At 37.5% G+C, this 288358-nt stretch overlaps 2 pseudogenes; both read left to right on the plus strand.

Moving 5' to 3' along the window:
- Positions 1–103384: 103384 nt before the first annotated feature.
- LOC128115652 (protein phosphatase 1 regulatory subunit 3B-like) lies at positions 103385–104241 on the plus strand (annotated as a pseudogene).
- An 89332-nt stretch (positions 104242–193573) lies between these two features.
- On the plus strand, positions 193574–193701 carry LOC128118395 (uncharacterized; annotated as a pseudogene).
- Positions 193702–288358: the final 94657 nt, after the last annotated feature.

Raw genomic sequence — 288358 nt, forward strand, 5'->3', positions numbered from 1 at the left:
CCCACTTGAGATGGGTTTCTGAGACGGGTTTCTCTGTAGTGTCTACTAGTATAGAATTTACACAGCAGATGAAAAAGGAGAATAAATTTTAATGTCTGATCTATTAAATAGATTTGGAGTTTGTGGAGGTACACATATGAGGGGATCAGGGGACTGCGGTTCCCCACTTCTTCATGGACTGTGTTTCTGGCACCAAAAAAAAAAAAAAAAAAAAAAAAAAAACCCAAAAAACAAAAAACTGCTTCAGTTCAAATGGTGAGTGAGCCTCACATTAAGGAGTCAGCTATACTCTAACACATTCTGGTCAGAATGAACTCACCATTTTTCTGAACTTTTTATGATCTGGACTCAGTTCATTTTGAAACAGTTAACAGTCCCCCACTTTTAGCCATGCTACTTTGTTTTGCTCACAATAACTTGTATGTGGTGTGCACTTAAATATTTTTTCAATAGATAGAATGTTCATGATAGTGTTATCATTTTCAGTGGAGAAAGAATAAAAATGGGGTACACAATCCTGATGACTCTATCTACACCCAGGAGAAAAGTTCTATTACATCTGTTGTGTTTTATAGTTTAAACATTGTGCACAGATCATTAGCCACAGCCCAAACATTGTTGAATCTATGAAAAAGCATGCTATTGTGAAATGCATATAGTTATGAAGATCCCTAGCTCTACATGGCTTCAGTGAGGATAAAATGAAATAGTGCAGGCATATAAAGAGTGCTAAGTAAATGTTAATTATAATAATCAGTATTATCATTATAGTCAATATCAATAATGGAGTGAAAGATGGAGAGGAGGAATATTTTGAATCAGAAGTATTTTAGCAGTAGAAAAAGTGATGCTAATTCCTCTGAGATTTATAGAAGAGGAGAAAGAAAAGCTACAGAAATGAAAACAAAATGTTAAGGGTAGAACAGGGAGAACTTCCAGGTGGATTGCACTTTAAGAAAATAGATAGTTCACTGAGCACATGGCTGTAGAGGTAAAGGGGAACTGGAGTTTGGATGAAAAGAGAAGGTCTTTTCACCAAGGAACCATTCAGCAGTAAATCCCAAGAATTTGTGCTTTGCTGTTGTGGGAAATGAAACAAAGAAAGGGCATTCCCCCTCTCTTAGCTTTTCCAACCATTTAGAGCCGTGAAGATAAACTAAGAGAGTTACAAGTGAAAATTTAAACTTCTAAAAGAAAGGGAATTGTGTGTGAGGCCAATAGTGCAGATAAAAAGTGGCTGCCTGAGCTGTAACTTCGAACAAAATGGCTTTTTGCTGTGGTAATTAGGAAGAGACCAAAGTTGTTTCAGATAAACCAAAGCTGACTGACGATGGAGCTACAAATGAAACAGAAGCTGCTGATAAAAACAGAAACTCAGTAAACACTTCCAGGATAAGGAGTTGCCAGTGTAATCAGACTAGTAAATTGTTACCAGACCTCTGAGAAGAACATATTGTTAGGCAAAAGAATTGCACATTGATACTGTTTTCCAAGCATTAGTACATAAGGAAAGTAAGTTAATTTTCAGATTTCTTTTTTTCCTACTGAAGAGAGACAAACAGATCCAAAACAAACTGGCAGCTGACAAAAATGAATTATGAGAAGTTAAACACTAGATATTGATTCTTGGGTCTGAAGATGGAGCTGAATAAACAAGGAACTATGAAACAACTTTTATTAGTTCTATCTCTACAGTCAAGAAATCAGTTTGTCCTGGATGGGAATTTTCCAGGTACCCTAGGTTCATACCTTAATTGGTTAGTATGTTGGGCAGCTTTCTGACAGTATAAAGAATATCTGTTAAAATAAACTTATAAAAAGAAAAGGTACATGCCTGTAATTCTAGTCCTTGGGAGGCAAAGGAGGGTGGATCTGCAGACTCAAGGCTAAATTCACTACATTCTGAGTTCTCAGTAAGCCTGAACTACCATGTGGGACCCTTTGTACAAAGAAAGAAATAAACAAAAGTAGTGCATGTTTGGGTGGGTGGTGATGGGCATGTGTAAGACAGAGACAAAGAGAAAGTCAGGGAATGAGGAGGGAAAGAGGGAGGTGATTCATTTTGGTTCAGAGTTTTAAAGGTTTCAATACAGTCCATAATTGATTGGATCTATTGTTTGTGGTCCTCTTGCAAGCCAATATATAATAGCAGGAAATGCAGGATATACCAAAGCCAATCAAATCATTTTTAGGGATTGAAAAAGAAAAGAAAGAAATTGGGTTCCCACAGTTCCCTTTGGGGGAACTCCTCAAATGACCTAAGATCTCTCTCTAGGCCCATCTATAACTCCCATCTATAACAAGCCTTTTGGAGGCAAGTATGGCTCAAACTACAGAAACTCTTCTGTCTGAAGCTAATTGCATGTTTTTGTTTGTTGGTTGATTTGAGAGAGTGCTTCCTAGCCTGGGCTGCCCTTCCTCTATCTTGCTATGTATCTATACATGATGACCTTGAACTCCTGATAATCCTGTCTTCACCTCCAAAGAGCTGAGATTATTAGGTGTGTACCACCACGCTCAGAACAAAGACACCTTTCTTACCTGGACGTGCTATTGCCTTGAGAGTTATTTCATTAAAGTACAAGCACTTCAGTTTTCATTCATTTTTCACAAAATTACATAGTACAACAGTGGTACTAAAGTGTTTTTATCGTAGATGATGCAGGACTATCTTAGTTTGCTTTCTATTGCTGTAATAAAATACCAGATATGGAAGAGGAGTGGATCTGGGACAGGGGAGCAAGTGGGAGGAATGGAGGGAGGGGAAACTGTGGTCTGAGTGTAATGTATTTGAGAAGAACAAAAAAAAAAAAATCACCTTGTGGTGGAAAGGGTTTCTGTCAGCTTACATTTCTCAGTCACAGTCCATAACAGGAGGAAGCCAAGGCAGAGATTCAAACAGGGCATGGACCTGGACCAGGATCTGATGCAGAGAGCATGGAAGAGTGCTGTTTGCTGGCTTGCTCTGCTCATTTTGGTTTCTTATGCAGCAGCAGGACTGCCTGCTCAGGGGTGGCATTGCCCACAGTGAGCTGGGTCCTCCCACATCAATCTTTAAGAAAATGCCACACAGACTTGATTATAAGTCAGTCTGATGAAGGTACTTTATTCAGGTGAGATTTCCTCTTCCAAGATGACTTTGGTTTATCCAGGTTGACAAAAACTAACTAGCACAAGGGCTATACTCTCTAGTCCATATTCATGAGTGGTCACTCACTTCACACATGGCATCAAATTGGCTCATGCCTCAGAACCTTCATACACCCTGTTCCTTCTGTTCGGACTGCTTTGCTCTTCTCAGACTACAACCTTCCTTTTGTATACGTAAGCTCTTAATTCTAGTATCTTAATTTTCTTTTAGGTCTTAGCTTGAATGTAACTATTTTAAGAATTCTTTCTTGTTGCAAACTATTAATCATCTAGAATTGATTTGGAGTATACAAAAAGATGTGTGCAGTCTATATACAAAAATACCATTCTATTTTACATTAGGGACTCAAACATCCACGGATTTTGGTATCCAAGTGTTCTAGAATAAATCCTCTGTGTGTTTTGAGGGAGGACTGTAAAAATGTTATAGCTAATTGTTTTGAGTTATTAACTTGATGCTTGGTTTTAATATTAGACTGGTTTGTGGCTGTTCATCTTTCTCCCCCCTGGTCCTGAGATCTAATCAACCAAGTATGCATATAAACAATGCATATGAGTAGCCAGTAGCTACAAAGCACAGAAAAAATTGTCAGAGAACACAAATGTTTCTCCAGGACAACATGGAGCTTCCTGTTCTCACATTTCCTGACTGCAGATATTGAGACCTGATTGCTCAATTAGCCACTTGTTTTAAAAGCTGGAAAAGAGAGCAGAGTCTGCTGAAAAGTGGTACTTGGAAATGATTCTGCTTTTCTGCCACATGGGAAAGAAAAAGCACAGCCTAGGGTACCATCATAACATAAGCCAGCAAGTGACTGAGTCCCACCAATGCAATGGAGGAACAGAATGTACCAGAGACAAGAGAAGCTAAGTGGAAGCTAAGGATGGGCAATGGCCACCACTTTTTCCTCCTAACATTTTTGTATTGAACCCACTGTATACACCTAGTGCTGCATATATATGCATGTGTGTAATACAATCTACTGGAGCCTGTTTGGGCTCTTAGGAGTCATATCCCTGAAGCAAACTGACTTTCCTTCTTCTTCTCCCAACACTCATAAACTCTCCTCAGCTAGGGATAGGACTTCCCCATTCATGCCTAGATTTTGGTTGTCTTGATCCTGTGCAGATCTTGTGCATGAGATCAAAATTTCTGTGAGTTTATATGTGCAATGGTGTTATGTCTGGCAAATGTTTTTCATAGCAAATGCCTACTCCCTCTGCCTCTTAAAAACCTTTCCATCTCCTATTCCATGAAGATTCCCTAAGCCTTGGGAAAGGATATCTATTATAGAGGTCCTGTTTAGAGATGAACACCCCACAGTCTAGTAATCTTTGCCTGTAGACCATTTGCATGTCTCCATATTAATCACTACCTATTGCAGCAGTTCTTAACCTGTGGGTCACAACCCCTTTGGGGTATCAAACAATCCTTTCACAGGGGTTGCCTAAGACCATCAGAAAACATAGATATTTGCATTATGGTTCATAACAGTAGCAAAATTATAGTTATCAAGTAGCAACAAAAATAATGTTGTGGTCAGGGGTCACCACAACATGAGGAACTATATGAAAGGCTTGCAGCATTAGGAATGTAGAGAACCACTGCTCTACTGCAAAACAAAGGCTCTCTGATGAGGGTTAAGAGCATTCCTAAACTACAGATATAAAGTTATGTATTTAAGGGGTATATTTACTTATGCCCATGTGGTAGATTGAATGGAGATGGCCCCCACAGGCTCATATATTTCCAAGGTTAGTCCCCAGTTGATGCACTGTTCAGAAAGGATTAGGTGTGACCTTGTTGGAAGAGATGTCACTGAGAGTGGGCTTTGTGACCCAGTGTCTCTCTCTGTCTGCTGCCTACGAATTAGGATGTAAATAACTCAGCCCTATACCTGTCTGTTTTAATGCTTCCTGCCATAATGGAAATGAACTAACCCTCTGAAACTGTAAGCAAACCCCTAATTAAATGCTTTTAATAATAAGAGTTCCCTTGGTTATGGTGTCTCAATAGAACAGTAACTGACAGCCCACTTACCATGATTCGTGCCTCTCTTGAACCAATGCACATGTCTTGCTGGGACAGAGGTTATTGTAGCTTGAAGATTTCACAGCTGGGTAAGATTATTGAATACCTTTCTCCCCTTGTACCATTCATTGAATCTTCCTGCACTATGAAAACTAGCTAGTAGTGATTAAGCTTCCAGGTTGCTACTAGCTTGATTTCTCCATGTTCTATGATTCATGGTGTCTTCAACAATGCAGTCTTACAATCAAGTTCTGGAGGGTAACCTAGAGCAATGGCAATAGCCTGTAATGTTTGGAGGAGTTCTACAGGACCTCAAAAGAGGTTAACCTATACCAGGCACTGGACGTTTTGTTAGATAGCCTAAGACAACTTGGGGATGCATTGTTCTATTGTTGTAAAGTAACTCCAATTAAACTCCTTTTATCTATGTATGTGTATATGTATGCATTTTAGGATGCTTCTAAAGAAGTAGGCTTCCATGCAACATTTTCAAAGGTCTTTAGTCTTAGATATCTCCCTCTTTACTCATTCCTCTACCTTGCCTTCCCATATCTCACCCATTTAACTCTCTCTGTTCCATTATTCCTCGTTTTCCTTCCATGTCACCTGCGTTCTATCCTCGTCCATTGAAAGCCCCCACAACAGCCCCTTACTAGTTTCTTACCTTCTGTGGGTATTTCAATTAAACACACATATCTAAAATTCAAAGCTAGCATCCACATATGAGAGAGAACATGTGCTGTTTGTATTTCTGGGTCTGGGTTACCTCACTCAGAATGATTTTTTTCATCTCCATCCATTTACCTGTGAATTCTATAATTTCACTTTTCTTTATACCTGAATAATGTTCCATTGTATATATGTACTACATATTCATTATCCATTCATCATCTGATGGATATATGGGCTGTTTATATTTCCTCGTTATTGTGGGGAAAAAAACCATCAAGGAACATGGATGAGTAAGTACCTCTTTAGTAAAATGTCAGTTCTTTGGGAATATGCTCAGGAATGAAATAGCTGAACCATATAGTAAATCTATTTATCTCTTCCTGAGGAACTCCTACAATGAGATCCACAGTGGCTGCACAGGTTTGCATTCCCATCAACATCGAATATGTGTTTCTGTTTTCCCCACATACACACTGGCATTTCTTGTCATTTGTTGGAACTCCTACAATGATATCCACAGTGGCTGCCCAGGTTTGCCTTTCCATCAACATCGAATATGTGTTTCTGTTTTCTCCACATACACATTGGCATTTCTTCTCATTTGTTTTCCTTTAATCTAAGCCATTCTGCCTGGTGTAAAAGAGGCAGATTTTGAACAGTAGTGTCTAATTAGAAGTGTAAAAAAGTAAAGTGATTTTAGAAAGAACTAAAAATACCTAAAAATAAATTCTTTCAAATTAGGGGGTTTATTTCTGGACAATTTAGTAAACAAGTATAAATATCTGTCAATTATTTTGTACCCTTCTGTCAAATCTGAAGAGGTTGTAAGCAATAAGTTTCAGAATTTTTAAAAGAGCAACTACAACAATTGATTGCAAGAGTTCTATCTACTTAATGAGCAAGCTGAGTTTATGACTACTGTCCATGCTTTACTATCAACTTATCGGTTACTATGTTTAATTGGTATATACACCTTTTCCTTTAATGTGAATGTTACAGTTACACAGTGTTTATACATTTGTGCATGTGTGCATGTGTGTGTGTTACCTTGATGTTTTTCCTTAGTTGCTAACTACGACTTCTTGGTTTACAATTGTTAAGGATTTTGTTAACTGAGATGTTGGTATTTGGGCACAGGTTTTCTTGCTGTATTGAATTTATGGTAATTCACATAAAATACTTTGTTTTAATGTCATGCCTTTAATTTCAGCACTCAGGAGGCAGAGTTAGGCATATTTCTGAGTTCCAGGACAGCCTGGTCTACAGAGTGAGTTACAGGCCAGCCAGAAAACCCTGTCTTGAAAACCCCCAACATTATTATTATTATTATTACTATTATTGTTATTGTGTGTACATGCCATTTTGCTAATATTATTATTACTATCACTATCACTATCACTATCATTATTATTATTATTATTATTATTATTATTATTATTATTATTATTGTGTTTACATGCCATTGTGCTATCGTATGTGTGTGAAGGTCACAGACAGGTTTTAGTAATTGGTTCCCTCCTTCCACTGTGGGCTCCAAGGTTGAACTCAGACTTCAACGGCAAGCACATTTGTATACTGAGATATCTGGCTGAATATATTCATTATCAAATTTTGATCAGTTGTAGGGCTGTATGGCTTAGGGGTTTAAGAGCAGGCTGCTGTTCCAGAGGTCCTGAATTTAATTCTGAGCACACACATGGTGGCTTTCAGCAATCTATAATGGGCCAGATGCCCTCCTCTTGTGTATATTTGGGTACATGCAGACAAAGCACTCATATGAAAAATATATTAACAAATAAACCTTCAAAATATTTTGATCAATTCTAATCCCAACATAATATATTTAACAAAATAAAGGCAATATTATGTTCCAAAGATAGGGATGAGTATAATAAATAGAAAAATGAACAAGAAAATCCTAGCTTTGAAAAGCATATAGTCTAATTGCATCATCAAAAATTATTCAGACATGGAGCTGGAAACATGGCTTAGAAGTTAAGAGTGTATATGGGTCTTACAAAGGACTCCAGTTTGGTGATGAGTACCTATGTTTGATGGCATACATTCTCCTGTAACACCAGCTCCAGGGGATCTGCTGTCTTCTTCTGGATTCTGTAAGCACCTACACTCACACGTCCTTCATATGTGTGTATATATATATATGCATATACATATATATGCATACACATTAGAAATAATAAAATAATTATTTAAAATGACTTCATAGTCAAATGGAAGAGAAAATCATACAATAAAAGTAATTGCTACAGGAATAAAAATACTCTGGCATAGATTGACACACACCATTGTTATTAGTGTACTCAAACAGAAATGAAGCATCATTTTGTCTTTGTGTTACATAATGGATGAATGGGTAGTGAGTCTAGAGTCACAGTCACCAACATGCACATGATGTAGAATTTAAAGATAATGTGTATAATGTGGGAGATGAACACCTAGTTAAAGCATAGGGTCCAAGGAGGGAATTCAAATGACTTAAGCCTTGAAGTTCTTATTAAGAGCTTTCTATGTTTCTTAAAGAAAGCTACTGAATGCTGTATGCAGTGAAGAAATCCCGTGATTAGATTTTGACATTAGTTTTTATGGCTAACGATAATGTGGAGATGGGCAAGACAAAAGTTAAAAGAAAATTTAAGGGGATGGTTTCATGACTTAAAAACACATGACAATGACTTATATAAGGGGAACATCGCTACTAACAGAATAGAGAACAGTGGATGGGTTTGACATTTATTCAAGAGGAACAATTGGCAGACGTTGGTGATTGTCAATGTAGGATGTGGCTGGGGTTGTGGTACAAATATTTGGAAAACATTTCAAAAGTGAAATATTGGGCACAGTAAATTTTAGGTGTGAAGAGGACTGGAAATACCTGGAAACCATCTGATTATATGGATCTATAACTCAGGAGAAACTATGTATGAAGACAAAGACGATTCATCAGCAGATAAATGGTAGCTTGTTTTCTTGAAGTCATATGCTGTGGATATCGCTCTGTATAAATAAACACTGATTGACCAGTGGCCAGGCAGGAAGTATAGGCGGGACTAAGGGAGAGGAGAAAGGAGAAAAGAGGAAACAGGAAGGGAGAGGGGACTGCCTGGAGCCGCCGCCAGGACAAGGAAGATGTAAAGTGCCGGTAAGCCACGAGCCACGTGGCAAAGTAAAGATTAATAGAAATGGGCTGAATATAAGAGTAAGAGCTAGACAATGATAAGCCTGAGCTAATGGCCAAGCAGTTTAAATAATGTAAGAGTCTGTGTGTTTATTTTATAAGTGGGCTCCGGGACTGGCAGGACTTAGAGGGAGCTGGAGAAAAATTCTCCAGCTACAGTCATACAGACCTTGTGTCTGTAAAAGAGGGAGAGAGAGGAAATGGGAGGAGAGGGGAGAGCAGAAGAGATAAGGGCTTAGGATAGACCTTTGAGACAGGACTATGCCATTTAAAGGACGTACAGAGGAAGAAAATCCTCAAAGATGAGAGAGATGGCCAGAGCAGTAGTGAGAGGACAGGCAGGATAACTTTAGCTCACTAAAGTGAAGGGTGCATGGCATTCAAGGAAAAAAAAAGTGCTCACTATCAAGATTGTTGTGTGGAGGCCAGTGAGATGGTTTGGTGGGTATAGATGGCTGCTGCTGAGCCCAACAGCTGGACAATCTGAGCTCGATCCTGAGACCCAAATGCTGGAAAGAGAAGACAGCCCTGCAAGTTGTCTTCTGATTCACACATGCTTCCAGGAACATGCTGGTCTACCCTTACACACACACACACACACACACACACACACACACACACACACACACACGGGGGGGGGGAGAGGGAGAGAGAGAGAGAGAGAGAGATTGCTGAGAGTTTGAGGATGAGGAATATTATACCAAAATCTTCTAGCACTCTCTTCGAACTGCTCTCCAAAGCTTCCTTGTCACTAGATCCAGTAGACCTTCTTCCAACCCCCTTCAGGAAGTGGAGCATGCTTCACATCATCACAAGGAATTATAAGATAAATATACTGATTTAAAGCAGGTGGCAGTCTGGGGCTGTAGCTCAGTGTTTGAGTGATTGCTTGATAGGCCCTGGGTTTGATCACCATCACAAGAAGTAAAACCTGAAGGAAGGACAGAGAGAGGTCATAAGAGATATAAAAGACTAGGCTGTACATTTTCTTCCTTAATTCCTGAGAGTCAGGGATATCTTTTCTAGATGCAGGAGCAACAAGGGGCAAAAGTGAAGGAAGGGTCCTTGAGAGTTCATTTTCCTCTGCATTAGCTATTTCTCACAAAAGCAAAAGCAGAAAGCGGTGCTGCTGAAGGCATCTTCACACTACCAAACAAGGCATCAGATTATGGGCAGGATTTATGTCTACTTTATTGCTTTATTGTAGACACCAAGAAGAGTGCCTGACACATAGTAGATGCTCAATAAATAATAGCTGACAGTACAATGAAATCAAATGGGAAATTGGAGCCCAATGCAGCCTGAAATATAATCTTTCCCCTTAATTACTCCCTGTGACTGGATATACTCAGGGAAAACAAAGGTCACATTTGATAAAAACTGATGGCCTCTTAAACAAGAGGAATGAACTGTGAATCGTTTGCAGAACTTGAATTTATCATGGTTATTGCTCCTCTAAATTTATTTAACCACAAAAAATAAAACCCGGGGGCATCTGATAACTGTTGTTTCTTTGTTTTCTGTCTTTCCAAACGTGTGCTGGAGATCATACTGATTCTGCAAATAGACACTGACATGAAACTGATTTCATTGTTTCAATCTATGTGAAGGGAGGGGAATGGAAAGCTGTTTCAGTTGCAAAGCTCTTGCTCCTGTTCATTGGTGATTATTGTAATGTGCACAACAGCTTGTCAGTTTTCGAAGATATGGTCACTTGATGAGTTGGCTCCATTTTTTGGAGGGAGGGGATGGCCACAGAAATAAGACAAATGAAAGTACTCCCAATGAGGTGCATTAACAATATACCTTCTTAAGTGTTTTTTGTGTGTCATGTGGTTAAAAACAGCCACAGTCAAGTGTTCGTGGGAAAACTTGTGATACCTTTCATTATCTCTTGGCCTCTTTCCTGTGCCTCATGATTCTAGGTCGAAGGAAGAATGAAGGGATTTTCTTACCAAAACGTTGACTGCTGTAAAGCCAAAGAAACACAAGAAAGGAAAGAGCTGCCCCATTTAGAAAGGCTTTCATGCTAACAGCCAGAGAACTATGCTGGCCTTTTTGACTCCTTAGAAGAACTCTATTCATCTGACCACTGACTTCTTGTAATGCTTTACTGTTTTAGCTCTGCTGCTGCAAAGCTCTTGCAGTATTCTACCTACAATTCAGGCTGCCCTGTTTTTTTTTCTCCCAAGCAGGCATGTACAACCCTTTACTATTGGGATACTATGTTGCCATTGACAAAGTTCAAGCTCAAGAAATGTAGGAGCTTGCAACAGAGTTACAAAAGAAAAGCAATCACAAATTCTCATGTCTTATGTGAGTTCATGGTTGATTCTGTGTGGGTCATATCCCTAGGTACTCTGGGGCACATGGGAGCTGTAGACCACTGGTTAGACACACTGCTGTTTTGTACTACCTGGCCAGTCTTGAGCTCTCTTCTCTCTCCATCTGTCATCATTCACCTTCCTCAACTTATTTTCCCCCTTCTCCTCCACCCTCTCCCTCCCTCTCTCTCTCCTTCTCCCCCCTCTCTCTTTTTTTTTTTTGGTGGAAATTGATCAATGTTTAATGAATAGTGTAAACACACACTACTGGTAAAATCCCATTTGTATTGCAGAGAAGATTGTATCTGTACTTCACAAAACATTGCCATATTTGGAAAATTAAATGTTGTAAACAGCTTCCAAATTCTATTGTTGGCATTCATACTGTCACTCATTTACACATATCAAAGCATGCCAAGAGAGTAAAGCAGAGTGCAGGGAAAACAAAAGTGACACAGAATAATTGCCTTGTTTTGTTGTTTATTTCTATGATGATTCACAATTATCAGCTTTAAATGGGATATATATATATCAGTCTCCATTCCCAAAGCTCAGAGAATGGCAATGCCATGGAAGAGTGGGCAGAAATAACATAAGGGTTAGAGCATGGTAAGAAGTGTTGGGAAATTCTGTCTTTTGGACATGACATGTCCATTGCAGTCATGAACAAACAGCAGCTGCCATTATCTTCAAAAGACCTGCTTCAAATTGTCAGCAAAAACTACAGCATGAACTGGGGAGGGAGTCATGAGGTCCCACCCATAGCTGAAGAGCTATTGGAGGATAACTATTGGATAACTGATAACTACTGGAGGAAGGTGAGTTGATTTTCTGTGGAGCTGTGGACACTAGTAGTTTGTCATTGTTCCAGTGGATTATCTACGCCTATGGGTATAATGGGAGCACTAGTCAGACTCAGTAGGTTATAGAAGCAAGGGAAAAGAACAAAAAATAAGAAGACATAAAACTGGTAGAGGAATATATTGGAAGGAGTGGAGGTGTATTGGAGGAAAGGAGTAGGGGTGGATATTATCAAAATGGATTGAATACATGCATTAAATTCAAGAAGAATAAATGCACATCTTATATTAAAAATAGAGAAAAAAATAAAACTTTGTTAATTGGAAAATAAACTGTTTTAAAAGTATACCCCCTCTCTCTTTTAAATACAGGGTATCACTATGTAGTTAGGGTGGCCTAGAACACACTGTGTTGTTTAGGTGGCCCTTGAACTCACCGTAACTCTCCTTCCTCAGTCTACTAAATGCTTGAGCTACATATGGGAGCTAGAGTGCCTTCTTTTTAATTTCTTTTCTTAGCCTCTTTCATCCCTTTCTGTCCCACAAATTACCACCAAATTCACATGATTCTGAACATGTTATTTCCAGCATCAGATGGTCCTGCAGCTTCAGAGTTCTATTGTTAACTGCCTGTAGCACACACCTTCTTATCTTGAACATACCTCAAATTCACCATATAAAATCATTTACCTCTCCGCTATCTGTTCTGTTATGCAAGCCTCTTCTTTTTCACTGTCACATTCAATCTATCATTACTTCTCTCAATATTTCATCATAATGTCAGTCAGTATTCCCCCTCTGCCTGCTACATCATTTATCTGATACACTGCACCATCTTTCTTATTTTTTTCTATTTTTTCCTTCTATTTAAAATGGATTTTTTTCTCACATAATACATCCTGTTACAGTGTTCCCTCCCAGTTCCTTCCCTCCTTCCCTCCCATCTGTATCCACTGCCTTTCTCTCTCTCATCAGAAAATAAACAGGCTTCTAAGGGTTAATAGTAAACGAAAATATAATACAATAAAATATAATAATATAAAATAAAAATGGACACATCAGCATTGAACAAAACAAATAAACCGAAGGAAAAGAGCCCGAGAGAAGGTACAAGAATCAGAGACCCAGTTGTTTGCACACCCAGGAGTCATATAAAAGCACTAAATGGGAAGCCATAACATAAGCACAGAGGAACTTGTGCAGACCCGTGCACACCCTGTGCATGCTGCCTTAATCTCTGAGAGTTCATATGAGCTTTGGTCATGTTGATTTAGAGCAGTGGTTCTCAACCTTCCTAATGCTAAGACCCTTTAATACAGTTCCTTATGTAGTGGTGACCCTCAACTATAAAATTATTTTCATTGCTACTTCATAACTGTAATTTTGCTACTGTTGTGAATCATAATGTAAAGATCTGTGAAGACTTGTGTTGGAATTTTGCTAGGGATTGCATTGAGTCTGTTGATTGTTTTTGGTAGGATGGCCATTTTTACTAGGTTAATTCTACTTATCCATGAGCATGGGAGATCTTTCCATCATCTGATATCATACAAGTTTTTTACTTGCTTGGTTAGAGTTATGCGAAGGTATTTTGTATGATTGTGAAAGGTGTTGTTTCCCTGATTTCTTTCTCAGTCTGTCATTTGTATAAAGGAGGGCTACTGATTTTTATGAGTTAATTTTGTATCCAGCCACTTTGCTGAAAGTGCAGGAGTTTCCTTGTGGAATTTTCAGGGTCACTTATGCATACAATAATATCATCTCCAATAAAGATAGCTTTTCTTCCCTTCCTATTTTTATTCTCTTGATCTTCTTCAGTTGTCTTATTGCTCTAGCTAAGACTTCAAGTGCTATATTGAATAGGTATAGAAAGAGTGAACAGCCTTGACTTGCTCCTGATTTGTGTGGAATTGCTTTGAGTTTCTCTCCATTTAAGTTGATGTTAGCTGTCAGCTTGTTGTAAATTGCCTTTATTATGTTTAGGTATGTCCCTTTTATACCTAATCTCTCCTGGAATTTTATTATGGTGTGTTGGATTTTGCTTCTCATGAAATGAAAATGTGATTTCTGTCTTTCAATTTGTTTATATGGTGAACTGAATTAATTGATTTATGTATATTAAACCATCCCTGCATCTCTGGGATGAAGCCTACTTGATCATGGTGGATGGTATTTTTTGATGTGTACTTGGTTTCTGTTTGCAAATATTTTATTGAGAATTTTGCATCTGTATTCATAAGGGAAATTGGTCTATAATTCTTTTTCTTTCTTGGGTCTTTATGTGGCTTAGGTATTAGGATAACTGTAGTTTCATAGAATGAATTGGGTAGTATTCCTTATGTTTCTATTTTGTGGATTAATTTAAGAAGTATTAGCATTAATTCTTTGAAAGTCTGGTAGAAATCTGTGCTAAAACAATCTGGCCCCAATCTTTTTTGGTTGGGAGACTTTTAATGACTGTTTTGATTTCACTAGGGGCTATAGGTCTATGTAAATTGTTTATCTGATTGTGATTTAACTTTGGTAAGTGGCTTGTATCAAGAAAATTATCCATTTTTTAAAGATTTTCTAATTTGATGGAGTATAGGTTTTTAAAGTATGTCCTTATGATTCTTTGGATTTCCTCTGTGTATGTTGTTAAGTCCCATTTTTATTTCTAATATTGTTAATTTGGATCTTCTCTCTTTGCCTTTTAGTTAATTTTGATAAGGGTTTGCCAATCTCATTGATTTTCTCAAAGAATCAACTCATCATTTCATTGATTCTTTGTATTGTTTTTGTTGTTGTTTCTGTTTTATTGATTTCAGCCCTAAGTTTGATTATTTCTTGCCATCTACTCCTTTGGGGTGTGCTTCTTTTTGTTCTAGAGCTTTTAGGTGTGCCATTACATTACTAGTGTGAGATCTCCCCAATTTTTTTATGTGAGCATTTAATATTATGAACTTGTCTCTAGAATCACCTTCATTGTGTCCCATAATTTTGGGTATGTTATGTATTCATTTTCATTCAATTCTAGAAAGTCTTTGATTTCTTTTTTAATTTCTGTCTTTATCCATGTTTCGCTCAGTAGAGAGTTATTCAGTTTCTATGAGTTTGTAAGCTTTCCTTTGTTTATGTTGTTGTTGATATCCAGCTTTAATCTGTGGTGGTCAGATAGGATAAAGAGTGTTATTTCAATTTTCTTGTATCTATTGAGACTTGTTTGTTTCTGAGTATGTGGTCCATTTTGGAGAAAGTTTCATGAGGTGCTGAGAACAAGGTATATTCTTTTGTGTTTTGATGAAACGCTTTGTAAATATCTGTTAAGTCCACTTGGTTTTAATGTCTGTTAGCTCCAGTATTTCTCTATTTATATTTTGTATGGATGATCTGTCTATTGGAAAGTATTGAAGTCTACCACTTTCAGTGTGTGGTGATCTATATGTGATTTAAACTACAGAAAGTTTTCTTTTACCAACTTGGATGCCCTTGTGTTTGGGGCATAGATGTTAAGAACTACAATGTGCTTTTGGTGGATGCTTCCTTTGATGAGTATCCAGTGTCCTTCCCTATCTTTTCTGATTAGTTTTGGTTTGAAGTATATTTTCTTGGATATTAAAGTGGCTATACTGGCTTTCTTCCTAAATCCATTTGCTTGGAACATCTTCTTACATCCTTTTATTCTGAGATAATGTCTATCTTTGCTGTTGATGTGTGTTTCTTGGATGCAGCAGAAGAATGGATCCTGTTTTCAAATCTATTTTATTAGTCTGTATCTTTTTATTGGAGAATTTAGACTATTGATATTCAGAGACAGCAATGAGTAGTGCTTGTTGATTCCTGTAATTTTGTTGTTATTATTATGTTGGTTATATGCATATAAACATGCATAAAATGTGGTTTAAAAAATTCTACCCCACATTTCCTCCCCTCAAAGTCCTTTTATATTTGTTTTTGAAATCCTGAGACAAGGCATCAACCCAAAAGAGAAATTCGGTGATAAATTAACATCATATTATGTCAGGTTACTTTTTTGTAAAAAATAAAGAATTAAAAGGTTATAATGATTAATGCAGAATACTTATTTTCATTTTAGTTGATGTATTTGGGAAACTTGAGGGTTATCTTTCCTTATCATAATTTATGAGAAGGTCAATATCAATTTAATTTCAGTTGGAACATTAATATGGGTGATTCCACTTTGAATTTTAGTTTGGTGTGTTGGAGTAGAAGTGTAGTCAAAATAATGGCCATCTATATCTTTTTTAGCAGTATATATATGCATGAAGTATTTGTTTATGGAATAAAAGTTAAATGAGTTCTTGCAACATTTGTTGAATACGTGTTATTATTTTTATCTCCTTTATTTTTTATTCTTACTTTTTAACTATTTATTTACTTCTGTATGCATGTACATACATGTCACAGAATGTATGTGAAAGTCAGAGGAGAATGTGTATGAGTTGATGCTTCACATGTGAGTCCTAGGGATCAAATTTAGGATTTCAAACTGGACAGCAAATGGCTTTACCTACTAAACCATCTTATCAGCTCAATTTATATCTATTTTTTTCTATCCAAGTATTAATCAAGCCCGACCCTGCTTAGCTTCTGAGAGCAGAAGAGATCAGGCACATTCAGGGTGGTATGGCCATAGACTCAGACTCATTTCTGTTTCTATGTCTTGTGGTTCTGGGAGTTAAACCAGGGCCACTAAATAATAAGTAATCATTTTATCATTAAACTCCATTCCCAGCCTAAGTGACATTATTGTTTATATATATGTATATATATATGTATATATATATATATGTATATATAATGCTGCTGTATTATTAACAAAGGAGAACTGAACTTATAAAAATATGGAATTTAACTAAAATGAGCAAGCACTTTTCCATTTTGAAGTATATGCTTAATAACTATAGTTAAACAAAGTGGATGGTTAAGTAAATGTGTAAAAAATGTGAATCGGGTCCAGGGAATGGCTCAGGACCTTAAGGTCCTTGCTGCAGAAGTATGAAGACCTGAGTTTAACCCACACACATCTCTCTCTCTGTCTGTCTCTGTCTCTGTCTCTGTCTCTGTCTCTGTCTCTCTCTCTCACACACACACACACACACACACACACACATGCATGCATGCATACACACACACTAATGAATAAAATACTTATTTTAAAAATGAGGATCAAGGCACATTATGTGAATCTCTGGTCTATCAATTCAAAATCAAATTTGTTTTGAAAGATGAATAACCGATTATGTAGTCTTTTGTGAGATCAACTGCTGTAAAGCTTAAGAAAAAATTGGTATTTTCTATGGTGAGATTATTTTCAGTTCCCACTTAATTGGTTTTGTTTGTGTCAGATGAGATGCCGTGTTTTGTGCTCATTTAGCTTTTCTTCAGCCTATTAGTATGTTTGTTAGACATGAATGGTTATGTGTATGTTTGTGCGTGTTCTTAAAATGCTTTTGAGTATAGTCACAGGGTACTTTAACCCTGTGTGGGGTTCAAAGCAGAGCTGATTGTGCAGTTGGAACCATTGAGAACGTACAGCCTGTTTCAGGATTCAAAGCTTCACCATAACAGGGCTTGGGGGAGGCATTATTTCAGTGGTGAAGACAAGCTGGCTCAAACCTCTTGGTTGCATCTGTTCTGATAGGAGTGTGTTTGTGAGGGTGGATGTGTTGGGAAGTAGGGATGCCAGTTGTAGCTGGAGAGCAGGACTTGGCGGCGGGAGCTGGAGAAAAATTCTCCAGCTACAGCCAGTCATAGAGGTAGCAATATGAAAGGGTTTGTCTTTGCTGGGGGTGAATGTGTGGTTTTTAATTTTCCCCTTGTGTCCTCACAAGCTATCTCTGAGAGGGTGTCCTCTCTCTTCAATTTCAGGTTTCAGGTGGACTCTGATTTGGGTGAGCAACCTCTGTTGCACAGGGACCGCCTAGCTCCCTCTTCTGGTGTTGTAGGACAGAGCAAGGTGAATGGAAGGAAGTGGCAAAAAGGCAGATCAGGTTTTGTGATTCACTTGCATCCTGGTGGCTTGTGTCCTTGTCCCCCTTTACTGTTAGTAAGTAGCAATTTAAGATGCTGTGGATTGGAGAGATAAGCAGAGTTCACCACTCTCATGGCAGATGCCTTTATTTACTATAATTCTAACTTTTTACTTTCCTCTGACATACTGTATAGTTTACAAGCTAAATTTTCATTCTTATGGGCAAAAAACCCTCTGCCTTCTTTCATCTTCTGACACTCATAATTTACATAAAAATAAGAAAACCTTTCTAGGGAACTAGAAAGATGGCTCAGTGGTTAAGGGCACTGGCTGCTCTGACAGAGGACCTGGGTTTGATTTCCAGCATCTACATGGCAGCATACCACCATCTGCAATTCCAGTTTTAAGGGATCTGATGGCCTCTTCTGGCCTCTAGGCCACCAGGCACACACACGGTACATAGGCACACATGCAGGCCAAAACTCTCATACACATGACATAAGAATCAACAAATCTAAAACAGTATCTTAATCCTATTCAGTCATGCGATTGTCTCCACTTTACAAATGACAAAATGGAATCTGAGAGCTTGTCACTTAGTATCAACCAGGAAGTTGTTGTCTGAGCTAGAATCCACGCTGAGCATCCTGACAAACTGGTCTCTGCTGAGAGGTTCTCCTTTGGGAAGTGCTTCCTTCATAAAGTCTTGCTTTCTGTTCCCAATAAGATCAGGTCTCTCTCTCCTCCTTGCAACACATGCTGAGCTTCCATTTTGGTGACTATCATCTTCTGTACGGTCCTATAAAGATGTGTTTTTGGAGTCAGAATGCATACTGTTCTCCAGAAGGAGTCTGGGAAGGCCACATAGTTTTTGCGTTAGTCCAGATCTATAGTGTGAGAAAGTTGAATCAATCCGTGTTGTAAACTCAAATGAGCTCCTGTGAAGTACTACAGAGGCAACCTCCATTTGCTGGGAATGCAGCCACTCAGTGCTCACACTGGGATGTTGGTCTAGGGTGGTCACATAGTCTGACTTTTTTTCAAGAGGAATTCAAAATTTGTAATCTTAATAAGTGGCATTTCTTGAATTGCTAGACCAATTAAAACAGAAATTAAATGTTTTCACAGTTAATCTTGGCCAGCAGCAAATAAATGTTCTGTTTCTTTTGTTAAGCTCCTAGTATAAAAATGATTCTACATAAATGGATACTCTAATATCTTTCTACTATTCCTTTACTAGGAATTACACTATCATATTACTATTATGAGTACTATCTCTTAAAATTTTTAACAGTCAGTAGAATGAGGGGAGGAAAAATATAAAACCATTAATATTTACTCAACTACTAAAAATTTAAACATTTACTTATATTTGAGAGTCCAATTTGGTGATTATCTAATGTACATATTTTTAAGCATAGCATAATTTGCAATATCTATATAATTGAATATGTATATGATTGCTTTATATGTAGAATTTTTAGATGAATATTGTATTTGAATTTATGTAAATATACTTTTGAAGTTATAAAATATGTAAATTCTTGTCAGAGATCTTTGAAATTTTTACAAAGAGTCAGATTCAATTTCAGCTAAAAAAGACAGAAAACTGGACAATGATCTCTTTTCACTGATAGTCCAGTTTTGAAACTAGCCAGGCCTTGGGAAATTGGCATCTTGAAACTCTTTTCTCTGTGTGCTAAAATTTGAAATGACTGGTTAATCTGTTTTGGTCAGCTCCCATATGCTATGAACACCTTTGGGAAGCTTACTTGTTACAAAGAAGGAAATGAACTACATCAGTTCCTTTCAGGTTCCGCTGCAAGATCTCTGCATTGCCCAGGTCATCAGAGGCTAATATTGAGTAATACTCTTGATTAACATCTAAAAATAAGTGTAAAGAGCTCATTTTGGCCAGAACACAGCATGAGCACTCCAGGGACAGTGAAAACAGGTAATATTTGCAAGCAACCACAAATTTGTCACTCTTGAAAAAGAATAAAAATGTGTGGCCTTGCTTCATCAGCTTCTTAAGATTTTTCAAGAACATATAGTAAGTTCCTTCCTGGATAGGATTTAAAATGTGTACTTTTTCTTTCTCCTTTTTTTTTTTCTTGGTGCTCTGGCGTCACAACTTCTTTGGAATTAGAGTGTTTCCTTAAAAAGGAAATAACTTCAAATTTCCTTCCCTGGGAGTTCCTTCTAGGTTGCGTGTTTAGCAAAAAGGAGATAGAGATGGTTATATATTAGCTGGAAGATTACCCACAGGCAGAGAATAGAATGCAATCAAACTGGCATTCCACAGATTAGAAAACGCTGGTGCTGGAAGAGCTCACCCAGTTCCTTAGCAATTGTATTAACCCTCTCAGGAGTTGTGATATTTATCTCCCAAATCCTGCATAGCTCATCTGAAAACTGGGGCAGCTGAGGCCCAGGGTCAATGGGTATGTTTACTCTGGATTACTCTTTCAGAACACAGGGAGCTGACTGGGAAAATAGCCAAAGGAACTCAGATTACAAAAATTTAATAATTTACTGGACATTTCAAACAAATGAGCAAAATGGAGATTCTAAGGATGAAATTTTCTAGAGTTTTCTTCATTTCTAAATAAGTTATAATACATTTGCAGTATTTATGTGGGAATAAACAAAAATTATTTACTTAACGAAGAGATCTGTTTCCCCTTGCCTGGCTCATGGAAGGCACTTAGTATATAAGAGGTTGGCAGGCATAGGCACTGATGAGCATTGTCATTGGGCCTTTTTTATTTAATATTTTCATTCTAGATATATTTCAGACTGGCAAAGAAAGTAAGTTTGGGGCATTAAGAATAAATCTTCATGGAAGCTGCAGTGTGATATAGTGAGTCACACAGTAAACCCCTTTATCCCTACATTTTGATTTTCCCTTTCTTCCTTTCTCTTTTCCCTTTTTCTCTTAAATTTTGTTTTAAGAGGGGGGAGATGGGTGGGATCAGGAGGCATGATGTGAAAGCCACAAAGAATAAATAAAAGGAAAATTTTAAAAAATTTCATAAAAAGAATAAATTTTCTTTGAGTTAAGCTTATACCTGTTTTTTAGGTGGAAACTAAATTATTCAATTTTACCATGAAGCTGCTACAAAAGGGATATTTGTCTTTGATGTGCTTCTTGCTAGATGCATAAAAAGAAAAAAAATATATTATTTGCCTAGGATTTCATGTTGTAACAAAATTTTAAAAATAAATATAAAAACTTACTACATATCTAAAACCTCATTAATTGCTAGATGTCATTCATCCTTTTAAGGGCTAATAATGGCTGTCAAGGCAGAATACAATTTGTGTGTATTGTTCTCGTTCTGCACAACTAGGAAAAGTAAAATGGTAGTATGAAGTTTTATACTGTCTCCTTTTACAAAAAATGTTCAGACATACAATGTCTTTAAAATTTTTTCAGAAGAAAAGGCATGCACTTCAGTTATGACTGAATTAATGGTTACTATGTCATATGACCCATTCAATATGAACTTGGCTTTTATGTTCTTTTCTCACATATTAGTTGGCAAAGTCTTCTATCAACAGCATTTTCCTTATGCTTTTCTCTTGCTCACAGACCCCCTACAGCATGCCATTGCCTTCAGTGTGAGCTCAAGAGACATTCATGTGAGTCTCTGTAATATATTTTTGCTAGTTGTAACATTCTGGGAATACTATTATCTCTTCTGGGGCTTAGTTCCCCTATAAACAAAATGGAATTTATTTATTAAAACACCACTGAGAGTATTGTTGGGGGGATACATGAGGTAATGCTTAAAACTCTTAGTATAGTTCTTGCATGCCTTAACCTCTGACACATACTACATATTCAATAAATATTGTTTGCATGAATGAACAGCTAGCTATTGATACTATTGAAGATTATGTAGCTGCTGGCTCCTATATTTATTCCAAGTACCTGGACTCTTAATTTCTTGTGGCCTGGTTAAGACAGGCCCTTTATTATAGGTAAACTAAGTTCCTTTGACTCTCTAAACACTACTCAGCTTCTTTACTGTTCAATATTTAGAGAATACTTTACTAGTTTCTGTAATTGAATCCCTACTCAGTTTCTTTCCTGCCCACTGTTCAATACCACAGCATCTCAATCACTGTTATAATCTTGTTTCAAACTCATCTTTTCCATGAAATTGCCTTATTAACCTCATCTGAGTGAGATCTCACCATGATTCTTTTGCACATTTTAGCCCTCACAAGATCAATTTGCACAATCTCTGACCCTACAGCTATACAGCTTTGTATTGTTCTGTACTTTTAAAATTATGTTTTTAAAGTTAGTATACAAAGTAATTGCATGATGGCATTTTCATGCATATGTGTATTCTAGTTTGCTTCTCTGTTGATGTGACAAAAATATTGGTTAAAACCAATTTGGAGGAGAAAAGTGGTTTATTTGGCTTAAAGGTTACAATCTAATCCATCATCAAGAAAAGCCTGGGCAGGAACTCAAGGCCCAAACCTGGAGAAAGGAATTCAATGAAGTAGAGGTCATGGAGGAACACTTACATACGTGACTTGCTTTCCACAGCTTCCTCAGCTTGCTTTCTTATACATCTCAGGGCCACTTGTCCAAAATGGAATGGGCCCTCATACAACAATCACTGAACAAAAAAGTCACACAGACTTCCTAAGCCCTCAATTGAGGATGCTTCTTCTCAAATAACTATAGTTTGAGTTAAGTTGATTAAAATCTAACTAACACAACATGTCTCCTGTCCTAGTCACTGCTCCCTTCTTTCCCCCAAATAGTTTCTTTTCTGCTTTATGTCACATCTGTGGCATTACCTTGTGTTTTGTTCCCCTACCATAAGATCTCTTCCTCCTTTCAGGGTCCTCTTCACACACACACACACACACACACACACACACACACACACACACACGGAGAGAGAGAGAGAGAGACAGATAGACAGGCAGAGAGAGAGAGAGAGAGAGAGAGAGAGAGAGAGAGAGAGAGAGAGAGAGAGAGAGAGAGAGAGAACACGTACATTCTTTTTCTAGGCCATTTAACAGATTGGCTTCTAATTCCATCCATTTTCCTGCAAATGCACTAATTTCATTTTTCTTTACTGCTTAATAAAATCCCACTGTATCTACTCTATGTAACTGTGCCTACGTACCACATTTTCTTTATCTGTTCATATGTTGATAGAAATATATGCTGGTTCCATTTTTTATCTATTGTGAATAGAGCAATGGATGCAAAAAAGGAAAGAAAGGAAGAAAGAAAGAAAAGAAGCATGGATAAGGTATGCATGCTGATATAAAGTACTTTGTATAGCTTGATCATATGGTATTTCTATTTGTAGGTTTTTTTAGAAACCCTCATGCTGACCTCCATAGCGGCTGCTCCAGTTTACTTTTCCACTAGAAGTGTACAAATGTTCCCATTTCCCCACGTTTTCATTAGCATTTTCTGTCATTTGATTTCTTTTATTCTGACTGGCATGAGATAGAATCTCAAATCTGCATTAATTTGCATTTCCATGATGGCTAAGGGTGCTAAATGCTTTTTAGTATTAGCTGTTTGTATTTCTTCTTTTAATAACTTCCTATTCAGGTTACTATCCCATTTACTATTGGTATGGCTTTTTCTGTGTGCTTAATTTTTAATATTCCTTTCTTTTCCTTTTTATATGTTTGGGGTGAAGTGGGGGCATTCATGTCATGGTGTACATGTGGAGGTCAGAGAACAACCTTTTAGAAGTAGGCTTTCTCATTCCATCTTTATATGGGCTCTGGGTATCGAACTCAGGTCGTCAGGCTTGACAGTAAGCACCTTTATCCACTGACCCATCTCACTGACCCTTATTTTTGTCATTTTAAAATGTATTCAAGATATTAGTATCCTATGTAATACATAGTTGGCAAAGATTGTTTCCCATTTTGTAGGCTGACTTTTTTTTTAATCTAGTGACTGTTTTCTTTGCATTGTAAAAGATTGTTAAGTTTGTGTGATCCCACTTGTCAATTCTTGTAATATTTCATTTGCTATTTGAGTCCTCTTCAGGAAATATTTGAGTATGCCTGTAGCTTAAAGTGTTTGCTTTTGACAGTTTTAAACCTTTCAGGTCTTGCATCATGGCCTCTTACTGTGTTGGTCTTAATGGTTTTCTGCATATTTTGCCCCATCTCCTAAGTAGTTTAGAAGCTCTTCTGTGCCACTGAGGAACACATCTTCTTCTTTATTCTAACAGGCTTTCCATATCACCTACAGCATCAAGAACACAGTTTCAAATATTTGCTGAATACGTAGATCGATGATATTTAAGGAAATTGCATTTTATAGCAATAAAAGTCAAAACACCAAATGAAGGTAATCTTAGTCTTATGATCTAAAGCAACAGACTGAGGGTTCTCACAATGGACATATATTCCTGATCATTTTTTTCTATCTTACAAAATGAATATAACAGAGGAAATGCATCATTTTGTGAATGCAATGGTGAGAATAACATATATTATTCACTGTTGCTAAATGAATGTTCAATTTAAAGCAGCGATTTAGCTGTGCATCCTTGGTCATGTCGATTAACCTCGAAAGTACTCAGTTTCTCTGCAAAATAAATGAAGGGTTGGGTTATATTCTTTCTGTATGCCCCCTATTCTACAAATTTATGGCTTTTAGACTGCATATTTCAGCCTTAGCTAGCAGTGTGTCACTATACGTATGAGAATTCTGAGGATGTGAAATCATCAATTTGTATCTTTCAGGAGTGCTTAAGTGTGCATTAAATACATGTAGCTTCTGTCTTGGATACATGGTATTTGTGATCTATTCTCAGAGACACCAAATGGTTCTAGAATACGATAAAAAAAAGATTTAGTACTTTTGAGGGAATAAGGATGAAGGGAGAAAAGAGAAGCCGAAGAAAGGCTTTAGTTAAGTAATAGATGAAAACTGGGTAGAACGAGGCTAGCATTCGCGTTTTAAAAGAAGCAAGAGAAACAGTTTCCCTTACCTCCTCAATTTCCTTCATATACCCCTCTATACACAAAGTACCTCCACCGTCGCACAAAGGAATTCATAATTAGCCACAATTCGTGATTGAAAGCTCTCATAAAAACAGAAATTCATAGCCCTGAGGATAAGAATTAGTGGGTAAAGTGCTTTCTGTGTAATCATAAGCAACTGCCTTAGGATGCCGAGCATCCATTTAAAAAGTTGGATATAATTGCATATCTCTATAACAGCAGCTTTGGGGAATAGAGTCAGATAGATCGCTGGAGCTCAATGGTAGAAAATTGCTGAGTACTGGTTTCAGTGATAGACTAGTGTCTTAAAATTTTTCTTAGAGACAGTTCTGACAGACAGATGGAATCAGGATGCCGCTGTGTACATAAGAAGTCTTCCCACACCCCTTGCTGCCTCCTAGAGCTCCTTCTTGGGATAACCTCAACCATGCATCCACAACTCATGCCATTTGGGGTTGGAGGACATGGCCCCCCAGCATCAGGAACTCTAGGGTCCAGGTGTCCCCGAGGCAACTGACCTACCATGGTCCTTATAGTTTATTTAAGACATACCCATGCTGGCTCTTCAGGCTCTGGAGGGAGCACAGCCAATATTCCAACCACCTCCAGGAATTCTTCATCTTAGACCACCTCTAATGTGCATGCCACCCCCACTGGACTTCTTTTGCCTTTCCCATGGGTCCCACAGGTCCCACAGGTCCCATGCCTCCTCATGGTGTGTGTAGACCTTCTCCATTGAAACCCCCTCATGTATACACTGGCCCTCCACAATCCTCTCTTTATGGTTACCAGCAGAGAACCCTCCCTCCACTGAGACCCACTCCATAGCCCCCATTTCTGCCTCATGTTCCACTTAGGGCCCACTTTCTCAGTAAATTGCCATGTTTTGTCTCCTTCTTACATCTTCCCAGTATTTTCATTTCTTGGCCCAGTTAATGTTGCTATAGCTTATTGGTACTAACTACTGACCCCTCACAGCACCTCCATCATCATTCAATATCTTTTTTCTAAGGGATTTTTCTTCATTTTGTTTTAAAAATTTGATCCTGAATATTTTACAAATACATACAGAAAATAAAGCTATACTTGCTATAAAAATGATGTGGAGATTAAATAATAGAAAAGAACACCAAATGTCAATTTCCGATCTTCACAACCACAAATGTGCACATGCTCCATTCCCCACACATGTAAACATATAAACATGAATATATATGCACACTACACACAGTCACAAATAAATAACTTTCAGTTCTTCAATACAGAGACTTGACATGTAAACTCTTTCACTCACGAAAGTTGAAAGACATGGAAATTCAAACCAAGTAACAAAAGGCACCTTCCAACTGGTTAGGGCTTTAGGTTAATGAGATTAACAGGCCATAAGACAATAATGAAAAATCATTTTCCCCAAATACCAAATAGGAATCAAAAGACAGACTCTATCTATTACCCTGGTTCCGTAAAAGGCATTTGTTCTAATGACTAAGTAGAAATTGATTATTTAAAAAAAATCTGCTTGCTAGGTGTGATGGTAAAATATATATATTCACAGCGCTTGGGAGGCTGAGGCAGAAGGATTGCTGTGAAGTTGAGGCTAGCATGAACTGTATGTTGATAATCTATGTAAAAAAAATTCAAAAGCAGAAAGTTAGCCAGGTGTGTTTGAATACATCTGTAATCTCAACTCATGGAATTCAGAGACTGGAAGATTGCTCTGAGTTAGAGGCTAGTCTTACCCTAAAGAGACAAGAACTTATTTTTATTACTAGAGTATTTTTCCTAAAGATAGATGTCATTTAAATGTATAAGTAAGCCGGGCGGTGGTGGCGCACGCCTTTAATCCCAGCACTCGGGAGGCAGAGTCAGGCGGATCTCTGTGAGTTCGAGGCCAGCCTGGGCTACCAAGTGAGTCCCAGGAAAGGCGCAAAGCTACACAGAGAAACCCTGTCTCGAAAAACCAAAAAAAAAAAAAAAATGTATAAGTAGAGAATACATACGGCATGAGAGATGCTCCATAATAAGATTTGATTTGTGGAAAAAGTGTAGATTAGCCATGTACTAGTAACTTGAATGGCTTTTGAGAGCCAGGAATTTTATATAATGCACTGGATTCATGGCCCTCCAAACAAAGAAATTATCTAAAATGAGCTGGGCATGATGACTCTTGTCTGTAACCCAGCACTTGGAGACTAAGACCACAGGATAGCTGCAAGTTTGAGGTAGCCTAGGCTCTATGGTGAGACTCTGTCTCAAAAATAAAAGAAAGTGGCTAGCATTTCTCTATTATCAATACATAAAATAACTTTAGAAACATGTTATTGTACCCACACAGGTCAGTGGATTGAGCTGAATGTCTAAAAAAAGAGAAGAAACTTGAGAAATTTATCTATGGTGTTTTAGAGCTCTAAGGAAGCTACAAACTTTATAAGGAAAAAAGAATTGAGAATCAGTTTAAGTCAGCAGAACTTACAGAAAAAAAAAATGAAGCGAAGCATAAAATAACCCAAGTCACCGAGTTTGCCCTCAACCCAAATGACTTTAGAATCACAGTTGCATCCACTACCTCAAGTTCCGACTATAGCCAAGTCAATACCTCAACTTCAACCCTGCAAGTCCCTTGGCAGAGAGCCCACTTGGACTGTTGACCTGGAGAGCTGTGAAATCATAATTGAGGGTTGTTTTGAAATCTTTAAAAAGAGAGAAGGTAGAAGGATAAGGTATGGAAGGTGGAGAGTAGGATACAGGGCTTAAAGCCTTTTGGAACTGATCTTCTTGAGGATGGGATGAAACACAACATTGAGAGGATGGAAAGTGTTGTGGAGACACAGCATCAGTGAGGCAACTGCAACCCCTGACTTAACAGCACTTTCAATCTGGTGAAGAAGAGAAATTATGAAGAGAAGTAAAACATGGTGAAATAGCCTGTATCTTGGCCTCTTTCCCACTTTTTTGGCATGCTATTTTCCACCAAACTGGGCACCAATCATGTAGTGAGGCAATGGTGTTAGAGGCTGAACCTGATAGAATTCAACTGCTTCCCAATAACACCACACTGAAGAGGAAGCCTTTAAAACTGAGACCATTGGGACATTCCACATTCAAACTATAGCAGGCAATATATCTTATAACTTAATTAGATTATTCTATGTGTGATTCTTTCTAGTTCTTTGCAAGACTCACTACTATATCTATAGTGGTTCCTGGCAATATGTTTAGATGGGAAGATAGGCAGGCCTTTGATTAGATGTGGTTTTCACTGAACATCTTGAGGACTTTTTCTTTTCTCAATTTTGTATTTTTAGAGACAAGATGTTATAAATTCCAGGCTAGCCTCAAACTCACTATCTAGCGAAGCATGATTTCTAACTCTGCCTTGCCTGTCTATACCTCCCAAGTGCTGGGATCAAAGGACTGAACCACTTCACCTATCACATGTTGAAGACAATGGGAAAGTACCAAGGAACTTTAAGTAGAAAATAGTTTCATTAGCTAGAATATATTTTTTAAAAGTTCTCCAAAAGTGAGTAAACATCAAAACCCAACCAATACACTAAAACAATTGAACAAAAATTGATAGAAATCCTCTCAGTTTGCTGGACTTCTCAAACAGTAAAGATAAAGGAACTTCACAAAGCTATAGAATGCATAAAGAACTACAAAGCCAAGAAACTTGGAGGAGTCAGTCCCCTAGCTCAACAGAAGTCATGGCTAGCTCCTGACCTATGTATGCATAGAGCAGCCTCTTATGAACAGAGTAACGTCTAAGAGTAGAAATAGTATGTGCAATACCCTTGCAAGTCTCCATTAACATCAAGTAATTCCCATAAGGCAATTAAGAAGAGTAAATTCATACAGGAGTAAGACCAATGTTTTCATCATCTCGTAGGATTCCAGTTCCTATGTATGTTTAAGTTCTTTTTTTACTACTATCACCAGAAAACTGCAAATCTACTTCTTGTCTTATAGATTTGTCCTTTCTGGAAATTCTATATGAATGAAATCATACAATATGTAGGCATTTGTATATGCCTTAGAACAGTAGTTTATAGGCCAATCCATATTGTGTCATAAGTGAACATTTTTTTCTTTTTGTGTCTGAAAGTTATGTCATAATGTGGCTATTCTACAAGCAGAAGATTTGAACTGCCAAGCATAAAGACAAAAAGCAGGCATAGTGATGTGTACCTGCTACCCCAGCACACAGGAGGCTGAGGCAGGAGGACCAGAAATTAGTGGCCCACCTCACACTAAAAATCCAATCTGAAAAAGAAAAGAGCCAAATGGAAGAACTATGAACTCCAAACCATAACATTTTAAGGGAAAATTTTACCAGATGCTCTCACTAATATACTGGAGATGATACAGGGAACAGCCAATGAAATAGAAAGTAAAACAGGAAATATTTTGTCATCTGAGGAACACCAAAACAAAGAAGACAGACTATAGAACAGAACTAAAGGAACAAAGCTTTGGAGACCTGTGATATAATTCTCAAAAACTCTAATGTTCATGTCATTGGGCCCCTAGAGGAAAGAAAAAAAAGGACTTGTGTCAAGAATATATTTGAAGAAGTGATACCTGGAAATTTCTCACATTTGGTAAAACATAAATTAACAGACTCAGGAAGCTCAATGAACCTTGTAACTCAAGAGAAAAACATGTCTAGGTGGATCATAATGCACCCATGCATTACTCATCAAAAACCGTGACAGTAAATGGAAATCAAAATTTAAAAAAAAACAACAACCTTCAGAGCAGCATATAAAACCAGAATTATTTATGAATAAAATTTGAAGTCCTTGCTTAAAATTATTAAATACTACTACATCAAAACCCAGGCACTCCTAAAGAAATAGAGAGCAAAACTATGTTCATGAATCAGAAGATTCAATATTGTTATCTATCAGTTTCATCCAAATGGATCTGTAGAGTGGACTCAGCTATGCTCAAGATCATGGGATATTTTGAGACACAGAAAGGCTTCAGAGATATATATGAAAATGCAATGGAACTAGAGTGGCCAAACGTGTTTTCAAAAAGAAGAATGTCTGTATCACACTATTTGAATTCAAGACTTACTATCAAGTGCAGTAATTCAGACATATTAGCATGGTGAAAGCATATCTATGAAAATCACTGATGTAGAGCCAGAAATTCTTTATTTTTTGTGTGTGATATTTGTTTTTGAAACCAGGGACTCTCTAGTTAAGTGTTAGTCAAATGTCCTATCACTGAACTCCATTCCCAGTCTTTTTTTCAAAGTTTGATTTTTGAAACTGAGTCTTATTGTGTAGCCCATGCTTCCCTTGAACTTGTGATCCTCCTGCCTTAGCCTCCAGGGTAGCTGAAATTACAGGCCTAAGCCATTGTATCCAGCAAAACTGAAGCTTTTTCTCATAGTTTTATCTACTTCATTCTTCTGTCTATTTTTTACATTTAAAAATACATAGGAAACGTTATGTCATGGCCATTGTATTATCAGGGTTTTATAACAGAACAGAATTTATAGAATGAATCTATAAACGTTAAAAGAGGACATATTAGAGTGGTTTACAGGCTATGATCTGGCTAGTCCAACAATGGTTGTCTCCTGACAGGAAAGGCCAGGAATCCGGCAGTTGTTCAGGCTGTGAGGCTAGGTGCCTCAGCTGGTCTTCAGTCTACTTTGGCATTCCAGAGAAGTAGTTTCTAACACCAGCAAAAAATTCCTCAGTGGCAGGATAGATGAATTTGCCAGTGAAACTGAGTTCAAGCAAGCAAAAAGCAAAAGCTTCTTTCTCACATGTCCTTTTATGTGGACCAGAATGTATGGCCCAGACTTACATTGAGTCTTCTGACCCTAAATGATCCAGATTTAGGGTGGACCTTCCCACCTCAATTGATCCAATTGACACTAATCCCTCACAAGTGTCTAGCTGCTTGGGTTTTAGTTGATCAGATTTAGTCAAATTGATAACCACTAGTAGCCATCACTGCCATTCTATGTGTATACTTCTATAGTGTCAGTGATATTCATACTGCTGTGCAGCTAACACCCAGAACTATCTTGCCTTGAGATACAAGATAGTCACCAAAGCATGGTAGTGCTTGTAATCCAAGCATTTGGAAGATGGTGGCAAGAAGATCAGGAATTCAATACTAGCTTTGGTTGCATTTTGAGCTCAAGGTCAGTCTGAATTATACTCAAGATGCAAATATACAAACAAAAATTTGGAAAACAAAACAAAATGGTAGTGAACAGCTATAACCAATATTTGGAAAGAAGGAACTGGATGATTGTGAATTCAAGGTCCGCCTGGGCAACTTAGTAGAATCTTACTATTGTAAAATATCTCAGTATTTCACTTCTTTACAAGGAACTAATCCTCCCATTTGCCCTCATGGCCTAATAATGATTATTGGAAAGAACACACATTTAATCTGTAGCATCATCACCATTTCAAGCCCCTCTAACATGCAAAGTGTGTTCAGTCAATCCTAGTAGCTTCAAAGTTCTTGACTCTTTCTAGCATCAACTCCAAAGTCTAAATTCCAAAATATGATGGAAATAGCATCTAAATCAGGCTTGGGCTAGACTCAAGATATGATTCACTCTGAGGGAAATGACTCTACTACAGCTGAACCCTACTAAATAATAAGAAAAATTCGTATATGTCTAAACCACAATGGTTAAAAAATGAATACACCGAGTGCTCATATTATAATTTGTAATACTATTCTCTAAAAAGAGAACCAAGAATCCATGGCTACTGAAGTCTGGAGAAAGAAATAGTCAAGATATGCCTAGAGGTTTTGTGATTTCAGGAACCAGGGAAGCATTCAAATCAAAAGCAAGCAAACAAAAGAAGAGTCAGTGGGTAGATCTGGGAATGTTTAACCAACAAAATAAATACAATTGTGTCAAGGTATAAACCAAGGGCTCCTACTGATATAAATGATGATGAAAGTAAAATTAACAGGGCTTTCACCAGGCCTCAGTGGGTAAAGGCAATTGCTGCCAAACCCGACAACCAGAACTTGAGTATCAGGAGCCACATAATGGAAGGAAAAAACTAACTACCCCAAGTTCTTTTCTGACCTCCACACATGCACCATAGCATACATGCATACACACAGACACAGACACACACACAAAAAAAAAAATAAATAAATGAATAAATAAATAAATAAATGTAATAAAAATTTAAAGAAAGAAAATAGCAGAGATGGAGTAAAACAATTGTAGTCATTAAAGCAGCCAAATTTTAAAGAATATGTACTTTGTGAATCCATTAATGTAAAATACTGAAAATTGTAACCAAATATGTAGTGAGAAAAAGCAGGTTAGTAGTTGTCTGGGAATGGATGTTGCAGAAAGGGTAGATTATAAAGGTATGTAAATAATCCCTTTGGGCTGATTGAAATATTTGTCATCTTAGTCGTGGTGTACTTTCATGTGAAAAATAATTCAATTTAAAACTTGAAGTATGTTGTCTGTTTCAACTCAAATACACCTCAATAATGCTTTAAAATATAATCTGTCTGACTTTATCCAGAGTTCTTGTAATTACATCACAGTTGCCTCTTTGAGATAGGGATAGAACCTCTAAGGATGGGGAATAGAAAGAAATCACTATTTATAGGGTGAATCATTAGTTAGGATCTTCCAGGTCATGAATCATAGTATCAGGTCAGACTTCAAACAATAGACAAAACGTATAAAACTACCCTTTTTATAGGCCCCGACTAATTGAATATTGAAATTTCATATATGTCAATCCCTATTAATTTGAATTTTTCCAGAAGGGCTATGACTAAGAAGGGCATATAATACACACATTGTATTTAGAGATAGACATAAATCCTCAGAGTGATGAAAAATGACATCTGTGTACTGATAGAAGGCAGGCTTCTCATGTTAAGTATAATTCACAAAGACTCAACCGAGCACATGATTTCGTTCTTAAAATGGAAATAGCTTCGCAAAACAGAAAACTTAAGAAATCACCTACGAAAAACTAGGATTAATTTTGTACAAATTCATAAAGGTGTTTTTTTCTAGTGGTCCAGTGAAATAGCTCAGAAGGTCAAGGGACTTGCCACAAAGCCTGCTAACCTGAGTTTGATGCCTGGAAACCACATGATAGAAGGACAGAATCAACTACCTGAATTCTACCCACAACCTCCCTGATACACACACACACAAGATAAATAATTTTTTCTACACATGCTTAAATCTATAGATTATACTTTTCTTAAAAATATAAAATAGGATTGTGCCATAGATACTAATCCAAAATGTCTAACATAATTTTTTATTTCATTTTCTTCCTTGGGCAAACAAAAGTCTTCCTTTCTATTTTTAGTTTATACATTATTTTGTTGTTTATTGTCTAGAGGAATCCAAACTTCTATTAAGTTTTATTTTATTAGATTAAGAACACTTGAAATGGTTCTTACCAGCCGGCACATGCCTTTAATCCCAGCACTCGGGAGGCAGAGGCAGGCAGATCTCTGTGAGTTCGAGGTCAGCCTGGGCTACAGAGTGAGTTCCAGGACAGGCTCCAAAGTTACACAGAGAAACCCTGTCTCAAAAAACCAAAAAAAAAAAAAAAAAAAAAAAGAAATGGTTCTTACCTCTAGACAGACTTTTACATGTTCAAATATCACATTATTGTATCTATTGCCACAATGTTATATAGCAGGTCTGCAAATATTACCTTGGAATTGTATGCCCATTGATTACCAATCCTCCTTTCTTCCCTCATTGTATGACTTATTGTATGACTCTTTTCGGCATTTACTCTTCTATGGCTGGTTTATTTCATGTCGTTCAATCTCAGGTTGATCATGATGTTCTATGTCAAAGATTTCTTCCTTTGTAAAGCCTGTATAATATTACATGTTTTATTAATTATATGTTGATGGACACATACACAAACATATTCTTATATATATGAGATATGGGTACTCACTAAGCAATTCGTGGTAACGGTTTCTGTCTTAGTTATTGTTCCATTGCTGGCGAAGAGAAACCATGACCAAAGCAACTCATACGAAAGAAAGCATTTAACTTGGGGCTTACTTATAATTTCAGAGGGTGAGTCTATGACCATCATGGAAGGAACCATAGCGCCAGGCAGGTGGGTATGGTGCTGGAGCAGAAGCTGAGAGCCTGTCTTTTCCACAAGTTGGAGATAGGAGAGGGAGGGGGAATGGGAGAGAGAGCTGAAGAGACTGAGACTGGGTCTGGCACAGGCTTTTGAAAGATCAAAGTCAACCCTCCATGGCATACCTCCTCCAACAAGGCCACATCTCCTATCCTTTTCAGAACAGTTTCAACAACTGGAGCCCAAGCATTCAAATATATGAGCCTATGGGGCCATTCTCATTCAAACAAACACAAATTGTAACCAGCTTTAGAGGTTCTCTCTCATCATTGTCCCTCTAAAGCCTAGTCTACAAAAATACAGAAGGAATGATCTCTTTTAAAATACACAAATAAAAATATGTTACTGTTCTATTTAAAGTCTTCCCATAACTTCCCAGCATACACATGAACTTTATAGTTTCCTGTTCCATACATATTGGAATTATTGGTATCCCTTGATTGTCTTGGACAATCAGCATTGTTCTTCACTCAACTTGCTACTGAGCTACACCCTCATCAAGGAAAACTTCCCCGAATGTACTAGGTGAAGAATCAATTACTGCCTCTGGTTTTCTGCTCTCCTTAATCTTTTTGTCATGCATTTACTTTTTTTTGTTATGCTTTTTATGGTTTTGGTTTTTGTTATGTTTCAATGGAGCAAGTCTTCTACTTACACTGAACTTGGAATTTCTTCGGTCTTTCATTATCACTTGAATAAAGAGGTCTGTTTACTAAAAATTAATCCAAATATTTGAAAACTTCTGTCTTAAGTATCAAGAGGCCCAACAGGCATGTTCCAGAATTGTAAAATGAGTGAATTTAAATTGAATAAGTAGAGAAAAATTAAATAACACTTCCTTATATTTATATAGCAGTTTGAAAATTATTTCTTTTGTTTTTTTAGATTACCTCATTTCCCTCATCCCTTTTTTATCTTCCAACTTCCCATATACTCTTCCTTGCCCTCTTTCAAATTTATGGTCTCTTTTTTCACTAATTTTTGCCACACATACACACACACACACACACACACACACACACACACACACACACACACACTCCTAAACACATAAGAATAACCTGTTCAGTCTGTATAATGCTACTTGTTTGTATATTTGCTGTGAAATTGTGTCTCCTAAGAATATCAAAATCTACACTAATGAAGTCTCACCAGCATGCCTGCGTAAGCATGATCTGAAGACAGACAACAACAACAACAGATATACTAATGTGGTGATGGAGGACAGAGGGACAAAGAACTACAGACAACTAAGCACTCCTGAGATCAGAAGTTGTCTTCTCCAGGGAAGAGCATACCAATTCATCATCTAATATCAAATGGCCAGCCCTCCAAACATACATGTACATTCAGCACTTTACATTGTTCTAAATACATTTACAAATAATCAAATTTAAGGTTGAAGCTAGCTAGCATTAAGTTCATTTCACAAGTCAGAGACACAGCCTGGGGCTGGGAGAAATGACTCAGTGGTTAGGAGCACTGGGTGCTGCTCTAGAGGACTGTGGTTCAGATCCCAAACACCCATGTGGCAGCTCGAAACGGTGTATAACTCCAGTTCCAGGGGATCCCTGGCACCAGGCATGCATGTGGTGTACATATATATGCATGCAGGCAAAATACCCATATGCATAAAATAAAATAAACCTTTTTTACAAAGAAAGAAATTGTCTTAGTTAGGGCAAGTTGAGGAGAAAAGGGTTTATTAGACTTACACTTCCAGATTATAGTCCATCATTGGAGGAAGTCAGAACAGGGACTCAGGTAGGATGCAAATCTGAAGGCAGGAGCTGATGCAGAGGCCATAGAGAGGTGCTGCTTACTGGCTTGCTTCCCATGACTTGCTCAGCCTGCTTCCTTTTTCAAAAGCCAGGCGGTGGTGGCGCACGCCTTTAATCCCAGCACTCGGGAGGCAGAGCCAGGCAGATCTCTGTGAGTTCGAGGCCAGCCTGGGCTACCAAGTGAGTCCCAGGAAAGGCGCAAAGCTACACAGAGAAACCCTGTCTCGAAAAACCAAAAAAAAAAAAATCAAAATTCAATTAACATTTTTTTCATTTATTTTACATACCAATCTAGTTTTCCCTCCCTTCTCTCTTCCAATTCCCTTCCTCTCCCATGTACCCCCTCCCCATCTACTCCTCCTCCTCCATTCAGAAAGAGGCAGGCCTCCCATGGGCTTGAACAAAGCATGGCACCTCAAGTTGAGGTAGGACCAAGCTCCTCCCCCTGAATCTAGGCTGGGAGAAGTAATCGAGCATGGAGAACAGGTTCCCAAAAGACAGCTAAGCTCCAGGGACATGTTTCTGATCTCACTGCTGGGAGCCATACAAACAGATCAAGCTACACAACTGTCACCCACATGCAGACAGTCTAGGTTGGTCACATGGAGGCTCGCTAACCGTTGGCCCAGAATCCATGAACTCCCATGAGCTCAGGTCAGCAGTCTCTGTGTATTCTCCCTTCACGACCTTCACACGCCCCACCTCCTGACTCGTATGTCCTTCCTCCATTTCTTCAGAGGACTTGAGGAGCTCAGTCCAGTGCTTGGCTGTGGATCTCTGTATCTGCTTCCATCAGTTACTGGATAAAGGCTCTCTAATGACCAATAGGGTACTCACCAATCTGATTACAGTAGATGGACAGTTCAGGCACCCTCTCTACTATTGCTAGGAGTCTTATCTGGGGTCATCCTTGTGGATTCCTGGGAGTTTCCCTTTCACCAGGTTTCTCCCTGACCCCAAAATACCTCACGCCATCAACACATCAGTTTTGTTACTCTTCTCCTCCATCCTGCCCCCAACCTACCTCCTGTGCCCAACTTGCCCAACCTGCCCAATCTGCTCTTTCAATTTCCCATGTCTCCCACCCCACTCCCATTTTACACAGGAAATCTCTGCTATTTTCCCTTCCCAGGGAAATCCATGCATGCCTCTTTGGGCCCTCTTTGTTATCTAGCCTCTCTAGGGGGATTAATCTACCTCAAGACCCAGCTATACCAATCTTGGGCATATACCCAAACCATGCTCAATTATACCACAAGGACACTTGCTCAACTATGTTCATAGCAGCATTATTCGTAATAGCCAGAACCTGGAAACAACCTAGATGCCCCTCAACCAAAGAATGGTTAAGGAAAATGTGGTACATTTACACAATGGAGTATTACTCAGTTGTAAAAAAAAAAAAAATAACCTCATGAAATTTGCAGGCAAATGGATGGAACTAGAAAAACAAAACATCCTGAGTGAGATAACCCAGACCCAGAAAGACGGTATGTACTCACTCATAGTGCATATTAGAAGTAAAGTACAAGATAACCAACCTACAATCCTCAGCCTACATTCTTATAGAACCTGGAACCACCAGCCCAGGGATGGTACCACCCAACATAGGCTGGGCTGTCCCCCACTGATCACTAGTTGAGAAAATGCCTTACAGCTGGATCTCATGGAAGCATTTCTTCAACTGAGGCTCCTTCCTCTCTGATGACTGTACCTTGTGTCAAGCTGACACACAAAACTAGCCTGTACAGAAACACATCCTGTGAGTTTTAAGGAGTATGTGTTTAGCTAATAGAATGTTTTCTGGTTCCAATAGAGCAGTATTAGTAAAAGATCAACTTTTTCATGACCAAAAAAATTATCAAGTCTTTCATTCTCCCCAAACCATTTTTATCTAACAGTTTTCCACTCTACCATATTTTTCTGCAGTTCACATATAGTCCTTGTGTTTCCTCGTTTCTGCACCTAAAACTGGATAGTTCAGAATTTTGCCCTCCCCAATGTCCTGAAAAACAGAATAACATAGTCATATTGTGGTGGATATAAATTGATTTTTCCAAAGAAGTTATGAGATGTTTGTACCAGATTGCAGAAATGTGATTTTAATGGTGCTTTATTACAGAATCATAAGGTAACTGAAGAGGAGACTGGATTTAGCAGACTGAATCTGGCAGCTCGATAGTAATCAATGTGCCAGACACAATTACTGTGTGCCAGACACATAAGCCAAATGACTTCATTTGATTCCTCACATCAAACCTATTGAGATGACTGACAGGTCATGGATTGACTCCCCTCATCTTTACATTCCACACACTGTCAAACTTAAGGAAAAATCTTGTTTTATTCTCATCAACAGCACTCAATTTTTAGAGACATTTGTATTCCTTAATATCACATTTTATCTATTGCTGCCACTGAATAATATTTACAATTAGAGACCTGCACGAAGATCTGGAGTGTCTTCATCTAATTAGTAAGTGAAGTACTTCAAGAAGCTATAAATTTAACTGTAGGGAGTTGTTTTTGATTGAATGCAGAATGATGGATATACTACAGAAAGCAAGTTCTTGGGGTTAAACATGATTCCAAGTTTCCAGTTGGTCTTGTAGATGCAAGAATGGGTTTGGAAGGCTGGGTGTAATGGGATGCAGGTCTCTGACCCCAAGAGTCAGGAGATGGGAGCAAGAGGATCATTAAGTTTGTACCAGCCTGAGCTGTATAGCAAGACCCTAGCTAAATTGCAAAATAAAATAAATGAAAAAACAAGCTACCAGACTAAACAAATGGATTGGGTCAGACACAGACATTGGAAATTTCTCAGGCCTTTAAAGAATGCTGCCTCCAGGCAATGTGAAGTTAGACTGCTACAATGCAGGTAGAATCTGCCTGGTACTCTGCCTGTGCATTCATCATTCACCTGGTTTTTTCCTTGCCTCAAATTCGGAAGCCATTTTTATTTTCATGCAAAAAAAAAATCAAATGGAAGGAAGATAATGACATCTGTTGAGTACTTTCTCTGTACCAAACACAAAACCTAAATAGATTTATTTAATTCCTCGCAGCCACAGTAATGGTTGCCAATGTACAACACATATGACACTATACTCGATAATTTGTGGCTGGTTGAATAAATAGGCAGAGTAGTTCCTAATATTCTCATTTTACAACTGACAAAATCAGTGCTCTGAGGAGTTAAATATATTGCTTAAGGTTACACAGATGGTAAAATTCTTTCATTCTTCTTCCTATTTTTCTTTCTTAAACCTTAAAAAATTCTTGAAGGTTAACTTTAATTGCCACAAGCATAAATCTTAAGAAAATCTTCCCCCTTTGGTTCTTCCCCTTTTCTTCTTCCTTCTCCTCCTCCTTTCAACTAACCTCTAGAGATAAGCATTCTGGAGAGTTTGTGCATTCCTGTCCTTTCCATAGTCCCTGTGGAACCCGATCACTGTTGCTGTGCCTCAGGGTTGAATCTTAGTTATGCCTACCTGGATTCAATTAGCAGCAATTCATCTTTTATGCTTCGGTGTAAGCTCATAGTCTGTTCCCTCTAATTAGCAACTATTTGTATTGCAGTATCATCTTACTTTTGTTCCTGACACCATAAGCAATAGTGTGTTGCTGTTGTTTATAATAAGGGTATTATTCTAGCTGAGTTTTACAGAATTAAATCTTTTCTGTTTGAGTTGCAAGTGTACACTTGGGGAAAGTGACAGACGGTCGACAATGTACTGTTGGACAACTGTTTTATGACTGTGGTAGCAATTGAAAGGGTAAGTCTAGCAGCAGTATACACTAAAACTGATGAATGGATTATAAAGGGAAGCAACAGACAATCAGAGAACCAGCAAGCGCTTGTCTCCACTCGGATTTGGTGTGGTACTGGTGATGGAACCTCACTTGTTCTGAGGGCAACCTATCTTAATAGATCTAGAGTTTATCATCACATTCCTTCTTGCACAGTATCTTGCAGTAGTTTAGCTTTTACAATGGAAGATCTGTGTTGATTTCATTTCCAGAAAATTGCTCACCAACATGTTCTTTATTCAGACCATTTAACTGTTTCCTCAGTATGTTACTTTTAAGAATCAGCTACCACAACTATGTGATCATATTCTCTTATCCTCCTTTATCCTATTGAATGTTTCCATTGCCATTTCCCCAGCAAAATAATCTCAAATCTCGTTAACTCTACTGATGAGATTTTCATCTTGTTCTCTTTACTTATCTCTCTGTTCATACTAGGACCCATACTATTTCCTTATTAAATCAAATAATCCACTGTTTCTTTACCATTTTGTTAAGACTAGAAAGATCATTTTTAACCCAGGAGAGAAACTTCCTGTCTTTCCATTTCTCTGCTTTTACTTCTGGGCTCTGAACTATTTTGAAGTCATAAAACCACGATGAGCTAGTTCACAAAAAACTGGCCTCTTGAACTTTTGCTGGCTTTTACACTTTGCTTCCTAGATTTGTCTCCCCCGATAACGTTTTCTGAATGTCTCCAAAGGCACACAGCCAAACTGTTTGTGCTATCCAGTTGCTTAATTCTTTGAGTAGGTTTGCAGCCATCAGCTCTGACTTTCCTTGCTTTCCCTGTAAGTCAATTTTTATTGCCCAGTCTTCTTTCTCATGAGTACCTAATCACTGCCACCTTGGCTTTGTCCTAGAAAAGAATCTTTTCAAGGCTGCTACAGCTTGTTTCTCACCTTTTCTCTTTTCTCTGACACACCTTGCTGCCTCAGTAACCCCTACCTGCAATCTCAGTCTCTTCCCTTCCCACAAATAAGATCATTCTCCTGTAGAACTGTTCGCACTGTTCCTTGAAATGGGTTATATCCTAAAATTTACACATCATTTCTCTTCCACATTTCTTATTTTCAGTATTTTTTAAAGAGTAGGCCTCAGGCTAGAGAGATGGGTCAGAGGTTTGGGGCACTTGTCACTCTTACAGAGGACCCTGGCTTGATTCACAGTACCTATCTAGTAACTTAAAACCATGTGCAACTCCAGCTCCAGCAGATCCAGTGTCTTCTTCCTCCCCTACCAGGCACATATGTACAGCACAAAGATACATGCAGGAAAAACACTCATACACATAAAATTAATAATTGTAAAAAAAATTAAAAAGAGTGTAATTACTACTACTACTACTTGTTTCTACTGCTTAAACTCTGCCTTATAAGTTTCACAGCTGTAATGGAATTCTCTTAAGTTCCAATGTCCTTATACTATTCTGTATAATGACTTCAATAGTCATCTTAGGTCCTTCCCTAGGCACATGACCAATGATGGTCGCATCCTTATGTTTTTTTTGTCTGTATATTTATAACTTCTCTGTTATGGACTTCCTCCTATGTTTAGATGTCCTTCTATGGGAACTTCTGCTATATATTATAAATTTTTACATAAAAAATTGAAGGCCCAGTTCCACAGATCTATACTGCTCTGTGTGGTGGCTCATACCTGGAATCCCAGGCCTAGGGAGGCTAAGGCCAAGGGATTGGCATGTGTTAGATGCCATATTGTGTTATACTGTATGAGAGAAGAATAATAGTTACAAAATAAAAATAAAAATTCAGGGTTTATTTCTTTTTGTGGTGCTAGGAATTAAATTCATTTCTTCAATTAACTTACAGTCTCAGCCCCTTTTACAACTTTAAAATTAAAGACTACCTAATGTGATAATTTCATACCCTTACATACTCTCACAAAACACCAATTATATATTCATTCTTTTCTTCAGACTCTTATTGCCAATTAGATTATAAACTTTAAGATCTATCACTGAATTCAAAAACACTGGTTAGATAAAAATATTCTCTACAAGTACTTGATTTATTGATTCTATTATTCTTGAGAGAATCTGTGATCTAAAATCTTCTCAAAAGCAAGATGAAATGGTATATTACTTAAATATCTTCTGCTAGAGTTAAAATTGTTGTTCTTTGGTTATGTGAATTTGGGCAAGTTATATATGCCTCTGTTCTGTAAAATGGGGAAAATACCAGTGATCATTAAGTTATATAAATTAAACATTGTAGTGCTTCTAAGTAATTGGCATGCAGAAAAAAATGCCAAACTAATAAAATTGATTTTTATCCTTCTGTTTGTTGTTTTCACAGTGCGGGATCTAAACCAGGAACTCCTGCACTCTATCTCTGAGCTACACCTCCAGGTCTATCCTCTTTTTTAAAAATGTAATTCAACCCCCAAGCAACCCAGGCTATTGCCAAGGCTGTTGTGTCCATGAATTTCTAAATGGTCTTATTAAATAAAAAACACAGAACTAGAAATTTGGGTTAAAGCCTTAGAGAGATCAGGGAAATACGGAAAACCACCAGCTAATCTCACCTCACCAACTCTTCCAAAGAGAAGACTTTCTGTCTACCCACACCTTTATTACCTTGCTTTTCTGCCCTCTCATTGGCTCTTAGCCCAATACCTCACTTCCTCTTCCTACACAGCTCTGTCACTGTCTGTCTGTCTGTACAGACCTCCAGGTCTCTATGGTTGGTACTGGGATTAAAGGCATGTGTCACCATGCTTGGCTCTGTTCCCTAGTGTGGTCTTGAACACAAAGAGATCCTGCCTGCTAAGGAATTAAGGGCATATGCTGCCTGATTTCTTTGTTTACTTAAAATGGCTGACCTTTCCCCCCTGATCTCCAGGCAAGATTTATTTATTAATGCACAAATAAAATATCACCACACTCTTGGTTTCTCCACTCTAACTGATGACAAGACCTAATTGCTGAATATGAAACCTACACAACTTACTGAACATGGAGGGAGAAGTTGAACTGGTGCTTGCCTAGAGCCTTAACCTGCTGTGGGATGGTCTGTATGTCAAATGTGTTGCTGATTGGTCAATGAATAAATCACTGATTGGCAGTGGCCAGGCAGGAAGTATAGGCGGGACTAACAGAGAGGAGAATTGAGAGAACAGGAAGCTGGGTGGGAAAGACACTGCCAGCCGCCATCAGGACAAGGAAGATGTAAAGTACCGGTAAGCCACAAGCCACGTGGCAAGGTATAGATTAATAGAAATGGATTAATTTAAGCTGTAAGAACAGTTAGCAAGAAGCCTGCCACGGCCATACAGTTTGTAACCAATATAAGTCTCTGTGTTTACTTGATCGTGTTTGAGCGGCTTGGGACTGGCGGGTGAGAGAGATTTGTCCTGACTGTGGGCCGGGCAGGAAAACTCTAGCAACATTAACCACTACTGACTAGTGTTCATGGCACTGGATAGAACTCTGCATACTACCAGAGGAGAAAGGTCAACACTCACCCAGCTGCAAACCCTCTGATCTACAATGGTGACCTGCCTGCAAGAAATGTTGGTACAATAGTGGTACAAAGCTTGTGGGAGTAACCAACCAAGATCTGATTGGATATAAGGCCCATTCCACAAGATGGAACCTATACCCAAAACTGCTTGGGTGGCCAACAACTTAAGACTAAAATGGCCAGGAACCTAGGGGAAAACCAAATACTACTATTATTCTAAAGAACACAGCACAGCAATAGAATGACTCCTAATTACATTCTGTTATACTCAGAGATCAGTGTCTCGCTCAGCCACCATCAGAGAAGCTTCCTCCTGTAGTAAATTGGAACGAATGCGGAGACTCACAGATGGACAGTGTGAAGAGAATAAGAGACCCCATAATACTCAATCCTAAATGGGATGTCTCCATCAAATCCCTCACTGGGGTTCTTGGAATCTTGCAGAAGAGGCAGTAGAAATACTATAAGAGCCAGAAGAGATGGAGGACATCAAAGAAACAAGAGCTTCTAAATGCAGCATGACCCAAACAAATATAAACTCACAAAGACTGTGGAAGCATGCACAGGACCTACACAGGTCTGGGCCAGATGGGGTCTCAGTGCTGAGAGGAGAAGTGGCCACAAGCCCCCATCCCTAACCCAGAAGCTATCTCCAATTGATAACCCCTTGCAAATGAGATATTAGTTTTCTCCAAGGGAAACAAACCACTCTTCTAGGATCAGTGCCGTGCCTAGCAGTAGATGACCAACAGAAAATGAACTCAACAGCATCTTTGGAGATTCCTTGCCTCATAATGTTAGGTCAGAGCAGTTATTTTTTTTAAACTTTACAGGTCTTTTGCATATATGTTATGTCTTCTGGCTTTGTGTTTTTACGGTGTTCCTGTGTGTATGAACATGTGAGTCTCTGCTTCTGTATGTGTTTCCTTGCTTTTACTTTGACTTTTTCTTGTTTGTTTGTTTTTATCTTATTTTATTACTATTCCTTAGATAGCTCTTTGTTTTATAATGAGAGACAGAAAGTGGATGGATGGATGGATTCAATGGGAAGGAGATGGAGAAGAATTGGCAGGAGTGGAGAGAAGGGAAACTATAATCAGGATATATTGTATGAAAAAAATTATTTTCAATAAAAGAAAAACATTATTCAGTGTTTTTTTTTTTCTTTTACGAACAGTAGGTTTACTTCATAATATAAAGTAACCACACAATCAAGATATCTGGACAACCTTTGAGATAACCTTTGATGATAGCATGTGATACAGTCTGGCTCACAGCCTACTCTACATAAATAAAGTGGTCTTGGAATGAAACCATGGTTACTTGTTGATGTATTATTGGCGCTTTCTTTCACATTGCAGCTGAAGGATTGCATACTTGTGATAGAGAGAATAAGAACACCAAGGTCTAAAATACTCATTCCTCAGAGAAAATTTTGTTAGTTCCCTAGTCTATGTTATGTCCAATTTCTGGAGTTGTTGATGAACTTTGAGAAAGAAAATGGACTATCTTTTAGAGTGTATTATTAGATATATACTAATAATTCAAATGTAGAAAATTCTGGAACCCACATGGTGAAAGGGATGAACTGATTCCCACAAGTTGTTCTCTGACTCCCACATACTATGATTGTACAGTTTCCAGACAAGAAGAGAAGGGGCAGAAGGAAAGAAGAATAACAGAAAATGAATAACATAGATTTAAAATGTGTATGTGTATATATATATATACTTGTATATGTTTATACTATATTACATATAAATATATAGCATAATATATATAATTTAAATACATGGTATATATAATATAAATGTATACAATATATAGTATAAAGAAAGTATAACTATATATAGTAAAGTATATATAAAATTGTGAGTGCTAAGGACTTCTGGGTAATAGGCTGATAATTCAGGCTGTCTGACTGAGAAAATACACTATTTAGAGACAGGTAGTGACAATCCTTCCCTTGGGAGCATACTTTTTGAGATGATAGCAAGATACAGTTAACTCTTTTAGAATTTTAATTGATTGTTTATTTATCTGACATTTATTTATTTATTTATTCTTTTATTTTACTTATTTATTTATTCATTTATTGCAGTAGAGGTCAGAGGACAACATTGGGTTCTCTTTTCCTATCTTGTGAAGCTTGGGGCTGGAACTCAGGTCCACAGGTCTGATGGCAAGATACTTCACCTGGTGAATCACCTCTCAGACCCAAGTTCTAGGCAACTCTTGATTTAAAATGAGCATGAGGGGCTGACAAGATGGCTCAGCAATGCAAAGCACTGAATATTCTACCAGAGGCCTGGGGTTCAAGTCCAAGCATCCACATGGCAGCTTGCAACTATCTCTAATTACAATGCAAGAAGATCTAACACCCTCTTCTTACCTCTACGGACACCAGACATGGAAATTTTCACAAACTGGGACATTAAATATTCTACAGAATGATGTTTAAATAAAGAAATGAATAGTCCACAAGAAATAAATTATTTCTTTGCTTTGAATAAATTTGGGAAATACTACATTAAACAATGTAAATATTTTAATCTGTGGGACATTTCAGAACATTTTGATTTATGAATACACATTGAATGTCACAACATGAGTAATAAATTAGTCAAAGATTGCCGAGCTTATTTTATCCCATGACATTTCATATCTATTGACATTTCCTAGAATTAATAATTTGTGAGAATCTTTGAGAAATGTTGTCTTAGAGCTCAGTGTGGTGGTGCACACCAGGAATCCTAGCATTTAGGGGGCTGAGACAAGAAGATGGTGACTTAGAAGTCAATTTGAGGTACCTTCTTACCAGCTTAACATTTATAAGTCCTCTCTTAAGGCAAGTTATTAGGAAAATCTCCAAATTTGGGAAGCCTGATCATTTGCTTTTTCTTTATATCATAACCAGTACTTTCTTCTTAAGTCAATGCCCCTGATCATTCCCTTTTTCATCTTTTCAGATTAATGTTCAGGACCATCTTCATCAAATGTCTGTTACATATATCTCATTGAAGTGGATGGATGAAAACATAAAATGAATAAATAAAAATAGATGAAATAATATATAAGGCAAATGTCCTTTGATGGGGGTGAAGCAATAATCTCGTGTGAGATAAATTACTCTTCATGAAGCCTTCTTTCTCACTGCTGTGCAATAAATATAGTCCTTAGAGGCTGTTCATTTTCCCATTTAAATACATCTCATGAGAACTTCCCTATCACTTACATTGCTTTACTATTGTCTTGCTTTGAAATTACTTCTATTCCTTTCTGATCATAAATATCTTATTTATTTTCCAAGATGCAACCTTGCTTTAAAGGAGTGATTCTCAATCTATGGGTTGTGACCCCCTTGGTAGGGGAATGACCTTTTCACAAGGGTTGCATATCAGATAGCCGGCATATCACATATTTATATTATGATTCATAACAGTAGCAAAATTACAGCTATGAAGCAGCAATGAAATAATTTTATGTTCGGGGTTCACCACAACATGAGGAACTGTATTAAAGCATCACAGATTTAGGAAGGTTGAAAGCCACTACTTAAAGCATCATCTTCTTTCATATTGAGGTTTATTTTGTGAGTATTTATCTTATGTCCTAAAGCAGGGAATGATATATAATTAGCATAATCCTGACCACAGAATTGATGCACATCATAATTCCAGATAAATGGGTGATTGAATCAAGAGGACTGTGTGTTTGAGGCTAGCCTGTGAAACATGACAAGCCCACATCTAAAAAACTATTAATTATGTCTGATGTAGTGGTACATGCTTGTAATTCTAGCTCATGTGAAACGAAGGTGGGTGTGGACGGCCAGCTCTCACCTTTTCCAGGGTTCCTATGAGGAGGAGAGAGGGATAAGAAAATACTAAATAGGATAGCAAAGAGGAAAAAGACAGAAACACAGGATAGCTTAAGGAGGAACTGGGTCAATACCCTAATGGCCTTTTCCGTTTACTCAAAAGGGTTTTTATATCAATGCCAAGGGGAGAGGCAAAAGACCTCCCTCTTGCAAGATCAAAGCACACCACAGAGCCAAATGTAGACCCTTCCAAACACCTGGTAACCATGCCGGTGGTCAAATCATCCCCTTGCGCAGCCCTGCTGGGTAACGTAAGCTCAGATTCTCTGACCCTGAGTAATTTGGGCCTCCACAGGTGGGAGGATTTTAAGTCTGGTGCCAGCTTGGCTACATAGGAAGTTAAGGCCAATGTGGGGTATGTAGTTACAAGTTAGATTTTTTTTTCTGTTTTTTTTGTTTGTTTGTTTTGGAGACAGGGTCTGACTCTATAACCTCAGCTGGCCTGGAACTTGCCTCGTAGGCCAGGCTAGCCTTCCGCACAAATCTGCTTGGTTCTGCCTCCAGAGTGCTGAGGCTAAAGGCACGTGCCACCATGCTCATCAGACTCTTGACTTATAAAATATTATTTTTAGATTTTTTAAATTATTTTATGTGTAAGAGCGTTTTGCCTGCATGTGTGTATATGTACTACGTGTGTTCCTGGTACATGTGGAGGTTAGAAGAAGGTGTTGGGTTCTGTGGAACTGCATTCATGGATGGCTGAGAGATGTGAGTTCTGGGACTAGTACCTGGGCACCAAGTGCTCTGATCCACCGAGCTGCCCTCCAGCCACAATTTTGTCATTTACAAAGGTAAATATCCTATCAACTCAAATCTAATTTTGCAGTGTTCAAGATTAAAAAGGATGACTTTAAGCTAGGTGAGGTGGTGCATGCTTTTAGTCCCAACTCTCAGGAAGAAGAGACAAGGAGATCTCTTTAAATCAATAGAAAGAGTTCCAGGACAGCTGAGACTACATAGTGAGTCTCTGTCTTAAAATAATGAAATAAATGAAAAGGATTAACTTTTTACTTGTCTTATTAGTTTTTTTTTTTGTTTTGTTTTTAGTGGGGTTTCTTTTGTTTTTGTTTTTTAGGGTTTTTTTTGTTTGTTTTGCTTTGTTTTTTTGTTTTTTTGAAACAGTGTCTCACTATGTAGACCAGGCTGGAGGACTTCTGCTCACAGAGATATACCTCTCTCTTCTTTCAAATACTCATGTCACCATATCTGGCTTATTATGTTTTTTTTTAATCCTTTTACCAGTTCATCTTTTGATGTGTAGAAGGCATACATAGATTAAATGAACTAAAAATTTAAAAATTAGTGTACATTCAAAAATGTGTTTCATATAAATTTTAAAATTTGTTTGTTTGGTTTGTTTTATTTTAGGCAGAATCTCCTTATATAGCCCATGTTGATCTAGAATTCATGATCCTCCTACCTTACCATTCTGAGAGTTCTGAGATTTCAGGCATCATCATGCTCAACTCAATTTTAAAAATTAAGTAACATAACACTTGTGATATTTTCTCTAAGATGGGGTCTTTCTCTATTGTTCAGACCAAGCTTGTAACTTGCTGTGCAGCCCAGGAAGGCCCTGGGCTTAGTAGCCTATCTCAGATTCTTGAAGTTTTGCAATTTTAATAAAAGAAGCTGCATTGCTTCTTGACAGAATGATGTAGGGCACATTGTTTTCACTATCAGCTGCTCTTGTAAACAACACATTTTAAGCTCCATTAGCGTGACTCATTCAAACAGACCATTAAGTCGATATTCTAGCCTAACAACTGAGTAGTCAAAACTTTTTTCACAGCTGAAAGTCAGCATATTATATATATTGTATTAGAATAAAACCTCTATTGACCTGTATCTAACTAACCTGAATTCTCAATTAAAGGTTTTTTCCTTCCTCTGTTCAAATTTTAAAAAGAACAAGACAATTTTATAACCAGTGTAGTTTATGGTAATCATAGGTTGTCTCAATGAGTAGGCTTATTTGTTGGATCTTGACAGAAAGTCTATAGCTCCCATAGCACCCAATTACTTGAAATTTTGCTTGCTGTTAGTTTTTGTTTTAAAGAATATAAAAATACAACTATAGTTGAAATGAGAACTATATAATAATGAATAAATATGCTTTACTAATAAAGAATTTACTAGTTGTTTCTCAAAATCAAAGTTTACTGAGAAACCCATAAAAGGTCAGTTATAATGGGGCAGGAGTATATTGAAGACTGTGGTGGTTTAAAAGAAAATGGCCCCCAAAGAGAGTGGCACTATTTGGAGGTGTGGCCTTGTTGGAGTAGGTTTGGTTTTGTTAGAGGAAGTGTGTCATTGTGGGGGTGGGCTTTGAGATCTCTTTTCTCAAGCTTCCCTCACTGTGACTGTCAGTCAACTTCCTGTTGCCTGCCTATGAAGATGGAAGGACTCTCAGTTCCAGCACCATGTCTGACTGCATGCTGCCATGCTCCCCTCCATGCTGATAATGGACTGAACCTCTGAAACTGTAAACAAGCCCCCTCAATTAATTGTTTTCCTTATAAGAGTTGCCATGGTCATGGTGTCTCTTCACAGCAACAGAAACCCTAAGACACCGACCAAGAGAAACACAGTGGACAAAGGTAGCAGACTACTTACCACTACCACATAGCAGATCCTCATTGTGTGATAAGGAAAACATTTTGATATGACAATGAAGGGAAGGCTAGAAGGTGTTTTACAAAATGAGTTACACAGTGGTACACATCTGTAATTCCAGTGTACAAGAAGTAAAGACAAGGGGATTGGTAGTTCCAGGCCAGCTAGGGGCTATATAACAGACCTTGTCTTAGCAAACAGGCAAACAAACATAGAGGCAGGAAAATGGTCAGAAATTCAATGCCAACCTTGTTTACATAGTGAGTTTCAAGCTAGCCAAAATTACATAAGACCTTATTTCAAAAATAACAACAAAAACAAACACAGAAAAACTTTCCAACCAATCTAACAAAGCCCAACATAATTTATTCCACATTTTTTTAATGTGAGCCTTATACTCACTGTCAACATTTAGAGGTGGAAGTCATGAGTTCTGGCTTATAGACTGGGCCTCAAGTCCACTCAGAAAGTGATTGGTTACTGCCATGACATTTGTGCTACTATTTTATCAGTGGGAATATCTTTCCAGGCCAGTTATTATTGCAGCTCTCAGGATCTACAGATGGATAAGATTGATGAGTATTTTACTCCCCTAATAGCATACATAGAACCTTCCAGCACTATGGTACTAGATTGGTACCAGCTTGATTTCTCCATGTCCTATATTTCAAGTATATGTTATCTTCAGCAATAGTCTTTCTATAAAGTTATAGAGGGTAACCAAGAACAATGACAATTGTCTGCTATATTTATAGGTCTGTGGGACCCATTGTTCAATACTTTGAAAAGAGGTAACCCATACCCACCCCTGGGTTTTTTATTGGCTATTCTGTGATGTCTGGGAGAGATTTGTTCCTCATTGTGCAGTAACTTCATTCAGCCCCCTTTTCATATGTATGTATACATATTTCAAGAAGCTTCTACAGCAGTAGGTTTCCATATGGCATTTTCAAAAGATTTTAGTGTAAATTGTCCCTCCTCATATTCCCTCTTCTATGCTACCGCTACCCTCTTATCACCTATCCCACACAGCTCTTCTCTCTCCATTATCCCTATTCTGATTTCTTAACAACTTTATCCTATCTCCTCTCTTGAAATCCAAGCTTCTTACTACTTTCCTAAATTCTATAGGTACTCTAATTTAAACACACAAAAACATGGGAACATTTTATGAGTTCAATTTTCATGTAGCCATTGACAGGCTAATCTTTTCTGTCTTGTTCCAATTTTAATGTATGTGCTGCCAAATGGAGAAGCACTTAAATGAAACCTTTAACATGCTTATTTTTATATTTCCATGAGAATTGTAATTCTACATTTTCTTGAACAGTGTATTTTCAGAGGAAAATATTAGTCACTGTATGTTTTTTGCTACATGGTATATCATTATCTGAGTTTATATTATTAAACTTGCATTTATAGATAAGGAAATGAATCATAAGAGACATGTTTAAATTATCATCATAATGGTGAATTTGTTTTCATGGAGTTTACATTCTAGTCCAGCAAACAGATAATAAAAGAAGCAATAAAAATAGATGTTTAGTAAGGTTTATATTGATAAATACTATAGAAGAAATTATGCAAGGAAGTGTCATAGAACCTGAGGGTGAGGTGGAATTATAATTACATAAGGATTTCATAGGAAGTCTGTGATGAAAAACTTTGCTACAACTAACATCAAAAAAATGTATCCTTATTTTGGTTAGTAACAAGGCCCTCAAAGTTATAGGAAGGGATAATCCACATTAATTCTGTGAATACTCTTTGATGGATCATGTATTACTTGACTATTTTTATCAGTGGGAAGGGCAGGCTAGTCATTTTATCTCATCTTATATTTCCCTTGTGGGAAAATGTACCCCAACAGTATTCCCTGCCTTCTGGCCAGTATCTTATCTTCATTTAATGCAAACTGGTGGTTTGCTTTCAACCAGTCTTGTAGTGAAAAAAAATCTTCTATCTTCGCTGGGTTCAAAGATAGGATTATAAACTTTTTGAAAAAGTTGAAGGTTAGGAAAGTTTTATTTTGTACCAGAAATTTCTCTGAAGTATTGGGATCTCTTCCAGAACAAATGAATAAATGGAAAAGTATGTGCTAAACTTTGTCTTCCAGTGAAAGGCACTATATTCAATTCAGTGTCATCATAGGGAATATAAAAGAGGAAAGTAGTATACAAAATATATTTAATTTAGACTGGATAGGAATTGAAATTGTTTGAAAAAGAAAATTAGAATGATTTCAGTCCTTCCATGTTTCAAGGGATGTATACAGCTTTTCATTTTATGCCTTTTTAATTCAAAAAGATAAAGAAAAACTTAAACACCAGGCAGAGCTTCAGGACTCCAGCAGGAGATGGAGAGGAGGGATTCTATGAGCAAGTACATCAGGATCATGATGGGGAAACCTGTAGAGACGACCAAACCAAACTGGTGGGAATTCATGAAAGTTGAATCAGTGGCTGTGGAGCCTGCATGGGACTGGACTAGGCCCTCTGCCTGATGTGTAGTTTGATCTGCTTGGGGGGCCCCCAGGCGGTAGAATCAAAATCCATCCCTGGTGCATGAGGCGGCTTTTTGGAGCCCACTATCTATGGTGGGACACCTCATGCAGCCTTGAGGCAGGGGGAAGGGCTTGAACTTGCCTCTTCTGGATGTTGCTCCCTATGGGAGACCTTGCCTTCTTGTGTGTGTGTCGGGGGGGGGGGGGGTGTGGGAAGTGGGTTGGGGGAAGGCTGAGCGGGCAGGAGGGAAGAGGGGGATCTTTGATTGGTGTGTAAAATGAATGAAAAAATTTCTTAATACAAAAATTAATAAAAAAAGAAACACTTAACAGATCATTTTTTGTGTATCTTTTTTTAAAACAGTATCTACCCTCTTTTGGCCCTGATCGAGTGTCATTGCTTTCAGGAGTACTTTGGGGGCATCTTCTGAAACATTCTACTATTAAATCATGACTTCATAGCTGCAACCTAAGGAAATTGTTTTTATGTAGTTATTCAACTTGCTGTATGAATATTAGATGAAGAATTAGTGAATAAACCATCAGTTAAAAATCAGTCCAATGTATTTACAGATAAATTAGGGAGGTCAGCTGTTAAGAAGTGTTTGCAAACCAGTTTTTTATACAAATAGTCCATCCACATTGCGTCCTCAGCATTGGGACAATTTGCTGCTCATGGAGACTTCTGAGTGTCTGTACCATGGCTATGGCTTTTCTGTGACAGTGCCTCAGTCTGGTAACACTGCCTCAGTCACCTATCCGCATTAAATAATGAATGCTGCTGTCACGTACGTTAAAGAAGCTACTCTAATTCTTTTCCTGAGTTCAGGCGTCTCTGATAAACAATGTCAAATCACTGGTTAGAGTTCTGCATAATTAATCCAGAAAGGTAGCACTGTACTTTGGTTCTTTAGTTTGGCTTTTCGTATGTTAGCTTTGTCTTTTCAGGTAAATAGTAAGCCCCTTCTAAATGGGGATTTTTACAGATAAGTTAATCTCTTATAGCTGTTGTAGTGTTGGTGAGGTTGTAAAAAATGCTGTAACAGAATTTATGGATTCACAAGCCGAGAAAAGGAATGAAATAATTTAGGGGAAAAAATGGAAGTTTTGGAAGTCCCCCAGACATTCAAATGTATAATCTGGTAGTTCTAATGCATTAAATCATTACTAGTCATTGACATCTGTATTAGATTAATTGACCAAGAGAGTTTAATGAGAGTTCCTAGGTGAGAGTAAGTTACAGGGAAGAGCAAGTCTTGACCTGGTTTAGGAGGACGCTGGGAAACATGAACTACGTTAAGGAAATGCCAGAGAGGGTCTCCCAGCAGGAGGGTTGAACATACATTTATTCAGCAAATATTTATTAGCTTTGGGACAACTTAGGGTCCAAGAGTAGAATGAGGGGTAAGTGCTGGATGAAGGGAGACAAAAAACAATGTGAGATTAATTCTTTTGACAACCAAAGGTTGTGTTTTCTCCAAACATCTCTTCTTAGTTTGTTTTAGACGCTCTGGGAAATTTCCTTATCATTGTGTTTCCTATCTGTTCCTAGTTCCTTTGCTTGTTCATTGACAGTAGGACTGAGAGTAGCCATGAAGAGCTTTGTCTTCCCTTTTTCCTCTTTATATCTACAGAAGATATTTACTTTATCCTTTATGTTGCCTTGACTGAGCTCTGGAGATTTGCATAAAGAGATGTGAAATAGTCATTTGTGATGAGTAATGGACATTTCCTATAAATGTGTTGAAAATGTAAACTGTTTTGTTACAAGGGAAAATTGCAATAAATTTATTTAAAGGTTACAGTTAGCTCTATTTTATAATTGAAGAATTAATTGATGCTTTCTTCTATAAAATAGAATAAATATCCCCATGGGCAGAACAGAGTTGGTTTTGTGGTGAGAGAAGAACTGAATGAAGAAGAAACAAAACAAAATCAGATTAGGTCGTTGTAAAGTTCTTATTCTTGTAAAGTCAAGACAGTGAGACAGAACAGTAGAAAAATAACTGAGAGGCTAATATCATATTCCCGCAGATGAGGGCACAGGGAATCTCATCATACTGATGGAAAATAGCTGCTTAGAGCTTGACAGCTATCATATACTTAATTTCACAAAAGACCAGCCTAACGAATTAGTCTTGGTTTGATCACATGGAATCTCAACACCAATGACTCCATTTTGAATCTTAGTTTGGTTTGTTGGGGTCCAGTACACGATCCCAGCCCCAAATAACGGCCCACTGTGTTTTTATTTACTAGCTAATTATTTTAAATTAATCCATTCTAGGCTAGGGCTATGACTCAGTTGGTACAGTGCCTGAGTCACATGCATGAAACTCCGTGTTTGATTCCCAGCACTGACTGAAGGAAAAAAACATCATCAATCCTTCCTCTTGCTTCTCATGATGAAAAGAAATGGTTTGCTAGAGACTGAAACTTCAACAATGCTATCAGTTATCACACATTCTGAATTAAAAGGTTTCTAATACTCTCAGGTAAAGCTGTATTTCCCCCTCATTTGTTATTCCAAGTCTTTGCAATATTATCCTTTTAAACTGAGGCAGTTTCTGTTTAAGCAAATAGCCCTGGGCGCTATGTTTTAGGTTTGTTTTTTAATTGTAAATGCAACTTCGATATGAAAATGTTTGGCAATTCTATTGGTGTTTAACATCAGCTGATAGCATGGATTGATCCAAATGAAAATCTAAGCAACTCATTTTATTTATTACTTTTAGAAACAGTCTCATTAAGTAGCTCTGGCTGACCTGCAACATGCTTGTGTAGACCAGGCTGGCCTCAAACTCATAGAGTCTGCCCCTCTACCTCTGCTTCCCGAGTGCTGGGATTAAAAGTGTAACACCACACACAGCCAACTCATTTTCTTTTCTAAGAACAAACCCCAAGTCACACAAAAATTTGGAAAATCAGATCTGGTAACTCTGATTTTGTTGCCTTTCTGGAAATTTGACTACTCGTAATAGTTTGTATAGATGGAATCAGATAGTGTTAGTCCATTTGTTTACCACGCTTACTTTATTCATGACTCATTCATGATACAACATGTATTAGGCTTATATTACTTTTCACAGTTCAATATTATTTCATTCTATGTATACAGAACATTTTATTTATCCATACATCTGCTGATGGAAGCCTGGGTTCTACTACCTTTAGATTATTTTGAATAATGATGCTATGAATGTGCATGTATAATTATTTATGTGTGTGAGTCCCTGATTTCAATATTTTCTATAAATCTAGAAGTAGAAGATTCATATGCTGATTCTATATTTAACTTTTTGAGGAATCAGCAGCTGCAGTATTTTACATTGTTACCATGGACGTGCAAGGATTCCAGTTTTTTCTTATCCTTGACAACACATATTTTACATTTTAAAGATTTTATCTGTCCCAACAGATTTGAAGGGCTTATGGTTGTGATTTGCATTTCCCTATGTCAAATGATTGTGAGCTTTTCCCGTGTGCTTATCAGCTGTTTGTGAATATTCTTTGGGAAAGCCAAGTGTTTTGCTCATTAAAATTCTTTTTGAGATAAGGTTTCACTGTGTATCCCTGGCTGCTTTAGATTTATGGTGTAGACTAGGCTGGACTAAACCTAAGACAATTTCCCAGTCTTTGCCACAGCAGTCCTAGTATTAGAGTTGTGAACCACCATGATTTGTTAATTCTCTTTTAAAGGGAGACTTTTTATAATTTTTAGTTCTGTGTATTTGTGTATTGGTGTGTGCTTTTGGAGGCCTCTGGAGATGGATTTACAAGTGATTGTAAACCACCCCACAGCGATGCTTCAAATTGAACTCTGGTCCTCTGCAATAACAATACATGCTCTTAACCACTGAGTAATTTCTTCCAGCCCCGTTTTCCTCTCCCCCTTCCTCCTCCTTCTCTTCCTCTTCCTCCTCCTCCTCTTTCTTCTTTTCTTTCATTCTTTCTTTTGTTGTTGTTTTTATGTTTGTTTGTGTGTGTTGAGGCAGGGTCTTTCTATGTAGTCCTGGCTGTCCTGGACCTCGCTATGTAGACCAGGTTGGCCTTGAACTCACAGAGATCTTCCTGGTTCTGTCCACATCCAGCCCTTTTGCTCATTTAAATTTCAGTTTGGGTAAAATTAAAACTAGTTAAAGATCCCAGAGACTGGGCTGGAGAGAGAGCTCAGACATTAAAGGCTAGGCTCACAGCTGAAAAAGAAAAGAAAACCAGTGACAAAGCGGAAGAACACCCTTGTAGGAATTGTGGAGAATCAATTACGTTTTCTAAGTAAAGAGGACGAAAGGAAAAAACACAAGAAGCAGAGTGCTGCAGGGAGATGAAGAGACAGAAGAAAGTCCTTCAGTTTAGTGAGTTTGGCAGGGAGTCTAGGTTTTGCTTAACTTATGCAGAATAAGATTATCCATTGAAGGTAAGAAATCTAAGAACAGTTAATTCCAAACAAGTGTGCATCTGAAGATTTACAATCTGCTAAAACACTGGTATATTTTTGAAGAAAGATAGGTTCTATTATAACTTTACAGAAATGATTAGCAAAACCCTAGAGATCATTTTTCTGATGTTTATTATAAAGTATTTTCACAGTGAGTTATTATTTAAGTTTATAATATGCTTTGATAAGAGCAATATGCAAAAGAATTTCTCATGGCAATAAAACATGTCTTAGATATGCCCCTTTGCTTTGTACCCTGGGGCTCATGGCTTGCATCTGCCATCTGGTGGTGGTATCTTGGCATAGCAGGATTAGGTATTTTCAAACAGACAGACAGACAGACAGACAGACAGACAGTACTTGAGAGCAATACTCGCAAAACAAGAAAGATAAAGTGATACCAAGTGCCTCTGGAACCTAAATTAATAAGGGCATTAGCAAATTCCAGTGCAGCCAAGACTGCATAGTGAGACCTTGTCTCAAAAAATAAAATGCATATATTTCTCATTTATTATTGGCAATATAAAGACTAAGGGGTGCAAACCATCTATGTTTGTAAATAGTTTAATTGTTTTGGTGATATGCTTTACAATTTAACAAAGCTGAGGAAATTATTAAATAAACACAAGTACATGTGAAAGGCTATATTTTGTAAGCTCAAAATTATTATTTTAATTTTTATTTTTGACATTCTTTTTTGTTTTAGTTTTCTTTTCTTACTTTATTTATTTTTCATTTTACATACCAATACCAACCACAGTTCCCCCTCCCCTCCTTTCTCCCACTCCTCCCCTCACTTCCCCACAGGCACCCCCCTGCATCCCTTCCTCCAAAGGGGTAAGGCCTCCCATGGGGAGTCAACAAAGCCTGATACATTCAGCTGAGGTAGGACCAAGCCCCTCTTCCCTGCATCAAGGCTGAGCAAGGCATCCCACCATAGGGAATGAGCTCCAGAAAGCCAGCTCATGCACCAAGGATAGATCCTGATCCCACTGCCAGGGGCCCCTCAAACAGACCAAGCTACACAACTGTCTCCTACATGCAGAGGGCCTAGTTCAGTCCCATGCAGGTTCCACAACCATTCCTCTAAAGTTCATGAGTTCCTTTGACCTTGGTTCAGTTGTCTCTGTAGATTTACCCATCATGATCTTGACTCCCCCCTTTCTCATATAATCCCTCCTCCCTCTCTTTGACTTGACTTCCTGAGTTTATCCTGGTGCTTGGCTGTGGATCTCTGCATCTGCCTCAAAATGTGGTACATTTATACAATGGAGTATTACTCAGCTGTGAAAACCAATGACATCATGAAATTTGCAGGCAAATGGATAGAACTAGAAAATATCATCCTGAGTGAGGTAACCCAGACTCAGAAATACAAACATGGTATGAACTCACTCATAAGTGGATACTAGATGTAAAGCAAAGGATAACCAGATTGCAACCCACACTTCCAGAGAAGCTAGATACCAAGGAGGCCCCTAAGAGGGATGCTTGGATCGCTCTGGGAAAGGGAAATAGATGAGATCTCCTGGATAAACTGGGGTAGGGGGTGGTAGTGAGGAGGGCATGAGGGATGAGAACATGAGGGTACTGGATGGTCCAGAGGAGGGAGGAAAGGTGAGGGTGAGAGATGGAAGAGATATCTTGATAGGGGGAGCCATTATGGGGTTAGGGAGATACCTGGTGCTAGGGAAATTCCTAGGAATCCACAAGGATAACCTCAGCTAAGACTATTAACAATAGTGGAGAGGGTGCCTGAACTGGCCTTCCTCTGTAATCAGATTGGTGACTACCCTAACTGTCACCATAGAGTCTTAATCCAGTAACTGATGGGAGCAGATTTTTAACATTCTTTTGAGACACAGTCTCAGCATGTAACTCAGGCAGTCCTGCCTGAGTCTCTTGAGTGCTGGACAGCTGTGTGCCACCACACCCAGAAAAATCATTTATTTTAAAGTTTATGAATGATTTAATTAAAATGAAACATTGTATACTGTTTACTTCGGTCTCTTGTGTGTTATGGAGGAGAGCTTGGAGGTTGTAGCTCAACAGTAGATTGTCTGCTTGGCATATACAAGGCCTGGATTTTATTGCTAACACCACCACTAACAACAGAAGTATATCAGTATATGCTGAAAAAATAAACTGAAAAAACAAATTGGTAAGTGAACTTCCATGATGATTTTAGAGTTAAAGGACCTCCTTTTGAGTTTTTTTAGATTTATTTGATGTGTCTGAATGTTTTACCTATATGTGTATTCGCCTCCCATGCACATCTAGTGCTCACAGATGTCAAAGAGAGTATCAAATCATCTGGAACTACTGTTACAGATGGTTGAGACCACTGCTGGGGATGATTGATGGATAAATAAAGTGCTGATGGGCCAGTAGCCAGGCAGGAAGTAGAGGTGGGACCAGGAGAGAGGAGAATTCTGGAAAGTGGAAGGCTGAGGCAGAGAGAGCTGTCAGCTGCCACATAACAAGCAGATGTGAAGATACCGGTAAGCCACGAGCCACGTGGCAAGGTATAGATGAATAGAAATGGGTTCATTTAAGATATAAGAACAGATAGCAAGAAGCCTGCCAGGGCCATACAGTTTATAAGTAATATAAGTCTCTGTGTGTTTACTTGGTTGGGTCTGAGCGGCTGTGGGACTGGCGGGTGAGAGAGATTTGTCCTGACCGTGGGCCAGGCAGGACCAGGAAAATTCTAGCTACAAACCACCATGTGGTGCTGGGAACCAAACCTGGGTCTTCTGTAAAAGCAACAAGTGCTCTTAACCACTGAGTCATCTCTCTAGCCCTAAGATCTTCTTTTGAAAATAGACATAGTGGTGCTTGGGTATAACTGCTTGGTAGTATCCTTGCTTATTATGCCCAAAGCCACAAGATGGAAGGTCAGCACCATATACCTTAATTGTCCACACACACACATACACACACACACACACACACACACACACACACACACACACACACACACACACACGATGTAAGTGACAAACGTAAACTTGACAAAGATGGATGTGCCAATCTTTAGCTGTCTTCTCTTGGGAGTCCAGATGATGACAGCTTGCCTTTCTCTAGTGTCTTCTTAGTTGTTCAGGACTTGCAATGATGACACCTGCAGGCTACTCCACTGAATATCACAAGACTGGCAGGACAGGCTTTCCAGGATAAGAAAACCAAAAGTGTCACTTAGGTTTTAAGGTGAAAAAATCACGAAGTTAATTAGCAAGTAATGAAGGCCTTAAGTGGATTTGTTATTGCTGTGTTCTAAAAACATTTTCCTAAAAAATTCTAATTATATAAAGAACATAACTTCCCTGAGGAAAACAGTCACATGCTCTTCGACTTATATTGTGGTTATTTCCCAACAAATCTATTGTAATGCTCACACTTTGGAAATAGAAATAGGTGTTGTGAGATATTTGTACACCGTATGAAGATATATTGCTGTGATTAGTTTAATAAAGAGCTGAGAGGTCAATAGCTAGTTCAGGACTTCCAGGAAAAGAGAGAGGCGGTAGGACATGTGTGGAAGCTTGCAGGATACCTTCAGATCCAGACTGATTGGGCCACACAAAATGGAAGAGAGGTAAAAGCCTCATAGTAGAACATAGATTAATAAAAATATAAGCTAATTTAAGTTATAGGAGCTAGTTTAGGGACAAACCTAGACTATAGGCTGAGCTTTCATAATTAATAAGAAGGTTCTGTGTCATTATCTGGGAGCTGGCTGGCAGGACAGAAAAAGACTTGATACAGATAAGAGAATTATAAATTCGAGGCTAGCTTGGCTCAAGAACTCCAAGCCTGTCTGCACTATATAGCCAGACCCTGTCTCAAAAAAAGTGCATTGACTACATATTATGTACTAAATATAAAGAAGCTGGTCTCCTGCAGATCATCCGTTGTTTCCCATTAGGGACTGGGAGCTGGGGCCCACTGACACTGTCCAGCATGACAAACGAGTATCAGACTGCATATCTCTAGCTCAGGAAAAGATCCAAACCCAGACTTGAAGTACAGTTTATCCTGAATGCATATCTTTTGTCCCAGCGCACAATTGAAAAAATCTGAAATCAAGTTATCGTCTTATGTCAGACTACATTTTGTTGGATAACATTGGTTGAGGTTGTGACTTTCATTTCCTTGCAGATCCCTTTGTGAGCAATTAGATTCCTACATCTTTGTTTCATGGTCAGGAGCTCTAGACAAAGAACGGAGCTGAGAGTGACTGGGGGGGGGGGATTGTGTCCAGTGGTCAAAAAAATTTACGTTGGTCATTTTTTTGACCCTTGCTATCTTAAGCAATCACATCTTCTTATAAATCTCAATTGATATTTTACATATTCATTCAATAGTACATTAAGACTCTGACATCTTTAATGTTAGCCCCAAAAGGGAGTAAATAGATAGGCACCTTTCTCTTTGTTACTTTGTTTCTTTCTTTGTTTCTTTCTTTGTTTCTTTCTTTGTTTCTTTCTTTCTTTTCTTTCTTTCTTTCTTTCTTTCTTTCTTTCTTTCTTTCTTTCTTTCTTTCTTTCTCTCTTTCTTTTTTCGAGGCAAGGTTTCTATGTGTAGTTTTGGTGCCTGTCCTGAATCTCTATCTGTAGACCAGGCTTGCCTTGAACTCACAGAGATCTGCCTGGCTCTGCCTCCTGAGTGCTGGGATTAAAGGTGTGCACCACCACGGCCTGGCATAGATAGGCATCTTTAAAAATAAAGATTTTTCTCTCACTTTTATATCCATCTCTACCTTTTTAGAGGTGCTGAGGAATTAAGTACTCTAGGCAAAGAGCTCTACCACTGAGCTGTACTCCTAGCTCCTTCATCTCTTCTCTGAGGTATTTACCCATCTGAGGAGAGGAATTTCAGCAGTGTTCCCTGATAATCAGTAGTCAAAGTCAAATGACACTTTGCTGCCAACAACTTTAGTACCCTAAATATTTTAAATTTAAGATTTATTTATTTTATGTATATGAATGTTTGCCTACATGTGTATATGTGTACCAAGTGCATGTCTAGTCCTGCAGAGGCCAGAAGAAGGTACCAGATTTCTTGGAACTGGAGTTACAGGTTCTGAGCTGTGGGTAGTGAGAGCTGATCCTGGATCCTCTGCAAGAGCAGTCAGAGCTGTTAACCACTGAGCCATCCCTCCAACTCTCTAGACACCTAGTCTTGAACTCTCTATGTACCTGAAGATAAATATAGTTGTTAATCCTCCTGCCTTTGTCTCTTAAATGCTCAGATTACAGGCATGACCATCACATAATAATAAGTGTCTATTCAATTTTTAAAACTTTATTCTTCTCTCATATAACACATACAGACCAAAGTTCCCCTGCCTCCACTCTTCCTACCTATCATCTCCCTTAGATCCACTTTTCTATTTCCCTTCAGATAAGAGCAGACCCCCCAGGGATGTCAACCAAACACGGAATAACAACATACAGTAAGACTATACAGTGAGACTAGGCACAAACCCTCATATTAAGGCTGAGTGAGGCAACACAGTAGGAAGAAAAGGGTCCAAGGAGCAGGCAAAAGAGACAAAGACACCCCCACTCCCACTCTTAAGAGTTGTACAAGAACAGCAAGCTACACAACCATAAAATATATGTAGGGGACCTAGCACAGACCCACACAGAATCCGTGATTGTCGCTTCAGTCTCTGTGATCTCCTATAGGCCATACTTAGTTGATTCTGTGAGCTATGTTCTCATGGTGTGCTTGCCCCCCACCCTGGCTCCTCCAATCCTTCTTCAACCTCTTCTGCATAATTCACAGAGCTCCAAGGGGAGGAACCTAATGGAGACCTCCAATTTGGGTTCTCTCTCTGTCTAGTGTTTGGCTCTGGGTCTCTGCATCAGCTCCCATCAGCTGCCAGAGGAAGCCTCTCTGATGACAATTGGGCTAGGCACTGATCTATGAATATAGAAAAATATCATTAGGAATTATTTTATTGATTTTTTTTCTATCCTAGGTCTCTGGGATATCCAGCCTCCAGTTCCTGGTCATCCAGGCAGTGTCAGGCATGGGTTCCCCCTCATGGCATGGTAATCAAATTAGATCGGTCATTGGTTGTCCACTCCTACAACTTCTGTGTCTCCATTGCCCCCCGCACACCTTACAGGCAAGGATAGACTATAGGTTGAAGGTTTTGTGGCTGGACTGATGTCCCATTCCCACCATTGGAAACCTTGCCTGACTACAGAAGATGGCCTGTTTAGGCTCCATATCCTCCATTACTAGGAGTCTTGCTAGGATCACCTTCATAGAATTCTGTGAGTTTTTATTGCACTAGGTTTCCACATAACTCCCAAATGCCCTCCAATCCAAATTGTCTCTTCCCATACTCTCTCCCTCCATCCCTCCCTCTGATCTCTCCTTTTCCCATTCTCAACCTGCAAAATCTATTCTGTTTCCTCTTCCCATGAGTCCATCTTAGATCCTACCTTGTTGCTTAGCCTTTCCAGGCCTGTGGATTGTAGCATGATTATCATTTACCTAACAGCTACATTTACACAATAGAGTATTACCCAGCTGTTAAAAAATGACATCATGAAATGTGCAGGCAAGTGTATGGAACTAGAAAAAATCATCCTGAGTGTGGCAACCCAGACCCAGAAAGATAAACATGGTGTGTACTCACTCATAAGTGGATATTAGCTGTTAAGTGCCTATTCTTTATGTAACATTTCAATGGACACTACTTACCAGTGGGCATTAGTATAAAGATTGTAATAACTCAGTAGTCTCTTTGCTTCCCATTTTGATCCCATCTGGCCCATATTACATGGAGAAATATTACATCAATTTTAGTGAGCATCATATTTTCATAGTAAAGTTTTTAGAAGGTTTAAAAATCATGGGATACAGCTAGTTCAAATATCATGACTTGATCTTCAAAATTCTCCCTACTGAGAAATTAAGAATGGGAACTGGAGTTACAGGTTCTGAGCTGTGGGTAGTGGGAGCTGAACCTGGATCCTCTGCAAGAGCAGTCAGAGCTCTTAACCACTGAGCCATCCCTCTAACTCTCTAGACACCTAGTCTTGAACTCTCTATGTACCTGAAGATAAATATAGTTGTTAATCCTCCTGCCTTTGTCTCTAGGGCTCCCATTCCTCATTTCCACAGTATACACTTGTTCTAATTTTCAGTTATTTAATTATATGTATAAGTTTGTATCTGTGCATTGGTTTGTGTATGTGGGTGCAGTGCCTTCAGAGGCCAGAAGTGGGTGTTGAATACCCTGGAGCTATAGTTACAGGTAGTTGTGAGCCATCTAGTATATTTGATGGGAATCGAACTCAATTCTTCTGGAAATACAACTGTTGTGGAATATTATTTTAACTATGTAAAGATGTGCTATATTTGTTTATGCTGCATTTGTTTAATGATGTAAGTATGTGTGTTTAATTATGTAAGGATGTGTTGCATTTGTTTCACTTTGCCTGCCTAAGGCACCTGATTGGTCTAATAAAAAGTTGAATGGCAAATAGCTAGGCAGGAGAGGGGTAGGTGGAGCTTCTGGGCAGAGAGAATAAATAGGAAGAAAGAATGAGAGAGGAAGAGAAGAAAGAGGAGAGAATGAGGGAGAAAGAGAGAGACACACCCAGGGCAAGAAGTCAGGCAGGCACCAGCCAGCCAGACATGAGGAGTAAAAGAAAGACATTAGAAAGAAAGTAAGAAAAGCAAAAAGCCCTGAGACCAAAGGTAGATGAGGAGAAATAGGTTAAGTTAAAAGAGCTAGCCAGAAAGGGGCCTAAGGTAGGCCAAGCATTCATAACTAATAAGTCTTTTGTGTCATGATTTGAGAGCTGGTTGGTGTTCTGAAAGAAAAAGCCTGGTACAAAGCAACACGTACTCTTAACTGCTGATTCATCTCTCCAACCCAAGTGTATTCTGTTTTGAGTTCTCAGTGTGTGTTCTTCTTTTCACAAGTTCAACATGTCATTAATAATGCATTCTCTCATTCCATGGGCACAATGACTTTATGGTTAAGTATTTTTCATTTTTTGTCATTTTTGTTTGTGAGAGCTTTCCCTGTGTGGTCTGGGCTGACCTCAATCTGGCAACTCTTTCTCTCTCAGCCTTCTTATTACAAGCCTAAGCCATCAAGCCAGACTCTGATTTGAGTACTGATTTTGTTCTCTCTCTCTCTCTCTCTCTCTCTCTCTCTCTCTCTCTCTCTCTCTCTCTCTCTCTGTCTCTGTCTCTGTCTCTGTCTCTCATTGTGTGTGAAATAATATACATATGTGTTGTTCCTCAGGTGCCATCTACCCTGTTTTTTGAGATAGGGTCTCTCACGGTCTGAAGGTCACCAAGTAGGCTAGTCTAGCCAGCATGCCCCAGAAATCGGCCTCTTTTTACTGCCTTAGAACTAGGAATAAGAGAATGTATCATCATGTTTGTCTTTTTTGCTGTGGATTTGGAGGACTAAACTCTTGGGTCTTTGTGCTGGCACAGAGAGTACTCTATCAACTGCTCCACGTTCCCAGCCCTACTGTTGTTCATTCTTTTCTTTTTTATAGTAATGAAGATTGAACCTAGGCTCGTGCAAGTGCTCTTCCACAGAGTTAGAACCCCAGGTGTCCTTCACTGTTATTTATTCTTACTTTCATTTTATAGATGAATTGAAGACTTTTTCCAAAGGCAATGAAACGTGTTAGTGGTACACCTAGGACTAGAATAATTGTTGGAATACCCAGTGGCTGGCTGTCATTTTTTTTTGTTTCTGAAAAATGTGTTCAGAAAGTCAGTATTTGGATTAATTGGAAGGGAAAACTATGGGGAATAAAATCAGAGCTTTCCAAATCTTTATTACACTGCTTTTATTTTCCCCAGTTGATACTACTGAACTGCTTTGTTTTTAATAGAAGGGATTACTAAGAAAAATGATAGGTGAATTAAAATATATCATTTATAAGTTTGTGCTATTGTGAATTTAGAATGTAAAAAAACCTTTGAGAATGGCTAAGATCAACAAAACAACAGACAACAAATGCTGGTGACATTGTGAGGAAAGGAGAACCCTCCCTCACTGTTGGTGGGAACGCAACCTGGTGCAATCACTCTGGAGATCAGTGTGGACAACCCTCAAAAAACAAACACTAAATCTATCATATGATGCGGCTGTATCACTCCTTGGCATGTGCCCAAAGGACTCATCATCCTACTTCTTAGACACTTGCTCAGCCATGTTCATTGCCACCCTATTCACAATAGCTATGAAATGGAAAAACAACCTAAATATCCTTCAGATGTAAATGATAGACTTGTCCCTACATCCACAGGATCAGAAAAACGTTGACAATGTTCTGGAATTTTGGAACACAAGTCACTGACTGAGGTAGTTTGGATGTGGAGCAAATAAGGGACTGTCACAATAAAAAGAGGTGTAAAGTCTTGTATTATTATTATCAGAAGAGTAATTACCAGTGAACTGCAACATCTATAGAGATAGCAACAGATGTGTGACAGCTGGGTTAATTGAATGTCTGATAAATCTTTTTCTATATAACATAATTCCTTGTGCATACTTTGAGGAAGAAAGTAAATGTGACCAGTCAATTGTCAAATGAAGTGAATAAACATCACCCAGGGGATTTTCTGATCTACCAAACTTAATGCTTTGTTTTCCTTAGCTTCTAAGATAACCTAGTAATTAAGTTCTGACAGTGAAACAAAATTACACCTTGAAAGCCCATGCTATGGCAAAGAGTTTTCTGTAGTGTGTCCTAACTTTAGCTTTTTTATGAAGGTTTAGTGAAAGGTGAAGTTCTGAAGACCACCCCCTTCCCCAACAACAGCATGTATAAGTATGAATGGCACTGATGTCATTTACTTTGATAGATATCCTGACTTAGAATTAAGTTAGAGTACTAGCTGTGTTTGTGTGGCTTAACCAAACAGAATTACCTTATCTAAGGGGCTTAATTTGAATTCTTCCTTATTTATATTCTCTTATCCTCTTTAAATTATTTAGTTTTCTCATTTGTATGCACTAATACTGATGTATAATCTGGGGTACAAAATTCAGGCTATCCTGTAGCTCCATGAGCATGCAGTGTGTGCTTGTATCCCCTCTGATCTATATGGGAGTCAGGAAATCAAATGAGATCTCTCAGTCTAAGTTATACTTGGGATAAACTTGAAAGAATAGGACAGTGCTGACAAGAAATGTGTTGACTGTAAGAAACCTCAATGATAGACTCAGACAAAAAATAAAGAGATGAAGATGAATAAAGCAGGTTTATATAATAAAAAGAAATCTAGAGTAATCGGGCTGCTATTATATATTATATCTGCACCTCAAAACAAGGAAAAGATTCAGGGATGAAAAAAAAGCATAATAAAAATAGAATTGAATTGAATTGTCCAAGAAGACATAACAGACTTGAATGTGTATATGCCTAGCAATGATGTGTTAACAGGCCAGGCAAAGCAAAAATACAGCAAAAATAGAGAGAAATGCTCCATTCTAACTCAGACATCACCACCCCTCTACCAGCAATTGATAAATCCAGCTACTAGAAAAAACAATGAAGGGCATAGGTAAATTGGATCTAAGTGACATTTACAGAATATTTTATCTAACAGGAGCAGATGGCATGCTTTTCTCAAGCTCACAATGAGTATCCATTAAAATAAAAAAAAATTGAAGCCTCTTCAAATAATAATTTTAAAAGACTAGCAATCACATAAATTTGTTTTCAGATGATGTATTAGTTACGGTTCTCTAGAGTCATAGAACTTATGGAATGAATCACTCCCTCAACTTGTACTCTCAACAAGGGGATTTGTTGGAATGAATACAGGCTGCAGTCCAGCTAATTCAACAATGGCTAGCTGTGAAGGAAAGTCTAAGAATCGAGTAGCTGCTCAGTCCCACAAGGCTAGGTGTCTCAGTTGGTCTTCAGTACATGCTGGGCTCCAATGCCAGTGAGGGAATGGATGTGCTGACAAGGCAAGGGCAAGCAGACAAAGAGCAAATCTTCCTTCTTCATTCCTTACGCAGGCTTCCAGCAGAAGGTGTGGCCCAACACATCTTCCTGTCTCAAGATTTGGATTAAAGGTGTATGTCTTTCCAACTCAAGATCCAAATTAAAGGCTGTGTCTTCCTGCCTCAGGATTTGGATCAAAGGTATGCATCCTCCTACCTCAAAGGTCTGAACTGGGAGTGGATGGATCCACTTCAAACCAAGCAGAAAATCTCTCACAGGTGTACTCTCCATTTCTGGATTGTATTTTATTCCAGATATAGTCAAGTTGACAACCAAGGATAGATATCACAGATGAAAAATGGATTAAAGATGAAATCAGTAAAAGAATAATATATGGAATATCCTAAACCCAGATATTAAACAGTATAAGTCTATGTAGGACATGGGTCAAACAAGAAGTCTCAAAAGGAATTTAAAAAATACTTGGTGCTTAGAGCTTAAAGTATAACTCAGGATAGAGGAGGAGCTAATTGTGCATGAGGCTTTGTGCTGACACTCACTACCAAAAATAAATAAATAACCCCTGGTATTTTGAGAAACAGTAAAAGACAATTTATCAAATTTCTGAAATATAATAAAAGCAATGCTTAGGGGAAATGCTGTGGCATTTAATTTATGTCTATAAAAATCACAAGATTTAAAATCAATAACACAAACTTCCACTTTAGAAAGTAGAAAAAGAAGCTTCCTAAATAAAAATAAGAAAAGCAAGACTAAAAATCATAACAGGATTTTTCTTCAGAAGATAAAATCAGAGAAAAGGCTCCATGACTCATTTTATGAGGCTAGAGTTATAAGAATACCAAACTAAAGATAAAAACAAGAGGAAACTTTTACACCAGTATCTTTCATATAGATAGATGCAAAATTCCTCAGTAAAATATGGGTTTATCAGACCCAATGACATATAAAAAGAATTATACCTCACAACTCCATAAGATTTATTAAAAATATGTAAGGGCAGCTCAACATTTGAAAATTAATTAATGTAATCCATCATATTGACAGGCTCAAGAAAGGTCATGTGATTATATTAATAGATGCTAAAATATATTTGATAAAATACAAACACAAGGTTAATAGATTATACTCAACTGCTTTCCTATATAGCCAGGATGGATTAGAATTTAAAATGAAAAACATGGGGCAGGGAGAGGACTCAGTAGTGAGCGCTCTTGCCGTGAAGCTTGAAGACTTGAGTTTGATCTCCTGAACTTGTGTGGTGGAAGGAGAGAACAGACTCCCAAAAGTTGTCCTCTATCCTTGATATACAAGCCATTGCACATACATCCTGTCTCTCTCTCTCTCTCTCTCTCTCTCTCTCTCTCTCTCTCACACACACACACACACACACACACACACACACACACACACACACACACACACACCACACAGTGTATAAAAAGAAATAACCCCTAAAACTAATCTAAATTTTGACTTGCTTTACTGTAATTTTGTTGAGGCTTATGTATATATTTTTTTCTGTCCATGATTTGATAGAAATCTGTCACCCTGTATTCTCAACAAGCAACAATAGCTCCTTCAAATTGAAAACACATTAAATTTTGGTATGATAGATCGACTCAAGACCTTCTGGATTCTAGACAAACAATGTACTGCTACATCTTCAACACCATATACAATTTCCTTTTTGTTCATAACATTTTTAGTAATTTGAGAATTGTATGCAGTGCATCTTGATCACATTCGCCCCCAACTCTTCTACACATTTCTTCAAGATCCACCCTTCCTCCTTACCCTTGTACTTCATGTCCTTTCGTTTTCTTTTAAATTTTTTAGAAGAGACTATCTTGCAACAGATGTACTGATCTTCTGGCATTTACAATCTTTCTGTCCTCTCTTCGACCATGTCCCCTGAGTCTTAATTGAAGGGCTTGTGTTGTAAAATATGTTAATTGAGGACAAGTACTCCGTGGTCAGTTGGTCTCCACATTTCTTTAATGATCTCCATCTGCTTCAAAAAGAAGCTCCTTTGATGAGAGGTGGAGGAATGGATCTGAAGCTGACCTGGAAGTCTCCTCCCTGAGGAGATGCTCATAGTATTAGAAGGAGCCATGCAAGCTGCCAAGGAAGGAAAGCAGTAAATAGTTCTACCTAGCTGGAATGCCTACAAAATGCAACAATGACGCCATATCATCCTCAATGGTCAGAAACTAGATAGTTTTCTGCCAAAAATGCTTTTTTTTTTTTTTTTTTTTTTTTTTGCAGGAAATGCTTCCCATCTCTTGGAAGTCATCTTCCAAATTGTGCTGGAAGCCATTATGAATGCAATAAGACAATAAAATAAAATTTATACGTATTATGAAGAAAAAAAAACCCATATTTTGGGGATCAGATTCCATGACTATCCGTGTAGAAAATAGGAAGGAATCAACAAAGCTCTCTTGCAACTAATAAGGAATTACAAGCAAATTATAGAAATGATGGAAATTAGAACTTAAACTGAAAAACATTACACATTAAACTAATCTATTCTGTGGTTGGATTTGCTTTACTCTAGTTTTTTTTAACTTTGTTCATTCGTTGTATCTTTCACATCATGCATCCCAGTCCCACTCATCTCCTGTCCCCTCACATCTACCTTCTGTCCCTGCAACCTGTCCCCCAAAATAAAATAAAATTTGGGATTAAAAAAAAAGTAAAGAAAAAAAATAAAAGAAAAGGGATATCTCATCATAAAAGCTGCAGTATGATACAGTGAGGCACCCAGTAAACACCTTTATTCATACATACATTTTTACATAGAGGCATTCGTTGCAAAGAATCATTGGTTTGGTTCAAGGCCCTTGGTCTATGCTACACTATCAATACTGGACCCTCACTGAGGCTCTCCCTAAACATCCTGTTACTACCCTTTGCTGTGAAGATCTGTAGCCCTAGGTCCGCAGGACCCCCCTATAGCCCTCAAATCACAAATAGTGTGGATGCTGGCATGGACCAAGACTTAACCCTAGTTTTGAGCCTGGGTAGCTGCAGGGTTGGTCAGTCTGCCAGTTCTTCACCACTAGGGTGAGTTTGTTTTGTTTTTTGACTTTGTCAAAGTAAGTGATGTTGGTCAGTTTTGTTGGCATGACCTTGGCTGGTTTTAATATTTTTTTTTTAAAGATTTATTTATTTAGTATACAGCATGTATGACTGCAGGTCAGAAGAGGGCACCAGATCTCATTGTAGATGGTTGTGAGCCACCTTGTGGTTGCTGGGATTTGAACTCAGGACCTCTGGAAGAGCAGTCAGTGCTCTTAACCTCTGAGCCATCTCTCCAGCCCTGGTTTTAATATTAATTAGATTATTTGGTTTGTTGATGTCTAGTTTTTTATTTCTTTATATATTTTGGATATCAACCCTCTGTCAGATATGGGGTTGGTAAAGAATTTTTTCCATTCTGTAGGCTGCCATTTTGTTCTTTTGATGATGTCCTTTGCCTTACAGAAACTTTTCAGTTTCATGAAACCACAGTTCCTCCTCCCTCCTACTCACCTCCCACCTCCCTGCACTCCACCCTGCTATGGATATCGCTCGATATAAATAAAGCACTGATTGGCCAGTGATCAGGCAGGAAGTATAGGCGGGACAAGGAGAGAGGGGAATTGAGGAAGGAGGAAGGAAAGGGAGATGAGCTGGAGCCACTGCCAAGACAAGGAAGATGTAAAGTACCGGTAAGCCACGAGCCACGTGGCAAAGTAAAGATTAATAGAAATGGGCTGAATATAAGAGTGAGAGCTAGACAATGATAGGCCTGAGCTAACGGCCAAGCAGTTTAAATAATGTAAGAGTCTGTGTGTTTATTTTATAAGTGGGCTCCGGGACTGGCGGGACTTGGTGGTGGGAGCTGGAGAAAATTTCTCCAGCTACACCACCCCCCATCCACTCTTCAGAAAGGGTAAGGCCTCCCATTCGAGTCAACAAAGCATGGCATATCAAGCTGAGGCATGACCAAGCTCCTGCCCCCTGCATCAAAGCTGAGCACAGCATCCCACCATAGGGAATAAGTTCCAAAAAGGCAGCTCATGCACCAGGGACAGATCCTGGCCCAATTGCTAGGGGCCCCATAAACTGACCAAGCTACACAACTGTCACACACATGCACAGGTCCTAGGTTGGTTCCATGCATGCTCCCTAGCTGTTTGTCTACAGTCTGTGAGCTCCCAAGAGCTCCTGTCAGCTATCTCTGTGGCTTTCCCTGTCATGACCTTTGACCCCCTGGTTCCTTCAATCCTTCTTGCCTCTCTTCCACAGGACCCCCAGAGCTCAGCCCAGTGCTTGTCTGTGAATCTCTGCATCTGCTTCCATCAATTACTGGATAAAGGCTCTCTAATGACAATTAGGGTGGTCACCAATATGAGTACAGGAGAAGGCCAGTTCAGGCACCCTCTCCACTATTGCTAGTACTCTTAGCTGGGGTCATCCTTGTCGATTCCTGGGAGTTTCTCTGGCACCAGGTTCTTTCTTAACCCCAAAATGCCCCTCTATTAACATATCTCTTTCCTTGCTCTCCCTCTCTGTCCCTTCTCCAACTTGGCCATCTCCATCCCTCATGTTCCAATCTCCCATCTCTTCCTCTCTACTCTCTTCCTGGTCCCAGGAGATCTCATCTATTTCCCCTTTTCAGGGCAATCCATGCATCCCTCTAGGATCCTCCTTGCTACCTAGCTGCTTTGGGGTTGTGGATTGTAGCCTGGTTAGCTTTTGTTTTACATCTAATATCCACTGATGAATAGGTACATACTGTATTTGTATTTCTGGGTCTGGATTACCTCACTCAGGATGATTTTTTTCTAGTTCCATCCAATTGCCTGCAAATTTCATGAGGTCATTTTTTTAACACCTGAGTAACACACAATTGTACAAATGTGCCATATTTTCTTTATCCATTCTTTGGTTGAGGGGCATCTAGGTTGTTTCCAGGTTCTGGCTATTAAGAATAGTGCTGCTATGAACAAACTTGAGCAAATGTCCTAGTGGTATGAGAGTGCATCCTTTGAGTATATGCCCAATGGTGGTATAGCTGGGTCTTGAGGTACAGTGACTCCTAATTTTCTGAGAAACCACCATACTCATTTCCAAAGTGGTTGTACAAGTTTGCACTCCCACCAGCAGTGGAGTAGTGTTCCCCTCACTCCACATCCTCTCCAACCTAAGTTGTCATCAGTGTTTTTTTTTATCTTAGCCATTCTGACAGGTGTAAGATGGTATCTCTGAGTCACTTTGATTTGCCTTTCCCTGATGGCTAAGGATGTTGAAAATTTTTTTGTTTCTTTGCCATTTGAGATTCTTCTGGTGAAAATTCTCTGTTTAGATCTGTAGCCCAATTTTAATTGGATTATTTGGTATTTTGATGTCTTGTTTCTTGAGTTCTTTATATATTTTGGAGATCAGCCCTCTGTCAGATGTGGGCTTGGCAAAGGTCTTTTCCCATTCTGTAGGTTGCCATTTTGTCTTATTTATCATGTCCTTTGTCTTACAGAAGATTTTCAGTTTCAGGAGGTCCCATTTATCAATTGTCAATCTCAGTGTCTGTGCTACTGGTGTTACATTTAGGAAGTGATCTCCTGTGCCAATGCATTCAGGGCTAATTCCCACTTGCTCTTCTAACAGGTTCAGTGTAAATTGATTAATTTTTGAGGTCTTTGATTTTATGCATGGTGATAGATAAGGGTCTATTTGCATTTTTCTACATGTTGACATGCAGTTACATCATCACCATTTGTTGAAGATGCTTTCTTTTTTCCATTGTACAATTTTGGCTTCTTTGTCAAAAATCAGGTGTTCATAGGTGTGTGGGTTAATGTCAGGGTATTTGATTCCATTGATACACATGTCAGGTTTTATGCCAAGACTGAGCTGTTTTTATTGATATATCTCTATATAATAGAGCTTGGAGTCAGGGATGGCGATGCCTCTGAAGTTCCTTTATTGTACAGGATTGTTTTAGCTATCCTGTGTTTTTTGTTTTTCCATATGAAGTTGAGTATGATTCTTTCAAGGTCTATGAAGAATTGTGTTGAGATTTTGATAGGAATTGGATTGAATCTGTAGATTGCTTTTGGTAAGATTGCCATTTTTACTGTGTTAATCCTACCTATCCAAGAGCATGGGAGATCTTTCCACTTTCTGATATCTTCTTCAATTTCTTTCTTCAAAGACAGGTCTTTCACTTGTTTGGTTAGAGTTGCCCCAAGATATTCTATATTATTTGTGGCTATTGTAAAGGGTGTTGTTTCCTTGATTTCTTTCTCAGCCCATTTATCATTTGTATATAGGAGGGCTACTGATTTTTTTGGAGGTGATCTTGTATCCTGCCACATTACTGAAGTTGTTTATCAGCTGTAGGACTTTCCTGGTAGAATTTTGGGGATCCCTTATGTATACTATCATATCATCTACAAATCAGGAAAGAGTGACTTCTTCCTTTCCAATGTGTATCTGCTTGATCTTCTTTTGCTGTCTTAATGCTATAGCTAGAACTTTGAGTACTATATTCAATACATATGGAGAGAATGGGCAGCCTTGTCTTGTTCCTGATTCTAGTGGAATCGCTTTGAGTTTCTCTTCATTTAATTTGATGTTGCTGTCAGCTTGCTGTAAAATGCCTTTATTATGTTTATATATATTCCTTGTATCCCTCATATCTCCAAGACCTTTATTATGAAGAGGTGTTGGATTTTGTCAAAGGCTTTTTCGGCATCTAATGAGATGGTCATGTGGTTTTATTCTTTCACTTTGTTTATATGATGGATTACATTGACAGATTTTCATATGTTGAACCACCCCTGCATCTCCGGAATGAAGACTACTTGATCATGGTGGATGATTTTTTTTTTTGATGTGTTCTTCGATTTGGTTTGCCAGTATTTTATTGAGTATTTTTGCATCAATGTTCATGAGGAAGATTGGTCTGTAATTCTCTTTTTTTGTTGTGTCTTTGTGTGGTTTAGGTGTCAATGTAACTGTAGCCTCATAAAAATAGTTTGACAATGTTTCTTCTGTTTCTATTGTGTGGAACAATTTGAGGAGTATTGATATTAGCTCTTCTTTGAAGTTCTGGTAGAATTCTGCATTGAAACCATCTGGCCCTGGGCTTTTTTTTGGTTGGGAGACTTTTAATGACTGCTTCTATTTCCTTAGTGGGTATAGGTATATTTAAATTGTTTATCTGGTCTTGACTTTGGTATGTGGTACCTATCCAGAAAATTGTCCATTTCAGATTTTCCAATTTTGGGGAGTATATTCTCTGAATTTCCTCAGTGTCTGTTGTTATGTCCCCCTTTTCATTTTTGATTTTGTTAATTTGGATAGTCTCTCTCTGTCTTTTGGTTAGATTGGATAAGGGTTTGTGTATCTTGTTGATTGTCTCAAAGAACCAACTCTTTGTTTCATTGATTCTTTGTATTATTCTCTGTTTCTATTTTATTGATTTTTTCCCTGAGTTTGATTATTTCCTGTCATCACTCCTCCTGGGTGATTTTGCTTCTTTTTGTTCTAGAGCTTTCAGATGTGCTGTTAAGCCACAAATGTGAGATTTTGCCAACTTCTTTATGTAGGCACTTAGCACTATGAACTTTCCTCTTAGCACTGCTTTCATAGTGTCTCATAAGTTTGGGTATGTTGTGCCTTCATTTTCATTGAACTCTAGGAAGTCTTTAATTTCTTTATTTCTTTCTTGATTCAGTGGTGATTCAGTTGAGCATTCATCAGTTTCCATTAGTTTGTAGTGTTTCTGTAATTTGTGTTGATGTTGAATTCAAACTTTAAGCCATGGTGATCTGATAAGATACAGGGGGTTATTCCAATTTTTCTGTATCTGTTGAGATTTCTTTTTGACCAAGTATGTGTTCAATTTTAAAGAAGGTTCCATGAGGTGCTGAGAAGAAGGTAGATTCTTTTGTGTGGGTAAAATATTCTATAGATATCTGTTAAGTCTATTTGAGTCATAACATTTGTTAGTTCCCTTATTTCTCTGTTAAGTTTCTGTCTGGCAGACCTGTCCATTGGCGAGAATGTGGTGTTAAAGTCTCCCACTATTAATGTCTGGGGTTTGATGCGTGATTTAAGCTTTAGCAGTGTTTCTTTTACAAATGTGGGTGCCCTTGTATTTGGGGCATAAATGTTCAGAATTGAGACTTCATCTTGATGGATTTTTCCTGTGATGAATATGAAATGTTCTTCTCCATCTCTTTTGATTAATTTTAGTTTGAAGTCTATTTTGTTATATATTAGGATAGTTACACCAGCTTGTTTCTTAGGTCCATTTGATAGGAAAATCTTTTCCCAACCCTTTACTCTGAGGTAGTGTCTGTCTTTGAAGTTGATGTGTGTTTGTCGTATGCAGCAGAATGATGAATCCTGTTTTGGTATCCATTATGTTAGCCTGTGTCTTTTTATAGGTGAATTGAGTCCATTAATATTAAGAGATATTAATGACCAGTGATTGTTAATTCCTGTTATTTTTTGATTTTGTTGTTCTTGGTAGTGTGTGTGTATTTCCCATCTTTGGGTTTTGCTGGTGTGAGATTATCGCCTGTGTTTTCTTGAGTGCAGCTAACTTCCTTGGGTTGGAGTTTTCCTTCTAGTACTTTCTGTAGGGCTGACTTTGTGGATAGGTATTGTTTAAATCTGGTTTTGTCATTAAATATGTTTTTTTCTCTGTCTATGGTCCCTGAAAGTTTTGCTGGGTATAGTAGTCTAGGCTGGCATCTGTTGTCTCTTAGTGTCTACAAAATGTCTGTCCATGACCTTCTGGCTTTCAGAGTCTCCATTGAGAAGTTGGGTGTAATTCCGATAGGTCTGCATTATACTTGGCACTTTTCCTTTGCAGTTCTTAATATTTTTTTCTTTATTCTGTATGTCTAGTGTTTTGATTATTATGTATTAAGGGGACTTTTTTTTGGTCCAGTCTATTTGGTGTTCTGTAAGCTTCTTGTATCTTCATTGGCATGTTCTTTTTTAGGTTAGGAAAGTTTTCTTCTATGATTTTGTTGAATATATTTTCCTTGCCTTTGAGGTGGAATTCTTCTCCTTCTTCTATCCCCATTATTCTTAAGTTTGGTCTTTTCATGGTGTCCCAGATTTCCTGGAGGTTTTGTGTTAAGAATTTGTTGGATTTAACATTTTCTTTGACTGATAAATCTATTTCCTCTATCATATCTTCAGTGCCTGAGATTCTCTCTTCCATCTCTTGTATTCTGTTGGTTATGCTTGCATCTGTAGTTACTGTTCATTTACCCAGATTTTCCATTTTCAGCATTCCTTCAGTTTGTGTTTTCTTTATTGCCTTTATTTAAATTTTTGAGTCTTGAACACCTGTTTGATTGTTTTTTTTCTTGGCTTTATTTAAGGTATTTATTGATTTCTTGCATTTTTCTTGTCTTTTCCTTGATTTCTTTAAGGGAATTTCTCATTTCCTCTTTAAGAGTCTCTATCATTTTCATAAAAAATTTTTAAGGTTGTTCTCTTCTGCTTCCTCTGTATTGTTATGTTCAGGTCTTGCTATTGCAGAATCACTGGGTTCTGGTGGTGCCATATTGTGCTTTAAGTTTTTGAATGTATTCTTATACTGCTGTTTACACATCTGGGTTTGTTGCTAATTATAGGTACAGGTGTTGATTCTTTTGATGTCTTTGTTGAATGGGTCTTTTGTTCCTTTATTTTCTGTTTCCCTTGTTGTCTTTTGGCCTGAATATCCAAGGGTTCTGGTGATTGGCTGGTTGTCAGGTTGAGTATGGGTTGTCTCAGTTGAGGTTTGTGGGGGTTTGGATGCCTAGTTCCTGCATATTGTCCAGTTCTTCTCGCTAGTGTGGGCTTTACTTGTGCCTATGGTGTCTGTTCTTCCAATTGGTGTGGGTGGCACTTGTGCCTATAGGGTCTGCTGATGTTGCTGGAGAGGGCTGTTCATGGGGAGGCTGCTGGGGTAGATGGGATTGGGCAGCAGAGTGGGTCTGTTCTTCCAACTTTTGTAGGTGGACCTTGGGCCTCTAGAGGCTGTTGATGTTGCAAGGGATCACTGGCCAGGGAGAGGATGATGAGTGTTGTGAGTTTGGGTGGCTAGTGGGTCTTGTAGGTTACAGAGTCCAGTGGGTGGCAGCAGTGGTGGAGCAGACTACCTGCAGGACTCTTAACTGCTGGCAGGCTGCTGGGGCTGAAATGGGAGGGAGAGGGGCACAGGATGTGCCTTGGGGCTTTGAGCCTAGAGATTGGGGCAGTTTAGCTGGGAGATCAGTCACTCACCTCTTCTTCCAATTGGTGCAGGTAGTGCTTGTGCCTCTAGGAGTTGCTATGTTATGGGGGATATTTGACCAGGGGGAAGATGATGAGTTTGGTAGGTTTGGGTGATAGAGTGGGTCTTGTAGGTTAGAGTCCAATGTGGTGGTGGTGGTGGTGGTGGTGGAGCAGCCTGCCCACGGGACTCTTACCTGCTGGCTAGCTGCTGGGGCTCTGCTTCAAACTCTTAACAATCCTCTTGCTTCAGCCTTCCAAGATTTCTGCCTGCACTTTCAAGGATCAGGTTTTCTACCAGGTGCCGCCATGCCTAGCCTGTTTATGTTGTACATTCTCCGAGTTTTAAAATTATGAGATGGGCTTATGTCTACCATGAAACTATAATTTAGAATAGTTTCACTATTAATCCCAGAAAACTGCCCTAATTTACCTTATTCACCTCCCATTTTGTGCATCCAGTATTCACTGATGGTTATACCCTTTGTAAAATGAACAAATAGTTGGAAATATATAATATATAGTCATTGCAGATTATCTCTTTTCACTTAAGATTGTGTATTTCAATTTTATTCATGTCTTTTCATGGCTTAATACCTATTATTTACTTTTAAATAATGACACAGGATATTGCTATGTAGCCCAGGCTGGCCTTGAACAAACTTTTCTCTTCCCTCAGCCTTGAAAGTCCTGGTACAGCAGCTGTGTCCTATATACTAGATCTCATCACATTTAACATTTTTAACCATGAAATACGGCCATTTATGGACTGACTTTTTGGTCTGGTCATTTATTGAAGCACTACTTTGGTTGTTTCCAATTTTTGACAATTAACTTTCAATAATAAATAAATATTTATGAATACGAATCTTTTGTGGATATATTTTCTGTTTATTTGAGTTAATATGAAGAAATAAAAATTGTAAGGTCATATGATCAGACTATGTTTAGCTTTATAAGATGCTGTCAAATGGCTGTACCATTTTCCTGTTCCCACCAGAAATGAATAGAAGTTCCATTTCCTTGTTAGGATTTGGTGCTGACTGTTTAATTTTTACCATTCTAATAGGTATATATTGATGTCAGCCCTGGCTGACTTGGAATTCTCTGTGTAGACACGGCTGGCTTCCAACTAACAGAGATCAGCTTGTCTCTGCCTGCCAAGTGCTGAGATTAAAGACGTATGACACAAAATCTGGCTTTACTATTTGTTGTTACATATGTCTTTGTTAGTCATTACAATTTTTATTTGAATACTCATCCAGCCAGTAACAAGGGACAAAAGAAAACTTCGATGTCTCACACTAAAGCTCTTCAATAAAGTTTTATTTTATTTACAAAGGCAGAGGGCTCTGAGAGCATGCACACTCACTGGATAAAATGCGTGCTGGATGGAAAATGCAGTCTGCACACAAAATATGTTATTAAGGAGAATGTATTCTGCCAGCAAAAATACCGCTAGCTTTAAAAAGTTTATTACTATTTATGCTATGCGTGTGGGTGCTTTACTTGCTTGTATGCTTGTATCATGTTTGTACATGGAGCCTGCAGAGGCCAGAAGGAGGTATTGAATCCCCTAGAACTGGAGTTACAAATAGTTATGAGCTGGCATGTAGATTCTGGGAATAGAACTCAGCTCTTTAAAGAGCAGCCAGTGCTCTTAACCATTGGGCCATTTCTCTAGACCACAATTAGCATATTAAAATTATGGTCATTTATTTAAACAAGTTTATTTGTATAAGTCTTTTGCTCCTCTTAGACTCCTAGTAAGATACCCAAACTATTAACTCAATATATGGCATCATGATCTTAGTTTTCTTTGATCCTTGATATATATGAGCATAGGAATACAAGTTTTTTGTTAGTTTGTTTGATCGTTTTTCAAGACAGGGTTTCTCTGTGTAACAGCCTTAGCTGTCCTGGAACTCACTCTCCGTAGATCAGGCTGGCCTCAAACTCACAGAAATCCTCCTGCCTCTGTCTCCTGAGTACTAGGATTAAAGGCATGGCCACCACCACTCAGCTGAGGAACACAGTTTTATGTCTCAAACCAAATGTTCTATAATGACCTAAACAATAGATTTGATTACTATTTAATTAATATGACAGATTTTAATATTTTTATTAAGAAAATTTGTTAACTTTACATAATCAGCCCTGAGCAAGAAAGTCCAAATGCAGGTAGGATTCAACTGTGCTCACTCTACAGTTGTCAGTGTCTCAGTAGGATCAATCAGTAGAAATAGAATCCAGTGTTTTTATTAGTTCTCCTCTTTCCCTCCACACTACCACCCAACATTCCATTTCCTGAAACTCCCTGCTTTCCTTCTAATATGAAATGCTCCTCATGAACATTTCCTTGCACAAAGAGAACAATAAAAAGCACCACAGCGTTAACTGGCAGCTCTTTGAAAACTGTAGGTTTGCACAAAGGACAGAAGTTTCCTGAAAGCTGGAAATGTTCTGTGGACAATCTAGCCTGTATTTTCCTGCAGGATTGCCTTTGAATAATTCCTCCCCTAGTGGCTCTAAATCATTACCCATCATATTTTATAGAACTCTAGAGAAGGCTTTTGGGACAACTTTGCACTGTTAATGTTTAATGTTCCATAAACTATTGTCAGGACAAAATTCTCTTTGCTGTCTTACTACCACTTCAGTGTGTTGCCGTTACATTTTCTTAAAAGGTGCCTCCTGCTTGTCAAGTTCATTCACATTCTGAAGAATGTTATCAAAAAACAGGGTACAAGGAAGAGCTTTTTTTTTTTTTTTAACTCCAGTGGTCAATTTTCAGCTATTGTTTCCTTGATCTCTTTGCATTATTGGCTCCTGGGGCTACACATTCCAAACTGATATCCTTTCTTCATTTGTTTTCCAGTACAGAGAACTATCTTGGTTTTGTTTGTTTTAGCTTTCAAAGGTTACTTTTTTCTGTTTAGAGCTGGCATGTAAAGATTGTACACACTTGTGGATTGTAATGTGGTGTTCTGATACATGCACATAGTATTTCCGATCATATCTGGGTGCCTATCATTCATTTGTTGTGAGAACACTCAATATCTCTTGTAGAATCTTTCTAAAAGTTAACATGAGATTGCTAACTGTAGTCTTCCTACTGTGTAATATAGCACCAGAATTTATTCTTCTAATGTATCTTTAACTCTGGCAAAGTTTCTCTTTTGCTCACTATTGCAATCTTATGTTTGATAATTTGTTTAAAAAAATAAAGTGAATTAATTTTAACTCACAATCATGGATCCACATCTGCATCTTTTGTTTAGTTCTGAAATTTACAAAAAAAAGAAAAAACAAAGAAAAGAAAAGACATGTTGACCTGGAATGACTTAAAAAAAGGTAAAGACATGGAAATGAATGGGACCGAGATGCATTATGAGAAAGACACGAGGAATAAATAAAAAGAAAGTCACATACCCAGAAAAAAGCACACCTCTTTCGGGCCAGATACCTCAAGGTCATTGTCGGAGCGAATTTCCACAACAGATACCTTCAAAAGTGAATTGGGATCATATTTACCTTTTTATTTAGGTTTGTCTTATGATTCATTCATGCAACAAATACTGGATATTTGGAGAAAGACATATGGTAGGAAATGAAACCAATCCAGGCATACATTTTGCCATTAGGGAATTAATAGAATAACAGTCTTTTTTTTTTTTAAAATTCTCATAATGGGCAGGTACATAAAACAATAACTTCAATATGATGTGATCAATGCTAGGGTAGAATTCAAGATATAGTGTGGGAGTGTAAAGGACAGAAATATTTGTATCTGTCTGGATATATAAGGAAATATTGCATAGAGGAGGTGGCACTTGTCCTAAGAGATAGGATGGATATGGATATTGTGAGGCTAAACATGCAGAGTTTTCCTGAAGGATGCAGCAAATGCCCAACGCCACCCCCACCAGTGCCCCTGCAAACAGCAGCAAGATGGTAGAAAAACGAAATGGTGAAGGACAAAATAGCATGGAGAAAGTGGCACAGATACAGGAATTTTAAAACAATGTATGGTTTGCATGGTTGCAAATAATGTGTGTGCAGTGGGAGATTTGGAAGGGGAGGCTTATAGAGCAAATCAGAGATTTTCTGAGGAGCTGACTCAAAGAATATATCTCTATAAATTATATCCCCACAATGGATAACTATTTATCAGTTAAAAGGGAAATTCAATGCTTCAATCTAAACTACATTACTCTTTTGTTACTGCTCCTAGGGACATTTAAATTTTATAGCATGATGCTAGAGAGGAATTAGTCAGTACAAGTTTTGACATTGGCAGGAACATTAGACTTAAACTAAGGATTTTTGAGATACTTATCCTACTCTTTAAAAGAAAGTCATACCATTTTTGTCTCTGTCTGAAACGAACAAGAAAACAGAAGTAGTGTTGTTTTTTGATTTTGTTTTTTAATTTTATTGTATGTGTACTGGCCTTTGGATGGCATGAACGTCAGTGCTTGAAGAGGACATTAGAGAACATCAGATTCCCTGGAGTTACAGGTGGTTGTGAGCTGGCATGTCGGTACTGGGCAACAAATGCAGATTCTCTGGAGGAGTAGCCAGTGCTCCTTCACTGCTAAGCCATTGCTGCAGCATTCCATGAAGGTAGTTTGAAAGAATAAAACAGTTTCAAGGAAAAAAAAAAGATCAAAGAGGAGGGCAGGCTGGATATAAAGCAACCCTTTTCCCTAATTGGAATTTCAAATACCCAGCAGAGCTAAAAGAGGAACTGCAGTTTTGAAAATACTTGGCTAAAAAGCAATTAAAACAGTTGTTCTTTCCCTGTCAAAGTAAAGAATAATACATGAAGGAAGGGAAGAAAGCCCATCTGTTTCGAGTCATGAAGTCATCCTGCAGATTCCAGAGAGAGCTTATATCCAAGAGGGAGAGAAAGTGACTCTGACTGAGAAACTCAGTTCTTAATTCCTGCTGCCCAGGTGAGGCGCAGGGCAGAGTGTTGCAGCTGGCGAGGGGAGGGTCGGTGCTCCCTCTCCTACAACTTCAGGGCCAGTTCTCCCATCAATCTCAGGTATTGATGTGGGGAGAGGCCATTTCTCCTCAGCCTATGCTGCCTTATGGTGGATGAGAGGCGGGGCCAGGTCTCCCTTGCTCACATTCACCTGTGCCCTGTCAGCAGGGTCACCTCCACTGTGCTGCCCAGATGAGGTACAGGGCCCGCTTTCACCAGTCCTGCAGCTGATAAAGCAGTCAGCTCCCTTGCCAGCTGCAGGCTGTAGTGGCAAGGGGTGGGGCATCTTTCCCTCCTCCCCACCACCACACTGCAGATGAGGGAGGTGTTATGAGCTATGCCCCTCTCAAGCCCTCAGGGCTGGCTCATCCATGTCCCTGTCTACAGGGTCAACTCTATTGTGCCTCCTGGCAAGGTGGAGGGTCCATTCTATTGAGTGCAGCTGGTGAGATGTTGCGTCCAGAGAGCTGGCCCTGAGATCCTAAGAGCAGGAGAGCTGCCTCTGTCCCCAACTAGCTGCAACACTCAGGAGAGCAGGCCCTGCACTTGGCTTGGGCAGCACAATAAATCCAGTCCTGTTGGCAGAGGTGTGGGTAAGCCAGCCCTGAAGTTTCGAGTATGACAGAGCTGTCCCCATTACTCAACTGTCTAGTGGTAGCATGGGTGGGGGAGAGACACCCTCCCCCACCCTCCCCCACTCATCAATGCCTGAGGCAGGTGGGAGAGCTGGCCCTGAGGTCAAAAGAGCAGGAGTGCTGTCTCTGCCAACCATCAGCTGCAGCACTTGTGATAGTGGTCCCTACACCATACCAGGGCAACACAGTAGATCTGGCTCTGAAGGTGTAGGTGTGGGAGAACTGGCCCTGCCTCTTGGTCATCGATGTAAGGGGTGGACTAGCCAGGGCAATGCTGGAGAGCTCACCCTGGTGATGAGGACAAGGAGGGCTGGCAGGCTGACCAACATGGCAACTACCCAGACCTAGAACCAGGGTTATGAGTTGGCCCACCCCAACATCCACCTCATCAGTGATCTTCTGGAGCATGTGAAGTGACCAGTCCTGCAGACCCAAAGCTGTAGGATCTCCATGACACAGGGCAACAATAGGATAAGTAAGAGGAGTTCCTCCAGTGAGGGCCCCGCATGGATAGTGTAGCAGAAACCAGAGGCCTTGAGCCAGACCAATGAAATGACTCTTTGCAATGAACACTTGCAAGTAAATATATATGGACAAAGGGGTTTAATATGTGACTGTGTCATAGTACAACACTTATGACAAGATTGATTTTTCTTTTTTCTTAAATTTTATTTTATTTTATTTTGTAGGGGAGGTTGCAAGAGCAGAGGGTGGACATGAAGGGACAGGGAAATAAATGGAATGGAGATACATGATGTGAAAGCCACAAAGAATAAATAAGTAAATAAGAAAGTGAAAAAGAGCCAGGCAGTGGTAGCACACACCTTTAATCCCAGCACTTAGGAGGCAGAGCCAGGCAGATCTCTGTGAGTTCAAGGCCAGACTGGTCTACAGAGCAAGATCCAGGACAGGCACCAAAACTACACAGAGAAACCCTGTCTCAACCCCCCCCCAAAAAACCCCCAAAAAACAAACAAACAAAAACAGCAACAAAACAAAACAAACAAACAAAAACAAACCCAAAAACCAAAACCAAAACCAGAAAGTTAAAAAAGAAAGAACAGAATTTTTTTTTCTACAGGTCTATATCTGCCCCCTTTCCCAGTCTAAGTTACTGAGCTACAAATATGAGTAAAAGCTAAATTGCAATACCTCAGCTGGAACATTTAAGGCTGTTGATTGTACATGCCCTCAGCACCAAACTGAAAACATTTTAAAACAAAACATGATGAACAGTTTCTTTTTAAAAAGAAAGTAGAACAAAAATGAATTTGATGTAGAAAACTGAAGCAAGTAAAGGATATGGATTTTTAAAAATGGGAATCTAACTATGAAGAGAAGGGAAAGTTTTAATACACCTGCATTTCCATGTCATATTAATTTACATTGTCTTTAAGTCTGAACAGGATTCTATTCTTGGATTATTAATATTCACATAAACATTTATGTTTCTTATTACTGCAGCAAATACCTTTAAAGAGATGATTGAATCAAAAATACTGTCCTTGGTGAAACTAATAATGAGAAAATGATTCTTTGTCCTTGGCTTAGACTGAAATTACGGAAGCAACTCTTTTACACTTGAAGACATTTAAGGTGCTGGCAGAAGTCACTTGGCACAGACATACATATTCAAAATGTAGGTATTTCAAGAAAGGGAATGGAGTCTGAAGAAAGAGGTTAGGTTGGGCAACTTTTAAGGAAAAGAGTGATTTCTATGATTTTGTTTTGCTTTTATTAACAAGCATTAATTGAGCAAGTTAATGGGTTTCACTGAAATTTCTTTACATGTGAATACTATGCTCTGATCATGCCCACCTTCCTTTTTATTGTCTGTCTCTGTCCCTACCCATCTTCCTCTTGTCCCTTTTTCCCTTCCCAGTCCCCAACTACCTGTTTCTAGTTTTACAGCAAGAAGATGTATCTTAAAATTAGAATTCAAAGAAAATGATTTGGGAAAGGTTTGATGCATTGAGAGGGAGAAAAGAAAACAGTTTAGATACAGAGAAGAGCACTGAGTGAAGGGATGGAAACAGGGATGTGGCATGCGCCTCCAAGGAGATGAGTGTGACAGAATTGTGGTCAATGGTCATTCTGGGGATTAGTGAGAGTATAGGATGAATAGGTTGGGTGGAGACAATTGATAGAAGACCTGGAATTCCAGTTGATTAGTTTTGACTTGATCCTCCAGGCATCGCCTTGTAGGAGAGCGACATGCTGAAAGCAATGTCTTAAGAAGATTAGTCTAGCATGGGTTTTTAGGAAGGATTTGTGTGTCTGTGTGTGGTAAGAGCTGGATAATGTAGGATCACTGAAAGAGTTAACTCTGTGCATTTAAGCTTATCAGAAGCAAATCTTTCAGTTCTTTCCTCGGTGATTGGTAAAGACCACAAAACTTGCAGGTTTCTTGTTTCTTTTTGGTTTTCATTTCCTCTGCCAACATTGTCCTAATTTATTTGAATTCCCTTTTTACCCTAATTAGACATGATCCTCCAGGAAAGCACATAAGGGGGAGGAGGGACTTTGAGACTGTGTGAGCTGCCTTCCCCAAACCTCTAGTCCTCTGGTCCTCGGATGCCCTTGCTCAATGGTCAGGAAAGATCTTTTCCAACAGATTTGTGATTGATTTTTCTAGTCCCTGATGAGTTATTCAGCCTGTAATTGTTGGAAGCCCCTAAAGCTGGGTTTAGTGTCTTTTTTCAAGCCTCAGCATGAGTATATACTGAGTTACTTCCTAAGTTTTTTTTAAATCACCTCTTCACAGTGTGACTTCATTATCTGAAATTATGCAAAGTCCTAATGTCCCAGACAGATCTCTATTAAAATGGAAATACAAACATACATCAAAATGCCAAATAATGATGAGTCGGGGATTACTTTATTTTATTGTTTCCCTTCAATTCAATTCAGGTCAGTTCAATAATTGTTTATTGAACACCCTCAGCAGGGATTTACACATTCCACAGGCACAAAGCCCTACTTATATACCATAAACATATTAGAATCCTCCAAAATGAACAAGCCACATAACTTAATAGCAACATGAAATATAAAATTAGGTGACAAAATAAAGGGCCACAGACCATTGCAAGAAGGCTTGCAAGCTATTTAAAAGAGAAACACATGAAAAAGAATCTCAGACTCATAATTGTGTGTGAAATATGGATGTCAAATTAGTTTGGATATGTCATCATCAAATCTCCCTAATCCAGCTTGATAGGCACGGAGAAAAACCGGTGGCTAATCATCTCATTATTGTAATGTAATTTGCTCCAATCCATCCTTTGTTCTTGTTTTTGAACTCTGCTTTTACAGTACTCTTTCTGAGTACTTGAATCAGCCTTTACTGAAGTAGTTTTCAACCTCCCTAATGCTGTGACAGTTCCTCATGTTGTGGTGACCCGAAAACCATAAAATTATTTTTGTTGCTACTTCATAACTGTAATTTTGCTACTATTATAAAATGTAATGTAAATATCTGTGTTTTCTGATGGTCTTAGTTGACCCCTGTGAAAGGGTCATTCAAACCCCAAAGGGGTCGCATCACACAGGTTGGGAACCAGTTTACTGTCTGCCATTCCCCCCCTTGCAAGTACAGAGACCAATTTCTCATTGAAAAATGTAATGTGGTATGCAGCAGCCGTATTTTGGTTTAAAGAGTAGATACTAGGCTTACTCTGGAAGAGAATGTATCCACTCTATCTGCTGATTAATGAGGCCAAGCTGAGATCTCCCATGGTTTTGCACTCCTATCTGGCAGTAGAATTTGTTTTTGTTCCAGTAACTATGTGCCTGTTCTTACAGAAATATCTTGAGGATGCTGATACTTTGTTGGCAGATTTGAGACTGGGAAGATCAATGGGAACAACTTACTAAAAATTGCCTTGGAATCTTTCTGCAAAGGAAGGGATGAGCTGCTTCTTCAGCAGTGTTAAAATGCATTAGGCTGCCTGGTCTGACACCTTCTACTAAGCCTTCATTAGGATTAACTCTATTCAATACACATTGTAGGGATTTCCTGTCTAAGAGAAATGGCCAAATGGGAAGAAGGTCTAAGAAATAATGATAATAATAAGATAAGAGTGAAGAAGGAAGGAAAGGAGGAAGAAAGGAAGGGAAGGGTAGAGGGAAAAGGGGAAGGGAGACGGATAGAGGTATTACTGATATATCTAAAAAGAAACAGGGTTTGTAAGTTTCTTGATATTCCAAAGAAATGTTTGTTCAAAGGACACACTGTGTGAGTAGAAGATATGTATGAAAAACAAAATTTGTTAATTTAGACATGTCTGATTCTCCAAAATCTTGTCTTCCATTTCCATGGTAGGCATATAAAATCATAGGAAAAGAGCTTGCTCCATGCTGTGTTTGCTGTGCTTGTCATAAAGTTGGTGTGCCTGGAGGAATTCAAGGTGTCAAAAGAGCAATCCAAGTAGAATGGAGGTCAGATGTGCTGTCCTGGGCCTACAATCCCCGCTATTTGAAATGCTGAGACATGAGGATCACACATTCAACTTCTACTTCCCCTAGTGAGTTGAAGGTTAATTTGAGTAACTCAGTGTTGGGTTTTTTTTCAAAAGAACATGAATATCTGATATGGAATGAGGCCCCCAAATAAAGGAATGAACCATATTTAAACATTTATTGCACAGTAATATCACTATATGTGATAATGTAAGCAATCATCATACATTCCTCTTAGCAAGACTTGTATAACTTGGAAATTTGCTATGCAAAATCCATTTATATATAATTTGGTTAGCATGCACTACTACATTGAAAGTGGTCTAGTTCTTTGTACTGATAGGGGACTATCTTAGGGCCCCTGACATACTAAACAAGCACTCTCTCACTGAGCTCTATCCTTAGCCTGAAAAGAGTTTAGTTTTGAATGAGTCTTCTAACTCTTCTCCCCTCTTCTGCTATTCCAAGGCTATCCCCCTTCTTTCTCCCATCTGTGAGTTCCCTTAAATGTTTTTCCAAAATAAGCTCTCTTTGATATCATTAATAATGTAGGGATGGAGATGGAGGCAGTGGAGAAGGTAGGACAACTGAAGCCCCTGGTCCTAGGGAATTTCTTACTAGGAAGATTCTGGCTAATTTGAATGGAGTTTTAGAAATGCAACACAAAAGCCTATATAAAATAATAGTTTATTGGTTAGTATAAATAATTAATTTTACTAGTTCTGTCTGATACGTAGTAATGATGAAATATGACAGTGATTCAGTTTCTAAACATTAGCTATGTATCATTTGACTTGCCATCTTGGGTGCTTGACAGCACAGTACACTTGTATCATCTCAAGTCATATTGGAAAGTCTCCAGTTAAATCCCTTAGAGTTGTACGAGTATGGGATGAGACCTTGAAGGTCGTTCAAGGAACACGCATGATAGGCTGTTAACAGTGAAACACATTCACTTGTGTGACGGTAGTAAATCTAATACTTTTAAAGTCAGCATTAAAAATGTTCCCTTTCAGAGGTTGAAATCCTAGAAATGAGCTCTCTGCATCTCCATGTTCTCTCCCTTGTTGTTTTTTTTATAGCTCTACTAGTGTTACCAGGATTCATACCGACCTCTGCAAACCCTGGGGACTCAAGAGGGCAACCTGACTTTCTAGTTCTGTGCTTTCACAAGACACTTTCTACACAGAGCTGAATGTAATGCTTTTTATTACTTTAAAGATGGTTTTTGTCCAGGGGTTTAATGAGACAGATGGGAAATATAATTTTTCAGAATAGCAGGGTAAGGGGCTATTTCCTATATAACTGTCTCAACAAGACTCAAAGTGAAAGAAAAAGAAATCTCATCTAACTCTAGAAGGAAGAACTTCTGCATCATTTGGCCAAGGTTTATCAACTGTAATGCTTTGTTTCTCAGTCAAAATACCATTTGATAAAGGAATATACTAGATGTTTCTGCCTGTGGCTGTAGAGCTAATGTGAGTTTCTGTTTTGATAATACCAGTGTTCCCAAAGATTCAAAGGAATGAATTCATCACAGATCTCCAGGAAAAACTTGCCTTCATTTGTCATGAAAACTCTGTAACAAACATTGTAAAAAATTCATAAAGATGCTCTGTGAATTACTCTGCTGGCTATGAGGAATAATCTTTCACAAATACCCAGTAGAGTAATCTTGAACTAGATCTTCTGTTAGTGGGAAATTTCTTTGAAAAGCTAAAATACCTAAAAAAGTATAACACATTTTTATCATTCACCATCACTTGCAGAACAATTGATTTAATCCTTTCTTTTTAATGTGTTGTAGCTCTATGCTATTATGTTCTACCAAATTGCAGGTTATTGACAGGAAAATATCAATCCAATTTAAGATTAATATTCCTCAGTCAAGTCACCTTTACCTTCTTTTCCAGCACTTTGTAATTCTTGTGTGATAATTTTGTAGATTAAAAATTGGTTTTAATTGCACAACTTCATAAATTTTGGTAGTTTTATGCAATTTTATAAATATCACTACTTTCTATAAATTGAAAAGGCAGAAAATGATTCTATCAGCCTAAAATGTTTCCTTGTGTCTCTTTAAGTTGATTGTTTTTTTCCCCTGGTCTATAGACCCAGGCTACTATTTCTGTTTAGTAACATTTGGTTTTGTCTTCTCTCCAATTTTATGTAAAATCAATCATGCCTCATGTAGTAGTTTTTGTCGAACATTTCCATTTAGGATAATTTTTCTCCACCTTAAGACTATTGTCATTGCTTTGTTGTGTATATGAATTATTCTAGGTTTTGTAGGATGTTGAGTAGCACGGCTGACCTCTACTATTGGGAGCATCATTCAGTTGTAACAGTGTTACAATAACTGTTACCAGATAGCTGAGATACACCTCCGTGGCAGAACACTTGGCTAGAACTCAAAAAAAAAAAAAAAACCAGAAAACCTTGTGTGTGTACTCATGTATGTGTGTGGGCTTGCTTGTGCTACAGAGGTGAGAGGATAAGTTGAGAGGATTCCTTTCCCCTTTCACTGAGTCGGAGTAACTGAGCTCAGATCATGAAACTCGGTGGCAAGTGTAACACAAATCTTAAAAGGTCTTATTAATAAAAACAAACCCTGAGCTAGGTATTGGGATGAATGCTCAAAGATCAGAGAAACAGAACCAGCCACAGCTAACCTCACCTTGCCAATTACTCAGCTGATCCTGTTTCCCCAGACTGGAAGCCTCTGTGTCCTCATCTAATGGATCTCAGCTGAACTGCTGCTCAAAAGCCTAAAAGCTTAACCAGAACTCTAGTTCCTGGACCTCACACTTTATATACCTTTCTGCTTCCTGCCATCATTTCCTAGGATGAAAGGCGTGTGTCACCATGCCTGGCTGTTTCCAGTGTGGCTTTGAACTCACAGAGATCCAGATGGATCTCTGCCTTTGGAATGTTAGGATTAAAGGTGTGTGTGTGCCACCATTTTCTGGCCTCTATATCTAGTGGCTGTTCTGTTCTCTGACCCCAGATAAATTTATTAGGGAGCACAATATCAACACAGGCAAGTGCCTTTACTTGCTAGGCCATCTTACAGGTCTCAGGAGTCACATTTTAAAGTGTGTTTCTTATCCTGAGTGCTTTGAAGTCTGCCAGGTAGTTCAGTCTAAGGCATATTCAATAAATGATCATTGTTTACACATAAATTCGTGATTCCACTAGAAACTTCTATAGACACAAAAAGCAATTTACATATTGCATATTTAGTGCTAGAAGATTTAAGAAATGAACTTTGAAGATTAGAATAATCAAGGATACTTTTTTAGGGGCTAGGTCTTAAATTAGAATTCAGAAGATGAGAAAGATTTGAGCAAGAGTGACACTTTCAATAAAGACAGAGACAGGACAGACCCTAACATGTTAGTCAAATAGAGAAAATAGTGGATTCTGAGGTCGGATAGCCAGAGTAGTGTCAAATTCTAAAGGCTTTGAACAGCAAGTACAAATGTTGTAGACTGCCGATTGAATCAGAAGAAAAGCAATTCCAGCAGAAATCACACAAACAAGCATGCAGAGTTTTAAATTCAGGTTGTTTAACACTATTAAACTAGTCAATGCCTTTGGTAGGTGTGATTCATATTTATAGTGTAATAAGGCTCAAGTTTAAGTTATGTAGATTATATATTTCGTAGTAGAAACTGATTGTAGGAAAAACATTATCACACAAACAGAATCTTCTTTCCTTTCATAATTTTTTTTTCTAATAAAATGTTTCTCCATAGAACTACAAACACAGTCCTTGTAAATTCAAGCGCCGGTAGTGACCCCTGCTCCTGGGCATTAATCCAAGTTCTCTGGTTCATAGATCATAACATTTAGATTGAGCCCTTTGAACTCACTTGGGAAAATGGTATTCCTCAACAGAGAAGTGAAACTTATTTCTTAAGTTGGCACTCATCTTTCTTTAGCACCAACTCATTAAAATACTGTGAAATTAGTTTGTAGGCAATCATATTGAGTTTTTAATACATTATTGTTAAAGATGTTTTTTTCCTCTTAGTAAGGTTGGATGTTCCAAGAGAATATTTCAAATCTAATAATTGAATTTTGAATTGCCTTATTCCAGGAATGTATTTTCTAAGTTTGTCTGAGTTCAATTAGATGGAAGTTCTTAAATAGTTCAATCCAAGTTCTACTCTGTTGGAATTTTCTTGCATATTTTTAAATCAAACCTCTACTTTTGACACATCTATTCCATGCTATAAATGATCAAGGAAGGTAGCAGAAAACAACTTTCATGTGTGTATTAGGTACCTTTAAATTATGATATGTAATTTAAGCTAATTTGGTAGTTATAATGCCTTTTTATTATTATGCTGTTGGCTTATTCAAGATAACATTGGCAGATAAGTATACTTTGCATCATGGTAGGAATTCTCTTCAATACTGGAGGCAAAATTATACAAACTGCTTGTATTTATAAGAGAATAGCAATACATCCTTAAAATATCACCTTTCTAAGTAACTCAGTTTTTCTTTTCAAAAATCTTTTCACTTTAGCTGGCACATAGTAAATGTATTTATAGATAGGCTACAGTGTGACATTTCAATACAGGTACTCAATGTAATTGATACATCCTTCATCTGGAATACTTATCATTTCTTTGTATTTGGACTATTTAAAACCCTTTCTCCAAGTTATTTTAAAATGTATAATGAAATCTTGTAAACTATACTTATCCTACCGTGCAATAGAACATTAGAAGTCATTTCTTCAATCCAACTGCATTCCTGTCTTAATCATCCTTTCTTTAAGCCCTCTACCACGTGCTATTTCTAGGCTCTGGTAACACTGCTGTTCTATTCTCATCTTCTTTGAGATTAGCTTTTTACCTCCAAATATAAGTGAGACAAAAAAACCCCACTTCTTTAAAGTAATTTTTAAAAATGAATTTACTCTATTGAAGATCAATAAATGATAAATTACCAGGCCCTGGTCAGGCCTTGCTAAATGTATATACATATTAATTTAGATGGCCACTGATTTCTCCTTCATTGTGACCTTTATGTTGTCAATAACAGAAATATATTACTGAACACATCACAGCTCTTAGGAAATGAATGGGAAGCTTATCATAATCACTGTAATCATTTTTGAATTTATGTTAATTGAACTCATAATGGTGAGAATAAAGCACATTAAGTACATTTCCAGAAATAAACTCTTAAGAACTTATGAGCGCTAGGGCTGGAAAAGGTGGCCCAATGGTTAAGAGCCGATACTGCTCTTGTAGAGGACCCAAGTTTGACTCCAGCACCCAAATTGGGCTCCAATCCGGATCCATAGCCAATTGTTGGCCTCCATACACAATTATATGCACCTGCACAAACCTCAACACAGACAACATATAAACACAGCATATACACTTAATTAAACATAAAGGTAGTCTTCAAAAAGAGAATTTATTAGCTCTGTTAAAGCACAATATACACATTTTTTAATACAATGGACATAGTCAACATCAGTGTTGCTGAAATGTCCTGTCTGGCCTAGAAAAGAATGATTCCTTTTCAGTAATTATGAAGTCAGTACAAAATTACTATTTTGAAATTTTCGAAGAAATTCTTTTTTATAATTATAATTTTCATGTTCTGACAATGGCTAATCTTAAGATGTCTTGATTTTCAAAGAAAGTTTTCATATACAAATATTATACTTTTCTGTACCCAAAGCTTCATTGCTCTGCTAACTTTACATAAAAGAAAATAAACTTGCTACAGCTACTTAAAAACAACTTCAGTCTATCAGGAATCTGGCATGCAGCTGACTTGGAAGACTTCTGGACAGTCATGTTGAGATAATTACATTAGGGAAAAAAGGTAGAAAAAGTTCCCAACTCACTTGTTAAACTTTACTCACAATCGATTAATTTATTCATTTTGTTGCCAAACTCCTTCTTAAAGTACTGAGAAAGTTCTTCTGATAATGGCAAATGGGAAACTAAGTTTCTCATTTAAGCAAATAATAAATAATCAGAGGCCAGTCGAGGGTGTCAGAACCCATGCGTGAGACTTGAGTTACAGATGGTTGTGAGCTACCATATTGGTTCTGGGAATCAAACGAGGTCCTCTGGAAGAAAAGCCAGTTATCTTGTCTACTGACCCATCTCTCCAACTCCTTGAAATCATTATTTAAATTGAAATGACAAATGTGGTATTGATTTTCTATGTACTCATTCTTAGACAGAAGGACCATTGGAGATAGGTTGTTATTCAGCAGACATAGTGCTTGACATGATATTATAACTGCAGTTATAGATGCTCTTAAGGTTGAAGCAGGACATTGAGATCAGCCTGGATAGTAAAGTGAGGTCTGTATTAAACATGAATAAATGAAAAAAAATAAAGTAAATTAAAAGGACATAACAAGTCAACAGATTCAGTTATTTATAGATGTTAAACTCTTTTATAGTATAAAGGGGTGTGAAGTTTAATTATATAAAAATAATAGTTCAACAATGTCATAAAACCTTCTTTTGTTTCTATTATTAGAAAAATACATTTAGCCTGAAAATTATTTGTATCACAAATCTTAAAAGGTCTTATTAATGAAAATAAACCTGAAGCAATGTATTGAGGTGAATGCTGGAAGATAGAGAAGCAGAACAAGCCACAGCTTCCTCGCCTTGCCAATTCCTCAGCTGATCCTGTTTTCTCAGACTGGAAGCCTCTGAGTACTCATCCAGAATGAATCTCAGCTGAACTGCTGCTAAAATTCTAAAAGCTTAACCAGAACTCTAGTTCCTGGTCCTCACACCTTATATACCTTTCTGCTTCCTGCCATCACTTCTTAGGATTAAAGGCGTGTGTCACCATGCCTGGCTGTTTCCAGTGTGGCTTTGAACTCACAGAGTTATCCAGACGGATCTCTGCCTCTGAAATGCTAGGATTAAAGGTGTGTGCTACCACTGCCTAACCTCTATGTTTAATATTGTGGCTGTTCTGTTCTCTGACCCCAGATAAGTTTATTAGGGTGCACAATATTTTGGGGGGCACAATATATCGCCACAATTATTTTTCAAAAGAAGACCTTTTGTTGGAGACATGATCTCATCATGTAGTTTAAACTTGCCTCAGACTCCAGGGAATCCTCCTGTTGCATACTCTCCAGTGTTGTGATTATAGGCATGGTAATAACATACATGTTTTAAAAACATGTCGGCTGTGATTAGGTTTGAAAACATGGAATTAAAGGCATTAAAACTGTAAAGGAAGAAGCAAAACTGTATTTATTCACACATCACCTAAGTGTATACAAAGAAAATCCCACATAAGTCTCCATAGAGAAAATTCTTAAAAGTCCTATGAACATTAATAGCAAAGATACAGGATACAAGATCAATGTACAAAAATTGGTTGTATTTGTATCTCTGGTCAATGAAAAATAATAACAATACTAAGGAAGTAAATCTAGTAGTAATAACATTAAGAGCAATAAAATATTTATAAATTCATTTAAGCAAGGAAGTTTGAGATATGTACACTGAAAATGAAAAAAAATATTATTCAATGCAATTAGACAATACCTAAATGAATGAGACAGAATTCAATGTTATTACTTAATGACGATGAGAAACAACTACTAGGAAGGAAATCAGGACAGGGATAATGACCTGTGTATGATGTTCCACTGGTGGTAGGTAGATTGCAAAAGGCAAATTTGAGAGGAAATTGGCCCTATATGATATATTTGATAACTTCAAAGCACTAATACCTAGGTATAGTTAAGTAATACCCTATGTAACTTTATTGCAAATGATGTAACTACTCCAGTGATTCCCACAAAACACTTCCCTCTCACCAATATCCTTGAGATAGTTACAAACAACACAAAGCCAATCTTACTATAGTCCTCATTGGTCAGATTGCCCACAATGATCCTCAGAGTGTGGAATTTTGCCTTCTCAAATTCTTCTATTTCTTCTTCTTCTTCAAATTACTTATTTATATTTTAATTTGTATGTATAGGTACTTTTCTACATCTATGTCCATGCATGCCTGGTGCCTAAGAATGTCAAAAATCATTAGATACCCTGGAACTGGAATCACAGATGGTTGAGCCATTGTGATAGTTCTGGGAATTAAACCTGGATCTCCTGAAAGAGTGCTATCAACTATGATCCATCTCTCCAACACCATCTTTCTTCTTCTTTAGGAAGGGTCTTGCTGTGTAGCCCAGGCTACTGGCATTGAATAAGATATGTATACTTTCCCCTCTCAGTCTCAGGCAACATCTCAGAAGAGGAAGAATGGAAGATTTGGAAGATAGAAGATATAGGACTCTCAGCTACTTCTCTAGCACCATGTCTACCTGCATACCGCCATGCTCCCACCATGATGATAATGGACTGAACCTCTGAAGCTGTAAGTAAGCCACCACAATTACATGTTTTCCTTTATAAGAGTTGCCATGGGTTGTGCTGTCACTTGACAGCAATAGAAAGCCTAACTAAAACAGAAGTTGGTATCAGGGACTGGGGTATTGCTGTGACAGGCTGGACCATTTTTTCGTTTGGAGATATATGGACTTGTCGAGTTTTGGTCAGGAAAGCAGTGGAATGCTTTAAGCACTTCTTAATTGGCCATTCTAGTAGGAGCATGGAAGACAGTGGTGTTAAGAGTTATGTGAACTGTGGAATACTCACTCAAGAGGTTTCAGAGAAGAGTTTTAGTATGTTGCCTAGAGATCATTTCTGTGATATTTTAGTGAAGAAAGTGGCTGCTTTTTGCCCTTGTCTGAAAATTTTGAGGCTAAAATAAAGAGTTTTGGATTAATTACATCAGCAATAGAAATGTCAGTACAGCCTAGTATAAACTCTGTCATGTGGTTATTAGTGGTAACTCTAATGAAGATTTATAGTGAAAAGGAGAAAGCTGAGCAAATAAAAAAATTGTAAATTTTGGGAAGAAAAAGAGCACCAGGAAGTGAAATGGAGCTAAGTCCTGTGTTCAAGGAAATAAATAGATTAAGAAATTGAACAAAGGGAGTGGTGACCTCAGGGAAAGATGCCACCCAGCTAAGTTTCCAACTTGTGAAAAGGAATTAAAGAAAATCTTAGAAACAGGGTGTGGTGGTATATACCTTTAATTCCAATATTCAGAAGCACAGGCTGGCAGATCTCTGAGTTTTAGACCAGCCTGGTCTACAGAGCAAGTTTCAGGACAGCCAAGCTTAGACAATGAAAGACAAAAAGCTGGTGAAGATGTAATTGCATGAGGGGGCCATGTTCCAGCCCTGGCAAGCAGTAGAAGTTGGCAGCTTTGGCCATGTGGTTCTGGCTTTAGAGTTAAGGATAGAACAGGTTATGGGCTTTGCCCCTGTGCCTAGGGAAAGCTGCTGAGGCCAGGCATGTATCAAGGATGTCCCTGAATGGAGGTCCAGAGAGGCCATTTTATTCCCGTCCTGTGTGTGTTCTGACTCTAACTTCTTTTGATAATGAACTGTGATGTGGAAGCATATGCTGAATAAACTCTCCTCATCAACTTACTTTGGTCATGGTGTTTTGTTACAGCAATAGTAACCTTGAATAAGATAAACTGGTAAATCCAGCATATCACATAACAGGATATTATTCATCCATTAGAGGAATGAAGTATTGATCAATTTGCTAAACCACCGATAGGAGTTCAACATATTATGTTAAGTGAAAAGAAGCGAGGCATACTAACTGTGTGTATCCATACTGTGGCACAAGGTCTAATATAACTGAAATTTATCATCTTGATTTCTTTACTCTGGATACCACACAAAACAGTGTGATGTACTACTCAAGAGTCTTGGTAGTATTTGTGGCAATGTAGTAAGTGAAACTAAAGAACAAATGAAAACGATACCCAGCTTAAATTATATTTCTTTAAAGAAGACTGAAAAAAGTCAAAGTATAAATATCTGATATATAAAATACATAACAGTGAAAATTATTGTTTTTCAAAATAAAAGGTCTTTTATTTTCTCTTGGTGAATAATTTTCAAGGATCTACTGTCACTTTGCTATGTGTAAATTACTGGCTTAGGCACTGTAGGAAAAAAACCCTTACGTGTTAATAGTTCAAACAGTTTAAAATCCGGTAGAGAAAATAAGGCATTGCTCTAAACTATTATGGGGCCTTGACTAGACAGCGTAAGTAGTGTGGCAGCCAGCGTTTCGGACACATGGGACTACAGAGGGAAAAGGGTGCATATCCAATTGTGAGGACATAGTTGCAAAGAACATTGCACTGGAACTAGAAGGATAAGTAGGATTACACTAAAAAGTGAGATGGGGGAATTTCATGGAGTTTATAACCTGTCAGCAACATTTTTGAAATGAGAATGCTCTTTGAACCTTTTTCAGTTTTTTTTTTAAATCAGAATTGTGCAATGCTACAGCTACTAATTGGAAGACAAATACTTGACATGAATGTATACATATATATATATATATATGTGTGTGTGTGTGTGTGTGTATTGACATGAATATATATATATATATATATATATATATATATATATGTCCATAGCTAAAAAATAATAAAGTAAATCATTTCATTAAAAAAGATCCAATAAATTCTTATGAGTTATCTATTTAAGTCTCCTTTTAAGCCAAGTGGGCTGACTTTTATTTGTGATTCCAGCATTTGTGGCCTGAGCAGAAAAAATCCTCTATGTTCAAGGCCAGACTTGTCTACAGAATGTGACTCTATCTTACAGAACAACAAAACAATCCATAATCAATACAGTAGTAATATGTGATTGTGGAGCATTCAGCTGTAAATGATCACTGTGAATTTAGAAAAATGAAATGACTCATTTCAGATCGTATCTGATCATGTGTGATGACAAACAACTGATGGCCCTTTACACAGTCACTTGATCACTTGTAATTGTGTATGTAGATCAAAGGGCCCAAGCAAACTCATATTTGAAGTACATCTCTTAAGTTTTATAGTGACTCCACATTGCTGATTTTATGACTGCCTCTTTTAGGCACAAAACAGAACGGTTGTATCTTTATACTTGTGTGCAGTACCAGCTCTCTGAATTTAATATATGCTATATTTATTAAAGTAATCAAGGGACTTAACAGTACCTGAGTTAATCTTATTATGAGATGCTTTTCCCTTTCCAGACCAAGTCTCCATTTGTGAAAAGCTGTTAGAACTCTGATAAAGACCAAGTTTTCTACTAAATACTTGTGGGTGACTTTTAAGTTCATGGACTATGCACCACACACAAAAATTAAGTATCTGTGATATATAGGTGCTCCCTTAAATAGTTAACTTTAATACTATTTCAAATGCAAATACATATTCCCAGAATTTTGATATGATCACATTTATATTTGTGAATGAACCAGTTTGATGGAGACTTTCAAATGATCTATTAGTTCAAACATAAAATTATAGTTTAAAACTTGGCCTGATTTATTCTTTCTCATGTAATGGTTTTATCTATTTTAGTATAATACAATATCCTTAAATACAGAGCTATATGAAATAATACTCATATACTTGGCTCTGAGTCAATAGTTAATTCTAGAGGTGCTTTACAATTTGGGGCTGAAAGAGTAAATGCAAGCAACCATATAAATGGCTATTGGTGAAATTATTAAGGCCATTCCATGTAGTTAAAAGGAGATTTATTTAATGGCATAACTTACAAATTAAGGGATAGGTAGGTCGCCGGGTCTGGGGAAGATGTATCGCAGCCCAGCAGTGTTCTCTGGAGCTCTGCTTGGCCCACCTCCACCGTCCAGGGTCCCGGAACCGAGAGAGAGCTGGCCCATCCCGATCTCGGGTCTCCAGGCGCCTCTCTTGGCCCCACCTTGTAGGCGTGACAGTTACCAAGTGTCAATGGGGGTTGGAACTTCCAGATCAAAGCTGGAATGGCTACCCACTACAAATGGCTCTGCCACACCCTGTCTTTTAGTTCCCACCTTTATTTCATTCCAGAATTCTGAATTTTAAAACTTAATTCTATTTTGTGAAGAAAGGATTTCATGTAGTTCAGGCTGGCCTCAAACTTGTTGTGTAGTTTAGAATGATCTGGACCTTTGTGATACTTCTGTGGAATTCTTTGTGAATATAGCAGTATGCCACTGCATCCAATTTATGGCATACTACAAGTTGAATTCAGCCCTTCATGTGTGGTAGCTGAACACTCTACCAATTGAGATGCATCCCCAGACAGTTCTATTTTATATTCTACATATAGATAATGTCAATCAAAAATAGACTTGTTTGTTTTATATTCTATAATATCAACAAAAATAGAATTATCTGTGGATGTGTCTCCATTGGTAGAGTGTATATACACATATATATACATATGTATATAATATATATATTATGAAGTATAATGCCTCCTATTAAGTATATCTCAAAAGTATAAAAGTATAATACATCGCATTAAAATAGATTGTTTCATATGTACATTGCTTAATGATCACATTAGGATAATTAGACTATCCTTCATCATAATCTTTCATCATTCATTCTTTGTTAAAGTACATTTTGGATCCTCTTTTGTGACTATTTTGACTATAGTCACCTATAGTCAAATTACCTGGTATTTACTCTCCCTATCTAACTATAATATTGTAGCCATTGAACGAGCCGTCTCAACTTCCTACTCTCTGTTCACTTCATACTTAACAATCAATATTCTGTTCTCAACTCCTGTAACATCATGTTGTATTAGTTTCAACGTGAGTGAGACCATTTGGTGTTTCTCTTTTTGTGATGTGCTTAACTTAAAACGTCCTCTAGTTCCAACCAAACTGTCACAACTAACTGGACCTCATTCTTTTATAGTAGAATAGCATCCATTGTGTATATGAATCATGATTTCTTCGTCCATTTGTTTCTTAATAAGCACTTAGGTTGATTCCATAATCTAGTGACTGAATTGTGTTATAATGAACATGACAATGTAAGACTCTCCTCAACATATTGAGTTCATCTTTGCCAACAGGTCAAAATTTTACATTCTCCAGCATTTCACTTTAAAGGTTATCTCATGTTTTTTGTTTTCCCTAATAAAACTTAAAATAATGTTTTAACAATTTAAACAATTAATAGTAATTAGAAAAAGACTTTATGCATCATTGGGTTCTATAACTTATGCACTAATTTTAACTATTGTACTACACTACTTCTCTATTTTTATTTTTGCTTTTTACCAATGAGGGAACAGAGGCAAGAGTGATAAATTTATCCAAAAGTAACATTCACATTCAGAAGAAGAAGCTAAAAGTGTGAAACAGGATTTGACTGATTCGAATTCTGTACATTATAACTCTGATCCAAGTATGAAAATGCACAGTGTGTACTCTTTTTTAGTTTTTGTTTTTGAGACAAGGTATCATGTAACCCACATTGCCCTCAGTTTTCTAGTCCTCCTGCCTCAAGACTCCCAAGACTTGGGTTTACAGGTTGGTGCTGCCACAACTGCTAGATCTTAATGTCCTTACCTTTTTCTTCTTCTTTCTGAAGACTTCCTTTGTTTCACATAAAACAATGGTATGTACCACTCCTTATATTTATCAGAAAATCAGCACTTGTGTGGATGCATAATGTATATGTGTATATGCATTCATGTGTGTTATTGTGGGGGTCATGTGATTCAGTTTTGAGATGGGGGTCTCACTTTTAGCCTTTGCTGTGTATGCAAGGCTAGCTGTCCCATGAGCTTCAGGAGATCCTTTGTTTCTTCCTCCCATATCCCCTTTAGATTGTTGGGACTACAGACACTCATATCCAGTTTTATTTGGGTTCTGGATATTCAAACTCAGGTCCTCTCCTTGCTTGGCAAACACTTTTAAGCACTGAACCATCCCTCCAGCACTAACAGGAGCTGCTTTGAATTTCAATTCCTTTTGTAGCAAGTGCAAAGACTTCTGTGGGCATTTGAATCCCATGGTTCTTTGCTACTTTCCTCAGCTCTCCCTCACTTTCCCATCCTGCTTTCTTTTCCTCATCTTGATTTGGCTATCCGTGTTGGTCAGCCATTCTTGGATTGCTTCTGGTGATCGTCTCTCCAATCTACAAGGTGGTTCCTCTCTTTTCTCACTGCTCTGACCTCAATGCATTGAAAATATTTTAACTTTTGCACCATAGAAGAAGGCTCTCCATGATATTTCCTCTCATCTTTATCCATGTTTATATAAAGTTCTTCCCATTTCTACTTCTTTCTATTCTAAGGTTGGTCTATGCCCTTGACCTCATGTCCTATCTGCCACCAATCACTCTATTGTTCCTTCAAGATCTATTTTTCTCTTTTCCATAAGTTACTTTGATCAGTGTGCAAGACAGTGGGTTTTATCATCTGATGTATCTACCTCCCCACCGCTCTCCCCCATCCCTGCTCTCCCTTACTCACCAATCCTTCTTTCTGTTCAAATAGTTCCCGTTCTACTCTTATCCCACATATGTTTATGCATGTATTTATGTATAGATACAATTTCTACATATGAAAATTTTGGATATTTATCATTCATTACCCACTTTATTCTTTCCTCCTTCCTCATAGCCCTCCTACTTTCATGTCATGTATGGTCCCATTCATTTTCCAGTTGACACGATTTCACTCTTACAACTGAAAACAAAACCCTTCATTGTGTGTATATACCACATTTTCTCTCTATTCATTCCTGGGTGACTCTAGATCCTGACAGACTGACAATGTTAATCATTATAGGTGGATCGTATGGTAGCTCTATTTCCAGAAATCTCTAAGATAGTTTCCATAGTGGTTGCATCAGTTTACATTCCCAACAGAAGTATATAAGAATTCTGCTTTGGATCATTGCTAGCAAGGGGAAAGAAACTTTACACGCTCCTCAGTCAGTTTCTACAACTGGACGTTCCACCACAGGAAATCGCCTCCGCCCCTTGGCTTGGGTCCCTTGGCTCCTGATGAAACTGTGACCACTGTCCCCTTCCCAGATCCTGGACTTTAGCCATGTCACTCATCACAAGGTGCAGATCATGTGGCGGAGTGCTGCTTGCCCCAAGTGTGGCTATTGGTCCCTGATCTGGGAGTGATCATTGACTGCATCCGGTATTCATGTGTTGAGACAGGGGAAGGTCTGGGATGGCACCCTTAGTAGGGAGAGGAAAGTTAAAGCGTGCCACCGGCTGGTGGAGCTGGAGTCCAGAGTGCTGCAATCCATGGAGCAGACCTCCAGCCTGCTCGTTTAGCCCAGTGATGGCTGTGGACATACAGTACAGCTACAGCAGCATGGCCCCTTCTCTGCGCAGGGAGCGCTTTACCTTTAAGATCTCCCCAAAGCTGAGCAAGCCACTGAGACCTTGTATTCAGCTGGGCAGCAGGGATGAAGCCAGCGGGATGGTGGCCCCCACAGTGCAGGAGAAGAAGGTGAAGAAGCAGGTGTCCTTCGCTGACAATCAGGGGCTGGCCCTGACAATGGTCAAAGTGTTCTCAGAATTTGATGACCCACTAGGTATTCCATTTAACATCACCGAGCTCCTAGACAACATCTCGAGAGTCTGACAACAGCAGAGAGCGAGAGCTTTGTTTTGGATTTTCCGCAGCCTTCCGCAGATTACTTAGACTTCAGAAACCGACTTCAGACCAACCATGTCTGCCTTGAAAACCGTGTACTGAAGGACAAAGCCATCACAGGCACCGTGAAGGTCCAGAACCAGGCATTCGAGAAGGTTGTGAAGATCAGAATGACATTTGACACTTGGAAAAGCTTCACAGATTTCCCTTGTCCATATGTGAAGGACACTTATGCTGGTTCAGAGAGGGACACATTCTCCTTTGACATCAGTTTACCTGAGAAAATTCAGTCTTATGAAAGAATAGAGTTTGCCATGTACTATGAGTGAAACGGCCAGGCATACTGGGACAGCAACAAAGGTAAGAATTACAGGATCATTTGGGCTGAACTACAATCCACTCAGGGAATGATTGAGCCGTACAATGGACCGGACTTGGGAATATCCTTTGACCAGTCTGGAAGCCCCTGGTGTTCCTACGGCCTATTCCCAGAGTAGCCAAGTTACCTGGGATATGAAAAGCTGAGTCCCTACTACTAGTGACTGCAATTGACAGTCTGACTGATCAATATGCAGTAGAGAATGCAACACAAGACTTGTGAAGTTGAACTGCCATTAGGCATGATTTTTGAAAAGATAGGATCATGTTCACCTTTTTTGTAAACCAGCAAGTCCAACGTGTTTCAATCACAGCTGGTTTCTTGCTCAGAGGACAGCAGGTGTGCTGGTCCTCTGTGGCATCCCGGTTGGCCACAAAAGAATGCACAGGGTGGTGCCAGTGTGGTCTGGAGAGGAGCCAGGCTGGCAAGAATGGAGAAAGCTGGCCTCTCCTCCACCCTTGCATGTGGAAAGTCAGTCACCCAGAAGCCACCAGTCTCCAGCCCTCTCCAGTCTTACCATTGACCTTGGGGTCCTGCCCCACCCACGCTTTCTCACATTTTGCCTTCATTCCACACGACCTCAGAGCCACCTTTTTCTCAGCTCTGTGACACATTGGCTTGATACCCTGTAGCTTCCAAAGAGGGATGGAGGCAACCCCTTTCTGTGCAAGGTCATGCTCTGCATTTCTTTTCTTCTCCCCCACCATCCAGCCAGTGATCCGGACAAGATAATCAAAGCAAAATAAGTAGTTTGTGGCTGGGATAGGCATTTCCTTTCCCCTCTTTCTTATCTCTTCTTTATATTCCAACAGAGAGCAACACACCAGTTACTGGAAAGTCACTGGTCTCCATGTGGAGTCATAGGGTACAGCGTGGTGGACAAGGTGGGACAGTCAGAAGTTTTAGCTTTTCCTCTTTGCTTTTGGGAGTGCTTTTAAGCACTCAGTTTCACCCCAAATTACCAGAAGTCTCAAGGACTAGATCTATCTTCACTTGCCTGGCTGGTGTGTGAGCTGCTTTAGTTATGGGAGAATCATAGCTGGACCATCCACTTCAGCGCCACATCTGAGACTTTCAAATGGCATGTCTGGCATATCCTGGAAGTCTCCAGAAAATGCTTAGATTTGTCTGCAGTATACAGTCATATTTGGGATGCTTTACAAGCACCCAAGGGCATTGATTGGGAGCTTTTATTTGTGGTGTGTATTGTAAAGGGGAGGGACGAAAAACCTCATCGAGTTTTTCTGTTATTTTAAATGTTTGTTAACTCTGAGGTGTCAGAGATAAATTATTTTGGACTGCACTGCATTATCAAGCGGTATTTTGAGACTCCTGGAACTGTTACTATTGGATGGTCCCCTAGAACCTGTGATTTTTCTCTTGGGCAAATTAAAATTATAGGGAAGTTTGGAAGAAAAAGAATTCTGCTTTGTCCATATCCTTTTCAGTATTTGTTATAATTTGTTTTCTTAATAATAGCCATTTTGATCTTGGAATACCAATTTTTGTGATCTTCCTACTCTTGTATCTCTTGAAAGTTTATTTGAAGACAGCAAAAGAAGTCAAATTGGCTCGCTTTCTAGGTACCAATAAATAAAACAAAAGTAACACTGAAAATCTTAGTTTGGCCCAGCTTGTCCCTCAGGAAGTAGCGCTCATGTTTTTGGAAGAATATTCTATACTCCATCTATTATATTAACTTTAACTCTTCCCCCTTAAACTTGTTGAAATATCCTCATTTTTATCACATATTCTGCAATCATACTAGCTAGAGATTTAACTAATTTGCAAATGCAAATACTCCTGAAGAGGCTAGGGAAGAAGGGCAAGTATCATATTATTCATTCCTACCCTATTGTGATTAATTTACATTGGATTAATTTTATAATAATAGTGAGCAGCTGTTTTGAGATGAGTATATTATTTGATTAGAGGGCACTGGTGATTTGGGTAATCAGGTTGACAGAAAAGATTAGAAAAAACCTAAGTGAAGTTCTGTACTTCCTAGAGCACTCAGAGTACAATATGAGAGCAAGGAGTCCCTGGTGCTGACTCCACAAAGGTCATTGAGAAACTGGAGAGGGGCAAATGAAAGCAGATGGGAAGCTATAAAGAAAAGTTGTTCTTATTTCACAGTTTGTCTCAATCCAACCCAATCACATTTGATGGTTAAACCAGTATAGTGATATGGAATCAAAGTATTAGGATTTTGTAGAGTTTGTGACATAGATCCCTTTTGATTTTTGGTACATTGGTTACATCAGGGAGTCAAATAACCTTGGAAATAAAAGAATACTTGTCTTGATGCTGCATTTCTTCTCAGAGGTCGTACCTGTTGGATATTTTCTCCTCAAGGAGATTATGTATCACTAGAGATTTATATTAAAATTTTTCTAGTGCCAATAAGGCCTAGAGTCTAGGTAGAATAAGTATTTCAAACACTTGATTTATAGTATGAGCACTTTGTATGCATAAATAGCAATTGAGTTAGTGATGTTTACAAGGATAATGCTTTCCTTTGCCTTTTTAGGTTCAATATTTGAGGGTCTAAGTATTAAGATAACAATGAATTGATAAGAGAAAATATACACAATTTTTATTGATATTCATATTCATAGAATTTCGCTGAAAATAAAGGAAACTCAAGGGAGTGCCAGAGGTGGTAAACTCCTCTGTTCCATAGTGGATAGAAGGAAGAGAATTATGAGGAGTAATTGTTAAGCAACCCATTTTACAGCCTTCATAAGGCAGGAAAAGTTAGATTTCCAGACACACCTGGGAAGACCTGGCTTTATTTTTTTTAAATTGTCATTCATTTTACACACCAATCCAAGATCCCCCTCTTTCCTCCTCTCACCACCCTACCCTCCCCCTCCCAACCTGCCCCCATGGGGAGGCACATCCAGTAGAGGCAAGTCCAAGCCCTTCCCCCTGCCTCAAGGCTGAACGAAGTGTCCCATCATAGGTAGTGGTCTCCAAAAAGCCTGCTCATGCACCAGGGATGGTTCTGATCCTACCGACAGTGGGCTTCCAAGCAGATCAGGCTACACAACTGTCTCTCCATGCAGAGGGCCTAGCCCAGTCCCATGCAGGCTCCACAGCTGTTGATCCAACTTTCATAAATTCCCACTAGTTTGGTTTGGTTGTCTCTGCAGGTTTCCCCATCATGATCCTGATGCACTTGCTCATAGAATCCCTCTTCTCTCTCTTTGACTGTACACCTGGAGTTCTGCCTAGTGTTTGGCTGTGGATCTCTGCATCTGCTTCCATCAGTCACTGGAGAAAAGCTCTGTGATGACTGTTAGGGTATTTGCCAACCTGGTCACTGGGGTAAGCCAGTTCAGTTCAGGCATCCTCTCCATTATTTCTAGTAGTCTATGCTGGGGTCATCCTTGGGGATTCCTGGGAACTTCCCTAGCACCTGGTTTCTCTCTGTCCCCATGATGGCTCCCCTTATCATGGTATCGCTTTCATTGCTTTCCCACTCCATCCCTGTTCCAGCTTAACCATCCTGTTCCCTTATGTTCTTGTCTCCTATGAAAAATCAAAGAATGATGAGTCTTTGTGAGCTGTTTCCCACTCTATGACAGAATGTTGACATGCTCAATGTGAGTTCTAGAGTGCAATGGCTATAACATGTCCAGAAGACAGTGTTCTACAATACCCTACCCCTCTCTCCTGCTCTTTCATTCTTTATACTTCACTCTTGATTTTCTCTTGAGCCTTGGGGAATTGATGTAGATATTCCATTTAAATCTACTGTGGTGATATTGTGTTCCCCAAAAATATTGTGCAACCTAATAAACTTATCTGGGGTCAGAGAACAGAACAGCCACTAGATATAGAGGCCAGAAAATGGTGGCACACACACCTTTAATCCTAGCATTCCGAAGGCAGAGATCCATCTGATCTCTGTGAGTTCAAAGCCACACTGGCAACAGCCAGGCATGGTGATACACGCCTTTAATACCAGGAAGTGATGGCGGGAAGCAGAAAAGTATATAAGGTGTGAGGACCAGGAACTAGAGTTCTGGTTAAGCTTTTAGGCTTTTGAGCAGCAGTTCAGCTGAGATCCATTTGGATGAGGACTCAGAGGCTTCCAGTCTGAGGAAACAGGATCAGCTGAGAAGTTGGTGAGGCGAGGTTAGCTGTGGCTGGTTCTGTTTCTCTGATCTTTCAGCATTCACTCCAATACCTGGCTCAGGTTTGTTTTTATTAATAAGACCTTTTAAGATTTGTGCTACAACCTACATGTTCAATGGTCACTTGTTCACAGTATTTTGACCAATTATGGTATTTTGTAGTAACTAACAAAGCTGATGTAAGCAGTATTTTACGGGTACAAAAATAATTAGAAGGCATTTTGGTAGGTATATTATGTTCACTTAGCAAAACAATAACTTCCCCAGTAGGGCCTATGACCTCCCCAGCCACAAGTTTTTGATCAGGTTTACAATACTGGATGTCAATTTCCTTCTATGGAGTGGAACTCTAATCAGGAAGCAGTTGGTTACCCCATACCAGTCAGGTCACTATTGGACCAGTGGGCAAATCTTGACTTAAAAGTGGGTAAAGTATGCCAAAGTAGCATGCAAAGTCCACAAGTGAGTAAGACTATTCGTGGTTCTATCCCTACCCTTAGCAGCCTGAATGATCCAGCACTAAGAAATGTAGCCAGTAAGGAAGAAGTTTCCAACTCTATTGAAGTTTGATTTCTCTATGTCCTGCAACCAAAGTGTGTGGTGTCTTCAGTAACAGGGTACTATCACCTAGTAACTAGTACTACCATTATCACCCACTACTATTGAAGATCACCAACAGCCATGCCAATAGATGATATTGTTTTGTTACCTCAATGGTCTCACTGATCAACATTTCATAGAAAGGTATTTCACCCCTGGCACTGGGATTTTTCTTTAATAATCTTCTAGCTTCTGGGAATGGGTTTATCCACCAATGTAGGATACTGTCACTCAAATTTGTTCCAAACTTTATTTTGAATTAGCTTATTAAGCATTGAGTTTCCTTATGTCTTTTTCATGCATACTAAGTTTTAGTTGACCCCTTTTCATCATCTTCCAACCCCTAATCTTCATTTTACTTTCATATTACATGCATTCTGCTATTCTCCTCAATTCCCTTCATGTCTCTTTCCCCCCTTTTATGGGCTCTTTTCTAGTTTATTGGACTCTGCACACACTAATTTCCACATCAATACACATATGTAAGACCAGGAGGTAGAATAGTATAAGAAAGGATACGGAGTATTTGTCTTTCTGAGTCTAGGTTTTTATTTATTTATATTTTTTTTCAATGAAATATCTTTAAGATGCACTCATTTCCAAGAAATTTCATGATTTCCTTTTTTAAATTATGGCTGAATAAAATTCCATTGTGCCACATTTTCATTATTCATTCATCTGTTACACATCTAGGTTGATTCCGTTTCCTGGATATTGTGAATAGAGTAGCAATGAACATGGATGTACAAATATCTCTGTGATTGTATATAGAGTTCTTTGGTTACATGTTCAGCATTGATGTACTAGGTCATACTGTGGATCTATTTTTTCATTTTTTGAAAAGTTGTCACATTGATGTATATAGTGGCCTTAGGGGTTACTAGAGCCAAAATATTTATATTGAAGGCATCCATTTTCTCATTTTTCACTAATTTTCTCTTTCTCTTTTTTCTCTATTGATATGCCTTGCTTCTGCTTCCATTTTATATGTCACAACCTAAATTATAGGTGACATAATTAATGTATAATCATAATAATATAGATGAAGAAAACTTTATTTGACAAAGAAAGAGCATTGGTAAGAATATTTTCCCCTGTTGTTTCTAGTGTTCTTATACTGAAGAGAAAAAGAACTTCTTAATTAGATTGTCTTAGTCTAGTTTGGCCATTTTTGATTTTTTATTATCTTTTTTTTTTAATTTATTTTAATTTATTTTGCAATACAATTCAGTTCTACATATCGGTCACGGATTCCCTTGTTCTCCCCCCTCCCGTCCCCCTCACCTTCCCCCCAACGCCCCCCCCCCCCATTCCCATCTCCTCCAGGGCAAAGCCTTCCCCACAGACTGAGGTCAACCTGGTAGACTCAGTCCAGGTAAATTACCACCATTATTTTTGAAAATGTGATTCCCTGAGTACATGCATCTTTTGCTATTGTTTAGCACTGTTTTAAAAGAAAGGATGAAGTGTTTCGTTATCAAATGCTTATATAATAAACTAAATTCACTATCTGTTTTTGTTTTCTGATCACAGTAGTAGCAATGACTAATTTGACTACTCTATTCATGTAAAAAAGATAGCCAAGTAAATTTCCTTAGTTTAAAAAATATTTTAATTATGACATTTCTCCCTTCCCTTTCCTCCCTCCAAACTCTCCCATATACTCCCCAGTCTCCTTCAAATTCATGCCTCTTTTGAAATTGCTGTTACATGTATATACGTACAGGCATATAAATATATGTTCTTAATTATAACCTGTCAAGTCTGTATAATGCTACCTGTATGTATGTTTTCAGGGCTGAACATTTGGCATTGCACAACCAGTTTCCCTGGGGAAAGCCACCTATCCTGGTCCAGCTTACCTCAGTTGCCTATAATTCTTTTTGTAGGGTGGAGGCCTCATGGGCTTTTCCCTGTCCACTTTGGCATATCTATTGGTGTTGTCCTTGCTCAACTCCTTAGTTTTTCTCTTTTGCAGAAGATGACCCAAGTCGATCATGTTTTGAATCCTAGATGGTTTTATTTAATCAGCATAGTTTTCTCTCCTCTTGTTTTGCTTTGAGCAGACAGCAAATGAGGTTCTCTAGGTCAGAGTTCTTCTCTTGTCTGTGCACCACATGCATGCCTGGTGCTCTCAGAAGTCAGAAGAGTTGATCCCCTAGAACTGGAGTTACAGTTGGTTATGAGCCACCATGTGAGTGCTGGAAAACAAACTCAGGTCCTCTGGAAGAGCATCTAAGTGCTCTTAATTGCTGAGATGTCTCTCCAGCTGCTAAAACCATTTTTCTATTTAGTGATTTCTTTTATAATAAATTTCAAGTACTTTTATATTCTCACTTTTGTTAAATTGTAACAGCTTATGTTAATTCTAAGATTAATTTAAATACATATTTAACTGAATGATGATTTTCAGAACATTTAATCTTAGGAGTTTTAGTTTGTTTGTTTTTCAAGAGACAGGATTTCTTTGTGTAACAGTCCTGGCTGTCCTGTAACTGGCTTTGTAGACCAGGTTGGCCTCAAACTCACAGAGATTTGCCTGCGTCTGCCTCCAGAGTGCTGGGATTAAAGGTGTGTATTACCACTGCCCGACAATCTTAGGAGCTTTTTAAACTCTTAAAATTCTTATATTTTTGGTTGTGAGCCTAGCCTTTAACGGCTGAGCCATCTCTCATACAAATTCAATCCACTACAAAAAAAAAAAAAATTCTTGAGGACTGGACTTCTGGTTAGGTATGTTATATCTGTCAGTCCTTCCATAATTTAGTTTAAAACTGATAAACCAATACAATACATGTTTATATAAACATTTGGTTAAATGAAAATATGTATATTAATATACATGGAAAATGACTATCTTTTTTGAAGCAAAAAAATTAATTTAGGGAAAATGAGGCAAGACAGAAGGACAAGGAAAATCAAGAGAACATGAGACAGGAAAAGAGCCTTTCACTCCTCCAGATCTGGTTTAAGTCTTTTCCTGGCTGAGAGTCAAGAATTTCAATACAGCTGACCAAACCACCTGGGAAGAACTGTATTTGCTTTTTGTGAGAAAAACCACCTCAGAGTTAAGATTATGAACTGTGTTTACAGTTAAAACATATAATTTGACCTCCGTGTAATCTATGTGTAGTGATTATTTCTTTGACTTTTTAAAAACTACGTTTTTATCCTCTCAACACTTTTCTTATCTGTAAACTCATACTTAAGTTCTTCATAAACTACCATATTGTCTCACTTATAAAAGGAAAAATCTTTAGATAAAATGAAGTATTCTAAAACATTTTACTTAATCCTTTAAACCTAGATATAAGTTGTATCTTTTCAACAATCTGACTTTGATATATATTTATGTATATGTATACATATATTTGTTTTTATATATCATCTATAGCACTTAGACACATGCCTATCTTAATGCTCACTTTGATTTTTATCTCTGAGTGTATACTTTGCTTAATAAACCTTGACTTTGCTTCATACTTACATGCCCTACAGTTCTTTTATGTGGCATAAGTTAAGATTCCAGCTGCACCGTGTAGGGGTTTATGAGAAAACTTTCAGTCTGCACAGCTGGCAATGCTTAGTTGTTGTATCTTTCTTTGCTGTTGACAGGAAGAATATTAAGAATTTTGCTACTTTATACTTTTAAAAATTCTCTATAATATTGCTTTTTAATTTTTTCTTTTTTTGAAAATAGATTATTTTCTCATAAAATAGTTCTGATTATAGTTTCCCCTCCCTCTACTTCCAGTTCCTCCCCACCTCCCATCCCATCCAGATCCACTTCCTTTCTGTCTCTCAATAGAAAAGAACAGGCCTATAAGAGATAACAGCCAAACATGACAATAAAGTATACTAACATAAAGCAAAAAAACATCAAATTGATGCTGGACAAGGCAACCCAACAGAAGGAAAAGAGCCCCAGGAGCTGGCACAACTTCTTAATAGACTAAAAATTGTATAGCCTTTGAAAGTTCCTTCATACTAATATAGCATAATAATGATAATAATAATAACAACAATAATAATAATAAATGCTAAATAATGCCATCATAATTTATGGAAGTTTTTTAAACAAGGCCTAACTGTGTAGCTCTAGCTGGCCAGAAACTCACTAGGTAGACCACTATGCAGCTTTGAACTCACAGAGATTCACCTGCCTCTGCCTTCTGAGATTGAAGATGTGTACCACTATCCTTGCTTAATTTTCTTTACCTCAGAGATAACCCAGCAAGGTCTCTGTGGTGGTTTGAATAAGAATGTCCCCAATAGGCTCATATGTGTGATTATTAAGTCTCCAGTTGGAGGAACAGTGTAGGACAGATTAGGAGATGTGGCCTTGTTAGAGGAGGTTTGTCACTGGGGCCCAAATTTGAGGTTGGAAAACCCCATTGTATTCCCAATTAGCTCTCTCTGCCTTGTGATTGTGTCTCAAAATCTGAGCTCTCAGTTACTGTTCCAGTGTCATGCCTGTCTGCATGCCAAGATGGTTCTGAACTCACCCTCTGAAACTGTAAGCCCCAAGTAAAATATTACCTTGTATAAGTTGCCTTGTTATGGTGTCTTATCCCAGCAACAGAAAAGTAGTTAAGACAGTCTCAATATTGTCTAGCGTTAAAGATGGAGCAAAGATCAGATTCAGATATGTTGTATGTAAAAAGTAAATCTATAAATTTTCAGAGGAAAACATTTGGAGAATAACTTTGTTATACTGGAGTAGGCAAAATGTCTTCTCCCCTTCTGTTTTATTTTATTTCTTTTTTCTGAGGCAAAATTTTCACTCCATAGCCTATGCCATCCTCAACCTTGTTGCAACCCTCCTGAATCTGCTTCCAAAGTACCAGGAAGATAGGCAAATAAAAGAGATGAATATAAAAGAAAAATATAACAAATTATAATACCTTAAAATTTATGATGTGTTTTAATCAAAATATTCTACTAAGAGCATTAAGACATAATTCACTGAGTAGCTAATAAGGTTTATGAAACATAAAATTAACAAAAATATTTGCTTGATTTAAAAAACCTCACACAACAATAAAATAACAAAATAAAAAAACACAAACAAAATACATAAAAAGATAACTTACAAAATAAGTTACAAAATGACCAAAAATTATAAGGAAAATTGGCTGTGCCTCACAGTGCATACTTTCATTCCAGCTAATCTAAGTTCGAGATCTGACTGACTTAATAATAGAGACTTCAGGGCTGCTCTGAACTATTGAATGAGACATGGTCCAAAATAAAAGCTAAAATTAAGCAAAACCAAAATACCACCATTCCCCCAACTCCCCAAAGAAAAACCAAAGCTGGGGAAATGCAGCTCATTTCTTCCCTATTGAATATGAAGCTCTAGGTTCAAATCCAAATGTCACCAAAACAAGAAAGGAAAATGGGTCAACTTCACTAGCCACCAAAGAATGCAAATGAAACTCACAATACAGTAAACAGTGTACATTCAGTAGAATGATCTAAACTGCATAGAAAGAAAAAGAATAAGATGTCATTACTGAGAACACAGAACACTTCCAAGCTAGCAAGGCTGTTATTTGTCATAACACCTTAGAAAAAACTGTTTGGTAGCATTGATGGACTTGAATAACTTGATATTTGAACACTAAGTAATTCTATCATTATATAAATAACAGTTGGAATGCATGCAAATATTCAGCAAGAAAGAAATTCTAAAATGTTTATATCAAGCTAACATAGCCAAAATACTGGAAATTTCCCTCATTCTCATCAACAGTAAAATGAATAAATTAATTATAGAATACAAAGCAATGTAATACCAAAGAGCAATAATGAATAATAGCATATATGATTTTTGTGATGTTAAACAAAACCTCAAATATAAAATATATTCTCTATAAATTCATTGAAACAAAGAAAAAAACCAGGTAGAATCTTCATATGCTTTTAAATATCAATATGGTAGTTATTTTTTGGAATGAGAAGCCAGTTTAATCTTTTTTCTTCTTTCACCCCCTCACTTTTTCTTCTTTCTCTTTTCTTTTTAACCTTCTTTTCTCCTTCCCATCCTTCCTCCCTCCCTTTCTTTCTCCATTCTTCTTTCTTCCCTGCCTTTAAGGCAGGGTCTGTCTGCATAACACAGATGTCCTGATCCTCATGCTTTGGCCTCCATAATGCTGAGATTATAAGCATGCCTGGCTGGAACTTTCTGTTGCCATTGTTAATGGTGATGGGGTACATTAATGTTTGTGAAAATTGAGTACTCACCATGTTTGAATTCCTAAAAGCGTTATGTTGTGAACCAACCAATGTGGGCGCTAGAAACACTGTCAGATGTCTTAGAAGCACAGGAAACACTGTTAATCTTCTAACCATCTTTCCAGTCCCTAAACCAAAATCTTAAGGCCATATGATTGATTGCTTTCTTTCCTTTGCATTCTAAATCAAGTCTTTCAGTTGTTCCTCTTGGGGTGACTTTCCTTACTTCCAGTGTTAAAAACATTTCTATAAATACTATTATCTCACCAGACTATAGCCCTTTAACTAGTTTTCCTGCCTTATAACTGAAGAGTATTCAATTATAAAACACATTATATCATTCTCTTAATCACCATATTTAGGGTATAAAAATAACTACATTTCATTCTCTTCAAGAGACTTTCAGGTAATGAATGGGGAAGAAATAAACTATATAATTACTACTGTGTACTACTTAATGAGATCACTAATTTGGAAAATACTGTCATCTGATTCATGATTGAAAGCACTGAGTAAGGAATTATGGGGGGTTACTATAGAAGGGACAGACTGCCACCACATGACACATTGATCTATCATGGTACCCCAAAATTGAGTGTATCCTCAAGATAAAACAGAGTCCAACCTATAAAATCAAACCTGAATCTAATCAAGGCCAGGACTAGCTTCTATTTACAAAAATCATGTAAGTTAGAGGAACAAATTGAATGGCCTTATAAGGAAATAAGTCTGGAGCATCTGGACATCTTTTAAGGAAATGGACTTTTGCTCTTCTACTGGGTTGTGACAAGCAAAGGAAGGAGCTACTGTGGTATAGTGAAAAAGAATAAATTTCAAATGAGTTTGGTGGACCTTCTTTGGACTATGCTTTCAACATAGCAGTGATGAAAAGACACTGATAACATAATTGGATAAGTGAATACATTTGATTATTTGTAATTAGATGATAGGAAAGACTCATTGTTATCTGTATTAGGTATGATAATAGCATTGTGCCTATGAAAGAAAACATACTTTTCAGAGACGTTCTCTGAATTGTGTATATAGATCAAACTACTAGAAACCTAGTTGACTACCCAGGGCTAGTAAAGTCACGTATATTTGTGAAAAACTTAAAACTGCCTCTTTACTAAGTCAGTATAATCCATAACTGCATTGTATATATTTGTCTTTATATCCACAGATAAGTCTGGTCTTGACTATCATCAAGGAAACTTCTTTTTTCAACAGACAGCGCCCATTGCAGAAAGCCACAACTGATCAGAATGCAGAGTTCTAGAGCCAGTCTTCATGTTATATCCACAATGCAACCACTGCACCAGCGGCTCAGGACTCATTTCAGAGGAGGAGGAAGAAAGATTGTAGGAGCCCGAGGGCTGAGCAGTGGTAGCACACACCTTTCATTTCAGCATGCAGGAGGAAGAGGCTCTGTGAATTTGACGACAGCCTGGTTTACAGAGCTAGTTCCAGGACAGTCAGGACTGTTACACAGAGAAACCCTGTCTCAAAGAAAAATTTTAAAAAAGAGCCAGAGGAATAGGATGTTTCCTATGAGATTGTATCTCTTAGAAATGTCAGAAGCTATACCCATAAAATCTCACCAACATGGCTGCCTAACATGAGCTGAACAAGGACAACAACAATTGACATGCTAACGTGGACAGGGAAAAGCCATGGAGCCTCAACCCTACACAAAGAACTACAGGCAACTAAGGAATGCTGAGAGATGGAGAAAAAGTCTTCTCCAGGTAAGAGAACACCAATTGGTTATCCAATACCAAAAAGTCAGCCCTGAAAACATACATACAACTAACGTTGTACAGACTGAGCAAGTTTGGAATATATATGTACATACTTATACATAAATACATGCAGCAACAATTAATGAAAAAAGAGGGCATGGGTTTGAAAGAGAGCAAGAAGCAGTACATGGGGACTTTGGATGGAGGAAAGGAAAGGGGTAAATCATGTAATTATATTATAATCTTAAAGACTAAAATAAATATTAAAATAATAGTATGAAGTTTATGCTCTGCTTTATATACTTAGGGAAAAGGAAAATCAAAGATAAATACAGTAAATATCATAAAACACTGACAATTATGAAATCTGGTGATGGCCCTGTGAATTTATTTCATTCTCTGCGTTATATTTGGGTTAGAATTGTATTTTCTTTTCTGTTTTGTATTTTAGGCTTAGAAGTTTGCATGAAGAATTTACAGTGGCTCCCATACCACTAACTGTAAAAGCCTAGTTCCTTATCTTGTAAACTTCACAGGATATGCTCTTTTTGACCTTAATCTGCTTGAAGACATCCAGCTCTTTACTTTCTCAGAGCCTGTGAGGTTGTTTTTTCCTTTGCCTGGAGAAACCTGTCTCCAGAGAGTCCCACGCTTCTGCTCCTCTCACTATTGTTCAGAACTCAACTGTTGCCTCTTTGGAAAGGATACCCCCAACACTGATTGCTAAAAAAGTATCTGTACTTATGGTCTACTATAATATTCAGTATGGAAGATCTGGAAGGAAATATTTTCTCTCTCCAATATTGGTAAGCTGGCCTAAGGTAATCATTTGGGTCAATTTGAGTCACTGAGTACAAGTAGACTTGAAATGCATTTCTTCCCCTCGCTGACAGAGTCACAGAAAGCTGGCACTCATGCATTATATTATTAATCCTTCTATCAAGAGATTGAAAATAATATCCAGATATTCATTGTAATTGTCCACATCCAGCTGGGTGCCTATCAAAGCATAGTTGTTCAATAACATTTTATTGACTAAATGAATGAGTCAGCCCACAAAGGTTATGAAAGAGCTTGAGTTATAGTCCTTTGACCACTGCCTTGGGTTTGCAGCATTAATGCAGAATCCTGTGTGCTGGGAAATAGGGGAAAGCAACCTTGTTCAACAAGGGGAAAGCCAAATTTCATGGTTTTAATAGCTCATATTAAGGACTTTATATGCCCTCTAAGAACTCTTTTAATTCCTTGCTGGAGAAATAGAGTCTTTTTCAGCCAGTAGTACTTCTGATCCTGTGAGAAAATAGTTGAAGAAGAGGAGATAGACTAGATAACAGCCATCTCTTTCATGGTGGTTTCTTGGTTGGTTTGTTTATGTCTATTTTATCTCTTGCCTTGCAGTTTAGACAGCTCTCACATACTTTCAACTTCTCTTACTCTTTGAAACCGAGATGTTGGGACGTCATAGATTACAGCTTCCTGAGGTTTACTGCTATTTCCCATCATTAAGAAACTCGTATTCAGGAACCAAGTAGTGATTCTTTCCCATGAGTAAAGTATGGGAAGTTGCCTACCCTTCCCATGGCTATTTGGCTTCCCTATCTTGCAAAAAAAGAAGTGTGCCATGATCAAGACAAAAAATGGCACATACTGAGACATGATTGCTCCACTCTAGTTCTTATTAAAACTAACAGATTGGAGCTAGGAATGTACTCAGTGGTAGAGCACATTCCACAAACATATAAGGCTTTGGAGTCTAACCTAGCACTTCCTCCAAAAATTATGAATGAATATGATGGATAAGGTTATATTTTGAGTGAGCTAAAATTATGATGTCAGCTGATGATTCACATATATGTAGTTAAGATTATTTTAAAATATAATCATTAACCATGCTTTACTTTAAAGATGATATAGCTATAACTTGTAATTGTGTATAATGAATGGCCTGATTCAAACCAGTTATTGGTATTCTTTTTATGTCTTCATATCATTACACATCCAATTTATGCTCTGTCTCCAAAAATATATGAAACTACGCAACAGGATTCTCTGGTTTCTCTTAAGATCATAAGAATCTCTTGCCTTTCACTAACATCCAACACATACATGAAAAAATACTCAACGTCACTAATCACAAGGGCAATAAAACTCAAAATTCACATCTGTAAGTAATATTATAAAGCTTAAAAATAAAACGAGTTGCCATCGTGGTTCATATCTGTAATATCACAATTTGGAGATGAAAACAGGAAGATCATAGCATGAGGTCATCCTGGTTGCAAGAACAATGAAATTTAAAGAGAAAGTTGTGTGGCTACAAAGCTTAGCAGGTAAAGGTTCTTACAACTCAAAGATGTCAGCCTAACCTCAGTTCAGTCCACATATAGAAGGAAAGAGCACTGACTCCAGAATGCTGTCCCTGACCTCAACTTGCAGATGTTGGCACCCTTCCTCACATATCACACACCACACACACAATATTATGATGATGATGATGATGATGATGATAATAATAATAATAAAACTATTAGTGAAGATGTGGAGAAATTACAACCAATGCACACTATTTGTGGTGATATAAAAGAGTGTGGCTTCTATAGAAACTAGTCTTTAAAATGATTATAAACAAAAGTACCACATGATCTAGCAGTCCTACTTTTGGTTATGTAACCAAAGAAATGAAGCATCCTCGAGAGTTATCTGGTCTTATGTTCATTGAAGTACTATGCACAAAGATATGTAAACTGCCTAAATGTCCATCAATAGATTAAAGTATTCAGAAAATGGTATGTGTAAGTGTATATATGGAATATTACTGAGCCTTAACAAAAGGAGATTCTGCATTATATGACAATATAGGTGGACTTTGAAAACATTACACTAAGTACAAGAAACCAACTACATAAAGACAAATAGTATGGTTTCACTCAAACAAGACAGCCATTTTTAAAATTATGTATGTGTGTCTCTCTGTGTGGGTTCTATACACATGAGTGCAAGTGCTTGTGAAGAATAAAATAAGAGCTCTAGTGTTTTTTTGCTGGATCTTTTTAAATCTAGCTATTTTGTTACTTTCAATGCTGTACTTATCCTATCCCTATGATTTGATTCTAGTTACTGAAGTTTTGGTGATGGGATTCATTTTTTGCTACTTCTATATGTCCCTAAGGTTAGTCCCTCTTGTGGATAAGGAATGAAAAGGTCTCGAATTTCTGTAGTGTATGAAGAAAGGCTAGAGTTGTACAGTGATGAGAGGATACGATGTAGCATGAATCTTAAAAGTTCTTATTAATAAGATCAAACCTGAGGCCAGTTTTTGGGGTGAAATGCTGGAAGGTCAGAGAGACAGAACAAGCCACAGCTAACCTCGCCTGGCCAACTTCTCAGCTGGTCTTGTTTCCTCAGACTGGAAGCCTCTGTGTCCTCATATCCGAATGGCTCTTAGCTGAACTGTGCTGCTAGAAGCCTGAAAGCTTAACCAGTCAAATGCCTGCTAGTTTCTGGTCCTCACACCTTATATACCTTTCTGCTTTCTACCACCATTCCCTGGGATTAAAGGTTTGTGTCACCATGCCTGGCCGTTTCCAATGTGGCCTTGAACTCACAGAGATCCAGAGGGATTTCTGTCTCTGGAATGCTAGAATTAAAGGTGTGAGTGCCACCATTTTCTGGCCTCTATGTCTATCTAGTGGCTGTTCTGTTCTCTGACCCCAGATAAGTTTATTAGGGTGCACAATATTTTGGGGAACACAGCACCACCACAATACAATATAGTTTCAAATGACTTACAGAAATTATGAGTTTGTGGGGATCTTCTATGGGCTCATTTACTGGATTGGCTGGGGATCTATCTGAAGAACTGTCATGTACATGTTGGACTCGGCAGAAGATCAACATTACAGTAGCATTGAGAGTTAACTACCATATTGAAATCTAAAAACATATATAGATTCTACCTAGTTTTGTAGTTTTGAAAATATTATGGCTACTGCTAAAACCTGAGAGAATAATGGTTGTACTTTCTAGGTTGCCAACAATTCTACTCTTTGCAAACAAACAAAACAATGAATGCTTGAAACATGAATATCATTTCTAACTTCATCAATTACTAGGCTTTTTTCATTTATAACTTTGATTTCTGGTACCAAAACCATAAGATCTGCCTTCTTCTGCCTTTGGAGTGCTGGGATTAAAGGCATTTGCCAACATGTCCTGCTAAACATCTCTTCAGCTAACCAGATACTAATAATCAACCACAAATCCCCTGTGGTAATTAGGGAGCACTCCTTCCACTGAAATATCAGAACTATGGAAATGAGGAGGGTTAATTATTACTGTCATAACTGAAGAATGGGTATTTGAACTGTACTTTTTTTTTTCTTTTTGGTTTTTCGAGACAGGGTTTTTCTGTGTAGTTTTGCGCCTTTCCTGGAACTCACTTTGTAGCCCAGACTGGCCTTGAACTCACAGAGATCCTCTGCCTCTGTGAGTTCCTCTGCCTGCCTCTGCCTCCCAAGCATTGGAATTAAAGGCATGCATCACCACCTCCTGGCTGGACTGTACTTTTGAAATTCTATCTCATTTGCCTCTTTGACTAAATAGTGAATAAGAGCTTTTACTACATAGAGAAGAAAATACATACCTAATTTTCAAACCACTCAGAAATGTTTTATTAAGGGTGTGATGTCACCTCAGAAATGACAGCGAAAACTAGGTTCCGATGAAATAAATAATCTGAATGCTGTAGTTACTTACAATATCCAGCACGGTAATCTAAATTCTTAATGGCCAAAGTAGTAGCTGGAATTCTCTCCTGCAACAACACTTAAATAAGTCTTCTCAGCAGATAGCTGAGACCTTGTCTTGCCAATGAAGGCTAGAAATGCATTAATGTTTTCTGGAAGAGAAAGGCTTGTATTAATATTCAGGAAAAGAAAATCCCTTTTCCATACAAATTTGATGCTATCACATCAGAAAGTTCTGTCACGGAAGAGTTGAGGTGATGTGGCCTATCGAAGGCTCACTCTGAGTCTTACCTTTTCAGTGCTGAAGACATTTTGGGTGAATATTCTCTCCTTTATTCTGTTTGTGTGCCTGTTGTATCTACCACATAAATATTACCATATTATTTATTTTGGAAAACACAGACTTTGACACTTTAATATATACTTTTGCATTTCAAGATTTATGACTGTTTTCTCTGCTCAGGTTCAATTGCCTCAATAACATGTTTCTCTTTTTTAACTTCCTGTGTTTCCTTACAGCATCTAGCATATGTCTGCTCACATATAAGGCACTTAGTTAAATGATTGATTAATCAATGTGTTTTGATGAAAAATCATTTGGAATGACAGGAACTATGTGCAAATTTGAGAAAACAAATGTGACATTTGGATGTCCTCAAGGATGTGTCATTTGGTTGTCTGATTAATGGGAAATCTTTATTTAATTCATCACCTTCTCATCATTGACGAGCAGGCATAGAGAATGAAAAGTGCTACTGAAAATTTCATCTTAGGAGCATAATACTGTCAAAAATATTATAAAATATTATTAAAATTTACCAAACTTTTTTTGTTTGTTATGAGAAGTTCTACTCACTTTTAGTTTTACAAAATTTCAAGTTTTTGTGTTGTATTAGGTTCATTTGGGATGTTTCCTGTCTGTGTGAATATGACAGAACTATCTTCCTTCAGCTATTATCTTAACTAATTCTGATAGAATTTGTGATGGTTAATTTTGCATGTCAATCCAGAATAATACAGTCTCAGGTATACTTACCCTTGTAAAGAAGATGCACTCCTCCTTCACCACCACCTTGCTTTATACTGCCTTTGCTGTGGGATGGTCTGTATGTCAAGTGTGTTGTTCTGATTGGTCAATAAATAAATCACTGATTGGCCAGTGGCCAGGCAGGAAATATAGGTGGGACAAGGAGAATAAAGCTGGGAAGTGGAAGGCTGAGTCAGAGAGACACTGCCAGCCGCCAGAGTCAGAGAGACACTGCCAGCCGCCACGATGAGAAACAGCATGTGAAGATGCCGGTAAGCCACGAGCCATGTGGCAAGGTATAGATTTATAGAAATGGATTAATTTAAGCTGTAAGAACAGTTAGCAAGAAGCCTGCCACGGTCATACAGTTTGTAACCAATATAAGTCTCTGTGTTTACTTAGTCTGAGCGGCTGTGGGACTGGCAGGTGAGAGAGATTTGTCCTGACTGTGGGCCAGGCAGGAAAACTCAAGCTACACTGCCTTCTCAGTACAATGTCACATGCAAAGCAGATGACCCTGTTGGAGGTAGTTAGTTTCATAAACCAGATATCATACCCCAACTTTTCTTTGCATTGCTGGGTCTGATACAGAACTACTACCTCTTTAGCTGTAAAGACTATTATTTGCATTAAAATACCAGGATGTGGAGGAAAGCAGCCCGGAAAAGGACCCTATTATCTAAAAGAAAGAGTCTTACAATGATTTTCACAAGGGCATTGTATAGGCTAACAGTGCTCCTGGCCTGACTATGGTGTTTTTCAACTTCAGCTTAATTTTAGCCTTGATTGTGATATATGAATTAAATATCCCCTGTTTCACTCTAGACAGATGCCTAGGGAGCCTGCATGGGACTAACCTATGCCCTCTGCATGTGGATGACAGTTGTGTAACTTGGTCTGTTAGCAGTGGGACCAAGATCAATCCTTGGTGCATGAGCTGACTTTTTGAAATCTACTCACTATGGTGAGATGCCTCGTTCAGCCTTCATGCAGGGGGGAGGAGCTTAGTTGTGCCTCAACTTGATATGGCATGCATTGATGACTCCCATGGAAGGCATTACGCTTTCTGAAGAGTGGAAAGAGTGGGTTAGAAAGAAGATGGGGGGAGAAAACAGGGGCGGGGGAGAGAAGGGAGGAGAAACTGTGGTTAGTATGTAAAATAAAAAAATCCCCTCTCTTTTCTAGTTAGGTTCTCTGCATAGTCTGTAACTGCCTCACTTACAGTGTTCCATCTAGGTCACCCCTACAAGCCATCATTTTGGGCACACTACTGTAAGTGGCAGTATAACATACTTATTCTCAGCCCTCCAAAGAAACAACTTTCATTGTTCCTCTTTGGACTATTTCCTCCCATCACACCAATTTGAAGGTGCGTGCTGGGCATATTACACACTAGATCTCAATGTCTTTAGTTTTAACTACAGAGATCATGCTCTTCCTCTCAAGCTTGCTCTGGGCCTGGTTCTTATCATCAATATTACTGTGCTATAATCAGGGATTTCACTGAAAATAAAGATAATGACTCTGAATTTAAAGTATTAAGGACAGACTTTTTACATTCATTGTATGTCTAAGGTAGAACTATTCCATAGACATGCTTCTGTAAATATTAAACAGATGTTCAAACCCTCATTATTTAAATATTTACTAAAACATGTTAAATCCACATATTTGAAAAGAAAAATAGCTTTTCCAAGTATAACTACCACAGATTATTTTTCTTAATTGTTAGTGTTCATTCTCATGAATTTAAACACAAATATAATACATGTTTTTTTGAAACAATCATCAAACCATACGCAGGAATAGAAAATAAAGTTAAAACCTGCCATATCCCAGCCATTTAAACAGTCCAAGTTTACAGGGAGTAGATATTGTTCTTTTACAGAATATTGTTCTGTGCACGTTCATATACTGAGACAATGATCTACCTGTCACTAATATTATAATATTTTGTTAGTCACTTAGTGGTAATAGGCTATAAGCCTTTTAGATATGATAGTGCTTGTGTAAGTAAGCCTTACACAGTTGTCTAATGATATATCTCATTACCTACATTATTATCCTCCCTCCAGCTCATCACATACTCTGTAGATATATGACTAGATAGAGATATGGATTTTTAAGAGTTCTTTTTGCTTTTTTATTAAAAAATGATTTGTATTACAGGTATTTTCTGACAGTGTCTTTTAACATAACACACAAAGGAATTGCATAGTTTATTTACAAATACTATGCCATTGGAGATGAAGTTTGTTTTTCTCTCTCTCTCTCTCTCTCTCTCTCTCTCTCTCTCTCTCTCTCTCTGTATGTGTATACCAGAGGATAAACTGCAGGACTTGGCTCTCCTTCCATCATGAGTTTGTGAGGGGTCAAATGATTGAATGAACTCATGTTGTCAGGATACCCTCAGAGTCATCTTGCTAGCTGCTTTTAATTATTGTTTACATTTATTAATTTTTTTGGGAAATTTGTAGGTGGGGTGTTTTGTTGGGACCACCACCTGCCCAATAATTTATATGGAGATGGAGACTTATTATTAACTATAAATGTTCAGCCAATCGCTTAGGCTTGTTACTAACTAGCTCTTAATTAACTAGCAACTTAACTCATTTTTTTATCTACTCTCTAACAGTGTTGGTGCCTTTTTTCAGTACGACATGTTCATCTCCTGCTTCCTCTGTCTGACTGGTGACTCCACCCTTCTTCATTGCCATGCTCTCTTTTGATTATCTGGACCCACCTAACCTCTACATGCCTAGCTATTTGCCATTTAGTCTTTTATTAAGCCAATGAGAGCAACAAATATTCACAGTGTACAAAAAGATTGTTCCACAGCAGAGGAAGGTCCTTTATATATGGGACTAGGGATTTTGGTATAATATTATTGGGGATGTTACAACTAACCCTTCATGGATACTGAGGGAGAGAGATAACAGTATATATTTATTTGATCAGTTGTCATTTGCTTCTATCATTGGAAAGAGCATAGGGTTACTTTTACTTCTTCTCAATTTTATTAATTGAAATTAGATAATTTCATCTGCTCCCAGAGATGTGATTCTTTAATTCAGTTAGGTGACTTCACTTACTAACCCTAACAAAACTGTTAAAACATTACTATTTTCAAGTCTTATCAGGCTACATGTCAATCAACAAAACATTAAATGGCAATTGCTGATGCAGGTCAATTTGTAGAACAATTGCCTAGTATTTAAGAAGTGCTGGATTTGAGTACCAGCACCCCAAACTAAATAAAAGAAAACAAATTCCAAACAAAAATAACCTGTAACACCTCCCAAAAATCATCCCTCAAGACTGGACCTGCCTGGACTGAATCTACCAGGTTGAACTCAATCCCCAGGGGAGTCTTTGCCCTGGAGGAGATGGGAATGGGGGGTGGGCTGGGGAGAAGGCGGGGGTGGGGTGGGAGGGGGGAGGACAGGGGAATCTGTGGCTGATATGTAAAACTAAATTAAATTATAAAATATAATAAAATAAAAAATCACCCCTCAAATCTCCAAATTGAGCAGAAATCTTTTATTTCCTAATTTAAGAAAACAAGAAGGCTAACAAAAATAAACAGGAGTTGTCTAGTATTGGGTAAATTATGTAAAGAACATTTGGATATAGGAGAACCCAAACATGTGTTAGAGGATAGAAGCCAGTTTATTTGGTAAAGCAGCACATGCAATCCAGTAGAATTTTTAGTAAAAGATGAGTGGACTGGGAAAATAACATTGTATTTGGTAAGCAACAGAGTCATTGATTAACAACTTAGAGTACTAAAATGATATTTTATTAATAGATCATTTCCCATTATTCAAAAGCTTATACTGTACATTATAGTAGTTATGACAACATGCCTGACAACCATGCCTTTTCATCTGGATACTGCAGGAATAAAATTAAGATGACATTCATGAAGTCCTACATGACTCTTATTGTAGAGATTTTAGATAAATATCTGTTGCACTTAGAAGTTAAGGGAACCTCTTTTACATCAGGAATCTTGAAGGTTTTTTTTTTTTTGTTGTTGTTTCTAATTTTATACCTAAATGTAAGATACAAAAGATGCATGCACACCACAGCACACATGTGGAGTTCATAGGACAACATGTGGATTTGGATCTAGCCTTTTACCTTGGATGGAACTCAGGTCCTAAGTCTTAACAGCAAGTTCCTTCCAATGCTGAGTCATCTCACTAGCCCCCAAACCATGGTTTTAAGAATGTATTCACCTAAAGAAACTGCCTTGGAAGATCACAACATTTCCACAACCCTGATATTTAGGCCCCCTACCTCTTCCAGATCCTTAAGCTTACAGGATCATAGAGAATGAGGAAATTCCCATCAGGTCCCAGTTCAGGACAAAGTTGAAAAAGCTGAAACTTTTCCCAGGGACAACCATATGCAGAGATGTGCTGCGACCTAGTGGTCCTTTCCTAGCCTAGCAAGTTGGAACAATCTGAAGTGGCATTTCTCCCCTCTGGGAATCACTGTCACATTTACAGGCCTCTTTTCATTATTTTTCAGCACACTGGAAGTTTTGTAATGTTCCCATAGTTAAACTGCACCCTCTTATCATCATTTAACACACTCACAATGCTGGCTGGCGAACCAGGGCTGAAAATGGGTGTTCACTTTGTTGACAGCCTACTGTAGCTCAGTCACTTTTTGTGGGCAGTATCCTGGACCTGCTTCTCCTTACTACCATAAGAAAGCAGCTGCTTGAGGACCACCTCCATCTGCTTCATCACTACTTTGAAATCACTCTATAGGCAGAGGATATTGTTGTGCCTTGCTGTACAGACCTGGTATGGGTCCATGGATGTCTAGGTGTATCCCTCACAGGGCACCAGTGGCCTACTCATCTACTTTTCTGGTTCATCAACACATTATACTTAGTTTGTATCTGCATCTTTACATTCTTCTTGGGTGCCATGAGCATCTAGATGTCCCTCACAGTGGCCCTGTGGGCCTCCTAGGAGGCTTTGCTTTGTCTGATTTTCATATCTGACATGGTGGTTGTCAACCTAAATTCTCAGATACTCAATTTCCTGGCTAAGGGATTCCAGAAGACCAGGTACAGCACCACCCACAGACCACAGTCTGGTTTGGAATTTTGAGGCAATGTCTCAGCTATGAATTGGAGATCCTCTTGAGCAGCCTCCTGAATGCCATGCCTTCCAACTTTATTGATTTTAACACACACATTCATAGGTTTGAAAAATCACAACCACAATTAGGTTACATAATTGTTTAAAGTCCCAAATATTCTCTTTACAGGCTTGTCTTTATCTCATCTTTATTCCTTGGAAATGACTGGTCTTTCTCTCCTTTCATTGACACTATAATATTTTTCATCCAAGAATGTTAAATACATGACATCATACCTCATGTGCCTTTTGCCATTGCCTTTCCTCATGAACATGTTCTTGAGAACATGTTCTTTTCTTTTTTACTGCTGAGTTTCTTGGTATGAACAGATACTTTTGTTAAGAGTTCACCGATAAGAAGATATTTGGAATGTTTTCAGTTTGGAGAGGGTAGGAAACAAGCCACTATGAACATCAATTCATGTTTTTTTTTTTCCATAGACGTGTTTTCATTCTCTTGGTTATATACCCAGAAGTGAAACTGCTGGTTTTGGGCCATTTCCACATTTAATCACTGGAATAACTTGACACACTTATTTTCTAAGGCAGGGAAATCATTTGATCCCTCTATCAGCAGTATGATATATGAAGCTTCCAATTTCTCCCCATCCTTGTCAGCACTTAATATGATCTGTTATTATCATCACCCTTATCATCATCATTGTCATCATTATCTTAGTAGATGGAAAGTAGTAATGACTTACATTTCTTTACTGAGTAGTGATGGTGAATACTTCTTGTGTTTTTTGGCCATTTACATGACTTCTTTGGATACAGCCACTGGTTGCTCAGGAACGAAGAATCAGTTTTTTCAGGAATGAGCACTATAATATGTGATCCTAGACAATGCACTCAGCCTTAAACTCATGTATATATGGGCAAAACTAATTAGACTCAGTATATTGTGTGTGTATTTGTGTTGGTGTGTGCGTGTGTGCAAAACAATAATATTTATAGAAGAACAGGACAGGAAAGTGACAGGGGATGTTGGGGGGAAACCACACAGGAGGAGGTAGAGGGAGGAGAGAGAGAGAGAGAAAAATGATGTAAATATAGGACTTATGCATGAAATTCTGAAAAATAGCATGAGTAAAAAAATCAAAGGAAAACAAAACAACTTATAAGCAGAACATATTTAAAACAAGATAGACTTTACACTAAAGTCATTTATTTACTCATTCATTGTAGAATTTCATTCTAGAGCCTAGGATGGACATGAACTTGTGATCTTTTGGTTTTAGTTTGGTAAGTGCTGAGATTTTGGGCATGTGCTCTCACATCTTATAGCTAAATTTTAAAATAACTATAAGCATTTTCTTAAATTATATAACCCCTTGGAAATAACTGCATTCTCAGTGTAATATTTAAAGATAGAGTATTGATTTTCCAATTTAATTTTGGTTATTTGTTCTCATTAACATTATCTGACTACAGAACTTCCCTTTTTTTATTGTGGTTAAAATCCTTTTTGCAATTATTTTAATATATTGTTTGTTGCTATCAAAGTTTTGGCATTAAGAATATTGACATTTCACACTCTGCCTGCATCATCTTTGAAAAGGCTTATGCTAATCAAAAATCTTCATTGATTTTTACTTTTGCAGTCTTAACCCCTATGTGATTGCACACCCAGGAGAAGAGACCTCTCTTCCTTCTATGTTTAGAATACAAACAAATATATCTAGAGGAATATATTCCTGTCTAAAGGGACAAATAATAAGCAGAAAGCATGGAGGTATATTTAAATATATACTTTGAAATAAATAAGTGTAGTCAGACACCATTAACAAAATTGCTGATTCCTCAAAATCGTGTTAATATTGATTCAAATATTCACAGTACGCAAAGAGTAATAATTACTTATGTCTGGAAATTTTCATGTTTTCCTTAAAACTTTATTTGAAATGCATGAAGCTTCAGTAAATAGTGTTGATGATCAGTTTCAAAATGATCTCACCAGAGACACTTCTGCCTCCGTACATACTTGTGTGATCTCTCATATTTTACAAGGGATAGATTTTGTGGCCAATAGCACATCAAAGAAGTTATAATGCCACTGAGATTATGTTATAAATGACAATTTATTTTCTATTTTTGGTCTTTCTCTGTAAATACACTATCTTACACCAGAGTGTAACTTGCTGGTAACCATCACATGTGATTGTAAATGGATTCTTCAGAGATGGTTTCCTAGTCAAGAGCTTGACTGCCACATTCTGGGAGCCCTGGGTTAAACTACCCTACTAAGCTCATCAAAGATCCCTGATTAGCAGAAACCTTGTAGGAAAATAAATAGAACTTTCAGATGCTGAGTTTTAGAGTAACTTGTAACACAGTAGTAGATAGCCAATACAAATATGAAAGCTTTAGACATTTCAAAGAACTTCTAGAATGGGAACATAACATTTGGTACAAGTGTGAAACACTGTATTCATTTTAATTTTGTTGGTCGATTAGGAACACCTTATATGGTGGTACCATTCTTTTTTTCACTTTATTTTTTTCCATCTATTTATTTTATATCCCGGCTGCAGCCTCCTCCCACCATCCCCCCCCCCCCCCCAGTCCTTCTTCCCCATTCCCAACCACAATCTCCTCCTTTTCCATCTCCATCCAGGAAAGGGCAGGTCTCCTACTGAGTATCAATAAAACATGGCATATCAAGTTGCAGTAAGACTAAGCAGGTGGTGTCATTCTTAAAACATAGGCATGAGCACATGTATCCACAAAATCTTATAATCTCGTGTGAGTGTGTGTGTGTGTGTGTGTGTGTGTGTGTGTGTGTGTGTGTGTATGAGACAGGAGTTGAATTTATATCCAAACTATTTTTAGATTTATTTATTTATGTATGTATATATTTATTTAGTGTGTGTGTGTGTGTGTGTGTGTGTGTGTGTGTGTGTGTGTGTGTGTGTGTGTGTGCATGTGCACTACCATGGTGTTCACATGGAGATCAAGGGACAACTTTGGGGAGATGGTTCTTTCTTCTTTACCCATTGAGCTACTTCACTGGTCCTCAGTCTAGTCATGAAGTTTGTGTTCAGAGTGGCCTTGGAATTGGACCAATCCTCTTGTCTCAGCCTCCTAAGTCATAAAATTGCACCCAGACCTCCACCCAACTCCAGAAATAAATATTTAAAAAAATACCCTTATGGGCTCTGGTGGTTTCTATTCTCAGCTGTCTTGGTGCTGAAAAGTGAACCCTGGTCCACTGTAAGGGTAGCACCTACTCTTAACCATTGAGCCATCCCTCTAGCCTCAGAGAGTACCATTAAGGGATGTTTTGAAAATTGGAGTATGGGGGACAGCTTTTAGTTTTTCATTGCCACAATGCTTGGGGATGATTTTGACACGCAGTAAGACAAAGGGAATCCTGAGGTACTAGAGGCTCTGCAATATAGGGGCAGAAAAAGTTTGAGACAAGATAAAGACCAATTTCACCTCTATGTTTAAAGCCAAATAAACTTTTGCAAGACAAGCTTATTCATACCACCTGTTTCCTGTAAAAGCCAGGAAAGGGACTTTCTCCTGGCTTCCAATTCATGAGATGCCACACTCTCTGCTATATGACTTTCCTGAGATGGCAGTAAAATTGTGAAAAGTCAACCCACATGAATGGTTCTCAGCTGAGTATGGATCCTTATGCCAAGAGTAAAGATCAGATGAGATGTATGCAGAGGTCCTGAGAACTTATAGAATGTTAGAAATGCTGTGTGAGCTGCCTCTCAGGTTGTAAAACTTAGCACCTCACTTCTGTAGGAGCCAGTCCTGGACCGCTTCCAGCACGGTGTCCTTCCTGCTGGTGCTTAATTCCTAATAAAGACTCACTTGAGTTGGAATTGCTTGCTTCTTTCTGGCTTCTATATCAAACTGAGTGAAAGAGCCGAGCTGACAACATTATGATCTGCTGCAGAAATATGAAGTAGGAATTCAGCTGACTATGACAAAGCTATACCTGGAAGAAACCAAGGGCCTTCCAGAGGATAAAGCCAAGGTTTAAAGAGTCATGGTGATATTGGCTTTTGAATATTAGCTGTTTCCTACTATGAGTTTCTCGTGTGCTATTGCAGTTTTTCCATCATTCATTGGGCACAATTTCCCCTATACAATTAAAGTATTTGTATAGCTTCCTCCAACTGTGCTAACAACAGACAGTCAAGATCCCTAATTTCAGGCCTTTCTGTAATTATGTCATTAGCAACATCTGGCCAGGACCTTCTCCAGACGAAAGTTATCTTATCTGAGATACTCTCCAAACTCTCTAAGAACATACTTAAACATCCAGACTATCTGTTTGAAAAAGCCTGGCGGATGTGCTAATTAAGCTTAACCTTCTCCTTTCCAAAATCTTATCTCTAGTTTTAGATCTACATTTAACAATTAACTCAGAACTAAAGTGTTTCTATTTACAGGTACATCAAGCTGTAACACATGCTGCCCAGTCATGGAATGCACCCCCCTGCCCTGCCAGAAAATGGCGGCAGTTGAGATAGCTTGGACAGATAAGGAGCCAAAGGAAAATAAGGCAATTTCATTTTCACTCATCACTGGTAGACTCCTAACACTTTACCTAACCACTTCCAAGAATGTAGTTTGAGCACATACATTCCCTTTCTCAGATCTATTAATCGAATTTAGCCCTCAGTTGATTCATTCCCCATTAGCCACATCCCTTTGCAGATGATGACTGACACTTACTGCTCTTTTGTGTGGATCTTATTGCTCCTCCTTTTGACCCTGAGGGAATTCAAGCCTGGAGACCTTGCCTTAGCCAGAGCATTGCTATTGCATGGGTGTATAACTGTAAACCTTAGACTTGGGAGGACTAGATTGGAGGACTAGAAGAGAGAACTAGAAGAATGAGATGGAAGATGAGGAAGAGCCAGGTGGGAGAAGAACAAGATGAGAAAGAACGATATGAGAGAGGAGCTAAGATGGGAAAGAACTAGATAGATGAGAACCTAGATGGGGTGAAACTAGATGAAGGAACTAAGTAGCACTTGGATGGAATAGCAGAAAAATGTGGAGAGAATCAGGCAAGAAAGGAGCTAGGCATGAGAGCAGAACTGAAGTCAGGTAGAGAGAGAACTGACTCAGAAGAATAAAGTGAATGGACTAAAGAGCTTTGTGTACATAGATTCATTTCATATTATCTAAGATTAGATTAGCAGCTGGTTGTAGATTCTTCCACGGACCCTGGGAGAAGGCTATTAAGGGGCTGGACCCTAATAGTATTCATTAATGATCATCACTGACTACTCACAACCATTATGATGAAGCATTTTTTCCCTGTGTCACATGTGACTTTCATATATCTCCCCCAGGAGGAAAATCTAAAATAAGGAGAAAAATCGTAAAATTATCTGGGCCTCCTTGAATATAGCACCAATTTCCTATGTAGGGAAAGTGTTTTTAATGATTTGAACCTTTCAGAAATTCTGCTACTGTGAAAAGCAATGGAAATGTTTTACTTGATTTACTTTTGAACGTAGTCTATGCTTACTTATCATTTCTGAGCATTGTGTCATCACTGCCTTTGCCCATTTGTGACATGTGAGCTGTTGATAAAATCTGCACTTGCAGTTTTCACATATATGGTGATTTACTTCATTTCCAAGATGATTCTGTGGCTATGTTTCTTTAGAAATTTTGAAGTTTTAAGTCTAAATGCAAGTAGTGATACAATTAATTTAATATTTACTAATCTTAAATCCACATGTCTTCATTTTAAGTATAAGCACCTGACTACTCCAGTAGGTCTACTATTATACACATGCCCTGATGCTTGACTTTATGAAACTGGGTGTAGATAGATTATAGTTTTATAATTTTTTTCATTTTAGAATCAAACAGAAGAAATTACAAAAATACTAAGAGAAAGAAATGTATTGATCTGATAGAGGTAGGATGATTACTCTACAGCTGTGCAATAGTGTTGCTTGACCAGCAATTTCAGTGTATGCATTTGTGGATCACAACCATACATTATCCCTGGTGCATGAGTAGGATTTTTGGAACCCACTACCTATGATGGAATACCTCGCATAGCACAGCCTTGAGGCAGCGGGAGGGGCTTGAACCTGCCTCTATTAAATGTACCTCCCCATGGGAGGCCTTACCTTCTTGTAGGAGGGAATGGAGGGTGGGCTAAGAGGGGGAGGCTGGGGGGGGGGAGGGAAGAGGTGGATCTTTGATTGGTATGTAAAGTGAATAAAAAATTGTCTTAAAAAAAGTATGAACCTGTGAGAGACAAGCCCAGAAATTTATCTCTAACCTTTTTGACTTTAGGCGTTCCTCATGTATGGTGGAAATGAGCACATCTGTTCATATATGGTTTGTAATATTTTCTCCTACTCCATGTATTGTTGCTTCTTTGCTGTGCAGTAGCTTCTTAGTGTGATGAAATTCTGCTTTTCTATTTTTGCTTTTGTGGCCTGCGCTTTCGGTGTTATTTGCAAATATTCACTATCAAGACATGTGGCAGGAGAGCATTCCTTCTATGTTCTCATGCAGTAAAATTACAGTTCAAAAACAAAAGAAACAAAGCAAAAGGAAACAAGCAAACATTTGAAGGTGATGGGTATATTTATTGCTTAGATCGTGGTAATAACTCATGTGCATATATATGTGCAAACTCATATAACAATAATATGCCGATAAAGCTGGAGGGGGCAGATGTTAAGATAATTCTTATACAGTCCTTCTAGAAACAGTTCATGAGCTGGTATTTGGGAAACATGAATCCTGATGTCATCACCTTCTGCTTTTATATTCGTGTGGTATCTTCCTCAGACAGAAAATAAATTAGTCCTTCAATCTTTTATTTTTTAATACTTTCTACTGCATCATTTATCTCTGTCTATAGTTATACTAAAGGAGTCCGTGGCTTAAAGAAGTCCTTATTCAACCTTGTTTTCTTTGGAAAACTGCACTTTATCACTCACATCTTCTTCCTTCCTGAATGTCTTGAAAGGGCTGTGTATCATCTCTTATCACTGCGAACACTTCTCTGTTCTCAGTGACTTGTAATACATCTTCTGCCCCCACCATTTTCATGAAAATGCTCTTTCAAACTATTCCGACAGTGCAGCAGCATCTTCTCAGCTCTCGTCCTGCTGAATTTCTTTGTAGTCTCATATGCTTTTATGTTTCTATTAGCATTTATTAACTATATGTAATACTGGGTTTCATTACTACATCTTTCTACATGTACACTACACACTTTTGAGTATCTCTTACCACTGGAACTTTATTTTTTTTGGGGGGAGGGCAGTTTTCGAGACAGGGTTTCTGTGCGTAGTCCTGGCTGTCCTGGAACTCACTCTGTAGACCAGGCTGGCCTCGAACTCACAGAGATCCACCTGGGTCTGCCTCCCAAGTGCTGGAATTAAAGGCATGCACCACCACTGCCTGGCAGAACTTCTTTCTTTTGCTTACTTTCTATAAGATTGAGCTCTCCTGGTTCTCACCTTTCTCATTATCTCTGACTCATTTCTTATACTTCATCATAGAAAATTTAAAAAAAACATTTTTCTATTTGTGTCTTTAGCCTTTTCATAGGATTCAGTCCTATATTCTTATATATCCTGGGTACTTGCTTATATATAACATCATCCTTGTGAAATTAATTTCTGTGTTTTGTGTCTAAAATTGAACGTATCTTTCCTCAAGCCAGCTACTATTCCTTTTTCCTAGATAGGTGCTATAGTTTGAATATGAAATGTCCTTCACAGGTTCATACTTTGAAAGATTGTCTCCAGGATGGTGTTTTGGGAAACTTCAGAACCTTACATAGATGTGGCCTAGTTGACAAAATTAAGTGACTAGGGGTGGAACTTATCCAGGTTCCTGCTTCATCTTTAGCTTTCTGGTCTGCCATAGCACAATGACTCTGTCATATTTCCATCACCATGGTTGAGCTTCTCCTCCATGATTTCCCTACTATGAGGGTCTGAAAACCTCTGAACCTGTGACTCAAAATAGATCTCTTCTTCCTTCACTTGCCTAGATCAGGAATTATGGTCACAGTGATGCTAATATAACTAATATAGTTATTTAACATGCTCACTAAATTACTGAAAGTAAAACAAGGCACAGCTCTCGCCTTTCATACATAATCAATTATCAAACCGTAATCATTCTTCTTTACAAAATCTCATAAATAATTTAAGTTCTCACTGCAACCGTCACTATTTCAGGCACTCATTTTTGCCTGTGCAGCCTTGGCATCTAACTGGTCTTCTGGGAAACTCCGATGTGGAAACTGCAGTTTACAGTCAGTTTTTGACTTTATCACTTACTCCATAGTCTTGTACAAGCTCCGAAGTCTAGACTTTCTTGGTGCTTTTTCTCTTGTACAGAATAAGGGGATCATGTATGTTCAGCATACAGATTGTCTTGATGAAAAGAAAACCCATTAGATAGTGCCTCAATGTGCCTCATATGGGCTAAGTACTTGATGACTGTGAGCATTATTAATTTACAGATATATCAGGAGTTTTAGCAATGTTTATGTTTTTTTAAATTTAAAATTCTCTAGTGTTCTCTGCTTTTAGGAAAATTTACAAGTAGGCTAATTGTTTAGGTCCATTTGATGTGACATTTTTGCATAAATTAAGTGTGAGAAATGGATTGACTTTTACTTTGCTCTGTTTGGAGTATTTGGATAAACTATGACATAATAATAATTATTCTCAGTGTCAGAATATATATTAAACATTTGTATCTTTTTTTGTTTATTTATTTATTTATTTATTTATTTTATTCGAGACAGAGTTTCTCAGTGTAGCTTTGGAGCCTGTCCTGGAACTCGCTCTGTAGACCAGACTAGCCTCAAGCTCACAGAGATCCGCCTGCCTCTGCCTCCTGAGTGCTGGGATTAAAGGTGTGCGCCACCGCCGCTGCCGCCGACACCACCACCACCTGGCATAAACATTTGTATCTTACAATATAATTTTCACTTATTGGATAACATGTATTTTGTCTGTGAAGTCTGACTGATGTGATCTCACATTTCTGTGTAAGGTACAGTATTTCATGAATATAATTGCCATTCCTTTGATGTATATATTCAGTTATGTCTTAGATGCTCTATATATTTTTATTATCACTTAATTAAGTTGTTCCTTAGGAGACAAAGAAATATGTCTTAACTGCCATTCCAAAATGAAGTATCACCTTTGAGAATATTTCTTGGAATAGCCCTGTTCACAGTAGAATAAGAAAATCTTTTTCTTTGGAGCTACATAGTTTTGTTTGTTTGTTTGTTTTTGTTTTTGTTTTTTGCTAATTGTAGTAATATTCCTACTTTTATATTTTTCCATTTATGTGTATTTTTACAAGCATTTACTAAGTTATTTGAAGGTAAGTGATCTCTTCTCTGATTAGTTGCAACTTAAGTATTCAAGATGGAGAGATTTCTACAACTATTCTTACTACCCTTTTGTTGGACAAAACCTGTATATTTTAAGTGGTTGTAAGCTAGTCAAGGGTTATGTACACCCTCTAACTTGTTCAGTACTCCAATTCAGTCATGGCCATGGTTAATAAGAAGAATACAACCTTGTCATCCTTGCCAGTTTTCAGAGCATTTTTGCAGACAGATCAGTAGCAAAGTATAAAAATTCAGAACTGGAGAGGAAAATGGGGTAAGGGAGCAGTGGAGAGAGATTGTCAGGTGGAGAAGAGGGAGGGGTGTGCTGGAGAAGCAACTTATCTGTATCCTCATTTGTCTTCCGAATTTTTTTAAACCTCTCTGTGTGTAAGAGGATGTCCTCAGATCCTGGAGATAGGCACTCCATTTAACCCACAAGAAGCTCTAAACAAGTCAGCAAGGACCAGCTGAATACAGTACAATCAGGAAGATCTCTATCCTCTTACTTCAATCAGACTTTGCAGGCTTCTCACCTTGACTTTACCCTCCATCCTCTTTGCCAGATTACATTCCTTACACTTTGCACCATCTCTCAGTCCCTCCCGTTCTTTTGTTTTCTTTGACCTGCTGTTAAAAAAAAGATCTGTGATCCCTGCTCATTAACAGCAGCCGAAGCAGCAGGTGGTGAAGCAGCAGGGGGCAGGCCTACCTATAATGGTGCATGGAGGTCAAAGGATGAATTTTCATAAAGAAAGATTGCCAATAGACTAGTAATGAACATGACATGTTGTCATTTGTTTATTAGAACTGAAAAAATAAGAAGTCCTTCAAATTCTCCTCTAGACCGTACCTCCTTTCTCACTGCTCCCCAGCAGTTCCTCACTAGGCATATTATACCTGGCTTTTCCTGTGCATTGTCACAGAACTGAAAGTATACATTTACATCAATAAAGCTGCTCCCCAGCAGTTCCTCACTAGGCATATTATACCTGGCTTTTCCTGTGCATTGTCACAGAACTGAAAGTATACATTTACATCAATAAAGCTGCTCAAAAAGAATAATGATCTAATCGGTTTTGATAGATGAGCCTATCATATCAGTTAAATCAAACCTGTACGCTGACAGAATGCTATAGTATTTCTTTAACTATGTGCTCTAAAGTACTTCCTGTTTTCAGTATGCTTATGGAATGTCTGCAGAAACTGACGACATGGGTGCAACCTTCAAAATGTTGACTGTGTACTTGGTTTAACTGAACACAGAATGGAAATTGTTTAATAAGTAAAATTATCAACAAATGTAGGTTGATTTTATAACAATCTGGGCCCCTACTAAAGGCTGAACTCAGTAGTGGTGGCAATGAATGTGAGTTCTGATGGGTATCACATTTTGCAAAGTTAGGTCATGAAACCATGTAAGTAATTAATTTTACAAGAGAGAAAAAGTGAAGGATTAATACGGATCCTGAAGAATGGTGCTCTCTAAAAGCCAAGGGGGTAAATTCTGACTTGCAATCAACACCACTTTATGATTAGGCAGGGTGTCCTAGGCTTAGCATTTTTGCATGTGTTCTTACATGTGATTATCCTAAGAGCTTTGTAACAATACTAATGCTCAGAAGGATTATGTAAGTAGATCAAAGTTACTCAGCTGGAAATTGATTGCCTAGGTTCTAATACTTTATTTCTGACTCTGAATCCAGTTCGTACTTTGATTATCCTCATCTAAACGGAAAGGAAACCTGGGGAAGAAACTCAGCAATAGAATATTGAAAGTTGAAAGTAAAAATACAGCTGAGACTCAAATAATGTAAGAAGGGACCAACTATTAAATTTAGACAAGGAGTGGGGTTTGTTTTTCATGAAGGAAACCAACTAGCAGATACATGGTAATTCTCACATGGGGAGAGCACTTTGTGGAAAGAAACTTCAGAAGCATTTTGACATTCTTTACATTCAAGATTAAACACATATTATTCAGGTACAGTGTTTTCTTTGGTAAGTTATGATTAGTGGCTTTGTCTAATAATGATGTGTGGAAATTAAATTCACAGTAATGTGACTTCTATTTGTAATATACATTCCTTTTGCATTCTGACAACTTGAGGTCTGTCACCAAGAAAAAAGGAAAATAATTAGCAATTACCAGTGGGAGTTTAATATTTTAATTCTCCAGCTGTTGTGCAAAATGTTTTGTGCAATAGATTAAATTAGTCATAAAATAGGGAATCAGAATAATGCATCTACATTACAGAGCCTTTGAAACATTCACTGCAGGTAGAAATTGATGGGTAGACTCTCTAGTTTTTGCTACTATTTTAAGGGAGTACAGATACTGAAAGTCTTTCAAAGTATTTATCATATTGAGAAAAAATAGTAAAATCATAAAATATGTAGACTTAACAGAATGAAATTTAAATAATAATTATAAAAATATTCTATTAATTTGAGTAAAATTTAAAAATAAATGTATAAATTTAACACCTGTCCATCTCACTGGGCAACAAATAAAATTTAGTGACAAATGATAACCTGGGATTTTTTTTTTGTCAAAGTATGACAAAGGGTTAAAATATTTAATATGCAAGGAAAATTTACAAATTATCAAGTTTGTAAACAAAACAGTGTATAACAAAAGAATGTAAACACAAATAAATGTTCCAGAAGTTCCTTCATTAGTTAAAAAAGAAAGAAAAGATGAAAGAAAGAATGTTCTTGGAAATAAATGTGCCATGAGTTTAATCTTCCCTAATTTAGATATACAAAATGATAATACACATAAAATTAGACCACATATAGAGCTACATTCTAGTCATCCTTGCATATGAGAGGCTGAGACATGAGGAACAGGAATTTGAGGGTAGCCTACACTACATAGTGTATCCTTATCTCAACCTGTGTCAGGAATGAATTATATCTTGTTGAGTCATTGGTCAAAGGGGTCTCAAGGAACCCCTACAATATCATAAACTATTGCCAAGGCTGTTGACTGTTCTCTACAAGTTGATGGTAAGGCCCTATGCTGAAATCAACCTTATTTATGTAAACATACACAGAGAGGTCAAGCTTGTGCACAACCCCTGCTGACTAGCATCCATGGTGCTGGAAGGTACTCTGCACACTGCCAAAGGAAAAAGGTACTCACCAATATTGCACAGCTGCAAACACATGACCTATATAAGTGACCTTTCTGCAAGATATACTGGTACAATAGAGGCACAAACGTTATGTGAGTACCCAATCACTTTTAGTAATTGTAATTAAGGCCCATAAGATGGAACCCATACCTGATACTGCTAGAGTAGCTAATAACCTGAAACTAGACAGGACATAGGTATAGGGAAAAACCTACTATTATTATTTTTCTAAAAGAACATAACAATTAGTCCTTGCCCTGGAGGAGATGGGAATGGGGGGTGGATTGAGGGGAGGGTGGTGGGGGGCGCGGGCGGGAGGATGGAGGACAGGGAAATCTGTGGCTGATATGTAAAATTAAATTAAATTATAAAATTAAAACAACATAGCAATTAAATGACTTCTAATTACACGTTGCTAGACTCATAGATGGTGCCTTCCTCATCCCTTGTCAGAGAAGCTTCATCTTACAGTAGATGGGAATAACCCAGAGACCAACAATTGCACAATGTACAGAGAGTGAAAGACTTTAGAGGACTCAGTTCTAAATGGGATGTCTTCATCCAAGCACCCCCACCAAGGCTCAGGGATCATGCAGAAGAGGAGGGAGAAAGATTGTGTTAGCCAGAGGTGATGGAGGACACCAGGGAAGCAGTGTCTTCCAGATAGAAGAGAGGTGCACATAGGAATTTTCAAAAGCTGTGAGAACATGCATAAGACCTGCACAGGTTCAAGCTTGATGGGGATCCAAGAACTGAGAGGGGGAAGTGGACAGGGAACCATAGCCCTAACCAAGAAGCTATTTATAATTGATACCTGCTGGGAAAAGAAAATCGGTCTTCTCGAATGAAGTGCCACTGTGTATATTAACCACACCCCAGGGCAGGACCCATGCTTAGAAATAGTTGCCAAACTCAAAGTTAACTGTATTTTTTGTGGACTTTGTCTTTCACTTTGTTTTGTTTTACCATTTTCATCTTATTGTTTTGTTTGTTAGTTTTGATCTGTATTGGTGTGTGTGTGTGTGTGTGTGTGTGTGTGTGTGTGTGTGTGTGTGTGTGTGTTTGAGAGCAAGAGAACATAAAGTTGTGTGGGGAGGGAGATTGGGGGATCTGGGGGTTCTTGGGGGAGTGGAAAAACATGTTAAAATAGATTTTATGAAAGAAATTTACATGGGAAATGAAACAAACCTCCTGTACAAATAAATAAGAGAATGCAATCAGAAAGGCACAGGGATGCTCAAAAAGACCAACTGCTGTTCTGACTAGAGATAGAATAGAGACATATCTGATGGTAAAGCCACAGGCATAACTGGGTTCCAATTTTCGATGCAGGCAAAAGTCACTGAAGGTTTGATCTACTGAATAAAAAGGGCCTATGGCCTTACTTGTATGCAGGGACAGGGCTACAACTATATACTCCTTTTCTGAAAATGCATACCTATCAGGCTCACCTGTCCCTTGAGCTGCACAAGGTAACATCTTTCCTCCTATGAATATATATCCTTGTTCTTTTTTTTTTTTTTTTTTTTTCGAGACAGGGTTTCTCTGTGTAGCTTTGCGCCTTTCCTGGAACTCGCTTTGGAGACCAGGCTGGCCTCGAACTCACAGAGATCCGCCTGGCTCTGCCTCCCGAGTGCTGGGATTAAAGGCGTGCGCCACCACCGCCCGGCTTCCTTGTTCTTTTTTATGAAGAAGACAACCCAACTGTAAGAGCTTTTGTTTAAAAAGAAAAATGCTAATTCTATTCAATGAAAAGGTGTAGTACTTAAACATTTCATTTCTTTTAAAAAGGAGTTTTTAGCTATTCTCTGGGAATTTCATATATGTGCAAAATGGAATATGATCATATCCACCCCATCATTTTCCCCTCTATTTCTACAATACATCACCCATCCCAAATATTGCACTGTGTCTAACTAAAGCTGTCCACATGCACGTGGATGTGGAACCTGCTACTGGAGCACAGGGAATCTCTCAAGGGCTGCAATACAGAGAAAACTAACTCTCCCTCTCCCAGATACCATCAACTGGGTTTATGGGTCTGTTAGGATGGCTCTGCCAACCCTGTTGGACCTGAGTTAGCTCCCAAGACTCACATGGTAGAAGTGAACCTAGTCTTGTAGGTTATTCTCTGACCTCCACAAGAACTCTGGGGCACACACAGACACACACACACAGGCATACAGGCATACAGGCACACAGACACCCAGGCACAAACATATACACATGCAAACATGCGCACACACAAATAAATGAATGTTATGTATTTTTAAGCTGTATGGATTTATGGAGAACACATTGCTGTTTTTGGTGCACTGTGAAATGCCTAAGTACAGCTCATTAGCAGATGCATTACCTCACACACTTAGCCTTTTCATGGTGAGAATGCTTAAAAGTTACTTTGTTGCAATGTTCAAGCACATAATTGTTAGATTTGGGGGTTTGAGAGGATTAGTGGGGGTTAGAGAGAGGCACTGAGTTGAGTCATCCTTCAGGCAAGAGCTTTTAGAACACCTGCAGGCAGGCGGCACAGCATGATGGGGGCTGAAGTAGAAAGTGTCCGACCTGTCTGGGGAATGCGGAACCTGCTCTTTTAAGGTCTCCTCTGAGAGGATTAGGTGGGAGAAGCAGTGTTGTGACAAGAGGAAATGAGTCTAAGGTTGACTGACACCAGCTAACTAGACTAACAAACACTGTGTTTTCTTGGGTTTCTGGCTGAGGCAGGTGTGTGAAGTCTCAAGGACATTTCTGGACAAGGGCCATCCGGGAGAACAAAGGGCCCAGCTAGTTCCCTTTTGTGTTTTCAGCCTTTCTTCGGGGACAGTTTTTATTCTTCCTGAAGTATTACCTTTACATTTTACTTCAGAAAAGGTCCATTTTATTAAGTTCTCTTTCATTTTTCTATAAAAGGAAATTCTGAATGAAAGAATATTTCAGTGTCAGACAATAAATTAATATTTGCATTCTATTAGCATTTCAATTTATGGTTACATTGATTTTTCCCTCGCTGTATTGGAAAAGCATGCTTTCTATTTGGTAGTCATTCCTTTTATATATTTTAAAGTATTTTTAATTAACTCTTGTTGAAATCCAGGGAAATTGAAAAAAAAATATCAAGGACAATACAAAGAGTAGCTAGCAAATGTTTTTACCCTTTATCATATAAAATGTAGGTTACACCTTGACATGTCTGTACTTGCATACTGTTATACTTTACTCATGCTGACCTTTTACCCTCCTGTTTTCCTTTCTACTGACCTCCTTGTTTTTCCCAATAATCCTCTTTCTGCTGTCATGGATTCTACATGTATTTTTCCAGTCTTTCAGTATGTCACCTCTAGCTTGTAATTTAGTTGCTTAGAGAAAGAAATATCAAAAGGACAACTCCACAGGAAAGAAAACAAGTTATTCTTGCATGCAGATGGTACAGTATTCCATTCCAAAGTCTTTGGAGAAAACTGATGATAATCACTTTTAACAGAGCATAAGGATCCAAAAGCAACATGGAAGTATCAGTAGCTTTCCTGCAGTCAACAAAGAGAGCACCAAGATAGACATATTGAAATCTAGATTCGACATTGAGAAAAAAAAACATGCAGCATTTGATATGATCCTCCGATTACCTCCTCTTTCTGGTCTTCATATGCTTTTCCTTCCCCTTCATCATCACCTGAATAGTCATTTCTTTAAGACCATTTCTTGTTCCTTTCTGACTATTACCAACATTGTGTGTGTGTGTGTGTGTGTGTGTGTGTGTGTGTATGTGTGTGTGTGTGTGTGTGTGTGTGTGTGTGTGTGTGTATGTGTGTGTGTGTGTGTGTGTGTGTCTGTGTGTGTGTGTGTGTGTGTGTGTATGTGTGTGTGTGTGTGTCTGTGTGTGTGTGTGTGTGTGTATGTGTGTGTGTGTGTGTGTGTGTATGTGTGTGTGTGTGTGTGTATGTGTGTGTGTGTGTGTGTGTGTGTGTGTGTGTCTGTGTGTGTGTGTGTGTGTGTATGTGTGTGTGTGTGTGTCTGTGTGTGTGTGTGTGTGTGTGTGTGTGTCTGTGTGTGTGTGTGTGTGTGTGTGTGTGTATGTGTGTGTGTGTGTGTGTGTGTGTGTGTGTGTGTGTGTATGTGTGTGTGTGTGTGTGTGTGTGTGTGTGTATGTGTGTGTGTGTGTGTGTGTGTGTGTGTGTGTGTGTGTGTGTGTGCATCACAGTCCCACTTCTAGGTGAGGTGCTCCTTAACTTATCCGACTTGAGATACAGTGTTCATAGTCTTTGCCTTCTGTACACTTGTTTCGCCTTCCATGACTTATCCTCAGTGGACTTCCCATTCTATTTTAGGGTCTCTACATTTCTTTTAAGTATTACTCAGTCTTTTGATTTCTCAAGACTGCATATTAAGTTGTTTAACTCAGAACTATCTTTTATGTACCAGATAATCTCTGTTGTTTATTCCATTTATATCTCACAATTTTTCATTCTTGGTGTTTTATTTGGTTTTGAAAAATAAATAAAAGAAAAAGAAGATAAGAGTAAAAAATAATGATAAAAACATAGAAAAATTGCTTTTAAAAGTAAGATGACATATTAAAAACAACATTGTCAGACTCTTGGGTTCAATTATCAGAACTTCAACAAACCAGTGGCCCTGGAGATTGCACACAAAACTCTTGCTCTGACAATTACTTTCTGCAAAGTACAAGGATACAATATCAACATGTGAAAAGCAGGAACAATGTACCAATAAGAAGGTCCCTGAGAAATAAACAAGGAAAACAATCACTTTTACAGTACCCTGAAACATAACTATGCAAAGATGTTAAAGACCTCCATGATAATAATCATATTTTTCTGATCATCTTCTATTTTCAAGATTTATCCCAGGTGCATGAACTGGCTTTTTGGAGCCCATCCCCCATGGTGGGATGCCTTGCTCAGCCTTGATGCAGGGGGGAGGGGCTAGGCCCTGCCTCAACTTGGTATGCCAGACTTTGTTGACTACCTAAGAGAGGCTTTAACCACTCTGAGGAGTGGATGGGGGGTGGGTGGGTGAGAGAAGGGGAGGGAGAGGGAACTGTGGATGGTATGTAAAATGAAAAAAATTTAAATAAAAAAAGAAAAAGAAAAGAAGATTTATTTTTATGCATGTGCCATGTGAGAATCTGCCAGGAGTGCTCAAGGAAGCCAGAAGAGGTTGTCCAATCCACTGACTGGCATTAGAGTTACAGGCAACTGTGAACCTCTTGAGCTGGATGCCATTTTTATGCATATGCCATTAGACGTTTGTAAAACTTCTTCTCCTAGTGCCTTTCTCCACCCCAATCACCCATTTCAGCTGTTTCTCTTTCTTCCCTCAGATAGTTACCCTTTCTCTTTCATTTTACATATAATCCATTATCCTATTTCTCACATCTTTTAAGATTTCTTCCTCCAAGCCCAGCGGTGGTGGCGCACGCCTTTAATCCCAGCACTCAGGAGGCGGAGACAGGCGGATCTCTGTGAGTTCGAGGTCAGCCTGGGCTACCAAGTGAGTTCCAGGAGAGGCTCCAAAGCTACAGAGAAACCCTATCTCGAAAATCAAAAAAAAAAAATTCTTCTTCCATATTCATTACCTCCCTTCTAGTTTCATGACCTCCGGAGCACACATATATAAACACACGCAACGCACACATGCATGCACGCACGCGCGCGCACACACACACACACACGCAACGCATTTAAGTTTAGCTTTCAAGTATGAGGGAAAATGTTGCATTTATTTGTCTAAGTTTGGCTTATTTCGCTAAGCACAGTGATTTCAGATGCATTCACATCCTTGCAAATGTCATGTTTTCAGTTTTGTTTATGGCTGCATAAAATTCCTTTGTCTGTATATAGCACATTTTCTTTTTAAAAAACAATATAATGTTTTATTAATTCTTTGAGAATTTCATACAACGTACATTTATCATACTCAGCACCCACCACTCCTCCTTCCAACTCCTCCCAGATCCACCCTCTCTTCCCTGTAGCCCCCCTCCTACATTGTATCCTCTTGAAAATTTGATTTAGAAGAGACTATCTCACAAAAAATGTCTTGGTTCTTCCACTCTTAAAATTGTTGTACCCCCTCTTCTTTATTGTTCTCAGAGCCTTAGGAGTGGGCAGCCCATGGTCAGTTGATGTATTCATTTTGAACAGTTATGGCTGTCCGTAGAAATGATCTCCATCTTAGCACATCTTTATATGTTCATCTGTGATTGGATGTCTAGCCTGTTTCCACTACTGTGAATGGTATAGAAATAAATATGGATGGGCAAGTACTTCTCTGGAATGTTGACTTAGATTCCTCAGAAATACACATGAGTCATGTAATTCTAATTTAAGTGTTTTAAAGGAACCTCCATAGTGATTTCAGTAGTTTCTGGGCTAGATTACATTCCCCTCAGCAGTGTGAAAGAGTTCTTCCTTCCTTACATCTTTGCTAGCATTTGTTATTTATTTTTTTTATGTGATAGACATTCTAACTTGGGAGAGATGAAATCTACAGTCAGTTTTAAATTTTGTTTCCCTAAAGGCTTAAGTTGTTGAATACTTTTTCAAATACTAATTGGCCATTTGTGTTACTAATAATCCATTTAATAATTGGTATTTAAAATTTTCATTTGTGTATATATCCTATGTATTAATTCACTGTCTGATGTGTAGCTAACAAGGATTTATTTCCCATTCTGTAAGCTGTCTTTCTACACTGGAGATTGTTTGCTTGCCTGTGCAGAAGCTTCTTTATTTCCTGTAATCAAGTTTCTCAATTCCTGGGGTTATATGCTATGTTATTGGAGTTCTGTTCAGATAATTCTTGCTTATGCCTGTATGTTCAAGTGCTTTCCCTGATTTCTTCTAGCAGTATCAAAGTTTCAGGTCTTAAATTAAGGTCTTTAATTGCTTTTGAATTCGTTTTTTGTGCAGGGCAAGAAATGTGTCAAATTTCATGTTTCATTCTTCTACATGTGAGAAATCAGTTTTCCCAGAACCATCTATTTAAAGAGGCCATTTTTTCCAATGTTTGCTTTTGGCGTCTTTGTCAAAAATTAGGTAACTCTAGTGATTTGGGTTTATTTCTGGGTTCTGTATTTTTTTCTATCAGTGTAATGCCTATTATGTGATAGCACTGTGCCACATGTGTTACTATGGGTCTACGATATAATTTGAGATTTGGAATTGTGATATCTCTAGCTTCATTCCTTGTGTTAACAATTGCTTCAGCCATTCAGGGACTTTCCACCTTCTATATGCATTTTAGGATTGTTCTTCCTATTTCTGTGGAGATTGGCATTGGAATTTTGATGAGGATTGTACTGAATCTGTACATGTGTTTGGAGATATAGCCATTGCTACAATACTGAGCCTGTGAACATGAGAGGTTACTCTGCCTTCTAATGTCTTCTTTAATTTCTTTCTTCATTGTCTTAAATGTTTGGTCAAGAAATCTTTCACCACATTCATTACATTTACTCCTCGTTATTTTTGAAGCTATTGTTAATGAGATTTTTCCTATGGTTTCATTCTTGATGAGTTTCTCAGTGATATAGTCATATATACATATATGTGTGTGTATGTATATACATGTATATATACATATATATGACTTAAAATATTTATGTGTGTGTGTGTTTGTGTGTGTGTGTGTGTGTGTGTGTGTGTGTGTGTGTGTGTGTGTGTGTGTGTGTGTGTTGTGCATGTGTGTTGCTACCCACGGAGGGCAGAAGATGACATTGGATTTCCTAGAGCTGGAGTAGTTGTGTGTTGCCCAGCTGTGGATGTTAGGAACTGAACTTGAGTCCTCTGGAAGAGCAGTAAGTCTTCTTAATCATTGATGCATCCCTCCAGCCCTACTACTTACTTTTGTATGCTGATTTTGTATCTTGGTGTATTTTAAAAGTTTTTTCTATTTTTAATTTATGTGTATGGGTGTTCTACCTGCCTTTATGTCTACATACCACTTGTGTGCAGTGCCCACAGAGGCCAGTAGATGGCATCAGACCTCCTGGAAATGGAGTTACAGGCAGTTGTTAGCAGTCATGTGGATGCTGCGATTTGAACCCGGGTCCTCTGGAAGAACACTGAGTGCTCTTAACCACTGAGCCATTTCTCCAGCCCCTTATCTTGCTATTTTGATGAAAGTGTTTTTCAGGTCTCAGTGTTTGTCATGAAGTCTTTAGGATCTCCTAAGTAAAGGATCATGTCATCTGAAAATAAGGATAATTTTACTTCTTTCTTTCCTATTTGAATCCCTTTTCTGACATTCTCTTGTCTTATTTATACAAGTAACATTCTACTTTGAAGAAAAGAGAAGAGAGTGGGCACCCTTGTCTCTTTCCAGGGTTTTTAGAAGAAATATTTTGTTTTTCCTAGGAGGATCTTTCATATGAATGATTTTAAGTTTATATTTTCATTTGGTATGAACTGAATAGCATAATTATGTTTTATTTGGAATTTCTTATTCTTTATGAAATCCATTAAAGAATTGTTTTGCAATATCTATTCTTTCATGTTCTTTGTGAAACAACTGCATGATCACTTTAAATGAAATTATAATAAAATTAGTTAGTTAATGTCATACTAACTCAGGGTCTTGCAGTAAGGAAATCATTTTTACTCCTTTTCTGTTTATTCACTATGTATTTTAGGTTGTTTTGAAATTCAGGATCCTCATACTTTAGTCTCATTTGTACTGGAATTATAGCTTTGCATTTCCAAAATCAACTTAAAATTTTCTTGATTTAAGTAATTTCACCAGGAAGTATCAGAAAACTTGATTTGCTCCTCATTGAAATACCTGTAAGTTTGAATGCCTTTAGTCTCTCTGATTTTATGGAAAGGAAATTCTGTCACAGGGAGCTGAATTTAACTTGGGAAATGTAGTGAGTCAACAGGAACCCATTCTATTAGACTCTAAGGCAAACTCACACTTTGCTATTCATGTTAGAGAAGTGTGCGTTTGCTTCTGTCCATGATCAAACTCTCCTTCAGTATCAAAAACATAAATCTTCTTGCTGCTAGAAAACCCAATTTTAGATATTAAGCCGTGTCTTTCTGTTAGGAATTTTAAAAAGGGAACTGATAGAAGCTCTCGTCATAGTTTCCTTTGGTTTACAAACACATTACAGTTTTTGACAATTCTCTTTTGGTGAGTCACATCCTTTATTAGCAAATGTCATTCTGGCTCTAAGAACTTTTATCACTAAAACCACTAAAGCTTTTTTTTTTAACTAAAACATTGTGTCCCTTGTTATTCAGTAGTCAAAGGCATCTTTTCAATCCATGTCTCATCATAGTGACCTTTTGCATGGGCTGGCATGCAGATGGCTGCTTTATTGATTATAATCCACAAGGAATGGTTTCTGGTTTTTTTTTTTTTTTTTTCATCTAAAAATGCTTCAGAAGTTAAATTCATTCAAACACTGATGAGAAACATCAAAGCTTTTTTTGTTTTGTTTTGTAGCTAAGAAGTATTAGTTGGTTTCAAGCTAAACAAACCTATGTGGGTGGCCTGGGTAAGCTTATTTGCTTAAGACTTGTCAGTTCGTCTTGTCCATGTTTGCCGGAGATACTTAGGAATTGAATTTTCTGAAAAATAGTTGAGGTGTCACATGAAGGTGGGTAAGAGAGAGAGGCTTGGATCAGTTGTAGGGCAGAAAGAACAAAGGAAAAGCTAAATCTCTCTCTCTTGCTCTCTTTCGTGTTTGTGTGCACATATGCGTGCGTGCGTGCGTGCGTGCGTGCGTGCGTGCGTGTGTGTGTGTTTACTGGAATGAGAATGAGGAAATGGCTTACAAAGCTTTATTTCTTTTCATTGAATGTCCACACAATGGGTAAAAGTGGCAAATATGGATCCCATTTTATGTAGGTTTGTATTGTGTATTGTATAGACTTGGAATACTAAGTTTTTAAACAAGGCTGATCATACATATTGAGTGAGACAGTAAATATAACAACTACCCATATTTATTAAGCACTAACATTCAATGGGCACTGCTCTGAGCCATTTACATATATTAATTAAATTAATTTTCAATACAACTGCCAACTAGTATTTCACAGATGAAGCTGTAATTCACAGAATTGGAACAATTGTCAGTGTTATAAAGTTAGTAGAGGAAGTTAGGATTTGAACCCAGATACCTAGATTCTGTCCTCTCCACTATCTCCATTTCTTCAAAATTCTTACCTAAGCCATTTCCTTACACATCCAGAAAGCTTCTGCTGCTTTTGGGGGACACAAGTTTTACAGTGCCGGTATCATGAGGATTGACATTGAAATGGTCTATAGGGAATGATTAGAACATGTCATTAAGTAAAAGGGAGGTTTACATTCCAGCTGAAAGGCTCAGTTTTTCATCAAGAAACCTGCTTGATTAACTTTTATCTGGAGCTGCTTCTAAAAGAGGGAGACAAAGAACATATATTGCATGAGGAGGGAGTAGACAGGTTGTTTCACCCCTACCCAAGGAGCTATTTGCACATGACAGCTGGTGGAGGAGGGAAAATTTGTTTTCTCCAGTGGAGTGACACTCCACAGTAGGTCCCATGCTCAGGAATAGCCAGCCAACACAAACTGGACTGCACTTGTCTTTTAACAAGAAACAAAGAATATGAAGTTGAGTGGGTGGGTAGGGAGGTGAGGGTGAATCTGGGAGGAGTTGGGGGAGAGGAATGTGTATGCTTAAAATATAATATATGAAATTTCCAAACCAATAAAAATATAACAAAAAAGAAATTGTGAAATCCAGGAATCCGTGCATTAGTTTCTCATTGACTTCATCTCTGCGGCTTTTTGTCCAAAATTTCCCCCATTTCTACAAAGCAATGGCCACAAACACAAGTGCTGCTTCTGCCTCCATTCTTGTCTGATTTCTATGACATGCACAATTCTCTTCTAATTTGATGTCTTTAACCGCTTTGGTTGCTTCCTTTTCTCTCCCCAACCCTTCAGTGTTGCTTTTCCTCTCATGCACATCCCCTCCTTAGTAATTTTATACAGCTCTGAATGTCTAGTAGCTTTCTTTCTCCTGAACTCTAAATTAGTCTAACTACCCAAGTCCTAAGTAGGTCCTTTTGGAAGCTTGCAGATACTTCAGTTAAACATGTCTCGAAGGGAAATCACTCTCTTTTAATCGAGTCTTACTCTGAAGATACAGTGACATTGTGACATTTAAGAACATAATTATGATTTTCGACATGTCTCTGCTCAAATATTATGTCTGCATCTTCAAAGGCTTTACAGTGCCATTCTAAATGTCATCAGCCATATACTACAAACCCATCTCCACTCTCTCCTCACCCCCGATAACTGGTCAACACTAAAACCTGTCTGGAAGCTTTGCATCACTGTTTTTTTTTTTTATCTGAACACTACTTTTGGTTTGTGTTTCATGTTTAAATTTTATCGTTTCAATTAATAGCTTCTTGGTTAATCTAGAAGGAAATGTTTATTTATTTTTCACACATTTGTGCTTTCATGGCATGCAATTCACACCTCTATTGTAGCACCTAGACATGTGAAATGAATAAACAGTCTTGTTTAGTCAATTATGTGCTCAAATAAAGGAATAGAATTCCTCCATGCTTTAAGAAGTCTTAATACGTAGCTGATATATAAATTCATTTGGAGATTCTTATAGAGGACAAATGCATAATGTATTTGTTAATTGAAATAACAAGATATTTGAGAATTTTCTTCTACTAAGTTATTGATTTAGAAAGTTAGCTCATCTTGATGTACAGCAAAAATTATCTATATAATTACACATAATAGGTTTTCAAATTCATATATAACTTATCCAGTGTTTTAACGGCTTACAATCTGTAATGAGGATGGTCATTACTGTGGTGATATTTTATCTGTGTCCCCCAATAAAGTTTATCTGAGGATCAGAGGAAAAAGCCAGCCACTATAGTAAACATAGAAGTCAGGCAGTGGTAACATACTCCTTTAATCCTATCACTTGGGAGGCACAGATCTGTCTGGATCTCTGTGAGTTCAAGGCCACACTGGAAACAATACATACCTTTAATCCCACCACTAACCATAAAGGTCTGGAGGTCTGTACAGATAAACAGGATGTGACAGAGCTGGGCAGGAAGAGGAAGTGATATAGCAGGCCAGAGAGAGGAAATGAGTTGGCAGAACAAAAAGGCATATAGGAGTGAATATACAGGAAGTAGCTCTCTTTGGAAGCTGCAGAGTTGGTGAGGTGAGGTTAGCTGTGGCTTTTCTTATTCCTCTGATCTCTCAGGTTTTAACCCTGATATCTGGTTCTGGGTTTTTTATTTAATAAGACCTCTTAAGATTTTTGTTACACATTACAATGATTTTTTAAAATTCTATCAAAAATTTAGTATGTTTTAATTAAAATATGATTATATAATTTTTACTTCCCTTTTCTTCCTCCACCACTTTCCATGTCCCTCTCTCCAGCCCCTCTTTTTATTTTTATATTATATTATTTTATTTATTATTTTATTATTATTTCCCCATCTCTCAAAACAATTGCTTCTTTTATTATTATTGTTTCATAATATGTGTATGCATATATATATACACACACATATATAAAATATGTAAATACACCATTCTGAATGTTTTTCTGCTGTTTGTATGTCTATGATTTCAGGGTTGACCATTTTGTATTGGATAATTAATTAGGGGACTCACCCCTGGAAGAAGCTAATTCTCCTTTACCCAGCAGTAGTTAGTTGCCTGTAGGTTTTTGTCTAGGGGTCAAACTCCATGAGATTTTCCTCCTTCCATGTTATCATGTCTATTGATATTGTCATTGCTCAGGTCTTATTTAGGCAGCCATTTCTAAGAGATATAGTCTCACAGTAGACTTCCTGGTACTATGACTCTTACAATCTTTCTTTCCATTCTGTGATGTTCCCTGGCCCTTAGGTGTAGGACTTATGTTCAAGTTTTATTCATTGAAGCTGGGCTCCCTTCAATCCATTGATCTTTGCATTTTGTCTAGTTGTGGTTTTCTGTGATGTCTCCATTTTTGTAACAAGAAACATCTTTGATGAGGGATTAGAATTACACTTATCTGTAGGTAAAAGGGTAAGTTTTAGGATGTATTGAGGAATTATTGCTTTCTACCTGCTTAGGTTTATACCCATAAATTAGTGTTGCTCTCAGCCTTCCTGAGAAAACATTCTTTTAGTTTCTGCCAACAGTCAATGCACAGAAGCACAACTAGTCAAAATGTGAATAATAAGTGATGATATAGTACTTGATCCAAAATGGGACATCAATATCATTCTCCTCCAAGGTTCAGGGAACATCTAGAAAAGGGGATGGAAATAATGTAAGAGCCAGATGTCAGGAAGGAAGGCTAAAAAAACAGTGCCTTCTGGAAATGTCATAGCTACTGCTCATGAACTTACTGTAGTTCTGGGTATCTGTACAAGACCTGCATAAGGTTAGGCCAATCATTAATTTATTATGAACTTGGGAAGGGCTCATAAAACTACTCACTATGGGGCTATAGTCTGCTAATAAGTACTAAGAGAGATGCCACACAAGGCCATGTTGATGTCCATTTGCAGGCTGCCACTGGAAATATTGATGTGAGTAACCATCTGGGTCCATGCTGCGGCAGAGGGCTGTGTTTGGGTCGGTAGTCCTACTGCAGCTGGGGGCAGTTTTGATGTCTGTGGCCTGTGTTACAACCCAAGGCCAGGTGTGTGTTTGTGATGTATGCTGCTGCCTAAAGCCACGTTGATGTTCACGGACTGTCCTGTCACCAGGGGCATGTTGATGTGAGTGACCTGCTATGCCACCTGAGGCCACATTGATGTCCATGGGCCAGGCTGACCCTATTGCTTTCCATTGAGGGCTATGATGGTATCTGTGGCCCATGCTATGTCAGAGGGCCATGTTGATGTCCTGCACTACTACATGCCACAGAAGACCATGCTGAGGTATGTGGCATGTGCTGATTCCAGAAAACATATAGATGTCCATGAACAGTGCTCCTGGTTACTGTAAAGGACAAGGAAGCTATGACTACAGACTCACAGTTGAGAAAGAGGGACAACCTCTAAACCCACCTACCCCCTAAAAGTTAACAGTCTAGACAGGAAACTATCAAAGAGGACTCTTAAAAATTGTGATAAGGATGGTGAGCCAGAGCTCCCATAATTGAGGGCTTCTGGTGGGGGTGTGGATGGGGATGAATTCAGTTTTCTTTAAGGGGCTGGAAGGAAGTTTGACTATTCTCCAGTGAGTATATTGGCAACATAAATTGGACTTGTGTTTTTTTCTTTTTTTTTGAGGGGGAGGGAGGCCACAAGGGTGGGGATGGTCCTGGGAGGACTGGGAAGTGAGGGAGATCAGGTTGTATGATGCAAAATTCCCAAATAATCAACAGGAAACGAGCTCTTCTAGATCTCTAAATTAACCCTCTAGAGTGCACATATTCCTTCAAAAATTCTTTCTAAAATTTTTAGCAAATATTTTGTAATATGTGACTCCCTTTACTGTCATCTTAAAAATAATATTCTTAAAATTGAATCTCCCTTTCTGAAGGACATATAATCATCATTATGGAATCAAGCTTAAATGTTGTAGAGCCATGGTAGTACCCCCTGGACATCATTAAATGTGCATACATATTCACCAGTAATAAGCAACTTTCGGACTGATCTTTTTTTCCTCTTTGTGAGGGAGAAATGCTGGCTACATCTGCCACCCCTATATTCTGTCTCCTGCTCTTCTGTCATCTGTCACTTCGTACAGAGTGTCACTTCCTGGATCAGCATCTTTTCCTTCATTCTAATATATAGACTTCAATTGGTAAAGTATGCAATCAAGGTTGTTAGCATTATATAGACATAGGCTATGAACAGAGGACTGGAGAGTTGATCCTTGAGTGAAATTTATGATGTAATGCATATACTATTTTCACGGAGAAAAACAATTCCTTTTCTCTCCTTTCTCATCTCTGTAATAGATAATTTGGCTTGCTGTAGAACTCAGTTCCAAACACATTAGATATCATTGTATGGCACAAAAACATGCAATAGAAAATACTTAATGTAGCACTTCTGTCACAGCAGTACTTGCTGAAAATATTTGTCATTTCGACTACTAGAGAACATTCTCTTTTTATTGTTGTGAATCTGTAAATGTGAAAGCACTGTGCCACATCTTATTATGTTTCATGGTATTACTAGCTCTCGATAAAGAAAACACTGTTGCTTTCTCATTTGGTCTGTAGTTTCCCCCATGTTTTCTCTCCTGTAGTAATTATCAAATATTAGAATGAAGAGATGGGTGACAATTACCAAAGAGGTTAATTTCCTTTTCCTCAAATTTCCTTTTCAAAGCACTTGTGACTTAGCTATTTAAAAATCATTCTTTTTGTTCCTCAATTCCAAAAGAAGCTTTAGGAAGCACTGATAATGGAATCTGGTTAAATTCAGAAATACATCTAGTAAAATGCCATTTTTCCTATATTGAAAATGTAGGGAGTGAGCTGACTTTAGTACTTGGGCACGTTCTAAGTCAGTTGGGGGATTATAAATGAAACTGCACTTATCAATGAAATTGCTGTCACTTCCTTCTACAAAAACAAGTATATTGGTAAATAATGAAAGTTCTCACTTGTGACGCTTCCCAGTGATAAATTCATTACAGCCCACAGTTTGGCCCTCATAAATTTGTTTTTGCCACATGAAGGGTAGTTTTTATTTTGACAAAGGTAGTATGGATTAGGTTAACATTCACCAAGCAGAGACAAAAGTAAAAAAAAAAAGAGAACAAAACAAAATAAAAACTAAAACAACTGTTAATTGTGAAAAATCATTAAGTAGGCTATATGCCTATTTATATTCTAATGAGAGAGAAGAAAGGGTATGAATTTGGGTGGGTGGGAAAGTGGGGCGGATCTGGGATTAGCTAGAGGAGGGGGACACCATAATCTGAATATATTGTATGAAAAAAATCTATTTTCAATGAAAAAAAAAAAGCTAGAAAGCCTGACTCCAGAGATGCAGGAGCATCCAAACACCCAAGTTAACAAATGTATGAATGCAACTTTGGTGGCAACCAACACCTCTCTAACTGGACTTCAGGCCCTCTCAACAATAGAAAATTGTGCCAGGAACCCATCTGATTATTCAGTGTTAGTGAAATCATGGTTACTGAGGGGGAATCTACAACCTCTGATTTATTAAACCAGATTAATCTCCAACCAGGTAAGTGTAGTCTTCTCCCCCCCATCAAGGAAGTTTCCCTTTGCAACAGAGACTGCTACAGAAAAGAAAGTTGCAGAGTTGTGGAGCCAAGTAAAATACTCCCACATCTAAGGCTCAGGGATCATTTCAGAGAGGGGACAGAAAGATTGTAAGAGGCAGAGGAACAGGGAGTTTACTGTGAGATTGTGTCTCCTAGTAACGTAAGAAGCTACACTCATAAAGTCTCACCAACACAACTGTCCAAACATGAGCTGAACGAGGATTACATCAATAGGGATGCCAAATTGAATAGAAAAAAAATCCCTTGGGACCTCAACCCTACACAAAGAACTACAGTCAGCTAACGAATGCTGATAGGTAGAGAAATAGTTTTCCTCAAGGAAAAATATATCAATTGTTTATACAATACCAAATGTTCAACCCTGGAGACGTGCATATAAGTAACATTATACAGACTGCCTAGGTTATATTTAAGAATATATATGTATGTATGTATGTATATATATGAACCATTAGTGGGTAAAGAGGCCATGATTTGAAGGAGAGTCGTGAGGGGTATGTGGAAGAGTCTGGAGGGAGGGCAAAGAAAGGACTAAATGATATAATTATATTATAATCTCAAAAATAAAAAAAATTTTCCCAAGTGCCAAGATATACTTGATACAATAACTGTTTTATTACAAATAAAATTGAATTGTTTAGATTTTTTTGCAAAAAAAAATGAGTTTACAAATCGAAATTGGTAAATGAAGTGTTTATTAAAAGGATGAGGAAGGAACTGACATATTCAGGCTCATGTGTGAAATCATACATGTATTATTGAAATGTAATGTGTATAAAATATATATATAATACTTTACACACACACACACACACACACACACACACACACACACACACACACACGAATGTATACGGGATCTATGAAAAGGGAGGTTACCACAGAACTCCCAGTCTCCCAGTCCTAGATAACATGTGAGTAACCATTGCTCACTTTTGCCTGACTCCTCTTTTTATGTGGTCTTTTCTCTAAACAGTGTACTATACTGTTTATTAAGTTGCAAACAAGATAAAATTCAGTTGGTTATTTTTTTAAAGGAGGAAAGAAAGAGAGAAAGATGGAAAGGAAAAAAGAAAGGAAAAAGAAAACAACCACATTAATTTTTTAATTTTATTTACTTTTTTTCATTTTACATACCAACTGCAGTTCCCCTGTCTCCTCTCCTCCAACTCCCCTCATCTCTCCACACCCCAACCTGAGCAATCCTCAGGAATGGTAAAGCCTCCCATGGGGAACTGACAAAATCTTGCATATCAAGTTAAGGCAGAGCAAATCCCCTTCCCCCTGCATCAAGGCTGACCAAGGTATCCTTCCGTAGGGAATGGGCTCCAAAAGCCAGAATATGAACTAGGGATAAATCCTGGTCCCTGTGCCAGGGGCCCCACAAACTGACCATGCCACACACACACATTCAGAAGGCTTACTTCTGTAAATTAAAATCATATTTCTGCCTTGGATTCTGGACGTCATTTTATTTTTAAGGTTTTCCTGTCCCCAAGATTTTCTGACTGCGTTACCTACACAACATTCATTATTTACTTCCTAGGATGTGTACTAATTATATCTCAGAGGAGTATCATATTTTTCTTATTTGCCTCATCTCTAATTTCTGTGCTTCAGTTTACTATTATCATTAATATCCAAGCTAATAATTATGTGGGTTCTTCTGATCCTGTACTATCTCATTTAACTTATTTAAGAGCTTGATCATCATTATCAATGGGATGCTACCTTCAAAGTAAGATCATATTGAAAACTATCTGGTAAAGTTACCATTGTAATTTAATATGAACTGTGTTCCTTCCAGTTTTACTAAATATGCATCTGGAGAAGTCCACTTAGTTAGTTGGTACAGATACTTGGAAAGAATCTGCTTACCACATTTACTTTCCTGACCACCTATCTTTCTAATCATTTCTTTCCTTCCTTCTTTCCTTCTTTTTTCTTTCTCACTCTGCAGTACAGGCTTGCTTTGAAGTCATGGAAATGCCACCCTCTTAGCCTCACCAGTGCTGTGTTCATAGGAACATTTTTTTATTTTTTCCTTCTATTAAATTATTTATTTTACATGTATATGTATGGATATTTTGCTGTCATATGTGTAATTGGGCCAAGTGCATGCCTGGTACCCACAGACACTAGAAGAGGGCCTTGGATACCCTGGGACTGAAGTTACCATATAGTGCTGGGAATTGAGCTTGGGTCCTCTGCAAAAGCAAGTACTCTTTTTTTTTTAAAGACATTTTCTACTTATTCCATACCACCCACAGATCCCACCTCCTCTTTTCTCCCACCCCCAGCCCTCTCTCCCAAGCCACCCCACATCCCCACATTCCCCCAAATCAAGGTCTCCCATGGGGAGTCAGCAGAGCCCGGCACACTGAGCCTAGGCAAGTGCTCTTAACTGTCAAGCCCTCACTCCAGCCCTGATGCTTTTCTTATTTCTTTTTCTGAGAGTTTAATTACTTATCATTTATTTACGGATAGGGTTGAATCTGTGTAGATCCTATGCATACTGCCACAGTCTCTGAGTTCATACAGGCATTGGCTCTATTGTGTCTTAAGACACTGTTTCTTTGGAGTCATCCATCACCTTTGGTTCCTGCAGTCTTTCTGAGTCCTCTTCCCCATAGATCACTGAGCCTTGGGAGGAGGACTTTGATGAAGACATCCCATCTGGGACTGAATGCTTCAAAATCTTGCATTCTCTGCACATTGTCCACTTGTGGATCTCTGTTAATTTTGATTTACTTCAAGAAAAAGCTTCTCTAATGAGGGTTGAGAAAGACACTGATCGATGGGTATAGTGGCATACCTTAGGAGTTCTTTTTTGTTATGTTCCTTTAGCAGACTAATTGTGGTAGGTTTTCTCCTGGGCCCATGACATATCTAGTTAAAAACTTTTCTTTCTTAAGCCTCACATTTGTCATCTCATTTTGTTTTGCAGACAGTGGCCTAGTTTGACTACAAGCTCTAAGTTGTGTTGGCTGTTGTATAGAGTAGTGATATGTTTATGCCTGCTCAGTTAGCACAGAAGGAACAATAGAAAACGTGCTTATAACAATCCCTATTAAATCTAGCCATATATTGTTTACATTTGCTAAAATGCTATAACAATCTCCCATATGCCCAAATGCAGAAATGTTCCTACACATTCTTTCCCATACTCTTTCGTGTTTTCATCAATCCTACCTATATCATGGAAATTGTTTAAAAAAATCAAGAATCATGGATAAAGTGGTATTTTCTTTCATAGGCCAGCCTTGTGCCTTTTCAAAAGCTAAGTTAAGAAGATAAGAAGGTTAATTTTTTTTCTATTGCAGATAAGATGATTTTTTGCAGCAGCAGTTTCCAAGAGAAATTATTTGCTTTGACTGGGGAAAAACTCATTTTGATGAGACCATATCTTTGAACACATCATGACTGATCCTCAGTGAGTACTTAAGAATTCAGAAACAGCAAGCTTCTGTTTATTCCTCCAAAGACATTGCTTATTACTCATTTTCTTTCACCGTTTTCTGAGCATTTATAGTCCGTTTGGCTTCCTTTTTCTCCTACTGATAAGTAATTCAAATAGAAAGTTATTTATTGCACACATAAAGGAAAGTGTAAATAAAATGTCAGGCTGCTTATAACTCTTCAAATACCACACTGGAAGGGGAATCTTATCCTTAAACTTTATTGGATCGTTGATTATAAAGGTACCTTCTAGTTTTCTTCATGTTAGGTATGTTGAAATTTCTCCATTATTCTTTTTTGAATGTTCTTGATGGAATTCATATTTTTATTATCTCCTTTTAAACAGTAGCACAGCAAAAGAAACTTTTGCAAATGTGAGTATTGTAGCCTAGCATATGTTTTCGTGGATACATTTTGTGTTTATTTTTAGACCTTTTATTAACCAAAAGGAAAAGCAAAGTCTTTTGACTGTAATTTCTTAACTGAGGTTTCCATGGCCAGAGCTATTAGCACTGTAGCTACTTAAAAACTCTGGGAAGAACAGTGAAGATGTGGCAAATGTCGTATGAGGCAAACAATGCTGGCTGATCATATTTTTTCTTAGCCTTTTGCACTTTTCATTTTTGTGGCACACCATGAAAGTCTAACTCAGAGTAGCCATGGAAACTGCCATTTATGGAAAAAGTAGATCAATAACTGTGGTTCTGTTGAGTTTGTCTTTCTTAAAAATGTCAGAACCCAGGCTGATGTTTTTCCTTTTCTTTAAGCTCCATCACTCTAATAATGTGACAGGAAATTTGCAGAGTATTTTTTTGCATCACTTTCTTCATCATTTGATGCTATATTCTCTGTTCAGATAATATAGTGGATGAGGACAGCGTCTGGAGTTATAAAGCAATGTATGTTTAAAAATCTGTGAAGATGATACACTTTCTCTGAGCTACCTCTGCTGCCAATAAATAATTTACAGTAGAAAGCAGGTTATATGGAGGCATACTGGGTCTAGAACCAGAGTCAAATAGAAAAGAGCTAATGTAAGAATTATTATTATAGTGATCTTATGAAATATTTTTGCTTTCCTTCAAACCCAGAGGGATTTACCTGAGATTGTACATCACATCAAACATTGAAGTTCATTTATGGAAGATGCGGTCTAGGTGTGCTCAAAAGCTTTGATATAACCAGCTTGGAGAACTGTTAGTGTGTCCACACAATCAACTATCTGCCTGTACCTGTTAGTTTCCCCTTTTTGTTGGTTATATTAATAGTATAAAATAATGCCAGTTTGATATTTTCATTTGTGTGTATAGTATATTTGGATCAAATCACCCCTCCTACCTTCTTCCCACTCCTACTACTCTATTTCCTCCTATACAATAGTCCATCTTCTCCTTTTATGACTTTAATTTAATATAGCTTATAAAAATGAACGCAATATGTGTGATATTTGTATTTCTGAATCTGGCTTATTTTCTGCAAGATGATCTCGTAATCCATTTTTCTTCGAATGACATAATTTCATTTTTTTGGCTGCATGAAATTCCATTATGCATATTCACCATCTTTTGTAGAAGTAACCATCTTATTCAATAAGAAACACAGAACCAATGCAAAGAAGAAAGCCAAGAGGTCAGAGCTAAGAGCTAAAAACCTTACCCTTCCTCTCACGGTGGTCCTACCTCTCCGAAAGAGAGCTACTTCCTGTGTTTCTGTCTTTATAAAGACTTTCTGTTCTGCCTTCTCATTGGTTGTAAACCCAACCACATGACCGCCTCATCACTGCCTGACTGTACAGACCTCCAGGTCTTTTATGGTTGGTATTGAGATTAAAGGCATGTGTCTCCAATGCTGGCTATATCCTTGAACACACAGATATCTACCTTGCTCTGCCTACCAAGTGCTGGGATTAAAGGCGTGTGCCACCACCGCCGCTTTCGCTATGGCTTGCTAATAGCTCTGACCCCCGGGCAACTTTATTTATTAACATACAAATAAAATCACATTTCAGTACAAATAAAATATCACCATAATCTTTTCTTTATCCATTCATTCCCTGATGGACATCTAGGCTGATTCTGCAACTTGATTATGCTAACGAGTATTATGATAGACAAAGACGTGAAGGCGTCTCTGCTATGTCCTGACACTCTTTTTGTAAATAGACCGACTCAAATATTCGTTGTTATATGTCCTCAGAGTAAACTGAAACAGCCTTATCAATTCCTAAGTTTTTCCCAAAACTCTGTCATAGTTTTCTTTCTATTGTTATGATAAACACCATGACCAAAGGCAATGTGGGGAGGAAAGTATTTATTTGGTTTATAGGTTTCAGTACCTTAATAACGGAACCCAAGGCAGGAACCTGGAGGAAGGAGCAGAGGCAGGAGCCATGACAAGAGTGCTGTTTACTGGCTTACTATACACAGCCTGCCCATTTTGCTGTCTTATACAGTCTAGCACAATCTGCACAGAGGTGGTGCTGCTCACAGTGAGTTGGGCCCTCTAACAACAGTCACTAATGAAGAAACTGTCCCACAATCTTTCATATAGACTAGTTTGATAGAGGTTCCAGATGACCCTAGCTTGTGTCAAATGACAAACAAAAACAAAACAAAATGACAGCAACAAAAATACCATAACCAGGTCAAATATTTTATCAGCTCTCATTATAACCAACCTTAAATGATGTTCTATACAACTTTTTTTATATACCTTATGGCTTTAACAAAAAGCCTTCTTCTTCTTCTGATCTACTGTACACATTACTATTATCAATGGCTTCATTATTATCAGTTTTTCTGTTCATTTCTTGTTTAATTCCCACTTATTTTAAGATGGCAAAGGTTGTGGCCTAAAACAATGTGCTTCTGAAGTTTCCATGTACTTGATTTTTAAAAATTACATTCATTTATTTGTGTGTGCATATGTTTGTGTGTATATGTGTTTATGTGTGTGTATGTATGTATATGTGTATGTGTTTGTGTGCATGCATGTGTTGTGTTCACATGAAAATGCCACAGCACATATGGAGATCCAAAGGCTGCTTGCAGAAGTTGCTTCTCTCCTTTGACAATGTGGGAGCTGGGGATTTAAAACAGGTCCTCAAGGCTTGGGGCCTGAGTCCTTTATCTGCTCATCATCTTACCACATCTCCTTGGACTTTTGATATGACCCAATTCTACTAGGGAGATGATATATAAAGTTGATTCATTGGTTGGAGCTCTGAGTAAACTGTTGTTATCCTCACTTGCCATGTGTTTTTTGCCTTCTCTCTTTTCTTTTGAGTTATCCTGTGAGCACAAGGATGGCAGTCTGGATCTCTGATGACCTTGTAGAGCTCACATGCCTGCTCATCACCTCCATTTCTCCCGTTCCTGCAGTTGTTTTCACCCCCTGTCCACCCATAAAATCTTTTCGATTTCTCCCTCTCAGGGAGATCCATGTTTTCCCCCTAGTCCCTTTCCTCTATACTTAACCTCTCTGGGTCTATGGATTGTAGCCTGGTTATCAAACTTAGGTATCTATACTTGCACAGCAAACATTTTTCCTGAATAAACCATTTCCTCAGAAGTGGTATTTTTCAAGTTTATTCATATATATGAATAAATATATAATTTTATATACCAGAACTGTATTTATATCATGCTCATCCTCTCCCTCCCCAATCCAATTCCTTCTGTCTCCCTCCCACTCCTCAAATGGCCTCTTATTTTTAATTATAATTCTTACATATACATGCATTTGTGTATGCATATGTGTGTGTCTAAGTTTATAAATACGAAGTTCTGAGATCATTTAGTCTTGTTCATATATGTTTATGGTTGACTTCTTATCAGGGTGCTTGTGTCTGGAGAACATTGATTCTCCCTTTCTCAGCAACCACTAATTTGCTTGTAGCTCTTCTTATAGGGATGCAACCTTCTGAGAGCTACATCGGCCACATCGGCATGCCAATTAATATTGTCATTATCCAGGTCTTAATGTCAGGTATTGTCAAAATTACTTTGTTAGGAACTCATTTTTTTTTCTGAAAATAGAATATATTTCTTACTAAACCTTCCTTTTACTGCTCACCATAGCACACAGAACAAGTTTGCTAGACTAAGGATGGAGCTTGAGAGGAGAAGAAAATTCAGAGCAAAAAGGGATAAACACCAATGATCAGGATGCTAGTCCTTTGAGTATTTCAAGAGAAAGATCTTCTAACCTATATAGCATATTCTCTCAAAGTTCCTACTAGATACTTTTCCTGGGTGGATCTCTAGTTTTTTGTTAATTACAAGTCTGACAATCTTCAGATGAAATCTTTTGTTTTGTACATACTGTGCAACACTGAACACAAGCTTTAGTATTTAGCAGAATGTGATGAAACCTTAGTGGCCTCCAACAGTGCACAGGCAATCATTTTGTACATATAAATGAGAGAAGTCATGAAATTGATCAGGTGAATCACCGATCATATGTCTGCCTTTCTATCCTTTCAGAATTTCTCATAACATGTTATAGTATACTGGTATAATATAAATTGAGATTAAGTAATGGATATAATATATTTTAACAATTGTGATATATGACTACTTATTTAGTACTGCATATGATTTCTCATTTGCAGCACATGATGGAAGGAGAGAACTGACTCCTGAAAGTTGTCTTCTGATATATACAATGAATAAATAAATGCACACAAAGATAAAAAATGCTTTAAAACTATCAAATTATGTTTATGTATATGAAGTTATTGTTCATCAGTAATTTGTATTGAGTGGATAATCATTAGTATTGACATGTGCAAATTTTGTTGTGTTAGTATAATTCTACCAAGTTCACTTGTTTATTTAGTAATATGGTATACAATGCACTGTGATAGATATTCGAGACTCAAGAGTAGGTAAAACATTTACAATATCTGATCTCATAGAGTTTTCACACCCTGGTGGGACCTAGCAATAATACATATGGTGACTATAAAGCTAAGGGAAAGACAAGATGTTATGCGATCCTTTTGCCAGCATCTAACAGAGTCTAGCATAGCGGTTCTCAACCTGTGGTTTGTGACTGCTTTGAAGGTTGAATGACCTTTTCACAGGGGTCATCTAAGACCATCAGAAAACACAGATATTTCCTAACAGTAGCACAATTACAGTTATGTAGTAGCAATGATAATATTATGGTTGGGGGTCATCACAACATGAGGAAATGTATTAAAGGATAGCAGCATTAGGAAGGTTGAGAGCCACTGGTCTAGAGTATCTCAAGATAAAGAGTGGTCAGGGAGATCATTTGAAGTTGCAAGAAGAAAGGCTGTAGAGATTATGACTGTTCTGTGAACTGAAAGTGTTATATGTGGCTCTAGTGAAGACTGTCATGTAAAAGAACATAAAGAAAATTGCTTGTTTTCAAAAGATAAAAAGAAACAAGTGGCAACAAAGGTCTAACAAAAAGAAAATTCTTTTATACGAATGGCAGGAATGTAAATTTGTATAAGAATTGTGGAAAACAATATGGATGTCATTGAGAAAATGTGAAATAGAACTACCAAATGACACTGAAATTCCTCTTCCTAGTATGTATCTATAGGGGATGAAATCAGTACTTTTATAGAGATGTGGATTCCCATGTTCATAGCAGCACCATGGCTGAGAAGTGGAAACACTGGATAGAGATTTGGATTCATGCAGTTGTTTTCTGCTACTATGCTTTGGAAAATATGGAAGGAGTCAGATATGACATAAACATAATAGTCCTTTCCTCTCAAACATTTTTTTAATTAAGAAAAATTTTCCATTCATTTTACACACCAATCAAAGATCTCCCTTTTCCCTCCTCCCACTTCCCCAGCTTCCCCCTACCAACCCACCCCCCATTCCCCCCCACAAGAAGGCAAGGCCTCTACATCCAGTAGAGGAAAGTCCAGGCCCCGCCCTCTGCCTCAAAGCTGCACAAGATGTCCCATCATAGGTAGTGTGCTCCAAAAAGCCAGCTCATGCACCAGGGATGGATTCTAATCTCACCGCCAGGACCCCCCCCCCCCCCCCCCCCGCCCCAAGCAGATCAAGCTACACAACTGTCTCACCATGCTGAGGGCCCAGCCCAGTCCTATGTAAGCTCTACAGCCCTTGATCCAACTTTCATGAGTTCCCACTAGTTTGGTTTGGTTGTCTCTGCAGGTTTCCCCATTATGATCTTGATGCCCTTGCTCGTGGAATCCCTATTCTCTCTTTTTGACTGGACTCCTGAAGCTCTGCCTGTATTTTCTCAATATATACGTGTGTGTGTGTGTGTGTGTGTGTGTGTGTGTGTGTGTGTGTGTTCTCTCAATACACATCAAGAACCTCAACATCAAGATTTCAAGAACTATTTACCTTTCTGATTTCTGAAGAGTTTCCTGACACATTGTAGGAACACAACAATTGTTAGGAATCAGTAAATTTTTACTTACAGAGGAAGTAGCACATTCAAAATCTAACTAAGATTTATATCTTAGTGCCAATAGAGGTCTGGGAAGATGTGTGTTACTCTGTTTAATCGTCATTATTATGAAATACGTGGCATAAACAATTTTTAAAAGGGGAGGATTTTCTTGGCTTACAATTTCACAGGATTCAGTCCATGGTTACTTGGACCCATGCATTTCAGCAGAATATCATGGCAGCAGCAGTGTGTACTAAGTAGAGGAGCTTCTTCACTTGATAGTGGGAAGGACATAGAGAGAAAATAAGCAGGCAACAGACCAAGTTATAGCCCCAAAGGCATGCCATCAAAGGCTTGCTTCCTCCAAGTTGTCCCCAACCATTACATGTTACCACTCCATATAATGACATCATAGTATGAATGTATCAAGGAATTAACTAATCCATTGCTTAGGTTAGATCTTTTATGATCCAATCACTTCTCAAAAGCCTAGCAATTAACATCCAAAATGAGTTTCTGGATTACATTTCATATTCAAATTACAACGAGAGTCATCATTTAGGATATGGGAGAAAGTGAAAATATGCTACTGTTCCCTTAATAATATAATTTACCCAGCCTCACACATTAAAGACATTAATCTTGTTCATTGTTTCTCAGAAGGAACTTTGAGAACTAACTGGGAGTGCTTATATTTATCTAAAAAGTGAAATACACTTATACAGCTAAACTGGTCATTTTTGTCCCAGGTTTATACCACATTTTACTACTTTTATGTGACCACAAAGCAATGAGCTATGTATAATAACCTACCACATTACATTATTTGACTGCCTACTATTTTTCAGATCATGTCTTACCAGGTTGGCCTCTAATTAGTGCTCCTACTGTTTCAGCCTTCCAAATTCTGAGATAAACACACCATATATGGCTGATTACATTATTAACAGTATATGCTCTTCAACTAAAAAGTATGAAACATGCAATAATGAAGGACATGCAATCAAATATGCAGGGATTAGGAGGAAATGGGTGATTGAAATTATTTCTTGGTAAGTACAGATTTTGAATTTACCGGACAAAGATACTCGACCTATAGTCTGTCCTGCCTACAGGATGTTCTAGGGTAAGGGTGGTGCAGAGATTTTTGGGATGGCCAAGCAATAACTGTTCCAGCCTCAGACCCATGCCATGAGAGTGAGCCTATCCCTGACACTACATAGAACTCCAGAACCAAGAAACTGGATGTCCCAGAGACCTAGGATAGAACCAAACATAACTGGAAAAAAATTCAATGTAATGACGCCTAACGATATTCTGCTGTACTCATAGGTTAGTGCCTAGCCCAATTGTCGTCAGAGAGGCTTCATTCAGCAACTGATGGAAACAAATGCAGAGACCCACAGCCAAACATTATGTCTCCCTCTGCAGAATAGAGGGAGGAAAAATTGGAGGAGCTAGAGAGGTCAAGGACATCACAAGAAAACCCACAGACTCAACTAACCTGGGCTTATAGGGACTGAGAGAGACTCAACAGACAACCAGGAAGCCTGCATGGGACTGACCTAGGCCCTCTGCATGTATGTGACTGTTGTATAGCTTGGTGTTCTTGTGGGACTCCTAACAGTCAGAGAATGGGCTGTCTTTGACTCTTTTGCTGGCTTTTGGGGCCCTATTCCTCATATTGGGTTGCCTTGCCTAGCCTTAGTACATGGAGAGGTGCTTAGTCATACTTGTGGTGATATTGTGTTCCCCAAAATATTGTGCACCCTAATAAACTTATCAGGGGTCAGAGAACAGAAGAGCCACTAGATACAGAGGCCAGAAAATGGTGTTACACACAACTTTAATCCTAGCATTCCAGAGGCAGAGATCTGCCTGGATCTCTGTGAGTTCAAGGCCACACTGGAAATAGACAGGCGTGGTAACAAGAGCCTTTAATCCCAGGAAGTGATGTCAGAAAGCAGAAAGGTATATAAGGCGCAAAAACCAGGAACTAAGCTGGTTAAGCTTTCAGGCTTTGGAGAAGCAGTTCAGCTGAGATCCATTTGGATAAGGACACAGAGGCTTCCAGTCTGAGGAAACAGGATCAGCTGAGGAATTGGTGAGGTGAGGAGGCTGTGGCTTGTTCTGCTTCTCTGATCTCCCAGCGTTCACCCCAACAACTGGCACCAGGTTTGTTTTTATTAATAAGACCCTTTAGGATTCATGCTACACTTACTGCAACTTGATATGTTGTTTTTGTTGAAATCCATGGGAGGCCTGCCCTTTTCTGACTAGAAATGGAGGAGGAGAGGTTTGGACAGGCAGAGGTGAGGTGAGGGGACTTGGAGGAAAGAAGGTAGGAGAAACCAAGGTTGGATGTGAAATAAATAAATAAAATTTAAAAATAAAAGAAAAAGAAAGTGCATATTTTGGACTTGCTGGACAAAGATACTAAATGGGGTATGTATGTTCAAATACCTAAAGAAAATTGTGTGTGTGTGTGTGTGTGTGTGTGTGTGTGGTGTGTGTGTATGCAAAATATGAAAATAATGGCTCACTAAACAGAGAAAACCAACAAGAATATATAAATTCTTAAAAAGTCATAGAAATTTAGGAACCTAAACATATGGAGTTTTGGGTCTAGCACAGTACAAGTCCCTGTGTTTGAGCCCTAGTGCCTCCCTAAAGGAAAAGACAAGAAGGAACATATAAAAATCATGTGTATCTATGCCAGGCGGGGCGCACACCTTTTTTTGTTGTTTGTTTTTTGTTTTCTTACAGTTCATTATGAAGGAAAGTTAGGACAGGAATCAAGGAAGAAACCTGGAGGCAGGTACTGTAAAAAAAAAATCATGGAGAAAAATACTGATTACTAACTCTCTTCATGGCTTGCTAGATTTGATTTCTTATATATCCTAGGACCACTTGCTAGGGATGGCATCACTCACAGTGGTCTGGGCCCTTTCACATCAATCATCAATCAATAAAATGCTTCACAGGTTTCCTTATACGTTGTTCTCATTGGAAAATTTCCTCAATAGAGATTCTCTCTTCTATAGGTTTATGTCAAGTTGATGAGAACCAACCAGCACAGTTGACCCATTGTTAACATGACATACAAATATAACACTCTTAAACTATAACCTCTCCTTTCTTGTTTGTCCCCCATCTCATATTAATATTACTATCACAATATAAAACATAAATATTTTTAAAAGTCCCACAGTCTTAAAAATACAAATGCTTCAATATTTTAAAGTTCAATCTCTTTAAAATATCCAAAGTCTCTTTAAAAGTTCGAAGTCTCTCAATTGTGGGTTCTTATAAAATAAATAAACTTTCTTATTCTAAGAGGGGAGATCTAGGGCAAAGCAACAATCAACTCAAACCAAGCCCCAAATTTCGCAGTATAAAAAGTTCAGTGTTTGACGTATAGGACCCATTCATGATCCTTTGGCCTTCAAAGGGCCTAAGCATCTCCCCTTCTCCGTCTTCAGTACACACAGCTTGCTTTGTAAGCTTATCCAGCTCCATTCCACAGGTGCCTATCCTTGGCATTTGTCTCACAGCACTCGGATCTCTCACATTCTGAGTTCTACACAGGTTACACCTTCACTACTGACCTCCTTGACCTCTCTTTAGGTAATCCAATTCTGCTACATGGTGCCTCAGCTTCTCCTCATGACCCCTTCATCCTGAGGTCTCCACAGTAACTGTTGCTGCACCTTCACCAATGGCCTCTCTTGGCCTCTCACAGTGCCAAGTCTCAGCTGCTCTCCATGACTCCTTCATACCTAAAACACCAGCACCATGTGAAAAACTTTTATACATTACCAAGTTCAGCTACCAGAATGAGTTTTAGCCTGGCTCTTCTTTTTTTTTTTTAATTTTATTTTGCAATACAATTCAGTTCTACATATCAGCCACGGATTCCCTTGTTCTCCCCGCTCCGGCCCCCTCACTTCCCCCCAGCCCATCCCCCATTCCCACCTCCTCCAGGGCAAAGCCTCCCCCGCGGACTGAGATCAACCTGGTAGCCTCAGTCCAGCCAGGTCCAGTCCCCTCCTCCCAGGCCGAGCCAAGCGATCCTGCATAGGCCCCAGGTTTCAAACAGCCAACTCATGCAATGAGCACAAGACCCGGTCCCACTGCCTGGATGCCTCCCAAACAGATCAAGCCAATTAACTGTCTCACCCATTCATAGGGCCTGATCCAGTTGGGGACCCCTCAGCCATTGGTTCATAGTTCTTGTGTTTCCATTTGTTTGGCTATTTGTCCCTGTGCTTTATCCAACCTTGTTCTCAACAATTCTCGCTCATATAAACCCTCCTCATTCTTGCTAATTGGACTCCCAGAGATCCACCCGGGGCCTAGCCATGGATCTCTGCATCCAGATACCTCAGTCGTTGGATGGGGTTTCTAGCACGACAATTAGGGTGTTTGGCCATCCCATCGCCAGAGTAGGTCAGTTCGGACTGTCTCTCGACCATTGCCAGCAGTCTGTTGTGGGGGTATCTTTGTGGATTTCTGTGGGCCTCTCTAGCACTTTGCTTCTTCCTATTCTCATGTGGTCTTCATTTACCATGGTCTCCTATTCCTTGTTCTCCCTCTCTGTTGTTGATCCAGCTGGGATCTCCCGCTCCCCCAAACTCTCTTTCCCTCGACCCTGGTGGCGCACACCTTTAATCCCAGCACTCAGGAGGCAGAGCCAGGTGAATCTCTGTGAGTTTGAGGCCAGCCTGGTCTATAGAGTGAGTTCCAGGAAAGGCACCAAAACTACACAGAGAAACCCTGTCTTGAAAAACAAGAAACAAAACAAAACAAAACAAAAAGAAAGAAAAACGAAAACTCACTAGAATGGCCTGTATTAGTCTTTTCATGCTGACAGAGAAAAGTATTACCAACTGTTTGGCTTAACAAACAGATTTATTTTTTTCACAAGCTTGAAGGCACAAGGCCTAAAGTTAAGCTGCCCATAAAATCTATTTCTCCTGAGATTTCTATCTTTACAACCCATAAGTTTCCTATTCTATACATACATACACACACACACACACACACACACACACACACACACACACACACACACACATTGTGTGTGGCAGTATAGTCACACACATGTGTAGTTACCTAGATTGTCAAGAATATGCTAAATCTTTTCAGTGTATTGATGAAATTTTATCTTCATTATTTTAAACTTTCTTACTAGCTGTTTGCTCCAGCTGTTATTACCTTAGGCAGATAACAGTTTAATAATAGGCACTAATGGTTTTCAATAAAAACTCTAGGGAAATGAAAGTTATTCATGGGTGACTTCAAGACAAGTCAAGTGCAGAAAAGCCCTCTTAGCAGGGTTTCTAAGTAACTTCTGAACAGGTCCAATCATGTTCAGTAACAGGAACATAATCATTCGTAGAAATGCTATCTGACTCCTCCAGTGGCTTCTGGGTGACTGATTTTCAATAAGATTGTGGAGTTACTTCTAAGAGGGCCACAGAACTAAAGAGAAAGGGACAAGATTAGGGAAAGTAGAAATGGCACAGGTTTGCCATGCTTCTTGTTTTGAACAAATACTACTGAGATGTGTTGGTTCTGTTAATTTCAAAGTTAAGTTTTGTTAATTTTGAAAATGTTGATGTTGACAATTTCCATCTACAGTCTTATCACTTTTGTAAGCAAGGGAGGGTAATTTCAGGGTCTTTACTTTGTCGTATCTGCTGACCTTATTACTTTCCCTTAGTCCTGGTTTAGAATAGTTGTGATCCTACAAGTTATTTTTTTTTATCATTTCAGTGTTTTAAAAAAAAGCAACATTAATTTACAGCTTACTATACAGTGATTTGATAAATATATTATAGAAGTCATTTTTGGTTTTGTTTTGCTTGGTTCTTTGTTCCTAATACATTTTAAATAAAATAGGATTGTATCACTTTCCCCTTTCCCTTTCTTCCCTCCAAAGCCTTCCAGGTGCCCTCCCTCCTACACCTCTCATGCTCCCCTCACTCTCAAATTGATAGCCAAATTTTCTTTGATTATGTTTGTTACATAATTATAGACTGCTGAGTTTCCTTTCATTTTTTTGTGTGTATAGTTTCAAGGCTGATCACTTTGTATTGGTAACCAATAAAGGGATTCATCCCAGGGGAAGGTTAATTCTCCCTCTCACAGCACTCATTAGGTGATTGTAGTTGATAGCCTAGGAGTGGAACTCTGAAATTTTTTCCCTTCCTTGTTAGCATGTCTATTGATATTGCCATTTTCCAGGTCTTGCTTATGGAGCCTTTTCTAAGAGAGGTAGTCACATAGTAGACTTCCTGGTCTTCTTGCTCTTACAATCTTTCCATCATATGTTTGTTAAACACCTAATATGCACCAGATTCTGTTCTGGGGACCTAATATGATCATTCTGGATTGCAAAAGAGTATGGGAAGCAGTAATTTAGTATTTAGTGAGTTATAAGACAAAGATGTGAATTTTGGAGTGGGATGGGTTGAGGAGGTACTTGGGGGCAGTCAGGGAGAAAATAGGGATAAGCATGATATTTCACTATACACATATACACATTACTAAAGGGGAGAGCTATATAACCAAATTTTCTCCCAAGGCTCATGGATCATTGTAGAAGACAGGGTAGAAAGTTGGAAGAGTGGTGGGTGACCACAACAAACAGTATTTTCCAGGTTCAAGAGGGCAGTTGCACATGGTCACTCATAGAAGAAGAGCATGGTACTTGTACAAGCTTAAGTTAGACAGAATCTGAGCATGAAGATGGGGTGAACAAGAGGTCCAATCCCTAGCTGAGGAGCTGTTTGGAACTAACAGATACTGGAAAAGTAGAAGTTAGCTTTCTTTAAGGGTATGTATGACTACTAAGAAGGCCATCATGCTTCAATGGATGTCCGCATACTCAAGAATATATGGGTATCATAAATTGAACTTAATGAGTTTAAAAATCTGAAAACACAAAGTTGGGTGGGTATAAAAGGAGGTGGATGTGGGAGGATTCAGAGAGAGTAGATGAATATGATTAAAATGAGTGTATGAAATTTTCAAAGAATTAAAAAAATATTTTAAATAATTAAAAATTAATAAAAATTAGATGATCAAAAACATATATATATATATATATATATATATATATATATATATATATATATGAGAATTTAACTGATGAAATGTCAACCGATGGTAAATGATGGCTGGGGAAGATAGAGCCAGTTTTCCTTATCATGTCTCACATTTTCACTTTCTCATTACTGTGAGCATGGCCTACAAACTTCACAGAACTCCACCTCTTCTGAGATCCAGAAACCTCACTGTCATTTCCTGATCTTGCCTCAGGCAATAAAAGGACACAGTTTAAGCAAAGAAGTGGAATAATTTTCTATCATTTTTCTCTCAGGCATGTAAATTCAGATCAGAAGCAATTCTCATGATAATTCTTTATGGGTAAACATCAGAGAGCTCAAATAGTCTTTTGAAGCCATCTTTCAAGTTCACTCTATTTTTCCATGTTTAAAGTTCACTCTATTTTTCCATGTTTACAAATGCCTCATTTCATTACTCAGCTACCTGTAAAGAAGGTATGGTATCCTCTAAATGACAATGTCAGTGAATAAAGAAAAATTCTAAACCATATATGGCACAATTCTTTAAAGTGTTGAAAGATACCAAGCACATTGTGATGGAAACTATCTTTAGATAAGGAAAATCAGGATGCAGAGGAGTTAAAAATAATGATGGCCTCAGAATAGAAAGGACTCGATTTTTGTGGCTTGTTTCAGTGATCTTTCTATTCTCCTGTGCTTTCCATGCAGGAATTTTGTGGATTACAGGAGGTGGTGAGCCTGAGAAGAGAGGGACAAGTTACTGCGTGTTCCAGTGGGATGTCATTTATGGGTGACGAGCTTATTGCTGCTTAGTGATTTAAATGTATGTGAGGAGAGACAGTAGAGATCTTAGAAATGAGTTCTTAGTGAACTCTAGTAGAAAAAAAAAGCATTTTGAGGGAAAAGGAAAATAAATTAGAAGAGAATACTAAGAAGCTTTTTCTGGTGGTTAGAATACGGTATGTTCTCCCTATATCTTTGGAGATATTTGGAGATTTTTTTTCTTATTCACACATATTAATGACATGTAATAATGGGTTCAATATGACATTTCCATACATGGAAATAATGTACTTTGATCATATTTACTTCACATTACCTTCTTTGGTTTACCTCCCATTTCTGCTGATCCCTTTCCTCTGATTCCCAACAATAAGTAACTATCTGTCCATCTTCAGATAAGAGAGAGGCCTTGTGATCCATTTTCCCTTCCATGAAGGAAGGGAGAAAGGCCCAGTCTAGTTCAGGTAAGCAAAGTTTCTGAGTTCAGCAGTGCAAGTGCCATGACCATTTCCTTGCATTCTACAGCATTCCACACTTCCTTGCAGCTAGTAAATGTGTTCTGCCTCCTCTTCTGTAATGCTTGCTGGGTCTCAAAGAGGATAACACAGATGGTCAATTTAGGGCTGAACATTGAATATGTATTTATTCTCTATACTGTGATCAGTTAGGAGTCACTCTAGCAACTGCTGCACAGTACTTAAAAAGATTCTCTGGGCAAAGCAACACTAATCTTTGTGCATGAACCTAAATATTTAGAAAACACAATTTTATAGTCACATTGTGCTCATTAATCAAAACAGTAGTATTATCTTATCCAGTATTGCTTTTATTTTTGGGACAAGGTCTTACACTGTGTCCCAGTCTGGCCTTGAACTAATGCTCCTCCTTTCTTGGGCTCCAGAATGATGAGATTATAGGCATGATGCTATAGGATGTCTTTCTGTATGCTGTGAATATATGTTGCTCTGATTGGTTGATAAATAAAATGGTGATTGGCCAGTAGCCAGACAGGAAGTAGAGGAGGGGTCAGCAGACAAGAAGAATTCTGGGAAGAAGAAGGGCTATGTCAGGAGCTGTCAGCCAGACACAGAGGAAGCAAGACAAGGCAGAACTGAGAAAAGGTACCAAGCCATGTAGCTAAACATAAATAAGAATTATGGGTTAAATTAAGTGTAAGAACTAATCAGTAATAAGCCTGAGCTAATGGCCAAGCAGTTATAATTAGTATGAGCTTCTGCATGACTATTTTATAAGTGGACCACAGGACTGCAGGGGCCTGGTGGGACCAGAGAAACATTCCAGCTACATTTGGCACTCACCGTTGGGCATTGATCCACATAGACCTAAGAAAGCTCAAAGATTCTGAATGCACAGAAATGGAGCCATACTAGGCTTCCTAGTCTCACAGTCTCATGCCAGAAGCAGAGCAGACTCATCTCCCAACAGCTGCCTGTGGGATGGAGCTGGCTGCCAGCCACCATAAGCTAATCAGCATGGCTGATTCCTGCAGTGGTACACAGTTATGTCTCCAAGCCACTCAGTGCACTGTGTGGTAGATTTAGCTTTTGCTAGCACAGAAAAAAAAGAAGAGGTTTCTGGGTTACATGCTGCTGGATGGAGGCATGGACCCACTGCCTCCCAGAGCCAGCAGAGAGCATGGCTCCCAGAGCTAGTGGTGAATTATCTCGGCCATGTTGAAAAGCTGAGATGGGCAGAGTCAGCAGCCAAGGCTGCTGCTTCAGTTCTGTCACTTTGCAATTTAAAGCAATAGATTCACAATAAGACAGATTCAGATGAAATAAGCTTCTAAACAGTTTACAATGTATGTAAAAATGTACATAGGCTTGGAAGAGAGAGGAAAATGAATATAGACAGTTGTATAAAGAAATAGATAGTTTTAAAAATAAAGTCTTTAAAGAGATGGTAAAAGTAATATAAAAAATAAGCCACTTAAAGATGGAGATCACACACAGTCTGGATTATATTGTATTTGAGATTTTAACTGCAGAAAGATATTTGATTGTAAAGGCTGCTGAATTATATATATATATATAAAGGTATCTTGACATCAAAATTTATGTCTAAGGATACATTGCTTTGGAGAAGAGGTTCTACTTTTGTTTCCACAGAAGATGAAAATCTATGGATTGCTTCCAGGCTAATATGCTTTGATCAAGGAAGACCCCCTGAGAGGTCTCCAAATGATCCAACATCCAGAACAGCTTCAAGGCAACTGGCTGAGAGAATACAGCATCATAGACTACTACAGTCAGGACTTGAGCATAGTTCTTAATTTTCTCAGGATCCCCATAAGATTGCCAAAGCCCCCATCCAGCAGGAAGTGGTGTGAGAAGCTACATCCAAATCCCAAAATATTGTTTATAAATGTTTATTTTTATTTAAAGGGCATTGATTATAAATGATAAATGCAATCTCTTTCTAAAGAAGAAAAGGGGATATAGATATGATAGGATAAAGAGTAACAACTTGTTTAAAATGTTTTACATTGCAATGGATTTTAGTTTATTGATACAAATTTAAAGTTAATTTTGTTATACTGTACATATATTTCTACTCTCATTTAAAGTATGTTTATGTAACTCATTTAAGTTGTAATGGATAACTAAGAAGTACAGATTAATAATTAGTCTTCTATGATAGTCAAACTTATGTTAGTTAAGTTTTCTAGGTATACATGTATATAATTCAATTAGGTAGGTAATCTTCAAATACTTCAAAGACATACAGAATATGGCATTTAAAATGTTTTAAAACTTCGACTTTCTGAACAGTGAGACACATCTGCTCCAGGAAGCACCAATTTACTTCAAAGAGAAAGGTAGGCATTGAAGACACTCCATATGGAGTTTTTCTTCTTCTTGGCAAAAATAGTCTTTTGGGCAAGAGGCTGCTCCTGCCTGGACTACTGATAATATGTTGTATATACTGGACATGCAGGACCCATAGGAAGGTAACCACCGAACTTTGCAAGGTGAGATGGTCCTTAAGGTTCCTGCTTCACAGAAGAAACTGCCAGACATTCTACAGGACACATAAAGAAGAGACTGAGAGACTCTAGGCCTATAGAAGAAGGATGTCCCAATGTTGCAGAGGAACTTTGGGTAACTATCCAGGTAGCCAGCTGTTTCTGTCATTCTAGATTTTTGGAAGTTGCTTACAAAGCTCTTCCTGTTTACTTAGGTAATATTATATCCTTCTGAGGTCTTTGATGTAGTTAAAGACTAGATAGTTATAATTTTCCTTGGTTATAATAAAAGATAAGTTAGCTATGAAACCTTAGACTCACAAATATAGGATAAATAAAATATTTTCATTGAATTAGCAATATATAAATAGACTAGATATTGTAACTGTAATTCTTGCTTGATAACTGTTTTGTTATATTTAATTTTACTAGGTTAAAGTTAAAACCTTTCTTTTTGATTAGAAAGGGAAGTGGTGTAGGATGTCTTTCTATATGCTGTGAATATGTGTTGCTCTGATTGGTTGATAAAAAGCTGCCTTGGCCTATGGCAAAGCAGCTTAGAGGCAAGTGGGAAAGCCAAGGGATAGACAGGAAGAGAGACAGGAAGAAGGAGGGAGAGATGCCAGCCACCGCTGAAGGAACAGCATGCCAGCAGACTGGTAAAACCATGGAACACATGGCAAAACATAGATTAATAGAAATGGGTTAATTTAAGATATAAGAGCTAGCTAGCAAGAGGCTTGCCATAGACCAAACAGTTTGAAAATAATATAAGCCTCTGTGTTTTTATGTGAGAGCAAGCAGCTGTGGGATGTGAGAGGGAGAGATTTGTCCTGACAGTGGCCAGGCAGGACAAAGGAAAACTTCTGGCTACAGCATGAGCTCCCATGCTTGACTACAAATTGTTCTGAAACAACACTTTTGCAGTAAATTCTACTGCTTGATTAGTGTCAAATAGATCAAGCTTATTATTATTATTGTGCAAATATTCTATACTTTGGGGATTTATTTGTTATATCACTTTACTAAAGGACTGTACAAAACCTTCTGATTTTAGATTCATTAAGTGTTTCAGTTTTGCTTCATGTTTCTTGAAGCCTTGTTTGTTGTTAGGTGTACATGGGTAGATGCATATGTTCTTGATAGTTTGAATGGTGTCATTATGGAGTGCATCATTCTATATTAAGAATGCTATTTTTCTTTCAGTGTACTGTCTGATAATTACTTAGTATGTTGGCGTTATTTTGCTTAGTGTTCGTGTCTTATAAATTCTACTCTTTTTTCTTTGCATAGTCTGTGGCTTTATGTTTGAAGGCTGTATCTATTACATGTAGAGTTGGGGGCTCCATTTTAATGAAACTGACAGTCTGCTTTTAGTTACAATGCTTAATTCATGTACATCTAAACCGTCTGTTTGTTTTTCAACCTAACAATTAGCATTTTGTGAGGACTGTTTATTCTTGACTTGTTCTTTCCTCTCCTTCCTTGACATTTGTCAGTTGTTTAAACAATATTTTATGTTTCACTTCTCTTGGATAAATTGTATAATTTTGCTTTATTTTATACTGACTAGAATGACTATATAGTACTCAGCTGTAACTTCAAGATAATTTTGTACAATTTGATGAAAAATTCAGGTACCTTTCAATGGGACAATATCATTTAAATCTTCTTTTTTCTGCTGTCAAAGGCTTGCATTTTTAAATTTCATTTTATTTATTCATCCTATTTAGATAAGTTCCCAATATACAGCTTCCTCTTTGCCTTTTATTGAAGGAACAGTATTTTTAAAGAAATGTAATATATGTAGCACAGAAAAATATTCAAATTATCTTTTGTGATTCCCCATATGTTTACCCTTTCTGGTACTTTGCATTCCTTCCTGCAGCTCTGGGTTTCTGTCAGATTTAATTCCCATTTAGACTGAAGTATCATTTTTAGTATTGCTCATATTGTTTGGTAAAGATGAATTGCCAAAGCTTTTGTCTACCTAAAATATATTTTATTTGCTGTCATATGTGAAGGACATTTTTGCTGAATATAGAATTCTTGATGGGTAGCTTTTTTACCCAGAGCATTTGAAAAATGTGTGTACCTCGTTTTCTACTATCAAGAAATAAGCTAGACCTCTGGTCATGAACAGTCATCAAAATAGGGAAGGAGAAACATTGCAATTATTTTGTGTTAGTCATAAGTATAATTTTAATATAGATTTTCTCTGTTTGGGTTGAAGTAGCTGAAGCATGGATTGCCTAATTATGTACTTGGTTTTTTTTAGTGTATCCTTTATGTGAATTGGTGAAAGTGGTGTTTTGTGACTTGGTAGCATCCACTGTTTCATTTTATTTTATTTTACTTTATTCTTCTACAATTAATTTTTTAGAAGATTCTCAGATGTATTCTCTTGAAATCCTTCTTATCTCTCTACTCCTGGGATTCTAATTATGCACATGTGATATGATGTTACTCCAACCTCATTTACTTTATTCTGTTTGCTTTTACCTTTGTTGCATTCCCATGATAATTTTCTCTGTTGTATTCAACCTGTTATAGGCACAAATAACCAGGTTTACCCTTCCATACTAATCTTACAGTTTTCAGTGTATCATCTCTACTTTTAATTTTGTGTTGTTTTTCTTTTTTTTCTACACATTTATCTAATTAAATTTATATTCCCATATAGCATGCTATTTGCCCTTTCTACCACAGCCCTTGACATTAAAACATACTTATTTTAGAAGTATGTTGTGTTAATTTGACTCCATGGCTATCTTTTAGTTTGAGACAGGGTTTATTTGTGTAGCCTTGGCTGTCCTGGAACTCAATCTGCCTGTCTCTGACTTCCAAATCCTGGAACTAAAGGCCTGCACCACCACTGCCTGGCTTATCAACTAATTTTTAAGTAACAAAATTAGGTCCTCTTCTGAGTCTCACTATGTAGCTCCAGCTTAAACTTACTATGTAGACGAGGCTGGCCTCAAACCCACAGAGGTCTGCCTGCCTCTGTCTCCCAAGTGCTGAGATGAAAGGCGTGTGCCACCACTGCCCAGTGAGTTTGCCATGCTTAGCTTTTCTTGTTTAGGCACCACATGATCCTATTCTTTTTTAGTGTGATTTAGCTTCTTGTTACTTACTATATATTACAACTTCCAAAAAATCAGTTGCTGAACTAGTAATGTGCACAAAAAAGGTACAGGTATACTCACTTTGGTCACACTGTTTGGTCCTTTGCCTTTGCTTTACATTCGTTTTGATTCAGTTTGTAAAATCATGTCTATATCCTGAGGATTGTTGGAGATTTGAGCACTGGTGTGACTCTGGAGTTTTTTTCCCCCAAACACATTTTAGCTTTGCTAATAGTTTTTGGAGCTTATGGAACGTTTTCTTTGCTTTACAACTTCCCTCATCACATTCATTTCTATGAGGCTCTTGAGTTGTCTATTCTGCTATGGGCCTTCACTTTAGTCTGTTCTCTGACAGCCAAAGTGCACCAAAGTGCTTTCTGTCTCCCTGCTTTTGTGCCTGTTGTTAGCACAGTTCATCTGTGCAATCAGTGAAGGCCCGTGATTAAGACTTCGTGGCCGAAGAGGTGATGACTGCAACTTTGTCCTATTGCTCCTTGCAAGAGAGTCTCAGCCATCATGCTCACTTGTGATTGTCAAACAATTTTAAAATTTCTCTTAATTTTTCACTGTTGCTGTCTTTGTCAGTTTCTGCTTGTGTCGTTTTGTCCACATAAGATAAAAGCGTATACAGATTACCTCTTTCAGTGTAAGCTTTTGTCATTTGGGAGAGGCTATGTACTTTGCTTTCATTGATGTTCTTAATTCTCTGATGATTTTTCCAAATTATTATTTATTTTCATCATTAGGGTGGTAATAATGTCATTTTGTAATTTTCTACATTTGATTAAAGCATTTATACATCTTTCTTAAATGTATGGAAACCCTGACAATCATAACAATGCTCAGCAGGCTAATCCTGAAGGATACACTAATCCGTTTGTGTTCAGCTATGCTCATGTTATTTCCTATATTCCAGTTGTGTTGTTTCTGTTTGTTTGAGACTTCTTCTCACTATGTAGCTCTGGTGGGCCTGGAACTTACTGTGTAGATCATACTTTCCTTGTGTTTGAGGACGATCCTCTTGTTACTGTGTCCCAAGTACTGAGTCTATAGGCATGAACCATCACGCCAAACTCTTAGATACAGAAAAAGAAAGAAACGTTTTAAGTGAATTATTAATAATGTTATCATATGTTTTAATGAAAATCTCATGGTAAGCTTCTAACTTTCTGATTTTGTGACAGATCTTGCTGCTAAATTTAATGCGGAACTAAATTTGCCTCCTAATTATTCTCAAATGTGAAACCATAAACAGCAGTTTCATACTCTAGTGGTAGCCTTTTGTGATGTGACCTGAAGTCCTTTTCTTATTTGGGAAAATATCAGTATGTCTGGGCTTGAATTAGGAACCCTTAAAAAAGAAAATCAATGATGGTTTTCTTTTGTCTCAAAATTTAAGGGCTATAACTATAAAAATCTGTTAAACTATAAAAATAACCGTTTTAAATGAATACATACCTGTTTTCTCATTTAATTTCATGTGATTGTCTGCATATTTGAGGAAATCGGAAGCCCTAATTTATGCTTCTTGATTTAACCAAATCTTAACATTTCCCAAAAGATCCAGATGACCTTGGGCCATAGTGATTTCTTTGTTGTTGTTTTGTTTTGTTTTTATATCTCAACATTTATTTATTTATTTAATTCATTTTACATACCAACCACAGATTTCCTTCTCATCCCTCCTCCCGCTCCCTCCCACCTTCCCTTCCTACTCCTCATCCCCTCCTCCAAAAGGGTAAATTCTCCCATGGTGGGACAGCTAAGCCTGGTACATTCAGTTGAGGCAAGACCAAGCTCCTCCCTGCTTTATCAGGGGTGAGCAAGGTGTCTGGCCACAGGTAATGGGATCTAGAAAGCAAGCTCATGCACCAAGGATAGATACTGATCACACTGCCAGGGGCTCTTCAAACAGACCTAGCTACACAACTGTCTTCCATATGCAGAGGGTATAGTCCAGTCCCATGCAGGTACTACCGCTGTCGGTCTAAAGTTTGTGAGTTCCTTTGAGCTTGGTTCAGTCATTTCTGTAGATTTCCCCATCATGATATTGACCCCACTTGCTCATATAATCCCTCTTCCCTCTCTTCAATTGGACTCCTGGAGGTTGGCCTGGTGCTTAGTTGTGGATCTTTGCATCTGCTTCCATCAGTTACTGGATGAAGGCTCTGTGATAACAGTCAGGGTATTTACCAATCTGATTACCAGGGTAGGCCAGTTCAGGTACCCTCACTGCTATTGCTAGTAGTCTAATCTGGGGTCATCCTTGGGGATTCCTGGGAATTTCCCCAGCACCAGGTTTCTCCTTTACCCAATAATATCTCCCTCTATCAAAATATAGCCAGAACCTGGAAGCAACCTAGATGCCCCTCAACCAAAGAATAGATAAAGAAAATGTGGTACATATATACAATGGAGTATTACTCAGCTAAAAAATCAATGACATCATGAAATTTTCAGGCAAATGGAAGGAACTAGAAAATATCACCCTGAGTAAGGTAATCCACACTTAGAAAGACAAACATGGTATGTACTCACTCATAAATGGATACTAGATGTAAAGCAAAGGATAATCAGCCTACAACCCACAGCTCCAGAGAAGCTAGGAAACAAGGAGGACCCTAAATGGGATGTACGGATCACCTTAGGAAGGAGAAACAGAGGGGATCCCAATAAGTAAACTGGGGATGAGGAGGGGGGGCAATAGAGGATAGGGGATGGGAGATGAGAATATGATGATTTTTATCTGTAGAGTACAACCCAGTTTGATATATATCATTGCTCTTTCATGTGTCAAATAACCTTTGAAAAATGCTTTTTCCTTCCAAGTAGAGACCTTGCCTTATTTCTCCACATTACAAGCATACAATTAAAATCTTACTAATTAAACATGTTGGGATCACAGATTTTGAAAACAATAATTCATGGGGCTTCATGAGCTAATGATGTACTTCTTAAAATTTTCATGACTAGAAATTCATTAGCTCTACTACCACATTAGTCAGACATATGGTTAATACTAACACATAAGAATATGTTGGAAATTTCATCTACGTCCCTAATAAATTCCTCTGAGCTACATTTGTTATACTTTCAATAGCATCAAATAAATTCTTAGGTTAAATATTTTAAATTGCTTTATCTTTTATTAGCTTGAACATTGAAATTGGCTTTTGTGTTATGTTTTTATGATTTTAAACAAAGAGATGAAGACAAATACAATGATGAAATGTGGTTATGGTTTCTCTTTTGTTATTTTAAGAATTAATATCTGCTAATTTGAAGACTTTATATATTTTTCTTTCCTATGTTGACATTATGATCTTACATGACTTGTATTTTTCTTGGCTGCTTGAAAACAGGGAGCTTACTAGAACTCCCATGTTGATTTTGATTTTGGTTTGAAAGAGAAATGGCAGATGTAGAAATTCTGGATGTGTTAGGATAAGACATTAGATTTGTACATGACTTTAATATAGCCTTCCTAAGACATCAGTTGCATTTTAATGTGTGATAAATAAGGTAAAGAAAATGCACTTATGGTAACTGCTGCTAATAAAAGAACTTATTTATCTCATGAGAGAAAACTAGGCAGGTAGTTGCATAATATCTCAAGTTCTAGAAACTAGGACAGCTACATTGTCTTGCAAAAGGTCTATAATAAGTTTCTTACTGAACTACCTTGAATTTCAAAGGAAAAGTGAGTCATATCAGCTGTCCAATTTAATAAAATTTATTTGGATTGATTCAATTACTACTGCATTGTTCAAAAGAATCAGTGGCTGGATACATATCTACATTCTGTCTGAAGATTTGATTCCTGATATCTCTTCACCAGACTTCTCCAGATTCTCAAGAAATGTTTCAAAAGCTCATTATAGGCAAACTGAGGAGACTCTTTTAAGTCTTTGTGAATTCTGTAGGTTAGAGCTTGGGGTGAGAATTACAAGGCTGATTGCCCTTCTTACATGGAAAGTTGTAATTAATTAGAAAAGACATCAGTCCCAGCTAACTTTCTGCTTAATAATTATAGGAGAAGAAATTTAGGAATAATGAAATACTTAAATAAGACTTTTTGAAGTCTTTTTCCCTTGATGGAAGTAGATCGATTGAATTAGGTTCATTGCAGATTCTTTATCTTGGTTCCTCATTGAGTTTACTTCCATGAAGTCTTATAAAATGGTGCAAGGCAGTATAGCAATGTTCTATAATTAAACATGTGGAAGAGTTACATAATGAAGCCATTATTAATTGTAATTTATATACAGCTTTCTTTTCACTTTATGATTGGATATATCTAAGCTTAATTTTTAGTTACCAACACCAGAAAGCATGACTTTGAATGCACATATTATTTTTCAAAGGAATCTAAAAACTCTGAAATTACTTCCCTGTACTTACTGATTCTCAGAACAGTATAAATTGCAAGTTTTTCAAGTGATCAGAAGCAGCGATTTCAGAGAAGAAATTCAGAGCCTTCCTAAAATGGTTGCCCAAGGACAAGAAACTGTCCTAGGTATTTGTTCTGCTGAATGATAAGCCTGTGGCTATTGAAAATCTCCAAGACAGCCCAGAAAAAGGCACATCTGTATGAGAAATGGTTCTTAGGGAAGATGAAAAGACATACTGCATTTTACAGCAATAGGAGACCATGGATTTTTAGCAGAAGGGAAAATACACAATGCCTCTGGATTCTTATAACTGACTTGAATTACTTTGAGTCTGACAAGTCTGTAGCAACTCTGTGAAGATAAAGTTCTACTGGTGACATATATATTTTTATTTTTGAAATTAAAATGTTTCCACTCTTTCCTTTCCTCCATCTAATCCTACCTATGTACCCTATTGCTGTCATTCAAATTTTTGTTTTCTATTTCTTTAATTGTTGTTAGACATACACACACACACACACACACACACACACACACACACACACACACACACACAACACATATTCTTAAATATAAAAATACAACCTGCTCAGTCAGTATGGTGTTAATTGTATGTATATGATTTCAGGACTGACTACTTGGTACTGCACAGCAAATTTGAGGGTCTTCCCTGAAGCAGACTACATCTCCCACTTTCAACATTTATTAGTTACCTACAACTCTCACTTTACTAAACCAACATAATTCCTAACTGCATTCTAAATATTTATCCTTATACCATAGGTAAGTATAGGCCTCACCTCATCAAAGAAATGTAACTTTGCAACATACAGTGATCATTAGAGAAAGCCACAAATGATCAAAATTCAGAGAACAGGTGGCCTTGTGGTTCTCAGCCCCAACTGATTCTTATACAATACAGCGCATGCACCCAAGACTCAGGGATCATAGTGGAAGAGAGGACAGAAAGACAGTAAGAACCTGAGCAACAGGAAGTATGTATGTATAGTGATATTTTATTTGTACTAAAATGTGATTTGTATGTTAATAAATAAAGTTGCCTGGGGGTCAGAGGTATTAGCAAGCCATAGCAAAAGCTAGGTGGTGGTGGTGGTGCACGCCTTTAATCCCAGCACTTGGTAGGCAGAGCTAGGTAGATCTCTGTGTGTTCAAGGATACAGCCAGCATTGGAGACACACGCCTTTAAACTCAATACCAACCATAGAAGACCTGGAGGTCTGTACAGACATGCAGTGACGAGGCAGTCATGTGGTTGGGTTTACAACCAATGAGAAGGCAGAACAGAAAGCCTATATAAAGACAAAAACACAGGAAGTAGGTCTCTTGGCTGAAGTGGCTAGCTGCAACAGACGGGTAAGGCTCTTAGCTCTGATCTCTTGGCTTTCTTCTTTGTATTGGTTCTGTGTTTCTTATTTAATAAGATGGTTGGTTACATCTACATGTATGAGATTGTGTCTTCTAAGCTGCATTCATGAAATCTCATCAACATGGATGCCTAAAAAAGACTTGAACAAAGACAATACACATGTTAATGTGGAAGGGGAAAAATCTCATGGAACTTCCAACCTAGACAAAAACTATAGGCAACTATGATGCCATATATCTTAATAACAACAAACCAGGGAGTGTGCAATTTCTAGGGGAAATTTTTCAATAATTTTTTTTCCACTGGAATTAAACTCAACTCCTTGGGGATCCAAGAGAAGCATTAGATTCAATAGTGAACTCTGAATGAGTGTGGTAAGCGTCAGGATACCCATATGTAGTTTTAACAACTTCAAGACATTATTTATTAGATCACCTTTTCTCTGAATGGAGCATACTAAAACATGTTGATTTCAGCAGAAACAGCTAAGGCACTTACACAGAACTATTCTCCCCTTGATCTTAGTCAAAGTCCCAGAGATGAATGCAGAACTACAGGACTTTTCTCATGTCCCTTTTAAAATAATACAAGTAAGAGAAAAGTAAAGTTTTGTTTTAAAGTTTCCTATTTATATGTGGTCAAGTAATAAGAGCACATTTTTGTTTTGTTTTGTTGTTTTTGTTACTGCTCTTTTGATAAGTGGTCTCATTGTGTAGCCTTGTCTGGCCTAGAATCCCTGTGTAGCTCAGATTACCTTATAACTTTTAGTGATCCTCCTGCCTTGCCTTCCAAATGCTGGGGTAACATGTATGTGTCATAATTTTTAAAGTACATTTTCATTTACATTAAGCATCTTAAAGTGAATCTAAGTGACTGGGTAAAATAAAGCAATGAAGAAATAGAAAGGAAATGTTGGAATATCTGAGGGGTTTAAATCACAGCCTGAGGACAGGAGGTTCTGTCACATAGATGCACAATGAGAGATTATGTACCTTTAATTTAGGAATTGGAAACCTTTCCCAAGCAGTAAACATTTTAAGAATTTGTTGGAATCTCTGTCCTTACTACTCTGCTTTCTCTTTATATTGTAGCATAGAAGTAGCCACAGATAACACAGAAACAAGTGGATGTGATTATGTTTGAGTAAGACTTTGCTTATAAAAATCTGTAATGAGATTTGATCCAGAGTGTAACTTTGGGTATAAAACTAATAATCTGCAGTAAATAAGCAAAGATATATTCAGCATGCAACCCAATTTTACTTGAGAGACTCAGCCATTTTTAACCCCCTCGACCTCATTTGCCTCTATGCTTCACAGCTGAATGGAAACTTTAGATAGTTGCCTAGAATGTTCAGCTATACTGGGTATGTGTGGGGTTGGATCACTTTGGATATTTTCCTGGAGTGGCCTAATTTAATGAAGGTTTAAGGATACACTGAGTATCTCTACTACAAAAGCAACCTTATCCTTTGTGAGTGAGTTAGAGTAGCATGTTATTCCAAAATCAAGTAAGTCTCAGGGATGCTCAGGAGGTTTTATAAGAACTCCTGAGTGTTTCTGTTTCAACTTAATTTATGCTCAGTTGTCTATTCTGAGTCATGACACCTTGAGACAGGGATTTCAGTTCTAAAACACAAGACTCGATTACTTAAACTTTAAGTGGTTTGTGTTTCAGTTTCTCACCTCTAAATGTGTACAGTTATATTGATATCAGAAGATGTTTGTGAGCATTAACTAACATGAGGCTTTTGTGAGTTGCATAAAACTCAATATTTGGAAATACATATATGGGATATTTACATTATTATTATCTAAAGGTATCCTATACATACACAAATCAATATTACATACTATATATTATGGGATTGCAATTATTAAATATTCATATGATAATATATTGCATGTCATTTTTAAGCTTATATGAATTAATTTTTTCATGTATATAAACTCATGTGAAGGAGTCAGTGCAGAGAGGTCTTTTCTAAGATATATTTTACTGCATTGTATTTGTGTGCATGTATCTTTGTTTATATGTCTATGTATTTGTGAATACATATGTGCATATGCATGGTAGGCCAAGTGAGGGGGTGAGATCTCTTGGTGCTGAAGTTATAAGCATTTGTAAACTACGTAATATGGGTGCTGGAATCTGAGGTACAATTTTCAAAATTAAACAGCAAATTCCCTTGACCACTGAACTACCTCACTCTCTTAGAGATCTGTGTTATAATTCTGTTTCTGTTTATTGTCTTTAAAATTAGCAATGAATTTTAAAATAAACTACTAGGATATTAATTAAACTACTGGGTAATAATGTTACTCTATACTTCTGAAGCAGTGGGTCAAATTAATGCCCAAGTGGTGCATAACTGGGCGGTACAGGTAGAGTCCAGGCCGGGTCATATGAGAGGTATGTATCTGTGATCTTTAAGACTGAAGTAAGTTTTCCAGATCAAAAGTATTTCTTTAATTTTCCTGCAATTTTTCAACTCAAGAAAAAACAGTATGTGTGATCCCCACAGAGAGAGAATACGAAATCTTTTTTTTTAATCTTTTTATACTTTACCTGTGGATATATTTTTGCCAGTGCTATTGCACTGTATCCTTTGCTGTAATAAATCTTGGCCAGGAAGATAAGTTTATGTTGTGTCATATGAAACTTTCCAGCAAATCATTAAATTTGTGATTGGGTGTAGAACCCATAAAAATGTGAAATCTATCTATGTGTCTATGTGTGTATGTATGTATGTATGTATCTATCTATCTATCTATCTATCTTCTACCAGATATACATCTCTTATCTATCATCTGCCTATTTATCTATTATTTATATAATGATAGACCCAGAATATGGAAATATGGACTTTGCAATTACTAGAAAAATGAGGGTATAAGTATCCAAATAATCAAAAATAATTCTGTACACTCTGTGAAAACCATTTGCAAAAAGTTTAGATACAAGATAAGTATTATGTCATGATCAGAACCCCTGAAAATACATAGCTACAAGAGTATAGCAAATTCTGAAAACTGTAATTATTTCACTGAGCGAAAAAAAAGGGGGGGGGGACGACAAGATGGTTGAGGTTAGATCCAGAGAGTGCGAAAACAACAGATGAAGTGAGATTGGTTGTGACAACACATAGTAAAGAAAAAGTTTACTGACTACATGGATTTTCATGAGGATTAAAGTGCCGAATAAGTACAAACCATAGAACCACAGACAAGAAAAGCAACCATTTCTATATTCCCAGATGAATATAGAGAACTGGAAACGATCAGTTTTTCTGCATGAGTTAGACGGCATGATCTTAGTGGATACCTGAGAAAGGATCTTGCCTTAGGACTCTTGTCATTTTCTTCATTAAGGCAAATGCTCTGAAAACTTTAAAGTGTGTAGCATACATAAGAGAAAGGGTATTCTTAATTTTGGAGGGAAAATTGACATAAGAGAACCCATAAATAGAATTGCTACAAACATTAGCTATGAGGAAATGTACATAAGAGAAATATTACAAAAAGTTTGTATGTTGCTACACAGAAAACAGTGTCAATGTGTGTCCTGCTGATGACCAGGGCACTTCTTCAAGAAACACTGTATCAAATCTTGTCTGGAGAAAAGTGTGTATTCTTCTCAACTTTGATTTTTCTCAAGCGACTGGGAATTTTTTGTTCCTGTTCTATTGTTGATACAATCTTGGTTATTCCCATCAGCTTACTTTATTCACTTATTTATTCACTCACTTCTATATACTGTTCTAAACCCTGAGAATATTGTAGCACACAAGGTGTACTAAGAGTTCTTCCTTACAGAAAATACTTTCCATTGAAGGATAAAAAGAAAGTAGGTGACAAAGAAATTCATATACAATTTCATATTGTACTAAGTATCATAAGGCAAAAAATAAGGAAATATCAAAAGAGGGACATTGATTTAATAAAATACTTTTAAGTATGTGGAACTGAGAAGGTTTTTTTTGATAAGATAGAATTTGAGTGGAAAAACAAAGAGGTAAATATAGACTAGCTGGGGGAAATTATAAATAGACAGATCAGGGTTAGAAACAACTTTGGTATTGGAGAAACAGAAAGAGAGCCAGTAATTCGTGCCTAACAAATTCTTCTGGAAGCATGAGGAGCTGAAGTAAAGTAGTGGATGTATTATCTAGAGCCTTGCAGACCATACAGTGTGGGTTTTACTACAGTTCTTTCCACAGATGCTGGAGAAAAGGTATTTTTAAGTGATGATTGTAGTTCTTATATGGGAAATGAATTATGAGGGAGTGCACAAGTAAAAATAGGTAGGTCAGTATGGAAATTTCTCTCATCTAATCAGATATTTACATATTGTTCATTAGTAGCCCTGTGATGTAGATGGATTTTGATCTAACTTTGGAACTGGAACTGGCAGGATTTTTTAGTCAATTGCATGCTGTATTAGTTATTTTTCTGTTGCTGTAATAAAATATAATTACTGAAAGCAACTTACAGAATAAAATTTATTTGCCATATTTTTCCAGTAGGGTGATTCTGTAGGAGTGACATGGCATGGGGGCCAGAGCAGGACGCTTAGAGATCACATTTTCTTTTTTAAAAGATTTATTTATTCATTTATTTATTTATTTATTTATTTATTCATTCATTTATTTATTTATTTATTATGTACACAGTGTTTTGCCTGCATGTTTGGTGAATGCCAGAGGGGACCAGATCTCATTATAGATGGTTGTGAGCCACCATGTGGTTGCTGAGAATTGAACTCAGGACTTCTGGAAGAGCAGCCAGTGCTCTCAACCTCTGAGCCATCTCTCTAGCCTGAGACCACATTTTCAACCATACAGCATAAAGCAGAGATAGTAAGCTGGAATTGGAGAAAGGCTATAAACCATCGAAGTCCACCTTCGGACTTTTCGACATATTTCTTCCTGTAAGATTTCATAGTCTAAGGATTATATTACCTCCCAGACAGTGCCATCAATGAGACACTATCTTAACCACGTTTCCATTTCTGTGAGGAGACACTATGACCAAGACAACTTATGGAAGAAAGAGTTTATAAGGAGCTTACAGTTTCAGAAGATGAGCCCATATCAATGATAAAGGGGAACATGAGAGCAGACAGGAAGGCATGGCGTTTGAACAGCAACTTAGAGCTCCTATCTTATCTGCCAGTACAAGGACAGAGCTAACTGGGAATGGGCTTTTGAAACCTCCAAGCCATTCCAGTGTCACACTTCCTCCAATAAAGCCACACCTCCTAGTGTTTCTCAAACAGTTACACCAACTGGGGACCAAGCATTCAAAGATATGAGTCTATGGAGTCCATTCTCATTCAAAACTCCACAGACACAAAGTGTTTAAATATATGACCCTATGCAGGATCTTTCTCACAAACTAGAAGGACGGTATGAAATACTAAAGATAATTACTTAGAAAGATTATGAGGAAACAATAGATTTGGGAGAATAAAACTGATGTTAGTTCCTGGACAACATCTCTTTTGGTCAAGTATGATTTTGACTTCTCTTGGCTTCGTGTCTCAATCATGGCTAATCTGGGGTTATCAACTTGACTGGGTTTAGAAAGATAGTAAGGTATTACTTCAGACTCCTTCTGTAAGAAACCTTCAGAGGAGACTGGTTGTTTTGGTTTCCAACCTGCACCAGAAGACTCAACCTCAATGTAGGTTAGTACCATCTGTTCTAGTTTGCCTTTCTGTTGCTGTTATAAAGCAGCCTGATCAAAAGCAACTTGGACAGGAAGCGGTTTATTTTATCTTACACTTCCTGTTTGTAATCCATTATTGAAGAAAGTCAGGGCAGGAATTCAAGGCTGGAACCTGAAACAGAAACTCTGAAGGAACATCACTGGCATTTTTGCTCTCTTGTTCATGCTCAACCTTCTAACAAAACCCAGAACCTCCATTCCTAACCCCACAGTGAACTAGGTCCTCCCACAAAAATCATCTGTCAAGGTAAAGTTCACAGGACAATCTGATGAAGGCAATTCTTGAGTTAAAATTCCTTCTTTCCAGGTGACTCTAAGTTATAACAAGTTGACATTAAAGAGCAATCAGCACAAGATCCAATCATTTGAGAATCTAAATGAAAGATGCAGGAACAAAGGGGGCACTCTATTTTTCTCTTATGTCTCCCTTTCTATTTCTGCATGGCATGTGATTTCTGCTCTTGCAGTTGCCCTTGAATATCAGATTCCTCCTGCTTCAGACTTCGGTATTCAGCATCTGATATTTCTACAAGCAGCCCCCTGGGGCCTCTAGGACCTTTGACCACTGAGGGCTGCATCATTGTTCTCCCAGATTCTGATGATTACAGCTTCTTAGACTGAGCTGTGCTATTAATGGTTGCCATGATACTTTTTAGACTCTGATTGTGTTAATCCAGTAAATCCCCTTGTCTATGTTTATGTCCTTGCTTACTCTTTCAGTGATTATTTCCTTGTGAATAACCAATTGCAATTTGCAATCTGAAGTATGATGCTAAAGTCCAAAAATGAGATGTTTTTCCCTTTTCTGTACTAACATCATGATTTCTATGCAGCTCTACCATGTAAACACAAAGATGTTAAAGTCAAAGCTCATGGAGAAAGGCTCTGTATGTTCAGTTATAACTTGGACTCTTGACACAGACAATACTCCAGTCTTCACCTACAACTACTTAGACACATCTTTGGATCTCCCATGTGAAGTTGGAGATGAACATACTGCAGGAAAATTACAGAAAAGCTGTGCAAAGGGCATATATAAATGTATGTGTAGGGCATATATATATATATATATATATATATATATATAGGCTTAAAATATTTAAACATTCATCAGCTGTGTTTCTTTTCCTTTAAAATAAGGCCTCTGTAAACTATCACTAGTTTATTATGTTAAACATTTTGGATGGAATATTCATTATTATACTTACTAATACTATACAGTTTTACAAATATTAACAGTCCATCTTCCTGTTTGAATACCAAGATGATTTTCAAGGAACATTCAAATCACTTGCTGCTGATTTGATCACACTAAATCCATGTGTTTATGCAAGTCAAAAAAGTTAAACTGAAGCTTTGATCAAGATACAAAACAATTTTGATACAGGGTTTCCCTATGTAACCTAGGCTGTCCTTGAACTCATTATCGTTTTATCTCAATTACTTGAGTGCTGCAGAGATTACATGTATATGATTAGACTGAGAAAAAAATCAGGCAGAATTATGGTAGGCATAAGTGTTTAAAGTTAGATGCTATATAGTTTATTTTTCCAAATGTTATATATCAATAATAGCAGTAATAAATTACGTGACAAAAGATGACCATCTTAAATGCCATTCACATTTTTTTTTCTGATTCAATTGATTTTACAGCAAGTTTTTCTTTTGGACCAACTTTTAATGTATCTTTGTTCAAAGGCAATATCACAGCTCATGAAGTTTATCTGAGCCACAATTATTGCTGATTGAAAATTTTAGAGTAATGACTTTTCCTATGTAATGTTAATTATTTTCTAAAATATGATTATGCATTTTGATTTAGGAATTTTAATGAATATTTGAAAGGTATATGTGACTTGGAAGTTCATTAGCCATCTAGATCCCAAGGTCTTGTTCAGAAGTCTAAAAAACTGAAGAAACATTTGAAAGGCACCAGCCTGGGAGACAGTCCATGTGAGCTCTGTCTTCTAGGATCTGTTTTCCCTATTCTTCCCCACTAAATTTTCCTAGGTTTCCATTTTCACAGCTGACAAATGAAGAAAACAGTACCTGCCTTATACTCTTCATGGAATTGGATTTTCAGAGACAGCTACAATTGCAAATACTCTAGCCCTTTGACAGGACATTTGTTTCAATTTGGGACTCACAAAGTCCAGTTTCCTCATGTGGACATTGCATAACTAAGGTCTTAAGGAACTAGAAGCTCCAGTTTTGTGTGTCTTGTTTTCTGTGCTATTACAGTTCTCTCTACGTGTATGGCTTTTAGATTTCAAACCATGAGAGGTAAGTGAACAGCTATCCACACCTCATAGTTAACCTGTATTTTATCACTTCTTTTGCAGTTTTCACAGTCTGAAGTGATGCTGGAGGAATCAGACTTAGAGATCGATTTGAGAGTTGGAGAAATCAATCCCTTGTTTTCAGTTGTATGAAAAGAAATCCTGACAGGATTCATCACGGCCTCCTATCTTGTTCTTTGTTGAGGAAGAGAATTGGTGGAAGAAAACTGGGTAGGGGATTATTGGCAAAGATACACAAAGGGCAGGAAAAGTGGCCAGTTACTCACTGTTAGGATTTACAACACTGAGAAAAACAAAACAGTAGTGTATCTCAGTGACACACTGAATCTGCAGTGTGTGTGTGGGGGGGGGGGGGGGGGCGGGGGATACCAAACAAAGAAGGCAAAGCTCCCATCCAGAGTTAAGGGAAGCAAGTTTGAAAAACCAACAAGCATGTTCAAAGAGGCAATGTTGATAATAAGACTGTCTAAGAAGAAATTTGACACCAAGTTTTTATCTGACAATGTGTTTTAGAAGCTTAGCTTTACATAAAGATAGCACTGATTCTAACAAATTGCAGTCAGTTTCAGTGACCATAAGACTTCACAAGCGTCTATTGCTGCAAGATACCAAATAACTGTGATTGATAGAGTGAGATGAAGGATAATAGTCAAAAGTAGAAAACTAATGAACTCGAGTGTATCCTGAAAAGAAATATTAAGGGTTGTTAAAGTCCAGTCTTAGAAAATGAGATCTGACTAGTAACTCAGGGAAATTGAGTTGGTATTAAATGGAGGTAAGTAGAAATTTTTGATTTCAACAAGTTAGCCTGAATAACAGAAGTGTTTGGTTTGGGGATACAATTAAGGAGGAGAATTCAAATTATATTTGCTGAGACATACTTTGTATCCTAATATGTGGCTTATTTTGGAAAATTCCCATAGGCTTCTGAGAAGATATATTTTTTAGTGTTTGGGTGGAATGTTTTATAGATATCTTTTGGGCTCATTTGATTTATGATGTTGTTTAACTCCAGCATTTCTCTGATTAATTTTTTTCTGGATGATTTGTCTATTGGTGAAAGTACTGTGTTGTTGATCAATGCTTTTAAGTCTAATAATGTTTCTTTTATGAAACTGAGCATTCCTGTGTTTACTGTATATATGTTTCAGATTGTAATATACCACTGGAAGAATGTTCCTCTAATAAGTATTAAATATCCATCATTATTTTGGCTAAATGCAATAGTATTAAAATTATTCCTAATATCTTATTTTTCTACCCATAGATTAATGAATGCATCTCAGCCTTTATCAAAGAAAGTCCTATTTGCAGTAGATGGTGATTAACAGAGAACTACAAGTGTTCAAGGTGCAGAGAGTAAGAGATGGAGAATGTTCAGCTCTAAATATAACGTATATACAGCAATCTCCTCCCAAGGAACAGGGATAGTTATGGAAGAGAGGTCAGAATGAGTATAAGAGCAAGAGGTAGCCGACTACAAAGTTTTCTTCACACAACAGGGCAGCTGCAAATGTGACCTCCCAGGGATTGTGACACCATGCAAAAGAGCTGTACAAGTTCAAGGCAGACCAGTTAATCAGCTAATGGAGTAGACAGGGGAGGAGATCACAGAGCCCCTGGCCTTATCTGAGGAACTGTTGGGAATCGAAAGATAGTCACTTTTCCTTAAAGGTGTATCTCCTGGAAAGTAACCATTCTTCAGTGGAACAATGCATATTTAAGAGGATATTAGCAACACAAGTTGGACTTGATAGTTTAAAAAGTAAACACAATACAAATTTGGGTACTCAGAGAAGGGGGTGAATCTGGGAGGAGTTGTGAGGCTGTGAGTAAAGTCAAAACACATCATACAAAATTCTTAAAGAACTAATAAAAAGTGTCACAGTCATATGCCCTTGAACTTTTCAAAAATAAGCAAAGTTATGATTCACTTGCAAATACTTTTTGTCTTTGAGAACAAACCCAAATTTTAGCAAGATGACTAAGTTAAACATAAACTGGAAGTTGTCTTTGACATGTTGGACAGTAGCTATCTCAGAAATTCTGTATTTCAAAAAAAATCCCATTGTTTTCTTATCTCAGTAAAAGACAAAGACAGTGATTCATTAGGTTTTAAGGATCAAAAGTCCAACATTCATCCTTCCTGTCTTTTGCTGCATCAATCACTTGGGTTCAAATATTTTGTTCTTTGTAATAATGGTTGTTTACCTTGCAGTAAGCAGAAGATCTGCTTCAATGTTTTTTCATTGATTTTTGACTCTCAACACACCTTGCACTTGCATTGAGAAATGAATTACAGTATTTATTCTGCACCAAAATGGACAGTGATAGCAATCTGATTTATTTGCATAAGTCTGTTTCCAGAGACAAAACAAATAGAACCAGGGCTGGAAGGAAATATGGATGCTATCAATTCACTCTAGCCACACTTTGGAACTATTCAAAACATGGTTGAATTTATAACCATTTTCCATCTTTCTGGGAATAATTTCTGATCCTCTTTTGTTATCTGTGCCCAAAGTTTGTTAGCAAATTCACCAATTATGTACCTATGTAAAAGGTATAAATGAAATGTTTTATCTACACTGTGGCAGTGTTGTTTAAGCAAATGAGAACAAGTACTAACAAATACTAAACTACCATTTTTGAAGATTATTTTAGAATTGGCAATTCTGAACAGAATGATTGTAGTTGGCTTCATGTTATATTTATGTAACAGCTACTTTAAATTCTTGTCCTAAGTTGTTATGACAGAATGATCGTTACTGCACAATATGATCTGGAATTAAGAACACTGTAAGCAAAATTAAGCAAAAAATATGGTCAGGAATTGGGCCATAATGGTAGGTTATTAAGAAGAGAAGTTAGAAAACATGGAGAAGTAATCAGAATGTAAGCATATTAAGGCTCAACTAATGAGCCTCAACTTGAGGCTCATCCTCAAGTTGAAGCTAACACGTGTCCAGAATGTAAGTTTGGAAAGGATAGAACAATTATGACAGATTGTGAGTATAGAGACCATGGTTTCAAAGTTGCCGATAGTAGCGGTAGTGGTAAGTTACTTGTTCTGTCCTAGTTATATAATCTGGAATGCTGCAACATACTTAACTGACTTTCCTGGTGGCAAAACTAAAGTACAATCTAAAGTGGTACAGGTCATGATTTCTAATCACAAATTCTGCTGAAATACAAGATCTTATATGGTTTGACATTGCTTTCTAGACCTAACCAAGACTATGCTATGTCTATGCTATCATAAACAGTGGTTTATCTATCTGGATTTTCATATTATGCAGTGTATGCATTTGAATGGTATCTTGATTTATAATCAGCAAATCAAATACAATTTGGTATATCAAAATCATAGAAATGGAAAATGCTTCCATCCCCAAACAGAAAGATGATGCTTAGGCCATTTCTAAATTGACACTAAAATGTAGAAAGGAATGTGGAGTCAGTTAATCAATGGGTTAGAGATTTTGACCTAAAAAGAACATATTGCCAACTGGAGTGTAAAACAGTGCCCCTCACAGAAAGTTAAACTTTGATGCTTTTGTTTATTCATTTTAAATTTTGTGTATACATGTGTGTGCCTGTGTGAGTTTATGTGCACCATATGCACGTAGGTGCCTGTGGAAGCCAGACATGGTAGATTCTTTGGAGCTGGATTTTTGTACAGTTGTGAGCTGCATCATATAGCTGCTGGGAACCAAACCTGAGTCTTCAGTGATGGCAATGTGTACTCTTAAACACTGTGCTATCTCTTCAGCCCTGGTGTTTCTATTTAGAAAGCAATGTTTGTGGGTTACTTTCAAAAGCATGATTAGAATGTTCATGATATGCCAGGCGGTGGTGGCACATGCCTTTAATCCCAGCACTCGGGAGGCAGAGGCAAGGGGATCTCTGTGAGTTCGAAGCCAGCCTGGGCTACCAAGTGAGTTCCAGGAAAGGCACAAAGCTACACAGAGAAACCCTGTCTCGAAAACAAACAAACAAACAAACAAAACAAAACAGAATGTTCATGATGCTTGAATTTTTAAGAATTTTACAGAAGTATATCTTTTGTCAGAAGAATGCTGCTATGTGCAGAAATGAAAGATGAAGTGTTTACTTTCTATTGAGGAATAAATATTTTATTACCATAACATTTAAGAAAAGGAAGATCAGATTCTTGTTTTGCAAAAATTGCAGGAAAAAAGTATAATAATTTTGAAAAGCTTGGTATCACTTGCATATGTCATTTTCAGTCTTGGTCTTTTCCTTTATTCATTTCTGAATGTGTCTTGTCTGGTGAAATAGCTTATTATACTGTAAAAACCTCTCCAATCAGGTCATCTATGTGTTATTTCTGTGTGCTCAGGTTTGTAACTTTTCGTAAGTCAGTTGACTGTCTATAGATTCACTTATAGATGCTCTTGTATTTAATAGCAATAAAAAGTCTGTCAAATTGTGTGTCAAATGAAGATAAAAGTAAATGATATTGTTCTGCAAATTTAAATTGTGGTATGTTTGCTATTCAGTTGTTATGTGTTTAAAGTGAAGAGTTCCCCCCAGTTATGCTGTTAATATAGCAACTGTTTGTTGAAAGACAGACATTAATTAGTAGCACAAGATCTCATGTAAGTTTATATACAATCCACATATCATAGACAAATAAATTAACATAACAATGCAAAATATTGGCCAAACAACTTTGACAACTGTTTTGTTTTTTAATGTGTTTTTAGTTGAATAAGAATCTATAACTTTGTTTTATTTTGAAACACTCTCTTACAGCTCAGGATAGCCTCAAGCTCATTGTATAGCTGAGGCTGAACTTGAACTCTAATTTTATGATGCATCATTTTCTCTTTATCCATTCATCTGTTGGTAGACATTAGGCTAGTCTGATATCTTGGCTACTGTGAATGATGCTGCAATCAACATTGATGTGCAATTATCTCTGTGCTATGTTGACTTAGAATCTTTCAAGCATATACTCAAAAGTGGTTTGATCTTATGGAAATTCTATTTTTAGTTGTTTGGTATACTCTCATGCTGATTTTAATTTTAATAGTGGCTGTAAAAATGTTTCTGTTTCTCTGAATGCTTGCTGTTATTTGCTATTTTCTTGATGATAACCATTCTGATTGGTGTAAGATGGAATCCTAATGTAATTTTGACTCACATGTTAGTGGTGGCTAAAGATATCATCATTTTTCATGTGTTCATTGATTATTTTGGCTTCATTTGAGAACTATTTACTTTGTTTCTTTATCTGGTAAATGATTGATTATTTATATAGTATTTTAATATAGATACATGAAATTATAAGTCACATGAAGATAGAAGAACTGTGTCAGGGAACAAAGGGGACCAAAAGAAAGGTGAGAGATGAGAAAGGGGAGGTAGAGGCATCAAAGAAGAATGTGTTCAAAATACACTAGGTGTACATACAGGAAATACTTCTTTTTGTAACCTAGTTATCACATACAAGGAATACACAGCAATGGAAAAACATAATCTGCATATAAATCTAGACCGTATTATGATTTTCTATTACCTTTTGTATTATGGTAGAATTCTCTAGATAGATAGATAGGATAAGCTGTTTGGTTCGGTCTATCTGTCTGTCTATCTATCTGTCTGTCTGTCTGTCTGTCTATGTATCCATCCATCCATTTATCTATCTATCCACATATTCATCTATATATGTATATATAAAGATGTAGTTTTACTTTAAACAATTAGCTCATATAATTACAAAGGTACACATAAAAAATTTCTGGGGATGAAAGGAGATGACCAAACGTGTTTTAATATTAATCTACAAGTGGTCTAATATAAGTGTTAATTTTATTTTCAGAACTTAATTTTCTAGGAAAGGAGGATGGTTGTGCCAGTGAGACAGTTGAGAGTTCTGTTGGCAAGCTTGATGACTTGACTTGGATCTCAAGAGCCTGCATGATATAGGAAGATAATCAAACTTCTAGGAATTTCTCTGGCTGCCACACGTGTGCTGTGGCACAAGTATGTATACACATATACAAGCTCACAGAGTCACTAAATATATGTAATTTAAATATTAAAAAATAATTCATTGTTGTATTAAAAATTCAGCTTTTGTTTTATTAAGTTTTCCAATTTAATGTAAGACCCATGTATGATATGGGCATTAACTTGGTTTAATCCAGTGTCATTGATCTCAATTTTAACCCCAGAAAAGCAACAGAAAACAAAATCATCTCTGAAGAAACATGTAGAATTATTGCTAACCAAGTATTTAATACCATGATTTATAAATGTTTATATATAAAATTTTCTATCATATCTACTTTACTTCAAAATTCTAACATTCATCATACTTAAATATATGAGTTTTCTCCCTAAATAACAGGAACCAATGATTTATAGAACTTTCTAGACTTGAAGGAATACATAGATGGTAACTATTGAAGCTCCTTTAGGAAATAGTATAAAATCTCAAATTATGACAATGGTTTATTGCTACATTTAACAAAATATTTTCAGATACTTTAAGTGTTCCATGCCAATGCCAGCATCCTGCTTTATACCCAGCATACAATAGAAAGTATGTACAAACATGGTACCTTGTCTCACAAAGTTACATTTTGATTAATTGGAGGTAATGGATATTAATCATATAAACAAATATAAGGATACTACTGAAATGAATGCTAAGAAGTATGCATTCTTGCTTTGGAATCATTTGAATTCAAAATGATATTTGAATGACAAAGCATCAGTCATTAGAAGTCAGCTGACAAACAGTTTGGGGAAGCATGCCTTTGCAACTCCATATTAGGAAAGAGCATGGTGAATAAAATTCTCAAATTATGCTTAGGAATAGGAAAGTATAATTTAACTGATAATGTATCTATGCGTAGGAATTGGATCCTTCAAAGTTTTCATGTGCCTATTAGAAATTTTGTCTTTAACCTAATAGTTAAAAGATCAGGCAGAATATTTTTCATGTCATATACTTAAAACATTTTTAAAAATACATATTTATTCAATTTAATGTATATATCCAATCACTATATTCACCACCAACCCCTTTATGATGCCTCTCCTACTTCCTATGCATCCTTTCTTCTTCTTCCCAATGTGTCTCATTCCTACTGTCATGACTTTTTTAGTGACTACGTTTAATTGGTTGCTAACATGTATATGAGTATGGAACTATTTATTGTAGCAAGTGGCTACACCACTGAGACAAATGCCTCTCCTCCTCTAGCAGCCATTAACTCCCAACAGCTCTGCAGCTATCAGTGGATCCTCTGCCCTGTCCATGCTAGAATGTGGAGGGGCTCTCTCTTGTCAGGTCTTGTGTAGGTAAACAGAGCTACCATGAGTTCATGAATCCAATGGCCATGCCATGTCATGTCCAAAATAAATTGCTTCAAAGAACCCTTCCCCAATCATTGGCTCTCACATTTTATTCACCAATTCTTACACAGTGTTCGCTGAGTCTTAGGTAAGGGGATGTAATTTAGATGCCCAATTTATGGCAGAGGAGCCAATAGTCACCTATTCTTATCACTGTGATCTGATATGAATCTCTTCATTAACTACCACTCACTGCAGAAAGAAACCTCTCTGACCAAGGATAATGGTATCACCAATATGTGGATATAAACATAAATATACAGAAGTCACCATGTCTATTTAGCAAAACAGCAGGAAGACCTATTATCTCTTTTTCCATGGACTTTTGACCAGGTATACAATATCAGGCATTAATTGCACTCTGTGAAGCAGGCAGCAAATTCAAATGGAAAGTGGCTGGTTACCTCCTCAAGAGTCATGCCACTATCACACAAATGGACACAGGTTACTACTGTAGTGTTCAGGGTGAACCACAGGGTAAGACTACTAATGATAGTTCTGTGACTAGCAATTTATAGAAAATAAATATCAGGGAGCACATTTCCAGCTCAATTCTAACTTGATTTCTCTATAGGACTAAAGATTTTTTTTAAGTTAGAGGCAGGTGTTCTCAGGTTTCCTATAAAATAGTTTATTTTGAGTGTAAAGAAGCATATGTGTTTCTTGTGTTTTTTATTCCCCACTGTTGTCTTATTTTATTCTGGTTTGTTTTTTGTTTGTTTTCTAAGAAAAGAAAGAAAGAAAGAAAGAAAGAAAGAAAGAAAGAAAGAAAGAAAGAAAGAAAGAAAGAAAGAAAGAAAGAAAGTTTGTATAGTTTGGTGGGGAGGAGAGGTCAGAAGATCTGGGAAGAGTTTGGGGAGGATAAACTGTGACCAGAATATATTATATGAAAAAAATTATAGTAAAATAAAAGAAGACATTGGAGGACAAGCAGAATAGATGTAAGTTAAGATTAATTATTCAATTATTATTTCTAAGAGCAAGAGAAAATGGAGACTTAGACATTGGAGGTAATGGTAGAGATGTCAAGAAGTAGGTGATCTGCAGAGATGATTGAGTTCGCTGATAGTCTGGATGAGAGACATGGATAGAGTTCATTGCACTACATAGGCTTTGGAGTTCAAAGAGGAAACTTCCTAGGGACACGTATAATTTGGGGTTATTTTCACTTACAATTTCATCAGTTTTTGTTGTCTTTATTTTCCCAAAACAAAAGCAGAAAAACAAGGCATATGTGAATCGGTTGGTGCAGAGTTGCACAGCCAAAGGGAAGATTCAGTACTGAAACTCTATCAGGCGTATTCAATAGTTTAATAATGCAACACGACATTTCCATCTACAAGTTCAGGCTTGAGAACCACCCAATATAGTAACAAAATTCTTTTCAAAAACCTTCACAACATTTTACATTTACAATAATCACAACATTTATAAACCTACACAAAATTTACATTTCTTGTTGGGTTGCATTCAGAATAATCCTTTGCCCCAGGCAGCTATATGGAATACATGAATCAGAGGTTAGACACAACTACCATGTCATTTTAATCCACAGAATGGAGTTAAACACATCCATCATATTTCTCCCCTTTACGAATGTGGGTATTACTGCAGGCATATTCAAAGATTAAATGATATTTTCACTAGGAATGAAGTATAAAATTTATAATAGTAGTGTGCTTATTTTTCATCAAGTAATACCATAATTCTGAACTATATAGTGGGAAGTAACATGAATAAAAACTTTGGGTTCTTTTTATTGTTTTATAATTATGTCACTAACTTTGAAATTAGTCAGTCTAAATGGAAACATAAGTCATTTAACATATTCTGACATAAATTAACCCCAGGGGAGATCTCTTCAAATATAATTTTTCAGGTTTCTCTGAACTGATTCTGACAATTTTTCACAGGAGACAAATGACTAGGGAATAATCTACGGGTGGGAGAATTGTTTAATTATATTCCCATATGCTCAATATCTTGATTTATACAGTTCCTCTAAAGATAAAAGTACTTGTTTTCTCCTGAACTTCATAATGCAATGAGGTTCTAAATTCTATCCTTTCAGTAGCTATAAATGTATTGGCTATTTGATGAGTAGTAAATATTGTGGTAGGTATTGAATGTAATTACAAAATTAAATCATATATGTATCCTGGGCACTTAGTTTCTTTATACATACTGAGGAAAGATCACTATGCCAATTAGTAAAGAAAATATCAGTGGGTTGTTCTTCATCAGACCTGAATAAAATTCTAGTCCAATAAATTGAACATTAATGGAATAGTGGGTAGTTGTCACTTATATTTTAGTTGTGTGTATAGAAATCATGTAAAATACTCATTCTATACTATTTTTCAGTCTTAGGACACATTTGAATATAAAAATGTGTAAACTTATAGTCATTATATACTTGCCATATTTCAACTGAAAACTATATAATTAAGAAAAAACGATATGGAATTTGGTAAGCCTCTTTAATTTTTGTGTTTCATTCTCCATGAAAGCATGTCCTTTTGAATAGTTAATATACAAAAGTAATTTGCATATTTACTCAGCATACTAAATTTATTGGTATAAGGAGCAATGAGCCATAAATGTAAAATAATTGAATAAAGGATGATTCTTGGAGGGTTTAGAGATGAATTCTAAATCATTAAAAAATAAAGAGGCAATGACCTGTGAATCCTGCCCTGGGTTGTGCAGAAAAGGTTAGCTGAAAGACCATGGATGAAATTTCTTCTGAAAATCTCTTAAACAGTATCCCAGATTTTTTCCTTGTTGTCCCTGAAATTTTTATTCAATCTTCTCTACTCTGAGTGATTAAAATGATTGGGGAAATCTTAGAGTAGTAGACAGTTTAACTTTGTAAACCATTTTGCTAAACATGACTTGTCTTCAGTTAACTGCTTGACCAAGAGAGAAATCAAAGAGAGGCTAGTAGACATGAGATGAGGAGAGCAAAAGATGAAATTAGGCATGTGTTCATTTATAGACAATGCTTTGTGAGATCTGAGTAAGCATTGTCAGCCCTTCATCTATACCAATCTGCCTAAGGAGTTTGCAACTCAGAATCTTAAGCATAGTAAAAAATAAATTACTACTACATGCTATTATATATGTCCTATAAAAACACTTCTTAGGTAAGGTAGATTAAGGACCAGAGAAGTCATTGGGTAAAGACCAGCTCAGGTAAATGCTAATAGCACATTTTGACATATATTTTTGGAATGCAAGAAAACAACATATAAGTAGAAATGACACAAAGTGGAAATGCATTTAACTGAAAAAAAGTTGGAGCAGGATAAGTGTGAATTCAAAGTAAGTGTAAATGTTGATTGGATTCACATAACCTCAGATTAGGGCCTTCACAACACTAGAGATTGCTTTACATAAACTGAGAAAGCAAATGAACCATATATTTGCAAACTACTTTAGATATTGTCTTAGTTAGGATGTCTATTGCTGTGAAGAGACACCAAGACCACTGCAACTCTTATAAAGGAAAACTAACTGGGGCTGGCTTGCAGGTTCAGAGGTTTAATTTCATTATTGTCATGGTGGGATATGGCAGTGTACAGGCAGACATGGTGCTGGAGAAGGAGCTGAGAGTTCTACTTCTTGATTTGTAGGCAGCAGAAGTAACTGTGTATCACACTGGGTGTAGCTTGAGCATATGAGACCTCAAAGCCTGCCTGCACAGTGACACACTTCCCCTATAACAAGGCCACACCTACTTCAATAAGGCCACACCTCTTAATAGTGCCACTCCTGTGGGCCAAGCATTCAAACACATGGGGGCCATACCTATTCAAACCACCAGAGATATCAAGAACTCTAAAGCTTTATCAGAGTCTATACATAACATAAAAGGAATTGGAGATGGTAGACATTTTGGACAGCCAGGCAAACTTGGATCTTGGATAAAATCGAGACCTTGTCTTGGAGGAGGTGGGAATGGGGGGTGGATTGAGGGGAAGGCTGGGGAGGTGGGAGGAGGGAGGACAGGGGAATCCGTGGCTGATATGTAAAATAAATTAATTTTAAAATAAAAATATTTATAGAAAAAGAAATTTGTTTTTGTAGATGATCTTCTTCCTCTTATTCCTCTTCCTCCTCCTCCTTCTTCTTTTTCTTTTTTCTTCTTCCTATTACTATTTTTATTTTACATCCCAACCACAGTTTCCCCTCCCTCCTCTTCTCCTAGTCCATCTTCCATACCTCCCCCCATCCCCCATCCATTCTTCCTCCATTTCTGTTCAGTAAAGGGCAAGCCTCCCGTGGATTCAACCAAACATGGCATATCAAGTTACTAGGTACCTCTCCTCATGTTAAAGCTGGATAAGGCAACCCAATTTGAATAATAGGGTCCCAAAAGCTGGAAAAAGAGTCAGAGACAGCCCCTGCTCCCACTGTTAGGAGTTCCACAAGAAGACCAAGCTACACAACTGTCACATATATGCAGAGTGTCTAGGTCAGTCTCATGCAGGCTCCCTGGTTTTCAGTTCAGTCTCTGTGAGCCCCTATGAGCCCAGGTTAGTTGATTCTGTAGTTTTTCTAGTGGTATCCTTGACCTCTCTTTCTTCTACAATCCTTTGTCTCCCTCTTCTGCAAGATTCCCCAAGCTCTGCCTAATATTTGGCTGTGACTCTCTGCATCTGTTTTCATCAGTTATTGGATGAAGCCTTTCTGATGACAATTGAGCTAGGCACCAGTCTTTGAATATGGCAGAATATCATTAGACATTACATTGACATTTTTTTTGCCAGTCATATTTGGTTCTTTCCTAGGTCTTTGGGATATCCAGTCTCTTGGTCCTGGCCCTCTGGGCAATTTCAGGGGTGGGCTTCCTCTCATGGTATGTGTCTCAGGATGAACCAGTCATTGGTTGGTGTGGTAATTTGAATGTAATTGGCCCCCATAATCTCATAGGGAGTGGCACTATTAGGAGGTGTGGCTTTGTTGGAGTGGGTATGTCCTTGTTGGAGGAAGTGTATCACTGTGGGGATGGGCTTTGATGTTTACTATGCTCAGGATACTGCCTAGTGTCTCAGTCCACTTCCTGTTGCCTTTTAATCAAGATGTAGCCAGCACCATGTGTGTCTGCATGCCACCATGTTCCCCACCATGATGATAATGGATTAAACATCTGAAAATGTAAGCCACGTCAATTAAATGTTTTCCTTTATAAGAGTTGCTGTGGCTGGGCGGTGGTGGCACATGCTTTTAATCCCAGCACTTGGGAGGCAGAGGCAGGAGGATCTCTGTGAGTTCGAGTCCGGCCTGGTCTATAGAGAGAGATCCAGGAAAGGTGCAAAGCTACATAGAAAAACCCTGTCTTGAAAAACCAAAAAAAAAAAAAAAAAAAAAAAAAAAAAAAGAGTTGCTGTGGTCATGGTCTCTTCACAGCAATAGAAATCTTAACTAAGACAGTTGGCCACTCCCACAATTTCTGTGCCATCTTTACCCCAGCATGTCTTGTAGGCAGGAAAAATTGTAGGTGGAAGGTTATGTGTGTGGGTTGGTATCCTAATCTCTCCACTGCAAGGGTTGCCTGGTTATAGATTTCTAGTTCTAGTTCAGGCTCCTTATCCTCATTGCTAAGAGTCTTAGCTAGGGTCAACTTTGTAGATTCCTGGGAGTTTCCATTATACTAGATTTCTACCTTACTCCAAAATGCCCACCTTTTCCAGTCATCTCCTCCAGTACTCTCTCCCTCACCTGGTCCCTCCACTGAGTAATAGATTTCATAAAGATATTTTTACATCAGGGTTTCATGGACTTTGAACATAGTCACTACCCCCCATATCCTCTTCTTTTCTTTCCTACTCCTTATAGGCCTCTTCATTATTCCAGATAATTTTGCTTGTTCTTTAATGAAATACATACATAAAACATTTTATGTGTCACTATAAAATCTAGGATCAACAAACAATAGATAACATAAGATATTTGTCTTTCTGAATCCGGTCTGTTGTGCTTAATGTGATCTCCAGTCACAAGTACTTTCCTGAAAACAACACAATTTTGATATTTATGGCTGAATAAATTTCCATCATGTGTATTACCACATTGTCTTTATCCATTCATCTGTTGATGACAATTGGGCTTAGTCTACAACTTGGCTATTGTGACTTGACCTGTATATGTATGCAGGTTAATGGGTAACCAGTCAGTAGTTTAGTTCCTATATCTATATATCTTCTTCCACCAAATTTCAGGAAATTATTTATGTATGCATTCATCCTTGTTAAACGTGTATTTCAATTAAAATATTTACATCATTTCCCTCTTCCCTTTCCTTCCTCAAACTCCTCCTATGTTCTCCCCTTCTAACCACTCCCAGGTCTCCCCTTAATCTTACTCAAATTCATGGACTCTTTTCCCATGATTATTGTTGTTACATATATATATATATATATATATATATATATAGATAGATAGATAGATAGATAGATAGATAGATAGATAAAACTTGCTGAGACTATTTAGTGTTGCTTGCATGTACATGATGTCAAGGACTGGTCACTTGGTATTATATAATTAATTAGGGGTTCATATCTAGAGAATACTGGTGTCCCTCTTTCCTGACATAACAGATGAAGTTCTAAAACAATCCCTCCTTGTAGTCCAGCTTTCTCTCTGGAGAATAGCTGTGGTTTTCATATACTTACTGCCTTGGAATATAAGGGAGAAGTAAGAAAACTGTTAAAGAACATAAAATCCTGTTCCTTAGGATATAACTGCATTCTGGTGAAACACAAACACTAATAGTAAGGTTTTAGTACATAGTGCTTTGTATTCTTTTTTTTTTCATTTTATTTATTATTAAGAGATTTTCTATTCGTTTTACATACCAACCACAGAGTCCCCTCTCCTCCCTTCTCGCACACCCCGGGTTCCCCCCGAACCCACCCCCCCATTCCCACCTCCTCCAAGGCAAGGTCTCCCCTGGGGAGTCAGCAGAGCCTGGTACATTCAGTTGAGGCAGGTCCAAGCCCCCCCTCCCTGCACCAATGCTGCACAAAGTGTCTCACCATAGGCATTGTATTCTTAAGAATTAGACAGCTGAAGTAGTATTAATAAAAGGAGACATTAATATCCATAAAATCCAATATGTGACTATTATTAGTGTGTAAATGATTTGTCACACCTTGGACTTTGGGCTGTGTTTAGACTGTGTATATTTGGCATAAAGGAAACAATTATTGAAACAGTCACATCTTGTCTGTCAGTCCAGTGTTGTAGTTCCCAGGGTTCACAGATGGGCAACTCTATTGATGACTTTTCTCTCCCAATAGCCTAGCACCATGAAAGCTAAGTAAAGAGTTTGATTTCTCATATGCTGTGACCAAATTTTGTGGTGTCTTCAGTGACAGGGTATTACTATCAAGTTGTGGATTGTAATCAAGGCAAGGACAATAGTCTTTACTAGTTTGGGCCTTCTGGTACTTTCTTAACCAAAAGCATATAGGTAGGTATCTCATATCTAGAGCTTGGACATTTAATAATTCATGGCTTCTGGGAGGACTCTCATCCATCAGTGCAGGGAACCAGAGTGACAGTTTTGAAACAATATATTTAAGTTTGCATTCTCAAAACTGTAATCCAAAGAGATCTAGAAGAGATGTAAAGCATTCAGAGCAAAAAGGTCAATGTGAGCAGGCCTCAGAGTATGAGCTAAAAAGGTGAAATGTTAGGTAATCAGTTTATCTTTTCAATTTAGTAAATTTGATGATGCTCTAGATCTGTTTACAGACCAATTAAATACAGAAGTCTGTGACTTGACCAGCAAAACACCACTGAGACTTAATTTAAGAAATGCTGTGATTCAGTGTTATAATAAAATGTACTATCAAAGCTCTCATAATGCAGCATGATATGAATTCTGGTCAGCAATCAAAGGGCTACCAAATACATTTAAATTTTTTATTTATTTTTAAATCAGCATGCAAAGCAATATATTTCATTACAGCGTTTTCATGCATCCTTCATTTTTGCTGATTATCCTTCCCCTCTCCTCTCTCTCATCCCATTACAACCTTCCTGCACTGTAGGAAATATCAATTTAAAATGGGTCAAATAACTTAATTTAAAAGTTGAAATGTGGAACCTTCTGAGAGAAAAAAAATTCAAGGTGTAGGCTTAAGTAAGAACTCTCTGAATAGGATGCCAATAGGACAGGAGATATCCCTAAGAGTTGACATGAAATTCAAAATCTTCAGTATAGCAAAGGAAACTGTGAGCAGTGCAGATGGAAAATCTTTGCAATCTATGCTTCAGCCCGGGTCTTAATACTGAGATTGTACAAAGAACTGTAAAAATTAAACACCAAAAAATTCTCTGCCAAACTTCCAGCAATCGATATGCAAGCTAGTAAACTGAATGGATAGTTCTCTAAAGAAGAAACACAACGACCAATGAATAGTTCTTTTTTAAAAAAACCTGTTCAATATCAAATAATTTTGAATTTTCCAGATTCTGAAAGATCACTTGTAGATAACCTATTTTTTTTCTTCTCATCATTGTCTGGCATCAAAACCCTGAGATTTGTGAATTTAAAAGCAATTGAGGGAAGAGAAGGATTTTTATTTTTAGAAGAAGACACTGGCGAGTGACAACAAAGCAGTTAACAGGGCCACCCTGCAGGATCTTTTAACAACATTGTCAGGTAGGAAAGAAGCTTGCAATGACTTGGCCCCTGAAAAAGATAGGAGTGAAGAACTAAGGTAGAATTGTAGAAACTAGCATGTCAATGGTAGATGTTAGTCTACAGTTTCAGTCCATGATTCACAACCAGCAAGTACATGAGTCATAATTCACATTTTCTGTGTGTTTGAATCATAAAATCCTTTACAAGTATGTAACTCCAAATGTGCAATAGTGTGTCATCAGCGTCCTTTGTTTCCTGGCATTTTAATATTGGACAACAAATGGTCCAATATTTGTAAACAAAGAATGCACTAAACGTGCCTTTTTTTCCTTGAAAGACTCTTACAATGACATTATTAAGCATCCCAGAGGCAGTCTACTCTGTTTGAACTTGAGAACAGAATTGAGATAAAATATTTTGCCCTCATTACTGTAAGAACATTTTTCCTGATTTTTTTTGTTTTGTTTTTCGAGACAGGGTTTCTCTGTGTAGCTTTGCACCTTTCCTGGAACTCGCTTTGGAGACCAGGCTGGCCTCGAACTCACAGAGATCCGCCTGCCTCTGCCTCCTGAGTGCTGGGATTAAAGGTGTGAGCCACCACCGCCCGGCTCTGATTTTTTTCTATAAGAAAATTGAGAATAATTGCTTTTGCAAGCCATAAGAATACACAAGGGCTTATCCTTGTAAGACCTCTATTTCATTTCTTCATCTGGTAAGGATTATGCTTTACATTTATTGCCATTTATTTGTATACCTCTTCATGGGGAAATACAGTGCATTTTTAAACAGTACCTTTCCTCTTTAAAACCAGACTGAAAATCCTCTCATTGGTAAGTGACAATGAAAAGTATATTGCAGTATGCAACAGCTTCATAATGTTCTCACTATGGCGAAGGTAATAAAGAGTGATTTTGTATAGCTATTTCTGTCTAATTAGGTTGCATCATGCTCTGGAAAAATCTCTACACCGCTTTGGCACTTAGCCTGAAAAGCCCACTAAACAGTAACTAGTACCAATAAAATTAAACTTCTTGTCTTAGGAACACACATGTGGAGCTCATACCGTGGAAAATTGCATAGCTTTGTTTACAATAGCCCATTACTTTGTAGCAGTTTACCATGGAATTTACCAAGGGTTCTGAAACAACTAAATTGAGCATTTCTGCATAAAGTTAATTAATGAATGTATTTATGTACTTTTTTAAAAGCAAAAGCTATATCTTATTTAAAAATTTAGAAGGCTAAAATTGATGATATTTCATTCTTTTAGAAATAAATATCAAAAATATCAAAAAAGGTGATATTTTCTTTGGAGAATTATTGAAAACTTTTCTAAACTCACTAAATTTTGTTATGTTTGGGTATAATTTAAAAGGCATATTGTCATGAAGATCTCTAGAAGTTAGTTTTTGTATTAAAATTGTTTTTTAATTCTTGAGAATTTCATATATGTACACAATGAAATATTATCATATGTACCTCCTATTTTCCCCTTTAAATGTCCCCAACCCCTCAACACATCTCTATCCCAACTTCATGTCTTGTTTATAATGTATATAACTCTGTGTCCAGTATGTGCGTGGCTGGAAAACCATCTACTGGACCATGGGCATCCTATCAGTGGCCACAGGCACAAAAATATTTATTTGCTATTTTTTTTTGTTGTTGTTGTTTTATTTTTTTGAGACAGGGTTTTTCTGTGTAATAGCCATGGCTGTCCTGGAACTCACTTTGTAGACCAGGCTGCACTCGAACTTGCATAGATCTGCCTGCCTCTGTCTCCCGAATGTTGGGATTAAAGTTGTGTGCCATCATGTGCAGCAAAATCTTTGTTTCTTAATATGTAAATTAGCTTACTAACTAATGAGCTGTTCATACATCATTAGCTTTGGTATTCCATCCCCTACCCTTTCTCGAAATTTATTTCCACCAATAACTCCCTCAGCTCCAATCTCTTCCCTCTTCTCAGATGGACGCTTCCTTGGGTCCCCTAACAGCAATGCCCCAGTGTCATCAAGAAACAACCAGAAAGAGAAAAATGCCAACTTACCCAACCAATAACAAGTCACCCAATAAAAAAAAAAAAAGTAGGAATGAAGGAACACTAGCCCACTGGAGCATGTGGCTCTGGTGGCCTTGCCCTTCTCCCAAATTCCCTCTGCCTTGCTAAAAATCATTAGGTTATAGTCCTGAAGCTAGCCTCCAAGGTCTAGTCCCTTATTTGGCCAATCCCTCTTCCTGAGGCTGACTACCAAGGTGCAGCTATAGAACTACTGAAATCCAGCTATCAAAAGCTCCCATTGGCTCACCTAATTAACATGCCCAATTAAAATTAAACACCTCATCCTAACACAGGATTTCCCCTTGTACCTTTACAAACCGCCATTTCCTATGTGCCAAGTCTGTCTCCCCTCTATCCAGAGGCAGTCAAATATCCCTGCTCCCTCTCCCTGGTTCCCTTCCCTTTCTCCTTCTTCCTGTGTCCCTTCTTTGTTCCTTATTCCTGCCCTCTTCTCTCTGGGACAGATAAATCTCCTTTGTGCTGATAACTTGAGCTTGGGGGCCGTGAGCTGATACTTTCCCTTTCAACCACCATAAAAATTGTACCATGCTTTGATTATTCCATCTTTTCTTTCTTATTGTAAATCTCTGACAACTATTGATGTTTTAATATTACTATGGTTTTGTTTTTTTTTCAGCATGCTATTTAACTGAGATCATAAAGTATACAGCTTATACTCATTTCTTTTTATTGATGCACAATATTTATACAGTTTAGGGGCTATGTTATAATAATTAATATATCTACACAATGCAATATTATTCAGGGTAATATCCAATCCCATTACTTCAAGCATTAATATTTTTACATATTAGAAGTTTCATGCTTTTCTAGTTACTGTGATGTGTATTGATGAAATTTAGAGCTTTTCTAGCTATTCTGAAATATAGAAATTTCAAACTATTCTGACTATTCTGCGATATATTATAGATTTTTTTTGAGACAGTGTCCTCACTACATAGCCTTGGCTCGACTAGAACTCATCATGTAGCCCATGCTGTCTTGGAATTCATAGAGACCCACCTGTCTCTGCATCCTAAGATCTGGCTTAATTCACTTAGCAAAATGACTGCTGATCCAGACATGTTACAAATAATGTCATTATTTTGATAGCCAAAGAGTGTTCTGTTGGATATATGTATGATATTTTCTCATTTTTAAATAATATTTCTTTATAGTGAGTATTAAGGTGCAATTACATGTTTAAACAGAAATCATATGTATACAGTTGTACTTACAAGATAAGTAGTCTCAATCAAAAGCACAAATGATGACTAACATTAACAGGAAAAAGGGAAGAGCAAAATAAGAGCTATTTTAACTGGGATGACATGATGTCTAATTGTGGTTTTGCCCTGCATTTTCTTGTTGGTTAGAGATACTGAGGATTTTTTTTTAATATGCTCATTACAAATTTATATATCTTCTTTTAGAATTGTCTACTTAGAACTATATTAACTTTGGTCTTCATGTGTATATGAAACTAAAAAAGTGAAGACAAAAATAAAATATATATGTGTATATTCTAAGTAGACAAAAACACACACACACACACACACACACACACACACACACACACACACACACACACACATTCATCATTTACTGCCACTACCCCATTTCTTAGTGATGTGCACACAAATTGCCTGGCCTCATTCCAATGTATATTCTGCTTAGTAATTTTAAGACAGTGTCTGAGATTCTGTATTTCTTTTTAAAATACTTTTATTTGCCAGTCATGGTGGGTATGCCTTTGAATCCAGCACTCAGGAGGCAAAAGTGGGTAGATGTTTGTGAGTTTGAGGTCAGTCTAGTCTACATAGTGGGTTCCAGGACAATGAGAACTTCATAGTGAGACCTTGTCTCAAAAATATTTTTATTAATTCTTTGATAATTCCATGAGTTTGAATATACTCACCCCTTCTCTCAGTCTCTCCAAGATCTACCCCTCCTTTCCCTATGGACCCAATGATGTGCCCTTACAAAAACACCCCTCAAATCCAATTTCTGTTACTCATATTAGCTTTGATGCTGCTGTAGACATGGGGAATGAATTGTGGGGTGTACCTTTCTGGACCCTGGACTAGACACAGACCACACCCAAACACCAATTTCCAAACAAAAAAAGAAACTTCCACTTGTGCATAGTTTATGTATTAGGGACTATACTCTTAAAGAAAACTGACTCTCATTCTCCCAGCTACTATCAGTTGCCCACAGTTCCTTGACTAGGGGTGGAATTTCATGCTCACATTCCATTTCCATGCTGGTATTTGGTCTGGCTTGAGTTTCTATAGGACTTCTGAATACTGTCATAACAGCTGTGAATTCACATTTTCAGCTGCTCTGCTGTTACTTTGTAGTCTTCCACTGCCTCAGACCTTTATATTCTTTCTGCCTCTTCTTCTGCACTGTTATATGAGTCTTGTTAAAAGGGTATGTGATTCACCCATGGCCCTTTACTAATTTTCTGGTGAAGTCTCCCACTATTATTGTGTTGGGTTCTATGTGTGATTTAAGCTTTAGTAATATTTCTTTTACAAATGTGGGTGCCCATACATTTGGGGCACAGATGTTCAGAATTGAGACATCATCTTGATGGATTTTTCCTTTGATGAGTATAAAATGCCCTTCGTCATATCTTTTGATTAATTTTGGTTGGAAGTCTATTTTGTTAGATATTAGGTTAGCTACATCAACTTGCTTCTTAGATCCATTTAATTGGAAAATCTTTTTCAACCCTTTACTCTGAGGTAATATCTATCTTTGATACTGAGAGGTAGGTTTCTTGTATGCAGCAGAATGGTGGATCCTGGTTTTGTACCCATTCTGTTAGCCTGTGTGGTGGTTTGAAAGAAAATGACCCCCCAAAAGAGTGACACTGTTAGGTGTTGTGGGCTTGTTGGAGGAAGTGTGTTACTGTGGGGGCAGGCTTTGAGTTCTTTCCTCAAGCTTCTCTCAGTGTGACAGGCAGTTGACTTCCTGTTGTCTGTAAGATGTAGGACTCTCAGCTCCAGCCTCATGTCTGCCTGCACACCATCATGTTCCCCATCATGGTAATAATGGCCTAAACCTCTGAAACCATAATCAAGCCACACTCTACTTAAGTATTTTATTTATGAGAGTTGCCATTGCCATGTGTTCTTTTCATAGCAATAAAAACACAAACTAAGACAGGCTGTGTTCTTTTATTGGTGAATTGAGTTCATTGATATTGAGGGATATTAATGACCAATAATTGTTAATTCCTGTTATTTTGCTGCTGCTGCTGCTGGTGGTGGTGGTAGTAGTGTGTGTGTGTGTGTGTGTGTGTGTGTGTGTGTGTGTGTGTGTGTGTGTGTGTTTCCCTTCTTTGGGTTTTGCTGGTGTGAAGTTATCTATTGTCTGTGTTTTTGTGGGTGGAGTTAACTTCCTTGATTTGAAGTTTTCCTTCTAGTATCTTCTGTAGGGCTGGATTTGTTGATAGATACTATTTAAATTTGACTTTTTCAAGAATTATCATGTTTCTCCATCCTATGATGAGTGGCAGTTTTTCTGGGTATAGTAGTCTGGCATCTGTGGTCTCCTAGAGTCTGTAAGATGTCATTCCAAGCCCTTCTGGATTTTAAAGTCTCCATTGAGAAGTCAGGTGTGATTCTAATAGGTCTTTTTTTATGTTACTTAGCCCTTTCCCCTTTAACATTCTTTCTTTGTTCTGTATGTTTGGTGTTTGGATTATTATGTAGTGAGGGATTTTCTTTTCTGATCCAATCTATTTGGTGTTCTGTAAGCTTCTTTTACCTTTATAGTCATGTTCTTCTTTAGGTTGGGAAAATTTTCATCTATGATATTGTTAAATATATTCTCTGGGTTTTCTAGCTTGTTTTTTTCCTTCTTCTACTCTTATGTTTGGTCTTTTCACAGTGTCCCAGATTTCCTGGATGTTAGGAATTTTTTAGATTTAACATTTTGTTTGACTGATGAATCTAGTTCCCTGTGGTAGTTTGAATGTAATTGGCCCCCATAATCTCATAGGGAGTGGCAGTATTAAGAGATGTGGTTTTGTTGGAGTGGGTATGGCCTGGTTGTAAGAAATGGGCCACTGTGGGTGCAGTCTTTGAAGATTCTTATGCCCAGGATACCACCAAGTGTCTCAGTTGACTTCCTGTTCCATGTAAGATCTAAGCACTCTCAGCTCCAGCACCATTTCTGCCTGTTCACTTCCAAGCTCCCTCTCACGATGATAAAGGACTAAACCTCTGAAACTGTAAGCAAGCCACCCCCAATTAGATGTTTTTCTTTTAAGAGTTGCTGTGGTCATGGCATCTCTTCACAGCAATAAAAACTCAAACTAAGACATTCCTCTATTGTGTCTTAATGCCTAAGATTTTCTCTTCCATCTTTGGTATACTGTTGGTGATGCTTGTACCTGCAGTTCCTGTTCACTTACCAAGATTTTCTATTTCCAGGATTCCCTCCATTTGTGGTTTCTTTATTGCTTCTATTTCCATTTTCAGGTCTTGAACAGCTACCTTCATCTATTTGATTTTCCTTGGCTTCCTTGGCATTATTTTAGTGGTTTATTGATTTGATCCAATTACTGTTGGTGTTTTCCTCAATTTAAGGGATGTTTTTCATTTCTTCTTTAAGAACCTTTTGATCTTCATAAGGTCATTTTCAAGGTCATTTTCTTGTGCTTCATCTGCACTGAAATGTTAAGCTCTTGCTGTCATTCAATAGCTATGTTCTGGTGGTACCACATTGCCCTTTCTGTTATTGATTGTGTAATTACACTGGTGTTTAGGCATCTGGATCTGGGATGATTATAGGTCTAGGTTTTGACTCTTGCATTTGTCTTTGTTGAGTGGGTATTTTGTTCCCTGGTTTCTGTTTCCTCTCCTGTCTTCTGACATAAATGGTTAAGAGTTCTGGTGACTAGTGAGTCTTCAGGTCCAGTAGGATATCTCCTCTGTGTTTTGGCGGGCCTGACCTCAGTAAAGCTGAAGTCTTCTTCCAAAGTTTTAGACCAGGATATGGAGCCCATGAAAGGGGTGTAGTCTGAGATTCCTAGATCCTGTCTGCCTCTGGTAAAGTGAAAGACTTCTTCCAAAGTTGTAAGCTGTGATATGAAGGCCAGGGGAAGAGGTGCAGTCTGGGGTTGTTGAGCAGACAGGGTCCCTAGATCTGGCCTAGCCTCTAGTAAAGCAGAATTTGAAGTTGTAGGCCAGGCTATGGAGCTCGGGGGTGGTGGTGGTGGTGGTGGTGGTGGTGGTGGTTGTGGTGATGGTAGTGGTGTCGGTGGTGGTATGTAGTGTTCCTAGATCCTGCCTGACCTCTAGTAAAGCTGAAGTCTTCTTCCAAAGTTGTAGGCCAGGATATGGACTCCAGGAAGGGGACCTTCTATGTATTCTTCTAGCAGTTTTAGTGTTTCAGGTTTCAAATTGAGGTCTTTGATTCACTTGGAGCAATTTTTGTGTGGGGTGATGTGGCAGGGTCATGTGCTATTCCCTTTGGGGGAGGGGGTGAGTAGGCATAGAGTCAACAAGACAGACTCTGGGAGGATGTTGAAACAACAAGCTCAGTTTATTCAGGAAGAGGCAAACCTTATATTCCCTCCACCCCACCCCGGGTGAAGGTCTGATGAATATGCATCTGCTGGTATGACATGACTGCCTTTCATTAGTCCAGGTCACCTCAGATCATGTCTCAGCTGCTGTTGCTAAGGCTCTTAGGCAGACCAGGTTATCTCTCAGTAAGTATCTTATTACTGGTTTGGGCCTGCTGACCCTCAAGCTTGATAGGGATGAATTGTCCCACAGGGATATGGGTTTATTTTCATCTAGTTTTCTATCAATAATTGTTGAAGATGCTGTCTTTTCTCTAGTTTATGTTGTTGCTCTACGTGTCTGATTTTGTATCAGGAGCATATTGTTATCATTACTATAGTTCTATAATATAACTTGGAGCCTGAAATGGGAATCCTTCCAGTGTTTCTCATTGCTCAGGATTACTTTGTCTATCAGTGGTCTTTTCTGATTCCATATTTCTCAGAACCAGAAAAGGCTTTCCCTGAGGCCCTGTGAAGAAGAAACATAGTTTTGTACCTAAAACCAGGGCCATGTCTGGAAAGGACATTTATGCTTTGTAAGCTAAGTAAGTACAGTAGCACCAAACTACATCTCTAGCCTTTGATTCATTAATTTTAATGAAGAGGGAAACTGATTATATAGAACTGGAAATACAAACAGATGTAGGCCATCATGTTAAGTTTTTCTGAGGATAAAATTATTTAGTACTTGTAGTTGTTTGTATTAGAATAGCTCCCATAGGCTCATATATTTGAATATTTGGTCCTCAGTTAGTAGAACTGTTTGGGAAGGATTAGAAGGTGTGACCTTGTTTGAAGAGGTGTATCAATGGTGATGGACTTTGAAGTTTTAAAAAGCCCATGTCATTCCCAGTTAGTTATCTTTGCCTTGTGCTTCTGGATTAAGATGTAAGTTCTTAGCTACTACTCCAGGACTTGCCTGCTGTCATATTCCCTGCTATGATAGTTGTGAACTCTATATACCCTTCTGAAACTGTAAGTCCTCAATAAATAATTTCTTCTATAACTTGTCTTGGTCATGGTATCTTATCCCAGCAACCAAGCACCATACTCATAATAACCACATAAGCAATAATATCACTATTTTATGAATGACACATATAAAGATCAAATTACATATAAAAAGAACACAGGAATCTGTTTGAGTTCTCAGGCTAAAATACACTTTTAGTTTGATATAGCATCCTAGAGGGTGAAAGCTGTTTGCCTTTCTAACATATATCTATCTGAAACTTTGTTGTATTGATGGATTGCCTGTAAAAACTAGATAAACCAAGCCAATTTTAAAAGGATGACACCTATTTGGTCTCTGCATATATAGGAAGGTACTGGCAATGAAAGCCATAGTCTTTTATTGTCATATTCTAGGTGGAAGCATGAGCTATGATATTGTACAAGCATTTCATGGTGATATTGAGATGCCTCATTGCCCAAGTGATAATGAGGTAGCAAAGCATACACAAGGCTATGAATATTTCAACACTTCATATAGCTCCTTGGCTTGAGCTTTTGTTAGAATAATGGGCAAACTTATTTTTAATAGCATTTAAACAGACTGAATTCCTTACTTCTATATTATCTTAGTTACTTTTCTATTGCTGTGATAAAACACTATGCCCAAGGCAACTTATAAAAGAAAGTAATTAGCTGGGCTTAAGGATTCAGGGCTTAGAGTACATGATGGCAAAGTGAAGGCACAGCAGCATGAACAACCAAGACTTCACATGTTAACTGAGAGAGCACATTGGGAATGACACTAGTCTTTTAAGACCACAAGCCCACCAGTGACACAACTTCTACAACAATGCCACAGCTTCTAACCCTTGCAAAACAGTTCTGCAACCTATGGACCAATTATTCAAATATATTAGTCTGTGGGAGCATTCCCATTCAAATCACTGCATGTGTGTAGCTGACTGCTTGTCGTTTTCACAGAATATTGAATAAACATGTTAAAAAGCATTTTCATCTTTACTCCCTCTTTCACCATCATCAAATATGTCTCTTCTCATCCATCTTATGCATCCAACTGACTGGAAATATCATTTTCTTAGATGAATTTACTCAATTGAAGGGTCTTGCACAGTTAAGTCTTGAATTCTCTTTCTAACTCATTCAATATATTAAACTCATAAGAAACTCTTCGCAGATTTAACTTGAAAATTCTTTGTTTTCTTTCTAAACCTAAATGTGTCTTCCAAATGCCACAAGTTCTCTACTATTCTTCCTGGCCTCTCTTACTTCTCTGATGGAGATTCTTTTCACTGGTATCTTTGTTTCCATTATTGCATTCTTAAGTCTCTTCCCCATATAAATCCACAACTAACTTGTAGGTTTCAATGTGAGTTAAAATGTAGCTCTTCACCAGGCAAAGTCTCCTAATGCTTTTCTGCTGCAGTCTAAAATTAAATCCCTTTCTTTCCCCATGTCATACCAAATGTTGTATATTATATATATATAATCCCTCAGTATTCTGTTTCCTCTTCTGTTTTTCTTCAGAGTGTGACCTTGTTGCTGATCTTCAAATATGTGAGTCTTCCCTATTTTAGAATATTTTCAGTTGCTTCTTCTTCAGTTACTCCTTCTAATTATTTGTTTTATCTCAAATATTAATACTGGAGATTTATGATTTTCAACTTTGCCCTCAATCACTTTTTGTCATAATCCTCTGTTTTATTTTGTTCACAGACTTTGCTACTATTTAAAATTACAGTTCTTATTTGTAACACTACTAATAAGGCAAGAAGTTGCCAACAGTTGGTATAAAACACCTTTAAACTTCTCATGATGGAAAAACAGCATAATACAAAAGCTTTAGGAATTGGAAGGCGACAGATGACTTTTCATCTCAGTTTTGTTGCCATCTGTTTTTATGACTTTGGAACAGTTATTTGATTCTTCTAGCTTTCATTTCCTTCCTCCATAAAACACTGAAACTATATTTACGTCAAAAGGTAAAATGTGAGGATTAAATAAGTCTAAAGGCTCAGTACAGGTACTGGTCCACAATGGACATGATAGATGCTCAAGTTTTCTTTCTCCAGATTACTAGCGTCATTCACCTACGTGACTCTGCAGTGTGTAATCCTGTGCTGGTTTAATATTTCCTCCCACTAGACTAGAGGTCATTGTCACATGTCACTTTTTCCTTACTCCTCAGTTATATAAAAATTATTCAGTAAGAGTTTTTTAATTGTATATATTTTTTAGTTTTAAAACAGCACATAAAAGAATTGTTTTTATTATGGTATTTTCATATTTTGATTTTTCTGACTCTCCTTCCCAACACCTTTTTTCCTTTAACTATATTGATACTTTAAAAAATTCCTTTTGAGATTAAGACTAGGGATTAAACTGTGAGATTTTTGTGTCACATCATGGTTCCTTCAAAGCTCTTTTTCTTATGAGATGATTCTAAGACATTTGTACACAAAATACATCGAGGGGCATTTCATAACTTCATACATGGCCTGTCTCTTTCTCTAGGCATAAAATGTTAATTACCAAACCCTGGAATTTATTCAGATATTTATGTGTTGTATGCATAGGAAATTGATGTAAATAGACATATCTTATTGTAATCACCACTGAGAATTAACAAGAACTTGTATCTTTAGGCAGCTGAAAGGATGAGAATATTTAAAAAATTTTTGACCTCATAGAAAGGTCATAGAGGCTTTTTAGTATTTTCTCCTCTATGAATCTGTCACAGAGAATGCTACTATTATCATGTATTATCCATAAAGACAAAGCTGTTACCATAGAAAAGCCGAAAGAGATATCTAAAAAAGTTTTCATAAGCCTTCTAGTATCATACTGAGGGCTTTATATGAACAAATTTCAGCAATATGAATGATGGCATGGATCGTCTGTTTGTACATATATTTAGTGTTTCACTAGAAAATAAAAATCAGTCTGGGGCATATATGGGATGAGCTAGAAATCCAGAGCAATGGAAACTCCCAGGAATCTATGAAGGTGACCCTAGCTAAGACTCCTAGCAATAGGGGATATGGAGCCCGAATTGGCCATCCCCTGTAACCAGGCAAGACTTCCAGGGGAGGAACTGGGACACAAACCCAGCCGCAAAACCTTTGACCTACAATTTGTCCTGCCTACAAGATGTACTGGGGTAATGATGGTGCAGAAATTGTGGGAGTGACCAACCAATGATTGGCACAGCTAGAGACCTATACCCTTAAAGGGCACTCACCCCTAAGGGCCAGGAGTCAGAGATAAGATACTCCAGAGACCTATGATAGAACCAAACATGACTACCAAAAATGATTCCTAATGATATTCTGCTATACTCATAGATTGGTACCTAGCCCAAGTGTCATCAGAGAGGCTTCACCCAGAAAGTGATGGAAACAAATGCAGAGACCCACAGCCAAACATTAATGCGCAGAAGAGGGGGAAGAAGGATTGGGGGAGCTAGTGGGGTCTAGCGCACCACAAGAAAACTCACAGAAACAACTAACCTGGGCTTGTATAGGCTCGTAGAGACTAAACCAATAACCAGGGAGCCTGCGTGGGAGTGACCTAGGCCTTCTGCATATATGTTACAGTTGTGTAGCTTGGTCTTCTTGTTGGACTCCTAACAGTGAGAGCAGGGGCTGTCTTATGTTGCCTGCTTTTGGAACCCATTTCTCATACCAGATTGCCTCATCTAGCATTAATAGCAAAGGAGGTGCCTAGTCTCACTGCAACTTGATATACTATGGCTCACTGATATCATGGGAGGCTCGTGGGGAAGAGAAATAGTGGAAGAAGAGTGGAGAGAGGGGTGATTTTGGAAGAGGGGAGAGAAGGCAAATTTCTATTGGGATGTAAAAGCAAAAAATAAATATATAAACAAAAAAGAAAATAAAAATCAACAGTGACTTCTAAACAGCACGTAAATTTCTAATCTTACAATTGTTTTTGAGGTGTCACTTTATAGCCAACAACACTCAAACATTTGTGGGAAATAGACGTTGGTTCAGAAGTGAACTATTAGTCAAACTGATAAGAAAATAGTGTTTTTTTTTAATTATCTTTTTGATTTCTGGGATTTAAAATTGATTCATTCCACATTTCCCCTTGAAATAGACCTGACAGTTGAAAACATCAGTTACAGCTTTATTGCATTTTTTCTTACCATTGTCTCTCAGGCATACTATCCTGATTGGATCCTGGTGGTGTACATTATTGACAGAGATTCTCAATTTTGAAGCTGTCCTGGATGTTTTGCTGACTTGATTTTGCCTCTGGTGTTTTGACAGTACATGCCAAGTTAAGCACTAAGCAATTACAGGTATTCTCTAGAATAGTCTTTTTCTAAAAATTTTCACTAACAAGAAGCTGTTAAGCAAATATCTACCCACCTATTTAGCTTTCTATCTATTGGTCTGTCTATCCATCTATATATTTCTCTACTTATCTAGTATGTAATTTCCCAGTTGAAGAAAATATGAAGTATTTTTAAGATATGTGTATATTCCCTTGTATATAAAATGAATAATAAAATGGAGGAACAAAAACAACTACCAGTCTATGAATATATATTTTTGTATATATTTGTGTATATACTATTTAATATTGTGATTTTTGTAAAGTTTTATAAACATACATCCAAATATTACATAATCATCCTACAGTATTGAGACAATTACACAAACTATTTAAGGGTACATTTTCCTCTACCTGTTAAAAGGAGCAATAATCTATCCTATAACTTAGTTGTAGTAAATAAATTGTATCATGCTTTCAACAGCATCATAAGGCATTTCAAGGTATATAAATGTATTATTTCCTTATGTAAATATGTGTGGTATGTAATATTACTTCTCTTCTATATAAGCCTAGTGATTAGATAAATGTCAATTTCATCAGGAAGAGAAACAATGAACGTCTATGCCCTTTTTTACCCAGTAAGAAAGCAATTAAATCAATACAAACTGTGTAAAATGTCTCCAGGGAAGCACAGAAAGTCAACAAAACATATGAAATAATCAAATGAACACTTCATTAGAAAATGCTGTGAACAAAACAGCAGGGCATTTTTGTATCACATTAGTTTGTCCTTATCCTACCTTTGCTCTGGAATATGTGTTACAATTCCTAGTTATCTTTCTTGGGATAGAAGGAAAAGACTAAACTTTGTTTTTTTTTTCAATGTTCTCCCTTGACTATGGGTTACCCAAAGGGTTTCCAAATTATCCTGTCAAGTTCAGATTTGAATCATGGCAGCAGATGCTTGGTGTTAGAATTCATTCCTCCTGGGAAGAGGAATATAATTTTCCCCCAATGGAATTTCACTGGGTATATTCCCCCACATTCCTTGGTGAACCCTCAATGAACTTGATGTCAGATTACTTGCAATTACTGATTATGAGAAGAACAAAAAGAACTTCATTATAATGAAAGTGTAAATGAGAATGAAAAAAGTATTAAGGAAATAATATATATAATTCAATACCAATAAATTAGATATTAAAAATTAAATGGTGAAAACTTCTTAAGGTCTCTCTAGACACATGCTATATGTGAGATAAAAGTAAATAGAAAAATTGATATACCTGTTTAAAAAAGACATTTACTTAGAATTTTAAAAAATTCCCTACAAAGAAAAGTCCAGTTTAAATGACTTTACTAGTAAATACTATAGAATATTTAAAGAGGAATTAAAACCATTCTTTTAGTCCCTAACCCTACAAACAGAAATAATATTAAAAAGAAATTCTTCCAAACTCATTGCATTGCCTTTATTTATAAACCAGATGAATATGTTACAGGAAAGAAAACTAATGTTCATTATTAATGTTCATCAAAAGCCTCAAACCCCACACCCATGAATATATAGGCAGCACAAAGAGGATTGGTAGGTTATAAACAGAAAGGGAGATATGCAGTTGAAAGAGAGATATGTTGGAATCCAGGGAAAATTAGAGGGATGGAGTAAGGGGTAGGTAGGGTTGAGATACTTGTATACATACATGAAATTACAAAATCTAAACAATACTTTCAGTTGAATACAACATATAAGAATAATTATAAACTATGAACATGTCTCAAACCTGGCTCTGCAGTAGACCGCCTGATTCAGCCTCCCCTTCCTCTATGACCCCATCTCCAGAAAATCACATAGATATTCTCCTCTAACTTTCATCCTGTTGTCCCAGACTACAACTCCACCAAGTAATCCTTGGGAATCTTCTCGGCAAGGCTGTCAGAGAAGCGAGTAGGCCAGACAAACAGGTGAGCATGCTTCAGATCTTCAGTCTCCCTCCTCTCCTCCAAATCCAGTCCCCCAGGCTCCTCATGCTCTACACCCATTTCCATGAGACTAAGCAGATCCTGGTGAAACACCCTGCTTTCCTCCATCCTGTGGACACCCCCAGCTCCCGCTTTTCTAGCCCATCATCACTTATAACTGTCAACTCCCAATACCTAGAAGCACATTCTATTCAGAATCCCCAGTGCCACATCTGACAGGATCCCTGAAGATTTATTTCCCTACCAGGCAACACACAGTCAGGACACCTTAGCCTTCCTAAGAACCACAGAGGGCAGCAGAAATCACGGAATAAATCACCTACTCAACAAAGACAAGACCAGATATAAGCATCTAGAATTATGACCATCCAAAACCCAGATTCCTAGACACTGGCATAAAAACAAAATAAATAGTGGCCAGACAATATGTTTCCCCTAGAGTGGAAAAATTCTACCACAATAGGCCCTGAGAAATATGATATAGTTGAAGCACAAGAAAAGACCTTAAGATATCTTTTATGAATATAATAGAGGAAATTCCCTTGAAGAAATCTGTGAAAACTCAAACAGGTATTAAAATAAAATGAATAAAAGTTCAAGATCTGAAAGTGGGAATCGAATTAATAAAGAAAACCCAAACTGAGGGAAATTTGATAAATAAAAATGGAGGAACTTGAATAGGAACCTCAGAGGCAAGCCTCATGAACAGAATACAAGAGATGCAAGAGAGGATCTCAAGCATTGAAGACAAGATTGAAAAAAATGTACACATCAATGAAAGAAAATGTTAAATCTAAAAACATCCTGGCACAAAAATCCAGGAAGTCCAAGACACTATGAAAATACCAAATCTCCAAAATGTAAGAATCAAGGAAAGAGAAAAAACACAGACCAAAGGCACAGAAAATATATTCAACAAAATCATTGAAGAAAATCTCATAACCTAAAGAAGGCAATGCCTATAAAGTTACAAGAAGCTACAGAACACTAAAGCAGACAGACTGGATCAGAAAAGAAATTTCCCTCAGCCTGTAACCATCAAAACAATAAATATACAGAACAAAGGAAGGATATTAAAAGCTGCAAGGGAAAAAGACCAAGTAGCAGGCAAACCTATTACAGTAATAGGAGACTTCTCATTGGAGACTCTAAACCCCAAAGAGCCTGTTAGGTGTGCTAGGACTCTAAGAGACCACAGATGCCAACCCAGACAACTATATGCAGCAAAACTGTCAATCACAATATATGGAGAACAAAAGACATTCCATGATAAAAAACCAAATTTATACAGTGTCTATTTAAAAATCTAGCCATATAGAAGATGCTGGAAGGAAAATTTCAAACTGAACAGGTTAACCACACCTTAGAAAACACAAGGACTAAATAATCCCAGATTAGGATATCAAAAGAGGAGGAAACCCACACACACATTACAACAACAAAATGACAAGAGTCAAGAAACACTGGTTGGGGCTGGAGAGATGGCTCAGAGGTTAAGAGCACCGACTGCTCTTCCAGAGGTCCTGAGTTCAATTCCCAGCACCCACATGGTGGCTCACAACCATCTGTAATGAGATCTGGCACCCTCTTCTGTATACATAATAAATAAATAAATCTTTTTTTGTGTGTGTGTGGGGGTTTCGAGACAGGGTTTCTCTGTGTAGCTTTGCGCCTTTCCTGGAACTTGCTTTGGAGACCAGGCTGGCCTCGAACTCACAGAGATCCGCCTGGCTCTGCCTCCCGAGTGCTGGGATTAAAGGCGTGCGCCACCACCGCCCGGCTATAAATCTTTTTTTTAAAAAAGAAAGTTATATCAGCAAAATAAATCCTTTTAAAAAAAGAAAGAAACACTGGTTGTTGATATTTCCCAATATCAATGGTCTCAATTCCCCAGTAAAATGACACAAGCTAATGGTTGCATCTAAGAAGCATACCTTAACATTACAGATAGACATGACCTCAAGACAAAAGGATGAGAAAAGATATTCTAAGCAAATGGACCTTGGAAACAACTGGTGTGGACATTTTAATATCTGAAAAAAATTAGCCTTCAAACCACAACTAATCAGATGATATAAAGAACACTACATAGAAGAACACTACTCATCAAAGGAAAAATCCACCAAAAGGATATTGCAGTTCTTAACATCTATGCCCCAAACGCAAGGGCACACAAGTTCATAAACTAAACAATACTACAGCTTAAAACACATATTTATCTCCCCACAGATTGATCTTAGGAGGTTTTAGAACTCCCACTCTTGCCAACAGACAGGTCATCCAAAAAAGACAAAACAGAAATGCTGGAGTGAAATAACATCATATACTAAACGGGCCTAACAGGTATTTACAGAACATTTCACCCTGAAACAAAAGAATATACAATATCCTCAGCAACTCATGGAACCTTCCCCCCAAATTGATCACACACTCAGATACAAAGCAAATCTCAACATATATGAGAAATTGAAAATAACTCTTTGCATCCTACTAGACCACCATGGATTACGGCTGGATATCAACAACAACAGAAAGTTTCCAAACACATGGAAATTGAATAACTCTTTAGTGAATGAAAAATGGACCAAGACAGAAATTAAGAAGTTACATACTTTCTAGAATTCAATGAAAATGAAAACACAACCTATCCAAACTTAGGGTCCACAGTTGGTGATGAGAGGCAAGTTCATGGCACTAGGGACCTACATTATACAAAATGGAGAGATCTCATACTAGTAACTTAAATGCACACATTTAAGCTCTGGGGGGAAAGAGAGTCCCACTGAAAAGGAGCTGACAGCAAGGAATAAATAAACTCGGGGCTGAAACGAATAAAATAGAAAAAAACAAATAAACAAACAAAAATCCATATGAAGAATCAGTGAAAAAAAGCCTTGGTTCTTTGACAAAATGAACAAGATTGAGAAAGTCTGAACAAAATTAACAACAAGCAGAGAAAAATGATCTGAACTAACAAAATTACAGATGAAGGGGGCATTTAGCAACAGACACTGAGGAAATCCAGAGATTATAGGAATGGAACCCATACACAATGCTGCTTGGGTGACCAAGAACCTGAGACTAGATAGCCCAGCGATGTAGGGGAAAACTAAATAGCACTGCTCTACTAAAGGAACATAGGAATAAAATAACTCCTAATGACTTTCTGCTATACTCATAGATCAGTGTCTTGCTATTCTATGAGTGCATAGCCATCATCAGAAAAGCTTCCTCCTGAAGCAGACAGAAACAAATACAAAGACTCACATAAGACAATATGCAGAAAGTGAGAGACCTTGGAACCCTAGACTATTTCCATCAAATCTCTCCCCCCAGAGCTCAGGGAACCCCCCAGTAGAGGAGGTTGAAACAGTCTAAGAACCAGATGGAGATGAGTGACAAAAAGAAATGAGTTCCAAACACAACAGGACAGACACAACACAGGAACTCACAGAGAATGAGGCAGCATGCACAGGCCCTGCACAGGTCTGCGCCTGATGAAGCCCTGGGGCTGAGAGGAGAACTGGACCCTCCCTCACCTAGAGGCTGTCTCCAAATGATAACCACTTGCAGATGAAAATTTAGTTTTCTCAAAGTGAGTCTCACTGAAACAAATTCCTTATAAGGGCAGTATGCATGCACAGCAGTAGATGGCCAACAGAAAATAAGCTCAGTGACATCTTTGGAGGTTCCTTGTCTCATAATATCATGTCAGGGCTTTTTCTTTTTTTTCCCTTTAAACTTTTATCTTCTCTTATCTTTTATTTCTCCTCTTTTCATTTTCCCCTACAGGTCCTTCATATATATATATATATATTATGGCTTCCAGTGTTTTATTTTTTTCTGAGGATTCCTGAGTATGGGAACAAATGTGTCTCTGTGTCTATATCTAGGCCTTGTACCCTCTGTACCCTCTCTTTTGCTCTTTCCCTTCTCTTTGTTTGATTTCCCCTATTCCAATGTGCTTGTTTTTGTTTTATGGTATTTTATTATTATCCCTTAGAAACCTATTTGTTTTCTATTGAGAGACAGAGAATGGGATGGTATCTGATGGTTAGGGAGGTGGCGAGGGACTGGATAAAGTAGAGGGAATCAAGATCTATTATAGGAAAAAATCTATTTTTCAATAGAAGTCAAAAAAGAAAAAAATAAGTATTTTCCCCATACCATCTAAAAACTAGGAGAAATATTAAATTTTCTATTCTGACCATTACTAATGAATATTAACTAGATAAATGAATTTAATGAAGTTACATGATCTTAGTTACTATGAAAATAAATTATAAGTAGAAATATATATGCTATAAATGAATTTTAGAAAAAACTATTTAAATCATTATAAATATGAACAAAATATCCAAGAACTCTGCTCCTAAGATCCAATCCCTCCAGTCTCATTTCCAGTTCTGTAACAGGAAACCAATTTCATTCTCCCTTTCCTATCTGACCCCATCTCCAGTGGATCACAAAGATCTTCTTCCCTTCCCTTCCTTCTGCCAGCTCACATCATTATCCTAGGCTCTAATACCAGCTGACATCCACTGGGAACACCCCAGCTAAGCAGAACAAGAAAACAGGTAAGCTAACTGAATACCCTAACCCCTCCCACCTCCTCCTTCAAATCTAATCATCTCCAGGACTGTCAGGGCTGCAGACTTCCTTGGCCCCTGCCTAAATCCCACAGTTGATTCACTTTTAATTATCCTCCCATTACTTTATCCTAACACCCAACTCAAGCAGGCACCCCCTACTAACCCACAGGCTATACCTGCCCAGAAACCAAGGTAGTAGACTGCTAGCAGACCTTCTTTTCTTTCTCTGCTCTCCGAGGTCCAGTCCCCCAGTCTCAATCCCATCTATGCAGCATATCACCCATGGCAGCCTTCACTGGCACCCTGTTCCCATCTCTTGTGGATCCCACCAATCTTTCCTTTCTAACCTTCCTCCCCTGACTCATTGCTTTGTCCCAGACCCCAACCCCAGCAGGCAACCCCTGCTAAAGCAAGGACCACTCATCCCTGTCAACAAGTAGGCTGAAGGCTGACCCACACCTTTCCTACTGCTCCTAAGACCCAGTACTCCCAGGTCTTATATCTAGTCCTATAACAGGAAACTGGCTGCAATCTCCCTTTCCTCTTTGACCACACCCCCAATTATGGTGGTTTGGAAGAGACCAGCCCCCATAGGGAGTGGCACTATTAGGACATGTGGCTTTGTTGGAGAAGGTGTAGCCTTGTTAGTGGAAGTGCATCATTGTGGGGGTGGGCTTTGAGGTCTTCTATGCTCTAGCTACACACAATATGGCCCTCAGTTTACTTCCTGTTGCCTGAAGATCAAGACATACAACTCTCAGCTCCTTCTCCAGCACCATGTCTTCCTGCATGCCACCATGTCTTGCCATGATGATAATGGACTAAACCTCTGAAACTGTAAGCCACCACATTTGAATATTTTCCTTTATAAGGGTTGCTGTGGTCATGGTGTCTCTTCACAGCAATAGAAACTCTAAATAAGACACCAATGGATAACAAAGATCTTTTCCCACAACATTCCTTCCCCTAACTCATTCCACTATTCCAGACTCCAACACCAGCAGGCATTCACTGGGAATGCACCAGCTGAGCAGGCCAGTAAAACAGACAATACATACTCATCACAGTCTCTGAAAATCGAGAAAGGAAATAGAAACCAAGGAACAAAACATCCACCCAACAAAGACAAACTCAGAAATCAGCACCTAGACCTATAATCACCCCAAACCCAGATGCCTAGACACCAGTGTAAAAACACAGTAACAGCCAGGGAAAACAGAAAGCTATGAACTTATGAGAGCCAATTACATTCAAACGGCCACATTCCATTCCCTGGCCCCCAAAAGTGTGTAAAAGTATCATAACACAAAATGCATTTAAGTCCAATTTCAAAAGTCCCATAGTCTATCACAGTCTCAACAATGTTTTAAAGTCCAATGTTCAATGTCTCTTCTGAAATTCATGCAATCTCTTAATTCTAATTTGCCTATAAAATAAAAATAAAAAACCAGATCACATACTTCCAACAAATAATGGCACAGGATATACATTACTATTCCAAAACATAGGGAAGGGGGCACAGTGAGGAAATAATGGATGAAAGCAAGACCAAAAATCACCTGGGCAAACTCTAAACTCTGCATCTCCATATTGGATGTCAAAATGCTCTCCAGATCTTCAACTCCTTTCAGCTTTGTTGACTGCAACACATTTCTTTCTCTTGGGCTTGTTCCACTCCCTATTAGCAACTTTTCTTGGCAGGTATCCCACAACTCTGGCATCTCCAACATCTTGGGGTCCCCAAGGTAATCCAGGCTTCAGCTTCACAGCTTCATACTATGGTCTCTCTAGTCCTCCATTCAGGGACACCCCTGACACATTCCTTGCCTCAGTGGCTTTCCTTAGTCATTGAGGAAGATTCCATAACCCTTTTCTTCGATTCTTGACTCCAAAGCTAGAGCCACATGCTGAAGCTTCCAAGTTTTGAGAACACAGTTCAAATCATCCATGTTCCCACTAGTATGGCCCATTAATCAGTCTTTCCTAACCCCAAGTATCAAAGTCTAAATTCCTCCAAACAAAAGCATGGTCAAGCCTATCACAGCAGTATCCCAATCCCTGATATCAACTTCTGTCTTAGTTAGGGTTTCTATTGCTGTGAAGAGACACCATGACCATGGCAACTCTCATAAAGGAAAACACTTAATTGGAATGTCTTAGAGTTTCAGAGGTTTCAGAGGTTCATAGTCCATCATGGAGGCATGCAGGCAGACAGGGTGATGGAGAAGGAGCTGAGAGTTCATCTTGATCCACAGGCAACAGGAAGAGTACTGTCTCTATACTAAACATATCTTGAGCAGAGGAGGTCTCAAAGCCCACCCCCCACAGTGACACACTTCTTCCAACAAGGCCATACCTACCCCAACAAAGCCATACCTCCTAATAGTACCAAAAACTCCCTGTGAGCTAATGGGGTCCAATTACATTCAGATTACCATATCCTTCTGCTGCATGCAAGAAACCCATATCAATGTCCAAGGATAGACATTATCTCAGAGTAAAGTGTTGGAAAAAGATATTCTAAATGTATCAAACTAAGAAGCAAACTGGTATATACATTTTACTGTCTAACAAAATAGACTTCAAAAAAATAATCAAAAACAAAGGGAAGGACACCACATACTCATCAAAAGACAAACCTACCAAATGACATTTCAATTTTAACACCTATGTCCCAAACACAAGGACACCCATGTTTGTAAAAGCAACACTACTACAGCTTAAATCACATATTGGCCCTCACATATTGATAGTGGGAGACTTCAATACCCCACTATTACCAATGGATAGGTCATCAAGACAAAAACAAAACAAAGAAATACTGGAGCTAACAGACATTATAAACCACATGGACCTAACAGATATTTGCATAACATTTCTCCCAAACACAAAAGAATACACCTACCACTCAGCACCTCACGGAACTTTCTCCAAAATTGACTACATACTCAGACACAAAGCAATTCTCCATAGATACAAGAACATTAAATAACTCCCTGCATCTATCAGATCACCATGAATTAAAGCTGGATGTCAACAACAGCAGAAAGCTTACAAACTCAGTGAAACTGAACAACTCTCAACTGAATGAAAAACAGGTCAAGACAAATAATGAAGCAAAATGTCTTTCTAGAATTCAAGGAAAATGAACACATAGCATACCCAAAGTTATGAGACAAAATGAAAGTGGTGCTATGAGGAAAGTTCATAGTACTAATTCCTTCATAAAAAACAATGAAGAGATCTCGTACTAGTAGCTTACCAGCACACCTGAAAGCTCCAGAACAAAATGAATTAAGCACACCCAAGAGAAGTAGAGGGCAAGAAATGATCAAATTGAATGCTGAAACCCATAAAATAGAAACATAAAGAATAGTACAAAGAATCAGTGAAACAAAGAATTCATTCTTTGAGAAAGTCAAGAGGATAGACAAACCCCCATCCAAATTAACTAAAAGAAGGAAGAGACTATCTAAATTAATAAAATCAGAAATGAAAAGAAGGACAAAACAACAGATACTAAAGAACTCCAGAGAATCATACTTTAAAAACTGGTACTCTACCAAATAAGAAAAATCTAAAACAAAGTTAAATCAAGATCAGATAAACAATCTAAACAGACCTATAACTCCTACTGAAATAGAAGCAGTCATTAAAACTCTCCCAACCAAAAAGAAAAAAGAAAAAAAAAGAAAAGAAACAGGGCCAGATAATTTTAGCACAGAAATCTACTAAACTTTCAAAGAAGACTTAACACCAATATTCCTCAAATTATGCCACAAAATAGCAACAAAGGAACATTGCCAAATTCATTTTATGAGGCCAAAGTTACTCACATACCCCAACCATATGAGGACTCAACAAAGAAAGAATTACAGACCGCTTTCGCTTATGAACATAGACACAAAAATACTTAATAAAATTTTTGTAAACAGAATACAAGAACATATCAAAAAGTTCAACCACCACAATCGTGTAGGCTTCATTCCACAAGCACAGGGATGATTCAGTATATGAAAATTATCAAATGTAATCCAGCATAAAAGCAAACTGAAAGAACACACACACACACACACACACACACACACACACACACACACACACTCACACTCACACACACAATCATCTCATTAGATGCAAAAAAATGTCTTTGGCAAAATCTAACATCCCTTCATGATAAAAGTCCTAGAGCGATTAGGGATATGTGAGACATACTTGAACATAATAAAGGCAATTTGCAACAACCATTAGTCGACACTAAATTAAATGGAGAGTAAAGAAATTTACTGAAATTAGGAACAAGACAAGGTTGTCTGCTCTCACCATATCTATTCAATACAGTACTTAAAGTGTTAGCTAGAGAAAAAGGCAACTGAAGGAGATCAAGTGATATGAAATGGAAAGGAAGAAGACAAAGTATCATTATTTGAAGATGATATTATAGTATACATAAGTGACCCCAAAAGCTCTACCAGGGAACTCCTACAGCTGATAAACACCTTTAGTTAAGTGGATGGATGTAAAATTAACTCAAAAAAAATCAGCAGCTCTCCTATATATAAATGGTAAGTGAGCAGAGAAAGAAATCTGGGAACAATACCTTTCATAATAGTTTCAAATAATACAAAATATTTTGGGATAATTCTAATCAAGCAAGTAAAAGACTTTTCTGATAAAAACTTCAAGTCTTTGAAGGAAGACATTAAAAATTATATCAGAAGATGGAAAAGTCTCCCATGCTCATTGATCAGTAAAATTAACATAGTAAAAATGGTCTTCCTACAAAAAACAATCTGATGCAATTCCCATCAAAATTCCAACAGAATTCTTTACAGACCTTGACAGGACAATCCTCAACTTCATTTGGAAAAACAAATAACAACAACAATAACAAAAAAAATACAGGAGAGCTAAAACAATCCTGAACAATAGAAGAACTGCTGGAGGTCTCACCATTCCCAAATTCAATTCTTATTACAGAGCTATAGTAATAAAAAAAATGCAAGGCTTTGGCATAAAATCAGAAAGGAGGATCAATGGAATCGAATAAAAATGCATTTATAAATCCACACACCTATGGACACCTGATTTTTGATGAAGAAACCAATATTATGCAATGGAAGAAAGAAAGCTTCAACAAATGGTGCTGGTCTAATTGGGTGTGTGCACATAGAAGATGCAAATAGATTCATATCTATCACTCTGCACAAAACTTAAGTCCAAGTGGGTCAAAGACCTCAACAAAAATCCAGACCACTGAATCTGATAGAAGACAAAGTGAGAAATAGCCTTGAATGAATTGGCACATAAGACAACTTCCTAAACAAAATACCAATAGTGCAGATACTAAGACTGACAACAAATGGGACCTTATGAAACTAAAAAGATTCTGTAAGGCAAAGGACACTGTCATTTGGACAATGTGGCAGCCCACAGAATGGGCAAAGATTTGTACCAACTCCACATCTCATAAATTATGTATATACTAAATGGATAGCAAAAAAACAAGTAATCCAGTTAAAATGGGATACAGATCCCAACAGAGAATTCTCAGTAGAGGAAACTCAAATGGCAGAGAAACACTTAAAAATGTTCAACATCTTTAGCCATTAGGAAAACACAAATAAGAACTACTTTGAGATTCCGCATTTGGTTGGAGGTATAGAAATCTAGTGCAGTGGAAACTTCCTGGAATCTCTCAAGGTGATTTTAATGAGGATTCCTAGTAAGGAGAGGATACTGAGTCTCAACTGGCCATCTCTTGTCACCACATGAAGCTTCCAGTGGAGGAACTGGGTTGCACTCAGTTGAGTTGTTGGCCAAAAGGGTCCCATGGAAATTCCCAAATTACTCAGGCTGTTGTTAAGACAAAGAGTTGGTTGTTTTCTGTAAACTGACAGTGGAACCCCATTGATAAGGTTAATACCCACAGAACATGTTGAAGATGAAGAAACTGAGCTACCACCTACATAGAGCCTTCAATCCCACATTCAAGTCTCTTTGATGTGGAAAGGTACTATGCAGGCGACCAAAAGAGAAACATGGAAGTCAACTCTGCCTCATACCCTTTGATCTACAATATGTCTTACATTAAAAATATGCTAGTGCAATGATGGCACAGAACTTGTAGGAGTAGCCAACCAATGTCTGATTTGACTTAAGACCTACTCTATGAGAGGGAACCCATGCCCAGTGCTGCTTGGGTAATCAAGAACCAGAGACTAGATAGCTCAGAGACCTAGGGTAAACATGACTGGTTTTAAAAAGTATTAATAAAATGACTTATAATGATATTCTACTATACTCATAGAATCAATGCCTTAGCCAGTCTTCATCAGAGAGGCTTTCTCTGGAAGCTGATAAGAACAGATGCAGATATACACAAAGGATGCACCATCCTACCACAAAGAGACTTGCTCAAGTATGTTCATAGTGGCTTTATTCATAACAGCCAGAAACTGGAAACAATCTAGGTGCCCCTTGTGATACATTTACACAATGGAGCAATTAAAAATATCATCATGAAATTTGCAGGCAAATGGATGGAACTAGAAAAAATCATCCGAAGTGAGGTAATCCAGACCCAGATAGACAAACATGCTAGGTACTCACTTATAAGTGGATATTATCTGTGAAGTAAATGATAATCATGCTACAATCCACAGACCCAGAAAGCCCAAGTAACAAAAAGGGCTCTAAGAGGGATGAATGGATCTCCCTGGGAAGATAATAGATTTTGGAGGAAGAGGAAGATGGGAATAGGAACAAGAAGGAACATGTTGGGGGATGGATGGAGAGAATACAGGGAGAGACAAGTGGAATTCAAGGGCATTTGGGGGCGATGTGGAAGCCTAGTGCAGTAGAATCTCCCAGGATTCCATGCAGGTGACCCTAGCAAAAACTCCTAGTAATGGAGGATATAAAGCCCGAACCGGCCATCTTCTGTTATCAGGCAACTCCCAGTGTTGGGACTGGGACACCAATCCAATCACAAAACCTTTGACCTACAATCTATCCTGCCTGCAAGATGTGTAGGGTCAATGGTGGCATAGAACCTGTGGTAATGGGCACCAATGACTGGTCTAATTTGAGGTCCAGGCCAGGATAGGGAGCTGATGCCCAACAATGCCTGGATGACCAGGAACCGGAGGCTAGATAGCCCAGAGAACAAGGAAAAACTGAGTAAAATGATTCCTAATAATATTCTGCTATACTCATAAATTGGTGCCTAGGACAATTGTTATCAGAGAGACTTCCTCTGGCAGGTGATGGGAGCAGATGCTGAGAGAGAGAGAGAGAGAGAGAGAGAGAGAGAGAGAGAGAGAGAGAGAGAGAGAGAGAGAGAGAGAGAGAGAGAACCCAAATTGTAGATCTCCATTGGGTCCCTCCCCAGGGAGCTCAGGGAACCCCATGGAAGAGGGGGAGAAAGAACTGTAGGATCCAGAGGGGTCAAGGACACCAGGAGAACACAGCCCACAGAATGAACTGAGTATGGCTCAAAAGGGCTCGTAGAGATTGAGGTGACAATCAAGGAGCCTGCATGGGTCTGCACTTGGTCCTGCATATATGTTATGGTTCTTAGCTTGGTGTTTTGTGGGGCTTCTAATAGGGAGTGGAGGTGTCTTTGACTCTTTCACCTGTTCCTGGGATCCCTTTCCTCCTAAATGGGTTGCCTTGCCCAGCCCTTATATGAGAGTTTGTGCTTAGTCTTATTGTGTCTTGTTATGCCTGTTTGGTTCATATCCCTGGGATACCTGTTCTTTTCTGAATGGAAAGGGGGGGTGAATAGATGATGTAGGGGAGACAGGAGGTAGGGGGAGGAGTAGATGGAATGGAAACTGTGGTTGAGATATATTTGATGATGATGATGATGATGATGATGATGATGATGATGATGATGATAGAACAGATACAGAGACCCACAGCTAATCATTACATGGAGAGAAAATCTAAATGGGAGATCTCCATCAAGTCCCTCCTCCCAGAACTCAGGGAATCCTGAGTTAGAGAAGGCAGAAAGATTTTAAGAGCTAGAAGGGATGGAGGACACCAGGTGAACAAAGCTCTCTGAATCAAGTAAGCAAGGCACATATGAACTCACAGAAACTGAAGCAGCAAACACAGGGCCTACATGGGTCTGCACCATGTCCTCTGTGTCTATGTTTAGTATTTTATCAGACTACTGCTTATGAGAACAAGTGGGTCTCTGACTCTTCTGCCTACTCTTGGGACTCCTCCCCTCCTGTTGAGTTGTCATGTCCAACTTCTATACTATAGTTTTTGCTTAATCTTATTATATTTAATTATGTCATGTTTGGTTGTTATCTCTTAGAAATCTGTTCTTTTCTAATGAGAGATAGAAAGGATCTGGAGGCAAGAAGAGGTGGAGAGGAACTGGGTGGGGTAGAGGAAGGGGAAACTAAAATCAGGATATATTGTAAGAGACAAGAATCTATTTTCAATAAAAGATAAAAAATGAAAAAAAAATGTCCAAGAACAAATTTTGTAGATGTTCAAAACTTATTCAGACGATCTGTACTTGCATTGCTTGACTTTTTGTCTTTACATTGGTCCCAAAACAATAAATCTTCAGCAGTATATATATTTTGAATTCTGAGGTATTCTTGGTATAGTTATTTTGGAATGGTAATCTGTCACAAACCAGGGCAGTACTGATGAGCCATTGGTCTCAATAAGCCATGTAATCAAAGGGAAACCTCCCACATTCTGTAGCAAACTGTCTTGCCAAGCTATCATGTTTTGTAGGTTTTGCGGATTAAAGGAATCTTCAACTTAGTGCATTTTAACTTACAATCAGTTTATGAAGAAATAAATACATCTGAATCAAGGCACATCTGTACTTTAAAAATGCAAATATTGTGGAAAGAATCTGAAGGCCTAAATAAGTGAAAATATGTCCTATGTTCATAGATTAGAAGCTTTCAAATTAAGATTCAATTTTCAAGTTTGTCTACAAATTTAATTCATACCAAAATTTCATCTTGTTTGCTTTGCAGAAATTGACAATGTTTGAATTTTTTATGAATATGCTATAGTCACATAATAGACCAAGTAATGTTGGATAAAAGAATTGTAGCACTCATACTTTCTAACTTAAAACTTATTACTAACTTATAACAATTGTATGGTATTGTACAATGATAGGACAATGGAATACAGTTGAGTGTTCAGAAATAAATATGAACCTTTGTGGAGAATTTTGACAAGTGAGCATTCTTTTCTATAAATGGTGCTGAATATTCACATTAAAGCATGAAGATGGACCACACACTAATAGTAACCCTGTAGTTGAAGTTTTTCTGTGTCTACCAGACTCCTGCAGCCACTCAGACTCAAGTAAACACACAGAGGCTTATATTACTTATAAACTGTATGGCTGTATGGCCATGGCAGGCTTTTTGCTATCTAGTTCTTATGTCTTCAATTAACCCATTTTTATTAATCTATAAGTTGCCACATAGCTTGTGGCTTACTGGTACTTTACATCTTACTTCTCATGGCAGCAGTGGCTGGCAGCATCTCCTGACTCAGCCTTCCACTTCCCAGAATTCTCCTCTGTGCTTATCCTGCCTGGCTACTGGCCAGTCAGCGTTTTATTTATCAATCAATCAGAGCAACACATTCACAGCATACAGAAAGACATCCCTAGCACTCCCCTCCCATTTCTAAAACACAAGTCTTTTAGATGAGTTAAATTCTTGTTAGATTCTATGAGTTCTTTACATATTCTAAATAAATTCCTCTTATATATTAGCAACAAATATATTAGACCTCCATCAGCCAGGGCCTGGTGAGATGGTTCAATGGATGAAGATCTTTGTTACCAAGTCTCATATCTTGAGTTCAATACCTAGGACCCATATAGTGGAAGGAAAGAATTGACTCCCACAAATTGTCCTCTGGCTTCCACATGCACTCTATAGCATGCATTCACATACACATATACCCCTTCACACACAAAAACAAACAAATATAACCTAATGAAAAAAGAAGAAAAGTAGTCAACAATGGTAACATGAGGTGATGCTGTCCAATTTGAAGATTTAGAGACCAAAAATTACCCCAAAGAGCAAATTTCAAGAAGAGACTCGGCAAAATAAAATTCAAACACTTTTTCTAAAACTTATTTAAAAATCATTTACATATTCCACTTTGTGTGTTCATGGTGACTTACACTTCCAAATCTTTTCAAACTGCTACAAAGGAAATAATGGCAATGCAAATTACCTGCCTTCCAAGAGTATTTGAATTAGACATCATGAAACATTTATCATGCTTTAATTAAACAATAGATGGTTAGCAGAGTTACTGTAGCATTATATTCATCTTAGAAGAGTTCAACATTATTGCTTTCTAATTATGTCAACATTATTTAAGTAGTAAAATCAATGTAGACAAAGAACTCTGAGGAAAGCATTGAGCCCTAAAGGCATGGTGTCCTTACTTGCAACACTATTTACACTATCCAAATGTCTGCATCTTGTTCCTTCATAGCTGAACTATAAACAGTGGGTATCACTACCACAGATGAACAAAATCTCTATGGTCAAGTCACCGATGACATTGGGCCTAGCAATCTTTTTAGACCAGTCCAATATCTTTTCTTATTTTTGAGATATTATTATTATTATTATTATTATTATTATTATTATTATTATTATTTACATGTATATAGGAATTTGGTCTGCATTCATTCTGTGCATCATATATGTGCAGTGTTCACAGAGGCCAGAAGCAGGCAATATATCCTCTGGAATTGGAGTTACAGTCAACAGTGAGGTGTCATGTGACTTCTGGGAAGAACTGAACCCAGGTCCTCTGGAAGAGCCAGGTTCTCTAGAGGAACAGCCGGTACTCTTTATCACTGAACCATCTTTCCACCCACCCCTCAATATTTTCTATTTAAAATTTCCCACTCATATGATAGGACAATGACAAAATTGACTGTCCTGCCCCTTAAGCACATTAACTCTACCTCAGTTCTTATCTTGTTTCTATCTGCTGATCACTTAACAAAAACTCCTAAAGAATGAAAAAGGGGTTAAGAATATATTGAAGAGTGGAAGTATTTACAGACTGGTCATAGGTTTATATTCAGGACAATGGAACTCTTGAGAAGAATGACCACAGAATCCTTAGGCTATAAGATTTGCTCTTTAGTATTTTTGTTGTAGCTTTTCTTATGGGATAGTCAGGGCCTCATTCTGTTTGTAACTCAGGGAAGTCTGGAAATCACTGTGCAGGGTAGGTAGGATGTTATTGAACTTACAGAAATCTTCCTCTCTTAGTCATTCCCTTAGACTGATTGCTAAGATTACATGGGCGACTAACCACACTCATCTATTGTTCAAGCTCACCCAAACTAAATAATTGATACTATAAATTTATTATATGTAGAATATTTGTGAATATTTATCCTGGTCCATAGGATTGAAAGAAAATAGAGTTGCATGTAAACTTTCAACTCTTGTTTCTATATATCCCAAGACACATTTCTGAACTTTTCTCCAAATGAAGGTCAAGAAAGAGATGCAATCTAACACCAAGGCAGAAAACATGATCATTACAAATATTTTTAATTCACAAATATGTCATCATTACCACCAACTGAGCTCACACAGTAACTGACAAATTCATTTCATAATGGTAGTAGGGCTTGGAATATATTGTCTATAGTCTATATTTGTCTGTATCAAGAAAGTCAATGCTAACTTCCTGTTAAACTTGATAGAGTGAACATGCACTAATATTTAATATCTCTTAAAATATCCTAATGGAATACAAAGACATAAGTCTACAAGAAAAATAATGGAAAAGCATAATAGACAAGTTATTAACCCAGTTTTGAAAAGTGATAAGCACGTGAATGAATGGTAAATCATGGTAGGAAGAAGAAAGACCAAATCAAAACTCATGGTAGCAGGACAAAGATTATGGTGCTAGGCAGAGATCAAAGGTCAAGAAGACCTAATAAGTGCTTTAGAGTCTAGGCAAGTGACCCAAACACACACCCCTGGCTTTATAAAACAAATGTCATAAGGATGATGTCAAAACTTCAACTGTTAGAGTCCCTGCCTGCACTCCCACATATTTCAGCACACTGTCATGGACTTGCCTGCATATTCTCTCATGTTTTTTTGGGCAGAAAACTCAGATAAATTCTCTAAAGTTCAGAGAAAGAGAAAAAGAGAAATTATGATTTCAGAAATTATAACATAACTGAGCCTGGTGGGGCAATTCTGATAAGACAAGGATTAAGGGGAGATTTATGTGTTAAATCTATGTTAACTGAGACTAAGAGATTATAAGAGGTTGAGTGTGGTAGAACATGCCTTGAGTTCAATCACTGTAGAGGCTGAGGCAGGAGGATCTGGAGTTCTAAGCATGCCTGGATCATACAGCGATATGCTATGCCCAAAACAAACCACACAAGAAAAGAAAGATCAAAGAAAGACAGCACTTGAGTGTTAACTATAATATACATAAATATTTGTTAGAGGGAGGGTAATGTAAATACCAAAGGAGAGAGAACTGACAGTGAGGTTGTTTGGTAAAACAGAGAAACATATGATTCTATGATATTACTTAAAAATAGATGAAGAAGGAGGAGGAGGAGCAGGAGGAGGAAAAATAGAAGCTTAAACAGAATTTCTCTACACTTAATGATAATATTCCTCCCAGGAGACATGGACTAGCTAATAACCCCAGTGCCAGGCAAGGGACACTTTTCTTTGAGGTTTCGTCAGTGGGCCCATGAAACACTCCAAAAATATAGTCTATTGCATTGTTCTTGGTTACAACTCAGAGATGGAAAATATGATCATAATTTGAAGACACCACACAGCAGGTATCTCTTTGGATGTGGAGGAATCAAGCTTGTACAGATTCAGTAGCCTCCTCCCAGAAGGCTAACCATCACAGTATTGGAAGGAGCTATGTAAGTTGTCAAGGGAGAAAGATTGTCTTTTGTCCTAACCAGCTATAAAGCCTGTGGACTATAACAATCACCAGCCAGGCAAGATTGTTCTAACAGTGCAATAGTGGCACTAATATCTTGGGGGTAACCAATGGCTTCAAAATTGCACTTAAAGGACATTTACTATGAGGTAACTGATGGAAATCTATCCCAGAGGTCATAGACATTAGTGGATAACCTGTTACTTTTAAGTTCCTGAATCAATATAGCTTCTATATTTTGACAGCTATTTTTGGTTGTCAACTTGACTACAACTGGATTTAACTAAAACACAAGCATCTGCATACACCTGTGACAGATTTTTCTTAGTTAAATCATCTAAAGTGAGAAGCTACATCTTAACCCAGATACTTTGAGGTGAAAAGATCCACCTTCAATCTGGGCCATGCCTTCTAGTGGCAGCCTATATAAAGGACATGGAAAAAGGAAGCTTTCTCTCTTTGTCTGCTTGCCCTCACTCTTGCTGTCAAGTTCATTCCTTCACTGGTATTAGAATCAACTTCTTTGGGATTCTGACATATGCTGAAGACCATCTGAGACATCTAGTCTCATGGACTGAACAACTACTGGATTTTTGAACTTATCATTGGTAGACAGCCATTGTTGGATTAACTTGATCATAGCCTATAAGCCACTCTAATCATATATATATATGTGTGTGTATATATATATATATATATAATTTTTTGTATATTTATTTATATCTTTTAGATTATTTGAATCACTTATTTATCCCTGACCCTTCTTTATTGACTTTGTCCAATTATATATAATTGATATATAATTATCAATATATATACTTATATATAATTATATAGATGTATAATTATATATATACATATATATATATATATATATATATATATGAATATTCATTCTATCAGTTCTGTTCCTTTAGGGAATACAGACTAATGCAATGCAGCTTCCAACTGTATTCTAGAACTTATTCTTATACCAACAAATAAGTTTAGCCCACACATCTCATCAATAAAACTTCCTTTTGCCCCAGCTGGAGCCAGCACAGAAGTCCAAACCTGGTCAAAATGCAGTGAATAAGTGATCATGGAGTGTCTAGCCCACTTCATATATCTATATGAATCATCTTCTTACATCTACATGAAACATCTATAATTAAAGATCAAGGAACATTGTAGATCAGGAAGCAGAAAGACTATAAAAGCCAGTGGTTCCAGATACTTGTTAAAAAACAAATACACCAATTTAATTTAAAACTCAAATTGAAGAAAAACAAGGAAATGATTTAAACAGAAAAAGAAAAAGGAAAAATAATGGAAAATTAGAAAAATGTGAATGTCAAGTACATTTTTTTTCCTTGATGGAGAGACAGATGATAAATGCAAATTTTGCTCTTTGGCATCCACTTTCCTTCTATGCTTCATGGAAGTGCTCTTTGTGCGAAGGTGACTTTGAAATCAGTAGGAGGGTCTTACTTGAAAGTGCTGCATGGGGCTGTTGCCTGAGCTCAAGAATATGACCCCTGAATAGAAAGCAATAAGATGTCAAGCATGCATATTGTTTCTTCAGAAAACATGTACTCTTTTTGAAATTGTTTTAGTAAGTAATGGACCATTAGCCAGAAATTTCATTTGTTGAACATCTTAATGTCTATCCGTTCGTGTTAATAGATACCTTTGGATCAAATTGATGGTGTTATTATATTTTTATTATTGACATTAAGGACCCATTGTAAACTTATTTTCTGCCAAAAAAGAAGCCTGTTCACCCCAAGAAAAACTAGGTTTCTTTTTAATGTTATTTAGAAAAATTGAACTCTGAATAATTAAATTCAAACTCATCCTTGGGGGAGTCCGGAGGATAGAATTCAGGTCTTCTGGGAGAACTATCGCTCAGACCCTGAAATTTAAAATAATGATCTTCTAGATTATTTGAATCACTTATTTATCCCTGACCCTTCTTTATTGACTATGTCCAATTGCTTTAAAAACGACCCAGAAACTTTATTTTATTCTTCTTACAAACATTGTTAAACATATTCCAAATTGGCTGAGTTTAAGTTAGGGTGGATGTTATAAGATATTGATAACTACTTGTTTTCTTATAAAAGCAAATTGTATACATATTTATGAACTGGATCTCGTTTCTCTTTTGCTATGGGAAACATTAAATTGTATCCCATTCCCGTTTACTGAAAACATGTATTTCACTGATTGTAATATGGTACAGACACAGTGAAAAATGGCAGAAATGTGATGAATAATGAGAACTGTCTCAGTTAGGGTTTCTATTGCTGTAAAGAGACACCATGACCATGACAATTCTTATAAAGGAAAATATTTAATAAGGAGTGCTTTACAGTTTCAGAGATTTATTCCATTATAATCATGGCAGAACATGGCAGCATGCAGGCAGACAGAGTGTTGGAGAAGGAGCTGAGAGTCCTACATCTTGATCTGCAGGCAGCAAAAGAATCTTGTTTACTACACTGGGCTTAACTTGAGCATAGGAGGTCTCAAAGCCTACCTCCACAGTGACAGAGGTCCTTCAACAAGGCCATACCTACTCCAACAAAGCCACACCTCCTAATAGTGCCACTCCCTACGGGAGTCATTTTCTTTCAAACTACCACAAGAAGTACGCAATCTCTTCTTCATATACTTAAGCTTAGCATATATTGAAGTCTGAAAGGCAGAGAGAAAGATAATGATATATATGTGTGTGTGTGTGTGTGTGTGTGTGTGTGTGTGTGTGTGTGTGTGTGTGAAATAATTACAAATTGTGTTCTAGGCAATGAAAATGATAAGCGAGGAAGGTGCTATGATTTTAAAAACATAAAAAAGAAACACATCCTTTTCCAATTGGGTTTTAAGTGAAGGTCCCTTTGATGAGATTATTTAGACTTAGCAAACAATGTCCTCACTGATTATTTTAAATTAAAGGTGCTTGGAGTAAAAGCAAATGCTAGAAGATGTTTCACTCCATGATTCCTTTATCTACTTAAATACTGGATATGCATGGTAAGAAAGAAAATAATTATCTTTGGCTTCTTTGTTAAAATTTCATGAATTAAATGCATATTTTTAGGAAGAAAGATTAAAGAATAGCCACACCTGGACTGATTTTTGTCACAAGTTATTGTTAGTGTCATCATTCTATTTAATTACACAATAGACTCATTTACTATTGTTAGTGCATCTGAGCCATTCATTCACATACAATTATTCACTACCCCTCAGCATGTTCATTCTTCTTAACATCCTCCATACAGATCTGCTCTAAGTTTCAACTTTATTTCCTTGTACACCTATTACACACATGTTGGTGCCACTATTTTTAGTATTTATCCATGGATTTATAAATAAACATGCTTATGGAATCTGCTTAGATTCACTTGTAGATATTATCCAACAACTTTCTCTCAATATGAAATTTCAGCTCTTTTACACTTTTTTTTTCAAATGCATCAAGCACTTTCCTACATAAGGTCTCCAACAGCCTCTGCTTTCTCCTCCAGAAGGTCTCTTTCCATGATTATTGTCACATAGCCAGCATTAAATTTTAGATCTCAGTAGAACTGCCACTTTGTAATATAACCTTTTATCCTATCCAAGGTATCAATGGAATACTGTCTAAAAATAGTTTAATAGGAGAAAAAGAGAAAAATTTATTATCACACATGAAGAGCAATCATAAAATGGATGTCCATGATGTAGATGTTTTGACCAAACAAGAAAAAAATAAAACTACTCATCTTCCCTTTTTTTTTTGGTTTTTCAAGACAGGGTTTCTCTGTGTAGCTTTGTACCTTTCCTGGAACTCGCTTTGGAGACCAGGCTGGCCTTGAGTTCACAGAGATCCGCCTGGCTCTGCCTCCCGAGTGCTGGGATTAAAGGCGTGCGCCACCACCGCCCGGCATCTTCCCTTTTTAAACACATTAAGTTGATGGCTGTTCTGCCAATATGACTTCTATGTACCTGGGGAAGGACATCATGTTTTTCTCCTTCACTAAATCATTCATACACTTACTCAAATATAATTGATCACTTATTATATGTTCAGTACTTGGCTAGAGAATAGGGATGTAAAAATAAATTTGTAGTTTCTGCCTTCTTTCAAGTACTTCACAAACCAGTGAAGATATAATATAATATCATTATTTATTAAGCTTATAATCTGCACTAAGTATTTTCCACATGTCATATCATTTTCCTCCTCCTAAACCACATTAAGATGTCAGCATACTTGCTTTTTAAATACCAGAAATAAGAGTTTGAGAGTCCCTTCTTTAAAATCAGATAGTAATACATGCTCAAAGTCATGTTATTTATTTATTACACTCTTTTGCTTTGATCACCAACTTCAACAAATGACATCTAGCCATTTAGTAAAATGCTAAATAGAATCCAAGGGACAGAAGAAGAATATGAACAGGATCCAATTATATATTTAAAGTGTTTTTCCTCTCACTCCCTCTTATATCCTCAAATTTCATGTCAAACTAAAAAACAAAACACACACACACACGCCCATAGTGAACCAATTTCTTGAAATGGAATTTTGTAGATAAAAAAATGGAATAAAATTATCAGTTGTGACCTGCTTGTAGATGTTTGAAAACATGAGGATACTTATGTTGAGTTTCCACAGCATCAACAGGGCTCATTGGAAAAATGTCCTACAACTAGATGATCTGTGCTTTTGTCCAAACATAATAGGAAAGTTAGCAGAAAAGCTCCAGATCTTACCCAGATTATTTTATCAACTTTTTGAAATAATGGCTTCAGTAGTCATCATCTTGGAGATAGGCACCACTACACTTGCACATTTGCAAACACCTTGTTATCATCTTATTGCTAGCTGACTGTATCTTTTTTGTAAAAGATTAAGAATGAATAGGTCACTGTTGAGGTGGCTGTAAGGGCATGGAGTACCTTTACAGATTATATGTTGTACATATTTTCAAATTCTTCAATAGAATGATTTACACTGCAAAATATGCACATAGTATCAGCATTGCCTTATTTTTTCTAACATCACATATTGGATTACCTATTTCAATATTAGTTGCAATAGCAGCACATGATTAAACTAGTCCTTATACCTCAGAAGGGAAAGTGACTCATAGGATTGCCCAATGCAGAATTACTTGTAGCAGCAGCAAATGTTTCAAACATCTCATCTCTTTCCAAAGGGAACTGGCTATGCAGTCTATGGCATGTAAATAAAGTAGCAACAAAAACGAGTGAGAGAACTTCTAGACACTGGTATATGTTAAAAGATTCAAGCATATTTGTTATGTACGAAAGACAAGTCTCAGCAGAGTCTTTATAGTATTTCATGTATTTGAAGAAAAGTAAGTGAAATAATAGTTCTATTGTTTTGCATGGACATACAGAACCATTGAAAAGAAAAATAGACAGTTCATGGTTTTATACAATGAAACATTGGCATATCATTAATCATAGTCTAAACTTCCCTCACAAATGTATATATGGGATAAGGCAGTAATTGAAGGCATTAGGTCAGTGTTATGATACAAGTATCTTCCATTTATTTTGAATCACATACAATATAATCCATTTAAACTATGAAAATATAAAATTATTAATTGCCTGATGAAACTCCTAAGAATAAAGTTCCTTTACATGAAGCAGTATTGTCTGGAGATATGACCCCTGGATTTAGTTTCAGGATATTTGTGAGTAAATGAATTAATTTAAGAGATTGGCGAGAGTGCTGTCATATAGCAGTTGAGTGGAGCCTCTAAAGTCTCATTGTCTGAGATAGAATGCTGGATCTACATTATCTAATCATAAAACAAATCAGTACGTAAAGAGCCAAGTGCCCAAGAAGAAACACTCATATATAATATATAGTTCCATTATATTTAAAAAAGAATCCTGTAAATATTTTAGATACTTTAATAGGACATAAGGATGGTCATTTTAGAATGGTTTCATATAAGACCATACAATATATTTTATTTCAAGTTAAAGACATAGATCTCACTCATGGGGCTTTGTTTGGTGAGAAGCTTTTTGCAGCTGGAATGCCTTCATCTTCTCCCTGAGTTACTGCTTCAATTCTAGTTGACTGCCTTTTATTGCAATCTTTTAAGTTGCCAAACTGTTGTCTGCAATGTGACAGGGACAACCATTTACATGGGGGTGTGTTTGTCAAATAAGTATAGCCAGAATAAATCTGATGTGCCATGGTAAATGGAGTTGCTGACAACAGCTAATGCTTTAAGGATACATTTTTTTAAGTTGAGTACAGTTGTTAAGGGTGTATGGGAGCTCCGTAATTTTTTGCTAAATAATTATATATATATATAATTATTTTGAAATAAAAATGTAAAAACGTAGTTTCATAAAATAAAAATACCCAAATGCTACAACTTCTAAAAAACACAATATAAAATGCTCAATATGATTAAAAGTCAAGGTAATGCAAATTAAAAACTACCAAAAGAAGCTTGATGGAAAGACTACCACCATATTTGCAGTATTTCCAAGCCACATAATTACATCAGTACTTTGACCCTCCCTTTATAGGGATCAATGATCAAATTGCAGGTTCTTGCTTATAAGACAGTGAAAGTTCAAGGGCTATCATTTTCAATTCTTTTAAAGCTATTTTTTTTTTTGCACTAGACAAATATCTCCTTTAGTAAAGCTATAAGGACTTTTTTTTTTATAAAAGTGCCTTTGCTAATTTGACACATTCAAAAATTAATTTTGCTTTCTTTTCCCAAATGCCAATAACAGTGTAAATGAAGACAGTTCATCAGGAGTGAGAAAGATAATTGCGTCAGTTCTTCGATAATAGTTTCCTTTGGTAAGTGAAATTTTATTCAGGTGTATCGAAAGTAATCTAAATATTGTCATTTCCTTCAGTAGATATAGAGGAAAGCATGATTTAAACAAATGGAAATCACTGCTATGGTAAAATCTCATTAAGTATCTACCAGCTATGGGAACTTTCCCAAGCACTTCCAAAGACTTCCTTTCACAAGGTATTTTTAGGTTAACAACAATAATGTCCACATCAAAATACCTTCACACTCAGCAGTAATATCTTTGTATTTAAGTTTACCTTAAAATTAAGCCTTCTTTTCTCTAGAATCTTATTATCTATCAACTAATCTACTATTTCTTTGGAAAGAATAAAAGAGAATGTAGATTGTATGGGGTAGGTAGCCATAATCAGAAGTATCAGTCAATTTGTGGTAACATAAATAATACGAATATCATTTTCTCCAAGAATATTTAGCCAGAATCTTTCCCCTTTGCTGTCCCTTGCTTCTTGACTCCTTACTCCAGATTTCATGAGGGTTGGGATGAAAAATGTTTCCTTATGACATGATAATCTATTTAGAGTAGAAATTCCTAACTGTCATGATAGAACTCTCATCCAGTGACTGATGGAAGCAGATGCAGAGATCCATGGCCAAGCCCCAGGTGGAGCTTCAGGAGTCCAATCAGCAAGAGAGAGGAGTGATTATATGAGCAAGAGATATTGAGACCATGATTGGAAAAAGCACAGGGACAAATAGCCAAACTAGTGGAAACACATGAACTATGAACCAATAGCTGAGGAGCCCCCATAGAACTGGATCAGGCCCTCTGGATAAGTGAGACAGTTGATTAGCTTGAACTGTTTAGGAGGCCTCCAGGCAGTGGGACCGGGACCTGTCCTTAGTGCATGAGCTGGCTTTCTGGAACCTGGGGCCTATGCAGGGACATTTTTCTCAGCCTTGGTGTAGGGAGGAGGGGACTGGACCTGCCTCAACTGAATCTACCAAGCCGAACTGAATCCCCAGGGGAGACCTTGCCTTGGAGGAGGTGGGAATGGGAGGTGGATAGGGGAGGAAGGCCAGGGGGTGGGAGGAGGGAGGACAGGGGAATCCATGGCTGATATGTAAAATTAAATTAATTATAAAATAAAAAAGTTCAAAAAAAGAAAATCTAAATAAAAAAAAAAGAAATTCCTTGTTCGATGTTATCTCTAAAATACAGTTTGAATGAGATCAAGCAACTTGATTCCACAGAGATGTAGTCCTTCTCTAATTAGCACTAAACCACTGTCCTTCCATAATACTGTCCATTTTGTCCGTATCTACCTTTTCATCATCAGCTTAGTACATTTTGGTCCTTAATGTGGAGTGTTGGTTTGTCCTTGTAGTCATCTGGAAAATCTCTGCTGAAGGGCTCTCACAGGTAGAAAATTCCTTCAGATATAGCCTCATGGAGTCCATAAAAGCAAGAATTCCCAAGCTGAATAAATGTTGTTTATCCTAGAGAAGTAATGATATTTGATAGACTCTGGAGAATATTGTCAACCTTAGAACTGTGAACGTGCTATTTATGATTTTGACACTACCAATCATATGTTTATCCTCATCTATAAAATAAGGATATTGATATTAAGGCTCTGTGAATAATTGACTTTATCATTATGGAGGATATAGAACAATACCTGGCATATAATGAATGTGGTATTACCTGACAGTGCCAGTACTAACGTTATCCATTTTTAAAATTAAGGCTTATTGTAAACAATCTTTTGAAAAACTAATTACTTTGTTAAAACTTTCTGATATCCCTTGGACTGTATGGTACACCAGCAATTCATGGTCTTGGTTTACTTCAGAGCTTTGTTTTTGTGGCGAGCTGGCTGTTGCAATGATGAGCTGGCAGTTATATTAGGATGATGTGATTTGGGATAAACAGTTTTCAAGCACCAGTATGTAACATGAAATGATCAGTATTAACAGTTTGTTGCCTTTTAATTCAATTAGATAAACCAAATCATCCAGTGAATTTGCCCTGATAGCACATTTAAATTGTTTTCAATTGGAAAATGTATCCTGCCTTAACCATTTCTTCTTTGGCTGATTATAGCCAATCTAATGAAAATTTGTTAAATATCTGTCACCTCCGAAATGCAGTTTGTATGATCTTTACTTAAATCCTATATCTCAAACCACTTTTTCTCATATTGAAAGTAAAGTGATACCAGAGCTAAAAGTTAGTGAGAAACCTAATTAACTCAGTAAGGTCGATTTCTACTGTCACATTTATCAGGGAAAAGGGCCCATAGAGTGTCTGGAAAAGAAAGTGTTGATTATAACAGTAAAAAAGTACTTAGCAACAGAAACCATAAAGACTCATCCATGCCAGCCTTCAATTCCAAGCCCTCTGAATACCATTGTTGGGCATACTATTTTAATCAATTTATTTTTAAATATTTTTTATAGAATATATTTAGATCATTTTCTCCCTCAATTCCCATGTCCTCCCCACCTCCCCTTACTCAAGTTTCATGCTCTTCATATCCCAATATGCTGTATTCACATTTTCATGTTTGTGCTACAATTGCAAACAGTACAAGAAAATTCTATTTTTTTAAAAGTAAGAGGGTGCCTGAGTTGGCTTACACTGGTAATCGAATTGGTGAATACTCTGTCATCATACAGCCTTCATCCACTAACCGATGGAAACAGATGCAGAGATCCACAGCTATGCATCAGGCTGAGCTCCAGAAGTCTAGCCGAAGAGAGGGAAGAGGGATTCCATGAGCAAGGGGCATCAAGATCATGATGGGGAAACCTACAGAGACAAATGAACCAAGCTAGTGGAAATGCATGAACTTTAGACCAACAGCTATGGAATCTACAAGGGATCAGACTAGGACCACTGCTTAAGCGAGACAGTTGTGTAGCTTGATCTGCTTAAGGGACCCTGGCAGTAGGATCAGGATCTATTCTTGGTGCATTAGCTGGCTTTTTGGAGTCTATTACCTATGGTGGGACACCTTGCACAGCCTTGGTGCTGGGGGAGAGGCTTGGATCTGCCTCAACTAAATGTACCAGGCTTTGCTGACTCCCCATGGGAGGCCTTACTTACCTTTTCAGAAGAGAGAGTGGGGGGTTGGGGAGAAGGCTGGGGGTGGGAGGAGGGAAGAGAGGGGGATCTGTGGTTGGTATATAAAATGAATAAAAATGTTCTTAAGAAAAAAGAAAAAGTAAGCTATGGATACAAATCTATAGATACAAATGTAATCTATAGATACAAATGTAAGCTTGTGGTGTGTGTGTGTGTATTTGTGTGTTTGTGCATCTGATGGTACGTCAAGTGTTATCTTAGAAAAATACTGAGAATTTTTAAAAGTAACAATCAAAATCAGATGCGCAATACAGCCAGACCATCATAACATTCAGATATTTCAAAGGGTCTTATTGGGAGCGATTATCCTAGACCTTGACTCAGATAAGATACATTTGACACTAAGACAAGAAACTTCATGTTGACAAATCATCTGTAAAGCCCTTACAATATAATATTTATGGGTGAGTAAGGGTACACATGTGTGCTCAGGCATTCATGTGTATGTATGTGGACATATGGAGAACAGGTGTCATCCACAGGTATCAGCCCTCAGGAATCACCCACTTTGTTTTTGAATCTCTCACTGGGACACCTCACAAATCAAAACTTGGCTGACTTGCCAGTGAGCCACAGGAATCTTCACCTCTCTGCCTTTTCAGAGATGGGATCACAAGTGAATGGTACAATGCCTGGCTTTTATACATGTGTGCTCTGAGTCAAACTTAGGGATCTCATGCTTTCATGGCAAGTGCTTTACTAGCTGAGCTAACCATTCAGCCCCCAAAGCATCACTGTTGAATATGAAATAGATTGTATGTGAGGAATTAAAATGTTCAAGCAAGATCATCTAATTTACTGAATTATAATATATTGTTAGAAACATGTAATTATTTCATGTTGGTCAAATTAATACATTCAGTTGTGCATATTCACAAAAACATAGATAATAACATGAAATTCATTGTTGCAACTTACTTATTGAATAATTTAATAAATAATCATGAAATTCCTGTTAATGTGCCAGGAACCATGGTAGTGCTGCATATTAGCAGTGAATAAAACCATTATGACATTTTCTTTTTATAAAGATTACATTGTGGTGTAAGAAAATAGTGAGAAATGAGTGCATAAATTAGTGTGTAGGTATAGATATAATGAGAGTAATTGAAGAATCTGTTTCAGAAATAAGGTCATGGGAGGTTGTCCTGAGGAAGTGACATTAAAGTTGAAATTAGATGAAAAATAATTTAACAATATTTCAGGCAAAATCATAATATATTTTGATTTGTGCTATACTGTTGTGACAAGTGCTATAACAGTACAAGGGGCTTTGCATACTCAAGAAATGACAAGTAGTGTAGTTTGCACAAATTAAGTGATGGAAGAGAGGCCCAAATGAAGCTATACCTTAGGCAAGGATCACACATGGGTATTCAGAGACATTCTAAGAGATCTGAAATTTTTATTCATTCAAACTATCTTAGAAATCAACGTGAGTTTTAAATAAGGTTATTTAACTAAGATATCCAGACAAGGTCACTCTAGTGACTACATGCAGAGTGTAGTAATTCGGAGTGATTCTAGGAAACGATTTGAGGGAATTTTTTTCTGAAGTTCATTTGACAACAGGGTCAGAGATGCGAAGAGAATGAGTGTGGGGTAGGCAGGGAGAAAAGGAAGACAGTCTCTTATTTTGGGCAATTGAGCATATGTTATTGTAATTTACTGTGATGTGGAGAAATGTAAAGGAATTTATTTTAGATGTGTTTATTTGAAGATGTTTGGGGGAATACCCAACTCACTAGAAATTCTTACTTCTTCTTCAAGATTTGGTAATGTAAGCAGATACTCAGACTAGAAAATCATTGCTATTACATAACAAAAATTACTTGAACAGATGTATTTTCCAAAGCCATATCTGACAATTTCATTAATAATAGCAAATTATATTTATACCATATTCTTGTTATGATACATGCAGATAAGTCCTCTACATATTTACTTACTTCAGGCATTTTAAGATTGCAATTGGACTTCAAACCAACTTCATGAGGCCTGACATGGCTGTTTGATTATAATTTAGTAGCTCATGAAAGTGGACTTCACAGAAAGAAATGATTTGCTCAGATTTTTTTTTATTTCTTTTTTTTTTATTAATTTATTTTGCAATACAATTCAGTTCTACATATCAGCCACGGATTCCCTTGTTCTCCCCCCTCCCGTCCCCCTCACCTTCCCCCCAACCCCCCCCCATTCCCATCTCCTCCAGGGCAAAGCCTTCCCCACAGACTGAGGTCAACCTGGTAGACTCAGTCCAGGTAGGTCTAGTCCCCTCCTCCCAGGCCGAGCCAAACAATCCTGCATAGGCCCCAGGTTTCAAACAGCCAACTCATGCAATGAGCACAAGATCTGGTCCCACTGCCTGGATGCCTCCCAAACAGATCAAGCCAATCAACTGTCTCATCCATTCAGAGGGCCTGATCCAGTGGGGACCCCTCAGCCATTGGTTCATAGTTCATGTGTTTCCATTCATTTGGCTATTTGTCCCTGTGCTTTATCCAACCTTGGTCTCAACAATTCTCGCTCATATAAACCCTCCTCATTCTCGTTAATTGGACTCCCAGAGATCCACTCGGGGCCTAGTCATGGATCTCTGCATCCAGATCCCTCAGTAGTTGGATGAGGTTTCTAGCACAACAATTAGGGTGTTTGGCCATCCCATCACCAGAGTAGGTCAGTTCGGGCTGTCTCTCGACCACTGCCAGCAGTCTGTTGTGTGGGTATCTTTGTGGATTTCTGTGGGCCTCTCTAGCACTTTGCTTCTTCCTATTCTCATGTGGTCTTTATTTACCATGGTCTCCTATTCCTTGTTCTCCCTCTCTGTTGTTGATCCAGCTGGGATCTCCCGCTCCCCCAAGCTCTCTTTCCCTCAACCCTCGCCTTTCATTACCGCCACTCATGTCCAGGCTGTTCATGTAGATCTCATTCCATTTCTCTGTCATTGGGTGATCCCTGTGTCTTTCTTGGGGTCCTGTTTTCCAGGTAGCCTCCCTGGTGATGTGAGTAGCAGACAAGTCATCCTTGTTTCATGTCTAGTATCTTGCTATGAGTGAGTACATACCATGTTTGTCTTTCTGAGTCTGGGTTACCTCACTCAGGATGATTTTTTCTAGATCCATCCATTTGTCTGTAAACCTCATGATGCCATTGTTTTTCTCTGCTGAGTAGTATTCCATTGTGTATATGTACCACATTTTGTTTATCCATTCTTCAGTTGAAGGGCATCTGGGTTGTTTCCATGTTCTGGCTATTACAAACAATGCTGATATGAACATAACTGAACAAGTGCTCTTATGGTGTGGTTGGATTTGCTCAGATTTTATGCATTAATATGTAACAGTAACATGCTCCAAAGAGGTAAAAGTATTTAATAAATATCTAGTCTTTCGGCATTACTTATCTTTAGTTTTTAGTGTGGTATTATACACATGCAAAAATTTCTGATCCTGATTACTTTTAACTATACTATCCAAGGCCATTATATATATATATATATATATATATATATATATACAATGTTGATTCAGAAAATCTACATGAAATCAACAAAATATGACCATCATATTGGGAATAGAATATAGCACAAATAAGTAAAGGCAGAAAGTGAATGACACATGTATACTTCTGTGTCTTAAATTTGCCAATCATGTAAGTGTGTCATCTAGCTTTGGAAGTAGGGTCAGGAAGAGGATCAAGAATACTGAGGAGCAGTACTTAATATAACTTGCTACATGGAAGACGACAACAGATGAGAAGAACAGTACGCATCTTCTAATATGCCCCACTCTTCTTTAATTTCTATTTATTCAACAGTTTACTTTTACTACTTACATTGCATTAAAGGAGTATCTCATCGATTTTCCAGTTATACTTGAATAATCAACATTCAGTTCAGCTGATTTGATATTTTGAATTATCTTAAAATTCTTCTGTATCTGCAGATATTAAATTATAGAAAATTATTCTGGTTATGTTAAATGTTTATAGCTTATTTTGGATGTGAAAGAAGTAATTATTAACACATAGTGAATATCTGATATTATTTATATAATGTCAATAGGGGTTCAAACCACATATGTAAATCTTCTACTGTCTCCTCAGTGAAATTAAATGCAGAGTTACTAGATACATGGACTGTAAAATGAATGATAGATAGAAACAGAAAGATGCCTATGTACACAGAACCATCTATAAATCCATGACAAAACCCACACTAAGAATAGAAGCTCAAAGTTAACCCACCCCAACGTTCACCTCATCTAAGAACTGTTGGAGTATGTGAAGAGGACAAAACTACAAATCCAAAACAACAAGATCTCCATGACACAGGACAACAACAGAATACCCAAGAGAAGCCCCAGTGAGAGTCCATTATTAGCAGTATAGCAGAGGCCAGAGGCCTTGAACCAGACCAGTGACTTGTGGCAATGAGCACTTGCAAGTAAAGATGAATGGACTAAAGGGTAAACTATGTGTCTCGACAGGTCAAACCACAGCTTCCACAATGAGATTCTTCTCCTCTTTGTGTTTTGTTTTGTTTGGTTGGTTTGGTTTTTCATTTTGTTTTGTTTTGATTAGGAGATTGAAAGGACATAAGGCAGTTGTAGATGCGAGGGGATGGGGGAAATAAGTTGGATTGGAGTGCATAATGTGAAAGCCACAAAAAAAACCCCAATAACAGTTAAAAGAATAAAAAAAAAAAGAAGCTCAAACAGCCACATTTCAGGATAAATAAGTTTCATTTAAAATGAAAATAAAAACAACTGGAAAGTGATTTGAACTAAGTATAGTTAGGATTCAAAAGTACATAAAGAAGGAATAATAGTCATAAAGAAAAATAAATATATTTTAAAGTGTAGATAAAATATAAACAAAATGAGATAAAATGATCCAATTAAAATGATTAAAATGAAAAATGCCATTGTCAAACTAGTAATTCATGAGGTTAGGTAACACAAATGTAGATGCAAGCAAAGAGGAAATACATGAAATGTAACATGTGACCAAAGAGTTCACTTGAAATGTATATATAAACCATGATGAGAATGATGAAAGAGATGGGAATGAGGCTCACACTTTGGCACTATGGAGGCTAAGGAAGAAGGATTACAACTAGGCTGAAGCCAGCCTGAATGACATAGTTCTAAGCTATTAAGTAAGACTGTGCCAAAAATACTAGATGAATAAAACTTCAACAATATCAACAAAATAAAAAATAATAAAATATTAAAGGTAATAAAAATAGAAAGCATATGGCAATAAAATAACATTTAAAGAAGGTTTGGGGACACTTTCCAGAACTGAAGAGATATGGTTACTTTGCTCAAAAGTAAACTTTGAATAGCAGGTATTTTTTTTGAGACATGGTTTCTCTGTGTAGCTTTAGAGTCTGTCCTGGAAATTGCTCTGTAGACCAGGATGGTTTCAACCTCACAGAGATCCACCTACCTATGCCTCCTGAGTGCTGGCATTAAAGGCGTGTGCTACCACCATCTGGCATGCAAGATATTTTTTTTTAATTCACAAATTGATAGCACAAGATGGAAGTATAGAAAATTACTTTCAAATAAAAAAAAGCAGGAAAAATTTGATGTGATGATATTTTATTTGTGCTGAAATGTGATATTTTATTTGTATGCTAATAAATAAAGTTTGCTTGGAGATCAGAGAAAATAGTAAGCCATTAATTAACATGAAAGTCAGGCAGTGGTAGCACATGCCCTTAATCTGATCACTTGGCAGGCAGTCTCTCTGTGTGTTCAAGGTCACACTAGGGAACAGAGCCAAGTGTGGTGATGGTGATACATGCCTTTAATCTCAGTACCAACCATAGAGACCTGGATGTCTGTACAGACAGGCAGTGACAAGGAAGTGAGGTAGGTGGGCTAAGAGCCAATGAGAGGGCAGAACAGCAAGGAAATAAAAGCACCAGTTAGACAGGAAGTAGCTTGCATTTTGGAAGCTACAGAGCAGGTGAGGGAAGGTGGTTGGTGGCTCTCACTATTTCCCTGATCTCTAAGGTTTTCATCTCTGTGTTTGGCTCCATGTTCTTTATTTAATAAAACTGCTTAGAAATTTGTCTACAATTTGAAAAGCTAATAATAACAGATGTATTATCTACAACAAAATTGACAGAGTAACAACCACCCTTTTCATCAATATGAAAAGCTCTTAAAAGGGTCAGGAGTAGGAAGGCAGTGTAACACAGGCAATACTGGGAAAGATAAATAACACTAAAACCTTTTGAAAAAGTCATACATAATATGCTACTGAGAATCTCTCATATATATATATACATATGTATACATGTACACATATACATATATGTATATATTAAATTGGAGTTACCATATAATGGGGTAACACAGTTTCACCTAGACACCTTAGCCTAATAAAAATCTCAATGCCAGAAATGAGTTACTCTGTTTGGGGTTATTGACAAATGAATTTCCATTGATCCCCATACATTACAGCCTATTTATAATATTCTTGGTTGCCACCCAGAACTTGACAGTAAGACAGTATTGTAGAAGATATTACACATTTGAGTCATAGACCATTCAGAAATTAGACTGGTCCAGATGTGGAGGCTTCATCACTACTGGCTAGATTTCATAGTGCTAGAAGGCATTATTCATACTAATTAAGGAGAAAAGTAATCATTAATCATACCCTGTAGACAAAATTCTGAACAGTCTTATTAAATATAAAACATGGAGCCACATATAGGGGTAAAAATGTGAGAGATCAGGGAAATAGAAAAAGCCACAGCTAACCTCACCTCACCAACTCTGCAACTTCCAAAAGGCGAGTTACTTCCTGTCTACCCATACCTATATGCCTTGCTGTTTTGCCATCTGATTCGCTCTCTCTGTCCACCTACATCATTTCCTCTTCCTGCCCAGCTCTGTCACTTCCTGTCTGTTTGTACAGACCTCCATGGCTAACTAGTGTTGTTATTTAAGGCATGTGCCACCATGCCTGGCTCTGTTCCCAGTGTGGCCTTGAACTCACAGAGATCCAGACAGATTCCTGCCTGCCAAGTGATAGGATTAAAGGCATGTGCTACCATTGCCTGACTTCTATATAGTGGCTGGCTTTTTCCTCTGATCCTCAGGTACATTTTATTGGGAGACACAGTATATTGGGGCACACAATATACAGCTGTGATTCCTATGAGTAATGACAATTGGCCTGGCAAGAATTGGCCACTGGTGCAATAGTGGCATGAATGTCATGTGCTTAACCTACCACTTTCTGATTGGACTTAAAGCTCACTCCATGAGATGAAACTTTTACCTTGGACCCATGACCAGACCAAGATCTGTCTAGGCAGATCAAAGACCCAAGGAGAGAAAGCAGTCCTATGAATCTGTTAAATGAACATTGTATTAAAACAACTACTAATGACATGTCATCATAACCACAGACTAAGGCATGGCTTAACCCTTATCAGAAGAAGCTTCTGTTTGTAGTAGCGAACTAGTGACATAGAATCAAACAATTGGTCTCCATGCAGAGAATAAGAGACCACAGAATGTTCAACTCTAAAAGGAGCCTGTATACTAAACCTCCTCCTCTAAAGGCTTAAGTATCATTGCAGAAGAGGAGGTGAAGTGGAAAAGCCAGAGGTGGTGGATGAGTATAAGGAAATAGTGTCTTTTGGACACAGCAGGGCAGCAGCACATAAAATGTCACAGTTAGGAGAGCATGCACAAAGCCTGTGCAAACTCAAGCCAGACAAAATCTTAGAATGGAGAGGGAAGTGGGCATGTTTCATTCCATTCCAGGCCAAGGAAGTATGGACAACTGATAGTTGCTGTGAGAGGGAGAATCAATACTTTTTTTATAGGGTAGCCTCTGGTATATCAACTGCACTGCAGTGAAATGACACATATCCAAAAACATATGGGCAGTACAAATTGAGCCTGATGTTTTCCTTTTTTCAAAGGACACAGCATTGGGTGCATAGAAAAGGAGGGCAGATCTGAGATGAATTATGGGAAGAGGGTGAGTGTGATCAAGACACATTGCACAAAATTCTCAATGAATTAATAAAAATATATAATTGGCCCAACTGTCACCCAGGAGTAAAAGAAAGGTCATTTTAAAAATAAAAAAAATGATTAAGACACATTTACCACACAAATATTCCAAAAGATTTCTTCCAGCAACAAGAAAGGTGATGTAATGATGTTGAATGCATTCCAACAAGAATGAGACACAGATGTGGAAGACATTTCATTAGATTTAATTTTCTACTGGGTGTAATAATGATTTACAATGAAAATGAACAATGAAACTGCAACATGTCTACCAGTAATGGGGTTTGAATCCATGTTCTTTGTTATGTTCTATGGTTACTTACAGGACTTCAAGTTGTTTTGCTGTCCTCTGGGAGAAGTAGGAGAGATCTACTGAGTCCTATTAGGTGCTGTTAAGATATAACTATGCATAAAGTAGAAATGCATTTGGTAAATTTAAGAATATTCAGGGGAAAATGTCTGCAAAAATTTTATAAATATAAAACAAATAGAAGGGATAAGATATAAAGGATATTAAAAGAAAACACAAGAGAAATGGAAAAATAGATGAAAATGTGTCATAATGAGAAGTACTACAAATAAATATATATGAACAGAATGGCAAAACCCATTTTATTTTGCATCTAAGAGAGATTAAATGTAAAATTCAAGTTAGAAATGAGAGATTTTAAATGTATATATAGTTGCCATTATTTAAACTGGATATGATGGTCTACATTAAGAATTGAGAAAAAAATCAATATTAATGTAGACAATTTATAGCAGATTGGTAGATTTGGGATATAAAAAAATCCACCAGAAGACAAGGAAATATGTCAGAAAAACATTATGTATGGTAAGATATTTAGGAGTATCTCATCACTATCAGTGAATTTTTAGTGAACTCATGAATAGTACAAAGAGTTCAGGATACAGTGCCTTGTAGCACTAGCTATGAATAAATATTGTGGACCTGTGTGTAGTTTTTGTACAAGAGAGGCAACATTACCAGAAGCGAGAAAAAACATCCACACATACATTATGGCATACTTTATTTTCATTTTCCCCAAAGTTCTCCTTCATATAAGAGGCTGATATATTTCATGCCATGGCTGAAGAATTTGCATTGCTCTCATTAGAAATGGATTACTCCTCTCTACTGCTCACACATTTCCATGGATACTGGGCTTTGCCCACTTTAGTCTAACATAATGTGAGCAGAAGTGATACACCACACATATCAGCAGCTTTGGGCATGGGAACTATATTACTATAGTGGCAGAGACTCCATTGAATCATTGGGCAGTTCTTTACCTTCTGCTAAAACTGTCTTGCTGTAATTAAGAATTATCACTTCAGGCTAGTCTTTAAATTAAGAAAATAGAAATAAAAGAAAATAAATTAGAGAAAGCACAGAGGAGACTCAATGCTGATGTATTATTAACAATGTAAGCAAAAATAAACTGGATAATCCACCAAGATTTGTGAATTATTTGTTCTTGTAGTATAATTTGACGAGAATTAAGCATACAACAGAGTCAGCATTGTTACTTAATGGGGGAAATGATAGACTTTATTAAAAAAAGAGAATAATTGCTTCATTTTGCAGTGTACTTAAGTGTAGATTTCATATGCTCTCATCATTTTGTGCTGCTGTAACTGAATGCCACAGGCTAATTCATGCACAACTAAAGTCTAATTCTCATAGTTCTGAAGGTTGAAAAGTCCAAGATCATGGAGCTGATATGGAGTGAGGTCCTTCAGGTGTATTATCTGAGGGCAGATGGTGAAAGCGTGGAAACAGAAAAGAATGCATAAGTGAGATGGGATGTGGAAAGGAGGGAAGAGAGCTGGGGGAGATGGGGGGTATGGACTGGACTCACACTTTTAGAAAAATCCATTTACACAATAATGAAACTGACCTATGAAAATGGCATTAATTCACACATGAGGCTATAGCTTTCATGACCTAATCATATATTTATGTTTCCTCTGTCAACATTACTGACTGAGGCTTGTATTGCTAACATCTGTGCTTTTTAATGCACAAGGTGCATTAAAGATTTAGAACTAAGAGCATAAAATTGCCTAGATGACAATATACAGTAAAAGAAGAAACTGCAATAAAGATAGATGAATTAGACTAAATTAAGTTTGAAAGTTTTTTCCAGCAAATAACAATTCATAAACAGATGATATGTGCAAGTAATATTACAAAGAAGAGACTAATGTTTAAGGAATAACAAAAAGCAATTCACTTAAAAAATGAGCAAAATATTTGAATGAATAGTCATTGTACAGAAGAGAAGACCCAAGTGTCCAATAAACACATGCAATGATGCTTGGGCTCATTGAATTAATAACAGTGAAACAGCGCTTCACATTTCCCATATTGGAATAAACATAAAACTTTGGTATTTATTTCGTTTGGTTTGTTTTCTTTGCAAGGATTGTCACAATGGTCCATAGCCAAGTATGTCACTATTTGTATGACTTATCAAGCTAAAAATGTATTTTACAATTGAAAGAATTGTAGAAATGAAAAAAAAAGTTACTGACATCATTTGTGGACTAAAGAACCTAACAATTTTACTATATGTTTCTTTACAAAAAGTCAGCCAATCCCTCAAAAATTCTAATGCATATATATCAAGAGATGTTTATGGGACTAGTACTACTAGTTCGTAGCCACAATCTGGAAATGCTGCAGATATTTATCCATTATGGTATTTTATTAGGAAAGAAACTGAGTGATCTTAGCTGTTGTAACAGTTTTCATAAATCTTTTATTCATAATATTCAGTTGACAGAAGGAAGTTACCAAATAATAATACAATGTGAGACCACATGTCTAATATAGAATATAGAAAATTAAATGTATAGTTCATTAACCAAAAATGAGCAAAGAAGTTTCAAAGTAAGACATAGTATTTAGTCTACCTACAGATGGAAAGAATTAATGCCTCTTTTAATAGCATTTGAGTACAAATCATTGAAAGAGGAATAGCATTAAGCTACCAAGAAGATGTAAATGCTATGTGCTTCCATAAATGAATATGCATATATGTATATATGCTAAAATGAACTGCATTGAATTATATATTGTATAATTATTAACTGACAGATTTAAAAAAACTATATTTATGAGAGTCTACAAAGTATCTCTAAAAAAACCACAAACAGATAAAATTAGTGCTTGGAAAAGTTAAAACTACAATTATTTGGTTTGATCTAGTATACATACACATATTTCTTTAAAATATGCAGAATGTATTTTCAAAATTATATACAGCATATACAAAAATTCACTATGTACACTACATCTTGGGCACAATTTAAGCATATTTTAAAGTATCAGTATCATTCAATCAACTTTCTCTGATCATATTATAGTTAAAATCTATATGTGTATACACACATATGAACAATATTTTTCAAAATTTAAAATAAATTAGTAAACAATAGTCATTCAGAGAAAACTCTACATATTTAATGCTAAGGGATGATAAAAGAATTGAATTTCTAGAATGATATGCTCCTCAAAATATCCTTTATAGAATATAAAACATTGTCTAATGATTTAGAGAAAAATAGTTATGTAGCTAATATATGTAATCATATCACAATTATACTTACCACTCAGAATTGAAGTAGGGAATGAAATAGAGTTGGACAGATATTCAATAAAAGGCTTTACCTGTAATTATTCATTATACAAAACAAAAACCTGAGAGCCAATGAAATGGCATAAATCTAAGTTTGGTTTCTACTCAGAATTATTATCTAAGTTTAATCTTTACAGCTCATATGGTGGACAGAGTACCAAATCCTGGAAGTTGTTTCCTGACCAACACAATTGTCTTTTCATGTGAATACATACATAGATAATTAAATACAATAAAAATCAATACATGGTGTAGTGTAACAAGTATGAGACATTTTTTGTTTACTTATCATTTAATAACTTATTGTTGTAGCATTTGTTCCCTGGTTTCTAGTAGCTGTTTTATAATTCCTCTCTTGGCTGATATTGGGAGGTCAATTTAACTGAACATGGTTGAATATAAAAAATACAATTGAAATGCATCCTTGGTGTAGAGGATAGCTTTTGGTTAAGCCTGGTTATAATGAAATGGTGGCCAAAGTGGGCACAACAAATAGAAAGCAAGAAGTTGTGACTGTGGTTACAGAGCTCTTTATGAGTGTTCATTTACTCATGCCTTCTCTTGTTGATTGTCAAATGACAAGGTTGTGATATCAGGGGAATTGTACCATGGGACTGAGCAGTGAGCAGACCTTTTCCTTATTCCTGTGCTGAAAGTAAATAATAGTTCTTTCAATTCCTTCAGGGAGCTTAGTTCTGTGGGTAGATCAATCAGGTACTGTTGATGAGGAACTTAGATAATGCTAAATGTATGGATTTTTCCATCTTCTAGGTCCCTTGCATGTTTGTGAATATCTTCCAAAAAGAGCTGGTTTAAGATATAGAAGAGCAAGTTCTGTATGAAAAAGAGAAAAAGTCTCGTTCTATCTTAGTAGCATGTTAATATTTTATATTGTTTCTAAATAAATATTTTAACTATAAAATAATATGACTACAATTGTCTTCAAAATATATGCTCGACACTCAAGAAAATATGTGAAAGATGTTTTACATCACTAGTCTTCTGAATTTAAGAACTGAATTTGCACTAAATAAATATGTATAAGTATACTCTGAAAACAAATGGCTCTTAGTTTGTTAATTGAAAACAATGGATTTCAGCCCAATCTTAAAAGGTGGTCACTGAGGTGTAGATGTGTATTAAGTACACAAATTAAAATCCTAAACGTTGCACACTAAAGAATGAGAATACTTAGCTGGTCCTCTTCTAAACTAACCAGATAATTTTGGTTTGATTAAACACGAGTTGATTTGAACATTAAGGCATATTTTGTGAGGAATACCACCATGCCTTGAGAAGACAGATAAGGAACAAATAAAACCAACCAAAGAGAGTGCTATGGGAGAGTAGAATTGGGAGGAAGAATTCTCTGGAATAAATAGCTTTGGACATTCTGGTTTTGGTTAACCTGGTTATGCATATCTACCTACTTAGAGAAACTTAGTCTTGTTTTTTTTTCCCTTGAGGTTGTAGGGCCAGCCTGAAATCTCTTGACTTAATGTTAAGAGTATCAGATATTTTTGTGATAGTTTTTTACATAACAGAGTTATTACTGAAAGCCAGACTTTGTGCACATTTCTGTAGCAACAAAAAAGAAAAATGTCTGCTTAGGTTTTATGAAGACTGTTACAATGTTAAAAAGGAAGTCATTTTTTTTCTAATATATACATTCTCTTTACAGATGGTGCTCATTAATGAAACCTTACCAGATGGAAGAAACAGTAACCCTCTGCTACATAGTTTCAGAGGCTGACTAACTTATCTTGTTTGCAATGTGCATTTCTATTAAAATGTTAGCTCATTCCCGAGTTCCTTAATTTAACTGAAGAGGTTTTCAATAATTGCCAGTTTGTACTTCATTTAACAGGTCTTTGATTTTGTTGGGTAATTTTCCGCTAGTAATTTTTTTTTTTTACTTTAAATATGTTTTTTTTATTTTAATTTATTTTGCAATACAATTCAGTTCTGCATATCAGCCACGGATTCCCTTGTTCTCCCCCCTCCCGTCCCCCTCACCTTCCCCCCAACCCCCCCCCCCATTCCCATCTCCTCCAGGGCAAAGCCTTCCCCACAGACTGAGGTCAACCTGGTAGACTCAGTCCAGGTAGGTCTAGTCCCCTCCTCCCAGGCCGAGCCAAACAATCCTGCATAGGCCCTAGGTTTCAAACAGCCAACTCATGCAATGAGCACAGGACCCGGTCCTACTGCCTGGATGCCTCCCAAACAGATCAAGCCAATCAACTGTCTCACCCATTCGGAGGGCCTGATCCAGTGGGGACCCCTCAGCCATTGGTTCATAGTTCATGTGTTTCCATTCATTTGGCTATTTGTCCCTGTGCTTTATCCAACCTTGGTCTCAACAATTCTCGCTCATATAAACCCTCCTCATTCTCGTTAATTGGACTCCCAGAGATCCACCCAGGGCCTAGTCATGGATCTCTGCATCCAGATCCCTCAGTAGTTGGATGGGATTTCTAGCACGACAATTAGGGTGTTTGGCCATCCCATCACCAGAGTAGGTCAGTTCAGGCTGTATCTCGACCATTGCCAGCAGTCTGTTGTGTGGGTATCTTTGTGGATTTCTGCGGGCCTCTCTAGCACTTTGCTTCTTCCTATTCTCATGTGGTCTTCATTTATCATGGTCTCTTATTCCTTGTTCTCCCTCTCTGTTGTTGATCCAGCTGGGATCTCCCTCTCAAATAGTATGTTTGCCATATATGTATTGAGACCAAATCAAAATGTTTTAGAACAAGATAAATTTTTAGTGGAAATACCACTCAGAAATGGATAATTCTGCCAATATTCTGAAAAGTACTGAATATTCTACTCTTCAAATGATTATGAAAATATTATGAATACCACACCCTCTATTTATTACATACTATTCTCTCGTCAATACACCTTCAAATACATTGGCCATTTTTATCTCTGAAATTCTCTCTCATTTCCTTGGTAATACACCTTTACTTCTGTGCCTGAACTTTCGCATCCTTATCCAGCCATAGCATTTCTGGTCATATACGCAAAGAAATCTTTTGCTGTAGTCACAATGGCAAATAATGAATCAGCCCAGATGTTCATTGATAGATCAATAGGTAATAAGAACGTGGTCCATATATACAATCAGATTATGTAGCTCTAAAGAATAAATGAACCTAGAAAATATGCTGAGTGAGATAACCTGGACTCAGAAAGGCAAATCCTATGTGTTCTCCCTCATGATGATCATAGCCTCTGATTTTCATATACATGTATTTATATGGGCCTATTTGTAGTTTGACTTCATTAAACTGCAGTGGGATTCATGAGAATAGAAAGCAGGCTTTTAAGGAATTGGGAGTTGGAAGGGAATAGAACATGGCAGATACGAAATTGGAAGGGAGAATAATAGGGACAGACTAGTATAAGTGGTAAGGTGTGTATGGGGATGAGAAAGAGAAGCTGGGGAGGAGGGAGGATCAAATTAAATAAGTATTTATGAAAAATAACATAAGAAAACCTGTTACTTTATGTGCTAGTTTGAAATGAAAATAAAAAATTAAATAGTAATACCAAAATATTTAATGCTATGTGAATAATATTAAGGAAAGATGCCAATAAGTGATGTCAAAATATAAAAATATTTTTTATCTTCATTGATTTGAGTCATATTCTCCATAATTGTTTGGAAAAAACATGGATTGTCTGCCAAATTCCTGGTGCCATTTTAAAAATTGCCTATGTGTAGAAGGCTTTTTTTTGGGCCACCAACCAGCTCCAAATCATGACATGGAGACTTACTATTAGTTATGAGTGCTCAGCTTTATCTTATCCTTGCCCCACTAGCTCTTATAACTTAATTTAACCTGTTTCTCTTCATCTATGTTTTGTTCTACTTTGTGTCTGGATGGTTGATGGCTGCCTGACTTGCTGATCCAGGTATCTCCCTTTCTTTCTCCCTCATTTTCTCTCTCCCTCTCATTCTCCCAAATTCTCTTGAGCGAGCCTAGATTCCTCTTTCTACTTACTCTCTTTACCCACCAGCCCCGCCTATCTCTCTACTGCCTAGCTATTGGCTGTTCAGCTTTTTATTAGACCAGTCAGGTGCCTTAGGCAGGTACACAACTTTACATAGTTAAACAAATGCAGCATAAACAAAAGCAACACACTTTTACATAATTAAACAAATGCAGCATAAACAAGTACATGTAACAGACCTTTACATATTAAAGTAACATTCCATAAAACCTATGAAATAATTACTTATGATAAATACTATGACTACTTCAATAGTGAGAGTATTTTCAACTGTTAGAATCTGTGACTTGATTTACTTTTTAAATTGCTTTTTTAGTTAAAATTACCTTTCCTAGCCGGGCGGTGGTGGCGCACGCCTTTAATCCCAGCACTCGGGAGGCAGAGCCAGGCGGATCTCTGTGAGTTCGAGGCCAGCCTGGTCTCCAAAGCGAGTTCCAGGAAAGGCGCAAAGCTACACAGAGAAACCCTGTCTCGAAAAACCAAAAAAAAAAAAAAAAAAAAAAAAAAAAAAAAAAAATTACCTTTCCTGACGTTCACTCAAACCTATCCATAATTCTTGAGGTTAATACACTACTATAAAAATATGGTTGTGCTATCAGTTCCTCTGTATTTGAAGCCAGTTCTCTTAATTTATTCCCATCACAGCACTGCCCTACAAAAGTGTTTTTTCTATAGCACTTTGAATATCTAACAAGTATGACAAACAGATTTATTTCCTTGTTAAAATGAAGCATACTGAAAAGTTCCTGTATTTCTCTCCATCGTAACATGAATTTAATTATTAATTTACATTGTTGGTATATTCAATCTTCTAACTATGTTTCTCTGTTCCCAATGCCCTAACTAATGCATTTAAAGTCTCAGCGGGATGGCTTTAGCAATGTAGGATGTTTTTCCCAGTGCTTTCTTTTTCAGTCATAGAAGGAAAAATACACACATACTTTTCTTAAAAACCAGGATACTCAAATTCTCTACTTTATAAATTTCTATTCTTTAACTTGAATTGACCTTTCTTGTATCTCTTCTCCATATAATGGCCCATATTTCATTTATAGCAACTTATTCTGTGTCTATGCGCCTCTACAAAACACAATTTGCATTTTGAATACATAATAATTTTATTTCTTTTCACATTTTGTTTTCCATTTTCTTGTCTTTTTACTTCATCAGAAGGAGAAACTTAAGAAGACCATCTCTTATGTATTTCTGTTGCTCTATTGCTTTTTAAAACATAGAAAATGCTTAACAAATGTGTTTTATAAATAGGTCCTTTCCATGATCTCACAGACTTTCAAAATGCTTCATCTCCTACTATCTCCTTGGTTTTGTTTAACTAAATTATCTAGATTGTGTTCTAACTCCACATTGCTCTTCAATCCCACCTCCACTGTTAGATTTCCACCAGGATAGCTTTTTAGAGGGAGCTTCTCTTTCTTTCCATCCTTACTTCCTATATAAGAGGCAGTGAACGCAATTTTTCAGAAGCCAGGCATGAATGTAGCATAAATGAGGACAGCAGGCAATGACATACAACTGAGGATTGAGTTCTGAGATAAACTAGGGAGCATATAGTTCAATAAATTAAATAAGGCCTTTCCCATTTAAATACACTGCTTTTATCATTTAGAAATACAGGGCAAAGGGTTTCATATGTGTTTTCTTTTTTTATGCAAACACAGCTAGAAATTTGGATCTTTAGTAGAGTGCTCTATTTTTTTATCTAAAAAATATATTTTTGTCTTACACTTTCCCTTCCCCCAACTTCTCCTAGATCTTTCCATCCTCCCTAGCCACTCAAGTTCACTCTCTCTCTCTCTCTTTCTCTTTCTCTGTCTTTCACCCAAAACAAAAAAAACAAAAACATAAAAAGAAACAAAAACCTAGTGGAAAAAAACACAAAAATTAAACAAAGATGCTCAGAAGTGTGCAATCACACTAAAAAATCAACTCAAAATGGACTGAAGACTTAAGTATAAGACATAAAGTTCTGAAAACAGTAGATGAAAACATAAGAAATGACATTAATGCATTTTCTGGATAAGCACAAAAAGCAAAAGCAACAATTTCCTATCAATATACAGCACTTGAAACTCTCAGCATGAGAATTAACACAATGAAGGTACATTTTACCTTATGGTAAAAGAAGATATTTCCCAATACTTTATCTGACAGAAGGATCATATTATTAACATAAGGAACTAAACTACCTTATTCTTCAAAAATAAGTAATGTAATTAAAATAGGATATAGATTTGAACAGGCACTTCTCAAAATAATGACATACACACTACCAAAAAGCACATGGAAAATACCTACTAACACAAATCATTGGAGAAATGCAAACAAGAATTACAATGTTGATGTACATCATCTCACACTAATCAGCACAGCTAGCATCCAGAAAACAAACAAAAAATGTTTGTGAAGCTGCTGGGGGAAAAGGAACCCTTATACACAGTTGTTGGGACTGTAAATTAGTTTAGCTACTGTGAAAATCATTATAGAAACTGAAAACAGAACTTACTTATGATCCAGTTGTACCACTGAAATTATATATACCTGAAAGGATCTTTCTGTATATTGCAGTGGTACCTACATAAATGTTTTTATCCTGGAACTGTTCACAATATCCAAGTTACAAAATAGCCTAAAAGTCTACATGGATAAATAAAATATGTAGACACTGGAGCTTTATTCAGCCACAAAGAAGAGCAAAATTACGTCATTGGTGGGAATATTGATGGAACTAGAGATCATTATCATGTTAACTGAAAAAAGCCAGACCCATAAAGACAAATATCTTAAGGTTATGGGGGTAACCATCTGCTTTCTGATTAAATTTGAATCCTCTTCCAAGGAAGGGAATTCATGCATGGTACTATAAATATAGCCAAAGTTTGCCCATGGCTCAAGTGGAGAGCTTATGCTCTAGAGAGGAAGCTACTACTCTTATTAAATTGCTTTCTTGTCAAACTGCCTTCTACGTATTTATATTAATACCCATAGATTAGTGCTACTTTCGGCTGTGGTCAGAGAAGCATATTGGTACAGTGGGCAGCAGTTATTGCAGAGATGTGTAACTGGTGGAAATGCTAAGACACCGAGAAGAATGCTGAGCTCAAATGTGAGGGAGCATGGCATAAAAGAGGAAGATAGAATTTGAAGAACAGGAGGATGAGGAGTAGTGCTATAAAGTACTGACTTCTAGACATGACACAGTTACTATTCCCATGAACTCACTGCAGTTATAGTTACCTGCACAAGTCCTGTACAAGATCAAGCCAATAAGATTAGTTAATATTCCAACATGCAACACTAAATGGATCAATGGGTTACAAAGAAAAGAAAAGAGAAATGTAGAGAACATGAAGATGGGAAAGGGAAATATTCAAGGAAAGGAGTGAGTTGAGAATAGGTATGATCAAGATACATTGTGCACATGTATGAAGAATAAATAAAAGTAATAAAAAAGATACTATCAAGAACTTTACCTCATATGGAAGTAAAAACAAACAAAAACCAAAACTTTTGGTGACAGGAAAGACAGTAAAGAAAGAGTAGTTAGATTTGTTCAGTACTACTATCTACACTTATGGAAATATCACACTGAGTCTCATTAATATGTACAATTAATTTATATTAGTTTTTCAAATAAAATAAAATATAACTCTGCACAATGATCTCTCTAAAAACCAAATTGCAGACTTGAGAAGTAAATGCACCCTGAAAGATAGCATATTTTTAACCTCAAGCATTTGAGCCCTTTGAAACTCTGAAGAAAATAAAATTAAAACACCTGGCTTGTGTATTTCTGATTTATCTGGCAAGATTCTGTGTGTTTCCTATTGCCTTTAATTATGTCTTTCATTTCAAAAATCCTGGGACAGCAATATATGTTGGTGCAAGATTTTAAAGCCATGGGCGTTGAGACTGACAAATGTGGATTGTATGCTACACATAATCATTTCTGTCATTTCATATAAATGGCAAACTCTGAAAGCCAATTTGTTGCTCCACAGAAGGATATTGATGAATCATTGTTATACGTGCGGTGAAGAGTTCTTGTAAGAATAGATATAAAATTCCCATGAAAAAATTTTGATTTCTCCTCTGGTTGTCTATAGACCATTGCTGATCTTAAAACTCCTCCTTCCCTACTTAGCACTTATGACAGGTTGTTTTTCACTGTGGATCCTCTATCCACCAAAGATAGGAAATAACACTGAAAATAGTGAGCATGTGTTTTGTTTTCTGTCCCCAAAGATCTTTTTCAAATATGCTAAGCGGAAGTCTTATCATTATTATTATTTAGTTTTAAGGAAACCTAATGAGGAATCTCATTGCACCAAAGGATAAATGGGAAGTACTGCAATTAAAGCAGAGGTATGGATGGTCACTAAGCCCTGTGTAGTCAACCAAGTGTCATAAGATATTGCCAAGGGTGCTTCAGGGGATTGATTGACATGCTATCATGTTATAGAACAGGGATTGAGAATCCCAGAGCAAGATAATGGTCTTTTTCACCGAGGCCTTCAATAACAGCCTATGATTTAACTCATCTATCAACAAAGTGAAATTGCCCCAGAAATAGAATAGGACCTCTCCAGGAACAGCTCTTATCCACTGATACTCATGCCCCCATATTTCTTAATTATAGTCATGCTGATAAAGGCTTGGGACATAATATATTTTGATTCCCTGATGATATTTTAGTATTGTTTGAGTGAATTTATTAACCAAAATTGTATCCCTTGGCAAAGTTAATTTAATCTTGAAGTAAGACTTATCAAAACTTTAGTATCAAAAAAATTATATCTTTTCATTCAAAACCTGTACCATCCATCAAGTGGCAGAACTGCTGTACCACAGAGATTGCTTCAGTGGACGGATGTCTCTGAAGACAGTTAAAGACTATTTTAGTGTATTGCGGCAAGCCTGCAGAAGTTTCACTCACATAGCGGCAACTCCATGCTGGCTGTAAATAAATCACTATCCACGAGTTGGAAAGTGGTTAAAGCATATTCATTAAAAAATTAGTTCAGACTTGTAGAATAGGGGGCAGATAGTCCCCAGTAAGTTGTTTATTATTATTATCATTATTATTATTATTATTATTATTATTATTATTGTTGTTGTTGTTATTTTGTTGAAAATACACTTTTTCATAAAATAGATACTGTTTTCCTGTACCTCTACTCCTCCCAGTTCATCTCAACCTCCCCTCTCATCTGGTTCCACAGGCAAGTAAAGGTTAAAAATAAAACAGTATGATAAAACAAAAACAAGTAAATTGAAACAGGATAAAATGAGCACAAGGAAAAGAGCAGAAGAAAAGGCACAAGAAGCAGATACAGACATAGAGAAAGACTCTTTCATTCACATATTTAGGAATACAATGAAAACATAAATGCGGAAGATATAATATATGTACAAACCCATAGGGCAAAAATAAATGAATGAATGAGTGAATAAGTAAATAAATAACATAAAAGTAAAAAGAAAAAGAAATTTAAAAAGAAAAATTCCTGAAACATTATGAGATAAGGAACCTCTAAAGATACCATTGATGCATTAACTATTGGGCATTCAGTCTACTCTGAAAAGTGGTTTGTATATCCAGTGAGATTCCCTTGGAGAAAACTAAGTTTTCATTTGCAAGTGATTACCAATTGGAGCTAACTTCTGGCTTAGGGATAGGGGCATGGGTCCACTTCTCCTTTCAGTTCTAGGGCCCTATCTTATTCAGACTCCTCATGCAGACCACGTGTACACTGCCACAGTCTCTGTGAGTTCATGCATGCATCAGTCCTGATGTGTTTAGAAGGCTTTGGTACCCTCCATTCCCTCTAGTTCTTACACTCTTTCTACATTTTTTTTCTACAGTGTTCCTTGAGCGGTGGGATTTGATGGAGACATTGCTTATCAGACTGAATGTTGTAAACTCTCTCATTCTTTGAATATTGTCTCTGCTTCTGGGTCTCTGTATTTGTTCCCATCTGCTGCAGAAGGAAGCTTCTCTGATGATGGCTGAGCAAGACATTAATCTATGAGTATCATAAAATGTCACTAGGAGTCATTTTATTCTTACATTACAAGCACTTGCTAGTCTTGCAGTGAACCTAGCATCCACTTAGTGGCTCCTTACCACTTGAAACTACAGCTAGCTCCAGAGAATGTGATGGATTATGGCTTCCATGGCCACTGCACACATGTGCTGCACATTCATAATGAAGACAAAAACTCATACAAGTAAAATAAAATTAATAAAATCTTTTATTTTTTACTGAAAATAGATTCTTTTCTCATATAATAATCCTGACCACAGATTCCCCTCCCTCCTTTCCTTCTCGCCACACCCCCACCTACCCTTTCTCCCAGATCCAGTCCCCATCCAGTTCCTCTTTAGAAAAGAGCAGACCTACAAACCCATGCCTCCAGTCCCTAACCATTGCTGCCTCAGTTGTTGGCCAGCAGGGAAGACTGCTGTGGGCCGGCTTGCACCAACAACTCCCATCTGACCCCACAATCTACAAGACCCCACTCCCTATCCCAAACCAACCCATCCCTCTGTGACCTCAGTAGCTCCCTGAGACACATAATCCTCCAGCTCTGATTGGACCAAGAGTTACAATTAGACCAAGAGTGGCTGAGACACAGACACAGCAAACACAGATTGGACCAAGAGCAGCTCCCTCAGACACAGACACCTCTTGCACCTATTGGAGGAAGAGATGGGTAGACACCAGTGCGAAAATATGCACAACAACATCAAGAGCAATATGGCATCACCAGAACCTAGCTGTTCTACAACAGCAAGAACTGAAAATCACAACGTAGAAGAAGCAGAAGAAAGTGACCTTAAAAATAACTTTAGGAAGACGATAGAGGCCTTTAAAGAGGAAATGAAAAATTCCCTTAAATAAATTGAGGAAAAGACCAAGAAAAAAATTGGAAGAAAGTGATAAATCCCTTAAAGAAAGCCAAGATAACCAAGAAAAAGCAATTAAACAGGTGAAAGAAATAGTTCAAGTCCTGATATTGAAATAGAAACAACAAAGATGACAAAAACAGAGGGAATCCTAGAAATAGAGAATCTGAGTAAACAAATAGAAACTACAGATGTAAGCATAACCAACAGAATATAAGAGATGGAAGAGAGAATCTCTAGTGTAGAGGATACAATAGAGGAAATAGATTAATCAGTCAAAGAAAACTCTAAACCAAAAATGTCATAACATAAAATGTTCAGGTAATCTGGGACAGTATGAAATGGTAAAATCTAAGAATAATAGGGATAGGAGGAGAAGAATACCAACTCAAAGACACAGAAAATATATTCAACAAAATCATAGAATACTTTCTCAACTTAAAGAAGGAAATATCTATGAAGATACAAGAAGCTTATAGAACACCAAATAGATTAGATTCCTAAAAAAAAGTCCGCTTGCGACATAATAATTAAACCACTAAACATATAGAATAAAGAAAGAATATTAAGAACAGCAAAGGAAAAATGCCAAGTGACATATAAAGTAAGAATAACACCTGACTTCTCAATGGAGACTCTGAAAGCCAGAAGGACCTGGACAGATGTGATGCAAACACTAAGAGACCATGGATGCCAGCCCAGACTAGTACACTCAGCAAAACTTTCAATCACCATAGATGGAGTGCACACGACATTCCAAGACAAAACCAGATTTAAACAATATCTACCCACAAATACAGCCCTACAAAAAGCACTAGAAGAAAACTCCAACCTAAGGAAGTTAGATGCACCCACAAAAACACAGGCAATAGATAACCCCACAGCAGCAAATCCCAAAGAAGGAAAATACACACACAGTTCAAGACCTGAAAACTGAAATAGAAGCAATAAAGCAAACACAAACTGAGGGAATTCAGGAAAAGAAAAAATCTGAGTAAACGAACAGAAGCTGCAGAGGCAAGCATAGCCAATAGAACACAAGAAATGGGAGATTGAGGATTCGAAGAGGAAATAGATTCATTAGTCAAAGAAAATGATAAATCCAGCAAATTTTCAACAAAGAGTATGCAGTAAATCTGGAACACCTTAAAAAGACTAAACCTAAGAATAACAGGAATAGAAGAAGGAGAAAAATTCCACCTCAAAGGCACAGAAAATATATTCAACAAAATTATAGAAGAAAACTTTCCCAACCTAAAGAAAGACATGCCTATGAAGATACAAGAAGCATACAGAACACTAAATAGACTGGACAGAACACCAAAAAGACTGGACCACAAAAAAAAAATCCTCTCGTAACATAATAGTCAAAACACTAAACATACAGAAGAAAGAAAGAATATTAAGAGCAGTAATGGAAAAAGGTCAAGTAACATATAAAGGCAGACCTATCATAATTACACCTGACTTCTAGATGGAAACTATGAAAGCCAGAAGATCCAGGACAGATATTCTGCAGATACTAAGAAATCATGGATACTACTATACCTAGCAAAGCTTTCACTCATTGTAGATGGAGAAAACAAAATATTTCATGACAAAACCAGATTTAAACATTACATATCTGCAAATCCAGCCTACAGAAAGTACTAGAAGGAAAACTACAACCCAAGGAAGCTAGCTGCAACCACCAAAACACAGGTAACAAATAGCCTCACAACAATAAGTCCCAAAGAAGGGAAACACACACACACACACACACACACACACACACACACACACACACACACTACCACCAAAAATAATAGGAATTAACAAACAATGGTCATTAGTATCCCTTAATGTCAATGGACTCAATTTGCCTATAAAAAGACACAGGCTAACAGAACGGATATGAAAACAGAATCCATCCTGCTGCATACAAGAAACACACCTCAACTTCAAAGACAGAAACTACCTCAGAGTAAAGGGCTGGGAAAAGGCTTTCCAGTCAAATGGATTTAAGAAGCAAGCTAGTGTAGCTATCCTAAGCTCTTAAGGCAGATTCATGACTATTTGAAGTAGTGAGAACAAGTGACAACTGAATGTTCATATTTAGACTAGACACCTATATCACATCCCCCATTTAAAGCTCAGATAACATATGAAATAGGAGAAGAGAAAATGTACAAGCCAATTAATAGATAAGGAGGGATGTGAGATGCTGTCTTATGAGTATGACACAGTTGTGGTACTCATGAACTCACAATTAGCTGCATCTGCCAGAAAAGGGCAAGGACAAGCTTATGAGATTCTGCCTCATGCAAGGGAACTAAGGACAGCGCTGGAGGATAAAAAGTGATGTAGTTACTAGTGCTCTAATAGGCAGCTTCATACCCATGTTCACAGGAGAAGCCCAGGTTAAGTCCAGTGGGTTACAAAGCAAAAACAAAAAACAAAAGAAAAGATATGAAAGTGGTATGGGGATTTGGTAGAAGGAGGATAGGTTGGTTGGTGTGAGTGGGAGGAAACTGAGAGCACAGGGATGAATGTGACCAGAATGTATCATGTATGTATAAAATTGTCAAAGAATACCCACTAAAAATCGGCAGATAGTCTTCCAAGCTTTTTAAAATTGCTTTAAAAATAGGGTCTCACTGTGTGACTCAAATAGGCCTTGAGCTGTGAATCTTCTGTCTTCCACCCCCTCAGCTCAGTAGGTATACTGTACACTGACAAACGTGTAGAGTACATGCAAATCTTTATAATGTTTGATTATGTGATGCAATATTCTGTCATTTACTTTCCATTTAACAATATATCTTGAAAATATTTGCATGTTAAAATGCTGCATAGAACATAATACATTTATTAAATGGAAGTATACTCATTTGTTTAAAAATAGCCTACTTGTGGCATTCAGATTATTTTCTATAATCATTAACTATTTAAGATAGTTACATAAAATCAACAAGAACACTGACTCAGGCACCAATTTCAATAATTACTATTTGCATTATACTTTGTATAAATTAGAATAACAAATTATTGGAATGATTTCATGGCTAATTGTTAAGGAATATGATACTTGAATAAATACTGCCAAGTTGCCATCTCAAAAGGCTATCCCAAATAAATACTGTCACCAATTTTATATGGAAAAAACCATAATATACGAGTTAAAATTGAATGGTACATATTTTTGTAAACAGTGTCAGTCATAAAGTCAGATGTTTTCTTCTTTTTAATATGTATTTTGCAATTTGCAATTCAATTGTAAAGTTTAGCATTTTATGCTTACTGAATTTCTGTGATAGTTACTTGCTTTACTTTTCATACTGCTTGCCAATTTTTCCATTTCTTCTTACTGATTTTTATCAAATGTGTGTGTGTGTGTGTGTGTGTAATGTTTGTTATTTATAATTTGTGCAACATATATTCACTAATCTTTTTTTTGTTGATGTATTATGTATGTGAGTCTATGTGTGGGTATGTGCACATGAGCACAGGTATCTTGAAAGACCAGAAGATGTCAGATCCCCTAGAGCTGGAGTTATGGGTAGTTGTTATTGGCTTGATTTTGGTCCTAGGAACTGAACTTGGGTCCTCAGTAAGTGCTCTTTACTTCTGAAACCATTTCTCCAACCCTATTCCCTAATAAAAATGATTTTATTTAATTTTAAAAATGAACTCTTGTCATGTATTGCAGAGTGGCTTTGAACATGTGACATCTTGTTGAATTCTCCCATGTGAAGGGACTGCATTCACGTGTTATTATATTCAGCTTTTATTTTTTTCCTTTATCATTGTCAGTTGTGCTATATAAAATTTGTTAATATCATGTAAGACTTTCTCTAAACTTTTAATATCAGAACCTTGCATTAATGTCTTTTCTCCTCTCTGGCAATGACTAAATTGATTTTACAGTTTTCAGTTCTCTATTTCTTACAGAAGGAAGTAAAGGCCTATATTATTTATTCTTTTAGTAGTTACTTGTACCAAGAAAATGTGTTGAGTTTACTATCTTCATACCAATACAAAACTTCAGTTCTTTAAACAGGTTCCTTGAGTTTACTACCATTATTGCTATTACCATTATTCTTGTTATTAATACTGTGTGTATGTGTTTATATGTTCATGCCATGTAGTGAATGTGGGGGTCAGAAGATAACTTTCTAGAGATCATTCATTCCTTCTTACACTATGTGTATTTTAGGTATCAGACATAGGTTCCTGACTGGCATGACAAGAAACTACCTGCTCAGCCACCACCACACTGGAACCAACTTAAAACTAAAGTGGCATTATATATAGACTGTTTTAATATCTTATATGGGCAGTGGTTTCATTGTTCTGTCTTTAATAAATATTATTGAATATTTGAATGGTTTTTTGTCTTCCATATAAACGTAATAATCTTATTTGCTGGTATTTTGAGATTAAATTAATATTTGCATGAAACAGAGAAATTTTACATAGTCCCAAGACTGATGCCAATGCTATACAGTATGGTACCTATCAACTACATGTGATTTTTAATTACTTCAAATGACTTAAGTACGACTAACGGATCATATTGTTAAATGATATTTCCCTAGCATCAAATAAATATATTTTATTTTGTTTCAATTAATTATACCTTAAAATTATAGCAAGAAGAATTATAATTTTCTTTTGGTGTGTAAAAAATTCTTCAGCAGGAACAAATTTCACCTTTTCATCATCTTACCTATCAGAACATTATGCACTTGCATCTGAAGACTTGCAGCTAGGAGCCACATAAGAGGACATGGAACCAGTATCTCTGTAACTGGACCTAAAACTTGCTCAATAAGAGGGAAACATTGTCTGGTACTAGAAACCGAGCTAAACTCAGTGTCGGTGAAATTATGGTTATTTGGTGAAGAATCTACAACTGCTAATTTGCTAAGCCAGTATAAACCCTACCAACAATCTATAAAATGTGTCCTTATTCACACAAACAAGTGCAGTGTTCATCCTTCATCAAGAATTCTCTTTGCCCCTGACAGAAACCACTTAAAAAATCAAAACCAAACAAAATGCAGAGTTGTGGAACCCAATCCCAATGAATATCTATAAAACACTCCCACACCTAAAGCCAAGGGAACATTGTAGAAGAGGATACAGGAAGATTGTGAGAATCAAAGGATCATGGAGTTCGCTATGAAATGAGTGTCACATAACAACATCAGAAACTGTACCCATAATGTCTCAACAACATCAGTGCCCAAATAGGTTTGGAGGGAGCAAAAGGAAGGTGAAATGATATAATCAAATTATCTCAAAAATAAAAGAAGTAATAAAAAGTACAGATTGACTTTTTATATCACAAGTGTTTTAAGATAAGTTTTCATAATTATAAAACATATTTTAAGTAGATATTTGCATGTCTCATTTGCTAATGAAAGTGATGGTGTAATGGAGCAGGAAAAATGTTCTGGTTTTTGTTATTGTTCCAACTGTGTTTATACTTTCATTGTCCTTTACTAGGTGTGGATTTTCTTCTCTAAATATATTTACAATAATTTTTCCTGAGACTGGTACTGTTTCTTTGATACTCACATATATTTTATCATTATGATTTTATATAGTCATTGATTGGTAAAAGAACCTATTTTTAAAAGGTAGATATATGGTTTGCTTAGTATTTACTATTGAAAACCTATTGCTTCTGAAAAAGTAAAACCTCCAGTTCCTGATGTCAAACTGCTATATCTATGTTGCCTTTCTCAATATGGAGCCACAAAAACAAAAGCCAATCATTACCAGTTGCAATGTTGAATAATGTTTCCAAAGTAATGCTATCCCCCTCTCCACAAAATACAATGTAATATCCTGTTTCACCAGATGAGAGAAATGTTAGCTAAGAGACAGAGACATAAAAATAATACCTCTATGCCATAGGCATGTCATACACTCCACATTCTGTTTTTGTATAAGAAATAACACAGAAATCATTTATGTAACTAAGTCCCTGTTCACATTATTGTGAAATAAAGCTAAATATTTATAATAATAAAATACTAACACTAAATACGGACTCTGACCTATCTTGCCATCCGTTTTATATCCCCATAGCACTCATCCTTGTTGCTAGACAAATCTTGAATTCTAATGAAATAAGAGATTTCTCTGAATGCTATTAAGTCATAGATGATAGATAAATGTGACTACTGTTACATAAAAGATTTGATGGTTTAGCATGTATCACTGCTACCAAGAACTAATTCTAAGAGGAACAAAAGTCCAGTACCTATGACTACTGTGTCTGATCTTTAGTTTTTTCATTTGTGTTGTATTCTGATCACAAAGATTATGACAGGGAGCTACTGAATTGAGATGTCCTTAAAGAACTTTAAAAGTTGATATCCCCAAGGTGTGTTTTATATTGAGAGGTTTGTGACTCAGCTGACATTAAGGAAATCTCATTGTTTTTGTTCCCTCATCTGTAAAATGAGTAGAGAATTGGCTGACCTGAAAAGCATTTTAGGGAATTAATTCATTAACTAAGGTGACTTGGAAAAGAAGAATTATATAGAAGTTAAATTTAGCACTGAAATAGTACATTAACAATGGCCCATAACCAGGTCCACTGATATGAGTTATATGCAGAAGGAAATCTTACCAGGTTTCATTAGGGTTTATGTTAATCACTGGAACATAGTGTGATACTTTGTAATATTTTAAGCCACACTATAATTTGTCAGATACAAACAGAGAGGGGGAGAGAAGGAGAGACAGAGGAAGGAAGAGAGAGCGAGAGAGAGCGAGAGAGAGCGAGAGCCAGAGAGCGAGAGAGAGAGAGAGAGAGAGAGAGAGAGAGAGAGAGAGAGAGAGAGAGAGAGAGAGAGAGAGAGGAGAGAATTTCTTTATATGTACCAAGCAGATGGGCTCTGTAAGCCTCCAACTGAAAAGCTTCAATGAGATAATGCAAAAAAGGACCAGGTACAGAGCTTAGTGCATACTAATGGCTAAAGAACTTTATATAACTCATGTGACCATGAAATTTGTACCTTCTCTGTCAGTATCATCCAGGATTATTATATATATATATATATCTTTTGATATATTAATAAGTCAATTTTACTAGTCTATTTTCACATTTGTCTTTTACAGATGAGAAACCTGCCTCACAGAGAGAATCATCTACTGGCCCAAGGTCATATAGCCCTCTAGTGGTTTTCTTTCCATCCATGAGATATGTTCAAAATAAGATGCTAGTGTTTGAAGTTACAATGACAAGAAGGGTTGATGTAACTTTTGCTTTTAGGAAACTTACAGTCTGATGGTATTAAAATAAAAAGTCAACCATATGCACAAAGAAACAATATCAGATTTTTGATAGATGCTGTGAAGAAAGGATATATGAAACTATATAACTGGAATAATGAGATGGGTCAACTGGGCTTGTCTCAAGATACTATGTTTAAGATCAGAAGGATGCTATGTGATGTAAAGAAGAAATTTCCTCCTCTGGACCAACAGTTAGGGAGCCTGCATGAGACCCACCTAGGCCCTCTGCATAAGTGTGACAGTTGTGTAGCCTGGTCTGTTTGTAAGGTTCCTAATAGTGAGATCAAGACATGTCTCTGTCACTTAGCTGGCTTTTGGGAACCTGTTCTCCGTGCTGGATTAGCTCCCCCAGCCTTGATACAGGGGGAGGAGCTCAGTCCTACCTCAAATTAATGTGCCATGCTTTGTTCAAGCCAATAGGAGGCCTGCTCTTTTCTAAATGGAAATGGAGGAGAAGTGGATGGGGAGGGGTGTAGATGGGAGACAAAGGGAGGGAATGGGTGGAGAGAGGGGAGGGGAAACTGTGGTCGGTATGTAAAATAAATGAAAAATGTTAATTATATAAAATAAAAAAAGAAGAAATGTCCTCTATAGACTTAGGTGTTGCAATCCTTGTCTCCTGGTTGGTCATGCTGTTTGTAGAGATTTAGGAGGTATAGCTTTGCTGGAGGAATTATGTCATTGTAGGTGGGCCTAAGAGTTTAAGACTGATACCATTTCCAGCTTGTTCTCTCTGCTTTCTACTTGTGAATGAGGATATAGGCTCTTAGTTTCCTTTTCGGGAAACTATGCCTGCTGCTTGCTGTCAGGCTTACCCACCTTGATGGATTATTACTTATCTGGAAGCAAAAACCAAAATAAACTTCTTGTATAAGTCACTTTTGTTCAAGTTGTTTTGTTATAGCAACAGAAAAGTATCTAATACAGTCACAGAAGAGGTGATTAAAGATAATGGTTAAGGTGCTAAGGAATAATTATTTTCTTTATAGATTATTTGTAAACTCCTTGTGAGGATATAACCAGAGAGGAAACACACACACACACACACACACACACACACACACACACACACACACACACACACAGAGCATAAGTTATGTGACTCTGGAACAAAAAATAGGAAGGGAATGTGGGTGTAAAGATGATATTGGAAATGAAGGCATGATGAAGGGAACAGCCACACTATTCATTAAACATAAAGATGCCAATCTGATGCCTACATAGAACCTTCACCCCCATGTTCTAGTGTCTTTGGTATGGGAAGGTACTCTGAAGGCTATCAAAAGAGAAATGTGGCCGGGCGGTGGTGGCGCATGCCTTTAATCCCAGCACTCGGGAGGCAGAGCCAGGCGGATCTCTGTGAGTTCGAGGCCAGCGTGGACTATCAAGTCAGTTCCAGGAAAGGCGCAAAGCTACACAGAGAAGCCCTGTCTCGAAAAACAAAAAAAAACAAAAAACAAAACAAAAAAACAAAAAAACAAAAAAAAGAAAAAGAAAAAAAAAAAGAAAAATGTGCACGCCAACCAACCCAGAAACACCAGAAACAGAACCTTTGATCAGCAATGCTGTCCTGCCTTCAAAATGTGCTAGGGCAATGGTGACTCAGAGCTTTGGGAGTAACCAATCAATGCCTGATTTGACTTAAGGTCCACTCCATGAGAAGGAACCCATACCTGACAGTTTGTGTGACCTAGAACCAGAGACTAGATATCCCAGAGACCTAGGGTAAAACTATATACTACTGGTCTTAAAAAAATCGAGTGAGACGATGACTCCTAATGATATTCTTTTATACTCATAGATCAGTATATTATTCAGCCATTATCAGAGAAGCTTCCTCCTGCAATACATGGGAACAAATACAGAGACCCAGAGCCAGATATTATGCAGAGAGTGAGCGATCTTGGAACATACAGCTCTAAATGGGATGTCTCCAGCAAATCCCTTCCCTCAGAACTCAGGGAAAACCATGGAAAAGGAGATAGAAAGAGTATAAGAGCCAGAGGGGATGGAGGATAGCAGGAGAACAAGGCTCTCTAAAATGACCAAAGCTCTTATGAACTCACAGGGACAGCAGCAAACACAGGGCCTGCGCAGGTCTGCACCAGGTCCTTTGTGTATAAATTATACCCTTCAATTTAGTATTTTTTATTTGACTCAAGTGTGCAAATGAATGGGTCTCTGATTCTTATGCCTTCTTTAAGGCTCTTTCTTTTGGTTTGCCTTGTCCAACTTCAATGTTTTATCTTATTAATTTTATTTATTATGTTTTGTTGTTATCTCTTAGAAGCCTGTTCTTTTCTAATGAAAGACAGAAAGGGGGTGGATCTGGGTGGGAAGGGAGGTGGAGAGGAACTGGGAGGAGTAGAAGGAGGGGAAGTTTTAGTCAGGATATATTATATGAGAAAAGGATCTATTTTTAACAAAAGAGGGGAAATAATTTGTTATTATGCTAAGCCCTGAGAAGTGATTAAATTATTTGTGGGCCAAACCAATTTGGAAATCATGGGAATATAGTCCAATGAAAATGTGGTTTTGATTTGGACAGGGGTCATGGCTGTGAAAATGCCGAGAAGGAAACAGACTTGCGGAATAAAAAAAAAAATGTGGATATGAAAAAAGATCATTGCATTTTAAGAGTAAATAGAACAATCAATTCCTTAATAAAAATTAGTTCAACTAATGCAATAAACTTTGAAACCAAGTGAAATGGACAGTTCAGTTTCCTCCTTAGCTCCAAATCTTTCTTTACCATACTCTTGGGCTATGTAAATTACTCCAGGAAGCCTCTAGGTTACAGTTATTAATCCCAAGGTGCTTGGACAGAGCATAAGACTTTCACTTGTTTAGAAAAGAGTGGCTAAGAGTAAAAACTTAAAGAAGCTTCTTGGCATATATCTCTGGATGCAAGATGAAGCACTGCACCCTACCCCAACACAGGACTCCTGAATCTGAGACCAAACTGATCTGGAATGAAAGTGAACTTCTATGCAGAGATGGCTAAAGAAAAGAAATGCCAACATCTATAAAAGAAGTTGGACCATTTCAAATATTTTACATATATAAACTTTTCAAATTTTATATTCTTAGTTAAGGGAAAATCTCCCTGCCACTGCTTTGGAGGAATTGTCCTTGATTGAGGCCTCTTATCATGGAAGAAAACAAAATTCAGATGAAAAGAAACAGCCTGCATGAATGGACGGTGGAAAAGGAAAAAAAAATATTGTGACTATCAGGTACTGAAACCATTTTCAATGTGTTAATTTATGATTTAGTACTTCTCTATTTCAGGTTTCTTCTATCAAAATTGTAACAATTAAGATGTCCTTGTTCTCCAGGAGCCTTTGCAACTATTCCCGAGCTTCACTGATGGTAATGCCAGCAGGCAAATTTCTCACTTGTACGTCAGAAATCACAGTAAAAAAATGAAATACTCTGTGGTATTCTCCAGCTTTTCTGATACGTTTTTAAAGAAAATCACTTAGTTATCTTTCCTAGTCACTTAAGGCTGGGTTGCTTAAAGGAAAAATAAACAAAAGAATAAACCTCTGACACTTTTTTATATAAATTTATATCTCTTTCTTTTGTCTTTCTTATTTATCTCTCCATATGTATACACACACACACACACACACACACACACACACACACACACACACACACAAATTATACTGTTCTCATCTTTACAAAACTTTGCCAAAGCCAGGCGGTGTTGGCACATGCCTTTAATCCCAGCACTCTGGAGGAAGAGGCAGGCGGATCTCTGTGAATTCAAGGCCAGCCTGGGCTACAGAGGACAGGCTCCAAAGCTACACAGAGAAACCCTGACTCAAAAAAAAATGACAACAACAAAATACCAAAAAAAAAAAAATCCCTGCCAAAATACTTTTGTAAAAAATACAATATATATTGGATTAATGACCATATTTGTGTTTAGTCCTTAACATAAAATTCAATGTTATAAAATTAAAATCTATGACTATGCATTTTTTCTAACTGAGAAATTTACTTTGAAAATTAATTTATTCTTCTTTTCCTATTTATTTGAATAACTTCCATATAAATTTTTATAAAACTAGACTTACTTGTACACATCTATCTTAATTTATCTAGATATATAGCTAAGTTATTAATTGAAATTCATTTTAAATAGTCCTTTGTTTGCCAAAGATAACAAAAACAAAATTTATCTGTGTTAGTTTATTTTATTATTTATTTTTATTTTTATTTTGCAATACAATTCAGTTCTACATATCAGCCACGGATTCCCTTGTTCTCCCACCTCTGACCCCCCTCACCTTCCCCCCAGCCCACCCCCCATTCCCACCTCCTCCAGAGCAAATCCTCCCTGCGGACTGAGATCAACCTGGTAGACTCAGTCCAGGTAGGTCCAGTCCCCTCCTCCCAGGCCAAGCCAAGCGATCCTGCATAGGCCCCAGATTTCAAACAGCCAAATCATGCACTGAGCACAGGACCCGGTCCCACTGCCTGGATGCCTCCCAAACAGATCAAGCCAATAAACTGTCTCACCCATTCAGAGGGCCTGATCCAGTTGGGGACCTCTCAGCCATTGGTTCATAGTTCATGTGTTTCCATTCGTTTGGCTATTTGTCCCTGTGCTTTATCCAACCTTGGTCTCAACAATTCTTACTCATATTCTCATTCTCGCTAACTGGACTCCCAGAGATCCATCCAGGGCCTAGCCATGGATCTCTGCATCCAGATCCCTCAGTAGGTGGATGAGGTTTCTAGCACGACAATTAGGGTGTTTGGCCATCCCATCACCAGAGTAGGTCAGTTCAGGCTGTCTCTCGACCATTGCCAGCAGTCTGTTGTGGGGGTATCTTTGTGGATTTCTGTGGGCCTCTCTAGCACTTTGCTTCTTCCTATTCTCATGTGGTCTTCATTTACCATGGTCTCCTATTCCTTGTTCTCCCTCTCTGTTGTTGATCCAGCTGGGATCTCCTGCTCCCCCAAGCTCTCTTTCCCTCGACCTTCGCCCTTCATTACCCCCACTCATGTCCAGGCTGTTCATGTAGATCTCTTTCTTTTCTCTGTAATTGGGCAATCCCCGTGTCTTTCTTGGGGTCCTGTTTTCCAGGTAGCCTCCCTGGTGATGTGAGTAACAGTCCAGTCATCCTTGTTCCACATCTAGTATCCTGCTATGAGTGAGTACATATCATGTTTGTCTTTCTGAGTCTGGGTTAGCTCACTCAGGATGATTTTTTTCTAGATCCATCCATTTGTCTGCAAACCTCATGATGTCATTGTTTTTCTCTGCTGAGTAGTATTCCATTGTGTATATGTACCACATTTTGTTTATCCATTCTTCAGTTGAAGGGCATCTAAGTTATTTCCATGTTCTGGCTCTTACAAACAATGCTGATATGAACATAGTTGAACAAGTGCTCTTATGGTGTGGTTGAGCATTCCTTGGGTATATGCCCAAGAGTGGTATAGCTGGCTCTTGGGGGAGATGGATTCCCAATTTTCTAAGAAAGCGCCATATTGATTTCCAAAGTGGTTGTACAAGCTTGCATTCCCACCAACAGTGGAGGAGAGTTCCCCTAGCTCCACATCCTCTCCAGCATAAGATGTCTTCAGTGTTTTTGATCTTAGCCATTCTGACAGGTGTAAGGTGGTATCTCAGAGTTGTTTTGATTTGCATTTCCCTGATGATTAGGGATGTTGAGCAATTCCTTAAATGTCTTTCAGCGATTTAAGTTTCCTCTGTTGAGAATTCTCTGTTTAGTTCTATAGCCCATTTCTT

The sequence above is a fragment of the Peromyscus californicus genome, unplaced genomic scaffold (genome assembly GCF_007827085.1).
Source record: "Peromyscus californicus insignis strain IS unplaced genomic scaffold, ASM782708v3 Scaffold_10__1_contigs__length_136768540, whole genome shotgun sequence".
NCBI lineage: Eukaryota > Metazoa > Chordata > Mammalia > Rodentia > Cricetidae > Peromyscus > Peromyscus californicus.